Source organism: Protopterus annectens, chromosome 10.part0 (assembly GCF_019279795.1).
Source record: "Protopterus annectens isolate FY-2018-M chromosome 10.part0, PAN1.0, whole genome shotgun sequence".
NCBI lineage: Eukaryota > Metazoa > Chordata > Ceratodontiformes > Protopteridae > Protopterus > Protopterus annectens.
Window position 1 is genome coordinate 1707496267 of NC_056744.1, and position 273714 is coordinate 1707769980.

At 40.5% G+C, this 273714-nt stretch overlaps 1 protein-coding gene across 3 annotated transcripts; it reads left to right on the forward strand.

Moving 5' to 3' along the window:
* The first annotated feature begins 88539 nt into the window (after positions 1 to 88539).
* Positions 88540 to 233960, forward strand: LOC122813941 (zinc finger protein 883-like). 3 transcript variants are annotated; one of them, XM_044086485.1, is made up of 6 exons: positions 88540 to 88729; positions 113112 to 113237; positions 153174 to 153299; positions 172521 to 172646; positions 232320 to 232811; positions 232896 to 233960. In XM_044086485.1, exons 1-6 carry the CDS (start codon positions 88573 to 88575, stop codon positions 233846 to 233848), a joined length of 1980 nt encoding a protein of 659 aa, XP_043942420.1. In that variant the 5' UTR covers positions 88540 to 88572; the 3' UTR covers positions 233849 to 233960. The 3 variants fall into 3 exon arrangements, with proteins under 3 accessions (XP_043942420.1, XP_043942419.1, XP_043942421.1); XM_044086484.1 differs by having other exon boundaries at positions 232320 to 233960; XM_044086486.1 differs by lacking the exon at positions 113112 to 113237 and having other exon boundaries at positions 232320 to 233960.
* The last annotated feature ends 39754 nt before the right edge of the window (positions 233961 to 273714 follow it).

The window sequence follows — 273714 nt, forward strand, 5'->3', positions numbered from 1 at the left end:
TTTAAATCAATTTAAATACTGTATTTTTAAAAGAAAAGTGAAAAAAAGGTACTTAAATTCTCTTATCGTCCAGTTGAATATAACCAAGTTCTTAGCTTGCCAAGCTGAAGTTTTAAAGCAGGAATTATTTCACATGCACCAGTTTAAATATGCAAGGACAGGAAATCACTAGATGTGGCTCCCCCCACACCTGTAATTACTAGCAAATAACAAAATTCAGCCAACACTAGCTTTTAGTTCAAGTTACTGAAGAGCAGAATAACCAGTTAAAAATTCCTTCAACACTCCTTCATACACAGTTTAAATCAATTTAAATACTGTATTTTTAAAAGAAAAGTGCATAAAAGGTACTTAAATTCTCTTATACGTCCAGTTGAATATAACCAAGTTCTTAGCTTGCCAAGCTGAAGTTTTAAAGCAGGAATTATTTCACATGCACCAGTTTAAATATGCAAGGACAGGAAATCACTAAATGTGGCTCCCCCCACACCTGTAATTACTAGCAAATAACAAAATTCAGCCAACACTAGCTTTTAGTTCAAGTTACTGAAGAGCAGAATAACCAGTTAAAAATTCCTTCAACACTCCTTCATACACAGTTTAAATCAATTTAAATACTGTATTTTTAAAAGTAAAAGTGCATAGAAAGGTACTTAAATTCTCTTATACGTCCAGTTGAATATAACCAAGTTCTTAGCTTGCCAAGCTGAAGTTTTAAAGCAGGAATTATTTCACATGCACCAGTTTAAATATGCAAGGACAGGAAATCACTGAATGTGGCTCCCCCCACACCTGTAATTACTAGCAAATAACAAAATTCAGCCAACACTAGCTTTTAGTTCAAGTTACTGAAGAGCAGAATAACCAGTTAAAAATTCCTTCAACACTCCTTCATACACAGTTTAAATCAATTTAAATACTGTATTTTTAAAAGAAAAGTGCATAAAAGGACTTAAATTCTCTTAGTCGTCCAGTTGAATATAACCAAGTTCTTAGCTTGCCAAGCTGAAGTTTTAAAGCAGGAATTATTTCACATGCACCAGTTTAAATATGCAAGGACAGGAAATCACTATATGTGGCTACCCACACACCTGTAATTACTATCAAATAACAAAATTCAGCCAACACTAGCTTTTAGTTCAAGTTACTGAAGAGCAGAATAACCATTTAAAAAATTCCTTCAACACTACTTCATACACAGTTTAAATCAATTTAAATACTGTATTTTTAAAAAAAAGTGCATAAAAGGTACTTAAATTCTCTTATCGTCCAGTTGAATATAACCAAGTTCTTAGCTTGCCAAGCTGAAGTTTTAAAGCAGGAATTATTTCACATGCACCAGTTTAAATATGCAAGGACAGGAAATCACTGAATGTGGCTACCTCCAACCCTGTAATTACTAGCAAATAACAAAATTCAGCCAACACTAGCTTTTAGTTCAAGTTACTGAAGAGCAGAATAACCAGTTAAAAATTCCTTCAACACTCTTCATACACAGTTTAAATCAATCTAAATACTGTATTTTTAAAAAAAAAGTATAAAAAAGGTACTTTAAATTCTCTTATAATGTCCAGTTGAATATAACTGCTCTAGCCAAGCTGAAGTTTTAAAGCAGGAATTATTTCACATGCACCAGTTTAAATATGCAAGGACAGGAAATCAACAATGAATGGCTACCCCCACACCTGTAATTACTTTGAAGTAAATAACAAAAATCGTTTCTAACACTAGCTTTTAGTTCAAGTTACTGAAGAGCAGAACAACCAGTTAAAAAATTCCTTCAACACCCCTCCTTACACAGTTTTAAATTCAATTTAAATATCAGGGCTTAAGTTTAAAAAAAAGTGCATAAAAAGGTAATTTTAAATTCTTTATATCACGCCCAGTTGAATATAACCAGTTCTTATAAATGCTTGCCAAGCTGAAGTTTCAAAGCAGGAATTATTTCACATGCACCAGTTTAAATATGCAAGGACAGGAAAATCACCATGTGGCTACCCCCACACCTGTAATTACTTCAGCAAATAACAAAATTCAGCCAACACTCAGCTTTTAGTCTGCTACTGAAGAGCAGAATAACCAGTTAAAAATTCCTTCAAATTCCTTCAACACTCCTTCATACACAGTTTAAATCAATTTAAATACTGTATTTTTTAAAAGAAAAAGTGCATAAAAGGTACTTTAATTCTCTTATACCGCCCAGTTGAATATAACCAAGTTCTTAGCTCTGCCAAGCTGAAGTTTTGAAGCAGGAATTATTCTCACATGCACCAGTTTTAAATATGCATAGGACAGGAATTACTTCGAATGTATACCCTCCACACCTCCGTAATTACTAGCAAAATAACAAAATTCAGCCAACACTAGCTTCTTTAGTTCAGCAGTAACTTAAGAGCAGAATAACCAGTTAAAAATTCCTTCAACACTCCTTCATACACAGTTTAAATCAATTTAAATACTGTATTTTTTAAAAGAAAAGTGCAGAAAAGGTACTTAAATTCTCTTATACGTCCAGTTGAATATAACCAAGTTCTTAGCTTGCCAAGCTGAAGTTTTAAAGCAGGAATTATTTCACATGCACCAGTTTAAATATGCAAGGACAGGAAATCACTAAATGTGGCTCCCCCACCCTGTAATTACTAGCAAATAACAAAATTCAGCCAACACTAGCTTTTAGTTCAAGTTACTGAAGAGCAGAATAACCATTTAAAAAATTCCTTCAACACTCCTTCATACACAGTTTAAATCAATTTAAATACTGTATTTTTAAAAGAAAAGTGCATAAAAGGTACTTAAATTCTCCTATACGTCCAGTTGAATATAACCAAGTTCTTAGCTTGCCAAGCTGAAGTTTTAAAGCAGGAATTATTTCACATGCACCAGTTTAAATATGCAAGGACAGGAAATCACTAAATGTGGCTACCCCACACCTGTAATTACTAGCAAATAACAAAATTCAGCCAACACTAGCTTTTAGTTCAAGTTACTGAAGAGCAGAATAACCAGTTAAAAATTCCTTCAACACTCCTTCATACACAGTTTAAATCAATTTAAATACTGTATTTTTAAAAGAAAAGTGCATAAAAGGTACTTAAATTCTCTTATCGTCCAGTTGAATATAACCAAGTTCTTAGCTTGCCAAGCTGAAGTTTTAAAGCAGGAATTATTTCACATGCACCAGTTTAAATATGCAAGGACAGGAAATCACTATATGTGGCTACCGCACCCTGTAATTACTAGCAAATAACAAAATTCAGCCAACACTAGCTTTTAGTTCAAGTTACTGAAGAGCAGAATAACCAGTTAAAAATTCCTTCAACACTCCTTCATACACAGTTTAAATCAATTTAAATACTGTATTTTTTAAAAGAAAAGTGCATAAAAGGTACTTAAATTCTCTTATCGTCCAGTTGAATATAACCAAGTTCTTAGCTTGCCAAGCTGAAGAAAGTATTTCAGAAGCAAGTTTAAAAAAAAGGGGAAAGGAAAAAAAAAAAGTTTTAATGATATAAACCATTACAAACATTTTTTTTAATATTTTGGTTCTTCAATTTCATTTGAAAATCCCCCACCCCAAGGTTTTTAAAAAATATGTATTTTTAAATCATTGACAGATTTGTTAGTTTACCCACATTATATTTTCTTTGTCCAGTTATTGAGTTTCCAGTTTGAAGGGATGACTTTAATGTATTAGATTAATTTTTCACTTTTTACCCCCAGAACAGGGAACTGTACTATGGTCACAGCAAATATTTACCCAAAAAGCTACACCCAAATATCTATTCATACAAAGCAGATAATAACAATCTGCTTGCCAAACAATTACCACAAACATCCCCAAAGAGTTTTTTGTTGAAAGCTGGCTAATAACACCTTTATCAGATTAATAAAAAAAGTGCCTTTAAAATTTTGGTTTTACCCTAAAATTTTAAATTTAGAGCTATTGACTGTTGTATCCGGGTCAACCCCTCACTTTTCTGGGAGACTTGAATTTGGCAACTATACACTAGTGCCTGCCATTTTCCTTAACAAAATGTATTCCATTTTTTTATTTTTAAAAATTTAAAAACCTAATGGGTACTTTCAAAAGTTGTGATTTTTTTTACTGAAGGGTCCCGTTTTAAAAAGTAGGGGAAAAATGATAATTTTGCCCCCTTGTGCTTATTTTTGCAGTTTTTTTTATTTTTTTTTTCATTACACTTAAGGTTATATTAATGAATCATTTATTTTTATGAGGCTGAAAGTATGATGTATCTATTTTAGAGTTTATTTGTGTACAATTACACTGTATTATATACAACTTTAAAATTTTTTTTAGAATAAAAGGGAAAAAGTTTTGGGATATTTGAATGTGAGTAAATGCCAGTCATGAATTTTTAATTTATCAGTTTTTGTTAATAACATTTTATTTGGTTTTTCATAGATTTTTTCCGATGATTTAAAGACATTGTTTAGAGCTGGTTTTTTCTGAATAAAATTATGACAAAAATGAATAAAACAGTTGAACCCCTTGCACCTTGTTGTACAGTTCCCTTTTTGAGTTTTTGTGCAGTCATTATTTCACCACTAGTTATAAAAATATAGTCAAATTTTAAAACTGTATATTTCTTTACTTGATATAATATTCTTCACAAGGTGCCCGCTTTATCGTTTTATTTTGATCACTGTTTTTCTAGAATATTCTGTAAATGCATTTCAATCTGTTGTCAGTCTTTAAAAATTTTTTTTTACCCCATTGTATAAAAACTTTTGTATTGCAAAATGTTTTTTTTGTGCTTAGTTTCCCCGTTACCAAAGGACAAAAAAAATAAAAAAAAATTCCATTCACTAGAAGATTTTGATTTTAAGAACCAGACATTAGAAGAAACCTAATTTGATAGTAACAACAGGATAGTCTTAAGTTTCAACAAAAAATTTCCCCGTAAAATATCAAATAAGAAGATCCACACTGACTGTCATACCACTGTAGGTTGTTACAGGGATTATTATAGAAAAGGAGTCCTGATTTGTACTGAAATACTAAGAATTTCATTTAAGACATATGATTAGATGGGTAGAAATATTTTAAACCAAATTGGCATTTTAAAAGATAATTCATTTAGACTGAAAAGAAAGACCAAAGATAAAAATTCTGACTTATTTTTTAATAACACATCAGTTTTTTTAAAAGAATTTAATTTAAGAAATTGGGGGTCATTTAGCAAAGACTAAAAAAAAAAACCCTTTTTGTCTTTCTCTGAAATAAGATGTTCCAGTGCCTATTTTTCCCTTTTTTCATTATTTAATCTAATGGACATTGTTTCCAACAAAGTTCTAATTAAAAAGTTATATTTAATCTAAAATTTAACAGTTAAACTCTTTTTCTTTATGCCAGAATCTAAAACTGAAAACAAACCTGGAAATTTTTTATACAGTTTTGATGGATTACATTTTAAAAAAATTTTAATTTTCCAGAATGCTTATTCAAGCATCCTACATAAGACCCCCAATTACTTCATGTGACATTTCACAAAATATTTCAAGAGGGTTTAAAAAGATTTATGTCTCAACTAGTAAAGGTAGAAAGGAATAGTTTAAAAAACCAAATATAACAAAAAACCCCAGCTAGTAACAAACTGCTGAATTTTTTCTGCCTCTTTAGCTTTTTTTTAAAATTTTCTGCAATAATACACTCACTGCTTTTTTTCTTATTTGAATATGTGTATAAATAATAGTAATTATTTTTTTCTCAAGAAACAGTATCAAAGACTGTGGGTCAAATAATTTTAAGGACAAATTTTAAAAGTTACCCAATTCAGTTAAAAAGTTAATAGAACAACATGCATTTTAAACAAAAATCTGAAAATTTTAAGCAGCTTCTAAATGTAATTGAGTAATTTAATAGAAATCAAACATTTTCAAGAGACAAGGCAAAATACAATGAAAAAAATGGGAAAGTCCTGAAAATCAATATAGAGCTATGGGAATAACTTTTAAATGTTTTTTAAAAGTATCTTTTAATATACTTTTTTAAGCTTCACTGTAATCAAAAGTGCTAAGACATAAATGGTGGGGATTAATTTCCAAATTATAAAATGCTAATATCATCTTCAGAATCAGAAATACATTTATTATGACTGATAACCAAAGGGGAAAAAGCAAGTACAAACTATTTTAACTTTTTTACAGTCCTTATTTGAAAAAATAGCCAAAAAAAAAATCTGTCAATTTTTTTTTAAGTTTTATCCATGGGCTTTTCTAAGCTTCCACCAATTAGACAGCATACCCCTTAACTGTTCCTGATTTTACTCAAATTTTCCTTTTCCCCATAATCCCCAAAAAGTACTTTTAAAAAATTAATTACATTTAATGAATAATGCAAAGATTATAGACCTTTTTTTCCCGAAAAAAGTATACTTTTATTTTCAATGTTCCAGTTAAGCACTAATATTTTAAAAGTGTCCCACTGCCCCCATTTCTTCATTTGTCCAGTTCAAATGTTCCCCACTTTAAGCATGTCAGACAGTAATACTTTCCTAGAAATAAATGCAAAAAATAATCAAAAGCCCCAAAACACAAATTTTAGGTTAAAAAAACAACATTCAGTACTAATTCAGCTTTGATTTAGAGTTAATTTGACTGTAGTTACAATTCTTTCAATATAATGTTTATTGCATTTTTCTCTTTAAGGTCTAGTAGTTAATTCCTTTTTTAATGGAGGAATTATGGGGTTATTTGCATCCATAAGATGACATTGGGGGTTTACATGAACCCAAAAAGAACTGGCCCCCCTAAGTGTTTTTTAACTCCCCCCCCCCAGATTCAGCCCACTAGTAGCAACTACAGTTACCCCTTCAAATCCATTATCCCCAAAATATCCCCCCAGTCTGACAAAATCTGCAACCCTGGGGGTACAAATTTTTAAACAAAAATTAAAAACCCCCCAAATTTTTAAATTTGTCTCCTGAATTTTTGACTTTTTAATCAGTCTAGTGGACAATAACCAACAGATCTGACCTCAAAGGCCTTTCACCATAGGAATCATAAAAAACTTCAAGCTGGGGATTAATCTCAATATGGGGTTAACCCTTTTTGACAGAACCCCACTGTAAAAATGCTGATAAATCCAGCTCCAGACAAGTGAAAGTGGATACCCACAGTCCTACCCCCTTGTTTTGCATCTACTTTCTGAAGTAAAACCAACACTAAGGGTTTAACAAAGTTTGGGTGACTGCAAACTGGGGGCCATTATTTATCCCCAAAAGATTGGATACTCTACAAAGGTTTACAGAAACAGATGTTTAGAGCCCTCAAATCAATGCCAAGAAATGTATAGTTACCCCTTTTGGGGGAAAAAAATGTACCCCTGAATTATTATGGTATAAAAAAAGTGTGATAAGAGACAGGGACACAGGTGGGCAGTGGTCTCACCCTTTAAAAACCCCATTGCCACAACAGTCAGGGAAATTCAGTCACCCATCATTGCTTTTCTTCCCAAAAAGGGGGTCATTGTCCCACTGTACTCATTAATTAGACCCATTAAAAACCCCAAAATTTTAAAAGTACCTCTCAAGACATCTAAAACTAAAGGGAAATACCACTAAAAAAATCACAGGCCAAAGCAGACCCCATGCTGACCCCTTTAAAAATCCCGCTATACTTGTTTATTTGCAAGGCTTTCTGAACTACAATGCCATTCCCCGAGCTGTTGGACACTACAAAAAAACCCCAATTAACCCCATGAGAGATCTAAATTTTTTCAAAAAAAAAAATGCTAGGGGTGGGTTCCCGACCCAGGCTCCCAGCTTGGGAAAGCTGCCCATACTTCAAGCAACTTTGGCTCTTTTTAAAAACCTATGATTGGTAAAAAATTCATTATCACCCACCCCGAAATCCAGGGGGAAAAGGGAAGAAATGAAATTTTTATTACTTTGTACCCCCCAAAAGGCCCAGTACCAATTTAAAAGACCATTTGTTCTGAAAAATGGGAAATCATTTTATTAAAACTCACCGTCAAACTTAAATAAAAAAAAAAATGGAATTCCCAAAAATCTGTCTTAAGGGAAAAAAAATAAATAAAAAAAAATTTTTCAAAAAAGTTGTTTCAGGCCAAAAAAATAAATAAAAAAGGGCTTTTTGACAAAAACTTCTTAATTAAAAAAAAAGGAAATTCTGCTAATGAGTTACAGGCAAAATTTATGCAAAAACAAAAAAGGAACAATCTCTTCAAAGCAAAGATTTATTCTATCCCCAGAAATGCCCCTCTTTTGCTCAAAAGAAATATTTTTTGTTACAAGAAAATTAAAAAGGTTTTTTCCTCATTTGTTAAAAATTAAAAAACAAAATCCCAAACAAAGATGCCTGAATTCTTTGCAGTGTGATTTTAAAATTTTGGGTTTAAAAAAAAGAAACAAGTTTTCCCCATTTCAAAATGAAACAATAACAGAAAAGAAATCGGTTTACAATAAATACTTACAGAGCAAGCCACCCCTTAGGGAAAAAGTTAACATTCGGAAATAAATGCTTTGGAAAAAACTTTTTTGCCTGATTTTGTCTAACATTTTCCCCAAGTAAATTTTTTTAAAACAAAAGGGTTTGGTCTTTTCCCAGGGGCACCAAGAATCCTCCGCTAAAGAGGCATAAATTTTTCTGCGAGTTGCCAGTCTATCCAAACAAAAACCCCATTTCCTGTCTCCCAAAAACCCTGTGAAATAAAGGCACCTTACTTAGGCCCCAAAGGCACCACCATAAACTACCTTTTCAAAGGGACTAAAATAACTTGTTTTGCCTCATTTTAATTCTGGTTTTTCTTATTACGCCCCAAAATTTTACATTTGGTTTCTTCTTTTCAGAAAAGAATATCAAATTACTTTGATCTTTTCAAGAAAATTAGAAAATTCAAAAACTGTTTTAGGTCTATTTAGGTCTTTACCATCACCCGCCACAAAAATTTGAAAGTTTGAAAAGCTTGGTGGACCTTACAAACCAGAAAGGCAATTACCTGGTTCTTTAAAAATGGGTTTTCTGAAAATTAAGGAGTCATCAACATGGCAGATGATTTTTAGGAAATCATGTAATTTAAAACCGGTTTCAAACTGTTAGAGATTTTAAAATGTCCCGATTTCGTGCACGTTTCACACACAGGGTTTTCCCTCCAACCCTCACGGGCCCTACCAGAGGGTTAGTATTTCTGTTTTTTCGGGCTGAGTCATCATCATAGTAAAAAAGGAGCTGCGCCCTTACATCAGTCTTTCCCAAAGGGGCCCCCAACAGAAGAGTTCACGAGGGGTCCCTACCTGAGTTTTTATTTTTAATTGGGAAGCTTTTAAAGCAATACCCTGTTGGGGATCCTTTTTTTTTCTCTAACCTGCAGAAAAATTAACAATTTCTCACCTGTGGAAAACAAAAACCCCAAAAACTTTTACTTACTTTAGAGGGACCCCCCCCCAGGTTGCTTTTGTGCTTTGTTTCACCAGAACATACTGGGCCCCAGTGTGATATTTTCCTTCACCTCTTTTTATGGGTTCTAACCATCCAAGGGGCTTCCAAAAATTTAAGGGAAAAACAGGACAGAGCCAGGCCAAACCTACCCCGGGTTCCGTTAAGCTTCTCAGTTTTCCCTCCTCAGGAGGGTTTCACCCCTGAGCCCTTTTTTGGGCCCGGCCCTCCGACCCTTTTCAAGCTTGCAAAAACCTTTTACTGGTTTGGTTTTTTACCCTTGGGGGGCCGACCTAGCACAAAGGCTTCTGAGGAAGTCTTTCACTACCACTGACACAAACCCCACTTTTTTGTCTACTTTCTTTAAAATACAGGTTTCTCCCTATTAAAATTCAGGGCCCTGCTTCCTTTCCCCATTCAAAACAAAAAAGGGGAAAACCTTTAATCTATCAAAAGCCAAGCTACCCCTTGAAAAAAGGGGGGGGGGGGGGGGGGGGGGGGGGGGGGGGGGGGGGGGGGGGGGGGGGGGGGCGGGGGGGGGGGGGGGGGGGGGGGGGGGGGGGGGGGGGGGGGGGGGGGGGGGGGGGGGGGGGGGGGGGGGGGGGGGGGGGGGGGGGGGGGGGGGGGGGGGGGGGGGGGGGGGGGGGGGGGGGGGGGGGGGGGGGGGGGGGGGGGGGGGGGGGGGGGGGGGGGGGGGGGGGGGGGGGGGGGGGGGGGGGGGGGGGGGGGGGGGGGGGGGGGGGGGGGGGGGGGGGGGGGGGGGGGGGGGGGGGGGGGGGGGGGGGGGGGGGGGGGGGGGGGGGGGGGGGGGGGGGGGGGGGGGGGGGGGGGGGGGGGGGGCTGGGGGGGGGGGGGGCGGGCCCCCCCCCCCCCCCCCCCCCCCCCCCCCCCCCCGCCCCCCGCCCCCCCCCCCCCCCCCCCCCCCCCCCCCCCCCCCCCCCCCCCCCCCCCCCCCCCCCCCCCCCCCCCCCCCCCCCCCCCCCCCCCCCCCCCCCCCCCCCCCCCCCCCCCCCCCCCCCCCCCCCCCCCCCCCCCCCCCCCCCCCCCCCCCCCCCCCCCCCCCCCCCCCCCCCCCCCCCCCCCCCCCCCCCCCCCCCCCCCCCCCCCCCCCCCCCCCCCCCCCCCCCCCCCCCCCCCCCCCCCCCCCCCCCCCCCCCCCCCCCCCCCCCCCCCCCCCCCCCCCCCCCCCCCCCCCCCCCCCCCCCCCCCCCCCCCCCCCCCCCCCCCCCCCCCCCCCCCCCCCCCCCCCCCCCCCCCCCCCCCCCCCCCCCCCCCCCCCCCCCCCCCCCCCCCCCCCCCCCCCCCCCCCCCCCCCCCCCCCCCCCCCCCCCCCCCCCCCCCCCCCCCCCCCCCCCCCCCCCCCCCCCCCCCCCCCCCCCCCCCCCCCCCCCCCCCCCCCCCCCCCCCCCCCCCCCCCCCCCCCCCCCCCAGAAAGGAAACCCCCAAAAAACCCCAAAAAAGGGCCCTTTGGGGGGAACCCCCCCTTTTTAACCTTTTGTGTTTTGGAAAAAAAGCTCACCCTGGGCCCCCCCCTTTAAAAACCAAAGGGGAGCCCTTCCCCAAAAAAACCCCCCCCGGGGAAAGGGTTAAAAATGTTAAAAAGGGACCCCCCCCAAACCCCACCCCCAAACCCCCTCCCCACAACAAGATACCCTGGGGCACGCATTGACAGCTTTCAGAACCCTTCTCTCCCCAGGGGCTGTACTGGTCAAAACAGACAACACCACTGTGATGTGGTATATGAACTAGCAGGGAGGGAGGGACTCTCTCCTACCCTCTATGCAGGCTCGCCATGACCCTTTGGCACACAGCCTCAACCATGCAACTACACCTGTTAGCACAATTCCTGCCAGACTCTCTAAACTCTCTGGCAGACAACTTAAGCAGAAATCTTCTGGACTCACATGAGTGGCAGCTAGACCAAAGAACCTTCACCCTTATAACTCCGAAATGGGACACCCCGAAGGTTGACCTCTTTGCTTCCCAGTGCAACCATCAGCTCAGCTAGTTCTGCACCAGGGAGCCCCACTGCAGGGGCTGGAAAGTGGATGCTGTATATTTCCAGTGGGTCACCCTCTCGGTGTATGCATTTTCCCTACTACCTCTCATTACCAGGGTACTGCTCAAAATACGAGAGGAAAAACCGAGGACAATCCTGATTGCCCCACATAGGCCACATCAGCACTGGTACCCACTGCTGTGCAGCCTGTCACCTCTGCCACCATGGCATCTCCCTCAGATCCCAACACTCGTGACCCAGAGGGAAGGAGAATTCATGCATCCCCAATTGCAGACCCTCAGTCTGGCAGCATGGCTTATTCCCTGACCACTGTACAAGCTGCCAGTCTCAGTAATCTGGTTCTGGATGTTATACTTGAGGCCAGACACCCTAGCACTAGAAAGTCTTATGCTGACAATTGGAAAAGGTTCTGCACCTGGATCCAGGCTAAGGGAGCAGATACGGCACAGCCCTCCCTACCTCTTATCCTGGATTACCTAGCTGACCTACTATACAGTGGTCTCTCCTTTTCCTCTATTAAAATTCATGCCTCTGCTATCTCTGCTCATTTCAGCACTGAGCAACCTCTTTTCTCACATCCTCTCATCAAACAGCTCCTAAGAGGGCTAGCAACTTGAGGCCACCCAGAAGAGCACCTACCCCAGTTTGAGACCTAAGTTTTGTGTTGGAAAAGCTCACCCTGCCCCCCCCCCCCTTGAACCAGCAGCTTCAGCAGAGTTAAAATGTATCTCATGGAAGACAGCCTTGCTTCTGCCCATCACTTCAGCAAGAAGAGTATCCAAGCTACAAGCACTAATGGCTGTAGAGCCCTTCATCATTTTCCATGTTGACAGGGTCTCCCTCAGGGCTAACCCATCCTTCATGCCAAAAGTGGTGTCCAGTGTGGCTCTGAACCAATCCATTCATTTGCCGACCTTTTTCCCTAACCCACAAAAGAAGAGGGAAAGGATACTGCACTCTCTAGATGTGCACAGACAGATCATATTCTATCTAGACAGGACTAAATCATTTAGAAAGACCGATCAATTGTTAGTCAGCTTTGCTGCAGGAGCAGAGGGCAAAGCCATATCCAAACAAACCATTTCCAAATGGATAGCACACTGCATCCATTTCTGCTACAAGCAAAATGGGAAACCTCCCCTAAGGGGTTCAGGACACACTCTACCAGAGCAACCTCCACCTCTGCAGCTTTCCTCAGAGGGGTCCCCACCAGGAACATCCTGGAGGCTGCAACTTGGACATCTGTTCATACCTTCAAGCATTTCCACCTGCCTATCTTCTCCAAATCCAGGGCAGGCTTTGCCACTGCAGTCTTGCAGGGCATGCTAGACAGCCCCTAACTTCCTTGACTGCCTCCACCCTTTAACTTAGCTTTAGGAATCAACCCAAATGTGATGACTGCAACAGTGAAATACGAAGAAGGTAGTACAATTGTGTACACTTACCATAAATGTAGATGTTCAAGTGTATTCACTGTCGCAGGCCTGGTTTCCCTCTCTTCATACTCCTTTTCTCTCTCTCTCCTTACAAGGAACTTTTTGGTATTTACTTTCTACTGGTGGGGTTCTTCCACCATATCCTAGCTCTCACTTGGGGACTCCTGACAGTTAGGGCAAGAAAAACTGATGTAATGGTGTCAGCTGCCTTATTTTATACTACTGACGACCTGACGTCAATCCTGAAGTGACAGTAACTGACACAGAAATACTAAGCCTCTGGCATTCGAGATGACTGAGGGCTACCCTGGCAGGGATAACCCAAATGTGATGACTGCAACAGTGAATACACTCGAACATCTACATTTATGTTAAGTGTACACAACTGTACTATTTTAGGTCTGTCCAGAATTTCCCCAAGGTGATTAAAAGGATAACATTCTACTCCAACTAGATAAAGACAATAAAAGGCGTCATCTAAACCAGTAGCAATCTGTTTACTACTAATGAGAAAAGTACAAATCACCAGGAGCATTGTCGCTTCTGCCATGACTGCAAATTGCGGTACTGGCATTCATTTCTGAAGCCAGTATTATTATACTGCCACACTATCACACAGAAACACCTTCTATGGCAGTAGGTCATCTAGTTAAAAAAGACACAAATGTGGTAACTTACACTTGGAAAAAAATGATAAATGGAGTTATTTCTTTACAAAATGCATGTTTCTCTGTTTTTTCTTATTCTGACATCTTATGTAAATCATTCTAACTATCCCTGAGTTTGCAAAATATCACTGACTTTGCCTGCTGTTATTTGTGTTTCACTGTTGCAGTCATCACATTTGGGTTATCCCTGCCTGGGTAGCCCTCAGTTGGCCCGAATACCAGAGGCTTAGTATTTCTGCATCGGTTGCCATTGCTCCAGGACTGATGTCAGGTCATCAGTAGTATAAAATAAGGCAGCCGATGCCATTACATCAGTCTTTCTTGCCAAGGAGCCTGAAGCAGAAGCAGTTCGCACGAGTGCCGGTCGGCATTTACCGAATTGAAGTTGGTCTTCAGAAGCTAAATACCCCATTGGGGATCCTTTTTTCTTGCTCTAACCGATGTCAGAAAAAGTTAACAACTGTCTCGCCTGCGGAAAGCAAGTACCACACCGAGACTTTCATTCTTACTGCGTCACTTGCTTAGGCCCAGACCACGACGTCCCCCACTGTCGCTTTTGTGCTTTGTTCAATGCCAGAACTATACATTGTCGGGCCCTTATTGTAGCTAGATATTTTTGCTCTCAGTCCTAAAATTCTGATATGGCTTTGTTAAGCCAATGGACAGTAGATCTTCCAAAAAAACATAAGGCTAAAGACAGAGACAGACCGCACAGGTCCAAACCTACCGACGACACTTCCATTAAGCTAATTGTCAGTTCTCCAGTCCAAAGTGAGATACTTTCGCAGCCCCTGTTGCCCACTTCTGTGGATTCGCAGGCTGCTACCAAGACCCTTTTGGAGTCTGGTATGCCACGAGAATCTTCATCGACTAAGGATCCTGTGGATGTCTCTACCTTGGATGGGTCCAGAGCTGCTGAGCTGGCACTGGCTTCCGTGGAAATACTTCACACTATAGATTCTCGACACAGAACAATGACTTCTTTCGGGTCTACCGTTCTTTCAAAAACTATCGAGTTTCTAAGGCCCAGGGTATAAACCACACCCAAGAAACTGACAACCAAATCTCATGCACCTGCTTCCTTGCCTCAGTCTCAAATGCTTAAAATGGCAGAAGACCTTATAATGCTGATCAGGAGTGGCCAAGCTACCCCTTCCAAAAGAAAAAGAGATTTGTCCCCAGTAGTTTTATCTGAACAGGAGTTCAATGACTCTGAGTCATCTAAATATGAAGACATGCAACCCCTATCTGCTTATGAGGATTCTGATGCAGAGGAATCCAGTCCTTTAGCCTCTCCACCAGAGGACTTTTCTTTTGGGGAAACCCTTCATACTTTAAGGGAGCATTTCCAATGGGAATTTCAGGACTACCCTCAGTCTAAAGAGACTCAGATTTTAGATCTTCCACAGTGCAGACCCCTGGCCATTCCTCCTGTCCTGCATGTTGTGGATGTTTTCATGGAATCTGGTTTAACTCCTGACACCCTCCCTCCTGCTCCCAGAAAACCTGACTGGTACTATAGAGAGATGCACTTACATAGCCACTCAAGATTGTGCTAGACAGTCAAGAGGAGAAGGTTAACACCAGCACTACACCTCAAGCAACACATAGCCCTTCTTAACCCACACCACCAACACTCATACATAGCAACACTAAACCCACATATGTGGAGGCCCTTAACAGTAACCTGCCCAAGCAAAAAGGACCTCCGAAGCTGAAATGCAAACAAACACCAATCACGACCAAAGTGTCACATAGCTCACCACACCAGCGTGCCACACAACTACAGCCCTTAAGGCAAGACAAAATACCCAACACTTTAGTCATAGGTGACTCTATAGTTAGGCACACTGATGTCCCACTCACCAGGCTGAACAATGAGAAAATTACAGTCAGCTGCCTGCCGGGTGCCAGGATCCACCACATAATGCATGCACTCGAGTCACTCCACAGCAAGTACAAATATGACTCTGTAATTGTCCATGTTGGAGTGAATGACTTGAGATGTACCTCTCTGGACTACATGAAAAGAGATATGGAAGAGCACTCGGATCATGTGGCCCAGGAAGGTATGACCCTAGCTCTGAGTAGCATCCTGCTGGTCCAGAATGATACCACAGTATAAGGACAAAATATTTGACTTCAACAATTCTAAGCTTCTGGTGTCATTCAAAGGGGATCCAGTATCTGTCTGCCTCGGATGACATGATCGACAGACCACAATGCTTTGCTAGAGATGATCTGCACCTGTCGTCCATGAGATTCAGGTTACTGGCTAAGGCTCTTGCCACCCCTATAGTACCTTTTTAGGCAAAGTTCAAAGGACAAAACCACCAGTAACAGGTACACATGTAAAATCTGAAGGTAATGCTACTCCGTGCTAGAAGTCTAAACCTCAAAATCCACTCTCTCAGGTACTCCTAAAATGGAGAACATCAATATCTGTGCAGTAACTGAGACTTGGTTCAAGGCTCCAGAGAGCACCCCTGCAATACCAGGCTACAACTTACCACACTTTTCAGCCACCAAACCAGGACCAAACACTAAAGGTGGAGGTGTCCATATTCACCATAGATATTCACAACACCAGGCTAGTTGCCCAACACAATGCGTCTGAAATTCTCCAGGTACAACTAACACTAGGTAAAACTGGACTCCAAACTGTAGCTTGTTACAGATCCCCACCATGCCCCAAGATTTTCACTACACCTTTCTAAACATACTGGAAAATATTAAGATACAACCAAACACCCTAATACTGGGTTATTTCAACTACCCTGCCATTAACTGGGAAAACTACTGTGTACGACACCTTTGCTTGGCTCTTGGTTATAAATTCCAATGCCCTGGATCAACTAATCCTTAGTCCCACCAGGAGCTGCAATATCCTAGACCTGGTCATTACCAACATGGGAAATCGATGCTCCACACCTATGGTCACCCCCTCGTTGGTCAGGTCTGACCATAAGCTAATCACCCTTGACATCCACATCCCACCCCCACCCCCCAGTAAGGAAACCTCAGTAAAAAACTTCTCCAAAGCCAATTTCATGCTACTCAAGTCAGAAATGACAAACTTCATGACACCCATGCAGACAGGAACTGAAAGTTTGACTGCTGAATCCTACAGTAAGGCACTGTACGAGCACATCCACTCGTGCATGAGTCATGCCACCCCCAATAGAACCAAGGCGCTCTCCTCCTAAAGAAAGGAAGCCAATCTGGTGGTCCCTTGCCATAAACAAACTTTACAACAAAAGAAAGAAATTGTTGCAGAAAAGAGGAACATCCCAGGATGCAAAAACTCCCTTACCAGCCTCAAGTAAGAAACTGATATCCTTCATAAAATCCTCCAAAGCTAGTTACAAAAATAAAATTGCCAAAGATTCCAAGACAACCACAAGGCATTTTATAGCTATGTCAAGAATCTAAATGACAATGTTCAGATCTGCTCTGAGCTACAACAGAATGGCATTAAATATACTGATCCCAAGCCTATTGCCAATATCCTGGCAGATCAATTCAGTGCAAACTTCACCCTTCTCTCACCCCCAAAGGGCCCATCTCAATACCAAAGATTGCCAAATTCCACAGGTTAAAAATGCACTCTCCAAAGCTAAGAATACAGCATCCATGGGACCAGACGACATCCCAGGCTGTGCACTACATGAACTACAAAATGAACTGGCATCTCACCTAAGTGTCATGTTTAATCATAGCCTCAACTCAGGCTTCTTCCCCACTGATTGGCACACAGCTACAGTTATCCAACTCCACAAGGGGGGATCCACCTTGGAACCCGAGTACTACTGCCCCATCAGTCTGACGAGCCTGATCTGCAAGGCCATGGAACAACATATTGTCATGGAACTTATAAACAAAGATATTGGCAACCTTCAAACACTGGACCCCAGGCAGTTTGGGTTGGTGAAGGGCCAATCTTGTCTCCTGAACCTGATTGACTTCTTTGAATCAGTCTCCAGAGCCATGGACAAGGGTAAGGTGGTCCATACAGCCTATCTGGACCTTGTCAAGGCCTTCAACACCATCCCCCACTCTGGAATTTGTCCTTTGATAGTCACATCACCACAGTAGTCAGGAAGTCCTTCTACATGGCACACCTTATCACAAAAGGATTCTCATCCAGGAAAAAAAGAGGTCATTGTTCCCCTCTACTCGACACTCATTAGACCTATTATAGAGTACAACGCCCCTTTTGGAATGTACCTCACAAGACATCTGCAGCAGCTGAAAAGGCCACAGAAGTACCTCACAAAGAGGATTACTGGCCTCAAACAAATGCCCTACACTGACTGCCTCAAAAAACTCCAGCTTTACTCCGTAGCATATCGCCTACTCCGAGGTGATCTCTGCCTAACATATAAAGCTATTTCAAACAGGAAATCCCAATCCCTCTGAGCTAAACGCTCTAGGGACCTAAACCTTGTCACCACAATAAACAGGACATGCTGGAGGGATAGATTCCTGTCCCAGAGACTTCCCATACTCTGGAACAGGCTACCCATCTATGTCAAGCAAAGTTCTTCATTAGCACTCTTCAAGAAAAATCTTGATGAGTGGATGGGAAATAGGAAGTACACCCCAGGATCACTTCTGTGTCTCTGCTCGACAGTGGCACAGGAAAATAACTTTCTTGGGTGGCGTAAGCCAGGGAACCTTGTTGGTTAGGCTTACGTAGGCCCTTGGGCCGATAGCCTAGTACCTACCTGTGAACCTATTAAAACAAGAGTTAGAAGGTCACACTAAAAAAAAATCAGAAAAAAACTAAATGAAAGCTCCATCTAAGCTAAAACTTTCAATGAGCAAGCTCCCAAACCTTCTGTAACAGAGGCACATGAGATATATGCAAATGACCCCTGTGAATAGGTAATTTTCAAATGTAAAAGTCATGGGCAATCAGAATTGCCATATAGTTGAAACACCTGATGTTTACAGGGATCATTTGCATATATCCCATGTGTCTCTGTTACAGGAGGTTTGGGAGGTCACTCATTGGAAGTTCTAGCTTGGCTGGAGTTTTCATTTAGTTTTCTGATTATTTTCAGTGTGGCCTTCTAACTTTGTTTTAATTTGTTATTTGGGATATTGTGCAGTCACCCTATTGATAATGGACATCTGCTGGGTATAACAAGCCTGTGTTTCTTATGCTTAGTCAAACACTCTGCTTATGCTATGCTGAAGAGGTCATAACATGCCTGCAGTATGTATATCCATAGCTAGTGGGGTTTGCCTTTATTGGGCTGAAATTGTCCATTAAAACGACTTCAAATGTAAATGTTATGTGCAATCAGAATCACCTCTGTTATCTATGAATCTTAGATAAAGTTACTAAGCTGGGCATTAATCCCTAGGTCACTCGATGGGTTGCCAACTGGCTTACTGACAGAACCCACACTGTAAAAGTAGCTGTCTCCAAATCCAGCTCCAAACAAGTGGAGTACCTCAGGGTTCAGTCCTGGGACTGCTCTTGTTTGGCGTCTACAGGCCAACACTAAGGGACTCTGGCTAAGAAAGTTTGCAGATGACTGCAAACTGGGAGCCATTATTGAATCCCCAAATGATGTGGATATTCTACAAAAGGGCCTTACAGAAACTGATGCTTGCTACCAGAGCCATGGGCTCAAGCTCAATGCCAAGAAATGTGTAGTTATCCCCTTTGGGGAAAAAAACATGTACCCATGAATTACCACATAGGTGGCAGTACACTAAACACTGAAAGTGTGATAAGAGACTTAGGGACACAGGTGGACAGTGGTCTCTCCTTCAATAACCACATCACCACAACAGTCAGGAAATCCTTCCATGTGGCACACCTCATCACTAAGGGCTTTTCATCCAGAAAAAAAAGGTCATTGTCCCACTGTACTTATCCCTGATTAGACCCATTATAGAATACAATGCCCCATTTGATATGTACCTCTCAAGACATCTGCAACAACTGGAAAGGCCACAGAAATACTTCATTAAAGGATCACAGGCCTAAAGCAGATGTCCTATGCTAACCATCTGAAAAACCTCCACCTATACTCTGTCTCATATGCTCTACTCAGAGGTGATCTCTGCTTAACGTACAAGGCCATGTCAAACCCAGAGCTGTTGGACATGCTACACTTAAAGAAATTCCAATCCCTCAGAGACATATGCTCCAGGGATCTAAACATTGTCATCACATTGAACAGAACATGCTGGAGGGATAGTTTCCTGACCCAGAGACTCCCAGACTCTGGAATAGACTGCCATACATGTCAAGCAGAGCACCTCTTTGGCCCTCTTCAAAAGTAACCTTGATGATTGGATAGGAGATAGGAAATTCACCCCAGGGATCACGTCAGTCGCCCTGCTAGACAGGGTCCAGGGAACTTAATACTGTGGGAAGAAATAGCTAGGTAATTGTTATGGCTAGGCTTGTATAGGCCCTAGGGCCAATAGCCTAGTACCAACCTATGAACCTGTTAGTCCCTGACTCTCACAAATTTCTTTTCAAAACTCCTACTGCTGACTCTGCAGTTATTTCTCAAGGGCCTAAAGGAATTAAAGCAACTTCTGCTAAGAATCCCACCCCCTCAGATAGGGATTCCCAAGCATTAGACAGATGGGGTAAAAAAGTATACACCTCTGCTACTCTTGCTATTAGAGCACTAAATTGTCAGTTCCATATGCTAAAATTTCAGCAACATGCCATGGAACTCCTCAAACAAAAAATGTCATCTTTTCCTGTTTGTGCAGAAAATAGAGTTACAAGAGTTAATGCATTCTGCAAGTCAAGTAACTAAGCACGCCTTACAATGTGGTTTTGACGCCCTAGAAGCATCTTGCAGGGCAGCAGTCACTGGTTCTGTCCTTAGAAGGCATGCTTGGCGTAAAGAACAGCCCTTGCCAGACCATGTCAAATCCAAATTATCGGATGCACCCTTGCACAAAGACAACTTATTTGGCACCAAGGCAGAGGAGGTCTTAAAAAAGATGGACGAAAAAGTTAAATCTATGCAGGCAGTTAAGGACTTCCTGCAGGTCCAGCCAGTTCAGTAGGCATTGCCACTTCAAGCACTGGTCCTTTCCTGCCCGCTCCAGGTCACTTCAACTCCGCCCCCAGGGAAGCAGGCCCAGGGAATCCAGAGATCTAAGCAATGGAGTTCCTCCTCTTCAAAACCAGGGAGTGCTAAGCCACCCCTTCATGGTAAGAACTCACAATGACTCTCCACTTCCACCCCCTCCCTCTGCCCACCTGCACTTGCCCCTAGGAGGAAAACTCTCCTTCCACGCAAGCACCTGGACCACCATTACCAATGACTGTTGGTTCCTCAACATAGTGTCCCAGGGATACATATTTTATTTCCACATTCTACCAACCCTAAAATGGTTCCCAGATCTTCCCCAAACCAGTGGGTGGAGGCCAAACCAAAAGTCCTTTCCCTGCTCTCTATGAGGGCAATAGAGCACGTTCCTGCAGAACAGGTAGGCCAAGGTTTCTATACCAGACTCTTCCTGGTACCCAGAAAAGAGGGCACCTGGCACTCCATCCTCGATCTATCCATTCTAAACACCTTCCAGGGGATACCAAAATTCAAAATGCTCACCCTCCAACAACTACTACCTATGCTCTTCAAGGATGCTTGGTTAGCCACCTTAGACCTGAAAGAGGCCTACCTGCACATCCCAATCAGGGAATCATACAGGAAATATCTATGTTTCAGGGCAGGATCACTGCACTTTCAGTTATCTGCACTTCCCTTTGGCTTATCCACTGCTTGCAGAGTTTTCACAAATTGTCTGGCTCCCGCCATTGATTTTTGCAGGCAAAGAAATATTCAAATTTACCCATAGCTAGATGATTGCCTAATTCAGGCAGACAGTCAGGAAAAGCTGTTCAAGCACCTAGCCTTTGTAAAGGACCTACTGACCTCCCTAGTGTGTACTATCAAGGAAAATAAATCCAAACTAGTACCCACCCAAAAAATTATATTCCTGGGAGCAAGCCTGGACACAGCATCCCAGATGGCATTCCTTACACTGGAAAAGCAAACTTACCTGCCAGCCTATTTCTCTCAACTAGCCACCAGACCACAGTTATCCACAAGGAAAATCCTGCAAGCTCTGGGGTTCATAGCTTCTTGCATTCTACTCATTCCATATGCCAGACTGCATATGAGGAAACTACAGTGGTACCTAAAAAGCCTTTGGTGTCAACACTCTCAAGACATGGAAACTGTTATACCAATGATACCTTGTTTAAGGAAAGATTTTTTTTTTGGTGGGCAGCAGCATGCTAATACAACAAGGGACTACCCTTCTCACAACCCCATGCTGACCAGACCCTCACCACAGATGCATCAGACTGTGCCTGGGGTGCACACCTGGACAGCAGGTGGATATAGGGCCAATGGATCCCACATCAAATACATCTGCACATCACCAAAAGAGGTGTTAGCTGTCCAGCATGCACTGACAGCTTTCCCCAGGGGCTCTACTGATCAAACCAGACAACACCACTGTGATGTGTTATATCAGCAAGCAGGGAGGGACTCACTTGTACCCTCTGTGCAGGCTCGCCATGACCCTTTGGCACAAGGCCTCAGCCATGCAACTACACCTGTTAGCACAATTCCTGCCAGTTTCCCTAAACTCTCTGGTAGACAACTTAAGCAGAAATCTTCTGGACCCACACAAGTGGCAGCTAGACCACAGAACCTTCACCCTTGTAACTCAGAAATGGGGCACTCCGAAGGTCGACCTCTTTGCTTCCCACTCCAACCATCAGCTCAGCAAGTTCTGCACCAGGTAGCCTCACTGCAAGGCCTGGAAAGTGGATGCTCTATCCATCCAGTGGGTTAACCTCTCGGTCTGTGCATTTAAACCACTACAGCTCATTACAAAGGTACTGCTCAAAATAAGGGAGGAAAAATCAAGGACAATCCTGATTGCCCCAGACTGGCCACACCAGCACTGGTACCCACTGCTGCACAGCCTGTCACTGCCACCATGGCACCTCCCTCAAATCTGAACACAGCTGATGCAGAGGGAAGGAGAATCCATGCATTACCAATTGCAGACCCGCAATCTGGCAGCCTGGCTTATTCCTGACCACTGCACAAGCTTCCAATCTCAGTAAACTGGTTCTAGATGTTATAAGTGCAGCCAGAGGCCCTAACACTAGAACGTCTTATGCTGACAAATGGAAAAGGTTTTGCACCTGGATACCGGCTAAGGGAGCCGGGATGGCACAGCCCTCACTACCTTTCATCGTGGATTACCTAGCTGACCTAATTACACAAAGGTCTATCCTTTTCTTCTATTAAAATTCATGTCTCAGCTATCTCTGCTCATTTCAGCACAGAGCCACCACTTTTCTCACACCCTCTCATCAAACAGTTTCTAAGAGGGGCTAACAAATTGAGGCCACCCAGAAGAGCACGTACCCCAGCTTGAGACCTAAACTTTGGGTTGGAAAAGCTCACCCTGTCCCCCTTTGAACCAGCAGCTTCAGCAGAGTTAAAGTTTCTCTCATGGAAGACAGCCTTGCTTCTGGCCATCTCTTCAGCAAGAAGAGTATCCACGCTACAAGCACTAATGGCTGTAGAGCCCTTCATCATTTTCCATGCTGACAGGGTCTCCCTCAAGACTAACCCAGCCTTCATGCCAAAAGTGGTGTCCAGTGTGACTCTCAACCAATCCATTCATTTGCCCACCTTTTTCTGTAACCCACAAAACAAGGGGGGGGATACTGCACTCTCTAGATGTGCACAGACACCTCAGATTCTGTCTAGATAGGACTAAATTATTTAGAAAGACTCTTCAATTGTTAGTCAGCTTTGCTGCAGGAGCAGAGGCAAAGCCATATCCAAACAAACCATTTCCAAATGGATATCACACTGCATTCATTTCTGCTACAAGCAACATGGGAAACCTCCCCTAAGGGGTCAGGACACATTCTACCAGAGTAACCTCCACCTCTGCAGCTTTCCTCAGAGGGGCCCCCACCAGGGACATCCTGGAGGCTGCAACATGGACATCAGTTCATACCTTCACCAAGCATTACCACCTACCTATCTTCTCCAAATCCAGGGCAGGCTTTGTCACCGCAGTCTTGCAGGGCATCCTAGCCAGCCCCAGTCTTTTTGACTGCCTCCACCCTTTTCTTCAGCTTTTGAATCAACCCAAATGTGATGACTGCAACAGTGAAACATGAAGAACATAGTACAGTTGTGTACACTTACCATAAATGTAGATGTTTGAGTGTATTCACTGTGCAGTCCTGGTTTCCCTCCCTCCACCTTCTCTCTCTCTTTCCTTACAAGGAATTTTTGGTATTTCCTTTCTACTGGTGGTGTTCTTCCACCATAACCTAGCTCCCTCTTAGGGGCTCCTGACAGGGCAAGAAAAACTGATGTAATGCCAGCTGCCTTATTTTTATACTACTGTTGACCTGACATCAGTCCTGGAGCAACGGCAACCAACGCACAAATACTAAGCCTGCAGTTTTAATTAGGAAGTTTTATAAAACGGGTGTAAAGAAAATAGGGTTGCCACCTTTCCTTGTGGCTAAAACTGGAGTAAAGCCACACCCGTCGCATCACCAGTAACCCACTCTCCCACCAACCCATGTACTCTCGCCCACATTCTGCCCATTTTGTGACATCACGATGATATCACCCAGCAGGGAACGCCCTGTTTTTCTGTTCCTGCTTTCAGCTGATTTACTATGCTTTTCTGCAAAAAAAGCATAGTAAATCAGCCGATTTACAAACTCTGATAGTCTGTTTCCTTTTTGAAACAGAATACCGGAGTTTGTACAGTGTTTTCTGGACTAGCGGAAAATCAGTTTGATTTCCGGGTAGTCCAGAAAAAAATGGAGAGATGGCAACCCTAAAAAAAAATATATATACATATATATATATATATATATATATATATATATATATATATATATACACACACACACTCACAGATATATATACATATGCATACATATACATACATATATATATATATATCTTTCACTACACAGGTGTGTGTCTGTGTATGTATGTATATCTTTCACTACACAGATGTGTGTGTGTGTGTGTGTGTGTGTGTGTGTGTGTGTGTGTGTGTGTGTGTGTGTGTATCTTTCACTACACAGGTGTGTGTGTCTGTCTGTGTATGTATATCTTTCACTACACAGGTGTGTGTCTGTGTATGTATATACATGTAATGTAAAATACAGAGTGGGAGAAATAACAACTTTAGCTGAACTCTTGTCTGACCTAGCTTGCCTAGTGGCCTTCAATTATTTATTTATTTAGTTTTTTGAGATAATCATTTCCTCTTAAGTACAGGGTTTTGACCTTACTGGTGGAGGACACATTGCTTACCAAAGTTTTCAACAAATTTACCCTGGAACTTAAGGATTTTGATATTTAGAACCCTTTCAGAAACCATCTGTTTCATAGTGAGGTTTTGAAAGTGTAAAAAGTGCTGTCCTTCATTCTTATCTGCAGGAACATGATCTGTTATCCATTTCAGTCAGGGTTTTTAATGCAGCATAGCAATGAACCTCCAAACACAAGTGCTGCGAGTGCTCATTTATTGGTGAGAAATCACTGGAATTAATTTGTGTTGTACATGTTCATTTAGTGATGACAAATCACTGGAATTTGTGTTGTGAATGTTGATTTAATGGTGAGAAATCACTGGAATTTGTGTTGTGAATGTTGATTTAATGGTGAGAAATCACTGGAATTTGTGTTGTGAATGTTGATATAATGGTGCAAAATTACTGAAATTTGTGTTGTGAATGTTTATTTAATGGTGAAGAATAACTGGAATTAATTTGATGTTCTTCATATTTCACTGTTGCAGTCATCACATTTGGGTTATCCCTGCCAAAGTAGACCTTGGCCAGCCTGAATACTAGAGACTTAGCATTTCTTCGGTTGCTGTCACTTGAGGACTGATGCCAGGTCATCAGTGGTGTAAAGTAAGGCAGCCAATGCTGTTACATCAGTCTTTCTTGCCAAGGAGCCCGAAGCAGAAGCAATTTGCATGAGTGCCAGTTGGCCGCTACCTGAGTTTTCATTTCTGAATTAAAGTTGAAGTCTTCTGAAGCTACATACCCCATTGGGGATCCTTTTTTCTTGCTCTAACCGATGTCAGAAAAAGTTAATAATTGTCTCGTCTGTGGAAAGCAAATACCACACTGAGACTTCCATTCTTACTGCGTCACTTGCCTAGGCCTAGACCACAACGTTCCCCATTTCTGTGATTTGTTTAATGCCAGAATTATCCATCGTCAGGCCCTTATTCTAGCCAGATATTTTCGTTTATAATCCTCAAATTCCGATATGGCTTCGGTAAGCCATCCGATACAGATCTTCTGAAAAAACATAAAGATAAAGACAGAGACAAACTGCACAGATACAAACCTTCTGACGACACTTCTGTTAAGCTAGTGGTCAGTCCTCCAGTACTCAGTGAGGCTCTTTCACAGCTCCTGATGCCCGTTTCAGTTGATTCACAGGCGCTACCAAGACCCTTTGGAGTTTGGTATGCTGCAAAACTCTTCTTCATCTAAGGGTCCTGCAGTCGTCTCTGCCTTGGATGGGTCCGGAGCAGCTGAGCAAGCACCGGCTTCTGAGGAAGTCCTTCGCACCTCCGAATCTCGACACAAACCAAAGTCTTCTTTTGCAACTCCTGTTCTTTCAAAAACTACAGAGTTCCTTAGGCCCAGGGTTCGAACACCTCCTAAGAAGCTGACTACACACACTCGGGTGCCTGCTACCTTGCCTCCCTCTCAAATGCTTAAAATGGCAGAAGACCCCTGTCCCCAGTAGTTTTGTCTGAACAAGAGTCAGATGAATCTGATGCATCTGACTTTGAAGACATGCAGCCCATCTCCACTTATGAGGATTCTGATCCAGAGGAATCCATTCCTTCAGCCTCTCCCCCAGAGGATTTTTCCTTAATGCATTCTGCAATTCAATCTTGCACTGTGGTTTTGATGTCCTAGAAGCTTCTTTCAGGTCAGCAGTCACTGGATCTGTCATTAGAAGACATGCATGACTTAAGGAATAACCCCTGCCAGACCATGTCAAATCTAAATTGTTGGATGCACCCTTGCACAAAGATAACTTATTTGGCATTAAGACAGAAGAGTCTTAAAAAAGATGGAAGAAAAAGCAAAATCTATGCAAACAGTTAAAGATTTCTTCCAGGTCTAGCCCCCTAGGTTCAGCAGGCATTTTCCCTCCAAGCACTGGTCTTTTCCTGCTCCGAGTAAACAGGCCCAGCCTAGGACCTATGAAAACAGACCCCCCCAGAAGGCAGCCCCAGGGAATGCAGAGATCTAAGCAGTGGACTACCTCCACTTCAAAACCAAGGAGTTCTAAGTCACACCTTATGGTAAGAACTCACAATGACTCACCTCCTCCTGTCCAAGCCTCTTCTCAACTTCACTTATCTCTAGGAGGAAAACTCTCCTTTCAGTCAAGCACCTGGGCCACCATTACCAAGGCTCAATAGGTTCTGAACATTGTGTCTCAGGGATACAAATTCTCCTAACACACCCTTCCAACCCCATAAAGGTTCCCAGATTTACCGAGAAATCAGTGGGCAGAGGTCAAAAGCAAATCCATTCCCTGTACTCTTTGAGGACACTAGATCACATTCCTGCAGAACAGACAGGCCAATGTTTCTACTCCAGACTTTTTTTGGTGCCCAGAAAAGATGGCACCTGGTGCCCCATCCTCGATCTATCCATTCTAAACACCTTCCTAGTGATCCCAAAATTCAAAATGCTCACCCTTCAGCAGTTGCTACCCATGCTCTCCAAGGATGCTTGGCTAGCCACCCTGGATCTAAAAGAGGCCTACCTCCACTTTCCTATCAGGGAATCATGCAGAAAATATCTCTGCTTCAGGGCAGGATCTCAACACTTTCAGTTATCTGTGCTTCCCTTTGGCTTATCTACTGCTCCCAGAGGTTTCACAAAATGCCTGGCTCTGGCCATTGCCTTTTGGAGCCAAAGAAATATTTAAATTTACCCATACTTAGATGACTGCCTTATTCAGGCAGACAGCCAGGAAAAGCTGCTCAAACACCTGGCCTTTTTAAAGAGTCTACTAACCTCCCTAGGGTACACAATCAATGAAAAGAAATCAAAACAGGTGCCCACCCAAAGGATAATCTTCCTGGGAGCAAGTATGGACACAAATTTTCCTGTCAGCCTACTTCTCTCAACTGGCCACCAGGCCCCAGCTCTGCAAGGAAAATCCTGCAGTCTGGGGTTCATGGCATCTTGCATACTCCTCATTCCATATGCCAGACTGCATATGAGGAAACGTCAGTGGTACCTAAAGAGGCTTTGGTGTCAACACTCTCAAGACCTAAAAACTCTTCTACCTGTAATTCCTTGCCTCAGAAAGGAATTTCTTTGGTGGGCAACAGCATGCTGCCACAACAAGGGACTGCCACCCAGACCCCCACTACAGATGCATCAGACTATGCTTGGGGTGCACACCTGGATGGCAGGTGCATACAGGGCCAATAGAGCCCACAGCAAATCCCCCTGCACATTAATCAAAAAGAGATGATGGCTGTGCAGCATGCCTTGATAGCTTTCAAACCTCTTCTCTCTCCAGAGGTTCTCCTGATCAAAACAGACAACACCACTGTGATGTGGTATATCAACAAGCAGGGAGGGACTCACTACTACCCTCTATGCAGGCTGGCCATGACCCTTTGACTCACAGCCTGTTCCATGCAAATACACCTATTAGCACAATACCTACCAGGGTCTCTCACCTCCTTGGCAGACCAATTAAGCAGAAACCTTTTGGACCCACACTAGTGGCAGCTCAACATAAGTACCTTCTTCCTAATAATGCAGAAATTGGGAACCCTGAACGTCAACCTCTTTGCCTCCCACACCAGCCATCAGCTCAGCAAATTCTGCACCAGGGAGTATCACTGCATGGCTTGGAAAGTGGATGCCCTGTCCTTCCCCAAGTCAAGCTCTCGTTCTATGCCTTTCCTCCCCTACCTCTCATCCTCAGGGTACTGCTTAAAATAAGGGAGGAAAAACCAAGTACCATTCTTATAGCTCTAGACTGGCCCCGACATCACTGGTACTTCTTGCTGCGCAGCCTGTCCCTACTGTCTCTATGACATCTTCCTCAGATTCCAAATGTCCTAACCCAGAGGGAAGGGGAATTCATGCATCCCCAATTGCAGACAGTCAGCTTGGCTTATTCCCTAACCCCGAACCAATCTGCCATCCTCAGTGAATAGGTTCTGGATGTTATCCATGAGGTCAGATGCCCTAGCACCAGAAGGTCTTATGCAGATAAATGGAAAAGGTTCTGCACCTGGATCCAGGCTAAGGGGGCCAGTATGGCACACCCCTCCATCCCTCTCATCCTGGATTACTTAGCTGACCTACTACACAGTAGTCTTTTTTTCTCTCTGTAAAAATTCACATCTCTGCTATTTCTGCTCATTTTCCCACTGAGCAACCCCTTTTCTTACACCCTTTGATCCAACAGATGTTCTTCGTGTTTCACTGTTGCAGTCATTACATTTGGGAAATCTGCTGGCAGGTTGCCCTCAGTTGGCCTGAATAACAAAGTCTTGGGTCCTACATCGGTTGCTATCTCCTCTTCCGTGATGTCAGGTCATCAGGGGTATAAAACATGCAGCTGACACCATTTTAATCAGTCTTTCTTGCCGCGCGGTGCCCAAAGCAGAAGCAGTTCGCAAGTGCCGGTCGGCCGACTCCTGAAATTTTTGTTTTCGAGTTTCAGAACCAAAGTCTTCAAACTAAAGCTAAGTACCCCATTGGGGAAACTTTTTCTTGCTCCTTACCGATGTCAGTAAAAGTTAATAATTGCATTACTTATGGGAAGCAAATACCTCATAAGGATTTTCATTTGTACTATATTCTTTACCTAGGCCCTGATCACAACATGCCTTGCTGTCGGTTTTGTGCTAAATTTAACCAACGCACTGTTAAGTGTCGGTATATTTTTACTTCTAAATACTTTGGTTCAATATTTAACTATCCTGAAATGTCGTCTGTTAGCAATCCAACTACCGAATTCACAAAAACTCAAGGAAAAAGACAGACCCGGGATTCATGAAGAAGGCGGTGTAAAGGCTAAGCTGGCAGTGCAGTGTATAATCGGTAGCAATGCCACATGCATAGTAATGAGTGCGCGCGCAACCACAGACCGTGCAGAGGCACGCGTCGCGAGCCAAGTAGGATGCGCCCGTGGTGGCCAAGCCGGCAGGCGATGAGCAACCTAAAGTGCTGACTGTCACAGACCGCCTGCAATTGTTACCGCACCAGCCAGGGTCCGTGGATAATGAAACGTATGCAGAGTATGCAACATAGTACCCGTTCACACAAAACGGAGAACCAAACATTAACCCACAAAGTCCAAATTGTACCCGTGCAAGGAACAAAGGATACGCGTAATACCGTGTCCGTCACGCAATGCACTGTCAGTGGGCATACCCAGTGAAGGTGTACCGCAGCATGTCAGCGCGCCGCACCTACACACAAGTAGCCCCATGGGCATGGTCACCAGCAGTAGTGAGAGTACACAGCCGGGCAGCCGTGTCGATATAACAACCAGAAGGAAACCAGATACCCTAAACACAGACAAACATGTGCATAGCAACATGTACTACACCCAGCAATGTGCCCGTCGCATACATAGGACGGCGTATGCGGCGTAATATCCAGAAGCAGAACCCATGCATGCAAATGTAATACACAACAGCCCCGTCATAGCACGTAACCCGCACCCATGTACGACCGTGCACCCAACCCAGCTAGCAGCCTTGCACAGCTGCACACCTACACACAATGGGTATACCTCAAATGTAGTATGAAGTATTGTCCTAGGCAGTGTCATGCAGGCAAATATGTACCCCACATGTCAACATCCCACCTCAGGTACTGATATCCAAATGGCTGCATGTGAATGTGTCGGCAGAATGTGTACATCCCGCATGTGGTATGGACCTGTCGAAACCCATAGGCGTTCACGCCACGGTGTCCATAACTGTACACATCTGGACAAGGCAGTATGTTCAGCCACCGTACTGATGATTAGCTATGCAGACATGTCAAACACATGGCGGAACATCTGCCCACCAAGCAGGACGCCCAACAGGGTGCCACATGCACAGAAGGTGAAGGTGGGACATCACACGTTGAGAATAGCGTTGCCGGATGGCCAAACACCTACAGCCAACGCAAAGGATGGAATAACATGTATATGCCTGGATGAATGGGTATGTCATAGCATGGGAATAGGCTAAGCTATCCAACATAATAGCCATGCGTACCAGATACAAACTGCCAGTAACACAGTAGTAATGCAGGAAGGCATACACGACTGTGGGAATATCACAGGACATATGGCACGTGCCAAGTGTTGACACATGACACAAATGTCCAGGATGGGGCTCCCTGCAAAGAGGAACATGTGCCAACCCCCCCCCACAGATGTACCGGCAGTGGAAACACAACCCAAACACACACCAACACCACCGTCCATCCCATGATAGCAACGGAGGCTGGTCAAAGACCACCATGATGCATGCACAAACAGGGACACGTGTAACCGTTGCCCTGACAACCCCCCACAGGCCAACGGATAATAGTATGGACATATGCATGTAATGCTGTGAAGGATGTGTGGTAGTCCTCAGTATCACAGAGGTAAGTACACAGATACAATGTAATCAACCGTGACGTATGTGCACTGTACACAGCATACCTGCAGGTAATACATAGTTCAATCATGTGCCACAGAAATATACACATACGAATGAGGACAGGGGATAGACAAGTGTGAATGGGACAAACTATGAACATAGGTTCATAGGTCCATAGGTACATAGTAGGCTATCCGCCCAAGGGCAGCCACAACCCTAGCCCATAGTTATGTTGCCTTTGCCACCCCTCCAGTTCAAAGAAAACAATGCCTATTATATTGCTGTACCTCTGTCAAGCAGTGACATTGAAGTAATCCCTGGGGTATATCTGCAATCTCCCATCCATTGGTCAAGATCCTCGAACAAGGCCAGCGAGGTGCTCTGCCTCACATGTACTGGGATGTTGTTCCACAGCATAGTGAGTGTCTGGGTGATGAATCTGTCCCTCCAGCACAGTCTATTAATGACCGTGTCAAGGTTCACGTCACCTGCTCCTGTGGTTCTGAGGGATGTAGATTCATTAGGTGAAGCATAGTCATCAAATATGGGTCGACATGGCCTTGTATGTCAGGCACAGGTCACCACTGAGCAAGTGGTATGTGACTGAATGGAGCAGGAGTCCTTTCAGTTGGGCAGCATAACACATATTCCTGAGACCCTGCATCCGTTTGACGATGAACTTATGGGGCCTTCCCAGCTGCTGCCAGGTGTCGGGTCAGATACCATCCGAACGGGGCATTGTACTCAATCATAGGTCTAATGAGTGATGAGTACAAGGAGACGATGACCTCCCCAGATCTAGATGTGAATCCCTGCATGATCAGGTGGGCAATGTAGAAGGTCTACCTCACTACGTTAGCAACGTGTGTGTCGAACGAATGGTTACTGACAACCTGGGTCCCCAGATCCCTGGTAACTCCCTCTGTGCTCAGTGGATTGCCACCTATATGGCAGCTAGGGGTAACCTTGTTCTTCCCGAAGGGTATGACTATGCATTTCCCGGCATTTAGCTGTAGGCCATGTCCCTGGCACCAGATATCCATATCTGTGAGGCCCTTCTGAAGGATATCTGTGTCAGATGTGCGTCCCACTATGGCACCCAGTTCACAGTCATCTGCAAACATTGACAGCCATAACCCCCCTGTGTTTGCTTGTACTTTGGAAATGTAGATGCCGAACAAGAGTGGACCCAGGACTGAGCCCCGTGGGACACCGCCTGTGACCGGCTGTGAGTCTGACATGGTGCCAGCAACTATGACCGTGTGGGTTCTGTCACCTAGCCAGTTTGCAACCCATCCAGCGATGTATGGGTTCACATCCAAGCCGATGGGTTTATCAATGATACCTAAGGGGGGTATTGTGTTGAAGGCCTTTGCCAGGTCGAGGTAGGCTGTATGGACTGCCTGACCCTCATCAATGGCCTCGGTGACTGTCCCTAAAAAGTCAACCAAGTTTAAAACGCATGATCTGCCTTTGACCAAGCCAAACTGGGTTTGATGCAAAGTATGCAAGTCCCCTATGTCTTCATCTATGAGTTCCATTATGATCCTTCTCCATGGCTTTGCAGATAAGGCTTGTCAAGCTAATGGGACGGTAATTACCAGGGTCAGTGTAGGCACTGCCCCTGTGAAGTGGGACTACAGTCGCCTTGCGCCACAACTTGGGTACGTTACCTGAGGTGAGGCTAAGATTAAACAGCTGTCCTAACTGTGGGTCTAATTCCTCATTGAGGTCATGGAGTACACAGCCGGGACACCATCTGGTCCCATGGATGCTGTGTTTACTGCCTTGGAGAGAGCATTTCCCACCTGTGCGTTACAGATGTTTCGGGGGCCACAATCCTCTGGTACAGATATCTCTCCATGTGGGGGGGGGAGATGTTTGCACCGAACCTGTCAGCCAGTATGTTGGCAATGTGTGTAGGTTCAGTAAACTTCACATCATTCTGAACCCAGTCCGAGCATATCTGGGAGTGTCCTCCCAGGTGTCCAACATAGCTAAAGAAGGCCGTATGATTGTCTGTCGAGTCCTTGGTGATATATCTGTCGGATTTGCCCTGGATGATGTCATGAGAGCTTGTAGTTCTTCACATATAATGAGCAAGGGTGTCATACCTTACAAGGAGTCTGCTCTGTCTTGTAGTAGCTACCTCCTTTCATTGTAGAGCTTGTGTATGGCTGGGGTACACCAGACTGGATGCTTGGCTTTGGTACAAAGAGTCACAGTTGTGTAAGGGATTGCCTGATCCATGCAGTCCTGTAGGTGCTGGTAGAAGGCATATGTAAGTGATTCAGTGGCTTGAGTAATGTTTACCACTGGCTCAGGGGCCTTAGAGGAGACCACACTAGTGTTTAGAAGTGTGAAGTCGGCTTCTGAGAAAGCCATATGTATGGTAACCGGCACCACCCACAGCATTGTATGCCAATAGCAGAAGCTAATGTATGTTGTCCAAACACACGTGTCCGTACACATGGAACATCATAGCAATAAACCATGCCTGGATGTGGGTGATGCTAGACATACCCACGGCAGATGTGGTGCATTCCCGAGGCCGACGCCTGAGAGACCACACACATAGCCGGCCTTAGGCATAGTCCAAGTAGGCAGCTGCCTAGGGCGACGCTCTGCTAGGGGCACCTTTCCAGCCTTTATTTGGTGTAGGTAGACCAGGATGGGGGTAGCGGGTGATGTGGTGGGGGCACCATGGAGTCCTTTTGCCTAGGGCACCACCTGACCTAAGGCCACACCTACAGTACCCACACCCAGACGCGGGTCATTGCTAGTATGCTATATCATCTATGGAAAGAAACCATATATTCCCAGACATAATGGCACAGCATAATGCCTGTCCGCCAAAGCAGACATATGGCACCAGTGCAGCGGACGCACTCGCCGAGATGTCCGTAACCAATGACAACACTGACACACTATGTGAAATAATGTTAACATAGCAACCCAATACTAAACAGCGACGGTGAGCCCGATGTCCCCATTGCTGAGCTGTACAACCTGTTCCGCCAATGTTAAATGTGTGTAGCAGAGCGGGACTGCCACAAACTAAGCAATGGACATGTCCGTGGCTCGGTGGAAGCCGTCGCTAATGTTAAACCCATGTAATATAGCGATACAGGTTATAAATACGGAGGTTTAGTAATGGAAATAGGTCCGTTGACCAGACTGTGTGCAATTACTATAACAAGATCTACAACGGGCACGCCGGCCAATCAGCGCTACGGTTAGGAATAATGGGGGAGATGGTATCATAGACACGGACAAACCGTGCCCATGTGACTCGCCTGACATTCGTGACACGGTCAGGGCAGTTCCATTACACTAGGTGGACAAGACCAAACCCAAAGCACCACAGGAACACCCTGACAATCAAAGGCCTGTATGCGTAGGGGATATAAGCCCCTGTGATCTGAATATCCCTGCGGTCACGACATATGCATCCTGGGCCATGAGCGGGAGGGAATGAGGAATGTTTAACATGTAGTACCGTAACTTTCCCAGCAGGAGAATGGATGCCTGTGACGTACGTGAGTCGGGGGATATGTAAATTTAGCTAAGTACCATGGGTATGCATGTAAATGAGACCGAACAGCTAACGTGTAGTAGTCACAGTAACCGGCAAACGTGAATGCAGTCCTGTTTGAATTACGACTATAGAACATATAAATGTGCACGTGTACGTAATGCGTCCATGCCGCAAAGACCGTTACATGTGTAAAGGTGAAAGTGCGTTCCGCACACGTCCATCAACCGGATCAGAGATATGTTACCAGAACAGTCACAACTAACACAGGCCACATAACCACACAGACCCAGTGAGCATATGTAACCAGAATACGGATATGCATGTGTGCCTGCGCGTAACCCACAATTAGGAAATGCAAGTGCGCGTGTGCGTGTGTGATCCGCTCACAGCAGGGAATGTTAAGGCCATGTCCTCCACGTCAATCATACATGTCTCAAAACTGTCAGCCCCTGAAAGTGTGGAATCGGGCAATGCCATGTAAAGTACCGTTAGAAATAGTGAGAAACACACGCTATGTGATAAGACAAACATAGAATGTGGATAGAATAACGTGTGTTAGTAGTATGGATAGACGATGGTTATGCATCAGTAACGACCCACTTGTCAGAAGGTGCCCCGTGAAAAGTGTTCAGTGGGCTCACACTTGTTGACCGGGCTAGGCTAGCTGGATATATGTCCAGTGTCAGCAGAGGCCCGTGGAGAAATGTTCCACGCACAATAATAGCACAACATACCAAAGTACTCATATATGTAACCAAAGAAGAACAACAATAGAAAGTGTCCTGAAAGGACAGGTTACACACAGATCACAGACGACAGAGAAATATATGGCCAGTGGAAGCATCGTCACAATTACGGGATCATGTCCCATAGAAGCAAGACAGTCTCACATGACACTCCAGCGAATTGCCAGATAGACACAGGTCAATGTAACACACAGCAACATTAAGGGCCAACCAGCCGTACACCATGCCCGAACCTGTACAGTGGAAAGTACGGCATGGTAATTGATGTGTGTACACATGTAATCCACAGACAGTAACAAAGCAAGGTATGAAACGAGGGGTTCACATGTATATATCTACACACAGCAGTCCGACGTCCGTATATATGACGATGGGCATAGATTTGTCACCTGAAAACAAGATGTAAACAACTACAGTTTAGTCCATATCATATTGATATAGTAATAATACAGTCATATTCATATTTAACATTGTGACCCTTATTTACATTCATATTTATACAATATATGCATGTAATTGTACTTATTTATTCCATGATTTGGAATCTTAATGCAACAATTATACACATTGATATACAAAAGCATTACCAACACACTACATTCTAAGGTTTACTCACAACAATTATCAACTGTGTTTCAATATACTGATGGTATTGACCAATATTGTATTTATATTAACACATCGTTGTTGTATCATTGTTTCCATTCAGTAATGTATGCAACACTGAGTTCTACATGTCACTTTATCATCAAGACTTGGAGCACGGTCCACTGAACTATGAGCAAGTCTATTAATTAGTTGACTTTAAACTGACTCTGAAGGAAATATATAAGGGACGACTATCTAATGTATCTCGTACTCTGATGTTGCCCCATGTTAGTGGGTGAAAGAGCTCAGTATCCTTTGACTGTGGAGTGTATCGTTTTTGTCATCGCCTGTCTTGGCATGGTTTATGTTCAAGAATGTCTTTTATGAAGATGACCAGGACTCAGGGTTTGCTGTATTTCCGCTTACTGGAACTTGGATATAGATAGGCCAAGTAATACATAATATGGGTAAGAAGAAAGAAACAGTTTACCAAGAATAAACTAGGAAAAGGACCCACCAGGTCCTAAACCGAAACACCAAGCAAACACAATGTAGTGCTACGAAAACCAAGTGTTTCATAAATTAACCCAAATGGTGTAAATCCAAAGATGCTAGTTAACTGCTTTAAATAATCCTCAGAAGTCCCTATAGGAAAGATTCGCCACTTTATTGTCAAAATAACACCACCAAAACAAGTAGATCATGAGCTTTGCCCGGTCTTACCGGCTTTTCAAGTGTAATTAGCTAAACCAATAACTCTAGCTTTTATAGAACTAATTGATTATAATATCACCATGGTACTGATGTTTTATTTGGTTCAAAGGGTTCACAAACAACTTTTAACATAAAGAATGAATTTTGTTTGAATTCATATAAGTTTTATACATACATTTAACAATGCATTAATTGTGTCGAGCATTTTTAAGTATGTATTTGTCTCTTTAATGCTTGTAGAAGTGGATTTAATTTATTTATAATATGGTGATATTTTACTCAATTAGTCAATTAACAGAACGCACTTGCTATAAAAGCTAGAGTTATTGGTTTAGATAATTACATTTTGAAAAGCCCGGTAAGACCGGGCGCCGCTTCGTGATCTACATGTTTTGGTGGTGTTATTTTGACAATACAGTGGCGAATATTTCCTATTGGGACTTCTGAGGATTATTTAAACCAGTTGCTAACTTGCATCATTGGATTTACACCATTTGGGTTCATTTTAGAAATACCTGGTTTTAAGTAGCACTACATAATATGGGTAGTCAAACAGACATCCGCGATTGGGGAACATACAGTAGCAGTCAAAACCACTGGCCAGATGGACACAGTCCAACAAGTTCTACACTTTACATATGCATATTGGTGTCCATTGTAGGACCCCAAAAATTGATCCGTACGCAATATCAACCAGCTGCGATCGATCGACCCAGAAGAAGTGACAGCCATGACTATGGCACAGCTAGACATATGCACCACCAACGTGTTTAAGGTTGATGACAAGTGTCCATGAAATGCAGGACATATGAACAGAAATCCCCAGATTGTCGAGTCCATAGAAGTGCGTCCCCATCCCAGTCCCGCACACATGAAGGATGTGTAATGGGTACCGTCGAGGGTTGCAGCCATGGGATCCTGGGTATGCAGAAATGGGGCTCGGTGTTGTTTGGCAGATAATCCGTTGTCCCGCCCCGTGGGAGGGATGTGGGTATAGCACACGCCTTACTCCCCACTAATAATGCAAAGCATCCACCGGAAAATGCTAAATGCAGATGTGAAATGTGTACAGCCCTATACCAGTGTCCAGTAGGCAATTCCCATGGATGGACAAGCGTACGACCAAGATGGCACCCATAACTGGAAACCTGGTGGAATTACACAGCTGCAGTAAGGCATAACACAGGAAATACAGATAGGGACTACAGTAGACACTCCCCATACAACGTCAGACCGCGCATACCGCGACACAGCACTCAATCTGCCAGCAACAAAATGGGGATCACTCGCTTCCATACTGCGGAACAACTGGGCGACCTGTGGAACACATACTAATGGCACACCAACAACGTCAACTAGGAAGGTCATAGGATGGTTAAACTATGGCGTTCCCACTTATAAAGAATATCCTTCAATGAATTAATAGGATCTACATGTTTTGTTGGTGTTATTTTGACAATACAGTGGCGAATATTTCCTATTGGGACTTCTGAGGATTATTTAAACCAGTTGCTAACTTGCATCATTGGATTTACACCATTTGGGTTCATTTTAGAAAAACCTGGTTTTCGTAGCACTACATAATATGGGTAGTCAAACAGACATCCGGGATTGGGGAACATACAGCAGCAGTCAAAACCACTGGCCAGATGGACACAGTCCAACAAGTTCTACAATTTACATATGCACATTGGTGTCCATTGTAGGACCCCAAAAATTGATCCGTACGCAATATCAACCTGCTGCGATCGATCGACCCAGAAGAAGTGACAGCCATGACTATGGCACAGCTAGACATATGCACCACCAGCGTGTTTAAGGTTGATGACAAGTGTCCATGAAATGCAGGACATATGAACAGAAATCCCCAGATTGTCGAGTCCATAGAAGTGCGTCCACATCCCAGTCCCGCACACATGAAGGATGTGTAATGGGTACCGTCGAGGTTGCAGCCATGGGATCCTGGGTATGCAGAAATGGGGCTCGGTGTTGTTTGGCAGATAATCCGTTGTCCCGCCCGTGGGAGGATGTGGGTATAGCACACGCCTTACTCCCCACTAATAATGCAAAGCATCCACCGGATAATGCTAAATGCAGATGTGAAATGTGTACAGCCCTATACCAGTGTCCAGTAGGCAATTCCCATGGATGGACAAGCGCATTTACCAAGATGGCACCCATAACTGGAAACCTGGTGGAATTACACAGCTGCAGTAAGGCATAACACAGGAAATACAGATAGGGTCTACAGTAAACACCCCCCATACAACGCCCGACCGCCGTATGAATACCGCGCATACAGCACTCAATCTGCCAGCAACAAAATGGGGATCACTCGCCCATACTGCGGAACAACTGGGCTTACCTGTGGAACACATACTAATGGCACACCAACAACGTCAACTAGGAAGGTCATAGGATGGTTAAACTATGGCGTTCCCACTTATAAAGAATATCCTTCAATGAATTAATAGGATCTACATGTTTTGTTGGTGTTATTTTGACAATACAGTGGCGAATATTTCCTATTGGGACTTCTGAGGATTATGTAAACCAGTTGCTAACTTGCATCATTGGATTTACACCATTTGGGTTCATTTTAGAAAAACCTGGTTTTAGCACTACATAATATGGGTAGTCAAACAGACATCCGGGATTGGGGAACATACAGCAGCAGTCAAAACCACTGGCCAGATGGACACAGTCCAACAAGTTCTACAATTTACATATGCACATTGGTGTCCATTGTAGGACCCAAAAATTGATCCGTACGCAATATCAACCTGCTGCGATCGATCGACCCAGAAGAAGTGACAGCCATGACTATGGCACAGCTAGACATATGCACCACCAGCGTGTTTAAGGTTGATGACAAGTGTCCATGAAATGCAGGACATATGAACAGAAATCCCCAGATTGTCGAGTCCATAGAAGTGCGTCCACATCCCAGTCCCGCACACATGAAGGATGTGTAATGGGTACCGTCGAGGGTTGCAGCCATGGGATCCTGGGTATGCAGAAATGGGGCTCGGTGTTGTTTGGCAGATAATCCGTTGTCCCGCCCCGTGGGAGGGATGTGGGTATAGCACATGCCTTACTCCCCACTAATAATGCAAAGCATCCACCGGATAATGCTAAATGCAGGTGTGAAATGTGTACAGCCCTATACCAGAGTCCAGTAGGCAATTCCCATGGATGGACAAGCGTCGACCAAGATGGCACCCATAACAGGATACCTGGTGGAACTACACAGCTGCAGTAAGGCATAACACAGGAAATACAGATAGGGACTACAGTAGACTCCCCATACAAAGTCAGACCGCCGAATACCGCGCACACAGCACTCAATCTGCCAGCAACAAAATGGGATCACTCGCCCATACTGCGGAACAAATGGGCGACCTGTGGAACACATACTAATGGCACACCAACAACGTCAACTAGGAAGGTCATAGGATGGTTAAACTATGGCGTTCCCACTTATAAAGAACATCCTTTAATGAATTAATAGGATTAATGTCAATTGACCATGGAATACACCTAATCAACATAAAATCTGTAAAGCCTAGCACTTACTCCTACAGTACTTGCACCTTGATAAAGCACTCTTATTATAGATAGTACCCCACCAGCCTAAAACCCACTTCCCCCGGAGTCCTTTGAAAGTCTCTTTATCTACTACTTCTAGTATGTCGAGGGATCAGTTGCTAGTGTCCTCTCCAGCTCAACTGGTGAACCTGGGAATATTGAGGCAATGTTACAACTGCCTCATGTACACAGACAATCCTCTCCTTCTCCCAAAACACAAATACATGCGAGAGATGCAACTATATGGCCAAACTGGAGGCTGAGCTCTCTCAACATAGGACTGGCAAGACCAGACAGGAGGAGAAGGTAACCACACACACAATACATACCCAGTCACACATGGTACCATCACAACTTCAAATCATACACATACTCACAAAGACATACTGAGGCTCTGATCAAAAATTTACCAAAACAGCAGAGGCCACCAAAGCAGACACCCAAACAACTACCACCTCACGACCCAACACATGCAACACATAGACCACACAGTCAGAGTGTCAAACAGTCACAGCCCTTAAGGCCAAACAAAATGCCAGACACACTTGTCATTGGTGATTCCATAGTCAGACACACTGACGTCCCGCTCACCAGACTGAGTAAAGAGAAGGTCACAGTAATCTGCCTGTCGGGCGCTAGAATCCGCCACATAACGCAAGCATTCAGGTCTCTCAACAGCAGGTACAAGTACGACTCAGTCATTGTCCACGCTGGTGTCAACGACCTGAGACGTACCTCCTTGGACTACATGAAAGGGACATCGAGGAGCTCTCTGATTATGTAGCCCAGGCAGGTATGACCCTGACCTTGAGCAGTATCCTACCTTCACCTAGAATGATGCCACAATACAGTGATAAGATGATCAGCTTTAATAATTGGCTTAAATTCTGGTGTCATTCAAAGGATCCAATGTCTGTCTGCCTGGGATGACATGCTGGACAAGCCACGCTGCTTCAAGGGACGGCTTGCACCTGTCACCCCTGGGCTTCGGATATTGGCAAAGGCTCTTGCCACCCCATAGTGCCTTTTTAGGCAAGGCTCAAATTCTAAACCTACCACCCTAGAACACCAAAAAGGAAAAAACTAAGGGTAATGCTGCTCAATGCCAGAAGTCTCAATCTCAAGATGCACTCGAGGCCCTTCTCAATATGGAGAACATCGATGTCTGTGCTGTGACAGAAACCTGGTTCAAGGCTCCTGAGAGCACCCCAGCACTAACAGGTTTCACCTCATATCATGCCCGCCCCAAAATCCGGACAACACCAAGAAAGGAGGGTGTCCATATTCATAAAGGACACCCACACCTCAAGGTTGGTGGCAACGCATGATGCATCGGAGACCATCCAGGTGCAATTAACCATAGGCAAGACTGCTCTGCAATTTGTAGCATGTTACAGGCCACCCTCTCAAACTCCGAACCTCACATGGCCTTCCTGAAAACATTGGAGGGATAAATGTATCTCCAAACACCATCATACTAGGTGACTTCAACTACCATAATATAGACTGGGAACACTACTCAAGCCGGACACTCTAACCCAAAGATTCCTGGAGTTCATAAACTCAAATGCCATGGAACAACTAGTCACCATCCCCACAAGAGGAGAAAACATACTTGATCTCATCATCACGAACATGGGATCAAAATGTTCAACACCGAAGTATACCCTCACTGGTGAGATCAGATCATAAACTAATCTCGCTGGAGGTCCTCATCCCCCACCTGAAACAAAAAGACCACAGTGAAAACTTCTCAAAAGCCGATTTCACACTTCTAAAACTAGTGTGGTCTCCTTTAAGGCCCCTGAGCCAGTGGTAAACATTACTCAAACCGCTGAATCACTTACAAATGCCTTCTACCAGCACCTACAGGACTGCATGGATCAGGCAATCCCAAACAAAACTAAGACTCTCTGTACCAAAGGCAAGCGCCCAGTCTGGTGGACCCCAGCCATAAACAAGCTCTACAACAAAAGGAGGAAGCTACTACAAGATAGAGCAAAATCCTTGAAAGGTAAGACACCTTTGATCATTATAAGTAAAAAACTAAGAGCTCTCATAAAATCATCCAAGGCAAATTTTGAGAGAAAAATCGCCAAGGACTCTAAAGAGAATCATAAGGCCTTCTTTAGCTATGTTAGAAACCTAGGAGGAAACTCCCAGATGTGCTCAGAATTAGTTCAAAATGATGTGAAAATTACTGAACCTACACACATTGCCAACATACTGGCTGACAGGTTCAGTGCAAACTTCTCCCTTCCCCCAAAAGGAGAGATATCTATTCCAGAGGATTGTAGCCCCCAAACATCTCCAACGCCCAGGTGAGAACTGCCCTCACTAGGCAAAACACAGCATCCATGGGACGGATGGTGTCCCCGGCTGTGTGCTTCATGAACTCAACGAGGAATTAAACCCACAGCTAGGACAGCTGATTAATCATAGCCTCATCTCAGGATACATCCAAGGAGTGGCGCACGCGACTGTGGTCCCACTTCATAAGGGCGTGCCTCCACAGACCCTGGAAATTACCGCCCATTAGCTTGACAAGCCTTATCTGCAAAGCCATGGAGAGGATCATAATGGAACTCATAAATAAAGACATAGGGAACTTGCAGACTTTGGATCCAACCCAGTTTGGCTTTGTCAAAGGCAGATCCTGCCTCTTAAACTTGGTTGACTTTTCAAGACAGTCACCAAGGCCATTGATGAGGAAAGGCAGTCCATACAGCCTACCTTGACCTGGCAAAGGCCTTCACACAATACCCCACTCAGGTATCATCGAAAAACTCATCAGCTTGAATGTAAACCCATACATCACAAGATGGGTTGCAAACTGGCTAAGTGACAGAACCCACAGGGTCAGAGTTGCTGGAGCCATGTCAGACTCAAAGCCTGTCACAAGTGGTGTCCCACAGGGCTCAGTCCTGGGTCCACTCTTGTTCGGCATCTACTTTTCTGAAGTACAAGCAAACACAGGAGGGTTATGGCTGACAAAGTTTGCAGATGACTGCAAACTGCGCCATAGTCGAAAACACATCTGACACAGATATCCTCCAGAAGGGCCTCACAGAAACGGATAACTGGTGCCAGAGCCATGGCCTGAAGTTAAACGCCAAAAAATGCATAGTCATACCCTTCGAAAAACAAGGTTACCCTAGCTACCATATAGGTGGCAATCCACTGAGCACAGAAAAAGTCATCAGAGATCTGGGGACCCAGGTTGACAGTAGCCTTTCGTTTGACACTCATGTTGCTAAAGTAGTTAGGAAAACCTTCTATATCACCCACCTGATCATGAAGGATTCACATCTAGATCAAGGGAGGTCATCGCCCCCTGTACTCATCACTCATTAGACCTATGATTGAGTACAATGCCCGCTCGAATGTATCTGACCAGACACCTGCTGCAGCTTGAAAGGACCCAAAGTTCCTCCACAAAAGGATGAAGGGGCCCCAAAATATGTCTTTTGCTGCCCGACTGAAAGAACTCCAGCTCTATTCAGTCTCATACCGCTTGCTCAGAGGTGACCTGTGCCTGACATATAAGACCATGTCAAACCCAGATTTGATGAATATGCTTCATCTCAAAAAATCTAGATCCCTCAGAATCACAAGGGCGGAGACTTAAACCTTGACACGGTTATAAATAGAACGTGCTGGAGGGACAGATTCATCACCCAGAGACTCCTATGCTGTGGAACAAAATCCCGGTACATGTGAGGCAGAGCACCTCTCTGGCCTTGTTCAAGAGGAATCTTGACCAATGGATGGGAGATTGCAGATATACCCCAGGGATTACTTCAGTGTCACTGCTTGACAGAGGCACAGCAAAATGATAGGCATAGTTTTTATTCAAACTAAAGGGGTGGCGAAAGCCACATAACTATGGGCTAGGCTTATAAATGCCCTTGGGCAGATAGCCTAGTATGAACCTATGAACCTATAAAATAACCGCTGGCACCTTATGGCACACAATCCAAAAAACACATAGGTAGATGAAACAGTCAATGTAGAAATTGTCCAGGACAGTGCCCAAATGGTATACAAAGGTTCCTTCATAGACAAGTAAGCGCTTTCACCCGTAGGTCTGGCCAGACTTACACATAACATAAAAGCATCCAGGCTTTGAATATCCCCCCTTACACTTTCATTGGTCAATTTCCCAGCAAACAATGAACAATTAACCACAGCATATAAAGCGCAGACGCAATGTTAACTACGCACACATATATTAACATCTCCAAAACATTCTATTAAAACATGTATTATATGATATTGTACTATGCCTAATACTCATCAATCAAAGATCTAACAATATATATAGAATATATGTATATCATATCAATGTAATACAGTGGTAAACAACTGAAAGAGTGGACTAATGTGTGTTAACTGTATATCTGTACCTAAACTACATTCCTGTTACTTGGGTTTAAGCCACCTGCTTCTCAAATGAGGCTTAATCAGTGTTTCATCATTCAGCCCTGGTGTGTGGTCAACTCTCCACCTAATAATCCATCTCAATCCGCATTCTAAAGCATAGTTGATGAGGTCCCCCCCTCTGGTATTATAACCTAGCCTTTGTAAAACACTGAATGTAAACGTATGCCTTGTGATGTGCTCATAGCCGGCCGTAGGCATACGCCAATCCTGTGGCTGCCTAGGGCGCCGCACTAGTAGGGCCACCTTTCTAGTAGCTATGTCATGTAGGTACACCAGGCTGGGGGCACCATGTGTTGTGGTGGTGGGCGCCATGGAGCCCTATAGCCTAGGGCAGCGGTCGATCTAAGGCCGCTGCTGTAGGAGGGGTAGTACGGTCTGCAGGTATGTGCTGAAGTGCACATGAAACAGCGGTCTACAAGGATTACCCATAGTGGCGACACCTGCACAGACGGCTATAGTGGGACACACACACGACCATGCATACAGCTCAGATAGACATACACACACCATAAACAGGCAATTATACACAAGGTTTATGGCGTGTACGGGTACAGTGTCAGTACAGCAAGGATAGCTGTCTGCCACGATATCCAGCAGATGACTCTAGGGCGTTCTGGAATACGGACGTTGCATGGACAATGAGTGGATATGCATCGTACCACAGTTCTATGTGTCAGCCGTGCAAATATGCGATACATGGCACAGACAGCTGTCCATGAAACAGCAGCGCTATGGGCACAACATAGGTATGTATATATACAATGAGAGAGATACAGACAGACACATGTGGCAAGGCCGTGAGTGTAACGTACACAGCACCACCCCACCACACCACAGCAGGGCGCACGTGGAGAACTCACTATGGAGGTCGCCAACCACAGCAGGCACACAGGCAGTCCACGAGCTGCGTCTCACCATCCACAAACACAGAGATGGCGGCAGGATATAAGTGTTCTGCGGAAACTCTAAAGCCATACCCTATGAACCCATGTGACTGGGAACATAGACACACAGACACAGCTGGCCGGCATGGGGATTGACCACACCCCCACATACCAAACCGCACAACAGTATGACACAGGTATGGAACGCGCTACGTGGACCACTGAACACAGCACCGTCAGAGGCACACGTCCAGGTGGGTGACAACATCCGTAAAGGAATAGCCGCCGATAGCCAAGGTATGTGTTGCTGCGCCTAAAATAACTACACTCTACTGGGGCAGCTGTGAACACACACACCCCACACACACACACGGGGAAGGGCCGGGAGTCGAACCTACGCCTACCTACATGAACACACTACAGCATGATGAACTTACAGAACACACTACCGAGATTACTGAGCACAGCGCTGTCAGAGGCATACTTCTAGGCGGGTGACATCATCCGTAAGGGAATAGCTGACAATAGCCAAGGTATGTGTTGCGAAGCATCTAAAAGCATGTCCATCTGCAGAGTCAGCTGGAAACACACACACACCTCACACACACACACGGGGAAGGGCCAGGAGTCGAACCTACGCCTACCTACATGAACACACTACAGCATGATGAACTTACAGAACGCTACCGAGATTACTGAGCACAGCGCTGTCAGAGGCATACTTCTAGGCGGGTGACATCATCCGTGGGGGAATAGCTGACAATAGCCAAGGTATGTGTTGCGAAGCGTCTAAAAGCATGTCCATCTGCAGAGGCAGCAGGAAACACACACACACACCTCACACACACACGGGGAAGGGCCGGGAGTTGAACCTACGCCTACCTACATGAACACACTACAGCATGATGAACTTACAGAATGCGCTACCGAGATTACTGAGCACAGCGCTGTCAGAGGCATACTTCTAGGCAGGTGACATCATCCGTAAGGGAATAGCTGACAATAGCCAAGGTATGTGTTGCGAAGCGTCTAAAAGCATGTCCATCTGCAGAGGCAGCTGGAAACACACACACACACCTCACACACACACACGGGAAGGGCCGGGAGTCGAACCTACGCCTACCTACATGAACACATTACAGCATGATGAACTTACAGAACGCGCTACCGAGATTACTGAGCACAGCGCTGTCAGAGGCATACTTCTAGGCGGGTGACATCAGCCATAAGGGAATAGCTGACAATAGCCAAGGTATGTGTTGCGAAGCATCTAAAAGCATGTCCATCTGCAGAGGCAGCTGGAAACACACACACACGGGGAAGGGCCGGGAGTCGAACCTACGCCTACCTACATGAACACACTACAGCATGATGAACTTACAGAATGCGCTACCGAGATTACTGAGCACAGCGCTGTCAGAGGCATACTTCTAGGCGGGTGACATCATCCGTAAGGGAATAGCTGACAATAGCCAAGGTATGTGTTGCGAAGCGTCTAAAAGCATGTCCATCTGCAGAGGCAGCTGGAAACACACACACACACACACACACACACACACACACACACACACACACACACACACACACACACAGGAAAGGGCCGGGAGTCGAACCTACGCCTACCTACATGAACACACTACAGCATGATGCATTTAAAGAACGCGCTACCAAGATTACTGAGCACAGCACCTTCAGGAGGCATACCCCTAGGTGGGTGATATCATCTGCAGAGGCAAGGCAGCCGATAGGGAATGAAGACAGAGTGCGCAGTCACACAGCATGTTACCATCCCAAGGTGTGCGTACAGTAACATGGTAGTGCTGCAGTCGGGAATACCAACTAACTATGGAGCAGTACATCACGACATGGATACGGGATGCACCACATACAGTATACCCTATGAGAGGGCATCTGGCGTGCATGATGTAGGCAGCCATTGTGGCATAACAACCACATATGACTCACCTGGATGGTCACCATGGCTATGCAGGATGTCATTGGCCATGGCTACACGCCTAGTAGCAGACATCGGTGCCGACTGTAGTGTGTACCCCCGAATGGTGTACTGGCCATGCCCTCACACCTAGCGGTTGTGAAGGGGAGACAGACATGCTCACGGGGTATCAACGCAGACGGGTGCGGTGTGCACTGTACTGTGTGTCCATCTACACAGCTGCTCACTGGGCATGCTCAGACACTTAGAATCTGCACAGTGCAGACATGCATACACATGGGGTGAGATCATGGAAGGCAGATGTGAACCGTCGGTGTGTCCACCACACAACAGCAACCCGCCATGCCACAGACGTGGCGGTTGCGGCGGGGAAACAGGCATGCACACGGGTATCAACGCAGACGGGCGGTGTGCACTGTACTGTGTGTCCATCTACACAGCTGCTCACTGGGCATGCTCAGACACTTAGAATCTGCACAGTGCAGACATGCATACACATGGGGTGAGATCATGGAAGGCAGAATGTGGACCGTGTGTGTCCACCCACACAACAGCAACCCGGCCATGCCACAGGCGTGGCGGTTGCGAAGGAAACAGGCATGCACACGGGTATCAATGCAGACGGGTGCGGTGTGCACTGTACTGTGTGTCCATCTACACAGCTGCTCACTGGGCATGCTCAGACACTTAGAATCTGCACAGTGCAGACATGCATACACATGGGGTGAGATCATGGAAGGCAGAATGTGGACCGTCGTGTGTCCACCCACACAACAGCAACCCGCCATGCTCACACGTAGTATGTGCTACGCGCCCCGCATGCAGACGGAGTGCACACAGCGCAAGTCATGGCCAGGTAAACCCATACACACGCACAGGGTGGACACACATGCAGTAACACGTACACACACAGATGACAGCACAGGCTGAACATGTACACACTGCAGTGAACTCTGTAGCTGCCATACCAGCAGCATGTCATCGGTGCAGCAGTATGCCTCACGGTCCAGCAACAGCATGTGACATATGTCCACAAGTCTATGTTGCGGTGTACGTCCGTCGTGCAGAGTACACATGTACTATCAATGATCCCACAGGTGTGATGTAGTCCACCCATACCGGCATACATGGACAGGCGTGCTCCACACATACCACGGGCCTGACACAGATATGACTCATGACTGCAGCTGTACCACAGTGAAACAATGTCCGGATATGTCATATATGTGATTTCCTGGCTGTGTGCATGGACTGCACACAGGACACATACGAAGCCTGTGATGTACCACATGCATAACACAGGCGTACGCGGTAGTACACACACGAAGGGAAGGTGGACACATGTCTGTGGTATGCACCCCCTACAGGGCGTAGCGGTGTTCACTGGGACACATACCCTTGTACAGTTTGCCTGTGACAGTTGTGATACCATACCACAGTCCATGTTCCATGTATGTCGACACACATGTCACAACGTAGCAATGCATACACACATGGCAACAGGGGATACATGTGACACGTGTACTGTGCACAGTGCAGCCATGCATGAGCGATGTCCGGTGTCCATAACACAGTTGCAACCCCCTACCACATGCATACCCATCATGTGGGCCGTCATATGGTGGCATAGTAACAGCACGCATGGCAGTATCTGTGTACACCATGTGTTTAAACACCTGTCCACATGCATGTGTGCAGGTGCTGGTCACAGGTGTGTCACACACCATCCTACCCTGCCATGTGCATACAGTCAGCTATGTCGCCTTTACATGACAGCGCTGCCATAATGCATACCCATCGGCCATGCATCATCGACCATATGTCACATGGCCACTCTAACCCCTACCACCTCCCAAGTGCAAATATTGGCACAGCTGCCAGATACAGTGGTGGTACGCAGGATGCACTACATACCGCTGCACGCCTGCACATATCCCATATAGCGGGTGTGGCATTCCTAGCACCAACATGTGTGCAGGAATGTGTGCCCATGTATGCCACAGATCGAGGGGACTATGTGCCACGTGCCACACATCACTGTACACCATGGTACAGATCTGTACATACCTCAGTGTGGGGTGCATGGATGTGGATGGTGCAGTACACGCAACACGCCATCCCTCCGTGTAGACATGTGTGGTCACCACCATGTCAGTGTGTCAACATGTGTGTATGTCTGCTGCCTGTTGTGAGGGTGTATGCAGATATAGTGTTGTGACTGGACACTGACCACACAGGGTGACCATCCCGCACTGGTGCTGCATTGTACAGCCCTGTCAATGCCATACCTGTGAGCCTTACTGGCCACCTGTGCAAGACCACCCCCTGTGACATGGCGCGTGGGTGCATTGTCTTGTGAGGGTGCTGACCACACAGACAGGTGTCCCCATCTGCACACAATGGGGTGTGTGCCATTGAGGTGTACGCACACGCGTGCGGACATATTCCTGTACCGGTACAGCATCCAACTGCTGCACATTGTGCACCACAGCTGACAGGTGACACCTGCGGTCAGTTGCCAGCACACTGTGTACAACACCTGCAGAATGTCACCATACCTGTACTGTGTCATGCCATGTATGTGATGTCTCTGTCCACCGTAGCCTGTGTCAGGTGCAGTATATGTGGACATAAAGCGTCATGTACCCGTGTAAGCAACGCCACACTATATCTGGCTCCGTGCTCTACAGGTTTACGTATAATCTCTCTTCTTGCAATCTCGACTGTCTGTTCTCTATATCACAAAAGCTCTGCACCTGCTCCCATAGTATTCCTACATAGGTAAAGTACATGTATACTAAATGGAGTACTACACTGGCCTAGAATCCCCTTGTGTACCCACTTCGCTATAGGTGCCTTCTGACCCATTTACACAGCAAATGCATTCACGTTCTCTGGCATGTCGAAGGGTCAATTGCTAGCGACCTCTCCTGTTCAGATGGTGAATCTGGGCATTTTGGGCACTGTTACAGGTGCCTCATGGACACGGACAAGCCGCACCTCCCCCACTAAACATAATACATGTGAGAGATGCAACTATATGGCCAGACAGGGGGCTGTGCTCTCTCAAACCATGACCGGCAAGACCAAACGGGAGGGGAAGGACACCATGCACACCACAAACCCAGTGTCACATGTAACTATCGCAAATGCTAATCAAACACATGAACACACTAAGACATACCTGGAGGCACTGTTAAAACATGTCATGAACCTAACGAGCCCTCTGAAGCAGACACCCAAGCAACTGCCTCCACAAGACATAGGACATGCTACACATAGTTATCAACGTCAGTGTGCTAAACAGTCAGAGCCCCAAAGGCAACACACACAATGCCAGACACATTTGTCATGGGTGACGCCACTGTCAGACACACCGACGTCCCACCCACCAGACTGAACAAGGGAATGATCACAGTAGGCTGCCTGTCGGGCGCTGGAATCCGCCACACAACACACGCACTCAGGTCACTCCGCAGCATGTACAAGTATGACGCAGTCATTGCCCATGCCGGTGTCAACGACCAGAGACATACCACCCTGGGATACATGAAAGGAGACATAGAGGGCCTCTCAGATTGTGTAGCCCAGGCCAGCATGTCCCTGACCATGGGCAGTATCCCACCCTCATCAAGTATGATGCCACTATACTGGCTCCAAGTGGTCACCCTTGATAATGTGCCTGGTTACTGGTGTCAGTCTGAGGGGATCCAAATTCCTCATACCTGGGATGACATGCTTGGCACGCCCTTCGCAAGGGATGGCTCGCACCTGTCGCCCCTGGTCTTCAAGGGTTTGGCTAAGGCACCTGCCACCCCCACAGTGCCCACTGCAGGCAAGGCTGGAATGATAAACCTACCACCCTACACTACAAACCTGGAGAACAGACAGGGTAATACTGCTCAGTGCCAGTGGTCTACGCCCAAGCTGCACGCCCTCAAATGCCCTCCTCAGTATGGAGGATATCGATGTCAGTGCTGTGACTGAAACATTGTTCAGGGCTGCTGAGAGCACCCCGGCACTATCGGGTCATACCCCATATCAGGCATTCAGGACCATAACCCGGACCTAACACAGAAGGAGGGGGAGTCTCCATTTCCATGAAGGATACACACACCTCCTGGTTGGCAGACATGCACGTAACAGCGGGGAATATCCAGATGCAATTAACCATGGGTAGGACTGCCCTACAGTTTGTTGCATGCTACACACCACCCTCCCAAACCCAGGATACCTGCACAGCCTTCCTGAAGACACTGGTGAGTGTGAATGCTCTCACAACACCGTCATATTGGGTGACATCAACCACCCATACATAGACCGGGAACATTACCCAGGACACAACACCCTACACCAAAGGTTCCAGGTGTTCATACACCTGAATGCTGTGGAACAACCATGCACCATACCCTCAAGGGGGGGAACTATACTAGTTCTGATCATCACACATGGGGACGACATGCTCCACACAGGATGTACATCCCTCAACGGTGAGGTCAGACCATATAGTGAACTCACTGGAGATCCACATCCTGCACCCAACACCGGCATGGGAGACCACAGTGAAGACCTCTCCACAGTGAACCACACACGTCATATGACTGGTGTGGTACCCTACAAGACCTCCATGCCAGTGGTAAACACAGGCCACACTGCTGAAACCCTTACAAATGCCTTCTATGAGCACCCCCAGGTATGTCTGCACCAAGCGATCCCTGATAACATCAGGACCTTGTCCACCAAAGGCAGGCACATGGTCTGGTGGACCCCAGCCATTGACAAACCGTACAACAAGAGTTGAAAGCTACTACATGACAGAGCAATATCAGTACCAGGGAAGGCATCACTGATGAATACCGGCATTAACATACGATCACTCATACAATCATCCAAGGCCGCCTGTGGGACTGGACTTGCAAAGGACACATAAGACAACCATAAGGCCTTCCTTAGCTATGGTAGGAACATGGGTGGAAGCACACAGTTATGTTCGGAATTACTCCAGAATGGTACAATGATCACTGAACCCACAGACATTGCCAACAAACCAGCAGACAGGTTCCTTGCATACATCTACCCCCCCCCCCAAGAGGGGACATATCCATCCCACCAGAGTCTAGCCTCCCAAACATCACGTATGCCCAGGGGAGAGCCGATATCTGTTAAGCAGTGAACACAGCATCAATGGGACCAGATGGTGTCCCCGGCTGTGTGCTACACAACCTCAATGAGGCCCTCACCCCGCACATAAGGCTGCTGTTTCATCTTAGCCTTACTACAGGCTACGTACCCGATGGATGGCATACGGCAACTGTGGTCCCACTACACCAGGGTAGTGCTCCTATGGACTCTGTACATCCCTGCCCTATAAGCTTGACAAGCCTTGTCTGCAAAGCTATGGAGAGGTCCATACTGGAGCCCATAAATAAAGACATTGGTGTACAGCAAATACCGGAACATACCCACATCGGCTTAGTCAAGGGCAGATCCTGCCTCCCGAACCTGGTCGACCTGTTTGGAGGAGTCACTAAGGCCATTGATGGGGGTACGTCGGTTTGCACAGACTACCATTACCTGGCGGGAGCGTTCAAACCACACTCCACGTGGGCATCGTAGAAAGGCTCACCAGCGTAAAGTGTAGAGACATATGTCACACAATGGTTTGCCAACTGGATGGAGGTCAAACCCCACAGGGTTGGTGGTCCTGGTGCCATGTCAGAATCCAAGCTGGTCCCGAGTGGTGGCCCACAGGGCTCAGTCCTGGGCCCCCTCCTGTTCGGCATTCAACTTTCCGATGTGCATGCAAACATAGGGGGATTGTGGCAGACAAGGTATGCAGATGACTGCACACCGGCCACCATACACAACACCCCATCAGACACGGACATCCACCTGGGGTCTCATAGATATGGATAACTGGTGCCAGAGCCATGGCCTGAAGCTACATGCCAGGGAAGGTATAGACCTACCCCTTGGGAAAGACATGTTCACCCCGAATTACCACATAGGTGGTAATCCATTAAACGTGGTGGACGGATCAGGACATGGGTACCAAACCTGTCGGTAACCTCTCGACACTTACATTGCCAATGTGGTTGGGGAGACATTCCACTGTGCCCACCTGGTCATGAAGGGATTCACATCCACATCAGGGGAGGTCATTGTACCCCTGTACTCTTCACACATCGGACCAATGATTGGGTACAACGCCACATTTGGAATGTACCTAACCTGACACCTGCAGCACTCGGAAGGACCTCAAACATTCCACAACACAGGGATAAAGGTGCTGAAACATATGTCACACGCTGCCCGACTGAGGGGACTCCGGCTGTATACCTTCTCATACCGTCTGCTCTGAGGTAATCTGTGCCTGACATACACGGCCATGTCCGACCTGGGTGACATGGACATGTTCCACCTCCTAGGCTCCAAACAACCACGGGCACGGAAGCAACTGACAGACACCTCAACACGGACATAAATAGGACGTGCTGGAGGGACAGGTTCATCGCCCAGAGACCCCCTACAACATGGAAAGGATTCCCAGCCCCTGTGAAGCAGAGCCCCTCACTGACTCTGTCCAAGAGTAATCCTGATGTGTGGATGGGAGATCGTAGGTATGTGCCAGGCATCATCTCTGTGTCACTGCTGGACAGAGGGACAGCGGACCAATGGATATAGTATCCTCATCCTAAGGGGAGGTGAAAGCCACACACACTCTGGCTAGGCTTACACATGCCGTAGGGCACATAGCCTGGTATGTACCTATGCACCTATGTACCTATGTAGGAGTCCATGCAGGTTGCGGGTACCTGTGGTATGCTGATATTGCCAGATGTGCCTGTGGGTAACCCACAGCTACACATGGGGGACTGATAACAGTGCTCCCAGTAGGCACATGCAAGTACACCATATGAGGCATACAGGTTAACAGAACCAACATGGTGCTACACATGTAACCGCCACATACCGTGTACACAGCTCAATGTATGCTGCACCTGCACTACATGGTATGTCTGCTGCATGATGTCAGTACACAACCCACGTCACATACGCACCTGTCACCTGTCATACACAACCACTGCAACATACACATCACGCACTATGCGGACACAGGTATCACATACACCTCTCACTAACTTGTCCACCCTGTGCATCAGAATATATTTGCATAACCGTGCACCGATGGTGTGGATGACAGTGCTGCGGCAGAGGCTTCATCATATGCACAGGGTGATATGTGTGCCAGGAGCATAGGCTGTACCGATGGATGACATCATGTGTGTGTGTAAGGGCCGGTGCATTTACTGGGCATGACTGTGCAGAATGCATGTGGATGTGGTGGACCCCTACAGTTGTGTTAGCTGTGTGTGGGGAGTACAGGCACTGTGCCACTGCATGGCAGCAAGACACAGGTATGTTTCTGTGCAATGCGTAACATGGACGCATTGCATTGCCATGTCTGCAACACAGTCATGCTGTTCCACAGCACGTATATGGTAGACATGGGTGGCACCTCCAGTGGCTGCAGACAGGCATTGTGGTTGTCTGGTGTACCACATCAGATGTACAGGTGGTCCACTACAGCTATGATCGCACTATGTGTGGACAAAGTGCAGCGGTGTCTACCCACTCCAGATGTACTGTGTGGCAGCATGCCTGTGGGTATCACCCATGGCCATGTTTGACTGGGTCATGGACAATTGTGTGTGATGGGCATCGTGTACACATCCCTGTGGTGGCCCATGTGACATACACCCATACTAGTCTGAGGTGTCACAATCGCGAGGGCTATGCAGTCAGTGTGGATGTCTGCTATGTCGGGCGCAGGTCATGTCATGGTGTCACAATGTTGCAGACAGAACACCACGTGCATGGGACATGTCATGTGCCATGTCACAACATGTGCACACAATGCAGGGGCATAGGTCACATTGGTAACACCTGTGTGCTGGCCAGATCACAGCTCACTATGTGGTACTGTGTGCATACCACAAATGGCATTCCGATGCATACTACATATGCAGCCATTGTAGAACACCTCCACCATTGTATGCATAGCTGACTGCACATATCACACTGATGGGTTATGTGGTGTCATGCTGGTGTATACTAACAGTTGTATTTACTGTACATGGGTGACATGTGTGTCAGGTGGTGCAACCTGTATACCGTGACTGGAGCAGACCCAGGTGTGCATGTCATACCTGGCCACATGGCGAATATCTATACACTGTAACATGCCTGTTACTAGCAACAGTCTCACCTGCGACGGACCCATGGCTGTGCGACACGCTAGAGGTACCTGTATAGGGGCGACACAACAGTATACACATTATCCATTACTGTAGCCACAGTAAGCACTGTGCATGTCCCATCATGTACCTGTGTGGTAGCATGTGTTATGCACATGTCTGCAAACACAACGTAGCATACTGTAGTATGCAGCTTGTGTGGCCATATACCTGGCGTGTGTTGGTACATTATGTGGTGTACTGTGACACCCACACCTACATCAGTTATCATACACACATGCAAGACTGACTTACCAGGCAGCTCCAGGCTCGTTGGTTGGGAGACACCCACCTCCACGATGGCAGCGAGTGTTTCTGCATGATGTTCCCTGGGTGTCCCCAGACTGGCCAGGAGCTCCTCCGTGTGTGTGAGTGGGTGCTGGGTTGGTGGCCCACCACCTGTTCCACCTTGTTCTCTGACAATTGCGGCAGCACGCTGTTTCGCGTGCTGTATTAGGTCTGTGCAGTGTCGGCGTATCTGCTGGTAGGTGCGGTTGTTTCCACCAACGTTGTTCACCCTCCTGTGCATATCCTGCCACAGGTCATCCCGCTGCTGTGCTTGCTGTGGAACATGGCTGAATAGCAGGTCATAGTTGTTATGGAGCAACGGTATGATTGTGTCATCCTCCTGGCAGCTGAAGGCTGGCAGCCGGGAACGTGGCATTATCTGTAAGACATAATGATGGTGACAGGTCACATTTACACTGATGTACTGGCATACCGCTGGACATACATTGCTATGACATGTACGACATCTGCACAGTAATCTCTGTGATGCATCATGGCACTGACACAGCTGACGTGTTGCCGTCACACCATTAAGCAGTGGGTATCATATCATATCTGTGTGTCAACTCATCACACTGTACACACACCATGTTGATGGTAACCTGCTGTGGACATGTGTACCTGCCTGCACCTGTGTTCATACCAGTTGGCACGTGTCCCACTGTGCACACAGTTCTACTGTTCACCTGGATGCTGTGTATATGTCACTAGGCATCGCGTACGCAGCCATTATGAATGTCAGCAGTGGCATACACATGGACACCTGTACATGCATGTGTTGTGCCATGTACATCTACACAGCACTGTACGTGTGTTGGACGACCTGCCACGGCTCACCTGTATTGCACATGTGATACACATGAGACATTGTGTAACCATATGACATTAGCAGGGAAGGTCATACATAGCATGTGCGCGTGCACATTGTACACACCAACACACAGCACCTGTGACACCACAGGGTGCATCAGTGCCACATTACTGCTCTGGACGGTTGATAGTGCAAGTGCCATTTGTCCATCGCACCATGTATGACTGTGATAGCACGTGCAGCCTGGCTGGGCAGGGCTGCATGGTATGACAGGGTATGTCACATACATGGCACAGGGATGTGTCCCACCTGGGGGGTACTGATATTGGCAGGGTGGCTGTCCATTCCATATGTCATTGCTATGTGTATATGGACATTACACATGTCTATCATCATGGTGTGGACAATGGCCTTCTGCAAGGTAGGCAGCATGCTGCTTGGTGGGGGTGTGCATGGTGCATGCTGGTATCGCACATACATGCATACACATTACCCCTGACAGGTGCTATGTGCTGCGATATTGTTCAACACAGTGCTGTATGTGCCCACACACTGCTATCCCGTGCACATGGATGGCAGCCTGGCCTGACATGGGTACCACATATGTCTACATCCAGTGCCTGCTGCCACCCCCATGTCAGCTGGTGCACCACACAGCACCATCCCTCCCACAGGGACCGTGGTGTTGGGCACAGCATAGGTATCCATGTATGGGGACAGGGATGTTCACATAGCAGGGGCACTGATGGTATCATCCATCGGACCATACACGTATGACGACACCTCACACACAGCCCATGCAGTATGTTGTTCGCAACACTGACACAGCTATACTGCTAGGCCAGGGACATTCCCAGACGTACATACACAGATGCGTGAACATCTGTCTGTGGCATGGGCTACAATGATGGTGGGGTTCAACACATAATGTGTTCGAGTGTGGCTGGCGCAGACGTTCTGTGCACATGTCTCCACAGTAAGCCTGTTCTACAGTAGCCAGCGGTGATGTGCTGTGCACATGTCAATGCTGCACATTGTGTTGGTGTCTGTCTGTCCACAGGCCAGTGGTGGAACTCACAGGGGTATTAGTGATCATATATGCATGCCACCCTGTACTGCTGTACTGCTAGCTTCTCGGGTGCTAATGTGTCATGGACATGCACACCTTACCCGGACAGGTGGTAGTGGGTTGCCACCCATACCCATCTCCTCATGTGGGTTGCTATGATCCAACACCCTCTTTGTATTGTATGTTCAGGCTATGCACCTGTGTGGGGCATGTGGGCATGCAATGCACTACTGCGTACCTTTGCACCCATTGCAGAACATGTCACACAGGTACACTGGCAGCCATACACTTCACAGCTTGATGATGGTACAACACGTGTTGTACACATGTAACACATACCCTGTGGGACATGGTCATATGTACAGGCATGTCCAACAGTCACGTACCACTGCTACCCCTACATGACGGATATGCAGTACATGTGGCGGTACAGCAACTGTCACATGTAGTCGTGCAATGCCCCCCTACCTACATGGCGTGGTACTGCCTGTGGGGGATATGCATCTGCATCCATGCTGTGCCCATAGCTGACAGTTGTACATCGATATGTGCAACATACCTCATTTGGTGTTCTCATGGGTGCATGTTCGACATGGCTCCGCATTGTTTGTGTCTGTCACACAGTCATTGTTGTACATGGTTTACATGCCAGCCATGGCTTACTGTGTGTGATTCCATGTACTTAATTGGGATACCATCATTATACATTATAACAGCGTATTACAGCCATCACATAGCCTTCCTAGATGACACTGTTTGCCAGCCAGTAGTAGGTGTTCCGCCATCTGCACATAGGTCACACAGTACGAGGGTGGCTGACACCCATTCTGGGGACAGGGTTCTGACAGCTGTGGATGGGTGTGATGCTGTCGACAACCATGACTGCACCTGATGGTCACATCTGGATGGGTAACATTCACAACACACACCTACCTTCACATAGTAACACATCATCTACAACAATGGACATTCCTGCCAGAACAATGTGTGCAGTATGTCTGTATGACCACTGCAGGCACCACTGGTGGCCCCCAGCATGGCAGCCAACAGCACCAGTGTATATCCCGTGGAACCATGGGTTACACCATTCACAACACACCTGTCTCAGATGACCCTGTTGTGGATCACAGTGCAGTTCCACACATCATGTTACACTAGGCATCATGCACTGATATGTTGCGGACGTGTGAACAGCTGTGCAACTCAACATATGCACACATGACACATCACCTGGTACAACATATCTGTCATACAACGTGTTATTGTGACCGCCCTGTGATGGCATTACACAGGCTACGTATACTGGGACATGTGATGGCTCACTGGTATATTCACCCTCTGGGTGTGTGTCTCGCCAAGTGTACAGTAGGCAGTGGTCTGAACACAGGGACACTGTACATTGACCTACTCTGTCACTGCAACTGTTGCCTATGCTCATACTGTACTTATACAGGCATGTGGTATCTGACCACTATGACAGTCCTGGTCGACCACACTGCTGTGGCACACATGACCTGCGGACATCTGCCTGGGGTGTGGAGCACACATGTACATCTTCACATGCTATATTGCCTCTGTGGCGGTGTCACATGACTGTCTCCAGCAGGGCTGTAACAGGCAGGCACGGCATGGGGTCATGTGGGACAATGCTTGCACCTTCCACTGTGCTGCACACAAGCAAGGCACACACACTAGTGCACCACTCACATTTATCTGCGGTGCCTGGGACCTGCCTCCCTGCTCTGCACAGCACACCTGCAAGTACAGATTGTACATGGATCATACCTCCCAGGCACATACCTGGACTGCAACACACACAGGTGAGGGGATCCCACATCACACAGTGTTTGCACACATACTGGATATTTGCCAAACACAATGCATCATAGGTGCTCCATGTGCAGATACCCATGTTTGTGACTGCTAGACACATTGTGACACGCAACAGAGCTTACATTGTACACCACAGGTTACATGCTGTCTGTGTTGTCATACTGTACATTGGGCCTCAGACAGCTGATACTGCCATGTGCTGACAGCAACCCACACTTCCCTAGAATGGACACCCATGTACCCACACATGCTTGAGGCATGCACTCCACCCAGATGGGTGACACATTACACAACACATACCATACCTACACTACCCTCAGCATGCACAATACATCCATGTGTCTGGTGTGTTAAACCTGGGGTTATCCACCCTTTGGTAGGTGAACACATATGCTTCACGGCCCTGCTAGCCACACCCTGGACACACACCCATCGCAGCATACATGGAACATCTGTTCTACAGCCATTACTACTGACGTCTGCTGACAGGAGTTGTTAATGGCATGACACCCTGGCAGATGGACAGTGTACATAACTATGCTGACACATACCACAGTGCACTTCCATAGCATGTACACAATGGTAGGGACCATGCTATTCCACACAGAGACATGGCGGTACTGACCTTTTCACAGACTCCACGGTGGTGGTCATGTTCCATGCACATCTGCTGTATGGGCACATGTGCAGGCTGTTGCACGGTGGTGTATATTCACATGTGTGGGGTGCATCACTTGTCAACCATGGTGGGTCCTCGTGGTCCATCACATGCTCCAAGGCTAGCTACCTACACATGACTGCCGCACATTGCAGTGTGGGTCCTCAGGCAGTGTGGTGGTATGTCTGTGTTGTTTGACTACATCCACATTCAATGTCGCGTACAACAGTCACCCAGGCATTGCAGACTGAGATAATGTTGGCAACATGCCAGGCAATGGTGTACTTACCAACAATACACACTCTCACTCACTACAGGGTTACAATCCATACATGGACATCGTAGTGTCCCTGTGGACACATACATGGTACTGCCATGCACACGTTAGGTCCTAGGACACTGGCCCAATGTCACCTTCCGATCTTCCTTGCTGTTATGTCCCGCCAACCTGTTTGGTATGTGTCTCCACACCAGCCCACTGAATTCACTGCTAGCCTGTTGTCGGACATTGTGTACCTTGACCGTCACACTGCCGCATCTATCGCACTACACATGGGTGGCACTGCATTGCACGTGTGGGACTGCATTCGTACACCCATGACTGGACCATTCTGTATGGCACTGGGGCACATCCTCACGAACGTGCTTCATGCACACATTGATGACCTCCATGCCTTTACTGGCACCCTTGTTGGGCTTCTGTGTGCCACAGCACGCCACATACACATGCTGGCCACCTGTCATACCATTGCATGGGTGGTTGGTATGGTACAGAGGGCAACAAATCAGACATTGTCCTCACATTACCCTTCAGCACCATTCCACGTTCTGGTATTGGCAATGTACACATCCACCTGCACATCATACCCTGTGTCTCAGGATGTTAGGCTATATGACTCCTGGACAGGACACACAGTGGTGCAAGCAGATCATGCTACCTACTACATGTCAGGTACATATGGCATTACACAGTCCTCAGTCATGGGGCCCCTCATGTTCACTATTTGCTTACATACACAACATGCTATCACAGAGTACTGTCCATGCCTAGATATCCCACATCTACATACCTGGCACCATTATAGCTCCACCAGCTCGTACTGATAACAACCATACGAGTGTCGGTGTGGCAGATACATCTTGTGGGTGTCATGGCATCAGGATGCATGACACATGGTGCATGCACATCACCTTTGCATAGCAACATTCATCCACTGACTATCACATGGATACTGGCCCCGTACATGCATATCAAATTGTACATGGTTGCTGTACACACAAATGCCCCACATGGTCCTGTGGTTACCGTATTCCACTGTGGCATGGATACACTTCTGCAGGGCCACACCTATCTGTACTGTGTGTGATGCTGGTACATAGGTAGCCATTGTACCTGTGGCATACACACATCTACACATGGTCAAGGTTACAATACCACATTCGTGGTGTACCTTCCCCAACGGCTACGACCCTACATGGCACAGCATTGTCATGCCATGATGTGTACCAGGCTCAGACAGTTTACATATGCGGCTGACAGACGGAAAACACATCTGTACACATCTGCATACCACATACACAGGGGTGTCTTCTGCTCTGACACGGACCATGTCCTCCGCATTACTGATGCATGTACTACTCATACATGACAATTGCAGTGGGCAGTGTGAATGGACCACTCATGGATATGTGCACACATGCCACATTGCATGGGCTGGGCTTCTGTGTTACTTCCGTAGACAAAACACACACCATGCTGTGGAACATAGGTCCTGTGCACATCCCACAGAGACACACAGTGGCACTGTTCATGTGATGGCTCCCTTGCTGTTTGAGTGACACATAGTCATGGTACCACCACAGCAGCAGTACTGTGTAAACATGCAGTTGACACCTGCCTCTGCTGTTCACTGGACACTACTATGGGGAGGTGACACTACTGTGTACACTGCACATGTGTTTACACATGGACCTGCCAGACTTCATTGTTGCCCACATTGCACCTGCTACAGATCGTTTGGGCATGGTTACTTGGTGTTCCTTCCATTTCGGATGGCTATTATGCTACTACTCTGTCCCATATCTACAGGCCATATGTATCCTGTTATTGTACATACCAATAGGCAATTACTCCATTATGCATGATATGCCTGTGATACTGTGTATGATGTCTGTCATATCCACCATGATAGCTTTACATTACACATAGTTGACATAGTATCCCCTACTGCAAGGCATGCGTGAACATCGGGCGCACATTACGTATGACATCGGCGGTATATGCCCATACACATGTGTGCTGTGACAGTATACATACATGTCCTGTCCCTTGCTATGGCACTTCCTTGTTGGACATCCACTGCCAGCATCGGCGTGTGGTGTGGCATTGTTCTCTGTTATGCCCCCCTGAGGCAGCCCTTGTGTTATCCCGGCTGTGTACATGATGTCCCACTGCTGTGCACATGGTGTCCACAGTCGTTGGTATGCTCAGCTGGATAGCACTACATAACCACCTTTCACCACTCTCTGCATTTTGGACAAGTATCATTACTTACAAACACCATTCACATACAGTACAGCTTCGTCATACACATCATGCGTTACACACCCGTACATATCGTGGGTTCTACATACCTTGTCGGTGTTTCGTTCCGTTTTTCCTTCCGAGTATCGGTATTCCTGTTTCTCACTCTTTCCGTTGTACACTGCTGGTTTGGTATGAGCATACGGTTTGAATATCCTGGGAGTCATCCTTATATCCGTCGATACCTGCAACATGTGGGTTCATCACACCAATTGCTGTTCCTCAGTGTGTACTTGTGCGCATATCACCTGTGCATCTACTCCATTCGTACATTACGTGTCATAACTAGGGTATGGTTGCATTCCTCACCTGGGCATTGGCTATTTGCCCTACCTTCGTGGAGATGGTCTGTATTGTGTTATGTTATGTGTAACTGCAGCCGCTATGTGTGGCGACAGGTACATTTCGCAGTGGTGTTAGCCGTGGTTTTTGTGTGTTGGGTATGGTATTATGTTCGACATGTGGGTGTCCCTGTCCTGACGGCGTCTGTTGATGGCGTTTTGCATTCGGATGTGTAACATAGCTGTTGTATTCCTTTAAACAACAGATGCAAGTATGGATCCGCTGTTGATAGTGTTTCCCACGCGAGATGTTGCAGTTATGCAGCTGTCATTGACTGCCTGTATGTTTGTGCTGCTATTACGGCTTGTATCACTTTAATATGTACGATGGGGAATATCGGAGGTTGTAGGTGACGGATACGGGTTGTGGGCCTTGCATCTCTACATACACGGTATGCTTGCCTGTGTGCTCCATCCCTGCCTGGGGAGTTGACAGTTAATTGTCTGTTGGTCTGGGAGTGTAGGTTGTGTTGTTGTCATGTGGTGTTGGTATCGCCTGCGTGTGTGCTTCCTGCATGTATTCCTCTGTCACATCGGTGGTATATCTGTGGTTGTTTGTACGTGACGACTATCCCTTGTCATTCGGTCCCAGATATTTACAGTCATTGTGGTCCTGTACTTGGGATGGCCTGTTTGCCAGTGGTTGCCACCTATTCAGGTGGTGATTGCTTGTTTGACACTTGTAGAACACACAGCGGTGTTTACGGGCCGACACGTGGCCACGGTCAGTGCCGGGGTAGCACATGCGTATTTCTGCGGTACATACCTATTGCTGTGTGACTTTGCCGACGTATCGTTTTGCAATTAGCATATCGGTGTCATACATACAGTCATGATTAGTACATACGTCCTTTCCATTTCATGTTGGGTATATTCCTGTGCTACATTCTGGGACATTGTCACTTTGCATCGTTATACGTCGCCACACGCCTAGCCAGGGTGGGGCTCTCAGTACTACTTTGGGACTACTGGTGTACATATGCCTGTGGCTAGTGTACTGTATGCCTACACATGTTATTCCACTCTGCCTCTAACATGGCACCAACATACACATTTTACAGAGGCACACACATTACACTCGCACAGCAACACACACGGCACCCTCACCACACAAATACACATACTGCGGCAGTCACGGGGACGGTTGCATACAGTACCTGCGTGGGCCGCATCACCGGCGGCAGTGTCTACCTCCCCCCTCATATCATCATAGTATTACCCGCGCATGTACTGTTACTGTACTGTGGCCTGGCGATCATTCCGACTCGCGGTTATGCATTTCGGTATGTTGACCTTTCCATGGGTGACGGTTTCCTCTTCTGTTAAACCTCCCGGATGCTCAGGTTGTCTTTCACTATGTATACTATGTACAGATATCGCGTGTTACATCTCTGTCACCTTACATCCCTCTGATTCCCTGTCTTACCTGTGGTACTTATATGTATATGTGTACATATATTTCTATATATGTAATTATATCTATCTACATATCTGTATATGCACATATCTACATGTCTATATGTATACACCTTGCGGCGAACGTGGCAGCATACAGCAACGCCGTCTGCTGTAGGACCAGCGTACGATTCAGGTGTTGGCGTTCCATGCTCTGCTGGCTGTTGGGTGTACAGTGTTTGGGTGCTGCCTATGTTGGAGTCACACATGGGGCCACCCATACGGTACACTTTACGGGTGGTCATGTTTGTGTGCCGTCCATTTCACTGTGTGTGCAGGTAGGGAGGTGTCAGTCCATGGGGCCTACGCTGTCAGAGTATGTGCTATACGTTCCCTCTTTGCCAGGGCATAGGCATATTGGGTACGCCTCCGTCTGCCTACTGGGGCTGGCACAGTGTGTTCATGGTCCTGAACCCTCTGTGCCTGGACTGGCCTTGGCAGTTGTGGTGAGCTTTGTGGCCCTTCACCATTATGTCCCTGCAGCAGCTGCTTCCGCTGGATCATATTATGTAGCATGGCACATACTATGAATATGTGGGCACATGTGCCTGGAGAGTACTGCAGGGCTCCACCGGATGTATCCAAGCACTGGAACCATGATTTCAGCATCCCAAACACATGCTCTATGATTATTCTGGTTTGTGCGTGTGCCTCATTATGGCGTTCTTGCATGTGTGTGTGTGCATTTCTGATGGGAGTCATCATCCATGGCTCCAGTGCATAGCCAGCATCCCCCACAAGGTGGCCTTGTGGGATGTCCCCCCTGGCGAATACCTGGTACAGCTGTGAGGCATGCCAGATATGGGAGTCGTGGTACCTTCCAGGGCTGCCAGCACACACATCCATGATAATGCCCTGCGCATTGCACGACCTGGCAATTGATGGAGGGGAATCCCTTGCGGTTTATGTAGCATCTACCCTGCTCCCCAGGTGGTGACTTGATTTGTATGTGCGTACAGTCTATCGCACCCAGTACCTCCGGTATTGTGCCACACGGTGGAAGTGGCACATATTGCTAGCCAACTCCTCCTGAGATCTGGGGAAGTATATATGCTCATTGGCATGTGGTAACATGGCATCCAGAAACTGGTGTAGTACCCTGGATGCTGATGCCTGTGAGATGCCCATTATATCCCCAGTTGGCCTTTGAAAGGTACCTGTGGCCAGTATTCGCAAGCTTACACATACCTTTGTGTCCACTGGGATGGGCTCCCTTCTGTTGTTTCTTGTTCTCAGGCGTGGCCAGCACAGCTCCACTATTTGCTGTAACGTGTCTCTATCCACCCTGTAACGCTCTACTGTCTCCAGGTCTTGTAGCCCCTGGTGTTACCCTTGGTCTGAACACTCTCCTTCTCCTCTGAGGCCTACGGTAGTTGTCGGCACCCTCCTCCACAACTCCATCTGTCTCTAACACATGCTGATGGATCACGGCCACGGCGGCACCCAACATGTGCATTTTAAAAGTTCCCCGTGTGTTTACACCTATGGTGCGGCGTTTGGGAATACACGGCTGTGTGTTGTGTGCATTCACACTTTATACTGTTGTGCTGTACGCCCGGTGATGTCATAGGGTGTGTCTGTGCGGCCGTATCTGGGGATTATCTTCCGTGTTTTACCGTTGGCACTGCAACGCTGTTGCCTTTGGTGTTGCATTACTCTTGCCTGCAATGGAGTACCTTTCAACCTTCCATTACTGTTTCTGCACGTTGCACCTACTATTTCCTGGCATGCATCCTGCAGAGCCCTGTCATGTGTAGTTTCTGGGACATGGCATATCGTGCGTTTTGTGTGCCGCCGCCGTTATGCTGCCTGTCTACTTGGCTCTGCTGTGTCAGGTCTTCACTCTTTGCAATCTGCTACCTCCGCTACTTTCTTTGCATTCATATGCCTCCCCTATCCCGTTTTGCAGGTTTCTGCATGCAGAGTTGTCAGCTGCCGCCGATTGGCCTTCGTGGGTTGATTAGTGTCGATTGCTCATTACTACTCCAATTACACTGCTTCCGCATTTACTCATATTCTCAACATCACCTTCCTGTTTCTAATGTTATTTGCGGGGCGAGCGTCACATGACTGGGTTAAGGGAATGTAGTCATCCTCGTGCACATGCACCTCTGCGCGCATTGTGTGCTCTCAGCTCAACTATTTCCCCACACGCCGGTCCTGCAGCTGTGATGTGCAATGTACAGCTCAGGTTTGCTGAGCTCCAATGTGCTTCCTCCTACAGTGGCACACCCCTGTGCAGGTGACATGTATTCCCTCTGAGCCACTCCTCGGTGTATTACAGCTGCGCCGTTTGGTACAGCCTTACGCCGGCGGGGGTTTTGCGATTCAGTATTATCTATCTCATTTGCATGGCATTGACTACTAATTCATAGTTACCACGCCGAACACTGCCGCAAGTCCTTGGCAACCCTTGCACCGTGGATGTGGCTTTCCATGCATACCATGGAGTATTGTGGCTGTGAAGCCAATGTGTATTACACTGCTGTTTTATGACATTGTCATATTATTTCATTGTTTAGCACCTTCCGCAGACATGTCCTGGGGTTCTGCTGTGAGTTTCTGTGGACATACCATTTATGTTATTATTTACATGTTGTGCATGTTTTCTTTTGACATTCTCTGTGTCTTTCGGCATTGGCATATGGCAACAGTGTGATACCTGACGTTGACAGACTTCCGTTACTCCTATGTTATGTTTGGGTAAATGTAAACCGTTTTTTTTTGGTTTACATTGCCGTGCCCTTATGCTACGCCTGCGCCACTTCATGGATCGCTATATGCCTTCATTTGCATGGTGCAACACCGCACATGGGGTGTTTAGCATACCTACGCCGGAGGCGGCGCAGATCCGGCGCACGCCGGTAGTGCACGTGGGATTGGATCGTACCTGAATCGCTCGGCGGCCATATTTGGCATTGTAACGCCTACGCTATGCGTCCGCCTGGCGCAACGTTCATGAATCCCGGGGAGAGACAGACCGTCGAGGTCCAATCCCGACGACAAAGTTTCTCCTAAGCCAGTCGCCAGTTCGCTGGTACTCAGTGAGGTGCTTTTGCAGCCCCTGATGCCTGCTACTTTTGAGTGACAGGCCTCTACCGAGACCCATTCAGAGTCCGGTATGCCGCGAGATCCTGCAAGTATTGAACCCGCGGATGTCTCTCCCTTGGATGGGTCTGGAGTCACTGAGCAGGCACCGGCTTCTGAGGGTGTTTTCAGGCCTCAACATTTCTATATTAAACTGATGCCGTCATCAAAAACAAGGCCAAAACCTACTTCTATGTCTAAAAAAATGATGCATGAGCCACGTGCTCAGGCCCCTATGCCTAAAGAACAAATTATCAAAATGGCTGAGGATTTAATTACCTTGATCAGGGGCTCCCCCCCCCCCCCTGCTAAGAGGCCTAGGCAAGGCACTGATTATGAATCTTCAGATCAGGTTTCCATTTCTTCTGATTCCTCTTCTAATCAGGAATTTTCTATCCCATCTTATGAGAACTCTGATGCAGAGGAATCCATCCCTTCTGCTTCTCCTTCTGAGGATTACTCTTTTGGAGAGACGTTGCATACCTTAAGGAAACACTTTCACTGGGAGAGTCAGGACTTCTCTGAATCCAAAAAGAGGATTTGGGATTTTCTTCTTCTTCCTCAGCATAGGCCTTTGGCTATACCTCCTGTATTAGACATTGTTGATGATGTTTTCTCGGAATCAAGCATGGCTCCTGATTCCCTGCCTCCAGCTCCTAGTAAGCCAGACAGATATTACAGGGTTCCTGTCTCCCACAAATTTATTTTAAAATATCCTGCTGCTGACCCTGAAACTATTTTTCAGGGTCCCAAGGGTGTTATGGCTTCTACAGCCAAAAATACTACCCCTTCAGAAAGAGACTCCAGGGCGCTGGATAGATGGGGTAAGAAGGTTTATACGTCTGCAACCTTGGCAGTCAGGGCTTTAAACTGCCAGTTTCATATGCTTAAATATCAACAGCATGTTATGGGCTTACTGAAACAGAAAATGATGTTGATTTCTGATTGTGTGGAAAATAGAGTTACAGGATTTACTGCATTCAGCAGAACAGGTTGGAAAGCATACTTTGCAATGTGGTTTTGATTCCTTGGAGGCCTCTTGCAGGGCCGCTGTAACTGGATCTGTGATAAGAAGGCATGCTTGGCTCAAGGAGCAAACTCTGCCTGATCATGTTAAAGCTAAATTGTGGGATGCTCCTTTACAGCAGGACAGTCTGTTTGGTAATAAGGCAGAAGAGGTTTTAAAAAAGATGGAAGACAAAGCTAAATCAATGCAAACTGTAAAAGATTTCTTGCAAGTGCAGTCACCCAGGTACAGTAGATACTGGCTTACTAAGAATTGGTCCTTTCCTGTGTCCAACAGAGCCACTCAGGCCAAACCCAGATGCTCCAAAGGCTCCAGGTTTCAGTCACAAGGATCTTACAGGTCAAAACAATGGGGTGCCTCCACCTCCAAATCAGGAGGTAACAAAGCACAACCCTACAGTAAACAGTCTCAATGACCTTCCTCTGCCATCTCCAAGCACTTATCTTTTGGCAGCCCCTTTGGGGGGAAAACTAGCACTTTGTGCTCAAAGTTGGCATTTAATTACCCAGGACAAGTGGGTCTTAAATATAGTATCCCAGGGATACAGATTTAATTTCCACACATTGCCAATTCCAAATGGATGGCCAGATCTGCCACCAAATCAGTGGGCAGAGGCCCAGAAACAAGTCATGTCCCTTATGGATATCGGGGCTATTCAACCAGTACTGGAAAAGGAAAAAGGACAAGGATTTTATTCAAGACTTTTCCTGGTACCCAGAAAAGACAAATCATGGCGTTCAATTCTGGACCTAACCATTCTAAATACGTTCCTGGACATTCCAAAATTCAAAATGCTGACTTTAGAACAGCTACTGCCAATGCTAGGCAAGAATGTCTGGTTGGTAACTCTAGACTTAAAAGAGGCATACCTGCATATCCCAGTCAGGGAATCTTGCAGAAGATACCTCCACTTCAAAGCAGGCTATTTGCATTACCAGTTCTCTGCATTGCCCTTTGGCTTATCTGCTGCGCTCAGGGTCTTTACAAAGTGCCTGGCACTAGTAATTGCATTTTGCAGACAAAGGAACATTCAAATGTATCCATATCTGGATGATTGTCTTATTCAGGCAGAGGACAAGGACACTCTTCTTCAGCATCTGGCGTTTGTAAAAAGGCTTCTAGCATGCCTAGGGTACACCATAAACAAAAAGAAATCACAACTGGTACCCTCTCAAATAATTACATTCCTGGGTGCAAGCTTGAATACAACTGCCCAGGTGGCTTACCTCATGCCAGACAAACAAATTCAATTGACAACATACTTCAAACAAGTGGCAACAAAAACCCAGCTATCTGCAAGACAAATTCTGCAGGCTTTGGGGTTCATGGCATCCTGCACTCTACTAATTCCATATGCAAGACTGCCTATGAGGAAACTTCAATGGTACCTAAAAAGCTTATGTAGTCAACATTATCACAACCTGGAAACAATGATTCCTCTAATTCCCTGCCTGCAACAGGAGATGTTCATCGTGTTTCCCTGTTGCAGTCATTACAATTGGGTTATCCTGCTGGCAGGCTACCCGCAGTCAGCCTGAATTCCAAAGTCCTGGTCCGGTGTCGGTTGCTGTTGCCTCCTCCCTGACGTCAGTGTGCCAGGGGTATAAAAGATGCAGCTGATGCCATTTTCTTTTTCTTGCTGTGCAGTGCCTGAAGCAAAAGCAGTTCGCAAGTGCCGGTCGGCCGACTCCTGAGATTTTCAAGTTCGAATTTCAGATCCAAAGTCTTCATTAAAGCTAAGTACCCCATTGGGGAAACTTTTTTCTTGGTCCAGACCGATGTCAGAAAAAGGTAATAATTGTATTTCTTGTGGGAAGCAAATACCTCATAAGGATTTTCATTCTTACTGTATTCCTTACCTAGGCCCTGACCACGACGTTGCTAGTTGTCAGTTTTGTGCTAGATTTAACAAACGCACTACTAAGCGTCTGTACGATTTTGTATTTCATTATTTTGGCAGAAGATTTAATTATATAATGCCATTGGAAAGCACAAAGACAAAGAAAAGGACAGGCATCCGAGGTCCAAAACCGACGACGAGTCTTTGGCTAGACCAGTCGCCAGTTCACCGGTTCTCAGTGAGGCTCTTTCGCAGCCCCTGATGCCCGCTACCTCAGAGCCACAGGCCGCTTCCGACTCCCATGTGGAGCCGACTAGGCCACTGTAAACTCAAGGTATTGGACCCTTGGAAACTATTCCCTCAGATGGGTCCGGAGCTGCTGAGCAGGCATCGGCTTCTGAGGGGGTTTTCAGGCCTACACAGTTATATGTAAAAATGACTTCAGCTTCAAAGGCAAAGACTAAAGCACCTCTAAAGACAAAGAAACAAGTACAACATTCCCCTGGACAGGCCTCCATGCCTAAAAAACAGATGCTTAAAATGGCCGAAGATCTAATTATTTTGATCAGTGGTTCCCATCCCCCTCCAGATAAGAGACCTAGGCAAGAGACAGAATATGAATCTTCAGATCAGGTTTCCATTTCCTCTGATTCCTCTTCTGAACAGGGATACTCTCATCCTCCTTATGAGGATTTGGATGCTGAAGAATCTATCCCTTCAGCCTCTCCTCCTGAAGATTATTCTTTTGGGGAGACCCTGCATACTATGAGGGAGCATATTCATTGGGAGAGCCAAGATTACTCAGAATCTAAGAAAAGGCTCAAAGATTTTCTTTTACTACCTCAGCACAGGCCCCTTGCTATTCCACCTGTTTTAGACATTGTAGATGATGTATTTATAGAGTCCAGTCTCACTCCTGACTCTTTACCTCCAGCTCCTGTTAAGCCAGACAGATACTACAGGGTTCCTGATTTACATACATTTCTTTATAAAAACCCTGCTGCTGACCCAGAAACTATATCTCAGGGTCCCAAAGGGGTCAAGGCATCCACTGCAAAAAACCCTATCCCCTCTGATAGGGATTCTAGGGCCCTGGACAGATGGGGGGAAAAGATTTACACTTCTGCTACCTTGGCTGTAAGGGCCTTAAATTGTCAGTTTCATATGCTTAAATATCAACAATATCTTATGTCACTACTAAAACAGAAAATGTTGACAAATTCTAAATGTGCAGAAAACAAAGAAATGCAGGATTTATTGCATGCAGCTTAACAAGTGAGAAAGCATACTTTGCAATGTGGATTTGATTCTCTGGAGGCCTCCTGCAGGGCCGCTGTTACGGGTTCTGTCATTAGGAGGCATGCTTGGTTAAAGGAACAGATTCTGCCTGATCATGTTAAAGCAAAATTATTAGATGCTCCATTACAGCATGATACCTTGTTTGGTGTTAAAGCAGAAGAGGTGTTGAAGAAAATGGAGGACAAAGGTAAATCTATGCAAACAGTCAAGTATTTCTTACAGGTGCAACCTCCCAGATTTAGCAGGAACTGGCCTGCAAAAATTGGTCCTTTCCAGTGTCAGACAGGCCACAAAGAGGCAGATACAGATGCCCCAGAGGCAGATCCCAGCCCCAAGGCTCATACAGACCTAAACAATGGGGTGCTTCTACCTCCAAAAGCAGAGAAGATAAATCACAGCCATAAAGGAAACAGTCTCAATGACTTTCCCCTGCCAACACCAAGCACTTATCTTCTAGCAGCCCCTTTAGGGGGAAAACTAGCACTTTTTCCACAAAATTGGCACATGATCACCTAGGACAAATGGGTCCTGAATATAGTTTCTCAAGGCTACAGGTTCCATTTTCACACCCTGCCAAGGGCAAAAGAAATGCCTGACCTGCCACACAATCAATGGGCAGAGGCTCAAAAACAAGTTTCAGCCCTCATGGATATGAGGGCCATACAGTGAGTGCCACCGCAAGAGCAGGGACTAGGATTTTACTCAAGACTCTTCTTGGTGCCTAGAAAGGGCAATGCATGGAGACCAATACTGAACCTGTCTATTCTAAACACATTTCTAGATATTCCGAAATTCAAAATGTTGGCTCTGCAGCAGCTTCTGCCCATGCTGGACAAGAAGGCATGGCTTGTGAAAAGAGGCATACCTGCATGTCCCAATCCGACATCCATGCAGAAGATACCTCAGATTTATAGCTGGCTCAATGCACTACCAATTCTCTGCACTGCCCTTTGGCTTATCTACTGCACCCAGGGTCTTCACAAAATGCCTGGCACCAGTAATTGCATTTTTCAGACAAAGAGGAATACAAATTTATCCTTACTTGGACGATTGCCTTATTCAAGCAGAGAACAAGGACATTTTACTACAGCATCTGGCATTTGTAAAAAGATTACTAACATGCCTAGGGTACACAGTAAATGAAAAGAAATCAAAACTAGTACCCTCACAAGAGATAATATTCCTGGGTGCAAGCTTAAATACAACTGCCCAGATGGCTTATATCATGCCAGACAAACAAAGACAACTGACTACTTATTTCAAAATTTTGGCAACAAAGACCCAGTTATCTGCAAGAAAAATTCTGCAGGCTTTGGGTTTCATGGCATCCTGCATTCTGCTAATTCCATATGCAAGACTGCATATGAGGAAACTACAATGGTATCTAAAAAGTGTTTGGGCTCAACATTGCCACAGCCTGGAAACAGTAATTACCCTCATTCCCTACCTGTAACAGGAGTTTTGATGGTGGGCAGAGGTGTGTCACCACAACAAGGGACAGCCTTTCATTTTACCCTCAGCCAGGCAGACATTAACAACAGATGCATCAGATTATGCCTGGGGGCCCATATGGCAGGAAGATGTATTCAGGGCACATGGTCCGCAAGCCAAATGCATCTACATATCAATCACAAAGAGATGCTAGCTGCTCAAAATGCCCTGACAGCCTTCAAGGATCTACTTCATCCAGGACAACTATTGATAAGGACAGATAATACTACAGTCATGTGGTACATAAACAAGCAGGGAGGCACACATTCCTAATCCCTCTGCCGACTAGCCATGACTTTGTGGGACACAGCATTGACTTACCAAGTACATCTGCAAGCACAATACCTGCCAGGAAGGATAAATTCTCTGGCAGACAAACTAAGCAGAAACCTAACGGATTCCCACGAGTGAAAATTGGATCCACAAGTCTTCAGCATGATAACAAGGAACTGGGGATGCCTGGACATAGACCTATTTGCCTCGCCTCACAATTGCCAACTACAGAAATTCTGCTCAAGGACTTATCACAAGCTAGCATGGAAAATGGATGCTCTATCTTTCAGCGGGAAAAACTTAACAGTATATGCCTTTCCCCCACTGCCTATCCTCTCCAGGGTACTCTTAAAGGTCAGACAAGAGAGGCCAAAAATGATACTGATTGCCCCAGACTGGCCCCGCCAGCACTGGTACCCAATCATAAAGAGCTTGCCTCAATGCCCAGCCTGGACATTGCCTCAAATTCCTCACTTATTGACCCAACAAAACAGTCAGATCCTGCACAGCCATCTCAGGACCTTAAACCTGACAGTATGACGGATAATGTAACCATTCAAAACACGCCTCTGTCTAAAGCAGTGATGGATGTTATTTCGGAGGCCAGGAGGCCTAGCACCAGAAAATCTTATGCAGAAAAATGGAAGAGATTCTGTGCTTGGAACCAGGCGCAAGGAATTGACGCAATTGTACTAAATATTCCTCAGATTTTGCAATACTTAACTGAGATGCTGGACAAAGGCCTATCCTTTTCCTCAATTAAGATTCATGCCTCTGCCGTTTCAGCTCACTACAATACAGAACCCCCTCTATTTTCTCATCCATTACTAAGGCAATACCTCAGAGGGGCCTAAAACATAAGACCTCCAAGGAGAGCACCAATACCTGCATGGGACCTAAATTATGTCTTGGAAAAACTCACACTGCCTCCTTCTGAGCCATCCTCTACAGTTGATATAAAATTCTTATCTTAGAAAACAGCTCTGATCCTAGCAATAACCTCTGCAAGACGAGTCTCAGAGTTACAGGCACTCATGGCTGTGGAACCCTTTATCATTTTCCATCAGGACAGGGTGTCTCTGAGGACAAACCCGACATTTAGGCCTAAGGTAGTGTCCAGTGTGGCCCTGAATCAAACAATTCATTTGCCTACCTTTTATCCAAACCCACAGAATAAGGGTGAGAGACTTCTGCATTCTTTGGACATTCACAGGCAGCTACGCATCGACTTGGACAGAACCAAAGCTTTCAGAAAGACTGAGCAACTTCTAGTGGCATATGCTACAGGATCACAAGGAAAGGCTATCTCAAAGCAGACTATTTTAAAATGGATAGGACACCATTCATTTCTGCTATTCACAGCATGGCAAATCAGTGCCTAAGGCCATATTCAACCAGAGCAGCAGCCACTTCAGCAGCCTTCCTCAGAGGAGTACCAACCAAAGACATCTTAGAGGCTGCAACTTGGAGTTCAGTGCATACTTTTACAAAGCACTATCACTTACCTCTCTACTCTAAATCTAGAGCAGGCTTTGCCACTGCAGGTCTGCAGGGCCTCATAGCCTCTCCTAATCCTATTTAGCCCCAGCCGCCCAACCTTAGCTTTGGGATTCAACCCAATTGTAATGACTGCAACAGTGAAACATGATGAACATAGTACAGTTGTGTACCTACCATAAATGTAGATGTTCGAGTGTATTCACTGTTGCAGTCCAGGTTACCCACCCACCATTCCCCTTTCCTTTGCTGGGCCTTATCTGTACTTCTCTATTCTACACAACCTATGCGGTGTATTTGCTTATAGATGAAGGTAGAATTTTACTTTACTGCATGCATGTTTATTGGCATAAATTAGCCTACCCTTTTGGGGGCATCTGACATCTGGGGCAAAAAAAACTGAAGAAAATGGCATCAGCATCATCTTTTATACCCCTGGTAGCACTGACGTCAGGGAGGAGGCGACAGCAACCGACGCTGGAGCAGGACTTTTGAATTCAGGCCGATTGCGGGTAGCCTGCCAGCAGGATAACCCAATTGTAATGACTGCAACAGTGAATACACTCGAACATCTACATTTATGGTAGGTACACAACTGTACTTTCCTTTGGTTGGCAGAGGCATGTCACCAAAACAAGGGACTGTCATTCATTCTACCCCCTGCCACCCAAACTCTAACTACAGATGCATCAGACTATGCTTGGGGGGCCCATCTGGCAGGGAGTTGCATTCAGAGCAAATGGAGCCCAAACCAAATGCATCTACATATCAACCAGAAAGAAATGCTAGCTGTACAAAATGCTCTGACAGCCTTCAAGGGCTTCCTTCATCCAGGACAACTATTGTTAAAGACGGACAACACCAAAGTTATGTGGTACATAAACAAGCAGGGGGGGTACCCACTCCTACCCCTTTTGCAGACTAGCCATGGCCTTGTGGAACACAAACATGACTTACCAAATACATCTTCAAGCTCAATTCCTGCCAGGAAAGCAAAATACTCTGGCAGACGACCTAAGCAGAAATCTTATGGACCCACATGAATGGAAACTGGATCCACAAATCTTCAGCATGCTGACATGAAAATGGGGGAGCCCAGACATAGATCTATTTGCCTCTCCCCAAAACTATCAGTTGGACAAATTCTGCACAAGAACTCACCACAAAAAATCATGGAAAGTAAATGCTCTATCCTTCAGCTGGAAAAACCTACCAGTCTATGCCTTTCCCCCTCTGCCTCTACTCTCCAAGGTCTTACTAAAAGTCAGACAGGAAAAAACAAAAATGATTGTGATTGCTCCGGACTGGCCTCACCAACACTGGTACCTGCTTCTAAGGAATATGTCATACCTTCCTCTGTGGTACTTGCCTCAAACACCTCATCTATTTTCTCAGCAGAACTATCAAATTCTGCACACTCAGCTCCAAACTCTGAATCTTGCAGCATGGCTAATCAACTAATTTCACCAATCACATCTCTCAGCAAACCTGTGATGGATGTAATTTTGGAGGCTAGAAGGCTTAGTACTAGAAAATCTTATGATGATAAATGGAAGACATTCTGTGCTTGGAATCAAGCACAAGGAATAGGCACAGCTAAGTCAGATATTCCTCAGATTTTGCAATACTTAACTGAGATGCTTCACAAGAACCTATCTTTTTCTTCAATAAAAATCCATGCCTCTGCCATCTCAGCTCATTACAACACATAGCCTCCTCTCTTTTCTCATCCTCTGCTAAAACAGTACCTCAGAGGGACCAAAAATTTAAGGCCTCCCAGGAGAGCACCAACTCTGGCATGGGACCTCAGTTTTGTGCTGGAAAAACTCACCCTGCCTCCTTTTGAACCAGCTGCTACTGCAGACATAACATTTTTCTCTTGGAAGACAGCTTTCCTTTTAGCTGTCACTTCAGCTATAAGGGTTTCAGAGCTACAAGCTCTCATGGCAGTGGAGCCTTTCATTATCTTTTATCCGGGCAGGGTGGCCCTCAGGACCAATCCATCCTTTATGCCTAAAGTGGTATCTAGTGTGGCTCTTAATCAGACCATTCATCTGCCAACTTTTTTCCCAAATCCACAGAAGATGGGGGAGCGGATTCTGCATTCATTGGATGTACACAGACAACTAAGATTCTACTTAAACAGGACAAAATCTCTAAGAAAGTCTGAGCAACTACTGGTGGCATTTGCTGCAGGAACAGAGTGGAAGGCTATATCAAAGCAGACTATTTCAAAATGGATAAGCCATTGTGTTACTTTCTGCTACTTGTACCATGGTAAACCTGTGCCCAAGGGGATCAGATCTCATTCCACCAGGGCTGTTTCTACTTCTGCAGCCTTTCTCAGAGGAGTTCCTACCAGAGATATTGTAGAAGTTGCTACTTGGAGCTCAGTTCATACGCTCACAAAGCATTACCATTTACCTCTCTTTTCTAAATCCAGGGCAGGCTTTGCCACTGCAGTCCTGCAGGGCCTTATATCTGCTCCTACTGCTGTTTAATACCATCCTCCCATCCATAGCTTTGGGATTATACCCAAATGTAATAACTGCAACAGTGAAACACGAAGAACATAGTACAGTTGTGTACACCTACCATAAATGTAGATGTTCGAGTGTATTCATTGTTGCAGTCTGGGTTACCCACCCGCCAGCCCCCTTTCTTCTCTATTATTATACCTCTTCTTTCCTTCACTATGCTCAAAAGGCTTTGTGGTGTATTTGCTTTTAGTTGAAGGTAAATTTTTTTGTGTTCTAAAGTACTTGTGTGTATATATATATATATATATATATATATATATATATATATATATATATATATATATATATATATATATATATAGATATATGTATATATATTTTTGCTCCCCATTTGGGGGGCACCTGACATCTGGGGCAAGAAAAACTGATTAAAATGGTGTCGGCTGCAGGTTTTTTACCCCTGATGATCTGACGTCATGGAAGAGCAGAAAACAACTGGCGCAGGACCCAAGACTTTGTTATTCAGGCTGACTGAGGGCAACCTGCCAGCAGATTACCCAAATGTAATGATTGCAACAGTGCATACACTCGAACATCTACATTTATGGTAAGTGTACACAACTGTACTTTCCTCAGAGGGGTTAGCAACTTGAGGACCCCCAGAAGGGCACCAACACCAGCTTGGGACCTTAACTTTGTCTTGGAAAAGCTCACCCTGCCTTCTTTCAAACCAGCTTCTTCTGCAGAGTGAAAATTTCTCTCCTGGAAGACAGCCTTCCTTCTGGCCATAACTTCAGCCAGAAGAGTCTCTGAGCTGCAAGCTCTCATGGCTGTGGAACCCTTCATCATTTTCCATGCAGACTGGGTATCCCTCAGAACTAACCCATCCTTCATGCCCCCGGTGGTGTCCAGTGTGACTCTCAACCAATCCATTCATTTGCCCACTTTCTTTCCTAATCCCCAGAACAAAGGGCAAAGGATTCTTCCCTCTCTAGATGTGCACAGACAGTTCAGATCTTATCTGGACAGGACTAAACCCTTCAGAAAATCTGATCAATTGCTGGTTAGCTTTGCTACAGGGGCAGAAGGCAAAGCCATCTCCAAGCAAACCATTTCCAAATGAATAGCACACCGATCCATTTCTGCTACAAACAGCATGGTAAGCCTCCCCCCAAGGGGGAAAGGAGACACACTCCACCAGAGCAGCCTTCACCTCTGCAGCTTTCCTCAGAGGAGCCACCACCATGGACATCCCGGAGGCTGCCATCTGGACATCTGTTCACACTTTTACCAAGGATTACCACCTGCCTCTCTTCTCCAAATCCAGGGCAGGGTTTGCCTCTGCAGTCTTCCAGGGCATCCTAGCCAGCTCCTAGCTTCCTTGACTGCTTCCACTCATTTCCTCAGCTTTGGGAATCTACCCAAATGTGATGACTGCAACATTGAAACACAAACATAGTACAGTTCTGTACACTTACCATAAATGTAGATGTTCGAGTGTATTCACTGTTGCATTCCTGGTTTCCCTCCCTCCATCCCCCTTTTTTCTCCTTTTGTTACCATTCTTCCTTGTTGTTCTCCTTTCCTTACAAGAGACATATTGGTATTTATTTTCCACTGGTGGGGTTCTTCCACCAGAACCTGGCCTCCTACTTTGTAGGCTCCTGACAGGTTAGGGCAAGAAAAACTGACGTAATGACGTCGGCTGCCTTACTTTATAACACTGATGACCTGACGTTAGTCCTCAAGCGACAACAACCGACGTAGAAATACTAAGTTTATGGTGTTCGGGCCGGCCAAGGGTCACCCTGGCAGGGATAACCCAAATGTGATGACTGCAACAGTGAATACATTCGAACATCTACGATGTTTATCATGTTTCACTGTTGCAGTCATTACACTTGGGGTTATCCTGCTGGCAGATGACCCGCAGTCGGCCCAAGTTCCAAAGTCTTGGTCCGGCGTCGGTTGCTGTCACCTCTTCCCTGACATCAGTGTGCCAGGGGTATAAAAGTTGCAACTGATGCCATTTTCTTCAGTCTTTCGTGCCACGCGGTGCCCGAAGCAAAAGCAGTTCGCAAGTGCCGGTCGGCCGACTCCTGAGATTTTCAAAATTGAATTTCAGAACCAAAGTCTTCAATAAAGCTAAGTACCCCGTTGGGGAAACTTTTTCTTGCTCCAGACCGATGTCAGTAAAAGTTAATAATTGTATTTCATGTGGGAAGCAAATACCTCATAAGGACTTTCACTCTTACTGTATTCCTTGCCTAGGCCCTGACCACGATGTTACTAGTTGTCGGTTTTGTGCTAGATTCAATAAACAAACTATTAAATGTCGGTTTGATTTTCCTATACATTATTTTGGCCGAAGGTTTAATTACATAATGCCATCGGAACATCCGACGACCGCAATTTATAAAAAACGCAAAGACAAAGAAAAGGACAGGCATCTGAGGTCCAAAACTAGCGACAAAGCCTCTTCTAGGCCAGTCGCTGGTTCGCCGGTTCTCAGTGAGGTGCTTTCGCAGCCCCTGACACCCGCTACCTCAGAGCCACAGGCTGTAACAGACAGCCATGTGGAGTCACCGAGGCCTGTAGAAAATCAAAGTATTGGGCCTACGGAAACTATACCCTCAGATGGGTCCAGAGCCACTGAGCAGGCATTGGCTTCTGAGGGTGTTTTCAGACCTTCACAGCCTACAATTAAGTCCACTACAGCAACAAAGGCAAAGTCAAAAACACCTTTAAAGACAAGGAACAAGTACAGCATTCTCCAGAACAGTCATCCATGCCAAAGAAACAGATGCTTAAAATGTCCAAAGACCTGATTACTTTAATCAGGGGTTCCCCCCCCCCCCCGACAAAAGGCCTAGGCAGGATACTGATTATGACTCCTCTGACCAGGTTTCCATTTCCTCTGATTCCTCTTCTGATCAGGGATATTCTCTCCCTCCCTATGAGGACTCTGATGCAGAAGAGTCCATACCTTCAGCCTCTCCGCCTGAGGATTATTCTTTTGGGGAAACCCTGCACACCATGAGGGAGCATTTCCATTGGGAGAGCCAGGATTATTCTGAATCCAAGAAAAGGCTCAGAGACTTCCTTTTATTACCTCAGCACAGGCCCCTGGCTATCCCCCCTGTGCTTGATATTGTTGATGATATTTTTTCTGAATCCAGTCTGTCTCCTGATTCTTTCCCCCCTGCACCAGTCAAGCCAGATAGGTACTACAGAGTCCCTGACGCTCATAAATTTCTTTACAAAATCCCCGCTGCAGACCCAGAAACAATTTCCCAGGGTCCTAAAGGGAATAAGGCTTCTACTGCTAAAAATCCTGTCCCCTCGGATAGGGATTCCAGAGCTCTGGACAGATGGGGGGAAAAAGTTTACACTTCTGCTACTTTAGCAGTAAGAGCTTTAAACTGTCAATTTCACATGCTTAAATACCAACAGTACCTCATGTCTTTGTTAAAGCAGAAAATGGTTTCAAATACAGAAGGTTCTGACAGTAAAGAAATGTAGGATTTATTGCATGCAATTGAACAAGTGGGAAAGGATACTCTGCAATGTGGTTTTGATTCATTAGAGGCTTCTTGTAGAGCCGCAGTTACAGGCTCTGTTATTCAAAGGCATGCTTGGTTGAAAGAACAAAATTTACCTGAACATGTTAAAGTAAAATTATTGGATGCTCCACTAGAGCATGATACTTTGTTTGGTGTAAAGGCAGAAGAGGTGTTAAAGAAAATGGAGGATAAAGCAAAGTCAATGCAGAGAGTGAAAGGTTTCTTACAGGTTCAACCACCTAGATTTAGCAGAAACTGGCCTTCAAAAAATTGGTCCTTTCCAGTGTCAGACAGGCCACAAAGAGGCAGATACAGATGCCCAAGGGGAAGATCACAGCCCCAAGGCTCCTACAGACCTAAGCAATGGGGTGCTTCCACCCCCAAAGGAGGGGAAGACAAATCACAACCTTATAGGAAACAGTCCCAATGACTTCCTTCTGCAAATGCCAAGCACTTACCTCTTGACAGCACCCCTAGGGGGGAAGCTAGCACTTTTCTCAAAAAATTGGCACATGATCACCCAGGACCAGTGGGTGCTGAATATTGTTTCTCAGGGTTACAGGTTCCACTTCCACACGCTTCCAAAACCAAAAGGTATGCCAGACCTGCCACAAAACCAATGGGCAGAGGCACAAAAACAGATTGCTGCTCTTATGGACATGAGAGCTATTCAGAAAGTTCCACAGCAAGAACAGGGGCAAGGATTTTACTCAAGACTTTTCTTAGTACCCAGAAAGGACAAAGCCTGGAGACCAATACTGGACCTGTCAATCCTAAATACTTTCCTGGATGTTCCAAAATTCAAAATGTTAACACTACAGCAACTTCTGCCCATGCTGGGCAAAAAGGCTTGGCTCGTTACTTTGGACCTCAAGGAGGCATACCTGCATGTCCCAATCAGACAATCTTGCAGAAGATACCTCAGATTCATAGCAGGCTCAATGCATTACCAATTCTCTGCACTGCCCTTTGGCTTATCTACTGTGCCCAGGGTCTTCAGAAAATGCCTGGCACCAGTAATTGTATTTTGCAGACAAAAGGGAATTCAAATATATCCCTACTTGGACGACTGCCTTATTCAAGCAGAGAGCAAGGGCATTCTTCTAAAGCATCTGGCGTTTGTAAAAAGACTGCTAATTTGCCTAGGGTACACAGTAAACGAAAATAAATCAAAAGTAGTGCCCTCTCGAGATAATATTCCTGGGTGCAAGCTTAAATACAACTGCCCAGGTGGCTTATCTCATGCCAGACAAACAAAGGCAACTGACTGATTACTTTCAAATGATGGCAACAAAGACCCAGCTCCCTGCAAGAAAAATTCTGCAGGCCCTGGGCTTCATGGCATCCTGCATTCTACTAATTCCATATGCAAAACTGCATATGAGGAAACTACAATGGTACCTAAAAAGTGTTTGGACTTAGCATTGTCACAGCCTGGAGACAATCATAACCTTAATCCCCTGCCTACAACAGGAGATTCGATGGTGGGCCCAGGCCTGTCACCATAACAAGGGACAGCCTTTCACTTTACCCACAGCCAGGCAGACAATAACAACAGATGCATCAGATTATGCCTGGGGTCACATATGGCAGGAAAATGTATTCAGGGCACGTGGACCAAGGAACAAATGCATCTTCACATCAATCAAAAAGAGATGCTAGCTGTACAGAAGGCCCTGACAGTTTTCAAGGACCTAATACATCCAGGACAACTATTAATAAAGATGGACAATACCACAGTTATGTGGTACATAAACAAGCAAGGGGGCACACATTCTTACCCCCTATGCAGACAAGCCATGACTTTGTGGAACACAGCATTGACCTATCAAGTACATCTGCAGGCACAATTCCTGCCAGGAACAAAAAACACACTGGCAGACGAACTAAGCAGAAATCTCATGGATCCTCACAAATGGAAGCTCAATCCACAAGTAATCAGCATGATAACAAGGAAATGGGGACGCCCAGACATAGATCTCTTTGCCTCCTCTCACAATTACCAAATACAGAAATTTTGCACAAGAACTTATCACTCTCAAGCATGGAAAGTGGATGCTCTATCATTCAACTGGAAAGGCCTGACAGTCTATGCCTTCCCTCCGATGCCTCTTCTCACCAAGGTGTTACTAAAAGTCAGACAAGAAAGGCCAAGAATGATCCTGATTGCACCAGACTGGCCACGCCAGCACTGGTACCCAATCCTAAAGAATTTGTCTCAAGGCCCAGCATGGCTTCTACCTCCAATGCCTCATCTTCTGACACAACAAGACAATCGGATTCTGCATAGTCAACTCAGAACCTTAAACCTAGTAGCATGGCAGATAATGTAGCCACTCAGACTGCACCTCTCTCTAAAGCTGTTATGGATGTCATTTTAGAAGCCAGGATGCCCAGCACTAGGAAATCTTATGCAGAAAAATGGAAGAGATTCTGTGCTTGGAACTAGGCACAAGGGCTCGAACCACTTGTCCCTAATATACCTCAGATTTTACAATACCTAACTGAGATGTTAGACAAAGGCTTATCTTTCTCATCTATTAAAATCCATGCCTCTGCCATTTCAGCTCATTACAATATGGAACCTCCTATTTTTTCACATCCTCTACTATGACAGTACCTCAGAGGGGCAAAAAATATAAGACCCCCAAGAAGAGCACCAGTCCCTACTTGGGGCCTCAATTTTGTTTTAGAAAAACTCACACTGCCTCCTTTTGAACCAGCCAGCACAGCTGATCTAAAATTCTTGTCATGGAAAACTGCTCTGCTCCTAGCAATAACTTCTGCAAGAAGAGCCTCAGAGTTACAGGCATTAATGGCTGTGGAACTTTTCCTCATTTTTCATCAGGACAGGGTGTCTATTAGGACAAACCCAACATTCATGCCGAAGGTGGTCTCCAATGTGGCCTTAAACCAAACCATTCATTTACCTACCTTTTACCCAAATCCCCAGAATAAAGGGGAGAGACTTCTGCACGTTTTGGATATACACAGACAGCTATGATTCTATTTGGATAAAACAAAAGCTTTCAGAAAAACTGAGCAACTGTTTGTAGCATATGCTGCAGGATCACAAGGAAAGCCTATTACAAAGCAGACAGTCTCGAAATGGATAGGACACTGCATCCGCTTCTGTTATGCACAACATGGCAAATCAGTGCCTAAGGGCATTAGGCCTCATTCTACCAGAGCAGCAGACACTTCAGCAGCTTTCCTCAGAGGGGTACCAACCAAAGACATATTAGAAGCTGCAACCTGGAGCTCAGTGCACACTTTCACCAAGCACTACCACTTACCCCTCTACTCTAAATCCAGAGCAGGCTTTGCCACTGCAGTTCTGCAGGGCTTGTTAGCCTCTCCAAATCCAATTTAGACCCAGCCACCCAACCTCAGCTTTGGGATTCTACCCAAGTGTAATGAATGCAACAGTGAAACACGATGAACATAGTACATTTGTGTACCTACCATAAATGTAGGTGTTCGAGTGTATTCGCTGTTGCAGTCCAGGTTACCCACCATCCCCCTTTTTTCATTGCTGGAACTTTTCTGTGCTTCTCATCTCTATACTACCTATGTGGTGTATTTGCTTGGAGATGAAGGAAATGTTTATAGTAATATATGCATGTTTTTGGCATAATTTTATCTTTCCAGCCTTCCTATCTGGGGGCACCTCACATCTGGGGCAAGAAAAACTGAAGAAAATGGCATCAGTTGCAACTTTTATACCCCTGGCACACTGACGTCAGGGAAGAGATGACAGCAACTGACGCTGGACCAAGACTTTGGAACTCGGGCCGACTGCGGGTTGCCTGCCAGCAGGATAACCCCAAGTGTAATGACTGCAACTGTGACTACACTCGAACATCTACATTTATGGTAGGTACACAACTGTACTTTTATGGTAAGTGTAGACAACTGTACTTTCTGGCCCATCTTGATGTCTAAGTGATTTATAACACTGTTGACCTTGGGATAATTTTACAGTGCACACATACTATGGACTAGGATGTATTTTTTTGCCTACAATAAAATGTAAAATAAAAAAAAACTGGAGTGCTGAACACCACAGCTTAAAACTTTAATAAATTTCAGTAATAAAAAAGGTAAGCACTTTTGCGGAAAACAAACTGGCTTCTTCAGACCATATAAAAAAGTTACACAAACCACTCAGACATGTATATAAACATTTAAAAAAATCATTCTCCAAAGAAAAAAATGCTCCACTCCAAAAATACAGCCCACTGGAGCAAGGAACTGGCCAGTAGAGATGTGCTGCATGAACACACCCCTTTTGAAACATGAATATTAAAATAATCACATGGAAAACTTATCAGAACCAATAATATCATGAAAAAGGTACACACCTCTTTGACATTTAAATATTAATATTTAATGGGCCAAGGCTAAGAATTGGCTTTAATGATACATGTTCATTTATCCCTGGAAATACATTTCCTTTTAAAAGAAGTATCCATTTCATTTCCTTCTTTTCAGTGATATTCTTAAAGTCCCCACCCCTCAAATTTCAGACACTAATTATAATGCAAGAAACTTAAAACTGTGTCTGCTGCCATTCTCCATAACATGTTGAGCTAATGCACTCATGCTCTTCTGATTATGTATGTCCAGATGTGTACCAGAGTCCTTTTTTTAAACATTCTATTGTTCTTCCCGATGCAGAATGCTTCACACATTGTGCATTTAGCATACCATATTAAATTCTTGGTCTTACAATCTGAATAAAAATCTAAAGTAATTTCTTGCTTAGTTTGTGAGTGCACCAGAGAGGTACAACTCCAAATATATTGACGACCCTTACACAGTCTACACTGAAATGCCCCGCATCTGTCTGACGCATCAAAATGAATCTGTTAAAAATTCTTATAGCACACCTGTGACTTCAGTGACAAATTATTTCTAAATAAAAATGGGGGTTTATCATCTAAAACTCTGCTAAGATTCGAGTTAATTAATAAAAGTGGCCAATATTTCTTAATAGCCTCACAAGTAATGTTAGTATTGATTGAATAAGTAAGGAGAAACCTATTCTTATTAGAATGTTTACTAGTCTGTTCAGGTACCACAGCTGCTACTTCAGCTGAATCTGAGAAATATAGTCTCCCCACCGTATCTCAAACAGACCAAGCCTCTGCTAGGCTTTTGTCTACATCACTTACACTGTACCCCCATTCTAAGAATTCCTTCTTTCATTTTACTTAAAGTAACTTGCAACTCCATATTATCATTGTGGATTTGCATGTCTCTTAAAACTGTCTGTTAAGGACATTCCTAGTCGTGTGACCATGGTGCATGCTGGCTTTATGTAATAAAGCATTCTTTCTACATGGTTTTCTATAAATCCCTGTGTTAAATCTTTTACCTTCATCAATTTTAATACACACATCTAAAAATTCTATAAATTTATCAGAAACATGATGACTAAAATCTGTTCATCAGTCAGTTCAAAAGAAAAAATATTAAAAACTAACCCACTTGATTTTATAGCACGTTGCAAGTTACCATCCCCATTGATGTCTGTGGTTGGTTGAGCTACGGCACATGCCCATTCCTCACTCGACTCTTTGAATGTCCTCTCTTGTAATCCCTGTCTATGAGTAAAGGGGCTGGAATTTAAAAAGAAGCAGTGACTATATTACTTGATGAAGCAGAAGTAGACGGAGTCATAAAAGCAGACTCTCTAATGGCATTACCATTGCCCAAATTCATAGATGCTCAAGTGGAAGCTTTCTCTGTGTATACAATAGCAATGTTGGTGTTGCTTACATTGCCATGACCCAAACTATCCTGGGCCAAGAGAAAACATATCCACTCTTAAAATCTTGTAAATCCCGTTGAAGTTTCTTAATCTTAGTGGCTTGCAGCCATTTCTCATACATAACCACATATTCATATAAATCATCCAAACTGGTTCTATAAATATTCAGTGCAAATGTATTCACAATCTCAAACTGTGAAGTCCGCATCTCCTTTATTATCAATGTTTCAATCGATAAAAATGGCCAATGAGTAACCGCATTTAATCAGTGCTAACCTGAAGGTTTAATGACTGCCAATGTTTGAGTAAATTGGGATACTGAGTGCCATAAGTATGCATTTTAAGACAAATAGGCCTCGTGGAATCACCTTATGGTGAATAGCTGCTTCCAAATGAAGCCTCTGCCACTGCAAACATTTGGATTTAAAAAGCTTACCTTCCAACTCTTTACACTGTGTGCTGAAAGTGGCCTAAAATGTTTTTATATTTCGTGTTGAGTTTTTTCTCCAAAGAGTTGGAGTAGCTATGGGCATGGCTTGTGCAACAGCTACGCTAACCTTATCTTAGCCCAATTGCAGCAAGTTCATGTTTTCAACAATAACCTTTGTACACAGTATTTCATTTTTACAGGAGATTTCTGGATGATGTGTTTTTTGTATGGACTGGCAGTTTAGATGAGTTGACTGGTTTTCTAAATTACCTTCATGGTAACATGATGTTTCTGAAGTTCAGTCATCAGGTTTCTGATAAATCTGTAGAAATTTTAGATATGTGTATTAAAGTTGATGATGGTAAAAGATTTAACAAATGCAGAAGGAATGCTTTATTACATAAAGCCAGCATGAACCCTGGTCATGTGACTAGGAATGTCCTTAAGGGACAGTTTTTAAGAACCATGTGAATCCACAATGATACATTTAGTACCAGGAAAGGAATTAGATTTGTTGGTTTGCCAGGAGAATTCTATAATACTGTGTTGAAGTCTATGCAACAAGATGGCCTGTAAGGCCTTAACATGGTAATACCTAAATTATCAATGGGGGTTGGGGGGTGGGTGAGCATTCACTCTTGGATAATCCATGACCAATGTTACATATTTTGCACAGTAGCTAGACTTTTTAATAACGACTACTTGTGTTTCCTAGTGAAGATGCTGCAGATTTTCGGTTGTACTATTCTAAAAAAAATGTTGAAACACACCTTTTATCTATATCAGGTACCAGTATTGTTTGAGGATGTTGCTATTTCTTTCTCAGAAGAGGAGTGGAAGATGTTAAGAAAACAAGACAAGGAGCTTCACAGGGAAGTGATGGCACAGAACTATGAAACCTTAATTTCTATCGGTAAGTGTAGACCCCTTCTTAGGAAGGGATATCTTTTTCAGAGAGTTATGAGTGCAAAATTAAAATGCTATGTCATAATGTCTGATATAGTTAGCATGGTTCATGAACCAGTCCCTTGTAAACAATTTGCAGCCATTAAGACAAATGTATGTGAATATAAATCAGCAGTTTGTAGAAGCAGTTGAATCACCATATTTTAAGTGGTTGGAGGAAACTGGAGTAACTGGAAAGAGCTCGCAGGAATACTGAAGAAATATGCAGACTTCAAAGAGACCATAACCAGAGGCTGGGACGGAACACTGGACTGGGAACTATAAAGCAGAAATCATATGCACATTCTGAAATATGTACATTGTACTGGGGGTGATCTCAGCCCCCTTTTTTATTTACAGATGGTTCCGACAGGTAGTATTTCTCTTTACTGAACCTATATAGTCACAGATGATCATTCTTCATAATTAATGGCATTTCTAATATAGCTAAAACCTTTTTATGTGTACTGTATAAGTTCCTTTCATTAGGTTATTATGGTTACTGGCCATACCTCTCAACTGTACAGATTTTCGCAGAATATCCAGATTTCTGCCTCATATTTATGGTCCATTTTGCATACAATTGTGGCTTTCTGGTAAATTAATGGTAAATCATTAAAGACTAAAGTTAGAAAATAATGACAGACATTTGAGTTTCAGACTTTATACCCTTCAGAAAAATCATGCTAATGCAAAACCTGTTTCTAAGTTTGTAAGAGCAGTATTTAAAAATGGTCCCTATTTTTTGGGCATTTGTTCCACTTTTATTCATGACATTGTCTAGATTTCTTGCGCTAAGATTTTGAGAGGTATGGTACTGTCACCTTCTTAAACTAAATCTGTGATTTTTATCCTTTGTATCACACCAGTTTAATCATTTGTTCTTTTTATGTGAAATAACCCTTTATGTAATTTATACTTCTCCCTTAAATATCATATATTTGGTATTTTTTCTTAAGTCTCCTTAGGTGTTAATATTCTAATTCAATTTGTCTTCATTCAATGTTAATTGTTTGTTTGTTTTTATACTGTACTACCTATTTTTGTCTCATTTCTCAGCTTCTTTGGATTTCTTCAGTTGCTGCCATTACAACTGTCTTATTTTTATTCAGTTCTGTCTTGTGTGTCTTCAGTTTTATACTCCATTCCCCTATCATTTGCTGAAGTTCTTGCCCAGTCTGCCTGGAATGCCACATCATCTGCATACAGCTGCTTTTTTGATCTGTCCCATCACATGTGTTTACTAATGTAGTCCATCACAAGTATGAACAACAGTGGGCTAGGAGATGAACCCTTATGCACACCCACTCCCTCTGAAAACCCCTGTCTGACTCCGAACACTGTCCATACTTGTCTCACTGGGACATTGTACATAGCCTGCACTAATTCCACTGATGTTTCTGGGACTTTGAACCATCATAGGACTTCCCAAATCAGTTTACTGAAACCTTGTCATACACTTTCTTGAAGTCTAGATGGAATCTTTTCCTCATCTCTAGTTTCTTCTCAACTATATGTTTCACTATAAAAGTTTGAGTCAGTTGTGCTGCATCTGATCTGAATCCAAACTGCTCATTTCCCATCTTATTTTCTACTGCTCTGCATATTAGTTTATCAAACACGCCATCTAGAACTTTCCTGTAGAGTATCAGAAGCTTGATACCTCTGTACTGTTCACAGTTGTAAAGATCTCCTTTGTATTCCTACACTGACACTAGAATACTTGTTCTCCTGTCAACTGGAATATACTTTTCTCTCTGTACTGCTACAAGTACTCTCAGAAACCATTTTTCCTCTAACTCCCTCAACATTGTTATCATATATACTGTGAAGATTGGGAAAAGATGGGTGAAGGCTGCCAGCCTAGTCAAATAGAATTTGATACATAATTCTAGCATTTGTATATATAAATGTAAAATACAGGCTTGTGTTCGTAAATGAAAGAAAATACTGCAAAATGTAAACTTCAAGATTGTTGCAATATTGCCATCTGCTGTAAGGAAAACTAAGCCAAGCATTTCACATCTGTTCTTTTGAAGTAAAATTATGTCTTGTATACTCATGTGATCTAAATAGTGGTGCCGAAGCAGCTGGCTGAACACATTCTTTCTATTGTCTTAACTTAAGGAATAATTGCTAGAGTGTACATATGAAATGTCTTTTATTGTTGCAGCTTCCTGAGAAGGTGTTAGATTGCTAAATAATGTAGCCTTTTTGCCTGGAAACTGTAGACTAAGTGTCAAAATGATGTAATGTGTATACTGGGAAAACCTAAGTGTCAAAATGATGTCATTTGGGAGGGCCTAGCAGAGCTGTTTGTTAGTGAGTTTAAAAACTATTGTAGAGTGAGAGACTGTGAGTATTTTGATCTTGATATCCCACTTATCAGCACTCTGCCTGTTGTCTTATGTAAGTAGTGTCTTCGAAGTATGTTTTCTTGTAGTAATAGCTAGAAACTTAGAAGAAAGTTAGACAAATGTTTTTTCTGTTATATCATAACTTTCCTACTGTATTGTTTTAAGTTTCTGTGTGATCTCTGAGCTCTAAGATATCACTGTGGTATAGTAATATTGTCTTGTGTTTTAATTATTTATTATTAGATATTTTTAAAAACCTTTACCTGTGACTGGTTTGTGTAGAGATAAGTAAGCTCTAGAGTGCATTGCATATTTCTAGAGTTTATTGTAATAAGCCACTCTAATAAGCCTTAGACTGAATAGTCATATTACCAATTGGATAATAATATTGCACAGTAATAATTGGACACCTTTTTAAGGGCCTTTGAGTAGCTGATAAGTATTAGCTGGTGGTGGCAGAAATTACCACTGTATATTCTGGGTAAAGGGGCAGAGCTGGAGAATCTGTGTCTCCCTTTCCCAGGAGTGTCTGTGAAGTTGTATAAATACTTATCTCAAAGTGTGTGTGGTGTGTCAGCTACCTGGGCAGGGACATGAAGCACTGGTGGGACAGAGAGGGTACTGGAGGTTGGCTTGCCAACTAGGCTGAGATCTGGATCCTATAGCTGTGCCAGTGGGGAGTCTTATTGGGGACCTGGAGAGCAAGGGAGCAATCAGCCCCAGACTGACTGTGATCTCTGTGTGCACTTAAGGGAAAATGTACTTTACTGTGTGTATTTGTTATCCTTTCATCTTACATGAGACGCCCTCCCTGGTGTTAATGGTGAGGATTGAGGCTTCTTGATTGCAGGGCCAGGGCACGGTCATCACATATAACATGACTTCACCTGAGCCTGCTGCTTTTCCTAACATCAATTTTCTTAGTGATGTTCTTACTAATTCTAGGGCAGGCTTCTCCTCTGCTTTCATCTTATTCAGTATCTAGCCCAGTACAGATTTATTTATTTTGTTCCATTTAGGAGGAGCTGGAAGTACTCCTCCCATCTGCCTTTGATGTCCTGTGGACTGGTGAGCAGTTAGTTGCTGGCACCCTTTATGAAGGGTGTATGATGGTTATCTTTATTTTTCTGTCTTTGCCTTGCAGCCTGATAGGGTGTCATTCTCTGAGTCACTTTCCCGAAGCTGGCAGAAAGCCACTGATGTTGTGGCCTTTACTATTACAACTCCTCTCTCAGCCTTTTTTTAGCCAGTCAATATTCCTCCTTACTCTGGTCCATCTTTCCCATCTCTCACTTTTCCTGCACTCCTTTTTCCTTTGATCACCATTTCAACTTCTGTGTTCCACCGCCAGCTTTCCTTATGTATATTATTTCCATAACTGGCTTGGCTGTACATCTGTTCTGTAGTCCTTGCACTTGGTATTGAGGTGCTGCCATTCTTCTCAACTCCCACCTACTTTCTCCTCTTTCTGAAGTACTAGAGTGCTAAGTATTTCCTTCACCTCTTGTGCTTCCTCTCCAGCCAACTTCAAGGTCTTCAGCCTAGTCCCTGTTGACCTTTGAGCCTTTACAGACCACTGCTTATTGGTGATTGCGGCAACCAATGGTTTATTTGGGTCTACTGTTTCACTGGAGATGACATTGCAATCACTGATTCTACCCCTTACCAGGAGGAAGTCTACCTCAGATGCACGTTGGTCACTCTTGTATGTGATCCCATTAACACCAACTCATGTTGTCCTGCTTTATCTTGTTTGTCATGTAACTGCTGACTAAGAACACTCTTTCTTTGCTATCAGAACCCTGCTATGGGCCATAGGCTGAGACCAGATTGCATGGCCCATTTTACCAGCTTTACTGAGCATGCCAGAGTTAACCTAATGAGTCCGTGTTCCAAGGACCAGTTCTGTTTGGGGTGGAAGTAAAGTCTTTAACGGAGACTGTGAAAAAGGAGTAGAAGTCTGTCACTTCTATTGAAGCTAAATTTCAGTTTCTTGAGAGGAAAATTTTAAAATGCAGAGAGGCCTCATCACATGTGGTTTAGGAACTGACAGTAAACATTCTGGGAAAAACATGAAGAGCCAAAGTCATTTCCTGAGGGGTTGTGTGCCCCAATGTAAGGTAATCCTCAGTAACCATCAGGCAGCCTTTGTCTACCTGTATATTACCAACCTTAACCCAGAGGACATGCTGGGCTGCTCCCTTTTGGTAATAATCAGTGGTCCTTTGTTCCTCCACCTGTCATTACTGAAAGAGACAACTGTAGACAGGTACATGAAAACAGCTATATCCATGAGTTACAAAGTGCTCTTCCTTTTTACCCCAGTTCCCTCATTTTCTGTCCTGACAGACATCACACTCCATCAAAAAAAATAAATAAAAATAAATAATAACGGCAGAATGGAGTTCCTGAGCCTCTTAAACCAGAGATTCATCCAGAAGGTCCAACCAGACCAGGTAAGTCTAGTAATTGGTTCTGGTTCTTTTTAGTGTTATAAAATAGATAATGTTGTGTTTAAGTGACATAAATACATTGTCTGTGAAACATTTTTGAATAGTCTGTACATTTATTCTTTTCCTGTCTGGCAGAAGAAGATGGATGTACTTAGTAGGCCTCCAGGATACATGTCTTAACATATGCATCGCAAAAAAATCCAGAAGATATCTGAATTTTGGGTCTGTATTAGAAAAACAAAAATCCAAAAACACAAACGACCTAAAGCTTGCAAATGCAACACCTCAAACACACTATTGTGTGGGGCTGTGCCCCCACACCCCCTGCTAAATCTATAGACCAACTCTGAGATTGTACTACAGGGAGAAAAGGGCAAATATTCCAATCCTCACTGTACCGCAATTTCACAAGAAGCAGATTGAGATACGGCGTTTCCAACCTTTAGGTCATTTGCTATTTTCGGCTTTCAGTGTTCTAATAGGAACCCTGTGTTTTTTGGAGACAGAGACTGTCCTTACCAGTTCTGGACACTACAATTTGGTGTCATCTCATTTTCCCCAGAATGTTCAACATATATGTGTCTCATCTTATACATATGAATAAGAGGAAGAGGCTTGGGTGTTCATTTAAGTAGTTTATTATATACAAACACATCAGGATGGATAGCAGGAACATTAGACTTAAAATAACTAACTGACTGACTACTACACACATGCATGCTTTCACCCTGGCTGCACACTCAAAATGGCACTCTTGCTTGCATGCGCTCAGTACTTATATGCACATGCCCACTGACTGGAATACTTCTTAAAGGTACATCACAGACTGTGAATTACATCCTCCTTCTTTACTAAGCTGTCTCATATTGACAATGACATTTGCATAGGCATACCATTTTTACAGACAATAATAAACAAAACAGTTATGTCCACGATGTCCTTCATGGATGCATCTGCAGTCATAACAACTGGGTTGTCCTGTCGTCAGGCAGCCCTTCAGTCGGCCGGATTCCAAAGTCCGGGTCCGGCTTCGGCTGATGTCGCACTTCACCCGACGTCATCTCTGTTGGTCTTCGGGTATAAAGGCATCAGCCGACGCCATTTTCCTCAGTCTTTCTTGCCGCGTGGCGCCCGAAGCAGAAGCTGTTCGCAAGTGCCGGTCGGTCGGATCCAGAGATTACTTCTACCGAATACTACTTCGAAGACTTCTAAAGCTAAGTACCCCGTTGGGGACTCTTTCTTGCCTCAGCCGATGTCAGAAAAAGTTAATAATTGTTTAACCTGTGGGAAACAAATACCTCATAAAGATTTCCACTCTTATTGTCTGCCTTGTTTAGGCCCAGCCCACGACGTAGCAGCCTGTTCGCCTGTGCCGTTCAACCGACGAACGCTTAGGCGTCGGTCGGAGTTTGCTGAACAGTTTTTCGGTTCTGATTTTGCGTACATTATGCCGTCGGATCCTCCGACTACCCAATCTGCCAAAAAACGCAAAGATAAAGACCGACACTCGCGGTCCGTGGTTTCAGCCGAAACCATGGTTAAGCAAACCGCGAGTGTCTCGGTTTCGGCCGAAACCGAAAAAACTGATCAAAGTACAGCTGAATCTATCTCTACAACTGAGGCCCCTGCTACCACTCTTGAAACGGCCTCAGAAATTTTATCCACTACGGTGGTTGCCACTGACTTATCAGACACCATTCCCTTGGATGTCTCTACCCCAGCACGTGGTGCTGCTAGGCCTCCAGCAGCCATGTCCATTAAGGCCTTCGCCAGGGCTAAAGCAGCAAAGACTACTAAAACAGTGCCTGTTAAACCCCCTACAACCAGGCCCTCCTCTAGTTCTCAAATGCTTACTCTGGCAGAAGATTTAATTTCATTAATTAGAGGATCTCAATCTCACCCAGACAGGGCCTCTCAGCCCCAGAGAAGAGACCTAGGGCAGAGCCCCCTGAGCCAGTGTCCTCTGATGAGTCTGCCGATGAATCAGACATAACTGATCAGCCAGAGGCTCCTTTCTCCAATTTTGAAGACTCTGATGCTGAAGAATCCATTCCAACTGCTTCCCCACCAGAAGAATTCTCCTTTGGAGAAAGCTAACATGCCATGCGAGAGCAGTTCCAATGGCAGCAACAGGATTTTTCAGACTCCAGAAAAGACTTAGGACCTTTCTGCACCTTCCACAGCACAGGCCCTTAGCTATACCTCCTGTTCTCTCTGTGGTGGATGATGCTTTCAATGATGTCTGCTCCGCACCAGATTCTTTACCTCCAGCCCCTGCCAAACCAGACAGATTTTACAGGGTGCCAGACACTCATCACCACCTTTACAAGGCCCCACTTGCAGACCCGTAAACTATATCCCAGGGTCCCAAGGCAGTAGCGACCATAGCAAAAACCCTATTCCTTCAGAAAGGGAAGCAAGGTCATTAGACAGATGGGGCAAAAGGTCTACACTTCAGCTACTCTCTCAGCTAGAGCTTTAAATTGTCAGTTTCACATGATACAATACCAAGAGTTTATGCTTGATCAGTTAACTAAAAAGCTAACCACTGATGAATCTCTTGATAAGAAATATGTATTAGAAATGGTAAATAACATACAACAGGTTAGTAACCATTCCTTAAAATGTGGCTATGATGCACTGGAGGCTTCATTTAGATCAGCCATGACTGGCACAGTGATAAGAAGGCATGCATGGCTAAAGGAGCAAGCTCTACCGGATCATGTTAAAGCTAAGTTGCTAGATGCTCCTATGGATAAGACAAGTTTGTTTGGTACACCTGCCCAGCAGGTTATGAAGAAAATGGAAGAAAAGGCAAAATCTGTTCAAACGGTTAAAGATTTCTTGCAGGTTCAACCCCAAGGTTTAGCAGGAACTGGCCTGCCAAAAATTGGTCCTTTCCTGACTCCACAAGACCTCAAAGGGGCAGGAATAGACGTTCCAGAGGCAGAAACCAATCCAGGGAGGTGCCTACAGAGGACGACAGTGGCAAGGTAACAACAGAGGCACAGACACAACCTCTGCCACTACATCAACTCAACCACAGTGACTTAACCTAAATCCGCCTACCAGGGAACAAATAGCAGCTCCTCTAGGCGGAAAATTAACCTTATTTTCAAAGAACTGGCACTATATAACAAAAGACAAGTGGATTTTACAAACCATAGATCAAGGTTACCGGTTCCACTTCCACACTTTACCAGTCAAAAGAGGAATGCCAAATCTACCGCCAAATCAAAAAACAGAGGCTCTACAACAGATAATGCAGTTAGCAAACATGAGAGCTGTGGAAAGAGTGCCAACAGCAGAGCAAGGAAAGGGATTCTACTCCAGACTATTCCTAGTTCCAAGAAAGGAAAAAAGTTGGAGACCAATTCTTGACCTGTCCGCCTTAAATACATACATCATTGTCCCAAAATTCAAAATGCTGACCCTACAGCAACTTCTTCCCATGCTGGGCAAGGAGTGTTGGCTGGTAACTCTAGATCTCAAGGAGGCATACCTGCACGTCCCCATTCGACCAATCTGCAGAAGATACCTCAGATTTCTTGCAGGATCAGAGCACTATCAATTCTCAGCATTGCCCTTTGGCTTATCTACTGCGCCCAGAATATTCACAAAATGCCTGGCATCAGTAATCGCCCATTGCAGACTACAGGGAATTCAAATTTACCCATACCTAGACGACTGCCTGCTACAAGGGGACAACAAAAGCAAGCTGACAACAGATTTACAAAGGGTCATTTACTTGCTGCAAGCACTGGGATACACAGTCAATCTACAAAAGTCAAGGCTGATACCATCCCAAACAAGGACATTCTTGGGCACGGAATTGGACACAGTAAAACAGATGGCATTCCTAACAAAGGAAAAACAAAAAGAACTCCCTCTTTACTTCTTGGCACTAACAAAACTGAACAAGTTAACAGCAAGAAAAGTACTGCAGGCCTTGGGCTTCATGGCATCATGCATAATCTTGGTTCCACTTGCCAGACTACATATGAGAAAACTACAGTGGTACCTAAAGAATTTATGGTCTCAACACAGACACAGCCTAGAAACAGAAACCCCACTAATTCCATGCTTAAAACAGGAGTTCCTATGGTGGGCTCAGGCATGCCAGTCAAACCCAGGGCTACCCTTTCGCAGATGTCAAGCAAGCCAGACCATCACAACAGACGCTTCAGACCTAGGATGGGGGGCCCACATGCTGGACAAATGCGTGCAAGGATTGTGGACACAGGATCAACTTCACCTGCACATCAACCTAAAAGAAATGCTGGCAGTAAAACTGGCAATCCAAAAGTTCAGACCATTTCTCAAAGAGGGCCAGTTGATGATAAGGACAGACAACACCACAGTCATGTGGTACATCAACAAACAGGGAGGCACTCATTCATACCCCTATGCAGAATGACTTTGGAGCTGTGGACCCTGGCACTCAGCTACAACATCCAGTTACAGGCAATATTTGTACCGGGAAAAGAGAATACTCTAGCAGACATATTAAGCAGAACCACATCGGATGCCCACGAATGGAAGCTGCACCCGGACATCTTCAAGACCATCTCAAAGAAATGGGGAATGCCTCAGATAGATCTATTTGCATCACCTACCAATCACCAGCTCAAAAAGTTCTGCACAAGGACATTCCACCCACTAGCATGGAAAGTGGATTCGCTCTCCTTCAGCTGGAAAGGCCTAACAGCATATGCATTCCCACCTCTTCCCTTGATACACAAGGTATTACTAAAAATCAAGGAAGAACGTCCAAGGATAATCCTGATAGCTCCAAACTGGCCAAGACAACACTGGTACCCACTGCTGAGGAGCATGTCTCGAACAATATGTGGCCAATACCCCTGATGCCTTTGATGTTAACTCAGAACAACTACAGCATCATACATCCAAACCTAAAAACGTTGCAACTGACTGCATGGAACATCACATAGCAGCAGCTAATCCAGAACTTTCCCAAAGAGTTAGAGACATTATTCTTGAAGCATGCAGACCTTCAACAAGAAGAAACTATGCTGGAAAATGGAAAAGGTTTGTCATTTGGAGTACTGAAAGAGGAAAAGATGTGTCAAACATAGATATGCCTAACATTCTGGAGTACCTAGCCGAACTTCTTCATTCAGGCCTGTCCTACTCCTCCATCAAGATACATGCATCAGCTATTTCAGCAGAATACAGCTTTGATCCACCTGTTTTTCTCACCCTTTGCTCAGGCAGTTCCTCAGAGGAATCAAGAATGTAAAACCTCCAAGGAAACCACCATTACCAGCTTGGGACTTAAACTTTGTGCTAGAAAAATTGACACTATCACCCTTTGAACCAGCAGCAACAGCAGACCTACAACACCTGTCATGGAAAACTGCTTTCCTACTGGCAATTACTTCAGCAAGGAGGGTTTCAGAACTACAGGCCTTAATGGCAGTGCAACCCTTCCTAATCTTCCACCAAGATAGAGTGTCCATGAGGACTAATCCTACATTTATGCCTAAGGTGGTATCCAGAGTGTCTTTAAACCAGGCAATCCACCTTCCTACCTTCTTTCCCAACCCACAAAACAGAGGGAAAGAATATTGCATACCTTGGATGTACATAGACAGCTACGCTACTACTTGGACAGAACAAAAGTAGCAGAAAGACTGACCAACTTTTTGTAGCCTATGCAACAGGAAGGGAAGGAAAAGCTATTTCCAAACAGACAATCTCCAAATGGATAGGAAATTGCATACGATTCTGTTACTCCTTCCATGGAAAACCAATTCCACAGAACATAAGACCTCATTCTACAAGGGCAACAGCCACTACCACAGCCTTCTTACGAGGAGTGGCAACCAAAGACATTATTGAGGCGGCTACTTGGACCTCCGTGCATACATTTGCCAAGCATTACAATTTGCCTCTATATTCCAGATCCCGAGCAGGGTTTGCCACTGCTGTACTGCAAGGGATCCTAAACACACCATAATCTAGTTTTATCCTCCTTCCTTGTTGGCTATGGTATTCTACCCAGTTGTTATGACTGCAGATGCATCCATGAAGGACATAGTACAGTTTTGTACCTACCATAAATGTAGATGTCCGAACTGGATAGCATCTGCAGTCAGGATTACCCTCCCTCCTTCCCTTTGTGGTACTCCAAGGGTGTATACCCTCCTAATAGCTAGCTGGTGGGGGGGAGTCTTTTATGGTGTATTTGTTTGTATATATGTGCATACATGCTTATTTTTGTGTTTACCTCTATCTTTTTGGAAACATTGGCATCTATCTAAATTTTAGCCTTCAAGAGGGCTACTGGCATCTGGGGCAAGAAACACTGAGGAAAATGGCGTCGGCTGATGCCTTTATACCCGAAGACCAACAGAGATGACGTCGGGTGAAGTGCGACATCAGCCGAAGCCGGACCCGGACTTTGGAATCCGGCCGACTGAAGGGCTGCCTGACGACAGGACAACCCAGTTGTTATGACTGCAGATGCTATCCAGTTCGGACATCTACATTTATGGTAGGTACAAAACTGTACTTTTTCATTTATCTGAAACTAAGTATGGAAATGTGACCTGGTCTCTTAATAGTTAGGAGTGAGATTAGCAACAGGGAAAGTCACTGTGTTCTTCTTGAGGACTCTCGGGATACTTCTCAGGAACAGAGATTGCTAATGGAATGTGTTCTGGAACAGGAACATTGGACAACTCACTCTGAGAATTAGTCTTTGTTACAGGCAAGATGCTGTAATGCTGGCTCGCACACTGGTAATAAAAGTTTCCAGTTCTGCTTATATTCTATTGCTTGTGATTCCATGATGTATGATGTCAGCTCTTGATGAAAACCTTTCACAAATCCGATAAGATCAAAACCTTTTGTTGTCTGCATCCTCACTATCTCTCCTTCTTTTAATGAAGTGAGTGGTTTGCTGGTGTTATCATAGGAGGACTTCTGGGATAAACACTTTCTCAACATTTGGGCTTTCACTGCTTTGTTGTTTTTCGCACATGGAACCAGTAAATTGCTACTGATTGGTAATGTGGTTCTGGTTTGTCTTGACATAAGTCTTTGGGCTGGTGAACCAAGATGATTATTCTGAAGAATGTTTATCAGATTAAGGAAGTTTAGAAAAACTTCAGTAATGTCATGTTTGGATCTCTTTAACACCTGTTTTGCACTTTTAACTGCATGTTCCGTCAAACTTTTTGACTGTGGGTACTCAGGACTATTCACAATATGAACAAAGTTTCATGTGTCAGCAAATCTTTTGAACTGCTGACCATTGTCAAAAATGACTCTGTGTGGACTACCATAGACAGAAAATGTCTCCAACTTAGTAATGACAGTATTGGACATTAGGTTAGGAAGTATCTCAATCTTGAACCAGTTTGAATAAGAGTCTACTAATACCACATAATGTTGACCATTCCACTAGAATATATCTGTGGCTACTTTTGACCAAGGTAATTCAGGAATGTGGTTTAACTGAAGTGGTTCTTTTTGTTGATTCAGTTTAGTACTATTACAAACAGAACAAGAAGAAATTTCCTTCTCAATATCTTTTGACATAGAAGGCCAAAATACTAGACCTCTCACCCTTCTTTTAGTAGAATCAGTTCCTGGGTGGCCATGATGCAAGATCTTAATATACTGTTGTTGCAAAGGTTTTGGAACAATCACTTTAGAACCTTTCATGATGGTACCGTTGTCTGACAAAATGTCATCTCTGTAAGGAAAGTACTGCCACACTTCTACTGGTTATCAAGATTGCTTTGAAGGCCACCCTTGACTGATATAGTGGCTAAGCTTCTGAAGAATTGGATCTGAAGCTGTGTTTGTTCAAAGCTCATCAAGACATGTGGAAGAAATTCTTTTTACTTCCGTGACTTCAAAATCAGGTTTGTTATTCTCATGCCGGTCCGTGTTTTTTCTGGGTGTTTGGGATAAAGTATCAGCAAGATAAAGAAGTTTGCATTTTGTGTAAACAAAATTGAAATTGTACTTTGCAATTTGAGCATCACACGTTGCAATTGCGCAGGACCTGTATGAAAATAGTAACTAGAGACTGGTGGTCAGTTTCTATCTCAATAGGTCAGACGTAAATATAATTATGGAACTTTGAACATACAAACACATTTGCCAAAAGCTCTTTCTCAAGCTATGTGTACTGCATCTCTGTATGGGTTAGAATTCTTGATGCATAGGCTACTAGTCTACTCTCTTGAAGAATGACTGCACCAAGACCAAACTTAGAAGCATCATAGGAAAGAGTAACTGGTTTGTGAATATCATAGTATCTTAAAATGGGTGGCAATTGTCTGTTTCAGGACATCAAATGCACTTTGGTGTTGTTCTGACCAGGATCAGGTTACATCTCTGCTTGTCAGTTCTCTTAGCAGTGCTGAAAGTTGACTTAAATCTGGAATGAACTTGACTAAATAGTTGACCTTGCCAAGAAAACATAGTAAGGCTTGGGCATTGTCTGGAGCTGGCATTTCAAGAATTGCTATTTGCTTGGAAGGATCTGGTTATAAGCCTGAACTGGTAAACAAATGACCCATATAGGTAACTTCTCATAGCCTGAATTTACACTTTTGAGTACTCATCTTAAGATTCACTTCATGTGCTCTTTCCAGAACATTCTTGAGGTTTCTGTCATGTTTGACTTCACCATTTCCTCCTACTAGAATATCATTTACTGTAATAGCACATGGATAGCCAGAAAAAATTGTTCCATCACACGTTGAAGGACTTCACTGGCGGAATTTATTGCAAATGACATTTTCAGAAATCTGTACCTCCCAAATGGTGTACCAAATGTGGTTAGCAATGAAGATTTTTGATCAAGCAAAATTTGCCAAAATTAACGTTTCGCATCTAAGACAGGAAAACAGTAGCATTTGGCATGGGGATAGCACCCTCCTCGACTGTGTGCATAGGATGATGAGGACTTTTCAATGCTTTGTTCAAGTTTCTTGAGTCTATACATATTCTGATGTCATCTGAGCTTTTCTTGTGAGCTACTACCATGGAAGATACCCATTCAGTTGGTTGTTGAACTGGACAAATTACTCCTAGTTCCACCATTTTGTCTAGCTCAGCTTTCACTCTGTTCTGATGGCTACTGGAACTTTCTATGTTGGTCTGAAAACTAGGCTGACCTCTGGGTCCAACTTCATGGAGTGCAAAACTGGGAGTTTGCCTAGTTTGTGTGCAAAATATCAGCATGCTCAGAAAAAATAGTTTTTGCGAAATTTGAGCTGTTGTCATTCAAGCTTACATGATGGACTTCATTGTTAAACTAATGCAGTCCCATTTTAAACTGTCTCTGAGGTCTAATAATGACTGCCTGTGTCTTTTGACTACAAGTCATAGCTGTTCCAAGCAGAGTAACATGAAGCCACTACTGAGCCTACAGTTTAAATTTCTTCAGCACCATAAGCAAAAAGCTTTGCACACTTTGCTTAATCAAGTTATTCTGCAGCTTTTACTCTAGCAAACATTTCTGTTGACATAACATTGCACTTTGTGCCAGTATCTACTTAGAGCTCTACGGGTCTTCCATTAATCTGAACAGTACAAAAGATTTTATTCTTTGCCCACAAATCTACTGCATTGACTTTCACCAAGCACAGCCATGCTATCAACATAAAAAGTAGGGTTGCAGCTTTCTAGTTGATCGTGCCTCTTGTGTGCTCTGTTTTAATGAAAGAATGTGCCTTAATTGATTTACAAAACCTTTTGAAATGATTCCACTAATTGCAAGAATGGCATTGCTGACCAAAAGCACTTTTCTCATTTGGATTCATGATTTCCACCACAAGTATGACATTTAGCAATAAAATTTGATACTGCAGCTATCTTCATTGGTTTATAGTTGGTATTAGAAGTGGAGGTAGCCATGAACCCTTTTGATTTTACTGAGTGTGCCCTGTGCTTTACTGGAGCTTGGGCTCTGGCTGCCACACCCTTAGGGTTATGTCTTTTAACCCCATGCTGCATGCTATAAACTTTAGCTGCAGAAGGTCATTTCTAAGCATACGTGTGTGCCTTTCAGTAAGCTTGCATATCTTACAAATTTCTATGGCCTTGTTCAACATTAAATCACTGTCTCAAGGCAAAATCTTTCTCACTGTGTCATTATTAATACCACACACAAGCCTGTCTTTTATCAACTCATCCCTCAAGTCTCGTATCTGTGATGCAAATGAGTCACCAGGCTTTTGATCTCTTGTGTAAAATAAGTGTCTTTTTATTATAATACTCATTTGGGGGGGGTTACACATTTCTCTAAATGTATGTTTTAAGCATTCAGGGTCTCCCTGTGTTTCGACCAGTACCACAACATGGTGGCCTTTCCCCACCCCTGCAAACACAGCAGGTGCATACACAAATGAACGATCTCTTTCAATGGCTTCTGACCCAGCTAAATTAAGCAGAATAAATGCCTTTATACATGCTTCTTTGTCAGAAAAAAGCAGCCAGTATGAAAATATCATATTCCTGATCAAACACTCTCCATTTTTCTGCAGTATTATCAAAGACAAGTGGCGTGTGTCTGTGAAATCCTTCTGCCATGCCCACAAATTATAGTAAAATACAATACAAACTTGGCCCTTGTAATTATGTAGGAACATGCACACACATCAGGTACTTGTAGTAATATTCAAATGGACAATAAACTCTTTGAAAGACCCGACTCTACAAAATATTTTTTTAAATGACTGTACTCTAATACTGCGCATACCTGCCACCATTTTGCACACTTCAGATGTTTTGAATAGCTTTTGTTAATGTGAAAAAGTACTATATTAGAAAAGGGAAAACCATATTTTTTGCATACATTTTTTGTGATTCGGGTAATGTTTCAAACATTTTTGTAATTGCTTCAAATAGTTTTATCAATATGTTGCAGTTTTAACATTTTGTTCAATTAGAAATTTGTTTTGAGAATTCTGAGTGCTTTGTTTTATATTTGTGGTGAGAAAAATAATTTGTGGGAGTTTTAGTACCTGGAATTTGTTTCTGATGTGTTTTCAAGTCATTTGAGCAGTAGGGATGATCCACTTCTTTATATCCCTCCATTTCTAACCAGTTGCCTCATGGTTTTAACTCTGCATCCCATTCTGACACCATGTTGCTCCTCTTGTACATATGAATAAGACAAAGAGGCCTGGGTGTTCGTTTAATTAGTTTATTGCATAGACACATCAGGATGGATAGCAGGAACATTAAACTTAGGAACTAACTGACTACCTACTACACACATGCATGCTTTCATTCTGACCGCTCACTCAAAATGACATTCTTTCTTGCACATGCTCAGTATTTATATGCACATGCCCACTGACTGGAATGCTTCTTAAAGGTACATCAGTCACTTTGCTCTATAATGTACACATTTGTGTTTGCACTGCACTTGACTCTGCAAGTCAGCAAGGTATTTCCATAGCTGGACAATTAGCTCATAACAATATCCACTGTTAGTAATATCCATCATTTAGGGAATCTGTGATTGGCCTGTTCAATTTCTGGGAATAATATTGAATATGGCCGAGTCCCACCTACAACCTTCATTCTGTTCATTCTTAGGCTGCAGTGTGGACACAGTCTTTTGCATTGTAATACTCCACAAAGACAGAATTCAGGCTTTTCAAACAACAGATGTTCTTTGTGTTTCACTGTTTCAGTCATCACACTTGGGTTATCTGTCTGCAGGTAGCCCTAAGCTGGCCCAAATACCAGAGACTTAGTATTTCTGCATTGGTTGCTGTCGCTGCAGGTCTGACGTCAGGTTGTCAGGGGTATAAAAACAGGCAGCCGACACCATTACATCAGTCTTTCTTGCTGAGGAACCCGAAGCAGAAGCAGTTCTCACGAGTGCCAGTTGGCCGCTACCTGAGTTTTTGTTATCAAATTGAATTATCCTGAAGTCTTCTAAAGTTAAGTACCCCATTGGGGATCCTTTTTTCTTGCTCTAACCAATGTCAGAAAAAGTTAACAAGTGTCTTGCCTGTGGAAAGCAAATACCACTCCGAGATTTTCATTCTTACTGCGTCACCTGTTTACGCCCAGACCACAACGCCCCCCATTGTCGGTTTTGTTCCTTGTTGAATGCCCAAACTATTCATTGTTGGGCACTTATTGTTGCTAAATACTTCTGTTCTTCATCTCCATATTCCAAAATGGGTTCAGTAAGCCATCTGACTACCGATCTACTGAAAAAACGTAAGGATAAAGTCAGAGACAGACCGCACTGGTCCAAAACTGCCAATGATGCTTCCGTTAAGCTAGTCATCAGTTTGCCGGTACTCAGTGAGGTACTTTCACAGCTCCTGATGCCCACTTCAGTGGATTCGCAGGCCTCTACTGAGACCCATTCAGAGACCAGTATGCCACAAGACTCTTCTTTGATGGAACCTGCGGATGTCTCTACCTTGGATGGGTCCGGAGCCACTGAGCAGGCACCGGCTTCTGAGGAAGTTCTTCACACTACCAATATTGACAGAAACCGACTACTTTTTTCGTGTCTTCAATTCTGTCTAAAACTACCGAGTTTCTAAGGCCAAGAGTATGTGCTACACCTAAAAAACGACGACCGAAAAGCATGCACCTCCTTCCTTTCCACAACATCAAATGCTTAAAATGGCAGAAGACCTTATTATGTTGATTAGGGAAAGTCAGCCTTCCCCTGCTAAGAAAAAAAGAGACCTGTCCCCAGCAGCTTTAACAGACCAATAGTCCGACGACTCTGAGGTATCTGATTATGAAGGCATGCCTTTATCTGCTTATGAGGATTCAGATGCAGAGGAATTTATTCCCTCTGCATCTCCTCCAGAGGATTTTTCTTTCGGTGAAACCTTACATACTTTAAGAGAGCATTTCCAGTGGGAATGCCAAGACTATCCTCATTCCAAAAATAGACTCAGAGAATTTCTATAATTGACACAACATAGGCCTTTAGCAATACCCCCAGTCCTAGATGTTGTGGATGACGTCTTTAGGGAATCCAGTTTAACTCCTGCTACCTTACCCCCTGCTCCTAGGAAACCAGACAGGTAGTACAGGGATCCTGACTCTCACAAATTCCTTTTTCAAAAATCCTACTGCTGACCCAAAGGTCATCTCCCAGGGGCTCAAAGGTATCAAAGCAACTACAGCTAAGAATCCCACTTCTTTGGACAGGGATTCCAGAGCTTTAGACAGATGGGCTAAGAAAGTATACACCTCTGCAACTCTCACCATTAGGGCTTTGAACTGCCAGTTTCACATGCTGAAGTACCAACAACATATTATGGAACTTATTAAGCAGAAATAGCTACCTTTGCAGACTGTGCAGAAAATAAAGATTTACAAGAGCTTATGCATTCTGCAAGCCAAGTCAGCAAGCATACATTGCAGTGTGGCTTTGATGCCCTAGAAACATCTTGCAGGGCAGCAATCACTGGTTTCTGTACTGAGAAGGCATGCTTGGCTTAAGGAGTACGCCTTGCTAGACCATGTCAAATCAAAATTACTAGACGCTCCTTTGAATAAAGACAATCTGTTTGGCACCAAAGCAGAAGAGGTTCTTAAAAAGATGGAAGAAAAAGCTAAATCTATGCAGACAGTCAAAGATTTCTTGTAAGTTTACGGCCTCCTAGATTCAGTAGGGGTTGCCCCTCAAAACACTGGTCCTTTCCAGCCCCCTCTAGACCATCTCAAACTAGACCCAAGGGAAACAGACCCCCCAGACTACAGTCTCAGGGTATGCAGAGATCTAAGCAATGGCATACCTCCACTTCAAAAACAGGGAGTGCTAAGCTACTCCCTTACGGGAAGAATTCCCAATGACTTCTCAACTACACTCCCCACCTCCTCCCAGCTCCTTGTGCCCCTAGGAGGAAACTTGCCCACCATGCAAAAAAAATGTACTTCCATTGCCAAAGACCGATGGGTCCTCAACCTTGTATCCCAGGGGTGCAAATTTTACTTCTGCTCACTGCCAACCTCAATAGGTTTCCCAGACCTTCCTCCAAACCAGTGGGCAGATCACAAAAACAAGTTCAATCCCTGCTCTCTATAAAGGCAATTCAACCTTTTCCTGCAGAATGGATGGGTCAAGGGTTCTATTCCACAATTTTCCTGTTACCCAGAAAAGAGGGCACTTGGCGACCAATCCTAGATCTTTCCATTCCAAACACCTTCCTGGTGCTACCTAAATTCAAAATGCTCACCCTGCAGCAGCTTCTTCCTATGCTGGCCAAAGATGCCTGGCTAGCTACCCTGGATTTAAAAGAAGCCTATCTGCACACCCCTATAATGAACTCATGCAGGAAATATCTTAGCTTCGGGACAGGATCTATGCATTATCAGTTTTCTGCACTTCCCTTTGGCTTATCCACTGCTCCCAGAGTATTCACATAATGCCTGGCTCCAACAATTGTTCACTGCAGACAGAGGAAAATTCAAATTTACCCGTACTTGGACGACTGCCTGATTCAGTCAGACAGTCTGGAATTGCTGTTGCAGCACCTAACATTTGAAAAAAAAAACCTTCTAACCTCCCTGGGGTATACCATCAATGGAAAGAAATCAAAACTAGTCCCCAGTCAAAATATTATATTCCTGGGAACAAGCTTGGACACAGCATCCCAGATGGCATTCCTTATACCAGAAAAACAAGCCTATATGACAGACTACTTCAGTCAAATGGCCACCAGAACCCAGTTATCCACAGGAAAAATCATTCAGGCCCTAGGGTTCATGGCCTCATGCATCCTACTAATTCCATATGCCATACTGCATATGAGGAACCCTCAATGGTACTTAAAAAGTCTTTGGTGCCAACATTCTCAGGACCTGGAAACCGTCATTCCTGTCATACCTTTTCTAAGGACAGTGTTTCTTTGGTGGGGAGCAGTATGCAAAAACAACAAGGGACTACCCTTTACTCAACCCCATGCCGCCCACACCCTAACCCCAGATGCATCAGATTATGCCTGGACAACAAGTGCATTCAGGGCCACTGGAGCCACAATCAAATTCATCTGCACATAAACCAAAAAGAGATGCTAGCTGTGCAGCACGCTCTAACACCTTTCAGATCCCTACTCTCACCGGGACCCCTGCTAATAAAAACAGACAACACCACAGTTCTGTGGTACATCAACAAGCAGGGAGGAACCCACTCTTACCCACTGTGCAGGTTAGCCATGTCCATGTGGAACATGGTCTTAGACATGCAGGTCCATCTCCAAGCTCAATTCCTGCCAGGCAAACAAAACTCCCTGGCAGACGACTTAAGCAGAAATCTCTTAGACCCACATGAGTGGCAATAAGAGCCCAGCACCTTCAGCCTTCTGATTCAGAAATGGGGGACCCCAGAGGTGGATCTCTTTGCCTCCTCTTGCAATCACCAGCTCAGCAAATTCTGCACCAGGACACCTCACAGCAGGGCCTGAAAAGTGGATGACCTATCCTTCCAGTGGTTAAACCTCTCAATCTATGCATTTCCCCCTCTTTCCATTCTCTCAAGAATATTGCTCAAAATAAGACAGGACAGACCAAGGACAGTTCTGATTCCCCCAGACTGGCCATGCCAGCACTGGTACCCAGCTCCTGCGCAGCCTGTCACCGGTGCCAATCTGGCACCTACCCCAAAGCTGCACCCTGCTCACTCAGCAAGGGGGACAGTTTTGCATCCGCAACTGCAAACCTTAAATCTTGCAGCCTGGCTTATTCCTTGAATTCTCCTCCAGTGTCCAGCCTAAGCAAGCAGGTACTGGATGTCATTCTTGAAGCTAGAAGACCCAGTACAAGGAAATCCTATGCTGATAAGTGGAAAAGGTATTAATCCTGGATTCAGTTTAAAGGAGAGGACACAACTCTGCCCTCCCTACCTGTAATCCTGGATTACTTAGCAGATCTACTCCACAAAGGCCTATCCTTTTCCTCCATTAAGACCCATGCCTCTGCCATCTCAGCTTATTACAACTCTGAGCTGCTCCTGTTCTCTCCCCCTTTCATCAAACAGTTCCTGAGAGGGACTAACAACTTAAGGCCACCAAGGAGAGTACCCACCCCTGCTTGGGACCTTAACTTTGTACTGGAAAAGCTCACACTGCCCCCCCCCCCCCCGAGCCTGCAGCATCAGCAGACTTAAAATTCCTCTCCTGAAAACAGCATTGCTCCTGGCCATCACTTCAGCGAGAAGAGTGTCTGAGCTACAAGCACTTACAGCTGTGGAACCCTTCATTATTTTTCATGCTGACAGGGTTTCCCTCAGGACTAACCCTTCTTTTATGCCCAAAATGGTGTCCAGTGTGGCTCTCAACCAATCTATCCATTTGCCAACATTCTTCCCTAATCTTCAAAATAAAGGGGAAAGGATCCTGCACTCTTTGGATGTGCACAGACTGCTCAGATTCTACCTGGATAGGACTAAGCCCTTCAGTATATCTGACCAGTTATTACTCAGTTTTGCCTCAGGGGCAGAGGGCAAGGCCATTTCAAAACAGACATTTTCCAAATGGATAGCACACTGTATCCATTTCTGCTACAAACACCATGGGAAACCAACCCCTCAGGGGGTCAGAACACATCCCACTAGGGCAACTTCTACCTCTACAGCATTCCTCAGGGGAGTCCCTACCAGGTACATTCTGGAGGCTGCTATCTGGAGCTCTATACACACATTGACGAAACATTACCACCTGCCTATATTTTCCAAATCCAAGGTGGGTTTTGCACCTACAGTCCTGCAGGGCATTCTAGCCAGCCCAAACACTTCTTGACTGCCTCCACCCTTTCTTCAGCTTTGGGAATCAACCCAAGTGTGATGAGTGCAACAGTGAAACACGAAGAACATAGTACAGTTGTGTACACTTACCATAAATGTAGATGTTTGAATGTATTCACTGTTGCAGTCCTGTTTTCTCTCCCTCCAGCCCCCTTCTCACTCTTTCTGTCTCTCTCCTCTCTATGTATACTACCCATCCCTTGCAGGGGTATTGGTATTTACTTTTTACTGATGGAGATTTTTCCACCATAGCTTAGCTCCCTACTGGGTGGCTCCTGACATTTGGGGCAAGAAAATCTGATGTAATGGCGTCGGCTGCCTGTTTTTATTCCCCTGACATCCTGACATCAGACCTGGAGCAACAGCAACCAGTGCAGAAATACTAAGTCTCTGGTATTTGGGTGGAATGAGGGCTACCTGCAGGCAGATAACCCAAGTATGATGACTGCAATAGTGAATACACTCGAACATCTACATTTATCTTAAGTGTACACAACTGGACTTTTCCACTTTTCACATATCTTCCTCAACCACAGCTTACTTCTTTCTCAAGGTGTTAAGTTTCTCCTATGATTTCTCATGATAAATTCCATGTGAGACTGATTTAGTTGACCCTTTGGATCCAGTGGCCTCAAATGCAGATCTTTTAGGACAATGAATGTGCATCTGTCAGGCCTCAAGGTAAATATCTTTTAACATGGTGAATGGATACCAGCAACAGCTGCCTTTTCAGCCCCCCCCCCATCGTCTTATCCATGGAAGCAGTCGCCATGGATGAGGAAGACCATGGGTGGTAGGCATTTCAACAGGTGAAGATTTCTTGTTCTCTGGCATTCATAATAATCTTTCCTTTTTATCAACATTCTAGAGAACAGTCCTGTTGACCCCCTAAACATTTATAGGACTTCCTTCCAGTAGGGGCTCTAACAATATAGACAGTCCAGCAAAGCATGATCCTTCCTCAGTGCTGGGAAGCCATGATACTAAAGGAACAGATGATGTCCAGCAACTGTTTTCTTATTGCCATCCGTAACTCTGAGAAGCCCACTTCCTTGGTTGACGGGCTTAACAGTTACCTACTGCTACACCATGAGTGGTCTCTCAGCACCTCTGTGACATGGAAGGTTTCCAAAAATTGTCAAAACCTTGTTAAGACTTTTCTGCCTTCCTGACAAACATGAACTGCAGTGAAATCTCCTCCCTTATTCCATCTCCAGTTAACCCCCAGGGGATGTTTTAACTTATATAAGACCTCTTGGGCTCCCATACACTTTTTTCCCCACTTTTTCGTATAAGACTTGTCCAACAAGAGTCCACAAGGCCGAAGGCATCCTGTTTGATCCCTATTGGCCTCAGCAGATATGGCTTCCTCTGCTTCTGCCTCAGTGCTTGGAGAACACATTTGTTGAAATTTTGCAAAGATTTTGGTAAGGGTACTTTCTTATAAAGGCCTGTGCTATGAGATCTAGTACACCCTTGAGACTTGTACTTCATTGTGGAAAAAATACGCCCCAGTTCCCTTTGAGCCAGATGATACATAGTACACATAAAATACCTTACCTGAAGTATGCTTTTTTGTAGCCATTACATCAGCCAGAAGAATTACTGAAGTTTATGTATTTTCGTGTTATCCTCTTCTATATGTTTTTTCACAGTGCATGAATTTATCTTGAAACAAACACTATCTTCCTGCCTAAAGTAGTGACTAAGTTGAAGTTGAACTATTACATCAGCTGTATACATTCCTTCCAGTCTCCTCCAGCCATGAGGATTACTTGCTACATTGCATGAATGTTTAACACCAGTTAAGATGTTCTGAGGATAGAGCCAAGCCCTTGTGTAAAGATGTTTATCATTTCCTCCAAGTTTCTAGGCCTTAAAGTTTCTGAACTTACTCTTGCAGGTTGGATTTATAAATTGTATAAATTCTGTTAAGTATAAGAAGCCATTGTTACAAGTGAAATAAGCCACATTTCTTTAGAGCCTTAGCTAGCCTGGGTGTCCCCTTCAGAAATGCAGCCCTTGAGGATATTTGTGTTTTTTGCAATGGCTGTGTGATCTTCCTTAAATTATTGGTTCGTAGGTAGTTACTAGGCTGTTGGTCAGTGAGGATTTTAAGAAGCCCAGAGGTACATTCCTGCGGTAGTTTTTTTACTCTTATTTTTGAATTATGAATAACCCAGAGACAGGTGGAACAAGGATATGTTGGGACATTTACTTGTTACCCCTTTCCATAAGGGATGTTGGTACTAAGTTTGGTGTGAATTTACAGTGTCACACCCATTCATCCAGATTTCATTAGAGTACAGTAAGAAAAGTACATTTATGCTTAGTTGAAGACTGTTCCATAGAAGCATTATTATCTTTGATACATATCTATCCCTCCAACATGTCCTGTTTATGTTCTGAAAGAGACTGAGATTCCTTGATCAGGTGTTTACACCAGTGTGTTATATGTCTGACAGGATAGGGTCTGTTGAGGGCCTGTTCAAAACCTGTAGATGAAATTATAATCCTCTTTTAAAGATCCTGCATAGATCTTCAAACACTGCACCTGTTAGATCACATTTATCAGATTTACTATAGATAAATGTAAAGCTAAGCAGAGTGCTGTTAACTTATTAAATGCGGGATGCAAACCACGAAAGGGCATGTTTGGGATTCTCTTAAGTAAGGTATATATAGGAATTTTGTTGCAGAATATTTTTATAGGATTTTGATGAGTAGCATTTAATGTTATGGTCTTGCTTGTTTCCTATGAAGGATCTGAAGTCCCATCAGAGAAATTATTATTGCTTTTTAAAGAAGGTTATGGTGACCTGCCACAGGACAATGATGTGAGAAAAAATGCCAAAGAAAAGAAAGATAACCCTGAGCACAAGCTGAAGAGTAAGTGAATGACTCATTAATGATGAATTTTGTAAATTAGTTTTCTACTGATATTGATACATTTGGTGAGAATAGACAATGTACAGCCTAGAAGACTGTTTAACCGCATAATTTTATTTGTTGTTTTTAATAAAAAACAAGTCTGTCTCAGCGGGTTGATGTGGGAGTCAGTCGAAAGGGATGAAGGCGTTAAGGCCAGGATTACTGCTTGTTTATTTACTTACTTCTTTTTTTTATTTTTTTTTTTCTGAGCAGAACCTCCTAAACATTCAGATTTTAAACTGTACAGTCAGGTGTGAGGCAATGACTCAAGTCGATTTTTGTCCAGTAGGTCAGTTAATTACTCATCAGAATGTGAAGGTTTTGAACATCCCAGTTCTGGCTGTTTTAGTTTACTAGTGTTGAAATGTAATTTTATTCTTGCAGTAGATAGTGATATGGATATGGGAGGGGGATCAGAGGTTGGGTGTGTGTATCGGCTAACCGCAGGATACAGTTATTGATTTAAGAAAATATGTAAGTCCATGAAAACAATTTAATTAGTCCCCATATGGAGAATTGAAAAAGAATGATCATAGAATGGGAGAAGAGGTGAAAATAACACATCTCTGCACTCTTGTGTAGGAAGGCTGAATTAAATGCACACACATTCACCAAACTGTTAGCTGTAGGATACTAATGTAGATGCTGGATGAAGCTTGCAGACAGCATCTCTACGATGTGTGTCATTTATGTGATTTTTGTAGTCCTGATACCTCAGGTATGGGGCAATTTTCATCTGGCATTTATCAAACAAGATGCAACAGTTGTGAGAAGACTGCTGGTTAAAGTCTGTAGGCCAAAACTCTCCATGTCAGTTGTGGGTTTATAAAGTTTCCCATTCATTGTAATATTGTCAATTTTAATTAACTATCCTACTAGTCTCTGTATTGTAACCCACTGCACTCTGTTATGTTACACTGCATCATTTTTTTGCAGATGTGAAATTTAAAGACAAGGATGGCACTCCCTTCCTTGCTACATTAAACAACTACTTTGCACAGCTAAAACCTTATCCCACTACTCTGGTATACTGAATTATACACATGTGAAAGCTAGACTTTATTCTACTTTGTCACACTCAGTCACTTGTTTATTTAACTAACAACTTAGTATGCCATGTTATGATTGCTGTACTGAATTCCTTGTATTTTTCTTTTATTTTTTAATGATTTGTTTGTGTGACCTTCTTAGTCATTGTTTTAGTTTGTTAGTTGGGATATTTTGCAGACACCCTAATGGTTATGCACATCATCTGGCTACAACACCCTTGTGTTTCTAAAGGTTAGGCAAACAGTCCAGTTATTATGTTCTGATTAAGCCATAAGAAGGCTGAAACACGCATGCCAACAGCTAATGTGGTTTGGCTTTATTGGCCTGAAGTGAAAAAGAAAAAAGTCATTGGCATTAAGAACTGCCATATAGCTGAAACACCTGATGTCCTTAAAGGGCCATTTGCATATATCCCATGTGCCTCTAATACAAGAGGATTAAGGACTCACACAGTGGAAACTCTAGTGTGGTTAGATTTTTCTTTTATTTTTTACTGTTTACAGAGAGGAAAATGTGACCATCCATCTGCACTTGGAATCATTGACTTTCACAAATGAAGCAACCAGTGTTCCAGAATTCCCTAAACTTACTGACAAAAAAAAATGTTTCAAAGTTACAAGAATACAAGCTTTGATAATCTGTAAATTGCTTCAGGTATTTACTGACTGTGCTTTAACACTATGCGACATAACTTACTTTAACTTCATGGTGACCCTTTTGTTTATACAAGTACTAGCATAGCCCACCTTATCATACCATGCTGTACTGAATTGCTTCTCTTTACAGAGGTAAACATCCCACCAGCTATTTCTGCTTTGCTATACTAACTGCTTGCCTGTACAAGTGAAACTATAACCCATTGCAGTGAACTGCATGTTTACACAAGTTGAAACCCTGCAAAAGTTAGCAATTTGAAGAAAAAATGTTTATGATTCTTATTAGCAAAGACAGTAACATAACAGTGTTACATGATGAAAAAACCATGTACACATACAAACCTCTGACAGTAACGTTTGCAGAGAGTAAAAGAGAAATCAAGGGTGATATTTTGTATCCTTATGTCTCAAAGTCCTGCCCTCCCCCCCAAAGGTAATGCATACTTACCAGTGTGGGAGCTAATTTTTAGAATGGCTTGTATTGTTTGTATTTTTCCATTGCATATAGCTTCTCTTATGCTACACCTACTGATCATTTTGTAAATAATGAACTGCCTTGTGATACATTGAGGCTACTCCTACTGAATACTTTGTAACTAATGCAGTGCCTTGTTATACACTGAGCACATGCATGCTACACCTACTGAATACTTTGTAACTAATGCAGTGCCTTGTGATACACTGAGCACATGCATGCTACACCTACTGAATACGTTGTAACTAATGCATTTCCTTGTGATACATTGAGGCTACTCCTACTGAATACTTTGTAACTAATGCAGTGCCTTGTGATACATTGAGACTATACCTACTGAATATGTTGTAACTAATGCAGTGCCTTCTAATACATGGAGCACCCTTATTCTGCTCTAAAAATGAGACAGTAATGCCCTGCTAATAACAAGACTCTTAAATAAGAGCCTCCGTATATCAAGGTCATAAAACTGAAGTAATTAAGAATCTCACAATTAACAACTTTGCTAATCCTTTCTCATTCTGAGGTGAACAAAACACTTCATAGGTGATCATGAACCCAAAGAAATGTCAACAACTGAAATATAGGTAATTTAATAGTATGCAGGTGGGAAAAATCAACCCAGGAATTTAATAGTAGGAATATGGGAAAATCACCTCTAATTAAATAACTTCATTATACTGTTTGCTTTGTTTTTCAATTTTGGATCTTCCAGGATTTCTTTTAATAGTAAGTCATTTTAGGCAAAGCAGGACAAGTTCCAGTTCAGATTTTGTCCTTGACCATCTCTTAGTTACTTAGTGACCTACATGAAAACACTTTTTACTAACTCCATACCTGTACTTTAGAAAGGAAGCTCAGGGTGAGCTCCATTGAACAAGGGACAAACACTCTCTGGAGGCTTCATATACTAGAAAAATTAATAATTGGATCATTGAGCATAACTTCAGTATGTTATCTGTTGTTGAAATTAATTTCAAAAATGATTTTTTTTCTCAAGTGACCCAGTCATAATTTTCTGTCTTATACATCAGTAGTGGGTTATTTGCTTTCATACTTGTAGCCTTGTTACACTTTAATAGAATGGTGTTTATGTACTCCATTTCAGGACATTATGATTCACATACACTTTATGTAGAGCCTTGTTCTACATCTGTAAGGGATTATTTGCTTACCAAGTGCAGAACCTCCTCAGACATCCTTGGCAGGGGTATTTATATGCAAATTACAGAGCATCCTTATACATCAGTGGAAGGAGTATTTATGTACATATTACTGTGGAAGGGGTCTTTATATGCAAATTACAGAATCTCCTTATACATTGGTGGAAAGGGTATTTATATACAAGTTACAGAGCCTCCTTGTACTTTAGTGGAAGAGGTATTTATAAACAAATTACACAGCCTTCTTATACATCGGTGTAAGGGGTATTTTACAAATTACAGAGCCTCCTTATACATCGGTGGAAGGGGTATTTATATACATATTACAGAAACTGCATATATATTGGTGGAAGCAGTATTTATAGGGAAATTACAGAACCTCCCTATACATTGGTGGGAAAGGTATTTATATACAAGTTACAGAGCATCCTTGTACCTCAGTGGAAGGGGTATTTATAAACAAATTACACAACCTTCTTATACATCTATGGAAGAGATATTTATATACAAATTATACAGCCTTCTTATACATCTGTGGAAGGGGTATTTACATACAAATGACAGAACCTCCTTATATATCTGTGGAAGGGGTATTTATATACAAGTTATAGAGCCTTCTTATACATCTGTGGAAGGGGTATTTACATACAAATTACAGAGCTTTCTTGTACCTCAGTGGAATGGGTATTGATATACAAATTACACAGCCTCCTTGTACATCTGTGAAAGGGATATTTATATGCAAGTTACAGAGCCTCCTTCTACATCTGTGGAATTGGTATTTATATACAAATTACAGATCCTTGTTATACATCTGTGGAAGGGGTATTTATATACAAATTACACAGCTTTCTTATACATCTGTGGAAGGGGTATTTGTATACAAATTACAGACCTTCTTTATACATAAGTGGAAGGCTACTTATACACAAATTACAGAGCTTCGTTGTACAATGGTAAAATGGGTACTTGTATACAAATTACATAGCTTCTTTATACATAGGTGGAAGGGCAACTTATACACAAATGACAGAGCCTTGTTATACATCTGTGAAAGCGGTATTTACATACCCCAAGTAAAGCTATGTTTTATACCATTGGAGGTATATTTTCTTACCAAAGTGTGAGCCTTTGGGAAAGACATTTGCATACCTCCTGCAAAGTAGTGTTATACATCAGAGAGAGGGGTATTTACATGCTTTAAATGTTCTGCTGGCAGGATGCAAACCTCCTGCAAAGTAGTTTTATACATCAGTGAGAGGTGTATTTACATGCTTTAAATGTTGAGATGGCAGGATGCATACCTCCTGCAAAGTAGTGCTATACATCAGTGAGAGGGGTATTTACATGCTTTAAATGTTGAGATGGCAGGATGCATACCACCTGCAGAGCAGTGTTATACATCAGTGAGAGGGGTATTTACATGCTTTAAATGTTGAGCTGGCAGGATGCATACCTCCTGCAGTGTAGTGTTATACATCAGTGAGAGGGGTATTTACATGTTTTAAATGTTGAGCTGGCAGGATGCATACCTCCTGCAAAGTAGTGTTATACATCAGTGAGAGGGGTATTTACATGCTTTAAATGTTGAGCTGGCAGGATGCATATCTCCTGCAAAGTAGTGTTATACATCAGTGAGAGGGGTATTTACATGCTTTAAATGTTCAGCTGGCAGGATGCATTTCTCCTGCAAAGTAGTGTTGTACATCAGTGAGAGGGGTATTTACATGCTTTAAATGTTGAGCTGGCAGGATGCATACCTCCTGCAGAGTAGTGTTATACATCAGTGAGAGGGGTATTTACATGCTTTAAATGTTGAGCTGGCAGGATGCATACCTCCTGCAGTGTAGTGTTATACATCAGTGAGAGGGATATTTGCATGCTTTAAGTGTTGAACTGGCAGGATGCATACCTCCTGCAGAGTAGTGTTATACATCAGTGAGAGGGGTATTTACATGTTTTAAATGTTGAGCTGTCAGGATGCATACCTCCTGCAGAGTAGTGTTATACATCAGTGAGAGGGGTATTTACATGCTTTAAATTTTGAGCTGGCAGGATGCATACCTCCTGCAAAGTAGTGTTATACATCAGTGAGAGGGGTATTTACATGCTTTAAATGTTGAGCTGGCAGGATGCATACCTCCTGCAAAGTAGTGCTCTACATCAGTGAGAGGGGTATTTACATGCTTTAAATGTTGAGCTGGCAGGATGCATACCTCCTGCAGAGTAGTGTTATACATCAGTGAGAGGGGTATTTACATGCTTTAAATGTTGAGCTGGCAGGATGCATACCTCCTGCAAAGTAGTGTTATACATCAGTGAGTGGGGTATTTACATGCTTTAAATGTTGAGCTGGCAGGATGCATACCTCCTGCAAAGTAGTGCTATACATCAGTGAGAGGGGTATTTACATGCTTTAAATGTTGAGCTGGCAGGATGCATACCTCCTGCAAAGTAGTGCTATACATCAGTGAGAGGGGTATTGACATGCTTTAAATGTTGAGCTGCCAGGATGCATACCTCCTGCAAAGTAGTGCTATACATCAGTGAGAGGGGTATTGACATGCTTTAAATGTTGAGCTGGAAGGATGCATACCTCCTGCAGAGTAGTGTTATACACCAGTGAGAGGGGTATTTACATGCTTTAAATGTTGAGCTGGCAGGATGCATACCTCCTGCAAAGTAGTGTTGTACATCAGTAAGAGGGGTATTTACATGCTTTAAATGTTGAGCTGGCAGGATGCAGACCTCCTGCAGAGTAGTGCTATACATCAGTGCGAGGGGTATTTACATGCTTTAAATGTTGAGCTGGCAGGATACATACCTCCTGCAGAGTAGTGTTATACATCAGTAAGAGGGGTATTTACATGCTTTAAATGTTGAGCTGGCAGGATGCATACCACCTGCAAAATAGTGTTGTACATAAGTGAGAGGGATATTTACATGCTTTACATGTTGACCTGGCAAGATAACTAAGTCACCCTGAATTTTGCTTGGGGAGAACCTAAATATTCACATAACCTCTGCAAGTTGTATGCAAATACCTCTCCACTTTTGCATAGCATGTGTCAAAAGTGGCATGAGAACAGCTCTCCCAATTAAATATAAGAAGGCTGTACAGGGGGTATGTAAATGTCCTGCCTGATGGAGGGAAAGGTCAAGAAAGAAGCAGAAAAAGAGAGTAACCTCACAGAATATAATATATTCATAAAGTAACAGAATGTATACTGAGAACTAAGCCAACATGGGACTGGAGAAAGGAGATTCTACTGATAAGGATGACTGCAGTTAGGATATAGGCAATAGGCTAGAGGGAGCTGGAATTTACTGGGGAAAACTGACAAGAACCAAGGTATTGGAAGCACATAATTATGGTGGGAAAAGTAATAGAATGGGAAAAGGACAAGAATTTATTTGGACTGCAGGCTAGAGATTGGCTTCCTTATTAAAGAATGATATCAAAGTATAGGCAAAGAGAAAGGGACACTGGGATCCTAAGTGAAAGACCAACACTAGTAGAGTTCTTAGTAGACTCTAGAACAGAATCTGCTGTTAAGAAATTAATAATTAATGGGGCATATAAAATATTGCCTGATAATCATAGGAATAAATCAGAGAAGTTTAAAAAGGATTAGGAAGAGATGTTGGACAGGTTATGCACAAAGATACAATGGGTTGGTATGTGCATGGTTCCCAAATATGCAGCAAAGTATAGAAGATTTAGGATCTTTGCTTGGAAGTGTTTGCATAGGTATTTTATACCTGAAGTAGATTCCAAATAATTTTTACTCAGGTAGATTGCAAATGTTGGAGGTGTGAAGGAGAAGAAAGAGGCAATTGGAAATATATTTTTAGGAGTGCAATGAGTTGGCAAATTATAAAAATAACCCTGCAGACCACTCTGTCAGAAATACTGGATGAGGAAATTGTCTAGACTTAGTAAGGCCTTGCTGAGTTTAATTCATGTTTGTTCAAAGAAATGTTATTCCTCATTTTCAAGTAATAAATTTTCGATTAATATAATAAGCAACAATAATAATAAAAATGATACAGTTACAAAGAATAAACAAAACAAACTATGTACAATGTATAGAAAGGCCTGAATTCCAAAAATGAAATTACTAATGCTTTGCGAAGACATTCTTCTACTATCGCATCATTTTTTAGTTTAATTCTTTAGACATCTGAGACAAGATTCTGTAAATAAAAATTAATGAGAGTTATCACTTTCGACCAAGAATTATTGGTAAATGGCTAGGGATGAATTCTTTGTTTTACTCTCTGAAGGCTACTTCTTTTAAGAAGGATAAAAAGACTAAAAAATGGTGTTTTGGTGTTTTTTTCATTTTCTTTAGTAATATTTTTCCTTGCAACAGCAAGGATAATCCATAAAAGAAAAAGATTATTACATTTAAAATTAAAAATATCATTTATATCAAATAAAATTAAAAATGTGGATAAAGAGAAAGTACCTGAAAATAAAGCTTTCAAGAAATTATGTATATTATATCAATATGAATTTAGAGAAAGACAGTCATAAAAGACATGCTAACAGTCAGTATTACATGCTTGCAAACATCACCAACAGAGTATATTGTTATTACCGTTAAATTTAGCTATTTTATTTGTAGTTATAAAGGAGTTAAAAGGCTCTATGTAAAAATTCCCTGTGCCAATATTGAGACCAAGGGGTCTGTCTAATAGATGACATTTGAGATTTGTGTTCAGAGGTGAAATAAGAAGAATGACTTATTGTAATATGATTCCAGAATTTAGCACTTAAATTTATTTTAGATTTTATTAACATTTTGTAAAGTTTTGAAATTAATGACACCAAAGAAAAAGCCAAAAGGAGAAAAAGATGTCAATAATCCAATTTTAAGTCCAGTTGCCATGCAGTCACAAAGTTTTGAAATTAAATTGTCAGTTTTTGATTTTTTTGTATATAGCTTATTGAAAAAGCTGTATTATTTTATGATGTTATTTAAACTGTGAGTAAAAAGAAATACAATTCTTGAGTCTGTGTTCTCACATTTTGTATAAGCAGGTCCTGGGGATCCAAATTAAATTCTATAATAAATTGTTGAGAAACTTTAACTTGGAGATCTTTAAAACAGTGATGCCAACAAACAAAATTCTTGTACTCCCAATTAATAAAAATATGATTGTGTAATGTTTCTGCTGGTACTAAAAGGAACTATAGTTTCAAACCAGATCTTGATGCCTGTATAGAAAGGATTATATTTTTAAAGTCTTAAAATAATACTTAAATAGCTAAAATTTGCTGAAGGGGGGATGTTATATTGTATGTAATTATAAAGGTAATGCCAGAAAGAATTATCTTTATTAATTTATTTATTATTACTTAATATGTCTTCTTCATTTCTAAGAAGAGTTAGATGTAAAGTTTTCCAGTTAGAGTCATAATTAGGATCAACTCACTGTAATATAATTTCAAAGATTGATGCTTTGATATAATTATCAGTGTCTGGAAAATTAAATCCTCCAAGATCCCATGCTCTGATGAGATGAAGAAAGGTTATTCTATGTTTATTAGTAGTTTATTTCACTAATGTGATGATTACTGGGAGGAAGAGACAGGACTTCTATTATATGTAACATTTTAGGTAAAATAATCATGTTTATCAATTGAAGTCTATCTTCAAACGAAATAATGTCTATCTTCTAAATAATAGTCTATTTTCAAACTAAAACTTCTTTTGGCCTGCTTTTGGTGAGTAAGCTTACCCAGACCCTTTTCAGTGTTCACACCTGCAACACCCTTGGTCTACCTGCATCATCGCAGCTCGGGACCTCCCCCCCAGCAACTGCAACATTGCCAGATAAAACCACTGCTATGGTCTGGTTTCTCCCTACTGTTTTTGCAAGCCAAGAATAACACTTTTTAATAAGGATACCTACCAGACAAGTCTGCATAGCACACTTGGTCTACCTGCATCATCGCAGCTCACCCCCCCCCCCAGCAACTGCAACATTGCCAGATAAAACCACTGCTACATTCCGGTTTCTCCCTACAGTTATTGCAAGCCAAAAATAACACTTTTTAATAAGGATACCTACCAGACAAGTCTGCATAGGTGATTGGATATTTACAGTTCTTGTTATTAGCAGATGTGGTCCTTAACAGTTATGTTTTAAACATCGTGACTGGTTATTTACATTTCCTTTTACAGCACATTTGTTAATTTTACTAGTTATTTCTTAAACATTGTTTTGACTGGCGTGCACACCTGCAAGGGCCCACCCAGGCTATTTTAGCTTTGTCTTTTGCTACTGGGTGGCATAACTTAACAATATATTTGCTGTTTCTTATCCCAAATAGATCTGCCTCCACACTGAATACTTGTAAGGTAAGGCAAGTACCACTTACTTGGTGTATTTTGTCCCCAGATAGATTTACCTTATTTAGTATTAGTTGCACACTAAGGCCATAAAATAGTGTTTCTGCAACGAACTGCTTACACTCCTAATTTCCTGCTTCTACCTCTTCCTTGCTTACACTTACATTACAGCTGCAAGCCTTCCACTTCTTATGCTGATTGCTTTTCTTTGCACTCTTCTGTGAGGGGGCAGGCCAGATCTCTACCTGCTTTTTCTGGTTATACCATCCCCATTTTGTATCTCCCTTCTCCCCCGTGCACATTAACTAGTCTATGTTAGTGGGTCTCCTTGAGTGGCACCATTTTGAAAGTTATCTTTTGGTCTACTTGTGGTGAGGAAGCTTCCCCAAACCCTTTTCAGTGTGCACACCTGCAAGTGCGTGCCTGCAAGTGTTTAAGCTCTTTTCAAATGTTTGTGGTGCACCTGGTTTAACAAGCTTGTTTGTTTTCCAACTGAAGTACTTAGCTAACTTTATGTATTCTAGAGATCTAACTGACTTAGTGATTGCTTTTACTGCAGAAACTGTTTACTGTTACATATGCTGTTATGCTTACAAAGAATTTGTCTGGAGACTTGTGTTATGTGATGCATACAACAACTACAGTAAACAAGTGCTACATTCTCCATACTTTCCTTACCTCTGAGCTTACCTACCTAACCACTGATTGTTCTTCACAGTCTTGCCTTCTTCCTTCTCTTTGGCTCTACCCACTCCGTTCGCCCTGCAACCTCACTCTGCTCCCCTACCCTACTCCCAATTCCCACCCACCCCCGTGCTCCTACACTTATTCTAGCCATAAGTCCCCCCCTGTCTTACCCAATCCACTCTCATCTCCTCACTATCCCCTCCCATCCTCCAATAATCTCTCACCCCTCCCCATCCCTAATCCTTAAAGCTCTAGATACACTTCCATACTCCTCCCTCCTACACTGTCACCAATAATCCTTTTACATCCTCAACACCTAACCCCCAACTATTCCATTATACTCAAACCACACCATGTCTCTTCAAACCATTCTCATCCTTTCCCTTAGCCTACTACTCCTAATACCTCTATACTATGCTACCTCCTATTCCTCTTACAAACTACCCCCTTCTTTCCTATCCCTTCTTCACCCCACCAGCACCCCTAACACACATCATAACTCTGCACACATCTCATTTCCACACTATATACTCCTCCCTAGTGCTTCCAAACCCACTTCTCTGCTTTAAACTAAAACTCCTATCCTCCTCAATGAAACATCATATTCCCAAAGCACTATTGTACCTCCCACCAAACTCTAGGAGCAAATCCAAACCCCTTCTCTCATTCCCATTTAACTGCCTGTGCCTAGCAGGATATATACACCCCAACCCAGGACCTAGTACCAGCAGCAATCCATCTCCCTCCATTACCACCCATACTACCAACTCTAAATATCTCAAGATCTTGACCATCAATACACAGAGTCTAAGAAACAAATTAGCCCACTTCCATGCTTGGCTATCCCATACAGAATCTGACATAGCAGCTGTCTCTGAGACATGGCTAAAACCCAACATTTCAGACTTTGAAATACTACCCCCTGGGTTTCAAGTACTTAGACAAGACCGCCTAAAAAAGAAGGGTGGAGGAGTAGCCTTAATCTACTCTAGCCTACTCTGCATCACTACCTACCAAAATCCTTTTGCACAGTTCAGCAACTCTGAACTAGTCATAGGAAATCTCAAACTAAATAACCAGAAAAGCATTTGTGTTATAGCCTTCTAAATCCCCCCTGGAAACAACGTTAACACGCTTGAGGAAATTCTTCTATGGGCCTCATATAATATCAAGTTTGAGACATACATCCAAGGAGATGTGAACATTGACTGGAGCAAAATTACTGCCAATAACTATTATCATTTCAATCAATCTATGTAGTTTCACTCAACTCACAAATGCTATAGCCAGAACTAATAAAAATAACCCCCCAGGCTCCATACTGGACTGGATCCTTGTCTCCCACCCAAACAAAATCTCCCACACTGGCATCTTACTAGACTCTATCAGTGATCACTTACCAGCCTTCATCCATATGCCCCCTCCTCTCCTCATCTACACCAATATATCCATACTTAATCTCAACAACTTTAACCCTACAACTTTTTCCAATTCTCTCAAACATTTTACAGTGAGCTGATCGAAGGAAGGACACTCAGCAAACTCGGAGCTACAATATATAACATTAAGTATCCTGTTTTTTGTTTATTTTGTTCTTTATTTCTTTGTTGTTTATAGCACTTTGTGTACTGTGTATTTTTTCTAGCTAGTTTCACTGTGTGTGAGGTATAAAATGAATGAACGCTATTATAAAATCATGCGTTTTCGTCCTCCATGGACTTCATCAGATGCACTCATTAAAAACAAATGTCAATTTAAATACATTCACGTCAGTACCCCAACCAATCAAAAAATCCGTTCAATTAAATCTTTAACTATTAAATCTCCATTGTTCATATATTAATTTTGTTTAAAATACAATTCATAAAACTTATTTACAACATTACTATGACATCTTAAAATATTTTGTATTTAGTTTATATCAAGATGTTTAATACATTGAAGGTGTCCTTTGTAAATGTATGTTATTTTATACCTATATATTGCCATCTAATGGTTTGTTTAGGTATATTTTATTCCTTACTTGCTTTTAGTTTTAATAGTGGCTGGATCGAAATATATTCGTTCAATCCTGGGACTTTATTTGCCTCAAGCACTAATTACCACCATAACTCCCTATAACCTATACATTCCTCCCATGGGCCACCCCTCAATTCCTTTTTGATTTGTTCCAAAACAAAGAATCTGTACTTGTATTCATCACATACCGTGGTGTGCCTATATAATGCATTTGTTCCCTTGCATTTTTTTATGTCGTACATGTGTTCATATAGGATGGATAGGTAGGATAGGTAGGATGAATGACATACTAAGGAATGAATGCAAATATAAAGTGGTTTCAAGAAATGAAATTAATCTGGCTTACAGGAACATAGATATCAAGTTGGATAGTATGACCATAGAAAATGTTATAGACCTCAAAACACTGTCATTCTTGAAAAAAGAGAAACCTAGGATCCCCATTATTTTCGGTATACCGAAAATACATAAGGACGAGGAAAACCCACCCCTTAGACCCATTGTATCAGCAAGTGGCTCAAAAACAACACCACTGGCCAGGTTTGTTGATGTGAAGGCCAAACATATATGGACAAATAAAGAAAATATACTTAAGGATTCATGGGATCTCTTAAGAAGCTTAGTTTCGGATGTTTTTGATAGGGAGACCATCTTTGTAATGATAGATGTAGTGGACCTTTTTGGTTCAATTCCCTACAATGAAGGAATTATGATGTTTGAGGAGGAAGTGTTCGGGGATGGAAAGCTTTCGCAGGTGGATAAAATAGCATGCACAAGCTTAATGGATATAATTTTAAGGAATAATTTCTTGATACACAATGGTGAATACTTTCAACAGATTCAAGGGGTTGCGATGGGTGCTGTTTGCGCCCCCACATTTGCTAACCTAGTCCTTGCAAACTGGGAGGAAAGATATATTTTTAAATCTGAATATATTAATTATTGCATGTTGTATAAGAGGTTTTTAGATGACATTATAATATTTTGGAAGGGAAGCAATGATAAGCTTGAGGAATTCATCAAATACATAGGGCAAACCACCGACTTTCTTAAATTTACCCACACCTCATCTTATGAGAAAATTACATACTTGGATGTGGAGATAATGAAAAAAGAAAATTCTTTTGAAACTAGAGTACATAGGAAGAAGTCCTATGTTAATTCGTTCCTGCATTATGACAGTGGGCACTCTATTTATTGTAAGAAGAATTTGGTGAAGGGGCAATTGGTTAGGGGTTCAAGGATGTCAAGCCTGGATGCAGACTTCCTAACCGAATGTGATATGTTAGTGAACATGTTCTTGGAAAGGGGTTACCCCTATGACTTTATTAATAAAATAAAAGATGAAGTCTTGGTAGGAAGGGAAGGAAGATTTAGACCGATAAAAGGGTAAAAAGAAATAGTACAAAATAACACAAAACATGACACACCCAAATACCAACAAGCCCTAGTTCTGGAATATAATGCTTTAAATATAAAAGTGAAGGAAGCATTTCAAAAGGAATGGGAGAAGTTTAACAAATTGACAGATTTAAAAGGACTTTCTGATATATCTCCCAGAGTGGTATTCAGGAATTCAGAATGCATTAAACATATTTTGGAGAATGGGAAGGATAGAAAAGGCAGGACAGGTGACAGAGCAAACACAAGTAGGACAGGTACATACAAATGCGGCTCCTGCAAGCAATGTGAATATGTTATAAACAAAGAAAGAATATTCATAACAAGCAGACAACTCTGGTTAAATAGTAGGGGGTACTTCAATTGTGAGTCAAGGGGATTGGTGTACCTGGCTATGTGCACTACGTGCACATCATTTTATGTCGGAAAAACAGAAAGAACCATGAGAAGACGTATATATGAACACATGTACGACATAAAAAAATGCAAGGGAACAAATGCATTATATAGGCACACCACGGTATGTGATGAATACAAGTACAGATTCTTTGTTTTGGAACAAATCAAAAAGGAATTGAGGGTGGCCCATGGGAGGAATGTATAGGTTATAGGGAGTTATGGTGGCAATTAGTGCTTGAGGCAAATAAAGTCCCAGGATTGAACGAATATATTTCGATCCAGCCACTATTAAAACTAAAAGCAAGTAAGGAATAAAATATACCTAAACAAACCATTAGATGGCAATATATAGGTATAAAATAACATACATTTACAAAGGACACCTTCAATGTATTAAACATCTTGATATAAACTTGTGACAATACAAAATATTTTAAGATGTCATAGTAATGTTGTAAATAAGTTTTATGAATTGTATTTTAAACAAAATTAATATAAGAACAATGGAGATTTAATAGTTAAAGATTTAATTGAACGGATTTTTTGATTGGTTGGGGTACTGACGTGAATGTATTTAAATTGACATTTGTTTTTAATGAGTGCATCTGATGAAGTCCATGGAGGACGAAAACGCGTGATTTTATAATAGCGTTCATTCATTTTATACTTTTGTGAATAAAAGCTTTAGACTTTTGGACCGCTTCTCCTTTGGGGTTCCTCTCTTTGTATGGTGTTGGTTTTCGGAAGTCCGTGGAGGACGAAAACGCGTGATTTTATAATAGCGTTCATTCATTTTATACTTTTGTGAATAAAAGCTTTAGACTTTTGGACCGCTTCTCCTTTGGGGTTCCTCTCTTTGTATGGTGTTGGTTTTCGGAAGAGGTTGCCGGTTTTTTGCATTGTTTGGTTCATCAGCGGTATGGATAAGGAGAAGGAGGGTCCAACCTTTAATGAAGAATCTAGTCAATCTAGAAAATTGGTAGGGCAGCTCACAGCCCTAGTGGACTTGTTGACGCCATTATGTCACACTTTGGTACAGCGATCCGCCCCACAGGAAGTGACGAGTGTGAATGAAGGTCTGGGTCAAAGGCAGCAGAAACCGAAATGAAAAAGGTTATGCTATGGCGCTGAAGGAGCGGATTCACAGGACATGGGACCGAATGGTCAAACTTTTGACCCAGCGAACACACCGGAATTGCTCTTGGAGGGTGATAATGTTATCGACGACAACTGGGGAGCTGTACGTGATGTGCACGTTGTTAATAAAGGTACTGTAAACATCTCCGGTTTTCAGGAGATGAATGTTTGGCTTAAAAAGTTACAGACTATTGACTTTGACTCTTGTGGTGGTAACACACGTTACGCCACTAATACTGATTCTTTTAAAAAGGAAATAGAAGACGCTTCAAAGCTTATGTATAAATACAAGGCAATTGCTATTGAAAATAGATATTTGAATGAGTGCTTGCAGCGTAAAATTGTGCCGAAAGGGTTACGGACATGGAAGTACCCTAATAATGTGCAAATAGGGTCACTTTTCCATAAAAAGTTATTGGAAGTGTTCAACAATTGTGGTCTTGAAATTATTAAATGTATTATTGAAGAGAATGTTAGGAATTTGGACATTTTATTTGAACAAATCAATGTAATTGATGCACACATTAAGGAAGACTTAATGTTTGAAGTTCATGGAGAGAAACAGAAGTATGACAAATTGCAGGATGATATAGATGGTAGATGTAAGGATTTGGTTGAGAGAAAGATGGACAAATTAAGAAGAGACATCAAAGAATATGAATGTGAGGTCAGTTACCCTAAACCTAACAACAACAATTTTATCAATAAGAAACAGAATTTTAATAACAATTTTAACAACAATTTTAAGGGTCATAACAAAGATAGAAAATTCACACATAGAAACGACGACAGGAACACATTTAGTTATGACTATGATATAGATTTTCCCCCCTTAGAAAGATATGAAAGGGAACTAGGACCAGTTGATAGAGAAAATGGAAATTTTCAGAGGAGGGGGGGGGGTTAAGAGGAATGGGGAAACAATATTAAGGGATGTTAATGAAGCACCCCCACCCACAACAACCCAGACTATTAATCAGATAGGTAACAAATGCATCTTAAATGGGTTTACTATTTATAATTTTAGCAGTTTGGTACTTTGTAAGGAGCATTTCACCCTACTAGAAAAAGGTTTTAAGTTCATACCCAAGGTAAAAGGTAACAGAACACAAACCCTATTGGATTTAAAAATCTTTTTAAGGAAAATGAACCTCGAGATTTTATTTTCTAATGAGGATATAGCCGCAAATGTGGATAGAAATCAAATTACTCATGAACAGAGATTGTTAAGAAATAGATCCACGTACAACCCACCCATCCATGCACAGCTAAAAAACTTTGAAAAAGTGATGGAGGTAGCTATTAAGAAAGCTGAACACAGAACAGGTTATAGAAACAACATAGAAACTAGTGAAAAGAACAAATTGGAAGAATTAAGGCATGATGAAGCTGTTAGGGTAATGAAACCCGATAAGGGAGGGGGGATTGTAATTATGGATGTCATGGATTATGAAGGTAGGATGAATGACATACTAAGGAATGAATGCAAATATAAAGTGGTTTCAAGAAATGAAATTAATCTGGCTTACAGGAACATAGATATCAAGTTGGATAGTATGACCATAGAAAATGTTATAGACCTCAAAACACTGTCATTCTTGAAAAAAGAGAAACCTAGGATCCCCATTATTTTCGGTATACTGAAAATACATAAGGACGAGGAAAACCCACCCCTTAGACCCATTGTATCAGCAAGTGGCTCAAAAACAACACCACTGGCCAGGTTTGTTGATGTGAAGGCCAAACATATATGGACAAATAAAGAAAATATACTTAAGGATTCATGGGATCTCTTAAGAAGCTTAGTTCCAGATGTTTTTGATAGGGAGACCATCTTTGTAACGATAGATGTAGTGGACCTTTTTGGTTCAATTCCCTACAATGAAGGAATTATGATGTTTGAGGAGGAAGTGTTCGGGGATGGAAAGCTTTCGCAGGTGGATAAAATAGCATGCACAAGCTTAATGGATATAATTTTAAGGAATAATTTCTTGATACACAATGGTGAATACTTTCAACAGATTCAAGGGGTTGCGATGGGTGCTGTTTGCGCCCCCACATTTGCTAACCTAGTCCTTGCAAACTGGGAGGAAAGATATATTTTTAAATCTGAATATATTAATTATTGCATGTTGTATAAGAGGTTTTTAGACGACATTATAATATTTTGGAAGGGAAGCAATGATAAGCTTGAGGAATTCATCAAATACATAGGGCAAACCACCGACTTTCTTAAATTTACCCACACCTCATCTTATGAGAAAATTACATACTTGGATGTGGAGATAATGAAAAAAGAAAATTATTTTGAAACTAGAGTACATAGGAAGAAGTCCTATGTTAATTCGTTCCTGCATTATGACAGTGGGCACCCTATTTATTGTAAGAAGAATTTGGTGAAGGGGCAATTGGTTAGGGGTTCAAGGATGTCAAGCCTGGATGCAGACTTCCTAACCGAATGTGATATGTTAGTGAACATGTTCTTGGAAAGGGGTTACCCCTATGACTTTATTAATAAAATAAAAGATGAAGTCTTGGTAGGAAGGGAAGGAAGATTTAGACCGATAAAAGGGGAAAAAGAAATAGTACAAAATAACACAAAACATGACACACCCAAATACCAACAAGCCCTAGTTCTGGAATATAATGCTTTAAATATAAAAGTGAAGGAAGCATTTCAAAAGGAATGGGAGATGTTTAACAAACTGACAGATTTAAAAGGACTTTCTGATATATCTCCCAGAGTGGTATTCAGGAATTCAGAATGCATTAAACATATTTTGGAGAATGGGAAGGATAGAAAAGGCAGGACAGGTGACAGAGCAAACACAAGTAGGACAGGTACATACAAATGCGGCTCCTGCAAGCAATGTGAATATGTTATAAACAAAGAAAGAATATTCATAACAAGCAGACAACTCTGGTTAAATAGTAGGGGGTACTTCAATTGTGAGTCAAGGGGATTGGTGTACCTGGCTATGTGCACTACGTGCACATCATTTTATGTCGGAAAAACAGAAAGAACCATGAGAAGACGTATATATGAACACATGTACGACATAAAAAAATGCAAGGGAACAAATGCATTATATAGGCACACCACGGTATGTGATGAATACAAGTACAGATTCTTTGTTTTGGAACAAATCAAAAAGGAATTGAGGGGTGGCCCATGGGAGGAATGTATAGGTTATAGGGAGTTATGGTGGCAATTAGTGCTTGAGGCAAATAAAGTCCCAGGATTGAATGAATATATTTCGATCCAGCCACTATTAAAACTAAAAGCAAGTAAGGAATAAAATATACCTAAACAAACCATTAGATGGCAATATATAGGTATAAAATAACATACATTTACAAAGGACACCTTCAATGTATTAAACATCTTGATATAAACTTGTGACAATACAAAATATTTTAAGATGTCATAGTAATGTTGTAAATAAGTTTTATGAATTGTATTTTAAACAAAATTAATATATGAACAATGGAGATTTAATAGTTAAAGATTTAATTGAACGGATTTTTTGATTGGTTGGGGTACTGACGTGAATGTATTTAAATTGACATTTGTTTTTAATGAGTGCATCTGATGAAGTCCATGGAGGACGAAAACGCATGATTTTATAATAGCGTTCATTCATTTTATTCTTTTGTGAATAAAAGCTTTAGACTTTTGGACCGCTTCTCCTTTGGGGTTCCTCTCTTTGTATGGTGTTGGTTTTCGGAAGAGGTTGCCGTTTTTTTGCACTGTGTGTGAGGTATTAACTGGAAATTGTCCACTCTTATTAAGCATCTGTTGGGTTGTTTGTTTATGATAACTTGTTGCAGTTAAACTCTTTTTTTCTAGTGGCTCCTTTAGCTGTTTAAAACTTTCATTTAAAGGCTCACTGCTGCTTTTCAGCTGTGAGTAACATTTCTGCTGTTTGTTTCCGACCCTCCCTCCCTGTTGGTATAGTGTTTTTATAGTTGGTGGCTTTGCAGTTGCCCGCCCCTAGTGTAAATTTGATCTGGGACCCTCCTCCCAGTCTAGTGTCATTACCTCATTCTACCCAGTACAGGGAGAGCATTTGAGAAGGCCAATCAGCTTAGTTTCTGCTACTCCTTTCTCTCTTTCCAAAAAAAAAAAAAATTATCTGCTTTTACTGTATTTGTGTTTTTTCCTACTTTATTTTGCTTTTGCGTCATCTTAAAAGTACTCAATTGTATTTATTACTGCTTGGTGTAACTCATTGTAAGCCTTTTAGTTTAAGCTCCTGGGCTTCAGACCAGTTTTACATTAGGAAGGTTTGTGGTCTGCACTGTAGTGGCAGAACAGGTAGCTTACATCCTTCTAAGTTGGGAACTGCTGATTGAGGGCTCAGTGTCTGTTATTCTAAAAGTGTATTAATTCTCGTTTAAGCACTTGGGCTTGAGGCCAGTTATTTTACATTAAGAGGGTTCGTGTTCTGCACTCTTGTGGGAGGAGAGACTGGACTCTGTCCTTCTGAGCTGGGAATTTTTGGTTAAAGCTTACAGTGCCTGCATATTTGAACTGCTTCTTACTGAAATTGGTACACCTCGTTTGCTGTAGCATAGACTAGATCCAGGCCTGCTGAATCTAGCTTTGTTTGTATAACTTGAGCACTAATCCAGGCATTCTTTAAAGTATTCAGTTGTATTTATTACTGCTGGTAGTAACTTGATTAAAGTGTAGCTATCATTTCTAAGTCCTTTGGATTAAACACTTGGGCTTCAGACCAGTTGTTTTACATTAGGAAGGTTTGTGGCCTGCACTGTGGTGGCAGGACAGGTAGCTTGCATCCTTCTAAGTTGGGAACTGCTGATTGAGAGCTCAGTGTCTGTTATTCTAAAAGTGTATTAGTTCTGGTTTAAGCACTTGGGCTTCAGGCCAGTTATTTTACATTAAGAAGGATTGCGGTCTGCATTCTTGTGGGAGGAGAGGCTGGACTCTGCCCTTCTGAGCAGGGAATTTCTGGTTAGAGGCTTATAGTGCCTGCATATTCTAACTGTTTCTTACTGAAATTGGTACACCTTGTTTGTGTAGCATAGACTAGATCCAGGCCTGCTGAATCTAGCTTTATTTGTATGCTTGTTGTTTGTTTATTTCCCTGAAATGCTAATTCCACCTAAAACGCGGCCTTTTAGCACTTCTGTGGATCCCTAGTGATATCTGCATTGCTTACTGTACTTAGTTCCTTGTTTCACTTGAAAGAAAGTTACTGTTTGTCGTTTTTGCATTTAAGTTACCTGTAACACATTGCATTTAAGTTACCTGGCACTTGCTTACTAAAGCAATTATATAAGTCAGCTCTAAAAAATTAAAAGCACTACACCCTCACAAACTCCCCTTGAGTACCTTGTTCCCCATTGGCCCTTTTTTCAATTATAAAGGAATTCCCAATACTATTCTAGCATGTCCAAAGGTCAGTTGTCAATCTCCTCTCCGGTCCAGCTGGTCAATCTGGGAATCTTGAGGCAATGTTACAACTGCCTCATGTACACAGACAACCCTCTCCTCCTCCCAACAAATTCCAACACATGTGAGAGATGCAACCATATAGCCAAACTGGAGGCTAAGCTCTCTCAACTCAGTACTGGCATAACCAGTCAGGAGGAGAAGGAAACCACACTCACTACAATTCCAGTCTCACATAGACCTACCACGACAACAAACCAAACACATAAACACACAAAAACATACTGAGGCTCTAAATAAAAATCTGCCTAAGCAGCAGAGACCTCCAAAGCAGACACCCAAGCAACCGCTACCCCAAAACAAAACACGTGCAACACATAGCTCACAAAGCCAGTGTGCCGAACAGTCACAGCCCCTAAGGCTAAACAACACACCTGATACACTTGTAATAGGTGACTCTATCGTCAGGCACACTGACATCCCGCTCACCAGGCTGAACAAGGAGAAGGTCACAGTGAGCTGCCTGTCGGGCGCTAGGATCCGCCACATAACACAAGCACTCAGGTCACTCCAAGGCAAGTACAAATATGACTCAGTCATTGTCCATGCTGGTGTGAATGACCTGAGACATACCTCCCTGGACTACATGAAAAGAGACGTAGAGGAGCTCTCTGAGCATGTAGCCCAGGCCGGTATGACCCTAACCTTGAGTAGCATCTTACCCTCACCAAGAATGATGCCACAATATGAAGACAAGATGATCAATTTCAACAATTGGCTTAAGTGTTGGTGTCATTCCAAGGGGATCCAATGCCTGTCAGCCTGGGATGACATGCTCGACAAGCCACGATGCTTCGCTAGGGACGGCTTGCACCTGTCACCCCTGGGCGTTCGGATATTGGCAAAGGCTCTTGCTACCCCCATAGTGCCTTTTTTAGGCAAGGCTCAAAAGACAAACCCACCTCCATAGGTATCACAAGGGATAAGAAACTAAGAGTAATGCTACTCAATGCCAGAAGTCTAAACCTCAAGATGCATGCACTGGAAACTCTCCTTAGCATGGAGAACATCGATATCTGTGCAGTAACAGAAACCTGTTTCAAGGCTCCCGAGAGCACCCCAGCACTACCAGGTTATACCTCATACCATGCTTTTCTGCCCCAAAACTTGGACCGAACCACAAAAGGAGGGGGAGTATCAATATTCGTCAAAGATACCCACACCTCCAGGTTGGTGGCACAGCACGAAGCATCAGAGACTATCCATGTGCAACTAACTGTGGGTAAAACTGCCTTCCAGTTTATAGCCTGCTACAGACCACCCTCCCAAACACAGGAACCCCACTTGGCCTTCCTGAGAATACTGGAAAATCTGAAGGTCTCTCCAAACACTGTTATATTGGGCGACTTCAACTACCCAAACATAGACTGTGAGCATTACTCTAGCTCCAACACCCTAGCCCAAAGGTTCCTAGAATTTATAAACTCAAATGCTATGGAACAACTTGTTACCACTCCCACAAGAGGGGAAAACATACTGGACCTGATCATCACCAACATGGGGACACTATGCTCCAGACCAGAAGTGTATCCCTCACTGGTAAGATCAGACCATAAACTAATCTCACTGGATATTCACATCCCGACCCCACCCCCTGCCCAGAAAACCACAGTGAAAAACTTCTCTAAAGCAAATTTCACACGCCTCAAAACCGAGGCGAAATCCTTCAAAGCCCCCGGGCCTGTGGAAAATACAGCCCAGACCGCAGAATCCTTTATAAACACATTCTATGAACACCTTCAGGAATGCATGGATCATGCAATCCCAAATAAAACCAACACCCAATCCTCCAAAGGCAGACGTCCTGTCTGGTGGACCCCAGCCATAAACAAACTATACAATAGAAGGAGGAAGCTACTACATGATAGAGCAAAATCCCAAAAAGGGAAGGCATCTCTGATCAGTATTAGCAAAAAACTACGGGCACTCATAAAATCGTCTAAGGCCAGCTTCGAGAGAAAAATTGCACAGGACACTAAGGATAATCACAAGGCTTTCTTAGTTATGTTAGAAACCTGGGTGGGAATTCCCAGATATGCTCAGAATTAGTCCAAAATGACAAAAAATACACCGAGCCCACAGACATTGCCAACATCCTAGCTGACAGGTTCAGTGCAAACTTCTCCCCCCTCTCCCCACCAAAAGGGCAAATATCTATCCCAACAGAGTGCTGCCCCCCTGACATCTCAGATGCTCAGGTAAGAGCCGCCCTCTCCAAAGCAAAAAACACAGCATCAATGGGACCAGATGGTGTCCCGGGCTGCGTCCTACATGAACTTCAAGAAGAGCTAAACCCAAACATAAAACTACTGTTCAATCTTAGCCTTACTACAGGATATGTACCCAAAGAGTGGTGTACAGCAACAGTGGTCCCTCTCCACAAAGGTAGTGCCTCAACGGATCCTGGAAACTATCGCCCCATAAGCCTGACTAGCTTGGTCTGCAAAGCTATGGAAAGGATCATCATGGACCTCATAAATAAAGATATTGGGGACCTACAGACACTGGATCCTACCCAGTTTGGCTTTGTTAAGGGCAGATCCTGCCTCTTAAAAATGGTTGATTTCTTTGAAACAGTCACTAAGGCCATTGACGAGGGGAAGGTGGTCCACACAGCCTACCTGGACCTCGCAAAAGCCTTCGATACAATACCCCACTCGGGCATTATAGATAAGCTCACCAGCTTAAATATAAACCCCTATGTCACTAGATGGGTTGCAAACTGGCTCAAGGACAGAACCCACATGGTTAGAATTGCTGGAGCCATGTCAGACTCCAAACCAGTTACAAGTGGTGTCCCACAAGGCTCAGTCCTGGGACCTCTCTTGTTCGGTATATATTTCTCGGCGGTACAGGCCAACACGGAAGGACTGTGGCTGACCAAGTTCGCAGATGACTGCAAACTGGGCACCATAATCAACTCTCCAGCCGACACAAGCATCCTCCAAAAGGGCCTCATAGAAACAGACAACTGGTGCCATAGCCATGGCCTCAAGCTAAACGCCAAAAAGTGTATAGTCATCCCAACAAAGTGCCCACAAATTACCACATAGGTGGTAATCCATTAAGTACAGAAGAAGTCATTAGGGACCTGGGGACCCAAGTTGATAGCAATCTCTCATTTGACAACCACGTGGCCAAAGTGGTTAGAAAAACATTTTATATAGCCCACCTAATCATGAAGGGATTCACATCTAGATCAGGGGAGGTCATCGTACTTCTTTACTCATCCCTCATCAGGCCCATAATTGAGTACAATGCCCCTTTTGGGATGTACCTTACCAGACACTTGTAGCAACTGGAAAGACCCCAAAAGTACCTCACCAAGAGGATCAAAGGGCTCAAACAGATGCCATATGCTGCCCGGTTAAAGAAACTCCAGCTCTACTCAGTGGCATACCGCCTGCTCAGAGGCGATCTGTGCCTGACGTATAAAGCCATGTCCAACCCAGAATTAATGGACATGCTGCACCTCAGAAAATCCAAATCCCATCGAGCTACGTGCTCGAGAGACTTGAACCTCAGCACTGAAATAAATAGGACATGCTGGAGGGACAGATTCATAACCCAGAGGCTCCCTTCACTCTGGAATAAAATCCCAGTCCAGGTTAGGCAGAGTCCCACATTGACTCTCTTCAAGAGGAATCTTGATGAGTGGATGGGAGATCGTAGGTTTACCCCGGCTATCACTTCTGTGTCACTGTTAGACAGAGACACAGTATACTAACCTCAAAAAAAGGCATAGCAAAATTAATTTAAAATGGGTGGCGAAAGCCAAACACACTCTGGCTAGGCTTATAAATGCCCTAGGGCAGATAGCCTAGTATGAACCTATGAACCTATAAATTGGGGCACTCTAAAAACTCTACCTCTGGACAGTGTTGTCGAATTCTTCAACTCAACCTTCTTAGATACTCTTAACTCCCAAGCCCCTCCAAGAATAAAATGTATAAAAACCAATTCCACCCCTTAGCTTAGTAAAGATACCAAAACACTCATGCAACAAAGGGACAAGATCTGGAAACTCTACCATCATAATAGGCACCCTGACACCCTTCTTAAATATAAACAACTCTGCAACTTAGCCAAAAAATGTATCATACAAGCAAAAAGCATACTATATCAAACTCCAGTCTAACCACTCCTCTAACCCCAAACAATTCTGTTAATCCATCAACTCACTTCTCAATCCAGGCACCAAAACCAACCCTTGCCCTGACACTAGTAAATCTGACCCAGAAATAGGTACTCTGTTCAACTCCTTTTTTACTAACTCTATAGAAGAACTTACTAAAACATTCCCAAACAACAACACCTCCCCCCAAATCAAACCCTCTGCCCAACCTTCCACCCCAAACTCACCTCCCATATTCCACCTCAAACCCATCTCCACCTCAAATATAAAAAAATGTCTCTAAGCGTATTTCTTGCTCCAATGCCTCTGACAATATCCCCTCACTCTTTTTAAGAATTGCAGCAGACAGCATCACCATCCCCATTAGCATGCTCATCAATGGATCCATACAAGAATCATATGTCCCCAGACTGTGGCGTGCAGCCTTTATCCTATCCCTCCATAAAGGAGGCAAAAATAATAACATCTCCAACTTCCGACCAATAGCGATTCTCTCCCCTATTTCAAAAATTCTTGAGAAATGCATCCACCTCCAGCTCATACCATTCATTACACATAACCAACTCCTCACCCCAACACAACATGGGTTCCGTCCTGGCCATAGCACAATGACAGCTCTTCTCTCATTTCTAGACATTGTAAACCATGCCTGTGACTCCAGAGAACTTGTATCCACAGTCCTCCTTGACCTCTCCAAGGCTTTCAACACAGTCTCCCATACCCACCTTCTTCACCACCTTTCCAATCTTAACCTCTCACAAAACAACATTACCTGGTTCAGCAGCCACCTTTCTGACAGATCCCAGGCAGTAAAATGAAAACTGCCACCTCAGCCTTCCTTCCCACCCCAACTGGGGTACCCCAGGGATCCATTCTTGGCCCTATGCTCTTCAATATCTTCATTAATGATTTCCATGCAGCCATTCCTAACACTAAGATAGTACAATATGCAGATGACTCAACTTTAATTTGCTCTGCATCATACCTCCCTGAGCTCCAAACAAAAACTCAAACTGCCTTCTCAACTACTGAGAACTGGTTGCTCCAAAGTCACCTCTCTTTGAATGCCAACAAATCAAAGATCCTTCTGTTCTCTCTCTCAAAATCTATCCACCTAGACAAAACCTCTTTCAAGATTACAAGCCTTGCCAACTCCACTATAGAAGTTGTTCCTTTTGCTAAACTTATTGGAGTTACTATTGACGAGCACCTAAAATTCGATACCCATATTCAGCTAAATATAAAGAAAACCCATCAGAAACTAGGCAAGCTGTACAAAAACTCTCGCTTCCTCTCCCCTCAACAAGACAGACCCTTGCCACTACCTTCTCACTACCTTCACTAATGTATGATTCTCCTGTACTAACCAACCTATCTTCCTCCATATCTTCTAAACTAGACTCCAGTTACAATAAAATCTCAATGTTTGCTACCACTTCCAAATACTCCACTCACCACTGTAAACCTCTCCACCAGCTGAAATGGCTATAACTCCCAAACTACCTTGGCTACCTCCAACTCATCACCACTCACAAGCTTATTTTCAAACCAACTATATGCCCAGCACTAACAAGCATCTTAACATTGTACACCCCAAACAGAACTCTAAGATCTACCCACCAACATCTAATCTCAGTTTATAAACCAAACCATCCTGCTGGTCAGCTTCTCCTATCCTTTTCAATCGCCAATAAAAGGAATTCTCTCCCTCCATCTCTAAGAATTTCTGAGAACTCTGAACACTTCAAAACCCAGCTGCATTCTTACCTCTCCCAAAAATGGAAATGCAATTGAACTCCACCTACCTAACCTGCTTAATACATAAATACTTTATAACACACAAAGTTTATCCTTTCTTACACACTATTGATTAACCCTATGTACTGCCCTCATGCTAATGCTACCTTTACACGACTCTCAGAGGATTTAAACCTCTGTATTAATTTAACTCATGCTAATATTCATGCATAAAGAGCTCATCCATGCTAATGTTACTTCTATTATTCTCAGATGATTTAAACCTCTGTATTAATTTAACCTTGTACTACTGTTCTCAACCACCAAACATGTAAATATGCTTTACATCCTTCTCCAAGCTGCTGTTTAACTTTTGTTTAGTTTTTGCTATTTTGTATGTAAAATTTGGTTAGTTTGTTTCTGTTTCCACTATATATTGTACTTCATATTATGGAACTTGTACTATGTATTATTGGAGCTTGTCTCCCCGGGCCTCCACTGAAAATGGGCTTTTTGAGCCCAGTGGACCTCCACAGTCATCAAACTGGAAATAAATAAAATAAATAAATAAAAATAAATAAATATTGTTACTGAATTTAGAAATGATTCTTTGTTGTATTTATAATTTTATCATAATTAACACTTATCTCATCTATATATATCAGAAGTGTAATACCCAAGTCTTCTAAAAAACAGACGTGACTACCAATAATATGCTTTTTATGTGTTTGGATTTTTTTTATTTAATATTAAAAAATTAGATTTGGATTAATTAAAATGAAGACCAGAAATAGATTGAACTATAATCTACAATCACATTATTTCAAAAAGTGTTGATTTTGAATTTGGAAGCGGTAATAAAACATCTGCAAATTAAATAACATTTGTGGGAAATTTGTTTAAAAATATCTATGCCAATAATATTTGAATTTGTTTAAATTAAAATAGTAAATACTTCAATAGCTAAAGCAAATAGAATTGGGGAAACTGGACAACCTTTTTAGTCCCTCTAATTAGAGGAGTATGTTATTAGAAATATGTTGAAAACGTGAAATTAAAGCTTCAGGAAAACCAAGTAGTTCTAAATTTTCAAATAGGTTATTCCAATTCAAAGAATCAAAAACATGCTTAGTGTCTAAACTAATTAGTAAAGCTTCTTCATTTCTTCCACTTAAATAATCTATAAGCGTTATTATACATTTGATGTTATCACGGCTTTGTCTTTGATTTGTAAAACCAGTTTGATAAGAATTTATTACTTGGGCTATAGTTTTTTTTTTATTCTGTCTGTAATAATAGACATGAAAATGTTATCATTATTTAAAAGTGAGATAGGCCTATAAGAAAAACATACTTGTTGGTTTTTATTTTCTTTCAATATAGGAGAAGTTAATGAACATTTCCAGAAAGGTGGAATTTTTTTTCCTGAGATTGGATCAGTTAAAGTTTTATGAAAAGAGTATTAAAATAGAGGGAGGAACTCTTTATAATTTTCTGTTATTATTCCATCCATGCCTAAGGCTTTGTTAGATTTTGAATTGTTGATTTTATCTACAATTTCTTTATAAAAATGCTTATGTAAATCAACTTTTAATTTTGACAGGATGCTCTTAATATTAAGAGAATTAAGATTTAATATTCAGGTGTTAATATCAGAACTAGAGTTTTGATTTTGAGATGTGAAATTAAATCTGAAAGCATCAATAATGTCTCCAATATCTGTGGCATTTTTCTTATTTCTTTTATGTCTAACTTCTAATATAGTAGTAACATTTGATTGCAATTTAGTAAGAGGTTATTTTTAATCTTTCCAGAGCAAGACTTGTTTTATGAGATAATATGTCAAAGTGCTGTTTGTTTAATTTTTATATTTATTTTGTATTGGACATATTATCTTTAGAAATCTAGTCTTGACTACTAGGAGTTATGATTCGATGCTTTGCCATTCTGAATCCCATACCTTTAAGGAATACCAGATCATGACTATTGATATCAGGGGTTTTGTTGGAGTCTAAAAAAAAATATTCAGAGATTAACCAAGGTTTGGATTCTCTCAGTTTACTTATAAAATCAGGAATCCTAGTTAAAACGTTAGTTTAAAGTTTTAAAATAAGGGTGTCATGATCAGAAATAGGACAAGGAATGATGTTAAAACTAGATATCCTAGAAATTAAGTCTGGAGAGACTAGTATTTTATCAATCCTTGTCTGTGTACCATACTTACAATTCTGATGAGAAACAAGAATGAACTAGGGTCTTTCATATTAAGCATATCTTTTAAATTAAGAAATTATTTCCATGTTATGAGAAATTTTGCGGTGGATGTCAATCTTAGTTTCCTCGTATTGCTTGTAAATATGTCCTCTAATATACAGTTGTAATCCCTATCTATAATTAAAGTGCCTTTATATTTATTGAGAATAAAATCTAGATATTTTTAGCAATACTTTGTCCCATACATGGAAACCAATAGTTGTCTGTAAAAATATCAGCATACTCAGAAAAAAATAGTTTGGGTGAAATTTAAGCTGCTGTCATTCAAGCATACATGGTGGACTTCTTTGTTAAATGAAAGCAGTCCCGTTTTAAACTGTCTCTGAGGCCTAATAATGACTGCACGTGTCTATGGACTGCATAAAACTACAAGTCATAGCTGTTTCCAGCATAGTAACATGAAAGCACTACTGAGCCTACAGTTTGAATTTCTTCAGCATCATAAGTAAAAAGCTTTGCACACTTTGCCAAATCAAGTTGTTCTGCAGCTTTTACTCTAGAAGTGTTTCTGCTGACATAACATTGCACTTTGAGCCAGTATCTATTTTGAGCTCTACGGGTCTCCCATTAATCTGAACAGTACAAAAGATTTCATTCTTTGCCCACAAATCTACTGCATTGACTGTTTCACCAAGCACATACACACTGTCAATATAAAAAGTAGGATTGCCGCTTTCTAATTGATCAACTTGCCTCTTTATGTGCTCTCTTTTAATAAAATAATGTGCCTTAATTGATTTACAAAATCTTTTGAAATGATTCTACTTATTGAAAGAATGGCATTGCTGACTAAAAGCTAAACACTTTTCTCTTTTGTGTTCATGATTTCCACCACAAATATGATAGTTGGCAATATAATTTGGTACTGCAGCTACCTTCATTGGTTTATAGTTGGTATTAGAAGTGGAGGTAACCATGAACCCTTTTGATTTTACTGAGTGTGCCTTGGGTTTGACTGGAGCTCAGGCTGTGGCTGCCACACCCTTAGGCTTGTGTCTTTTAACCTCTTGCTGCATACTATCAACAGTAGCTGTAGAAGGTAGTAGAAAGCTTGCTTTCTCATTTCTAAGCATACTGGGTGCCTTTTCTGTAAGCTCGTACATCTGCCAAATTTCTGTGGCCTTATTCAATATTAAGTTACTGTCTCAAAGCAAAATCTTTCTCACTGTGTCATTATTAATACCACACATAAGCCTGTCTTTATCAACTTATCCCTCAAAAAAGCAAATTTGCACGTTTTAGCCTTATTTCTCAAGTCGGTTATATATGCTGAAATGTTTCACCAGGTTTTTGATCTCTTGTGTAAAATAAGTGTCTTTCCATTGTAATATTAATTTGGGGATTACACATTTCTCTAAATTTATGTTTTAAGCATTAAGGTCTTCCTGTGTTTCAGCAGGTACCACAATATGGTGGTCTTCCCCCTCCCCTGCAAACACAGCATGTGCATACACAAATGAATGCTCTTTCAATGGCTTCTGACCCAGCTAAATTAAGCAGAATAAATGCATCTTTGTCAGAAAAAGCATATTGTCTGAAAATATCATATTTCTGCTCAAACACACTCCATTTTTGTAATATTATTATCAAACACAAGTGGCGCATGTTTGTGAAATCCTTCTACTATGCCCACAAATTATGTAGCTCTTACATCAGCCAAAAGAATGACTTAATTTTTATGTATTTTCTTATTATCCTCCTCTATATGTTCTTTTTTCACAGTGCATGAATTTATCTTGAAACAAATGCTATCTTCCTGCCTAAAGTAGTGACTGAGTTGAAGCTGAACTATTAGGGTCTATATTATATTGTCGAAGTATTAAAAGTCCGATAAACTAAAGTTTGAACTTTAATGATCGAACCTTTAATACTTCAAATGTAAAAAAAAACAACACTTTAAGCCCAAAACAAAGAAACAAAAAGACGCTCTATGCAGGGGGGCAAGCCCCCCTGCACCCCCACACCCCCTGCTACTTAAATATACCAACTCCGAGATCGCACTACAGTGTAGTAAAGGAAAATTTTCCCTTCCTGCACTCTATGGGGATCTCTGTTATATGATCTGAGGTTTTAAAATTTTGGCCATTAAAGTTCGACCTTTAGTGATTCGAAGTTTTAAACCTTCGAACATATAATATAGACCCGAACTATTACATCAGCTGTATGCAATCCTTCCAGTCTCCTCCAGCCATGAGAATTATTTGCTACATTCATTGCATGAATGTTTAACACCAGTTGACATGTTATGCAGATAGAGCCAAGCCTTTATGAAAAGATGTTTATTATTTCCTCCAAGTCTCTAGGCCTTTACTCTGAGACAGGTGGAACAAGGATATGTTGGGGGGTTTACTTGTTACCCTTTTCCATAAGGGATGTTGGTGGTAAGTCAGGTGTGAATTTACAATTTCACATCCATTCATCCAAATTTCATTAGAATACAGTCAGAAAAGTACTTTTATGCTTATTTAAAGACTGTTCTATAGAATCATTATTTTCTCTGATGCATATTTGTCCCTCCAACATGTCCTGCTTATGTTGAGAAAGAGATTGAGAATCCATGATCAGATGTTTACACCAGTGTGTTATATATCTGACAGGATAGGGTTGAGGGTCTTTGTTCAAAACAGAATTTGCTTTTTAGTGGCTTGCATGGTAACAAGAAGAGAGACAAAGCTTAAGGACAGTTTTCATAGTTTTTTTATGATTTAGGCTCTTTATCTATGTGAAAAAGCATTGTGGTCATTCTAGGTGTGCCACGTGAAAGGGGCATTATATTCACTGATCAGCCTAATTAGAGCTGAGTACAGTGGAATGATTACATCCCTTGACCTGGATGCCATATCCTTAGATAAAAAAATTGTGCAATGAAAAAGGACTTCCTTTCAGTAGTGGATATGTGGTGATCAATGGACAGTTCATTGTCAGCATAGGTTTCCAGATCCTTGACTATGGGATCAATTTTCAGGGTGTGTTTACTTTGCAAAACATTACCTGGATCTTGTTTTCAGATCTAAGTCTGCCAATACTGCTAAGGATACTTTCTCCAGATGGTCCTGTCAGTAAGAAGAGCTTGGGGACTCACTCTTGTCCGGAATTAAAGTTGCATACCTGTTATAATACTAAATCTTTAAGAATGGGGTCCATCCATCCATCCACAACTCCCTTTCCCCTTTTTGCATGTGGGATCAGGGTGTCACTTCAACAGTGACAATCATCTAGAACCAAGGTTCACACCAGCAGGTGGCTAGCCCTGCTGAGGTAGTTCTTCCACACCACACACTTCCATGCACACTCACTACTATGACCAATTTAGAGTTTCTCCATATTTGCGTCTAATGTATAGAGCATTTGACCTTTTAAACAAATAAGAAGTTCTGATATTTTCCTGAGATGTTAAATAGTCTGCTGAATTATGCATAATTACAGATACTTATTCATTTTGTAAATTATAATGAAAAAGGTGCACTACCAAGAACACACATCTGTTAATCCTGTTAAAACAAAAATATTTGTGACCTAATTTTGAATGCATTCTTCAAAAACTGAGGAGTAACACTTGTAGTTTAATAGAACACTTGTTAAATCCACTCAGGGGATGTTCTGTTGACTAGAAAAAAATAGTGTGTTAACTGGTTGAAGGTAATGTAACATCCTAGAAAGTACAAATGTTTAATGTTATGCTACATGTAAATAGTAAAAATATAGAAAATTTAGATCTTACATGTACTCAATGTTAATCTAGATGAAAATAGTAAAAAAACATAAATTTCCAGTTCTTTTAACTATTTCATTGATTAAAACTGCCTGTACTGTAATGATTCCTTAAAAGAGCCAGAACATGACATGAGCCAGAATGACTGTGCACAGTCCTAGTTAAATACTTGGACAATATGTTCTCCCTTGAAAAATTAATTATGAAGGTGCTGGTGGAGCCACTGAAAAATTAATTACGTAAGTGCTGCTGGTGTCACTGAAAAATTAATTATGAAGGTGGTGTTGGTGCCACTGAAAAATTAATTATGAAGGTACTGGTGGCGCCACTGAAAAATTAATTATGAAGGTGCTGCTGTGCTGGATTCAAAGTCTTTTTAAGACATTAAGTCTCGTTGGCTGTTTACTGCTGAAATTACAGTCTTGTTTATAACATAGAATTTTGCATAACTGCACTTGCACTCTGCTTAAGACACACTGATGAGAAAATGTACTTTGCAGCATGTAGCGCAGTTACTAAAAATAACTTATTTCTTATTTCTCTAACAGATGACACATACTATACTGTTATAAATTTTAGCTTTATGGCACAAGGTTTACTTTACGATCACCATGGATTATAATTTTCCTACAAGATGCCTTGGAATAAGTGTGTTCATAGCAATACCTCTAACACATCTTAATTTTATAGTCTTTATATACTGTTGTTCTCATGCAGTTTATATTCTGTTTTTCCTCTTGGTATCTTTTTTTAGAATTTGCAAGGATCTGTTAGGAAACACCTTTGCTGATGCTTGTGAGAAAACTTACTTTTTTAGAGTTGTTTTTCTGCTAAGGTTTTCTGTTCATATTATAAAAAGCATGTCCATTCATCTGTCAGAATTCACGTCAAACTTTCTTGCTGATATTGTGCTTTCAGAGTTGTTTTTAAGGTAAGATCTTGTAAGAAAGCATACATAATTGTTTTCTGCTGATTCTTTAAGGAATATGTCCATTAACAAAAATCTGTAATGAAGCATCTGTCAAACTGTTCTGCTTATGTGAGAAAAGCATGTAATACTTGCTTTGTAGAAATATTTTTTTAGGATTTTTTGCTGACACTGTAAGGAAGCACATCTATTAATAGATGTTCTTCCTTCACAAACACGCACATAATATGGATGCCCATTTTACATTGCTAAGCTCTATACGTACATTCAAGTAAACTTTTTATGTAATCTTTTATTTTTCAGCGCATTTACAGCAGATTTGATCTTAATCTTTCATTCATTCTTCAGCGCACACTAACATCCCTCATCAAAGAAGGCTGTAGTGTGTGCATAATAATTATTCATGTCCCATAAGCTCTGTGTTTTATTTTTAACCATGTTATGCAAATTGGTCAAGCTGATGTTTTTAGCTATATTTCAGTATGGCCTTTTATAATCATGACAAAAAGCATGCAAATATGCTTACAAAGTGGATAATGTACACAAGACAATATATATAAACTTTATTTTATATTGATTAGTGTTTCACAAGTTGGCTGAAGGCTGCCTAGCTCTGTTTACAGATGTATAGTAGTTAATAATGTAGTGAAGTTTTGAGGTGATGAGAGTTAGACGAATTAGAGGAAAGGAGCTGAGAGGGACTATAAAATACTAGGGTCTATATCAGTTCTGCGAAAATCCATTTCAGTGAATACCAAAAGAGCGACACGTTAATCAAACCACAAATAGACAGAACGCACTAAACCGTGAAATTTAAAACATCGAACGATCATAGTCGGCCAACCCAACCACCCGCTACATACTACCTACCCAAACAAAATAAATAAAGCACATACATACACTAATCAAACCCTACTCCTAACCCTAAAATAAAGCACCAAAACCCAACTTCTAACCCTACACTAAACCCCACATACACAACTATCTATGCACTATCCTTAACCCCTCCCTAACCCTAAGGTCCGTAACTACCGCACTCTTCCCCTACGGAGATATACCCTAACAAAATAAATAATACACATAAATACATTTAACAAAACCCTACTTCTAACACTACACTAAACCCCACATACACAACTATCTATGCACTATCCTTAACCCCTCCTTAACCCTAAGGTCCGTAACTACTGCACACTTCACCTACGGAGATATACCCTAACAAAATAAATAATACACATAAATACATTTAACAAAACCCTACTTCTAACACTACACTAAATTTTACATACATTACCTATCTATACACTTACCTTTACCCACTCCCTACCCTAAGGTCCATACCTTCGCACACTCACCTTACGGAGCTATACTGCATACGGGCCAACCAAAACACTTAGACATTTCAGATTTCACTGTATTGGATATTCGGCATTTACGTAGTTTGCGCAATATGTGTCAATTATTTCGTACTCGTGGAAATGGTGTTTCGATCGTCTGATAGGGAGCCAAATACTAGGTGTGGGGAGGGTGGAAGAGGTGCTTAGATCTGTGGAAATAATTTTATAATGGAAGTACAAGGATGTTCACTGCATGAGTAATGAGGTAAAGAAAACTGAACAGTCATTTGGAGGAAACCATTCTATTCACTGAAGGACTCATTGTGCTCCAGTGCTGATATTTTGAATGTTGCTAGAGTTGGGAGCATACCTCCCAACCGTACCGAATTACTCAGTTTGTACCAAGTTTTGGGGTCTAAATAATGGGGTGCCACGATTCCCGAGTGGCACCCCTCCATTTCTGACTTTTCCATTCTTTTTATTTATTTTTATTTATTTTTCCCAGTTTTTAGCTGACGTTATCCGTGCACGATGATGTCAGCTCCGTCAGGGCTACCAGCCTGTCGGAATTGAGCTCAAGGGTTCCAGTGCACACATTTCTGGCTGGCTCATTTTGACTACATTTCCGGGATTTGACAGTGCGAGGGGTTATTTAAATGAGCACTTACATTTCTATCATCTGCAAGTGCAAGCAGTTATTCAAACAAGCACTTATTTGGCTCTTTCACTTTATTTCAAATGTGAGCAGTTATTCAAGGGAACAAGCACTTATTTGGCTCTTTAGGAATTAGGCTGCACATTATTTCAGAGGCGTTCGGGAACCTTGGAATTAGGCTGCACTTTATTTCAAATAGATCTTTTGACTCAGCAAGCAGGAATTAAGCAGCAAAGCGATTCTGTGAAGATCTGGCTGAACGTTCGGGAACCAGGTGAACGAGATTCTGGTAGGAAATATGTTGTTCTGTATATATGTGTGTGTGTGTGTGTGTGTGTGTGTGTGTGTGTGTGTGTGTGTGTGCACGCGCTCACTTGTGAGTGTAATCATTTGGCATCCTGTGATTATTAATTTGTACAGCTGAACAAAAATGTTTACTAGATTGCTTCTCATAAATTCATAGAGGAGGTTTAAATATGTTCAAACTTTTCAGGCAGGGGGAAACACAGATACCAAGATGTTCATTTCAAAGCATTTTTTACCAAACAGTTTATCCAATGCCATTTTGAATGAACCTAATGAACTAGCTCCTAAATGTGAACAGGAAGCTTATTCCAAAGTGTCAGTATAATAGTCAATAAAACTTTGCTCTTCCAACACTCTGACATGATGGAATTGTGAAACAGAGAGTCCTGAGATTATGTATTGTACTGTCTGAATCAGCGTTCATCCCCAAGAGTGATCGTAGACCATTATCATAAAAACTTTATAAGCTAGACAGCTTTGCGTGAATGTCTGAAACTAACTGCAAAAAGATGAAGGCATTTTAACTGCAATCAATAGTCCAAATTGCTGTACATACATTTTGCAAGCATCTAGAATAAGCACAAAACCTGAAGTTATATTGAAAAATTAGTTGAGTTATTGGCACAAAGAGACTGGTAAAATCATGGGTCTCTAGTTGAAAATGTTTAATAGACCTGGTTGGGATTGGCCTTTACTTTGATCATTACAGAATTCTTGTTAAGTTGAACTTGATGATTTATACATGTACCTAAAACTTCAAATATCTGAGTTTCACCAGGGGGAATATTATTCAGATGTAATGCTACCTCTTCCCTTACTATCCCTGTTTTCATTACTGTACATTTGGTGATACCATGATTAAGCTCATGGACTTAACCCAGCTATGTGGCATTTAAAGATATTATGATGATGACATATGAAGATCTAGTAACAACAACCCCTATCTATATAACATATATTTGTTCATACAGTACTTAGCTACTGTGGGTGTGATAGCAAAATAAAAACTAAATAAAATAGACCAAATACAGATATCTGGGATACTTCAGAGAGTAGTTGAAACCAATCAGATTTACACTTATAAACTATAACTATTTGTTGTGTGTAAACCATTTCCTTAATACACCTGGTGGCTAGAGGTACTCAGGCTCAAACCCTGTCCCTTGGGTACAGGGTAAAAAGAGCCTAAATTCGCTAGCCACCACCACTTGTAAATTAAAGCCTCATAGTTTTGATCTGTTCCTCATAAAATCTGTGGTTTTCAGGATTGTGGCAAATCACTGAAGGATTGAATTCACTAAATATTGACAGGCATTTGAATTTCAGACTTCATATTCTTCAGAAAACTAAATGGTAACACAAAACCTTTTATTCTAGCAATTTTCTAAGTTTATAAGATCAGTATTTGAAATTTGTCCCTATTTGGGAGCTATATTCCCCCATTATTGGCTTTGTCCAGGTTTTTTTGTGCTAAGAGGTTAAGAATAGAGCTACGGTGAGAAGTGAGAACTGAAGTCACTGAATGATAGCCATTTACATTTCAGTCTTCCTATCTTCCAGAAACTGCTGATTTGGCATAGTGGTATGTTGCTCTGACTGTAACGCATAGGGTCCTGGGTTCACGACCCGGCAATGAAATGCATTGTGGTAACACAACAATTTATTCTAACAACTTTCCAAAATGTTTGCCCCCCCCCAAAAAAAAAATGAAATTGAATATAAGTGCGAGAAGCTGTGCAAGATGCATATGGCTTAAACTACTGTCATTCTATATATATATATATATATATATATATATATATGGATCTACTATTTTTGATCGACAGCACATTTGATCTAAACTCATTTGATCGACAGCATATTTGATCAAAAAACAGTATTCATGGCAATTAACAGGGATTTGTTCCCCCTCCCCAAAGTTGTGAGACCCTGGCATTGATATATAAAGGTAGAGAGGGTATGGGGGGGTGTAGCCCCCACCTATTTTCATTTAAAATATATACATTTTCTTTTATTTTGCCCCCCACACCCCCTACTTTATATATCAACTCCAGGGTCGCATGACTTTCGGGAAGGGGACAAATCCCTGTTAATTGCCATGAATACTGGTTTTTGATCAAATGTGCTGTTGATCAAATGAGTTTCGTTCAAAAGTGCTGTCGATCAAAAGTAGTAGATCCATATAGATATATATTTGTGGGTGTGGAAGTAGACTTTTATGATGGATTTTATGAATTGGGCAGTTTTGTCATTATTGGTTAATGCATTTTGTTTCATTGCCTACTGAAAAATGTTCAAACAATAAGTTTAAAATGTGCTCTGTCTAACAAGTGTGCTGTATTATACAAGGAATATAATTTAATAAAGTCAGGAAGGTATATCAAAGCACACATGTATGTTTCTTGTTTTGTGTGCAAGGGGCCAATGATTTGAAAACAGCCCAAAGGTAATCTTTATCCACCACTGGTCAGATGCATTTTCTTTGGATGTGATGTGTGAGTTTCAATGCTGTTTCAATGAATGTGAGTTTCAGTGGCAGAGAAGTTTTTATGCCAAGTCTATTTCTATTGTTAGGCAGTATTGCTTTGTTTAGCAGCTTTGTTTAGCAGATGTCTTAGTGTTTGTGCATTGTGCTATAAAATGTAAAAATAAAATCCAAGTCATTGTAGAAGTAAAGCAGTATGCACACATTAGTGTTTATGGTAAATGGGGCAAAATAGACAGGTAATGGGGCATTGGAATGGCTACAGGGTGACTCTGGTGCCATATTTTGGTTGTCTGTTCTTAAGTTTGTGTTTGAAAGTTGGTATCCCACAATTCCATTGGGGTGGGTGGGGTTACATAATTATGTATGCAAATGTGATGTTAATCAGATTTGTACCTATTTTTCATGGGCCTTGTCCAGATTTTTGATGTTTCCAGGTTGAGAGTTATGGTTGGGAGGTCTGAAGTGTGCATGGAATTTCAGCTGTCCTGGCTTAACTTGGTAATGACAGATTGAAAGCTGTTGTTAATGATGATATAAAACTTGTTAACAACAATGACCCTTTCTGTAATGTGGATATTGCACTGGTCAGTAGCATAGTCTTTATTGGGCTTTCTGGAGTAGTATGTTAGTGGGACTATTTTCAAGTGTGATAACTAGCAAAACACATTCAAGTTTTAGTGCAAGCATACATTTTATTATGGCTTTTTGTGCTTTGTGGGAAAGCTGGCTATCAAGTTACTAGGCAAATGTTAAGTTGTTAAGGACTTGTGTGGTAGTTGTTTCTATATGATAGGAGATGTTTTGGCTAGGGCGTACATCTTGGTATTTGTAACATTGTGCAGCGGAGACATTGTTCCATCGACCTATAAGATGTGATGGTCTTCTGTTTGAAAGGCAACATAGTATCCCAAATATTATAGTATTGTGTTTTTATTGTTATCCATACATAGATATATGGGCTAGAAACAAGCAGCAGAGCTGAATGAATGGCATATTTAGAAACTTTTTGGAAATAATTGCTATTTCTCCTGTGCTGGGTAAAATAATCTGCATGGAAGTTCATGTTATAATCTTGGAGATCAGCAAAAGGTCAGTTTATGAACATAGACTTCAGAATGTAGCTTGAGCATGGAGATGTCTGGGTCTCCTGTAGAAAAACTGTTTTGCTGGAGTTTGCATTGTTAGCGTATTTTTCATTAGTCATTTGATCGAGAGCTTCTGCACCATGTGTAGATGAAATTATAGTCCTCTGTCAAAGATTCTGCATAGATCTTCAAACACTGCAACTGTTAGATCACATAGATCAGATTTACTGTAGATAAACGTAAAGCTAAGCAGAGTGCTGTTAACTTATTAAATGCTGGCTGGAAACCACAAAAGGGCATGTGTGGATTCTCTTAAGAAAGATGTATATAGGAATTTTGTTGTAGATTATTTTTATAGGATTTTGATGAGTAGCATTTAATGGTATGGTCTTGTTTGTTTCCTTTGTAGGATCTGAAGTCCCATCAGAGAAATTATTATTGCTTCTTAAAGAAGGTTATGGTGACCTGCCACAGGACAATGATGTGAGAAAAAATGCCAAAGAAAAGAATGATAAACTTGAGCACAAGCTAAAGAGTAAGTGAATGACTCATTAATGATGAATATTGTAAATTAGTTTTCTACTGATATTGATACATTTGGTAAGAATAGAAAATGTAGAGCCTGGAAGCCTGTTCAAGCTAAATGTTTATATGTAAAGTATTGTTTTGTTTGTTGTCTTCAATAAAAAACAAGTCTATCTCAGTGGACTGATGTTGGAGTCAGTCGAAAGGGATGAAGGCATTAAGGCCAGGATTACTGCCCGTTTACTTACTTACTTATTCTTTATTGTTTTTTCTGAGCAGAAACTCTTAAACATTCAGATTTTTGACTGTACAGGCAGGTGTGAGGTAATGACTTAAGTCGATATTTGTCCAGTAGGTCAGTTAATTACTCATCAGAATGTGAAGGTTTTGAACATCCGAGTACTGGCTGTTTTAGTTTACTAGAATTGAAATGTAATTTTATTCTTGCAATAGATAGTGACATGGATATGGGAGGAGGATCAGAGGTAGGGCATGTGTATCAACTTCCCAAAGGATACAATCATTGATTCAAGAAAATACGTAAATCCATGAAAACTATTTCTTTAGTCCCCATAATGAGAGTTGTAAAGGAATATTAACTTCATAAATGCATCTTTTAATTGTAGGGTCACTATCTCACCTTTGTATCTGAAATATCTGAAGCATTTTAGATTGATCTGAATAATAATTGATTGATCGTAGAATGGGAGAAGTAGTGTAAGGTGCACATCTCTGCACTGCTGTGTAGGAAGGCTGAATTAAATGCACACGCATTCACCAAACTGTTAGTTGTAGGATACTGATATGGATACTGGATGAAGCTTCCAGACAGCATCTCTATGATGTGTATCGTGTATGTGATGTTTGTAGTCCTGATATATCCAGACAGCATCTCTATGATGTGTATCGTGTATGTGATGTTTGTAGTCCTGATATATCCAGACAGCATCTCTATGATGTGTATCGTGTGTGTGATGTTTGTAGTCCTGATATATCCAGGCAGCATCTCTATGATGTGTATCGTGTATGTGAAGTTTGTAGTCCTGATATATCCAGGCAGCATCTCTATGATGTGTATCGTGCATGTGATGTTTGTAGTCCTGATATATCCAGGCAGCATCTCTATGATGTGTATCGTGTATGTGATGTTTGTAGTCCTGATATATCCAGGCAGCATCTCTATGATGTGTATCGTGTATGTGATATTTGTAGTCCTGATATATCCAGGCAGCATCTCTATGATGTGTATCGTGTATGTGATGTTTGTAGTCCTGATATATCCAGGCAGCATCTCTACGATGTGTATCGTGTATGTGATGTTTGTAGTCCTGATATATCCAGGTAGCATCTCTATGATGTGTATCGTGTATGTGATGTTTGTAGTCCTGATATATCCAGGCAGCATCTCTATGATGTGTATCGTGTATGTGATGTTTGTAGTCCTGATATATCCAGGCAGCATCTCTATGATGTGTATCGTGTATGTGATGTTTGTAGTCCTGATATATCCAGGCAGCATCTCTATGATGTGTATCGTGTATGTGATGTTTGTAGTCCTGATATATCCAGGCAGCATCTCTATGATGTGTATCGTGTATGTGATGTTTGTAGTCCTGATATCTCAGGTGTGGAGCAGTTTTCATCTGGCAATTACCAAACAAGATGTAGCAGTTGTGAGAAGACTGCTGGTTAAAGTCTGTAGGCCAAAACTCTCCATGTTAGCTGTGGGTGTATGAATTTTTGCTTTCTTTGCAATATTGTCAGTTTTAATTAACTATCCTACTAGTCTCTGTATTGTAACCTACTATACTCTGTTATGTTGCACTGCATCATTTTTTTGCACGTGAGAAATTCAATGCAAAGCACAGTACTCCCTTCCTTGCCACTTCTTTGCACAACTAAAACCTTATCCCACTACTCTGATATACTGAATTATACACATGTGAAAGCCAGACAATATTCTACTTTGCCACACTGAATGACTTGTTTATTCAAATAACAACTTAGTCTGCCATGTCATGATTGTTGTATTGAATTCCCTGTATTTGTCTTTTATTGTGTGAACCTTCTTGCTCATTGTTTTAGTTTGTTAGGTGGGATATTTTGCAGACACCGTAATGGTTATGTACATCAGCAGGGTACAGCAACCCTGTCTTTTTAAAGGTTAGCCAAACAGTCCACTTCTGCTGTGCTGATGAAGCCATAAGAAGGCATGCATACATGCTCACTGCTAGTGGAGTTTGACTTTAATGGCCTGAAGTTGTCCATAACAGACTTAAAAAGAAAAAAGTCATTGGCATTCAGAACTGCCATATAGCTGAAACACCTGATGTCCTTAAAGGGACATTTGCATATATCTTATGTGCCTCTAATACAAGAGGTTTAAGGAATCACACAGTGGAAACTTTAGCTTGGCTATATATTTTTTAAGTTTTTACTGTTTACAGAGTGGAAAACTTAACCATCCATCTGCACTTGGAATCGGTGACTTTCACAAATGAAGCAGCTTATTGGCAAAAAAAATGTCAAAGTTACAAGAATACAGGCTTTGATAATCTGTAAATTGCTTCAGGTATTTACTGTCTGTGCTTTAACACTATGCGACATAACTTACTTTAACTTCATGCTGACCCTTTTGTTTATACAAGTACTGGCATAGCCCACCTTATCCTACCATGCTGTACTGAATTGCTTCTTTTTACAGAAGTAAACATCTCCTCAGCTATGTCTTCTTTACTATACTAATTTCTTGCCTGTACAAGTGAAATTATAAGCCATTGCACTGAACTGCATGTTTACACAAGTTGAAAGCCTGCAAAAGTTAGCACTGTGAAGAAAAAATGCTTATGGTTCTTATTAGCAAAGACAGTAACTTAGCGGTGTTACATGATGAAACAACCATATACACATACAAACCTCTGACAGTAACGCTTGCAGACAGTAACAGAAATCAAGGGTGATATTTTGTATCTTTATGTCTTAAAGTCCTGCCCCCCCCAAAGCTCATGGGATGTTTACCAGTGTGAGGGCTACCTTTTAGAATGGCATGCATTGTTTCCATTGCATATAGCTTCCCTTATAATACATATTCTGAATGTCTCGTAAATAATGCAATGCCTTCTGATGTACTGAGGCTACGCCTACTGAATACTTTGTAAGTAATGCAGTGCCTTGTGATACATTGAAGCTATGCCTACTGAATACTTTGTAACTAATGCAGTGCCTTGTGATACACTGAGCACATGCATGCTACACCTACTGAATACTTTGTAACTAATGCATTACCTTGTGATACATTGAGGCTATGCCTACTGAATACTTGGTAACTAATGTAATGCCTTCTAATACATTGAGCACCCTTATTCTGCTCTAAAAATGAGACAATAATACCCTGCTAATAACAAAACTTTTAAATAACAATCTCCATGTATCAAGGTCATGAAACTGAAGTAATTAAAACTCTCACATATAACAACTTTGCCAGTTCTTTCCCATTCTGAGGTGAACAAAGCACTTCATAAGGGATTGTGAACCCAAAGAAATGTCAGCAACTGAAATACAGATAATTTAATAGTATGCAGATGGGAAAAATCAACCCAGGAATTCTAGAGTAGGAATATGGGAAAATTAGCTCTAATTAAATAACTTTGTTATACTAATTTGTTTTTTACTTTTGGAACTTCTGGGATTTCTTTTAATTCCAAGTCATTTTAGGCAAAACAAGACAAGTTCCATTTCAAATTTTGTCCTTGACCATCTCGTAGTTACCTAGTGACCTAAGTGAAAACACTTTTTACTAACTCTATACCTGTACTTTAGAAAGGAAGCTCAGGGTGGGCTCATTGAACAAGGGAGAAACACTCTCTGGAGGTTACGTGTACTAGAAAACTTTATAATTGGATTGCAGAGAATAACTTCAGTATGTTATCTGTTGTTGAAATTAATTTCAAAAATGATTCTTTCCTAAGTGACCCAGTTATAATTTCCTGTGTTATACATCAATAGTGGGTTAACGTATTTCCTATCATACGTGGAGCCTTGTTACACATTAATAGAATGGTATTTAAGTACTGCATTGCAGCAAATTATGATTCACATACACTTTATGTAGAGCCTTGTTGTACACCTGTAGGGGATTATTTGGTTACTGTGTGTAGAACCTCCTCATACATCATTGGAAGGGGTATTTATATGCAAATTATACAGCCTTGTTATACATAAGTGGAAGAGTTATTTATATGCAAATTTCAGAGCCTCTTCATACATTGGTAGAAGGGGTATTTATGTAAAATTACAGAGCGTCCTTGTACATCGGTGGAATGGGTATTTATATACAAATTACAGAGCTTCCTTGTACCTCGGTGGAAGGGGTATTTATATAACAATTGCAGAGCTTCGTTACGCATCAGTGGAAGGTGTATTTATGTACCAATTACATAGCCTCCTTATACATTGGTGCAAGGGGTATTTTTGTACATATTATAGAACCTGCTTGTACATCGGTGGAAGGGGTATTTATATGCAAATTACAGAACCTCCTTATACATTGGTGGAAGGGGTATTTGTATACAAGTTACAAAGCCTCCTTGTACATCTGTGGAAGGGATATTCATATACAAATTACACAGCCTTCGTATACATCTGTGGAAGGGGTATTTATATACAAATTACAGAGCTTTTTATACATAGGTGGAAGGGCTACTTATAGACAAATTACAGAGCCTCGTTATACATCTGTGGAAGGGGTGTTTGCATACTCCACTTAAGGCTATGTTTTATACCATTGGGGTGTATTTTCTTACCAAAGACTGAGCCTTTCTGTACATCATTGGGAAAGGCATTTGCATACCTCCTGCAAAGTAGTGTTATACATCAGCGAGAGGGGTATTTACATGCTTTAAATGTTGAGCAGGCAGGATGCATACCTCCTGCAGAGTAGTGTTATACATCAGTGAGAGGGGTATTTACATGCTTTAAATGTTGAGCTGGCAGGATGCATCCCTCCTGCAAAGTAGTGTTATACATCAGTGAGAGGGGTATTTACATGCTAAAAATGTTGAGCTGGCATGATGACTGAGTTAACCTGAATTTTAGTTGTGGAGAACATAAATACTCACATAACCTCTGCAAGTTGTATGCAAATACCCCTCCACTTTTGCATAACATGGGTCGAAAGTGACATGAGAATAGCTCTCCCAGTTAAATACAAGAAGGCTGTATAGGGCGTGTGTAAATGCTCTGCCTGACAGTGGAAAGGTCAAAAAATAAGCAGATAAAGGGATGCAGATCCTTAAGGAGAATAGCAATAACCATACAGAATATTATATTTATAAAGTAGCAGAAACTATACAGAGAACTAAGCCATGGGCCTGGAGAAAGGAGATTCTACTGATAGGGATGACTGCAATTATGGTACAGACACTAGGCAAGAGAGAGCTGGGATTTACTCTGGAAAACTTACAAAAGAACCATGGTATTAGAAGCAAATAATTATGGTGGGAAAGGTAATAGAATGGGAAGAGGACAAGAATGCATTTGGACTTCAGGCTAGAGATTGGATTCCTTATTAGAGAATGATATCAAAGTATAGGCAAAGAGAAAGGGATATTGGGATCCTAAGTGAAAGACCAGCATTGGTGGAGTTTTTATTATATTCTAGAACAGAATCTGCTATTAAGATAGGAATAATTAATAGGGCATATAAAATATTGCCTGATAATAATAGGAATATTTCAGAGAAGGTTAAAAAGGATTAGGAAGAGAGTTTGGATAAGTAATTCACAAGGAAACAATGGGTTGGTATATGTATGGCTCCCAAGTATGCAACAAAGTCTAGAAGATTTAGGTTCTTTGCATGGAAGTGTTTACATAAGTAGTTTTATATGCCAAGTAGATTTCAAAGCATTTTTCGTCAGATAGATTGCTAATGTTGGAGGTGCGATGGAGAAGAAACAGCCAATTCAAAACATATCTTTAGGAGAGTAATGAGTTAGCAAACTATAAGAAAAAGCCCTGCAGACTACTCTGTCAGAAATACTGGATGAACAAATTGGTATAACTAAGGAAGTTGCCTAGACTTGCTGAGTTTAATTCTTTTTTGATCAAATACTTTTTATTCCTCATTTTCAAGTAATACATGTTCAATTAATGTAAAAAAAAACAATAATGATATTAAGCATGATACCTTTACAAAGAATAAACAAAAACAACCTATGTACAATGTATACAAAGGCTGAATTCAAAAAATGAAATTACTAATGCTTTGCCAAGACATTTTTCCTTCTATCACTTATCATTTTTTACTTTAATTCTTTAGACATCTGGGATGCGATTCTGTTGATAAAAGTTAGTAAGAGTTATCACTTTTGACCAAGAATTCTTGGTAAATGGCTTGTGATTAATTATTTGTTTTACTCTCTGAAGGCTACTTCTTTTAAGAAGGATAAAAAGACTAAAACTATGGTGATCTGGTGTTTATTTCCATTCTTTAGTAACATTTTTCTTTGCAATTTCAAAGATAGTCCATAGATGAAAAAGATTATTGTAGTTTATATCAAAAATATAATTTATATTAAATAAAATTAAAAACTTGGATAAAGAGAAAGTATCTGAAAGTAAAGCTTTCAAGAAATCATATATATTACATCAAAATGAATTTAGAGAAGGACAATCATAAAAGACATGCAACCAGTCAACATTACATACTTTCAAACATCTCCGACAGAGTATATTGTTATTACCAATAAATTTAACCATTTTGTCATTATAAAGGTGTTAAAAGGCTCTATATAAAATTTTCCATGTGCCAATATTGAGACCAAGGGGTGTGTTTAATAGATGATAATTGAGATTTGTCTTCAGAGGTGAAATAAGAAGAATGACCTAATGTAATATGATTCCAGAATTTAGCATTTATTTTATATTTTATTCAAATTTTGTAAAGTTTTTAAATTAAATTGTCAGTTTTATATTTTTGTATACAACTTCTTGAAAAAGCTGTATTAATTTATGATGTTCTTTAAATTTTGAGTGAGAAAAAATACAATTCTTGAGTCTGTGTTCTCACATTTTGTATTAATAGCAGATCCTGGGGATCCAAATTAAACTCTATAATAAGTTGTTGAGAATCCTTTACTTGGAGATCTTTAAAACAATGTTGCCAACAAACAAAATTCTTAGACTCCCAATTAATAAAAATATGACTGTGTGATGTTTCTGGGGATGCTAAAATGAACTACAGTTTCAAACCAGATTTTGATGTCTAATTTAGAAAAGTTTATATTTTCAAAGTCTTAAAATAATACTTAAATAGTTAGAATTTGTAGGAGGGGAAATGTTATATTGTATGTAATTACAAAGTTAATGCCAGAAGAAATTGACTTGATTAATTGATTTATTATTACCTAATATGTCTTTGTCATTTCTCAGAAGAGTTAAATGAAAAGTTTTCCAGTTAAAGTCATAATTAGGATCAATCCATTGTAATATCATTTTAAAGATTAATCAGTGTCTGGAAATTTAAATCCTCCAAGATCCCATGCTCTGATAAGATGATAAAAGGCTATTCTACATTTATTAGTCAACCAAAGAAATTTTAGTAGTTTATTTCACTAATCTGATGATTACTGGGTGCCAGAGATAGGGCTTGTATTATGTATAACATTTTAGTTAAAATAATCTTGTTTATCAATTCAAGTCTGTCTTCAAAGGAAATAATGTTATTCCATTTAGAAATAAGATTCTTTATTGTATTTATGATTGTATCATAATTAACGCTTATTTCATCTAAACATATCAGAAGTGTAATACCCACGTTTTCTAGAGAACAGACTTAATTTCCAATAATATGCTTTTTATGTATTTGAATTTTTTTTTTCTATTCAATATTAAAAATTTAGATTTGGATTGATTAAAATGAAGACCAGAAATAGATTGAACTAATATCTACAATTACATTCTTTCAGCAAGTGTTGATCTTGAATTTAGAAGAGGTAATAAAACATCTACAAATAAAATAATTTTGGGGGAAATTTATTTAAAAATATCTATGCCAATAATATTTGAATATGTTCAAATTAAAATAGCAAATACTTAAATAGCAAAAACAAACAGAATTAGGGCAAGTGGTCAACCTTTTTAGTCCCTTTAATTAAAGAAGTATGTTATTAGAAATATTTTGTAAAAGTTAAATGAAAGCTTCAGAAAAATCGAGTAGTTCTAAAATTTCAAATAGGTAATTCCAATTCAAGGAATCAAAAAGCTTTTTCAATGTCTAAACTAATTAGTAAAGCTTCTTCATTTCTTCTGCTCAAAAATCTCTAAGAGTTGATATACATTTGATGTTATCATGGGTTTGTCTTTGATATACAAAACCTGTTTGATAAGAATTAATTATTTGGGCTATAGATTTTTTATTCTGTCTGTAATAATAGACATATAAATGTTATCATTATTTAAAAGTGAGATAGGTCTATAAGAAGAACACATTTGTGGCATTTTCTTTTCTTTCAATATACGAGCAATTAGTGAACATTTCCAGAAAGGTTGAATTTTTTTTCCTGAGATTGGATCACAGTTAAAATTTTAGGAAAAGAATGATAAAATAGAGGGAGGAACACTTTATAAATTTCTGTTATTATTCCATCCAGACCTGAGGTTTTGTTAGATGTTGAATTGTTGATTTTATCTGTAATTCCTTTATAAAAAAATGTTTATATAAATCAACTTTTAATTTTGACAGGATGTTCTTAATATTAACAGAATTAAGATTTAATATTGAGGTTTTAATATAAGAAACAGAGTTTTGATTTTGAGATGTGTAATGAAATCTGAAGGCATCAGATATATCTCCAACATCTGTGGCATTTTTCTTATTTCTTTCTTGTCAAACTTCTAATATAGTAGTAATATTTGATTGCAATTTAGTAAAAGATTATTTTTAATCTTACCAGAGCAAGACTTGTTTTATGAGATAATACTTCAAAATACTGTTTGATGTTTCTATTTCTTTTGTGTCGGACCTATTATGTTTAGAAAATCTAGTTTTGACTACTAGGAGTTATGATTGGACGCTTTGCCATCCTGAATTATATTCCTTTAATGAATCCAAGATCATGACTATTAATATCAGGGGTGTTGTTGGATTCCAAAAAAAAAAAAATATTCAGAGATTAATCAAAATTTAAATTCCTTGGGTTTACGTACATAAGCTGGAATTCTAGTTAAAAAATAGTTTAAAGTTAGTTTGAAGTTTTAAAATAAGGGCGTTATGATCAGAAATAGGACAAGGAATGATTTTAAAATTAGAAATTAATTCTGAAAAAACTAGTATTTTATCAATCCTTGTCTGTGTACCATACTTACAATTATGATGAGAAACAAGAATGAACTAGGGTCTTTCATATTAAGCATATCTTTTACATTAAGAAATTATTTCCATTTTATAAGAGCTTTTGCAGTGGATGTTAATCTTAGTTTCCTCGCATTGCTGGTAAAAGTATCTTCCAGTATACAATTAAAATCACTGTCTATACTTAAAGTGCCTTTATAATTACTGAGAATAAAATTGAGAATAAAATCTCATTTTTTTTTAGCAATACTTTGTCCCACACCTGGAAACCAGTAGTTGTCTATAAAAATAGCATACTCAGAAAAAATAGTTTGGGTGAAATTTGTGCTGTTGTCATTCAAGCTTGCATGGTAGACTTCTTTGTTAAATGAAAGCAGTCCCATTTTAAACTGTCTCTGAGGCCTAATAATGACTGCACTTGTCTCTTGATTATGTAAAACTGCAAGTCATAGCTGTTCCCAGCAGAGTAACATGAAAGCACTACTGAGCCTACAGTTTGAATTTCTTCAGCATCATAAGCAAAAAGCTTCACACACTTTGCCAAATCAAGTTGTTCTGCAGCTTTTACTCTAGCAAGTGTTTCTACTGACATAACTTTGCACTTTGAGTCAGTATCTACTCTGAGCTCTGCGGGTCTCCCATTTATCTGAATAGTACAACAGATGTCATTCTTTGCCCACAGATCTACTGCATTGACTGTTTCACAAGCACAGACAAACTGTCATCATAAAAAGTAGGGTTGCATGTTTCTAATTGATCAACTTGCCTCTTTGTGTGCTCTCTTTTAATAAAAGAATGTGCCTTAATTGATTTACAAACCCTTTTGAAATGGTTCTTATTGCAAGAATGAACTTTCTAACTAAAAGCTAAACATTTTTCTTATTTGGGTTCATGATTTCCACCACAGTTATGGTAGTTGGCAATAAAATTTGGTACTGCAGCTACCTTCATTGGTTTATAGTTGGTATTAGAATTGGAGGTAACCATGAACCTTTTTGATTTTACTGAGTGTGCGCTGGGTTTTACTGGAGCTAAGGCTGTGGCTGCCACATGCTTAGGCATGTGTCTTTTAACCTCATGCTGCATGCTATCAACATTAGCTGCAGCAGGTAGTGGAAAGCTTGCTTTCTCATTTCTAAGCATACTTGTGTGCCTTTCTGTAAGCTTGTATATCTGACAAATGTCTATGGCCTTATTCAATGTTAAATCACTGTCTCAAAACAAAATCTTTCTCACTGTGTCATTATTAATACCACACACAAGCCTATCTTTTATCAACTCATCCCTCAAAAAACAAATCTGCACATTTTAGCTTTATTTCTCAAGTCGGTTTTATATGCTGAAGTGTTTCACCAGGCTTTTGAGCTCTTCTGTAAAATTAATGTCCTTCCATTGTAATATTCATTTGGGGGTTGCACATTTCTCTAAATTTACGTTATAGACATTCAGTGTCTTCCTACGTTTCAGCCGGTACCACAATATGGTGGTCTTCCCCCTCCCTTGCAAACACAGCAAGTGCATACACAAATGACTCAGCGGCTTCTGGCCCAGTTAAATTAAGCAGAATAAATGCCTTTGTACATGTGTGTTTCTCAGAAAAAGCAGCCTGTATGAATATATCATATTCCTGCTCAAACACTCTCCATTTTTACAGTATTGTTATCAAGCACAAGTGGTGCATGTCTGTGAAATCCTTCTGCCATGCCCACAAGTTATAGTAAAACACAATATAATCTTGGCCCTTGTAATTATGTAAGAACATGTACACACACTAGGTACTTGTAATAATATTCAAATGCACAGTAAACTCTTTGAAAGACAGTACTCTACAAAATATTTTTTGAAATTACTGTACTTTGTAAAATGACTGTACTATAATACTGCACACACTGCCAACACTCTGCACACTTCAGATATTTTGAACAGCTTTAGTTAATGTGAAAATGTAGTACATTAAAAAAGGGAAAACAACCATATTTTTGGCATACATTTTAGGAGATTCAGATATTGTTTCAAACATTTTCATAATTATGTTGAATATTTTTACCAATATTATGAAGTTTTGGGCATTTTGTTCAATTAGAAATTCGTTTTGAGCATTCTGAGTGCTTCATTTTATATTCATGGTGAGAAAAATCATTTAAGCAAGTTTTAGTACCTGGAATTTCTTTCTGACATGTTTGCGCGTTGCATGAGCTGTAGGGATGATCCACTTTTGTATATTCCTCCATTTCTAACCAGTTGCCTCATTGTTTTACCTCCAGATCCTATTCTGACACCATGTCAGTCTTCCTGTATATACGAATATGATGAAGAGGCTCGGGTTTTCATTTAACTCATTCCTTCCAGTACAGCTCTTTTCAGTGCATACCTTTAACTCCCAGTGGGTGTGGCTTGAGCCTTTAAAAATGAAGTTATCACCTTATACTTCTAACAAATACTCATGTACCTAGGTCAAATATGGATACAGTTGTGTTTGTCATCATGTATGCTTCTAGATAAAATATTCTGATACATTGTATGTAGTATGGTTTTGGAATTATTAATTCAAATGTGAACAAGCAGTGTTTGATGGCTAGAGGCACAGTAGGAGGTAACTGCAGAAATGCCTGGAGGCGCACTTGGCTGTAATGAGTTTTAAGTAGTTTATTGCATACAGACACATCCGGATGGATAGCAGGAACATTAAACTTAAACAAACTAGCTAACTGACTGACAACTACACACATGCATGCTTTCATTCTGGCTTCTCCCTCAAAATGGCACTCTTGTTTGCACATGCTCAGTACTTATATGCACATGCCCACTGACTTAAATGCTTCTTAAAGGTACATCACACACACTGTTCTACAATGTACACATCTGTGGTTGTACTGCACTTGACTCTACCAATCAACAAAGTGTTTCCATAGCTGTACAACTGGCTGCTAGCAATCTCCTCTGTAAATAATGTCTGTCAGTTAGGGAGTCTGTGATTGGCCTGTTCAGTTTCTGGGAATACTATTGAATCTGTCTCAGTCCTAGCTACAACCTTCATGCTGTTCATTTTTAGGCTGCAGTGTGGGCACAGACTTTTGCATTGTAAGTCTCCACAAAGACAGAATTCAGGCTTTTTAAACAACAGTTTCCGCTTTTCACATATCTTCCACAACCACAGCTTGCTTCTTTCTCAAAGTGCTAAGTTTCTCCCATGATTCCTCATGATAAATTCCATGTGAAAGTGCTCTAGATGACCCTTTGGATCCAGTGGCTACAAAATGCAGATCTTTTAGGGCAACGGATGTGCATCTGTCAGGCCTCAGGGTAAATATCTTTTAATGTGGTGAATGGACCCCAGCAATAACTGCCTATTCAGTCCCCTCCCACTTCTTCTTTTGCATGAACGCAGTCACCACAGACGAGGAATTCTAGAGGTGGTAGACATTTCAACAGGAGAAGAGTTCATGTTGTCTGACATTCATAATAATCTTTCCTTTTTATCAACATACTAGAAAACAGTCATGTCGACCCCTTAAACATTTAGAGGAGTTCCTTCCAGTAGGGGTTCTAACCATATAGACAATCCAGCAAAGTCTGATCCTACTGCAGTGATGGAAAACCATGACACTGATGGAACAGATGATGTTCAGCAACTGTTTTCTTGCTGCCATCTATATCCCTGAGAAAACCAGTTCCTTGGTTGTCAAGCTGAACAATTACATACTGCTACCCGATGAGTGGTCCCTCAGCACCTCTGTGACATGGAAGGTTTTCCAAAAATTGTCAAAACCTTGTTAAGACTTTTCTGCCTTCCTGACAAACATGAACTGCAGTGACATCTCCTCCCTTATTCCATCTCCAATTAACCCTCAGAGGATGTTTTAACTTATAAGTGACCTCTTGGGCTCCCATACACTTTTTCTCCCACTTTCTCTGAGAAGACTTGTCCAACAGGCAGCATACCACAAGGCCAAAGTCACCCTGTTTGATCTCTGTTGGCCGCAGCAGGTATGGCTTCCTCTGCTTTTGCCTCAGTGTTTGGAGAAGCCTTTGTTTTGTTTAAATTTTGCAAAGATTTTCGTAAGGGTACTTTCTTCTAAAGGTCTCTGCTATGAGATCCAGTACATGCTTGGGACTTGTACTTTATTCTAGAAAGAATAGGTCCCAGTTCCCTTTGAGCCAGCTGATTCATAGTACACATAAAATACCTTACTTAAAATGTGCTTTTCTTGTAACCATTACATCAGCCAGAAGAATTACTGAATTTTATGCATTTCTTATTATCCTCCTCTGTATGTTTTTTCACAGAGCATGAATTTATCTTGAAACAAATGCTGTCTTCCTGCCTAAAGTAGTGACTGAGTTGAACTATTACATCAGCTGTATGCATTCCTTCCAGTCTCCTCCAGGCATGAGGATTACTTGCTACATTGCATGAATGTTTAACACCAGTTGAGATGTTATGAGGATAGAGCCAAGCCCTTGTGTAAACATGTTTATCATTTCCTCCAAGTTTCTAGGCCTTAAATTTTCTGAACTTACTCTTGCTGGTTAGATTTTTATAAATTGTATAAATTCCATTAAGTATAAAAAGTCATTTTTAGAAGTGAAATAAGCCACATTTCTTTAGAAACCTTAGCTAACTTAGAAGACCTCTTCAGAAACGCAGCCCTTGAGGATATTTGTGTTTTTCACAATGGCTGTGTGATCTAGGCTGTTGGTCAGTGAGGATCTTACGAAGCCCAGAGCTACATTCTTGTGGTAGCTTTTTACTCTTATTTTTGAATTATGAATAACCCAGAGACAGATGGGACAAGGATATTTTGCCCCTTTCCATAAGGGACGTTGGTACTAAGTCAGGCTAGAGTTACCACCTGTCCCACTTTGCGACGGACAGCCCCTCTTTGGGTAGTTGTGTCCTGCAAAAATATTGTAAGAATGGCAACTGTCCTGAAATATTAGGGCAAAATGATTTCCTATATTTTATGTAATAGTTGCATAAAACAGTTATTCTGTATCTGAAACACCTAAATGTTATAAGAAACAGAATAAGCAACTAAAATGCTACAAGAATAAGCTTTTATTTAGGCAAAAAAGTGAAGTTCTGTCCCTTGTACTGGCTGTGGGTATGTTTTGGCCTGCAAAATCTGATGTTTGTTCCACAATTGTCCCACTTTGGCCATCTGAAAAGGTGGCAACCCTAAGTCAGGCATGAATTTAGAGTTTCACATCTATTCATCCAGATTCCATTAGAATACAGTAAGAAAAGGACTTTTATGCTTAGTTGAAGACTGTTCCATAGAAGTATTATTGTCTCTGATAGGGTCTACGTTAAATCAGCGAATGCTTAAAAATGCGAATGCTGATTTGTCGACCCTCTTTAAGCGAAAGCTTAAAATCCTGAACACTCAAAACAGTAAATAAAGTGGAGGGCTTCGCACCCCACAACCCTTGATTTGGCAGGCCCCCCACACCCCCCCCCCACTTAAATATACCAACTCCGAGATCACACCACAATGGAGGAAATGGCGAAGTCCTGAAAGCAGCCCAGCAATTTTTTTTTCCTGGAAAGAAAATCGCTGTTCTGAGTGTTTGGGATTTTCAGCTGTTGCTTAAAGAGGGTCAATAAATCAGTGTCCACTTTTTTAAGCATTTGCTGATTTAAAATAGACCCCTCTGATACATATCTATCCCTCCAACATGTCCTGTTTATGTTCTGAAAAAGTCTTGGATTCCTTGATCAGGTGTTTACACCAGTGTGTTGTATGTCTGATGGGATAAGGTCTGTTGAAAGTCTTTATTTGAAACAGAGTTCATTTTTTTGTAGACTGTATGTTACTGAGAAGAGAGACAAAGCTTAAAGACAGTTTTCATAGTTTTTATGATTTAGGCTCTTTTTCTATGTGAGATGGCATTGTGGTCATCCTGGGTGTGCCAAGTGTTTGGACAGGTCCATACTGAAAGTGGAATTACATTCACTGATCAGCCTAATTAGAGCTGAGTACAGTGGAATGATTACATCACTTTACATGGATGCCATATCCTTAGATATAAACTGTGCAATGAAAAAGGACTTCCTTACAGTAGTGGATATGTGATGATCAATGGACAGTTCACTGTCAGCATATATTTTCAAATCCTTGACTGTAGGATCAACATTCAGGGTGTGTTTTCTTTGCAAAACATTACCTGGATCTTGTTTTCAGATGTAAGTCTACCAATGCTGTTAAGAAGGATACTTTCTCCGGATGGTGCTGTCAGTAAGAAGAACGCGTGGACCCACTCTTGTCAGAAATTATAGTTGCATACTTACCATAATACTAAATCTCTAAGAATGGGGTTCATCCATCCATTCACAACCTCCTTTCCCCGTTTTTGCATATGGGATCAGGGTGTCACTTCAGCAGTGACAGTCATCTAGAGCCAAGGTTCACAACAGCAGGTGGCTAGCCCTGCTGTGGTAGTTCTTTCACACCACACACTTGCATGCACACTCACTCCTGTGACCAATTCTGAGTTTCTCCACATCTGCATCTGATATATAGAGCATATGACCTTCCAAACAAATAAGAAGTTCTGATATATTCCTGAGATGTTAAATAGTCTGCTGATTTATGCATATTTACAGCTACTTATTCAGTTTGTAAATTATAATGAAAAAGGTACACTACCAAGAATACGTCGATTAATCCTGTTAAAACAAAAATATTTGCATCTTCTCTCAGTTTACAAACCCAAAAGGAATATTGGAAAACTTTACAAGCACACTTTATCACTAAATTAGAACAAACTGCCTCTCCATATTAGATCCATTTCCTTTCCTTTTTTTAAAAAGGAGCTTAAATCCCATCTACTAAACTTGAAATTGTGTCGTTGGCTTGACCACACGTAGTCTTAGTCTGTCCTACTGTATACCCTCTTGCATCTCCTAACTTTCTTTCTCTGTTAGTATTCAGCTTAAACTAACCTCCTAAACCCTCTGCTCTACTACTGTAGCCCCCTCCTTTTCTCTCCCCCCTCCCATTCTCCACACTATTTACCCCCCCCCCACTTCCTATCAATGTCTGCACATCTTCCTTCTTTTGAACAACGATAATCTTTTTGCTTTTACTCTTATATGTAGTAAATTTAGGCCACTGTTATCAGTGCAACCCTTAATGTTCATAATTTTGTCTTTTGTTTTTTTTCTCTTTATAATTTCGTATTTGCACTGTTACTTTTAATAGTTTTTGTCCTGTATTTTTTCTTTGCTTTTGTTTGCTGAAACTCTTTTCTACTCGGGTCTCCACTGAAAATGGGTTTGTTTGCAAACTCATTTGGACTAGTCTGGTTAACAAATGTGAAATAAATAAATAAACTGTGACCTAGTTTTGAATGCATTCTTCAAAAATTGAGGAGTAACACTTGTGGTTTAATGGAAAACTTGTTAAATCCACTCGGGGATTACTCAGTTGACTAGAAATAAGTAGTTTGTGAACAAATGTGTAATGTCATGTTAAAAAAAAAAATAGAAAATTTAGATGTTACATATACTTAATTTAGATGAAAACAGTAAAAAACATAAAATTCCACTTCTTTTAATTAACTATTTCATTGATTAAAACAGACATTGTAATAATTCCTTAAGAACCAGAACATGAGATGAGTCTGAATGACAGTACATAGTCCTAGTTACAGACTTGGACAATATGTTCTCCTTCATCAAAGAAGGCTGTAGTGTGTGCATAATAATTATTCATGTCCCAAGAGCTCTGTGTTTTATTTTTAACCATGTTATACGAATTGGTCAACCTGGTGTTTTTAGCTGTATTTCAGTATGGCCTTTTATAATCATGACAAAAAGCATGCAAATATACTTACAAAGTGGATAATGTACAGAAGACAGTATATACAAACTTTATTTTACATTGATTAGCAGTTGGCTGAAGGCTGCCTATATCTGTTTGCAAATGTATACTAGTTAATAATATAGTGAAGTTTTGAGGTGATGGGAGTTGGGTGAATTGGAGGAAAGGAGCTGAGAGGGACTATAAAATACTAGGTGTGGGGAGGGTGGAAGAGGTCCTTAAATCTGTGGAAATAATTTTAGAACGGAAGTACAAGGATGTTCACTGAGTGAATAATAAGGTAAAGAAAACTGTGAACAGTCATTTGGAGGAAACCATGCTATTCACTGGAGGATTGATTGTGCTCCGGTAGTATGGTACTGATATTTTGAATGTGGCCAGAGTTGGGGGGGTCTGAAGTGTGCATGGAATTTCAGCTGTTCTGGCTTAACTTGGTAATGACAGATTGAAAGCTATTGTTAATGATGATATAAAACGTGTTAACAACAATGGCCTTTTCTGTAAGTGGTAGGATATTGCACTGGTCAGTAGCGCAGTCTTTATTGGGCTTTCTGGAGTAGTGTGTTAGTGGGGCTATTTCCAAGTGTGATAACTAGCAAAGCACATTCAAGTTTTAGTACAAGCATACATTTTATTATGGCTTTTTGTGCTTTGTGGGAAAGGTGGCTATCAAGTTACTATGCAAATGTTAGGCTGTTAAGGACTTTTGTGATAGTTGTTTCTATAGGATGGGTGAAGAGATATTTTGGCCATGGCGTACATGTTGGTATTTATAACTTTGTGCAGAGGAGATTTTCTTCCCTAGACCTATAAGATGTGATGGTTTTCTGTTTGAAAGGCAACATAGTATCCCAAATATTATAGTAGTTGTGTTTTTAGTGTTATCCAGAGTTATATGGGCTAGAAACCGCCAGCAGAGCCCAATGAATGGCATATTTAGAAACGTTTTGGAAGTAATTGCTGTTTTTCCTATGCTAGATAAAATAATCTGCATGGAGGGTTATGTTATATTCTTGGAGATCAGCAAAATTTCATTTTATGAACATATACAACAGAATGGAGCCCAACCATGAAGACCTATGGGACTCCTCTAGAAAAACTGTGACTTTGGAGTTTGCATTGTTAGCGTATTTTTCATCAGTCATTTGATAGAGAGATTCTGCAACATGTTACAGATGTGTTTTCAAAACCTGTAGATGAAATTATAATCCTCTGTCAAGGATCTTGCATAGATCTTCAAACACTGCACCTGTTCAATCACATTGATCAGATTTACTTTAGTAAAATGTAAAGCTAAGCAGAGTACTGTTAACGTATTAAATGCTGGATGGAAACCACAAAAGGGCATGTTTTGGATTCTCTAAAGTAAAAAAAAAAAAAAATACACACACACATATATATATATATATATATATATATATATATATAGGTTCATAGGTTCATAGGTTGGTACTAGGCTATCAGCCCTAGGGCCTATACAAGCCTAGCCATAACAATTCCCTGGCTATTTCTTCCCACATTATTTACTTTCCTGGACCCCTGTCTAGCAGGGCGACTGACGTGATCCCTGGGGTGAATTTCCTTTCTCCCATCCAATCGTCAAGGTTCCTGTTGAAGAGGTCCAAAGAGGCACTCTGCTTGACATGTATGGGCAATCTATTCCAGAGTCTGGGGAGTCTCTGGGTCAGGAACCTATCCCTCCAACATGTTTTGTTTATTGTGATGACAAGGTTTAGATCCCTGGAGCGTGTAGCTCTGAGGGATTGGGATTTCTTTAAGTGTAGCATGTCCAACAGCTCTGGGTTTGACATGGCCTTGTATGTTAAGCAGAGATCGCCTCTGAGTAGACGATATGCGACAGAGTATAGCTGGAGTTTTTTAAGGCGGTCAGCGTAGGGCATCTGCTTTAGGCCTGTATATATATATATATATATATATATATATATATATATATATATGTGTGTGTGTGTGTGTGTGTGAATTTTGTTGTAGATTATCTTTGTAGGATTTTGATGTGTAGCATTTAATGGTATGGTCTTGTTTGTGTCCTATGAAGGATCTGAAGTCCCATCAGAGAAATTATTATTGCTTCCTAAAGAAGGTTATGGTGAACTGCCACAGGATGATGATGTCAGAAAAAATACTACAGAAAAGAATGATAACCCTGAGCACAAGCTAAAGAGTAAGTGAGCGACTCGTTAATGATGAATTTTATAAATTTGTTTTCTACTGATAGTGATGCATTTGATGAGAATAGAAAATGTAGAGCCTGGAAACCTGTTGAAGCTAAAAGTTTATATGTAAAGCATCATTTTGTTTGTTGTTTTTAATAAAAAACAAGTCTATCTCAGCGGGTTGATGTGGGAGTCAGTCGAAAGGGATGAAGGCGTTAAGGCTAATATTACTGCTTGTTTACTTACTTATTTTTTTGTTTTATTTTCTTCTGAGCACAACCTCCTAACCATCCAGATTTTTAAACTGTACAGGCAGGTGTGAGGCAATGACTCAAGTCAATTTTTGTCCAGTAGGTCAGTTAATTACTCATCAGAATGTAAAGTTTTGAATATCCCAGATTTAGCTGTTTTTGTTTACTAGTATTGAAATATAGTTTTATTCTTGCAGTAGATAGTGATATGGATATGGGAGGAAGATCAGAGATAGGATGTGTGTATTGACTAACCAAATGATACAGTTATTGATTCATGAAAATATGTAAATCCATGAAAACGATCTCTTTAGTCCCCACATGGAGAGTTGTAAAGGAATATTAACTGCATAAATGCATCTTTTAATTGCGGGGTCACTAACTCGCCTTTGTCTCTGAAATATTTGAAGCATTTTAGATTGATCTAAATAATAATTGATTGATCGTAGAATGGGAGAAGTAGTGGAAAGCACACATCTCTGCACAGTTGTGTAGGAAGCCTGAATTAAATGCACACGCATTCACCAAACTGTTAGTTGTAGGATACTGATATGGATACTGGATGAAGCTTCCAGGCAGCATCTCTATGATGTCTAAAATGTATGTGATTTTTGTAGTCCTGATATGTCAAGTATGAATCAGTTTTCATCTGGCAATTACCAAACAAGATGTAAAAGTTGTGAGAAGACTCCTGGTTATAAAGTCTGTAGGTCAAAACTCTCCATGTCAGCTGTGGGTTTATGAAGTTCCCCATTCTTTGTAATATTGTCAGTTTTAATTAACTATCCTACTAGTCTCCTGTATTGCAGCCCACCACACTCTGTTATGTTGCACTGCATCATTTTTTTGCACTTGAGAAATTCAAAGCCAAACACAGTGCTCCCTTCCTTGTTACATTTAACTACTTCTTTGTACAGCTAAAACCTTATCACACTACTCTGGTGTCCTGAATTATACACATGTGAAAGGCAGACTATATTCTACTTTGCTACACTGAATCACTTGTTTATTCAAATAGCAACTTAGTCGGCCATGTTATGATTTCTGTACTAAATTCCCTGTATTTTTCTTTTAACTTTTACTGATTTGTTTCCTCTCTGATATTCTTACTCATTCTTTTAGTTTGTTAATTGGAATATTTTGCAGACACCCTTATGGTTATGTACATCAGCTGGGTACAACAACCCTGTGTTTCTAAAGGTTAGCTAAACAGTCCACTTACGCTGTGCTGATGAAGCCATAAGAACGTTGAAACATGCATGCCCACAGCTAGTGGGGTTTGACTTTATTGGCCTGAATTTGCCCATAACAGACTTAAAAAGACAAAAGTCATTTGGATTCAGAACTGCAATATAGCTGACACATTTTTTGTCCTTAAAGGGTTATTTGCATATAATCCATGTGCCTCTAATACAAGAGGTTTAAGGACTCACACAGTGGAAACTCTAGCATATCTAGATTTTTAAGTTTTTACTGTTTACAGACAGGAAAACTTAACCATCCATCTACACTTGGAATTATTGCCTTTCACAAATGAAGCAACCGGTGTTCCAGAATTCCTTAAACCTATTGGCAAAAAGAATTTCAAAGTTATAAGGATACAAGCTTTGATAATCGGTAAATTGCTTCAGGTATATACTGATTGTGCATTAACACTATGCGACATAACTTACTTTAACTTCATGCTGACCCTTTTGTTTATACAAGTACTAGCATAGCCCACCTTATCCTATGACGCTGTACTGAATTGCTTCTTTTTACAGAAGTAAACATCTCCTCAGCTATTTATTCTTTACTATACTAAGTGCTTGTCTGTACAAGTGAAATTATAAGCCATTGCACTGAACTTCATGTTTACACAAGTTGAAAGCCTGCAAAAGTTAGCAGTGTGAAGAAAAAATGCTTATGGTTATTATTAGCAAAGACAGTAACATAGTGGTGTTACATGGTGAAACAACCATGGACACATACAAATCTTTGGCAGTAACGCTTACAGAGAGTAAAAGAGGAATCAAGGATGATATATGATGTTCATCGTGTTTCACTGTTGCAGTCATGACTGTAGGGTTATCCCCTGCCAGCAGGCAGACCTCGGTCGGACAGAATCCCAAAGTCTGGGTCCGGCGTCGGCTGTTCAAACATGCTCCCTGACGTCAGAGCGCCAGGAGTACAAACCTGACAGCCGACGCCATCTTCTCCAGTCTTTCTTGCCGTGCGGTGATAGCAGTTCGCAAGTGCTGGTCGGCTAACTCCTGACAATTTTTTCTGATTTACTTCAGTCCGAAGATTTTCTTCTCCACTCAAAGCTAAGTACCCCGTTGGGGAAACTTTTTTCTTGCTCCACTCCGATGTCAGAAAAAGTTAATAATTGTATTTCATGTGGGAAGCAAGTACCTCATAAGGATTTTCATTCTTACTGTATTTCTTGCTTAGGCCCTGACCACGACGTAGCTAGTTGTCGGTTTTGTGCTAGATTCAATCAACGTACAATTAAGCGAAGGTACGATTTTGCTTTTCATTACTTCAGGTAGACGCTTTAACTACAAAATGTCATCAGATACGGTTCTGGCTACCGGAGTTCACAAACGTCGCAAGGATAAAGACAGGCCTCCGAGGTCCAAATCTGATGATAGCATACAAGCGGAGCCAGCTTCAAGTTCGGCCATCGTCAGTGAGGCGCTTTTGCAGCCCCTGTCGTCGGCCATTTCTGAACCGACAGCTGAAATGGACTCTCATGAGGAGCCAACCAGGCCTTTAAATATTTCTGTTGCAGGACCTTCGGACAATGCTTCTTCGGATGGGTCCGGAGCCGCTGTGCAGGTACCGGCTTCCGAAGGGGTTTTCAGGCTTACTCAGCTTCTAATAAAGGCAAAGCCAAAGACAAAGGCAAAGACTCCTTTTAAATCAAAGACTACAACACAGTCCTCTTCTGAACCGGCTCCCAAGTCATAGAAACAGTTACTCAAGATGGCAGAGGATTTACTTACTATGATTAGGGGTTCACATCCCCCTCCAGATAAAAGGCCAAGGCAGGATGTTTATTATGATTCCTCTGATCAGGCTTCTGTTTCCTCAGTTTCTTCTTCTGATCAGGAATATTCTTTCCCTCCTTATGAGGATTCTGATGCTGAGGAATCCATTCCTTCAGCTTCTCCCCCTGAGGATTTCTCTTTTGGGGAAACGTTGCATGAAATGAGGGAACATTTCCACTGGGAAGGACAGGAGTATCCAGAATCTAAGAAAAGACTGAGGGATTTTCTTCTTCTTCCCCAACATAGACCCCTGGCTATTCCTCCTGTTTTGGATATTGTGGATGATGCCTTTTCGGAGGCTAACTTAACCCCTGACTCTTTTCCTCCTGCTCCTGTTAAGCCTGATAGATATTACAGGGTTCCTGATTCCTATCAGTTTTTATACAAGAACCCTTCTGCTGACCCTGAAACCATTTCTCAGGGTCCTAAGGGAGTTAAGGCCACTTCTGCCAAAAATCCCATTCCTACTGAAAAGGATTCTCAATCCTTAGAAAGATGGGGCAAAAAGGTGTACACTTCTACTACTTTGTCCATTAGGGCTTTAAACTGTCAGTTTCATATGCTAAAATACCAGCAATTTCTCTTGTCTGTTTTAAAACAAAAGCTTACTTCCATTTCTGCCTGTGCAGATGATAAGGAATTACATGACTTATTGCATGCCACTGAACAAGTTGGGAAGCATGGTTTACACTGTGGATTTGATGCCTTGGAGGCTTCTTGTAGGGCTGCGGCCTCTGGCATGCATGGCTAAAGGAACAAAATTTGCCTGAACAAGTAAAGGCTAAATTAGTGGATGCTCCTGTTCAGCATAATGTTTTGTTTGGATCAAAAGCTGAAGAGGTGATTAAAAAGATGGAGGATAAGGCGAAATCCATGTAAACAGTTAAAGATTTCTTACAAGTGCAGCCACCTAGATTTAGCAGGAATTGGCCTTCAAAAAATTGGTCCTTTCCCACTTCAGACAGGCCTCAGAGGGGTAGATATAGATGCTCCAGAGGAAGGCCTCAAACACAAGCTTCTTATAGACCAAGACAGTGGACTGCTTCCACCCCTAGGGTAGGAGAGGACAGGTCACAAACTCAAAGGAAACAAACTCAATGACTCCCTCTGTTGGGCTACAGGAACTTCTTGCCTGGAAGCCCCTCTCGGAGGAAAACTCTCTCTTTTTATCAAAATTGGACTCAAATAACCCAAGACAAGTGGGTTTTGGATGTGGTTTTAAGAGGTTACAAATTCCATTTTCATACCTTGCCAAGGCCAAGCGGATGGCCAGACCTTCCAAAACATCAATGGATGGAGGCCTTAAACCAGGTGGAAGCTCTTTTGGCTATGAATGCCATAGAACTGGTTCCACTTTCAGAGATGGGAAAAGGTTTTTACTCAAGGCTCTTTCTAGTCCCAAGGAAGCAAAACTCATGGAGACCCATTCTGGATCTGTCGGTCTTGAACACCTTTCTAGAGATTCCAAAATTCAAGATGCTTACTCTACAGCAGCTACTTCCAATGCTGTCCAAAGATGCATGGATGGTAACTTTGGATTTAAAGGAGGCATATTTACACATTCCCATCAGGCAGGATCGCAGAAAATACCTCAGGTTCAAGGCCGGATCGAGGCACTTTCAATTCTCTGCGCTGCCCTTTGGATTGTCTACTGCGCCCAGGGTCTTCACCAAATGCCTGGCTCCAGGAGTAGCTTACTGCAGACTCAAGGGAATTCAAATTTACCCTTATCTGGATGATTGTCTAATTCAGGCAGACAGCAAGGATGTCTTACTCCAGCATCTAGAATTTGTACAGAACCTCCTCAAGTTCCTGGGATTCTCTGTAAACATAAAAAAGTCAAATTTGACACCATCACAACAGATAACTTTTCTGGGTGCACTTCTAAACACGACAACCCAGATGGCATTTCTGACATCCGAAAAGCAATTACAGCTGGCTTCAACTTTCAGAACCTTGGCAACTTTAATTCAACTATCTGCAAGGAAATTCCTGCAGGCTTTGGGTTACATGGCCTCCTGCATCCTTCTCGTACCATATGCAAGACTACACATGAGGAAAATACAGTGGTACCTAAAAAGTGTATGGTCTCAGCATTGCCACAATTTAGACATACTGATCTCTGTCCTTCCTTGCCTTCAAAAGGAATTTCTTTGGTGGTCCAGGGCATGTGCTCTAAACAAAGGGAAACCCTTCCGTCTGCCTCCTGCCACTCAGATTCTAACTGCGGATGCCTCGGATTATGCTTGGGGAGCCCATTTTCAGGGCAATTGTCTGCAAGGCCTTTGGACAAAGGATCACAAGCACTTGCATATCAACTTAAAGGAAATGTTAGCCATTCAGAAAGCTCTTTTGGCCTTCAGGAATCTTTTACAACCAGGACAACTACTAATACGGACAGACAACACCACAGTTATGTGGTACATAAACAAGCAAGGGGGATCTCATTCCTACCCCCTTTGCAGACTAGCCATGGATCTATGGAACACAGCTCTAGCTTGCAATCTGGATCTTCAAACTCAGTTTCTACCAGGGAAACAAAACTTCCTGGCAGACAGTCTGAGCAGAAACCTTTCGGATCCACATGAGTGGATGCTGGACACCAAAATATTCAGGATTATAACAGCAGTCTGGGGACGTCCTCACATAGACCTCTTTGCATCCCATCTCAATCATCAACTACAGAATTTTTGCACCAGGACTTTCCACAGAGAATCTTGGAAAGTGGATGATGCCCTGTCATTCAGTTGGAGGAACCTCTCGGGATATGCCTTTCCGCCTCTTCCTCTTCTTCCACAGGTTTTATTGAAGATAAAACAGGACAAGCCCAAGATGATAATCTTGCTGGCTCCAAATCGGCCTTGGCAGTTTTGGTATCCAACTCTAAAAAACCTATGCCTGGAGCCCCCTTGGGTTTTACCTCAGTCTCCGAACCTTCTGTCCCAACATCAGGGTCAGGTTCTACACTCTCATGTCAGAACTCTCAACCTGGCGGCCTGGTTAATCCAGGACCTTTGATTTCTCCTTTCCTACCCAAGCAGGTTATGGATGTCATTTTAGAAGCCAGACGTCCTAGCACTAGAAAATCTTATGCAGGAAAATGGAAAAGATTTTGTTCCTGGATGCAGGCTCAGGATTCTGATCCTCTTCTTCCTAACATTACTTTAATTTTACTTTACTTGACAGATCTCTTACATAAGGGTCTCTCTTTCTCTTCCATTAAGATACATGCCTCTGCTATTTCTGCTCATTATAATACAGACCCTCCCATCTTTTCCCACCAGCTCATGAGACAGTTTCTCAGAGGAGCTAAGAACTTAAGACCTCCTAGATCTCCTCCTTTTCCTGCTTGGGATCTCAACTATGTTTTGGAAAAACTAAGCTTGCCTCCTTTTGAGCCTGCTGCCTCTTCTGACATCAAGTTCTTATCTTGGAAGACAGCTATCCTGTTAGCCCTAACCTCTGCCAGGAGAGTTTCAGAGTTACAAGCTCTTATGGCTGTGGAACCTTATATTATTTTTCATCAAGACAGGGTATCTTTGAGGACTAATCCTACCTTCATGCCTAAGGTGGTTTCCAAAGTGGCTTTAAATCAAATGATCCGCTTGCCAACTTTTTTCCCCACTCCTCAAAATAAAGGGGAAAGGATGTTACATTCCTTGGATGTACACAGACAACCAAGTTTTTACCTGAACAGAACCAAGGGCATCAGAAAATCAGAACAATTGTTTGTTTCTTATGCTTCAAGTTCCCAAGGTAAAGCCATTTCAAAACAGACCATTTCTAAATGGATTGCTCATGGAATCAGATTTTGTTATTCACACCATGGAAAGCAAATTCCAGGGAGTATACGGACTCATTCCACCAGAGCTGCTGCCACTTCTGCGGCCTTCCTCAGGGGAGTTCCTACCAAAGACATTTTGGAAGTTGCAACTTGGAGTTCTGTGCATACTTTTTCTAAGCACTACAATCTACCTCTCTACTCTAAGTCTAAAGCAAGCTTTGCCTCTGCAGTCTTGCAGGGCCTTTTAGCCGCCTCTTCTTCTTTATGACCACCTCCCTTTCTTTCAGCTTTAGGATTCTACCCTACAGTCATGATTGCAACAGTGAAACACGATGAACATAGTACAGTTGTGTACACCTACCATAAATGTAGATGTTCGAGTGTCTTCACTGTAGCAGTCTGGGTTTCCCACCCTCCTGTCCCCTCTTATTTTTACTTTTGTGTATTTCCTTTTTTTCACCATTCTTCTGAGGTGTATTTGCAAAGGTTATGGGACATTTTTCATTTTGGGACTCCTGACATCTGGGGCAAGAAAAACTGGAGAAGATGGCGTCAGCTGTCAGCTTTGTACTCCTGGCGCTCTGACGTCAGGGAGCATGGTTGAACAGCCGACGCCGGACCCAGACTTTGGGATTCTGGCCGACCGAGGGCTGCCTGCCGGCAGGGGAGAACCCTACAGTCACGACTGCAACAGTGAAGACACTCGAACATCTACATTTATGGTAGGTGTACACAACTGTACTTTTTAAAGTCCCCCCCCCCAAAGCTCATGGCATACTTATCAGTGTGGGGGCTAGATTTTTGAAAGGCATGTATTATTTCCATTGCATATAGCTTCCCTTATGCTACACCTACTGAATACTTTGTAACTAATGCAGTGCCTTCTAATACATGGAACACCCTTATTCTGCTCTAAAAATGAGACAATAATACCCTGCTAATAACAAAACTCTTAAATAAGACCCTCTATATATCAAGGTCATGAAAGTGAAGGTCTTAAGAAACTCACATTTAACAACTTTGCCAGTCTGTTCCTGTTCTGATGTGAACAAAGTACTTAAGAAGTGATAATGAAACCAAATAAATGTCAACAACTGAAATATAGATAATTTAATAGTATGCAGATGGGAAAAATCAATCCAGGAATTTAATAACATGAATATGGGAATATTAGCTCTAATTAAATAACTTCTTTATAGTAATTGCTTTGTTTTTCACTTTTGGATCTTCCAAGATTTCTTTTAATAGTAAGTAATTTTAGGCAAAACAGGACAAGTTCCAGTTCAGAATTTATCCTTGACCATCTCATAGTTACCAAGTGTCCAAATGAAAACACTTTTTACTAACTCCATACCTGTACTTTAGAAAGGAAGCTCAGGGTAAGCTCCATTGAACAAGGGACAAGCACTTTCTGGAGGCTAGATTTACTAGAAAAATTAATAATTAGATCGCTGAGCATAACTTCAGTATATTATCTGTTGTTGAAATGACTTTCAAAAATGATTTTTTTTCCAAGTGAGCCAGTCATAATTTTCTTTGTTATACATCAATAGTGAGTTGTTTGCTATCATACTTGGAGCCTTGTTACACATTAATAGAATGGTGTCTATGTACTCCTTGCAGGACATTATGATTCACATACACTTTATATAGATCCTTGTTCTACATCTTTAGAGGATTATTTGCTTACCAAGTGCAGAACCTCCAAATACATCAAGTGGTATTTATATGCAAATTACAGAGCCTCCTCATACATCAGTGGAAGGAGTATTTATATGCAAATTACAGAGGCTCTTCATGCATTGATGGAAGGGGTATTTATGTACAAATTACAGAGCTTCCTTGTACATCGGAGGAACAGGTATTTATATGCAAATTACAGAGCTTCCTTATACCTTGGTGGAAGGGGTATTTATATAATCATTGCAGACCTTTCTTACACATCTGTGGAAGGGGTTTTTATATACAAATTACAGAGCCTCCTCATGCATCAGTGGAAGGGGTATTTACATGCAAATTGCAGAGCCTCCTTATACATCAGTGGAGCAGGTATTTGTATACATATTACAGAACCTGCTTATACATCGATGGAAGGGGTATTTACATACATATTACAGAACCTGCCTGTATATCAGGGAAAGGGTATTTATATGCAAATTACAGAACCTCCTTATACATTGGTGGAAGGAATATTTATAGACAAGTCACAGAGCCTCCTTGTACATCTGTGGAAGGGGTATTTATATACAAATTACAGAGCCTTGTTTTACACCTGTGAAAGGGGTTTTTATGTACAAATTACAGTGCTTCTTTATACATAGGTAGAAGGGCTACTTATACACAAATTACAGAGCCTCATTATACATCTGTGGAAGGGGTATTTACATACCCCACGTAAAGCTGTGATCTGAAGTAGTTTACTTCAAATGGTCTTCAACCTCTGGGTTTCAGATCCACATCGGATCTGACATGGCCGCATTTTCAGCTATGGATCCAAGCTCCAAGCTTCCCCCCTTACCCATAATGCCCCCTGTCTCCCTTCTCATTTGCCACCAGCATTTGTTGTAGTGTGGTCCGAGCTCTAGCTGTAGGTATAGTAAGTTGGTTTAAATTTTTTGCCTTAATCTTCCTATTTTCCATCCTTTCTATCCTCCCCTCATCAGTGTCAGACTTAGAAAAAAAAAATCCCTTCCTTAGACTTTTCTGTCTAGCTTGTTAATGTAGTGTATGTGTTGTTGGGCCTGTAGGGTATGTCTGAAGCCCCTAAGGCAGGTTTCCGTAAGTGCACAAAGTGTGGCCATAAGTTATCCCCAGTGGATGGCCATTCTCTGTGTGTAGTTTGTTCAGGTGCAGATCACCTCAAGTCCCCCTGTCCTATTTGCGCTGGATTCATTCCCAGAGCACTTAAGGACAGGTGGGGCAAACTTATCTTAAAGGGCCTCCTTCCTGCTTCAGGGTTGTCTCTCTTTTCTTCCCCTGTGGGGGGTAGCAGCATCTGCTTTATCTGCTGAAAAGACCTCTTCCCCAGCCTCTGGGACTCAAACCCCTGCCAAGATGTCTGGGGAAGGGGACAAGCCTAAAAAACACCAGCCACACAAGCGGTCCCCAGACAGCTCAGCACAAGTAGGTCTGCCACCTAAGGTGAGGCCTGCAACTAGGCCTGAGTCTCCTCGGCTGCACTCTCCTCACTTCTCCCCTGAGCCCAAGGAGGTGGTTCACCGGTCTCCAGTTAGGTCTTCCCCCCACCAGCAATCACGACCAGTTTCGGTGGCATCCTTCCACTCCACCCGGAGCCTTAGTGAACCAGAGATGGACAAGATGATGCGGAGGTTTATCCGCACTCAAATTCAGATGGGGGTCTTTTTGGCACTCTCTCCCTCTGGAGGGGGCTCCTTGCAACCTTTTTTCAGACCAATATCTCCTTCTTCGATCTGACCAGCAGTTTTGGAGTTTTTGGATCTGAGAACCCTCAGTGTGGAGGGGTCAGCACCGATTGTACCATGTACTTCGACACCAGCAGTTGCCTTGAGCTTGTCTGATCCAATGGGTTTGGATCTGAGCTCTCAGAGCCATAGCCTCAGAGATGGTTCTGAGGGGGTGCTCTCTGCTCTGAGTGTCTTGGAGTAGAGCATTGCTTTTGGTGTCTTGGCTTTTGGAGGTGAGACTCTAACTTCCCTGTCAGGTCAGGGGGGAATGGCCCCCGCTAGTTCTTCCCAGGAGGTTCATTCCCCTTCTGCATTTGACATGGTGGAGAGGGTTCTCTCTGTGTTGAGGCCTCTGACCATCTCAGCCTCTAACTCCGTTTTGACCCCCCTGGCTCAGAGTGTGGTTCCAACCATTTTGCTATCTCAGGGACAGCCCGTGCATACATTGCCCCAGGAAGTAACGGCGGCAGAGCAACCAGAGGTTTGTGAGTCATACCCAGAGAGTCTCCCTGAAAAAGTGCCTTGCAAGTGTATGTGCAAGAGGAGGGACTTGGACTCTCCACCAGAGTCTCTCACTGAAGACACAGACTTGGAAGAAGGGGAAGGAGCCATTAGGGCGGCTGGGACAGGTGCTGTCATTAGGCATCATGCCTGGCTTTGGTTGTGTCAGTTTCTCAGAGCCCTTCAAGGTGTCTTTTATGAATGCCCCATATGATAGTTCTTCCCTTTTTGGGAAGTCTGTCAAAGAGACACTGGTTCAGATAGAGAAGGATGGGAAAACTCTGTCTGTCATATGAATCCGCTTATTGTCTCCTCAATGGTCCTTCTCCAGGAATCAGCAAGGGATGAAGAAGATGTGGTTCCAGAAATCTCAGCAGTTTTCCCAGGATGCTCAGGCTCTCCATCCCCCAGAGGCAGAGGGGGGTTACGACAGACACCGCCCTAGAGGCAGAGGGGGTCCTAGGAATTTTGGGTCCCAAGAACCTTTCTCGGAGAAAACCAGACAGCAGCCCTGAAGGGTTGTCTGACTGCTCATCTCTGGAGGCAGTCGGGCGTCATCTTTCACTACATCCAAAAACCTGGGAGTCCATTACAACCAATCATTGGGTGTTGCGAATCATATCCAGAGGATATTCCATTCCATTCAAGGAACCTCCCCGCCTGAACCAGAGCCTCCCAGATGTCCCACCCATGCATAGGGAGGCAGCAGCAATAGAAATACAAAAGCTTGAACCACACCAAATTAAGCAGCAGAGGCAACCATGCACAAACATATACCCCAGTACTCACTCTAAATAAATGAAAAGTCTTATTTATTGTGTACACTCGGTAAGCGCTTTCACTGTTCACTTCATCAGACCATTAAAGACACGAAAACTGAAATGCTCATATTTATAAAACCCATTAGCTTATATAATTAGTTTGTCAATCAATTCAAGCCTTAAAGTTATACTGTTCATGTATATATGACAAAGTCAATGAACAATGCAATATAAGCATCAAAAAACATAAAAGAAGCATCTATCTATAATTAGAACAAAACTAGTTTCTAAATATGAATCATAAAACATACATCTAAAAGATCTAATGAATCTCAGCAGTCCAGTAGTACATGATAAAATGATACAATTCCTAACACATATTAAAAGACAATGTAAAAACTATTTGACACTGTTCTATCTAGGACACAGTCACCTGACAAACATAATCGCACATGGGTCATGTCAGTCTAACGAAGGATATTTATATAATGACTAACATACACGAGGAAGCGAAGCAACACTAATCTGACTATAAGAACTGAAAGATGTAGAATATATATAAATACAAAGATGCTTAACAAGCTAATCTAACTGACAACTAGCCTCCTAGATTTCAAAATGGGTCTCAGTGAGGCTCTTTCATTGAGGCCACTATCCCAATCGGCTCTCATCCTCAAGATCCAATTCATTTCACAATGAGACGTTATGGAGTAGTGAGGCATTTATCCTGTGGACTGCTGCTCAACTTGTTGTGTCAGAAATACAAAAGCTGCTGAAGAAATAAGTCATTCAATCTGTCACCCCAGACCAGTCTGGATCCGGCGTTTATTCCAGGTTCTTTTTCATCCCAAAGAAAATGGGGGATCTCAGACAAATTTTGGATCTGTCCACACTGAATTTGTCTGTAGCCAAGGTGAAGTTCCCAATGGTCACCCTTCAATCTATCCTGCCCTTTCTGCAGGCCAGAAACTGGATGTGCTCGATCGATCTCCAGGATGCGTATTATCACATCAAGATGAACAGCTGCTCCTGGAAGTTTCTTCACTTCCACCTAGGAGCCTATCATTATCAGTTTAGAGCCCTACCCTTTGGTCTCACCGCAGCCCCCAGGGTGTTCAGCAGTGTGATGGCAGTCGTAGAGGCTCACCTAAGGCTTCAGGGTATCCAGGTCTACCCTTACCTAAATGATTGGCTCTTTACTGCCCCTTTGGAGCATCTACTATGCCAGGCCAGAGATTATTTCATTCAGCTTGCGAGCAAATTAGGCATCACCATCAACCTGAACAAATGCTCCATGGCTCCGGTCCAGATACTAGAATATATCGGAGCTTGACTGGACATGATTCAAGTGAAGGTATTCCTCACGACAGACAGGATATGCAATCTAAGAGTACATGTGATGCACATTCTCAATACCCATCATCTGACAGCTGAGTCAGTCCTAAGGGGATTGGGTTCCATGGCAGCCACAATCAATCTACTCTCTATGGCTCACCTCCATATGAGGGTTCTTTCATGGACACTTGTGGTTCAGTGGTCCCGTCTAGATTTTCTTCTATCCTTTCCTGTGCGGATTCCCAGAGTATGCAAGGACTCCTTTTGGTGGAGGATCCAATCCCCAGATCTCCTCAAGGGACGACCTTTTCATCCTGCTTTTTCCATATCAATGGGGAGCAGTGTGATCCTTAAAGCCCCATTCTGGCCTCATCAGGTTTGGTTCCCCTTACTATGGTCTCATCTGGTAGTTCCTCCATGGACGTTGGATCCAATCCCGGATCTTCTCTCTCATCCTTTGGGGATCCAGCATCCAGACCTGAGCAGTTTGAAGCTCACGGCTTGGCTGCTCCAATTATCATGATTGTTAGTACTCCTGGATTATCTTCTGTTAAGTCCATCCTGGTAGTGTCTCACAAATCCTCTACCAGAAAGCTGCATTGTAAATGGAAACAGTTATCCATATGGGCCAATCAGTGGGCCTTGGATCCCTTCACTGCACCTATTTCAGCAGTGTTAGACTTCCTAGCAAGTATTTTTCAGCAAGATGCTAGTTCCTCTACAGTCAAAGTCCAACTGGCTGCAATTTCCAATGTCCATGTCGGAGTGGACATGTTTTCCTTGGCATCTTCTAAACTGTGCAAGATCTTTATAAAAGGTGCTTTTCTCCTTAGACCTTCAGTGAAGGACCCTATGCCCCCATGGGATCTGACTTTAGTATTACAGACTCTGACTACTGCTCCTTTTGATCCCGTGGCCTCTATTGATTTACAGTTCTTGACCTGGAAAACAGCCTTCTTGGTCACTATTACATCGGCCAGAAGAGTGTCAGAGCTTCAGACTCTTTCCATCAAAATGCCTTACATGATTTTTGATAAAGATAGAGTCTTATTGCATACCAATCCATTCTTCCTTCCTAAGGGAGCTTCTGAAGCCAATATTAATCACACTATAAATGTACCTGTTTTCTTCCCTAATTTCCAGAACAAAGGAGAATACAAACTGCATTTTTTGGATATTCATAGACAATTGAGATTTTATTTGTATAGGATGAAATCTTTCCGGAAATCTGATTAGCTGTTCATATCTTATGCTAAGCCTTTCTTAGGGAAACTGGTCTCCAAGGTTACAATCGCTCGCTGAATATCCCAATGCATTGCTCAGGTCTATGCGGTCAAAGGCATTCCTCTTCCGGGAAAAGTGAAGGCACATTCTACTCGATCGATGGCTACTTCTGCAGCCTTCTGGTCGAGGGTATCTTTGGACGATATCTGTTCGGCTGCCACTTGGTCCTCATCTGATACCTTTATAACACATTATAAACTAGACATTGCATCAAGGAATAGAGCATCCTTTGACTCTGTGGTGCTCCAGAACATCCTTCCATGACGACAAGCCAAGAATTTTGGTAGCTGGAGACTCTGTCCTACAGGTTGAAGACCAAATGAAGTAAACTACTTCAGATAAAGAAGTTATGTATTCACCATAACTTTCCATCTAAATAGTTGTACTTCATTTGTCTTCAACCTTTCCCCTCTTCCTTCCCCCTGACCGTATCATTTAGTGCAGTCTATGAGTATCTTTCTATACACTATGAGGTCATTGGCCTTGCCTAGGCCTTGTACTTATAATGACTTATGTTTATGATAAGGTAATGTTGGGTCAGGTGTCTGTTACTATTTAGGTAGCAAACTCGATCTGTAGGGAGAAGGGAGACAGGGGGACATTATGGATAAGGGAGGAGCTTGAGCTCAAATCCATATCTGGAAAATGCAGCCGTGTCGAATCCGATGTAGATCCAAAACTCACAGGTTGAAAACAAATGAAGTACAACTACTCAGATGGAACATTATGGTGAGTACATAACTTCTTTTTCTATACCATTGTTGGTTTATTTCCTTAAAGTCTGAGTCTTTCTGTACATCATTGGAAAGGCATTTGTATACCACTTGCAAATTACTGTTATACATCAGTGAGATGAGATGCTTTAAATGTTGAGCTGGTTGGATGACCAAGTTAACCTGAATTTTGCGTGGGGAGAACCTAAATACTCACATAACATCTGCAAGTTGTATGCAAATAACCCTCCACTTTTGCATAGCATGGGTCAAAAGTGGCATGAGAACAGATCTCCCAATTAAATACAAGAAGGCTGTACAGAGGGTGTGTAAATGCTATGCCTGACAGGGGGAAAGGTCAAGAAATAAGCAGAGAAAGGAATGCAGATCCTTAAGGAGAATAACAATTACCATACAGAATATTATATTCATAAAGTAGCAGAAACTATACTGAGATCTCAGCCAACATGGGACTGGAGAAAAGAGATTCTACTGATAGGGATGACTGCAATTAGGGTACAGACAATAGGCAAGAGAGAGCTGGAATTTACTGGAGAAAACTGACAAAAGAACTAAGGTATTGGAAACAAATAATTATGGTAGGAAAGGTAATAGAATAGGAAGAAGACGAGAACTATTTTAGACTGCAGGCTAGAGATTGCCTTCCTTATTGGAGAATATCAGAGTATAGGCAAAGAGGAAGGGATAGTGGGATCCTAAGTGAAAGACCAACACTGCTAGCATTTTTGTAGAATCTAGATTAGAAGCTGCTGTTAAGAAAGGAATAATTAATAGGGCATATAAAATATTGCCTAACTACTGGAATCAATCAGAGAAGGTTAAAAAGGATTAGGAAGAGAGACTGGATAAGCAATTTACAAAGAAACAATGAGTTGGTATATGTATGCCACCCAGATATGCAACAAAGTCTAGATAATGTTGGTCTTTGCTTGAAAGTGTTTCCTTAGGTATTTTATATCCAAGTAGATTCCAAAAAAAAATTTCCTCTGGTAGATTGCAAATATTGTAGGTGTCATGGAGATGAAAGAGGCAGTTGGAAACAGATTTTTTGGGGTATAATGAGTTGGCAAACTATAAAAAAGTCTTGCAGACTACTCTGTCAGAAATACTGGGTGAGCAAATTGGTACAAATAAGAAAACCACCTAGACCTAGTAAGCCTTGCTGAGTTTGATTCTTTTTTGTTCCAAGAAATTTTATTCCTCATTTTCAAGTAATACACATTCAATTAATATAATAAACAACAGTAGTAATAAAATTGATACAATTACAAAGAATAAATAAAACAATGTATACAAGGGTCTGAATTACAATAATGAATTTGCTAATGCTTTGTCAAGAGATTCTTCTTTTTATCACTTATTTTTTTACTTTAATTCTTTAGACATTTGAGACAAGATTCTGTTGATAAAAGTTGATAAGAGTTATCGCTTTTGACCAATAATTGTTGGTAATTGGCTTGGGATGAATTCTTTGTTTTACTGTCTGAAGGCTACTTCTTTTAAGAAGGACAAAAAGACTAAAAAGATGGTGATTTTGTGTTTTTCCATTCTTTAGTAATATATTTCCTTGCAACTGCAATGATAGTCCATAAAATAATCAGATTATTACATTTTAAATCAAAAATATAATTTATGTCAAATAAAATCATATATATTACATCAAAATGTCTGTATTAGAAATTATTATATTTTAACGTCTTAAAATAATACTTAAATAGTTAGAATTTGTGGGAGAGGAAATGTTATATTGTATATAATTACAAAGGTAATTCCAGATGGAATTATCTTGATTAATTGATTTAGTATTACTGAGTATGTCTTTGTAATTTCTAAGAAGAGTTAGAGTCATAATTAGAATCAACCCAATTTAATATAACTTTAAAGATTGATGGTTTGATATAATTATAAATATCTGGAAATTTAAATCCTCCAAGATCCCATGCTCTGATATGATTAAAAAAGGCTAGTTTACATTTGTTAGGGAACCAAAGAAATGTTAGTAGTTTATTTCACTAATGTGATGATTAGTGGGTGGAAGAGACAGGGTTTGTATTATATATAATATTTTAGGTAAAATAATCATGTTTATCAATTGAAGTCTATCTTCAAAGGAAATAATTTGTGATTCCATTACAAATAAGATTTTTTATTGCATTTATGATTTTATCATAATTAAAACTTACTTCATCTATTGATATCAGAAGTGTAATACCCAAGTCTTCTAGAGAGGAGAATAGATTACCAACAGTATGCTTTTTATGTACTTGGATTTTTTTCTATTTAATATAAAAAATATAGATTTAGGTTGAGTAAAATGAAGACCAGAAATTGATTGAACTAGAATCTACAATTATATTATTCCAACAAGTGTTGATCTTGAATTTGGAAGAGGTAATAAAACATCTGCAAATAAAATAATTTTGGAGGAAATTTGTTTAAAAATATCTATGCCAATAATATTGTTCAAATTAAAATAGCTAATATTTCAATGGCTAAAGCAAGTAGAATTGTGGAAAGTGTACAGTCTTTTTTAGTCCCTTTAATTAGAGGAGTATGCTATTAGAAATATGTTGTAAAGGTGAAATTGAAGCTTCAGGAAAATCAAATAGTTCTAAAATTTCAAATGGGTAATTCCATTTCAAGGAATCACAAAGCATTTTCAGTGTCTAAACTAATTAGTAAAGCTTCATTCATTCTGCTTAAACCATCTGTAAGGGTTAATATACATTTGATGTTATCATGGGTTTGTCTTTGATGTATAAAACCTGTTTGATAATTATTTGGGTTATAGGTATTTTATTCTGTGTAATATCAGGGAGGCCGTGGTGGTGCAGTGGTTAGCATTGCTCCTCACAGCAAGAGGTTCTCTGGTTCAATCCTCGGCTGGGGTGCCTTCTGTGCGGAGTCTGCATGTCCTCCTTGTGGTCGCGTGAGTTTCCTCCGGGTGCTCTGGTTTCTTCCCACATCCCAAAGACATGTTGTAGGTGGATTGAACACTCTAAATTGACCCTAGGTGTGAGTGTGTGCATGTGTGTGCCTTCTGTGGAAGGTTGGGCGCCGGGCTGGCAACTTGACACTGTAAAAACTCCACTGCCAATCATGAGCAGACAGATGATTCGCTGTGGCGACCCCTAACCAGGAAAAGCCGAAAGAAGAAGAAGAAGATTCTGTCTGTAATAACAGACATAAAATGTATTCATTATTTAAAAGTGAGATAGGTCTATAAGATGAACATAATTGTGGGGTTTATTTTCTTTCAATATATGAGCAATTAATGAACAATTCCAGAAAGGTGGAATTTTTTCCTGAGATTGGATCACAGTTAAAGTTTTATGAAAAAAATAAAATAGAGGGAGGAACAGTTTATAAATTTTATTTATTATTCCATCCATACCTGAGGCTTTGTTAGATTTTGAATTATCAATATTATCTACAATTTCTTTATAAAAATGTTTATGTAAATCAACTTTTAATTTTGACAGGATGTTCTTAATATTAAGAGAATTAAGATTTAATATTGAGGTTTTAATTTCAGAACTAGAGTTTTGATTTTGAGATGTGTAATGAAATCTGAATGCATCAATAATGTCTCCAATATCTGTAACATTTTTATTTCTTTCATGTCTAACTTCCTATATATTAGTAATATTTGATTGCAATTTAGCTCATTTTGATAAATTAAACATATGCTTAGTTGATGATGAGTTAGAGGTTATTTTTAATCTTTCCAGAGCAAGACTTGCTTTATGAGATAATATGTCAAAATACTGTTTTTTTTTTCATGTTTTTGTTTATTTTGTGTTGGACCTACTATCTTTAGAAAATCAAGTCTTGACTACTAGGAGTTACGATTGGATGCTTGCCATTCTGGATCCCATTCCTTTAATGAATCCTAGATCACTGCTATTAATATCAGGGGTGCTGTTGGATTCTAAAAAAAAAATTATTCAGAGATTAACCAAGGTTTGAATTCTTTGAGTTTACTTAAATAAGCTGGAGTACTAGTTATAAAGATAGTTTAAAGTTAGTTTAAAGTTTTAAAATAAGGGTGTCATGATCAGAAATAGGACAAGGAATGATGTTAAAACTAGGTATCCTAGAAAGTAAGTCTGAAGAGATTAGTATTTTATCAATCCTTGTCTGTGTACCATGCTTACAGTCCTGATGATAAAAGAGAGTAAACTAGGGTATTTCATATTAAACATATCTTTTAAATGAGATTATTTCCATTTCATAATAGCTTTTGCAGTGGAAGTAAGTCTTAGTTTCCTCCTATTGCTAGTAAAAGTATACAGTTAAAATCACTACCTATAATTAAAGTGCCTTTATAGTTATTGAGAATAAAATTGAAAATAAAATCTATATTTATTTTAGCAATACTTTGTCCCATACCTGGAAACCAGTAGAGATTAACTAGAGACCTTAACCTATTATTACATTTTAAGACTATAAGGGTGAAAAGACCATATTGATCTTTGTATTTCTGAATAATTAATGGGAAATCTATATGTGTCCTTCTATTCATATGCTGCTGTATCCATAACATGAGGGAGTCTGCCTCTGGTCGACTCATCCGTTCAGCCATTTTACAAAAGATAGTTGCTGCTGTGAAGGTACTTGTGACATCCCGTGTCTCTCAGTGAACATCGGCCATAAACAGCTGTCAGATATAAAACAGATGTCAGCACGCATCTATCTGAGAACTTTTCTGCCACCTGTGTGACTGCCATCTCACTTGCTGAAGTGACTTTGTGCTGTCTGAATTCAGATAAGTACCTCAAAGGGGTTTCTGATTATTTTTTGCTACTGTGTTTTGGGTTCATGTCAAGTAGAAAGGTCAAGTGTCGGTGTAGAAGGCAGATTCCACATAAAGACTCGCATGAGCTCTGCCTTTTCTGTCAAGGCCAAGACCACAACCACACCACTTGTGAAATCTGTCGGGTCTTTGTCCCCAAAACACACAGGAGTCATCTTGCCATGTTAAAGTTGTATCTTGAGAACCAGCGGGAACCTCAAAAGAGCCACCCACAAAAAAGGCCAAATAATCATGGCCTAATCCAAACACTGTACCCTCTATTCCATCCACACCTCACAAGGGTGATGAAGGCGCAGAGTCAGAGTCAGAATTTGTGGATCTTCCACTGATGGATACCCAGGTGGAAGCCATCAGTGAAGCCACAAGCATGTCCCAGAGGGAGTTGCAGGCATCTGAATTGGGTGTCGGGAGGGAAGCTAAGCTTATTATTTCCAAGGGCCTGTGTGGGGTTTCCCAAATTATTCCCCGCAAAGATGTTATCTTGGATGTTGTAGAGTGCCATCCAGTGTTTGTCCATCCCTGCATCGTATCAAAGACACATCTCTGAGGCGCACAAAAAGAAGAAGCAAAAGACAAAGCATATTGCTCCTTCTCTGAAGTCCTTTCCTTCTGACCAGCTGCCTGACTGGCAGGCCTTCACTCAATGTCTACTTAATGCCTGCCTTACATTACACCAGGCCTCTGCTTCTGCCTCGACCCCCTCAGCTTCTACCCCTAGGGGTAAATTAGTTACCACATTATCTTCTGAAGAAGAGGATTCTTCAGGGAATGAATGCCTTACTTACACTTCCCAGATTGCTTCCCCTCTGGGTTAAGCTTTGCTAGAGGAGGAGTTAAATGATACAGACTTCCTAGGAAAAGACTTTACCTTTGGGGAAACTATTGTGCGGATGAAAGACTTTTTTAAGTGGGACTGCAGCCAGGAAACTGAGACTCAAAAGATATATTTTGCCCTTTTACAAATGGAGTCTCCTAACCTGTCTGCAGTCCCTTAAGTGCATCTTGCCTTCTGGGATGCCTTTCTGGCTGCCTCCAAAAATCCAAATTCACCCCCCCCCCCGCACCTAAGTGCCCAGACCAGTTTTACAAAGTCCTTGAAGATGAGAAATGTCTCTTCAAGGCCACTTCTGCAGACCCTGCCACCATTTCTGTGTCTGCAGATAAAACCTCCAAACTTCTGTCATCCACTTCCTTCCTTCCTTCTGATAAGGAGAACAGGGTAATGGAACACCTAGGCAAAAGGTTTACATGTCTGCCACCTTAGCAGTGAGAGCTATTAACTATCAGATGCACATGGCCAAATTCTCTTTGGCCCTTCTTTCTGATGGTGTCAAGCAATTGGTTGGCCTCCCTGATTCCCCTGTCAAGGCCAAAATATCCAGTCTCTTAAATTCCTGCAGTCAAGTAATTAGAAACTCCATTAAGTGTAGTTATGATGCAGTAGAAGCCTTATCTTGAGCTTCTGCCTCAGGTTTTGTCATCAGGAGATATTCCTGGCTTAGGCTGCAACCTCTCCCTGAGGACATTAAGTCAAAATTAATGGATGCTGCCTTGGGCAACAAAGCCTTGTTTGGTTCAGCAGCTGAATCCTTTAAGGCCCTTCAGGATAAGGGTAAGGAGCTCCAGGAGCTCAGACACATTTTTGTCTCCCCGTTTCCATGCTTTCAGAGGAAATATCCAGCTAAAACTACATTTGTAAGAAAGCCTTCCAGACATATGCCACCCAAGGGGGGAAAGGATACCAGGAAACAGACCTCCTCTAAGTCTGGATCATCTACCCCTGTTTCAAAACAGCCTTTTCAGGCCAAGCCTGGTAGTCTGTGACACCAGTCCTTACATCCAGACTCCCCTCTCTCCATGCATCTCTCTCTGTCTTTTCCAGCTTGGAAACAGGTTACCCAGGACTCTTGGGTCCTTTCTGTTATAAAAATGGGATATTTCATGGTGTGGAAGTCCACACCCACTTTCAAAGGCATTCCTCCACACCCTCGAGACCAAATGGCATTCTTCCCCACTTCTGCAGGACCTTCTCTCTGAAGGCACAATTCAAGAGGTTCCTCCTCAATTAAGAGGAAAAGTTTTCTACTTCAGGATGTACCTGCTCCCTGGAGACTGATCTTGAATTTGTCCCACCTCAACACCTTTCTCCAGGTACCCTCCTTTCAGATGCTCACACTTCCAACTCTCCTTCCCCTAATCCTCACTCAGACCTTTTTGGTGTCCTTAGATATAAAAGATGCCTACTTGCACATCCAAATCCATCCCCTTTTCAGGAAATTCCTCTGCTTTTCGATGGGTTCTGCACACTTTCAGTTCTGTGCTTTGTCATTTGGTCTCTCTATGGCCCCAAGAGTGTCACAGTCATTGCTTTTGCCGGAACCTGGTGGATCCAACTCTTCCCCTGTTTGGACGATATCATGATCCAATCCCCATCCATTTAATTGGCCTTACATTACCTAGATTTCACCATCTCCGCCTTGAGAGATCTAGGGTTCACCATAAACCTTCAAAAATCATCCCTGGCTCCCTCACAGGATCATGTGTTCTTAGGATAATGGTCTATAAGAGGACAAATGATGGCCTGTCTTCCTCTGGACGAGATTATGTCCCTTGCTTCTTATTTCAAGGGGATACTTCTTTTCCAAGTCCTGTTGGACAGGGAGTTTCTCAGGCTCCTGAGATTCATGGCCTCCAGCATTCCCATGGTAGCCCTAGCAAGGCTACACATGAGGAAATTCCAGTGGTACTTAAAGGCAGTCTGAAAGCAACACCTGCACCCTCTGGAGTTCATGGTTCCCCTGTTACCATGCCTTTCCAGGGAACTGAAATGGTGGATAGCCTGGATACTGGCCAACCTCTACAACCCCTACCCCCCAATGAGGACCTGTGCACAGATGCTTTAGACACAGGTTGGGGAGAAACCTTAGGAGAATGGAGAGTGAGAAACTCTTGGGCCCTGAACCAGCAGAAGGAGCACATCAATATCAAGGAAATGAGAGTGTTGATATTGGCCCTCCAGATCTTCAAGGATCGAATCCTGCCAGGAGTGCTGAGGTGGTACACAGACAATACCACTGCGCAATGGTACATCAACAAACAGGGGAGACAAGGTCCTATCTCCTGTGCAGATTGGCTCTGCAGCCATGGGTAATCACCCTAGAGAGACAAGTAAACCTTCTAGCCCTCTACATACCTTCTTCAGAAAATGTAATGAAAGGGGTCTACTTCATTTGCCCTAACTTCCAATTGACCGACATCCATTTGCCCGACACCAAATGACCGAAATTTCATTTGACTGACACTTCATTTGACCGACAAGTATTATTGGCAAGTAAATGGGATATTGCCTCCTTCCCCACTGTAGTGCAACCCTGGAGTTAGAATATATAGTTAGGGGGTGTGGGGGGAGAAGCCCCCCACTTAATTGCATATTATATTGTTTAGTTTTGCTGTAATATTGCTTAGTAAAACAAATGTAAGTGGGGGGCTTCGATCCCCACACCCCCCCTAACTATATATTCTAACTCCAGGGTCACACTACAGTGGGGAAGGGGGCATATCCCATTTTCTTGCCAATAATACTTGTCGGTCAAATGAAGTGTCAGTTAACTGGTCTCGGGCAAATGGGTGTCGGTCAATCGGAAGTTAGGGCAAATGAAGTAGACCCGATGAAAGACACTCTAAACAGGACCATGACTCAATCCCACAAATGGATGCTAAACAGGGATGTGTTCTTGGAACTGGTCCACCGATGGGGTATATCACAAGTGGATCTTTTTGCCTCCCCCATGAACAGACAACTCTCAACCTTCTGCTCCAGGATACCTTCTCCTGAAGCATGCAGGGTGGATGCTCTTTCGTTTCCTTGAAAGGGGATGTTCACCTATGCATTCCCCCCTTCCCTCTCATATAAAAAGTTCTGATTAAGATTCAGAGAGAACAACCGCATATCTTGTTGGTGACCCCCTATTTGTCAAGGCAACATTGGTTCATTCAAGCACATCATCTAGCATGCGCAATCACCACAAGTTACCCCACTGAATGGACCTATTCACACAGGAGAAGGGAACTCTCATATACCACAAACTATCTATCCTGAACCTTACATTGTGGGTGATAGGGCATTAATTCCCTTCAGACATTGTTACACAGAGGACGTGCTTCAGGTTCTGCAGGAGGCCAGAAAACCAACTACCAGAAAATCCTATCTATCCAAGTGGAAGAGGATTTCTGTTTGGTGTCTAAAATAAAATATCCAACCAATGACAGCAGAACTCCCAGTGGTTTTGTCATACCTGTGTGATCTGATGAACTCCAGATTGTATTATTCTTTTATTAAGACACACTTGTTTGGCATCTCAGCATGCCTTCTTCTTAACCCCCTCTAGCTTCTAGACTGGACATTAAGCTATTTCTTAATGGGTACTACATCTTAGACCTCCAAGGAAGACCATTCCATCCCCTTGGGATCTAAAGTGTGTTCTGTAAAAGTTAACCCTGTCACCTTTTGAGCCAGCCAAGGATTGTTCTCTCCAACACTGCACATGGAAAACTATTCTCTCGGTGGGCATTACTTGAACCAGAAGGGTTTCCAACCTACAAGCCCTCATGGCCTCTTGCCCTTTTACAGTTTTCCACAAGGACAGGGTCTGTTTATGTTCATGCTCAAAGTGGTCAGTGAACTTTCCCTGAATCAGGCCATCAACCTTCTGACCTTCTTCCCTTCACCTCAAACCTCTGCTGAAAGGATCCTTCACTCCTTGGATGTACATAGACAAATCAGATACTATTTGGGCAAGACCAAATCCATCTGTAAATCAGACAGGGTCTTTGTCTCCTACCACCCAAGAGTCTTGAGTCTTCCTTTTTCCAAGTAAACCTTCTCCTCGTGGATCTCTAAGACTATTTCATTTTGCTACACAGCCCATGGCAAAAGGTTTCCCCTTCCCAGTTAAGGCACATTCCACTAGGGCAGTGTCCTCTTCTTGTGCCTTCTTTAAAGGCTTGGATACAGCTGCCATTTTAAAAACAGACACATGGTCATCTGTAAATACCTTCACAAAAACACTATAAGTTGAACATCATTTCTAGGTCTAGGATGGGATTTGCCAGAGCCATCTTTCATGGCTTTGTGGAAAATACCTCTGTTCCTCCATCTAATTCTTAAAAGCATGAGATTTTGCACTCTCCCTCATGTTATGGACACAGCAGCATATGAATAGAAGGACATAGTATAGTTGTGTAAAATCTTACCATAACTGTAGATGTCCTTCTCTTCTATATGCTGCTGTATAGTTTCCCACCCTGCTCTTCCCCCTGACACTTACCTGACTATGCACTCCATAGTCATTGGTTTCGACAGCATTCAGTTCTGAGGAAGGTACGTGCTGACATCCATTTTACACCCGACATTTGTTTATGGCAGACACTCACTGAGAGACATGGGACATCATACGTGCCTTCACATCAGCAAATATATTTTGTAATTGTAAAATGGCCGAACATACAAGCCGACCAGAGTCAGACTCCCTCATGTTATCAGTACAACAGCATATAAAAGAGAAGGACATATACAGTTATGGTAAGAGTTTTCACAAATATACTTTTTTCCCCAAGAATCATGGCACCCCCTTCTCTTAGTTGTGAAAGAGGAATGAGTTAAAATGATGTAATTACTTGGGTTCCAGATTTTTTTTTTGCATGTTTTATATGAGATTGTTGGAGAAAAAGCACTTGACCCTAATTTGCATTTAAATAATGTATTACATTTGATCTTTTCCCTGTCTTATTTAAACCAGTGACGTTTAAAGATAACATTAAATCCATTTATAAGCTACACAAAATTTTTTTGTTGTTCTACAACTCTTAGATGATAATCAATATAACATAGTATGTAAAAAGAAGTCCTTTATATTGATAGAGCAAAAAGATTAATAGCTCAGGCCAAATAAAAGAAACGGTGAAGAAAAAATAATAATTTTGTTGTAAATAGTGAATGTTAATTACAAACATGGAGTTATCTAAATTCCTAACCCAGTAGACAAGTAAAAACCTATCAGGCTATCCATCACTACCTACCAATTCTATGCCCTTTAAGAAAAGAGGAAAAACTGTCTGAGCTCTGCAGTAAGTAGCTTTGTCTAAACTTCATATACAATATGAAAATGAAGTAAAACATAGCAAAATGGATAAATAAATAAAATCTAAAAAGACCTATTACATAGTAATGAAATAAAAAAAACAATTTTTCCCTTCTTTACTTCTCCCATCATCCCTCTCTTTATTACTCATACTCTAGCATAATACTCTCCCTCTTAACTTTTATTCAACCCATTTGTTTTAGATGAAAAAGTAAGACAACTTGGTTCCAAATGAACATTAAACTGTATACTCCTTTTACTGACAATTTATAATGTTCCTTGTTATTTTCAGCTCATCTGCAATAATGTTTGAGTTTATAATTTAACTGCTTACCAAGTGTTCATTTTTATGGTAATACTATCTCAGTACTGCTAAATCAATTCATAGTTTATCAACAAATAATAAAATACAATTAAGTATCAACTAGTCATGCAGTAATAAGTCAGTGTTCAAATAGATTATTGAGTCTGTAAGATGTAAGAATTTAAGATAATACAGGTAATTAATCTATGGCTCCCATGACTGTCAATATTTAGCAGTGTATGTTTAAAGACATTAAGAATAATCACATTTCTTTCTTTGTGTCAAACACTTAAAATAGCTTGTAATGATTCAAACAAATTCCATAGCAATTAAAAGAGAACATCTAATTTTGGCAATAAAATGTGTATAGCTTCAGAACACTGTCTAATGGTAGCAACATCTAAGTAAAATAACTTTTATCAATTAAATTACTAAAAAAGATATAGCATAACCCATTTAACAAAATAAGACACAATCTGTCATTCCCAAGTAAAACATGTTAGAGAAGCATTCATTTGGAATAGTATACATACACCAGCTGATAGGTAACCAGTAAATGTTCCAGCGAATTTAGAATAAATACAGATGGTAAAATGTGATTCAGTTATTGCAGATGAAATTGCAGCCTTTTGCCTTTCTCCACTGGTACTGTTAGTTTCTGTGTCAGTTTAATCATTTTTCCTAAAGAAAAATATTACGGTAAGTAAAAGATATGTGCACCCAGGGATCTTACAGCTTTCAGTAATAAGTCCATATCATGATATCGAGTATTCGTTAGTTATTATCAGCACATTTTCCAGTGCCAACATTTTTAAACAAAATAAAAATAGAAAGTTACATGATGTGTTGTGTGTAAAAAGAAGCAAGTGTTTTGTTATGTCTTGGTTAATCAGATTCTCTTCTGTTTACACTACACAGGATAGTGCATTGCATTTGTTATAAGCAAAATGAAAATAATTACGTATTTAATATTTATAATGCAGTGGTGGACAATTATACAAGTAAAAATATCTCAAAAATGCAAGAAGACAAAGAATGCAAAATATTTCCTGCCTGAAAAATCTGTTTATCATTCTGCCCAAATCATTTTCTGTTGTACTTTATTTTCCTTTTTTTTTTTTCAAAATAATTTTTTATTTTTAAAAAAAAAAAAAAAGGTGAGTAAACAAAACCATGCATATACATAAAAGTACAAGCAATGAATACGCACAAAAAATTACATACATGGATGCTTGTGACCTTGATATAAAGAGAAATGAACATAAGAACATATTTAACATGAACAAGGAAGAAGACTACAACATCTTGAATTATGCATAGTATACAAATTAACAACAATAACCCAAAAGGAACAATATATACAGTGCTACCAGTACTAAAAAAAAACAAACAGTGTCAGTACGTTAAGACTACCTATTAACAGCCCTACTTGTAATTTGCAGTGGAAGAGAGTGGCCCCATAGATAAAGAAAGAGAGTATAGGGGAAGGTTTGTAGGAAAGCCAGAGTTTAGTCGCACATGATTATTTCAAATAGGCTTTTCCAAAGTTTACTGTAATAGGCTCTCTTCTTAGGTCCATTTATGATGAATTTCTGAGCCGAGATATATTTGGTGGCCATGTCTTTGAATCCCCGCCAGCACAATTTGGTCCGATCTAACCAGTTATATGTGATGTAAAGTTTTATGAGGGAACACATCGTAATTAAGATGTGGAGATGAAATTTAGGCAGGCCCGGGGGGGGGTATATTTAGTATAACCGTATCCCATGAGAGAGTGGAGCTATAGTAACCCATTTTTTTGAGACGCACTTTGAGAGAACACCATAATTTATGGGAATTCTTGCAGTGCCACATAATATGTAGTAAGTCAGCTCTCACACCAGGACAGCACGAACAGAAAGGCGAGCTATTGGAATTAAATTTATTAATTCTTACGGGGGTATAGTAGGAGTTGTTATTCAACATCAGTTGCGTATATAAGAGTTTTTTAAAGGGGGAGAGTTCTATAGTGGTTTTTATAGCTAGTAATTTTTGGTCTTCTGTAATAGGAGAGTTTTGCTTATCCCAGTATTTGGAGAATAGGCAGTTACCTTTGTAAAGTAGAGGGTGTAATAACTTGTATGACGAGGATATTGTTTTGTTGTCATTAGTAACTGTATTAATGATTAGTTTTAATTTATCAATTAGTAGTGTATCAGGGAATATATTATTGGTTTGTGAAGAGATAAGTTCCCTAAGTTGACGGAGCATAACCGTGTATTTGTTGTTAACTTTCAGAGATAGACGTAGCTCAGCAAGAGACAAGTTTTTATGTTTAAGAATATCCCACACTGTAAGGCCTTTAATGAGAGGGAATTCCTCAAGATCTATCATCTTGTTGTTGATCCTTAGATTGGGATTAAGATGCATTGGTTGAAGAAAAGGAAGAATAGGATGAAGATTAATGTCCTTAATCAATTTCTGAAAAGATTTTATTTGAAATTTCAATAGGGGTGATATTCTTGAACTTTTCAAAGAGGCGGGAGATAGAAAGGGAATAGACTTAGGATTGATTTTATTAGAGAGAATATGACCGTGCCATATCTTTAACCAAGCTGGATAGTGAATTTGAGCTTTTCTATTCATGTTTGCGACGGACCATAGTTTATTGGAACAAATAATTATGTAATAAAGATGAAAATTTGGAAGGCCCACCCCACCTTTCTCTTTAGGAAGGCATAATTTGGAAAAGGAGATCCTAACGTTTTTTGGAAACCAAAGAAATTTGACCAAGGTTTTTTCAAACTGTGAGAAAAGATTGTTTGATATAATAACATTGATTGAGCTAAATTGATACAGGAGTCTAGGCAAGATATTCATTTTCACAATAGCTACTTTAGAAAGAAATGATAGCTTTAGTAACTTCCATCTTTGAAGGTCCTGACAAATGATGGACCATGATTTAAGCAGATTATTTTGAAGCGAGGAAGCTTGGTTGTGTTCAAAGTTAATGCCTAAGTATTTAAGATTGTATGAGATATTAAAGGGAGATTCGGGGAAAAAAAAAGGTTTATGAGCCTCAGGATTTATTGGGAAAATGTGTGACTTTTTGTTGTTGACTTGGTAACATGAGGCCTCAGAAAAAATAGTGATTGCATTTAAAATTTTTGGCAGGTCTGTGTTAGGGAATTTGAAGTAAAGGTTTAAGTCATCAGCGAAGGCCGATAAAGCTACTTGTGTGTTGAGAATTTTAGGTATGGTGTGATATGTATTTTGAGTAATATATAAGAAAAATGGTTCGATAAAAAGATTGAAGAGAAAGGGAGAAAGTGGACAGCCTTGTCTTGTACCATTGGTAATCTTAATTGAATTAGATCTTTTTTTGTTTATGTATAAATAGGTGGATGAGTTTGAATAGAGAATTCTGATCATATCTGAAAGATTTTTGGTATAGTAAAATGCGATAACGTGGAGAACAGAAAGTCCCAGTCTACCCTGTCGAATGCTTTCGACGCGTCCAGAGTCAAGGCATACAGCGGGTTTTTCTCCTTTTTAGTAAACTGAATAAGAGAGTCCAAAGTTAGTGTATTGTCCCATGTATGTCTACTGGACATAAACCCAGCTTGATCAGATGATATTATATGTGGCATTATCTGTTTGAGTCTGTTGGCTAAGATAGTAGAAAAAATTTTAATATCAACATTTATAAGCGAAATAGGTCTGTAGTTATGCGGATCAGTTTTTTCTTTGTTGTTTTTAAGTAAAAGAATTGTTTTAGAGTTGTTCCAGTGTATGTCAGAGATTCCATTTTTTATAATGTAGTTAAAGACTTCAAGAAGAATAGGGGCGATTTTTGGACTAAAAGTTTTGAAAAAATTAGTAGTGAAGCCATCTGGACCAGGAGATTTCCCTATTTTAAGTTTATTGATGGCACTTTGAATCTCTTGAATATTAAGTGGAGCTGATAAGAGGGTTGTTTGATCCTGATTAAGAGATGGGAAGGAGATGGAATTGAGAAATGTTTCCCTCTGCGCATTAGAGGAAGTGTATACTTTATTTTCCTATGTTTTCCCATCACTTAGACTTTTCTGTAATAAGTGAAAGTGTTTGAGCTGTGCTGTTATTGCACTGAACAGGAAAATGTAATCATTTTTAATTTTTTTTTTGGTTTAGCATTCAGCTTTGGGTATTTTGTATAGTTCTGTGTGTGTGTGTGTGTGTGTGTGTGTGTGTGTGTGTGTGTGTATGCATGCGTATGTGCAACCAGTTACACATCTAATAAGTTATTGTAACTTGAATATATCGAGTAATAACAACAATCCAATGATGTATAATTGGCAATGTTTAACTGACCAAACACCACAATATCCCCTATTTCTTTCCAATGTATTATTGCAATCACATAATAACTTTGCAAGATTATGACTTCAGGAAGACCAAAAGCACAGAAGCGAACCCGTAAGGAAAACATCCAGTGACAAACCTTTCTCCAAGATTATAAGCAACTCAGAAACCATGTAAAAAAATATTTTGGATAAACACCAGTATTTCACTAAATTTAAAAGCTCTCAGCCAAATGACTTCCAAAAATTCTGGAGTTTTATCAACTCCCTGCTTCACACTGATTCTCCTACCATCCCTAACCCTTTCCCCTATCACACTCTCTCTAAAACTGCAGAGTTACTCAACAAACACTTCATAGGCAGCATCTCTAAACTCCTACTCTCTGGTAACTCCGATCCCAACTTTTCTGTGTCATACTCACCTCCCCCTAAACCTCTGTGCTCCTCTGTCTCTCAGCCTTTTACCTTGCAACCTGTTTCTACTAAATATATCAACTCCCTGCTTCTTAAACTAAAACCATGCTCTCCATCCACTGATAAACTCCCCCCTCAATTTCCGAAAATTGCTGCTGACTCTATTGCATATCCTGTATCTATCTTAATCAACCACTCCATTTAGGAATCTACCATACAATAAATATGGAAATCCCTCTATACCACTCCTCTGCACAAAGGTGGCAACTCAATTGAACCCTCTAACTATAGACCAATTGCTATTTTCTCACCGCTCCCTTGCATACATAGTCAACTACTATCCTATCTCATTCGCAAAAATCTCCTCACCCCCTCACAACATGGTTACCGTCCTAAACATAGTACCTCGACTACCTTACTATCCTTTACTCAAACGGTTGCAGAAGCTAGGGACAACAACCTCCTTGTCTCCTGTCTATTCTTTGATCTCTCTAAAGCCTTCAACACTCTGTCTCATCCAATCCTTCTTAACAAACTCTCAGACCTAAACCTCTCTCCTTCTACACTTGGCTGGTTCCAATCCTACCTTACTGCCAGAAAATAAACTGTTAGATGGCAGCAGGTTTTCTCACCCTTCCTTGCTATTCAAACAGGAGTACTCCAAGGCTCCATACTTGGACCGCTCCTTTTCAACATTTTTAACAACAACCCACATTCTTCCTGCAGTCTCTCATCTGTAATACAGCATGCAGATGACTCTACTCTCTTATCTATCTCCAATACTATCTCCAAAGTACACACACTAACACAGAATTCCTTTATCTCTGTTGGAAAATGGCTCAGAAATAATCAACTAATCCTTAACCCAAAGAAAACTCAACTCTTCTCTTCCTACCTCAGACACTCTCTCACCTTAAATCCAACTTTTCTCTTTCCTCCCTAGATGGCACCACTATCTCCCCTGCCTCACACACCAAACTCCTTGGGGTAATAATTGATGACTGACTAAAATTTGACTTGCACATACAACAGGCCAACAAAAACAAAAACACCAAAAACTTGGTCTACTTTATAGGAACAAAAAATTTCTCACTGCTGCCACCAAACGCACACTTACACAGGCATTTCTCTTACCCTAGTCTTCTATACACTTCCCCTAGCCTTACCAATATTCAAACTACCTCAATGCAGAAATTGGAACAAACATACAACAAAATTGCCAGATTTATTCTAAACCAACCACTCTCGTCGCATCACTGCCTGTCACTAAACAAACTTCAGTGGCTGGAATTTCCGCACCTTCTCCTACAATCCCAACTCCACACTACCTTTTCCATACTCAACATCCCCTCTGCCTGCCCTGCTCTTGCCTTCCATGCTACTCTCTACTCTCCCCACCAGCATCTCCGGAGTGCTGATCAGCATCTTCTCTCAGTTTATAAACCCAAAAGTAATATTGGAAGAATTCCTTACAAATACTCTGTCTCACTAAATTGGAACAAACTCCCTCTCCATATTAGATCCAAACTTTCCTTTCTCTGTTTTAAAAAGGAGCTTAAATCCCACCTACTAAACTTGAAATTGTGTTGTTGCCTTGACCACACATAGTCTGTCTGTCCTACTGTATACCCTCTTGCATCTCCTAACTTTCTTTCTCTGTTGGTAACTTCTGCTTAACTAACCTCCTAAACCCTCAGCTCAACTACTATAGCCCCCTCCTTTTCTCTCCCCCCTCCCATTCTCCACACTCTTTATCCCACTGCCTATCAATGCCTGCACATCTTCCTTCTTTTGAACAGCGATCATCTTTTTGCTTTTACTCTTTTATGTAGTAAATTTAGGCCACTGTTGTCAGCACAACAAATAATGTTAATAATTGTTTTCTTTTGTTTTTTTCTCCTCTTTATAATTTCATATTTGCTTTGTTATTTTTAATAGTTTTTCTCATGTATGTTTATCTTTGCTTATGTTTGCTGGGGCTCTTTCCTTTGGGGCTCCACTGAAAATGGGCTGCTTACTATCAATGCAATGCAAATAGTTAATAACCTTTTCTTTGTTACTATTATGTTGTATTGTGATTATTGTTTTATATTTGTATATCATCACTTTATCTTTACTTATGTTTGCTGGGGCTTTTTCCCTCGGGTCTGCACTGAAAATGGGTTTGTTTGCAAACTCAAGTTGGACTAACCCGGTTATCAAATGTGAAATAAATATATAAATAAATAAGAACTTCTCCTATAATACATCCGACCCCAAACTGCTAGAATTGTCCTCTGAAGTGACCCACTTTCCTTGCTACCATACAAAGTCCAGAACAGTATATAATCAAAAACTGACAGATACCACAAACACTGGCTGCTCCAGGATGCATTAAACAATACATGTGTGGTGAATACCTGCCACAAGCATCAGGAATCACTCAATAGTAAGCAAGCACACCAGGAAGCCACTGTGCTCTGCAAAGGGGAAACAGCATAATGAAAGGACGAATGAGTCCTTGTGCAGTGTGAAAATTCAGAAACAACTGTCATGATAAACCACAATGGAACAAAGGAAGCTCGTGAAATCCATCATGAGATAAGTGTATAAGTAAAAAGGCAAAGTCAGAGAAAACAAACATACATCCAACCCAAATGGCACTAAAATGAGTCATGAAAGAAACAAACTCCTGTAGAAAGCACCCAAGCAGGTCCATCACAAGAAATGCTTCTCCACATATAACCTCCGCTATACAAAGAACAACCCGGCAACAACATCAGACCACTTCAAAACCCTATTGAAACTAAAAATAAGATGCACAAAACTCCACACAAGAGCATACAGTAGCCAAAACACATATAGGAAATCGAAAAGCTCACTAGACATACTCTCACCATGAGAGACAGACCAAGAAGAATAAGGTTAAACTACAGTACTGCCAGTTGTATACACAATGAGAAGGGCAAAATAAATTAGAGGTGAACTTATTGATCTAAATAAAAAGACTTATGAAGGGAAGTTACCTGAAAGAGAGAAAAAAATTTGATTGACATAATGAGACTGAGACATCTACTTTTTGTTCAGAGCGATTAGTGGAAAAACCTATTCTCAACAATGAATATTTGAACATAAAATATTCTGAATAACTTATTTGATTAAAACTGTTTTCAATATTAGAAATTGAAGGCTTCATAGTTATATAGGGTAAATTCAAAGTAACAGTTATTACTTCTGTTGGAACTGGAAGATATGGAATCTTTTTTTTTTTTTTGTCCCTTCATGTCAGTCCATGATCTTTTGTCCGAGGTTCTTTTCAGAGAAGGAGATGACCAGTCCATATCTTTAGATGTTGGTATGAGGTTGTTCAAATTTAGAACCTTCCTCCAGGTTATTAAATATTCTTATTCCATGAAACAGATCTGAGATTTAAAGCCATTCTCTCTAAGAGATTTCACCAGATGCCAGCAAGTTTTTTTAAGATCTATTTTAGAAGAATAGTCATTATCAAATCTTATTGACTATTGTTTGTATTTCAAAGGGGCCTTTCACCATGCAGTTTTTAGTATTAACTCTTTATCAATATATGACCAAAACCTAATGTATCGAAACAAAAGAGGTTACCATTCAACACAGGTGTTAAAATGGGTTCCTATTATTTTAGAGAATGCATTAAATTGTGAACGCTGTTTCGTCGAACGTCATTATGCGAAATGGCAAAATTCTGAAAGCACAGAACAGCAAATTTTTTTCCTAGGAAAAAAATCACTGGGCCATTTTTGGGACTTTGCCATTTCCTCCACTGTGGTGTGATCTCGGCATTGGTATATTTAAGTAGGGGGGGTGTGGGGGGGTGAAGCTCCCATTTTATTTTGTGTTTGGATTTTTTTTTTTTTTTATGGATCAACAATATTTTCCCTGGGAAAAAAAATTGCTGATCTGTGTGTTCGACATTTTTGGTTTTCGGGGATTGTGGGTCGATTATATAGTGTTCACTAATATAATATAGACCTGTAAAAACACATAAAATACTTTTCAAAAATTAGCTAAGTACACTATAGGATTAGCACTTTCATGACCTATCTCGTCGCTTCTTCAGATCACATACACTAAGTGTAAACAACTATTAAGTAGCCCAATTCAAATTTATGGCTTTACACCCCATGATCTTAATAGTGGTTTTAAAGGGACATGCTCATTAAGTCCTTTTCCCGTATCACTTTCTAACTCTAAAATCCACTTTAGTTTGGTACATTCAAAGTTCTAACATTCCCACCTCTAATAAACATCATAAAAGGTTCTAAAACACAAAATTTAAAAACATGATTATTATCTGCAACAGAAATATGCTTAAACAGAGCATTTTTGGTAACATGCTTGTTTACATTTATACTTGCTCACATATATGATCCCTCAATGTTCTATTAATTTTTCCAACATAAAAACTCTGACATACAGTATAGATTGATAAATATAACAGATCTCAACTTTTGCAAGTAGCGTATTACTTCAGATTGGAAACCTTTTTAGTGTCTGGGTGTATAAACGTATCACTGGTATTTATGTACTTACACATACTACAAGCCCCACATGGATACATAGCCAACTTATCAGACCTTTTTTCAACCATATTTAATGGTTTGTAGTGAAAAGTAGGAGTATCACCTAAAATATCCTTATACCTCTCATCACACATTAACACATGTCAGTGTTTACCTATAATATCACATACTGGGCAATTATCATTCAAATAGGTAATGTTCAGTCTAAAGGTATTTACATTTACACATTTCTCCAGTTCAGAAGCATTGAGAAATATGATCTTGCTTATATCGTGTTGAGGATACATCATCACAAACTGCTTTTCTCTCATTCATACTATACCCCCTAGTAGTAAACTCATTCATAAGGTCACTTTTTTCATTGGCATTAAGTCTAGCATGCCTAACAAATTGCCCCTTAACAACATTCTTAGAAATATGACGGGGATGCATGCTCTGCTTATGAAGTGTGCTAGGTTTCTTAATGGTTTTCTGTACATCTGTGTGTCTAAGTCTGAGTTCTTATCACAAGCACATCTTGGAACGCTATACTGTCTGCTTAAAAGTTCATAGTAAAGTGGAAAAAAAAAGAACCTATCCAAATAAGAAAAACATCATCAACAAAGTGAGCATAGTAGGAAACATATTGCTTCTCTCAAATACATCCAGATGCTCCCAGCAGGCAAGCACATTTGCATGGCTATTGGTGTATATAGCGCCAATAGCCACGCCCACCTTTTGGCAATACAAATTGTCATTAGAAACAAATGCATTGTTGCTTAAAGTAATATCAAGCAGAGTACAAATGAAATAAATATGGGTAGCAGTGGGATCAGAGTTCTTTGACAAAAAAAGTCTGATAAATTCAGTCCTGGTGTCATTGGGTATAACAGTAAATAAGGACAATACTTCTAACTTAACAAACAGAAAACCATCAGCTGTGCTGTTAACTGTCATTCATACAAAGAAGATAGAAGATGTTTTTTGTCTGTTAGGACTGTATCAACCTTATTCAGAACAGGATGTTGCTGCTTCTGTACATAAATAGGCAGGGGCTCAGTGGCCCAACCACTTCCAGAGGTGATCGGTCCCATTGGAGGGTTTACCAGCCACTTATGAATTTTTGTAAGCCCATATAGCACGGGAACCGCAGGGAAGTCAACCATAAAATAATCAAACAAATCCTTAGTTATCGCTCCTTCCATCAATAGATCATGCAGACCATTATGTATACCTTCAATTTATCAGTAGCTGTCTTTGAACAAGTGTAATATGTTAATTCAGTAGGCATATCATACATACTCACACAGTACACCATGGTATCCATAACAACAATGGTGCACCCTTTATCAAAGGGTCTGATGTAGACATTTTCCATTAAAACTAAGTCAAAAACAGCTCTGTATTGAGAATCAGTTAAGCTGCAAAACTCCTTTCAGTGTTTTCTAGTTAAAAATGACGTATATGCTGTTCACACACCTTTAAAAAGTTTCAACTAGTGGAGCATTTATAGGAACAAACTGACTGGGATTTCTAAAAAAAGCACTTTGAGAATCAAAAGTATTACCACAGAACAGCCGCAGAGAAATATTTTGAGCAAATTGTCTAAGATCAGCCAATACAACACATAAATTAGAAACTTTTGAAGGAACAAATAAGAGACCTCTATTTAATACCTGGTTTTCTCTTTGGTCAAAGCAAAGGACAAGATGTTCACACCTAGGTCCATGGAATTTTGCTTTATACAGTGTTTTTCCTGTAGTCCAAAAATCCTTAGATTATACCTCCTTTCTCTGTTTTCTAAATCATCTGTTTTGTTTAGAAGCCAAGTGTTTTGTTTCAGTAAAAAGTCAGTTTGAGATTCTTTTTTTAGTCTACCATCTGTATCCTTTAAGGCATTTTCCATGTCAAGGATTTTGATTTGTTGTGGCATTTCTTTTAAAATTGCAGTTTGCTTAAAACAGTTTTCTCTAGACTGTATAAATTCTCCTGAAAACCATCCATTTTCAAGGAAAGTTCTTGAAAGGTAGATGTCACTAATTGTATATTTTTCTTCAATGAAGTGTCAGCATGAGAATGTTTGGAGATGTTCTTCATGTTTCACTGTTGCAGTCATTACATTTGGGTAATCTGCTAGCAGGTTACCCTCAGTCGGCCTGATTAACAAAGTCTTGGGTCCTGCGTTGGTTGCTGTCCCTTCTTCCATGACGTCAGGTCGTCAGGGGTATAAAACATGCAGCCGACGCCATTACATCAGTCTTTTTTGCCATGCGGTGCCAGAAGCAGAAGCAGTTCTCAAGTGCCATTCGGCTGACTCCTGAAATTTTTGTTTTCGAGTTTCAGCTCTGAAGTCTTCAACTTAAAGCTAAGTGCCCCATTGGGGAAACTTTTCGTGCTCCTTACCGATGTCAGTAAAAGTTAATAATTGCATTACTTGTGGAAAGCAAATACCTCATAAAGATTTTCATTCGTACTGTATTCATTGCCTAGGCCCTGACCACGATGTACTTTACTGTCAGTTTTGTGCTTTATTTAATCACCGTAGTATCCATCATCGTTATATTTTTGCCTTTCATTATTTCGGTTCTCGGTTTAATTATCCAGAAATGTCATCGATTAGCCATCCGACTACTGGGATTCTGAAAAAACACAGAGATAAAGACAGAGACAGGCTGTCGAGGTCCAAAACTGCTGACGACGCTTCTCCTAAGCCAGTCGCCAGTTCGCCAGTACTCAGTGAGGTGCTTTTGCAGCCCCTGATACCTCCTACATATGATTCATAGGCCTCTACTGAGACCCATTCAGCTTCAAGTATACCGCGAGATACTTCAACTGTGTAACCCGTGGATGTCTCTACCTTGGATGGGTCCAGAGCCACTGTGCAGGCACTGGCTTCTGAGGGTGTATTCAAGCCTACAGACTTGCGCATTAAAATGACACCTCCTTCATTACTAAGGCCTAAATCTCAATCCATGTCTAAAAAATCGACGCTCAGGCTACATGCTCAGGTGCCTATGCCTAAAAAACAAATGATAAAAATGGCTGAAGATCTAATAACTCTAATCAGGGGTAGTCAACCCCCCCCCCCCAAGAGGCCTAGGGCTGAGCTTTCTTATGAATCTTCTGATCAGGATTCTGTTTCTTCTGACTCTTCTAATGACCTGGATTTGTCCATACCTACTTATGAGGATTCTGATGCAGAGGATTCCATTCCCTCTGCTTCCCCTCCTGAGGATTTTTCTTTTGGGGAAACTTTACATACTTTAAGGGAGCATTTCCACTGGGAAAGCCAGGAATTTTCTGATTCAAAAAAGAGGCTTAGGGATTTCCTTCCTCTACCTCAGCATAGGCCCTTGGCTATACCTCCTGTACTAGACATTGTTGATGATGTGTTCTCGGAATCCACTTAGGCCCCTGATTCCCTGCCTCCAGCTCCTAGTAAACCTGACAGGTACTACAGGGTTCCTGAGTCCCACAAGTTCCTTTTCAAAAATCCTGTGCAGATCCAGAAACCATTTCTCAGGGACCCAAGGGCATTAAGGCTTCTACTGCTAAAAATCATACCCCTTCTGATAGAGACTCCAGGGTGCTGGATAGATGGGGTAAAAGGGTTTATACTTCTGCAACCTTGGCAATCAGAGCTTTAAACTGCCAATTTCTTATGTGAAAATATCAACAGCATATTATTGGACTGCTTAAACAGAAAATGTTGATTCCTGACTGTGTGGAAAATAAAGATTTACAGGATTTAATGCATTCTGCTGAACAAGTTGGAAAACATACTTTGCAATGTGGTTTTGATTCTTTAGAGGCCTCCTGCAGGGCTGCTGTTACTGGGTCTGTGCTTAGAAGGCATGCTTGGCTTAAGGAGCAATCTTTGCCTGATCATGTTAAAGCTAAATTGTTGGATGGTCCTTTAAATCAGGACCGCCTGTTTGGCAATAAGGCTGAAGAAGTTCTAAAAAAGATGGAAGATAAAGCTAAATCTATGCAAACTGTTAAAGATTTCTTACAAGTGCAACCTCCAAAATTTAGTAGGCACTGGTCTACTAAGAATTGGTCCTTTCCAGCCCCTTCCAGATCCTTTCAAGCCAAACCCAGATACAGCAAAAACCCCAGGTTTCAGTCCCAGGGGACTCTCAGAACTGAACAGTGGGGGGCCTCCACTTCCAAATCTGGAAATAACAACACACACCCCTATAGTAAGCAGTCTCAATGACTCCCTTTTAAAATTACCAAGCACTTATCTTTTAACTTCCCCTTTGGGGGGGGGGATTGCTCTTCATGCAAAGAACTGGGAACTCATAACCCAGGGCAAATGGGTTTTAAAAACAGTATCCCAGGGATACAGATTTCATTTCCACATGTTGCCAACACCAAATGGGTGGCCAGACCTGCCCCCAAATCAGTGGGCAGAGGCTCAAAAACAAGTACTTCCCCCTCTTAAGCATGGGGGCTATTCCACTGGTACCAGAAGAGGAAAAGGAACAAGGTTTCTATTCCAGGCTTTTTCTGGTACCCAGAAAAGACAAATCATGATGTCCAGTCCTGGACCTGTCTACTCTAAACACCTTTCTGGAGATTCCAAAATTCAAGATGCTGACTCTTCACCAGTTACTTCCTATGCTAGGCAAAGATGTCTGGTTGGCAACTCTAGATTTAAATGAAGCATACCTGCACATCCCAATCAGGGAATCTTGCAGAAGATACCTATGCTTCAAAGCAGGCTACTTGCATTATCAGTTCTCTGCACTGCCCTTTGGCTTGTCTACTGCACCCAGGGTCTTTACAAAATGCCTGGCTCCAGTAATTGCATTTTTTAGGCAAAGAAATATTCAAATATATCCATACCTGGACGATTGTCTAATTCAGGCAGAAAACCAGGGCATACTTCTAAATCATCTGGCATTTGTAAGAAGGGTTCTAACTTGTCTGGGGTACACTATAAACAAAAAGAAATCACAACTGGTACCCTGTCAACAGATTACATTCCTGGGTGCAAGCTTGAATACAATGCCCAGATGGCTTTCCTCATGCCAGAGAAGCAAATTCATTTGGTAACTTACTTCAAACAAGTGGCCACAAAAACCCTGCTATCTGCAAGACAAATACTGCAAGCCTTGGGGTTCATGGCTTCCTGCATTCTTTCAATTTCATATGCAAGACTGCATATGAGGAAACTACAGTGGTATCTAAAAAGTCTATGGAGTCAACATTGTCCCAGCCTGGAAACAATGATTCCTATCATACCATGCCTACGCCTAGAGTCCCTATGGTGGGCAGAAGCCTGCCACCAAAACAAGAGACTACAATTCACACTACCCCCTGCCACCCAAACCCTAACTACAGATGCATCAGACTATGCATGGGGGGGGGGGGCTCACCTGGCAGGGAAGTGCATTCAGGGCAAATGGAACCCAAATCAAATGCACCTACATATCAATCAAAAAGAAATGTTAGCTGTACAGAATGCTCTGACAGCCTACAAGGATCACATTCTTCCAGGACAACTAATGGTAAAGATGGACAACACCACGGTTATGTGGTATATAAACAAGCAGGGGGGTACACATTCCTACCCCCTCTGCAGACTAGCCATGGCATTGTGGAACACAGCCTTGAGCTACCAAGTGCATCTACAAGCTCAATTCCTGCCAGGAAAATTGAATACACTGGTAGACGAACTAAGCAGAAACCTCATGGACCCACATGAGTAGAAACTGGAACCACGGATTTTCAACATGTTGACAAGCGAATGGGGGAGCCCAGACATAGATCTATTTGCCTCCCCCAGAACTACCAGTTGGACAAGTTTTGCACAAGGACTTCCCACAAACAAGCCTGGAAAGTGGATGCTCTGTCCTTTAGCTGGAAAAACCTATCAGTCTGCACCTTTCCCCCTCTGCCTCTGCTCTCCAAATTTCTACTAAAAGTCAAACAGGACAAACCAAGGATGATTTGATTGCTCCAGACAGGCAGCGCCAACACTGGTACCCCTTCCTGAGCAATGTGTCACAAATATCTCCATGGCACCTGCCTCAGATCCCTTCCCTGCTGTCTCAGCAGGAGAACCAAATTCTGCACCCTCAGCTTCCAACATTAAAACTTGCAGCATGGCTAATCACTTAAATTCACCCTTATCATCCCTCATCAAACCTGTGATGGATATCATCTTGGAGGTGAGAAGACCTAGTACTAGAAAAGCTTATGCTGACAAATGGAAAAGATTCTGTGCCTGGAACCAGTCTTTAGGAATGAGCACAGCAGCACCCAATATACCTCAGATTTTGCAATACTTAACTGAGATGCTTCACAAGGGCCTATCATTTTCCTCCATTAAAATCCATGCCTCAGCTATTTCAGCTCACTATAACACATAACCACCCCTCTTCTCTCATCCTCTGCTCAAGCAGTATCTCAGAGGGGCAGAAAACTTGAGACCACCCAGGAGAGCTCCTACTCCTGCCTGGGACCTTAACTTTGTTTTGGAGAAACTCACTCTACCTCCTTTCGAGCCAGCTGCTACTGCAGACTTAAAATTTCTTTCTTGGAAAACAACCTTCCTTTTAGCAATCACTTCAGCTAGAAGGATCTCTGAATTACAGGCCCTTATGGCAGTTGAGCCTTTCATCATCTTTCATGTAGACAGGGTATCTCTCAGGACCAATCCATCCTTCATGCCCAAGGTGGTTTCCAGTGTGGCTCTTAATCAGTCCATTCATTTTCCAACCTTCTTTCCCAATCCACAGAACCAAGGGGAATGGATTCTGCATTCCTTGGATGTGCACAGACAACTAAGATTCTACTTGGACAGGACTAAATCTGGAAGAAAATCTGAACAATTGCTGGTAGCATTTGCTGCAGGGGCAGAGGGGAAGGCTATTTCAAAACAAGCAATTTCTAAATGGATAAGCCATTGCATTCATTTCTGCTATAAGCACCATGGAAAACCTATCCCCCAGGGGATCAGATCTCACTCCACCAGGGCTGCATCTACTTCTGCAGCCTTTCTCAGAGGTGTTCCTACCAGGGATATCCTAGAAGCTGCTACCTGGAGTTCTGTACATACTTTCACCAAGCATTATCATTTACCAATTTTCTCTAAATCCAGAGCTGGCTTTGCCACTGCTGTCTTGCAGGGCCTTATAACTGGCCCTAATGCTGTATAAACTCCTCCTCCCAACTATAGCTTTGGGAATCTACCCAAATGTAATGACTGCAACAGTGAAACATGAAGAACATAGTACAGTTGTGTACACTTACCATAAATGTAGATGTTCGAGTGTATTCACTGTTGCAGTCCTGGTTACCCTCCCTCCAGCCCCCTAGTTTTTTCTGACTATACCTCTCCTTTCCTTTACTATGCTTAAAAGCCTTTTTGGTGTATTTGCTTTTGGTTGGAGGTATACCTTTGCGTTTTGGTGTTTATTTGCTTCCCATTAGGGGGGCACCTGACATCTAGGGCAAGAAAAACTGATGTAATGACGTTGGCTGCATGTTTTATACCCCTGACGACCTGACGTCATGGAAGAAGGGACAGTAACCGACACAGGACCCAAGACTTTGTTAATCAGCCCGACTGAGGGCAACCTGCCAGCAGATTACCCAAATGTAATGACTGCAACAGTGAATACACTCGAACATCTACATTTATGGTAAGTGTACACAACTGTACTTTACTTGTCTTCATTCAGAAAAAACATTTTTCAAGTAAAAGTGACAGAAAATTTTTTATAAAATTTCATAAAAATTGAGTATTGAGAAGACTGAACTATTATCACTTAAAGTGTAGCAAAATTAAAAAAAAATAGTTGTTTTCCTGTATTTAAAACTAATATTGCAGAGATCAACAAAATTGCTGCCATCACTCAGCCAGCTTGGGCTCTGCCCCTGACTGAGTCTAATTATGATGGCTGCCAAAAAGGAATTACTAGAAAATGGAAATCAGAGTCTAAACCAGACATACTAGAAGTAGTGAATATAGTAACAGAGGTAAAAGAACTGGAAGTGGGATCTTTAGAAAAGGGTAGGAGTAAATTACATTGATAAAATGGGAATTGTGGAAACAGTTAATGGTTTGGAGGAGGAGTGAGGTTTAAGGGAAGGCAGTAATTAAAGGAGGTATGTAATGTGTGACTGACAATGACTGTGTAGAAGATTATAGGTGATTTGTAATGTTTGCAACTGAAAATATGTTAATGTGGTTTGTTTTCATTTATATAAATGTATGTTTGCCTATGTCATAAGTGATAATTCAGTAAAGAAGCTTCTTGCTTAAAAAAAAAATGACCTGCAGTCAGTGCTATGGAGGCTGTTATAGTCAACCATTGTGTACAGTATTCGTTCCATTTTCCAGCAACATTTGTGTGAACCTGGGCATCCTCACACCTCAGCCTTTAAAGTTTTAATGTAACAATTGTTAAAAAAGAAGCTGCTACCATTAATCCTTCTGCAAGGAGTCCATCTACATAAAAATTCTTATGAACTAGGGCATTCTGTCTGCAGTGCATTCACTGCCAAGAAGCCTGCTGTTGTCAACCATAAGGGCGGTGCTCTACCTTCACTGAAAAATCTACATGATCTTTCTGCTTTCCAAGTTTCTCTGGTGTTGCTGAGCATGCATCTGCATTTATTTATTTTTACTTATTTATTTGACATTTGTTACCCGGGTTGGTCCAACTGAACCAAAATAGCCCATTTTCAGTGGACACTCAAGGAGAAAAGTTCCAGAACATAGACAGAATTATAACAACACAAAATAATACACAGAAATATTTATGAATACAGTAGGTAACTTAAAAAAATAATATAATACTGACATACCCTGATAAAAATACATAGAAAATTATAAACTTGCTATGAATGTTTTTCTTTGTCCTCTTCGTACAAGAGATGTAGGAAAGCTGAATGTAGTAGTAGTAAATACTAAATTCTTGTCTTCATACATCAAGTGAGGTTTCAGTTAGTAAAGAGAAGATAGTAAAGTGGGTAATAGTATATACATATTTACATGGGTTACAGTAGCCTGGTTCATGGAGTAGAGAAAATAGTAAATGAAGTACGGGAGTCGGAGAGTCCTGTGCAGGGTACTGTTAACAGAGTGGGTGTGGAAGAATTAGGGTTGTGACAGTGGCAGGACCTTGTGTCAAGTGGAACTTGTTTTAGCTCATTTTTGAAGTGTAAGGTGTGGGATATGGATCTTATTTATGAGGGGAGTTTATTCCAGGCTTGGGCTACAGTGTGTTTGTAAAGTAGTTTTACGATGTTTTTGTTAGGTTTATGGATAACAAGGAGTTGTTTGGATGTACGGAGAGAACGATTGGGAGTGTAGTAGGAGATGATGGAGGAGAGGGAGGGCAGGATGTAGGTTTGTATAGGATGGAGAGTAGGATTCGTAGTTGAGTAAAATGGAGTTATTTCGGAAATTCTAGCCATTGGAGTGTGTTGAGAGCAAGGCAGCGATATGAGTTATGTGGTAAGTTAGTGGCAAATTGAGCTGTTTTGTGGTATGTTTGTTCTAACTTGGATAAAAGTGTAGATTGAATGGTAGTAAAAACTGGAGCTGCATAGAGAAGGGAGGGGAGGAGGAGTGCTTGAGCCAGGGAGAGTTTAATGTCAGAGGTAAGGAATTTCTTATTTCTATATAATAGACTGAGTTTTTGTTGGTTTTTTTAAATTCTTTGTTGGAAGTGCAGGTTAAATTTTAGCTCTTTGTCAATAATGGTACCTAAACGTTTAGTGTGGGGCTCTGCTTTAATGGTACCTAAACGTTTAGTGTGGGGCTCTGCTTTAATGGTACCTAAATGTTTAGTGTGGGGCTCTGCTTTAATGGTACCTAAACGTTTAGTGTGGGGCTCTGCTTTAATGGTACCTAAACGTTTAGTGTGGGGCTCTGCTTTAATGGTACCTAAACGTTTAGTGTGGGGCTCTGCTTTAATTGTACCTAAACGTTTAGTGTGGGGCTCTGCTTTAATGGTACCTAAACGTTTAGTGTGGGGCTCTGCTTTAATGGTACCTAAACGTTTAGTGTGGGGCTCTGCTTTAATGGTACCTAAACGTTTAGTGTGGGGCTCTGCTTTAATGGTGGTCATGTCAAGGGATGTAATAACAAAGGTAGATTTATGGTGAGATAGAGGTCGACGTAGGAATAGCAAAAGTTTAGTTTTTTGTTTAAAAATAAGCTGGTTGTCAGAGAGACATTTTTTCAATGGACAGGAAAGAATCTTGGGTATGTGTGTGTAGATGAGAGATTGTGTTTGAAAAGATAACAAGTGTTGAATCATCTGCATATTGAATAAGGGAGGACTGTTTGCAGTATGGAGGTCATTGGTGAAGATATTGAAAAGTAGAGGTCCAAGGATGGAGCCCTGGGGGACACTAGATTTGACGGGTAGGAAGGAGGAACAGGAAGTGAGCCATCTGACTGATTGTTGCCTATTAGAGAGGCAATGTGTGAACCAGCCAAGAGAGGTTCCATAGATGTTGAGATTGGATAGCTTAGAAAGAAGTAAAGGGTGTGAAACAGTATCATAGGCCTTGGAGAGGTCAAGGAAAAGGCAGGATACCAGTCGGTTGTTGTCTCTGGCCTCGACTACAGTGTGGGTAAAAGATAAGAGTGCAGAGGCAGTACTGTTTAGAAGATACAGGTATATTGCCAAGCTTGGTTGTTGTAGCAATAGGAATAGTCAGTTTCAGTTGGTCTTATTTATATTGCACTAATATTGTGCTGTGGGGTGTTTATATTAACTTTCAGACATGGTTTTTAATCAGTTTTGTATAAATTGTAGTTTATTTTGTTGCAGGGGTATGTTCCACACTGGTAAGGGCCACCTTCATTGCTGTCAGTTTGGATTTAAGATTTCTGTCTGTGAAAACTCTCTTTGTAGAGCTGAGTGAACATGGAGTTGTAATGCTTCTTCTTAGATGTTTGATGCAGACGTGTATGTCCACTTGTTGTTCCTACTCAAGCACAGTGATGTGGCCCCACTTCATTTTTTGTCATAGGTTCATAGCTATATACTAGGCTAAGGACCACTGGGGCTTTTGTAAAGCGTAGCAGTGCAACCCAAATGTGACCCACAAATTTGTTTTATATAGGTGGTGATTTACTGCCTGCCTGTGCCCATCAGAGACATAGAAGCCAGTCCAAATAAATACACCCTGGGGAATAGAACCCATACTTATGGGGAGAACAGTCACTATGTTGTCTTAGTTATCCTGATGAGCTAATTGTTCTCCACCCATGCTCACCCACACCTGATGTTATTGGCTTTATATTCTTTGCTATAACAGATGATTGATATGTTAAAGTTCTAAATTTCAGCATATTACATTTTCCCAATAACTTTCCCAAAACCTTAATTTAGATTTGAATGCCAGCATTGCTTGAGCTCTTGGGTGCTTGTAATGTCCTTCAAATCAAACTTTTCCCATTTCATCTCCTTACATTTAACCAGTATACTGTTTCCTTTATGCTAATAGGCATGTCTGCCATTTCAGTTAAGATTGTTAAACTTACATTTAATAAAAATGTAAAGCTTCATATCAGAAGTAGTATGTGGGAAAACCTGTTTACATAATTTGACCAGATTTTGTACCAGACACTAAACAAAACTGTTACTAATGTCCACATTCTTCCCACCTCAAAATCACTGCATATGATAGCTTTTTATATAATTTTACCCCATACCTCTTCACCATCAGGCTTCCCTTTTGATCAGGAGAAGTTATCATCCAGACAGCCATGATGGTGCTTTGAGTTCTCATTGGCATCCTCACAAAGAAAGACAAAAGGAGTCATTACTGGGCACATTGCGGGTGCTGGGAAGAGCACTTTTGTCTAACATCGAAGAGTGAAACAATACTAATTTCATGAACTTTAATCGTACTTTGACTTAGGAATGGGGTCCATTCCCGTCAGGGTATTAGAAGCCTAAAAGACCTGGAGAAATTAAAAAAAAAAGACAGACCCTGGTGTTTACATGAGGATCTAGCTATGAGTAAGAACTATATATATGCACACCCCGAACAGACACTGCACTGGTTAACAACAGGAAAAACAATGCTCTTCCTTAAGAGTGAACCTGCAAGCTACCCTAAAAATTATAGACCAATAACTTGTCTTGCAACTACGTATAAACTATAGACGAGGATTGACGCTGACAGAGTTTATAGTCATTTAGAAGAAAACTCAATTATGGCAGTAGAACAAAGGGGCAATAAAAGAAAGTCATATGGAACAAAGGATCATTTGTTGTTAAATAAAGTTATAGTGGAGAACTGTAAGAAAGGGAAGAATCTAAGTATGGCATGGAATGACTATAAAAAAGCATTTGATAGTATCTCACATTCATGGATAAAAGAGTGCTTAAAAATGTATAAGGTACATCCTTCACTGATTGATTACATTACAGTAACCATGAAACAGTGGCAGACCACTTTGCAATTAAGCCACGATAAAGGACAGATTATTATCCCAGGGATAAAAATCCAAAGGGGGATAATCCAGGGTGACTTCCTGTCACCGTTGCTATCTTGCCCTGCCATTAATCCATTAAGTTGTTCACTTAACAGCCTAGGCCATGGCTACAATGTGGCTTCTAGAAAACAACAAAGTCTAGTGACTTCTCATCTTCTCTCATCAGATGAGGAACTGAAAGCACAGTTGCAGGTTATCAAACCTTTTTCAGATGATATTGGAATGTCATTCAGTCTTGATAAATGTGGAAAAGCAACCTTTAAGAAAGGAAAACTGCAGCACCAGGAAAATATCAGTTTGGGACAAGAATGTGATATAAAAGAGCTTTAGCAAGAGGGGGTGTATAAATACTTGGGAACTGATGAAGGATCAGTGGTAAAACATGAAAAAATGTGAATAAAGCTTAGTAAGGAATACTTTAGAAGACTTAAATTAATCCTGAAAATAGCATTGACACCTAGGAACAAGATCCAAGCCATAAATCAATTTGCTCTTCCTGTCTTAACTTATAATTTTGGAGTGATTGATTGGCCCCAAAAAGTGTTGGCTAGATTGGATATTAAAACAAGAAGGATGCTTCATGCTCACCAAATGATTTAAAAAATCAGTGTATACCTAGATTATATATTCCCCGTTCTGAAGGAGGTATGGGCCTCCTTGAAATTGATTACATGTATAGATCTGCAGTCATGGAACTTCACACATATTTAATGACCTCACAAGATCCAAATGTAGTGAAAGTTTTGAAACATGAGGAGAATAACTCTAAGATGACTTCTCTGCTTAATTTAGCAGAAGCATATCAACATCAAGCAGAAATGGAAATCAAACCAGAAGTAGATAAAAAACAGGCAGCAAGTGAATACGCCAAAAAACAAAAGAAAGAATATAAGGTGAAGGACCAGATGAGAAGGCAAGAAATGTGGAAAAAACATAAATATAGTTGCAAGTATAGAAAACTTCTGGAAGAGTCTCATGTTGATCAAGAATGAACGCAGGAATTGTTAAGGAGAGGTGAATTCATATCAAGAAATGAAAGGTTAATAATGGCAGCCCAAGACAGTGGGTTATGTACACGCTGGTTTAAAAAGTCCATTGAACATGTGGGAGAAACAGATATATGTAGGTTTTGCAAAACCAAATTGCAAACCGTCACAGTTGCTGGTTGCGACGCACTAATGGCAGAGGGACTGTATACTGAAAGGCATAATAATGTGGCGAGACTGTTACACTGGAGATTGTGTAAACATTATGGTATCGAAGTGGCTGAAAAACACTGGAAACATGAGCCACAAAGAATCATAGAAAATGATGAAGTTTATATCACATGCAATCACCCAATACCAACAGTTCAAAAGATAGATGCTAGAAAACCGGATATAGTGGTCCAAGAAAAGAAGACAAAAGTAGCATTGATCATTGAAATCACCACACGCAGTGACTACAGTGTCTTGCATACAGAGAGACACAAAGTCATAAAATACATTGATCTGCAGGCAGAAATGAGAGCCATGTGGAAGAAAGATATCCAGATAGTTCCAATAGTAGTAGGAGCAATCATATTTAGATATGTTACCAATTCGTGTAACACCGTACGAATTGCAGAAGTAGTCATTGCTGGGCACATTGTGGGTGCTGCAAAGAGCACATTTGTCTAACATCAAAGAGTGAAACAATACTAATTTCATGAACTTTAATCATACTTTGACTTAGGAATGGGGTCCATTCCCGTCATGGTATTAAAAACCCAAAAGACTTGGAGAAATTAAAAAATACAGACTGTCACGTTGTATAGCATAATCCCATCCAAACTGGTGATGCCAGTACTTGCATCACTGCAAGAGCTGCCTGTGCCCCCTCTGTCCATGCATGCATGCATGTTACCCCATAGGATCATAGGAAGTTACTAGGCTATGGGCCCTGAGGCCCTTAAAAGCCTAGCCAATGAATGAATTTAGCTCATGATCCGACAAGTCAGCACCCAATGCCAATGTCCGGCAGGGACACAGGTGGAATCCCATGGGGGTGATTTTCTGTTCCCCATCCAGTTGTCCAGGTTGTACTTAAAAAGGGATAATGAGGTACTCTGCTTAATGTGGAGAGGGAGTTTATTCCACAGAAAGGGTAGTATCTGGGACACAGAGCTGTCCCTCAGAAAAGTCCTGTTGATGTCACAGACCAGGTTGTGGTCACCCATGCAGGTTACTCAAGTGGAGCCTAACTTGCAGATATGCAGCAGTCCCAATCAAGGCTGGATCTGAGATTGCTTTGTATGCCAGACAGAGGTCACCTTTAAGGAGTCTGTATGAGACTGAGTAGAGGGACAGAGCTTTTAGCCTATCTGTGTAGGGTAGGTGTCTGAGGCACTGGATTCTCCTGGTGAGGTACCTTTGTGGTCTCTCCAGCTGCTGCATGTGCTTTATTAGGTACATGCTGAAAGTAGCATTGTGCTCAATAATGTGTCTTGTAAGGGAAGAATCCAGGGATGTTATGACCTCCTTGTCACTAGGTGAGATACCCTTCCTACTGAGGTGGGCCATGTAGAAAGCCTTCTGTACAATGAAGGCAATATGGTGGTGGTCAAAAGTAAGGTTGTTATCATCCTGGGTGCCCAAGTCTCTCATGACTGATTGCATGCTTAGGACCTTGTTATCAATGTGATAATTTGTGGGGACGTCACTCTCCCCAAAGGAGATGATGATACATGTTTTGGCAATAAGTTTGAGGTTATGTTTCTGTCACCAGTCATTTGTTTGGGTGAGACCCTCTTGGATGATGTCCACATCAATAGAGTAAATGATGACAGCACCAAGCTTGCAGTCATCTGCAAACTTGGTCAGCCATAGCCCACTAGTTTTGGTCTGCACCTCAAAAAAGTATATCCCAAACAACAGAGGCCCCAAGACCGATCTCTGGGGTAGGCCACTTGTTACAGATCTCCTGCTTGAGGTAACTTCCCCTATATCACTTGTCCTTCTCTAACATAGATGACAAGCAGGCAGGATATTTTGTTTAGATGCATTAATGTATAGAAAAACATCAGGATGGATGGCAGCATCATAAATATAAACGGACAGACCTTACATACATACATGCTTACATCTCAACAACTTACTACAAAATGGCAGTCAGGCTCGCATGTGCTCAGTATTTATACACGTGCAAGCCCTCAGATAACTTCTTAAATGTGCATATACACATTGATCTACATCCTCCCTCTTAAAAGATTGCCCTTTGAAAAAAAACAGTATTAGAGTTAGACATGCAGTATTCTAGACATTAGAAACAAAGCACAGTGTTAATTTCCAAGTTGCCTTGTATGTGTTGCAGGGTTTAGAATGTGACCGGATCTCATAACATAATAGTCTGGACTAGGTCTAGCAAAAGGGACAATCTTCAGTGAATATCTCATATCTGGAACTTCTGTTTTCATCACAGGAATAGGAGTATTCTCTGGAACATCCTCTGGATATGGAACACCGGACAACTCACTCTGAGATAAACAGTCTTTCTCACAGGCTACGACCTGTTGTACAGGGTCAGACACCAGCATCAAATGTTTCTGATTCCGCCTAAACTCTGGTCCTTGTGATTCCACAATGTATGATCTCAGCTCTGGACAAATATTCTTCATGACTCCAATCTGATCATAACCTCTGGATATTTGCATCCTTACCACCTCACCTTCTTGTAATGGACTGCTCAGTTTGCTTGTCTTATCATATTAGGACTTCTGGGTTAGGCGCTTCTTCAACAGATTGGCTTTCATGGACCTGTGGTTCTTGATACATCAAATCAACAATTGATTACTGATTGGTAATGTCGTTCTAGTTTGTCTCAACAGAAGTCTCTGGGGAGGTCAACCAAGATGTTAATCACGAGGAACATTTCTGAGATTCAGGAGATTCAGGAAAACATCAGTATTATCTCATTTTGACTTCTCTAGTAGCTGCTTTGCACTTTGAATTGTACTTTCTGCCAAACCATTTGACTACAGATACTCTGGGCTACTCGTGACATGGGTAAAGTTCCATTCTTTAGCAAATCTTTTGAACTGCTGACTTGTAAACTGTGTGCCATTATCAGAAATTTGTGTGGACTACCATGTACCGCAAAATGATGCTTCATCTTTGAAATCACAGTACTGGATGCTAGGTTAAGAAGTAGGTCAGTCTTGGACCAATTGAGTAAGAGTCTACTAACACCAAATAATGTTGACCATTCCATTCGAAAATGTCGGTGGCTACTTTCGACCAGGTAGTTCAGGAATCTGGTTTAGTTGAAGTGTTTCCTTCTGTTAATGTGGCTTTGTACTATTACACATAGAACAAGACAAAAGTGCTCTCTTAATGTCTTGTGACATAGAAGGCCAAAATACTAGTCTTCTCACCCTTCTGTTGGTAAATTTGGTTCCTGGGTGATGACATGCAAGATAGTAATGTCCTCTTGATGCAAGGACTTTGTAACAATTACTTTTGGACCATTCATAATGATACCGTTGTCAGACAAAATCTCATCTCTGTATGGAAAATAAGGTTGCACTTCTTGAGGTAAACTAGATTGTTTAGACAGCCATCCTTGATTGAAAAAGTGGCTAAGCCTCTGTAAAACTGGATATGTGGCTGTATGATATCTCAGCTCATCCAGATGTGTGGAAGAAAGAATTTCTCACTTCCATGACTTCAAAATCAAGGTTCTCATTCTCATGCTGTTCTGTGGTGTTTTGGGGCAATCTAGACATTGTGTCAGCAAGGTAGAGAAGTTTGCCTTTCTTGCAGACAGGATTGAAATTATACTTTTGCAATCTCAGCATCATACATTGCATTCTGGCTTGAGCTGAATGCTTAGGCTTTCTCAACATAGTGATTAGGGGTTGGTGGTCTGTTTCAATCTGGATAGGTCTACCATAAACATAATCCTCTTTCTCGATCTGGGCATACTGCATTTCAGTTTGGGTAAGAGTTCTCGATGCATAGGCAACAGGTTTCTCCTCTTGCAGAATGACTGCTCCAAGACCAAATTTTGAAACATCACAGGGTATTAAGAGACATCCTACGATATTATCAGGGTCTATTAATAAAGTATTTTTGGCCTTAGAAAGTACAGCTAGGACCTGCACCCTAGTGAAAGTTGTGGGGTTTGAAGGTACCTTCTGTGGGGAAACCAGGGGAAAGAAAGAGAGAGAGAGACAGTAAAACTAGAACAGAATTTGTCTGCCAACAGATTTGCTAGATATTCCAGACCCATGGAGATACATCCATTTACAGTCAGTTCTGCACACTGCTGTTGCCAATTTTGAGAGGTGGTGTGAAGGGCTTGCCTTCCTCATGGGGCTGCAGTTCAGGGCTTATACCCTATAAAAAACTTTTTGCTCTTATTTTTAATTTTTTTTAGTTATGCTGGGTTAAATGAAGTGTGTTTAGATAAGCCATGTTAGATCAATTGATTGTGCGAGTGTATCTCTCTCTCTCTCTCTCTCTCTATATATATATATATATATATATATATATATAGATAGATAGACAGATAAGATATACGCATAGTTTTTCACAAGTGTAAGCTTCATAGGGGCACCATTTATCATAAACACTGCCCATATTTAGGTGCATTTAACAGCATGTCTACTTGGAGGCCGGATACATATGGCATTGTTATAATGTGTAAAAAATAATGACATACAGCATTTTGTGTTGAAGGAGTCACACTAGTTTAAGCAGGAGTTATGTCAGCAAGGCCGAGGTCTGTTTGAATGACACCTGTTCTTGACAACAGCAAAACTAATCACATGCAGGCCTGCATTGGGGGCATAGAGGGATAAAGCTCTGACTAGAGCCCAACCATCCTGAGTCTGACTAGCACCTAGTCAGGGAAGATGGGTGTGTCCATCTGGTGGGGGAGGTGGTTCCTGGTTGACTCATTGCACTGCCCTAATGACAGGGCCTCCACTGGAGTGTTGAGATCGATCATCATGCAGGGAGCTGCTTACAGGAAGATGAAGGGATGGCTACCCTCACTGGTGACACTAGCCCCTCTCGAAACAGCACTCATTGCAAGCATTCTTAAATCTGGAAGATGTTGACATTTGTGCCATCACAGAAACCTGGTTCAAAGCTGTAGACAGCATCCCAGCCATATAAAGTTATTCATCCTTTCATACATTCAGACCCCAAACTGTGAGAAGCAAAGCCAAAGGAGGTGGAGTTTCAGTATATATTAAAGACATATACACCTCCAGGCTGGTCAAACAGTATGGCACACGGGACACTTCAGGTGCAGTTAAACATTGACAAGGCCCCTATTCAAATCATAGTTAGCAACAGGCCCCCAACTTTGACTCAAGATGCCCACTCCACCTATCTGGACCTCTTTGAATCTATCAAGAATAAAACATTTACCCTGATCCTGTGTGACTTTTACTATCGAACCATAGAATGGAAGAACTACTCATGTCAAAACACAAATGCCCAAAGATTCCTTGATTTCATCAATTCAAATGCCTTGGACAAGCTGGTCGACATCGGTGGCATATGTCCCAGCATAAACCCCTATGTTGCAGGCTAGGACCCAGAAGGTTAAGAAAGGGGAAGTCAACTCCACAAGGAGACTGGTCATTACCAGAGTCCCTCCTGACTCTGTACTGGATTCAGTCTTTTTTGTCATCTATTTCTTGAAAGTCAAGGCCAGTAGCAAGGGAGCCTGGTTGACCAGATTTGCAGATGATTGCAAACTAGGCGCATTCACAGAATCTTCCCAAGACACTAAAATCCAACAGGAAGGACTAACACACACACACACACACACACACACACACACACACATACACACACACACACACACACACACACACACACACACACACACACACACACACACACACACACAAACACACACAAATACACACACACACACACGACTAATGACGAAGCCACGGTTGAAAACTCTATGCCAAGAAATGCATAATGGTACCCTTTGGGAAGTCAGGCACCTTAGAAAATTACCTCCATTAATAACATACTCCTGATAGTAGAACCAGTACTCTAGGATTTGGGTACATACCTGACCTTCAACCACCATGTGTCTAAGGTAGTAATGAAGTCATTCTATGTTGTGCACCTTGTAAGCAAGGGCATAGCATCTTCATACAAGTATGTCCTATTTCTACTGTTTTCAGCCCTCCTTAGACCCATCATTGAGGACACCGCCCCCTTCAGTATGTATCTGATCAGGCACATGCATCAACTTGAATGTCCATAGAGGTTCCTCACAAAAAGAATACAAGACGTAAACAACATGTCCTATGCAGATCACCTCAAAGTCCTATCTGTATACTCTGTTTACTGTAGACCATTGAGAGGCAATCTATGCTTGGCATATGAGGCATTCTTGGCACCCATTTATCGACAATAAAATAAATAAATAAATAATACAATAAATGCGTTCCTTACATGAGAATACGGAATGTGGTACACATCTAGTATGGCCGTCCCTACTAGAATACGACCGGGCAGCTGTCTGTAAGGATCGCCACCAGCTGTAGAATTACTGTGCATAGTGTACAGCTGCAGCGGCTATGCTATTCAGCCATATTGCTCTACGGCAAATTGCTGCTGCAGCCAAATGGTTTTGGCGATGTAGCTTGCAGGGAAATGTCTTGCGAGCTACACGCCAGAACCCGTACCTTCTGTTGCATTACTGTTTTACCTGCTGCACGCCTTCTATTCTGTCTGTATATAGTTTTGTTTTGTAGTTTACATTTTTTCTTTTGACTGTCTATACTTCCTCTTTGAGCTTGGGTTGTAGCTGGAAAGTTGTCAAAGACTGGCCCACCTACTTGGTAATAGCAAATAAATACATTAATAATTGTTACACTGAAATCAAGATCAATAATGTATTTTGGACTTCCATTCTCCTTCATCAGATATTGCACATTTTCCTAACTTGTTTATTACTTATTGAAGTTTTGATAAAAAGCATAGCGAACTAATCCAAAAGTATCCATTTCAGTCACAGCTCAGGAAGTATAAAATGGTACATACAGGTATGGGTCAGGACAGGTGTTATCACATAGAACAGTAAGCAGTGCAGACGTTAAACGAACACCTTTATACTTTGTATTGTGCTTTACTTCATGTCCGTCTGCATACCTTCTGATCGCATTTACATCCGCTTAATACAGTATGGTTATAAATGTGGCTGGACATTGTGCAGAAGGATGTTATGTGGTGTTCACCTGTATTGGTGATTTATATAAGTAAATAATCATGGATGCATCTAACAAGTAAGAAGTGTTAGACGAAGACATTTTGGCTACGTGAACAATACTACTTGTGAAACCTCTTACCATAGAAAGGTTGACAGAGTAAGTTTCTGGATATGTTCTTTTTTAAGTTGAAGATTAATTATTGCATTTATTTCCATTTGATAACTGTGTTAGTGGGGATGGTCACCAAATCCTTTCCAGCAATGACTAAACCCCACAAGGTCAGCAGTTTAGTACATCAAACATTCAGAGATATCACACTACTTAGAAAAACTGAACTATTTACAGTGCAGATGGAAAAAGACAATAAAAAGCAGGTTTGCACTAAATACAATGCAGTTAGAAAATGAAAAATCTTTTCAATGCAGATAAAGATAACTGTAGATTTATATTTTGAACCATTAATGGAGAAAATGTGGCATTAACATCTTCATTCAGAAGTATGTTTACTGTGTGCACTGGTAAATGCTTTGACCTTTACAGTTCCCAGTACATTTTTCAGGAATATCACGCTTGTTAAAAATAGCAAACTATTTACAGTACAACTTTTGATGTCAAAATAGTAACTACAGTAAAATGCATATGTGGGAAGGTAAAAGTGACTGTAGCATGGGTTTTGTACACAGCATCAGCATTGTTGAAATGCACTTTTGCCCCCTTTGTTTACAGCAGGCACAGCTGCGTTCCTTAAAGAAAGACTTTCTACTTGGTTTTGCACATGCCATTTCCATTGGAAGTTAATTCCAGATGCCTGATAACATTTGTCCTTTGCATGTTTAACTCTTTTTCTTTTATCGGTGGTACAAACATACTCCATAAGAAGGGTCTCTCTCACCCTGGTTTTGAAGATGTGCAGTGTATCTTCTTACCTAAGACTGTTCCAGATAACAGTACAAACATACTCCATAAGAAGGGTCTCTCTCACCCTGGTTTTGAAGCTGTGCAGTGTATCTTCTTACCTAAGACTGTTCCAGGTAACAGTACAAACATACTCCATAAGAAGGGTCTCTCTCACCCTGTTTTTGAAGATGTGCAGTGTATCTTCTTACCTAAGACTGTTCCAGGTAACAGTACAAACATACTCCATAAGAAGGGTCTCTCTCACCCTGTTTTTGAAGATGTGCAGTGTATCTTCTTACCTAAGACTGTTCCAGGTAACAGTACAAACATACTCCATAAGAAGGGTCTCTCTCACCCTGTTTTTGAAGATGTGCAGTGTATCTTCTTAACTAAGACTGTTCCAGGTAACAGTACAAACATACTCCATAAGAAGGGTCTCTCTCACCCTGTTTTTGAAGATGTGCAGTGTATCTTCTTACCTAAGACTGTTCCAGGTAACAGTACAAACATACCCCATAAGGAGGGTCTCTCTCACACTGTTTTTGAAGATGTGCAGTGTATCTTCTTACTTAAGACTGTTCCAGGTAACAGTACAAACATACTCCATAAGAAGGATCTCTCTCACCCTGTTTTTGAAGATGTGCAGTGTATCTTCTTACCTAAGACTGTTCCAGGTAACAGTACAAACATACTCCATAAGAAGGGTCTCTCTCACCCTGTTTTTGAAGATGTGCAGTGTATCTTCTTAACTAAGACTGTTCCAGGTAACAGTACAAACAGACTCCATAAGAAGGGTCTCTCTCACCCTGTTTTTGAAGATGTGCAGTGTATCTTCTTAACTAAGACTGTTCCAGGTAACAGTACAAACATACTCCATAAGAAGGGTCTCTCTCACCCTGTTTTTGAAGATGTGCAGTGTATCTTCTTAACTAAGACTGTTCCAGGTAACAGTACAAATATACTCCATAGGAAGGGTCTCTCTCACCCTGTTTTTGAAGATGTGCAGTGTATCTTCTTAGCTAAGACTGTTCCAGGTAACAGTACAAACATACTCCATAAGAAGGGTCTCTCTCACCCTGTTTTTGAAGATGTGCAGTGTATCTTCTTACCTAAGACTGTTCCAGGTAACAGTACAAACATACTCCATAAGAAGGGTCTCTCTCACCCTGTTTTTGAAGATGTGCAGTGCATCTTCTTACCTAAGACTGTTCCAGGTAACAGTACAAACATACTCCATAAGAAGGGTCTCTCTCACCCTGTTTTTGAAGATGTGCAGTGTATCTTCTTAACTAAGACTGTTCCAGGTAACAGTACAAACATACCCCATAAGAAGGGTCTCTCTCACCCTGTTTTTGAAGATGTGCAGTGTATCTTCTTAACTAAGACTGTTCCAGGTAACAGTACAAACATACTCCATAAGAAGGGTCTCTCTCACCCTGTTTTTGAAGATGTGCAGTGTATCTTCTTACCTAAGACTGTTCCAGGTAACAGTACAAACATACTCCATAAGAAGGGTCTCTCTCACCCTGTTTTTGAAGATGTGCAGTGTATCTTCTTACCTAAGACTGTTCCAGGTAACAGTACAAACATACTCCATAAGAAGGGTCTCTCTCACCCTGTTTTTGAAGATGTGCAGTGTATCTTCTTACCTAAGACTGTTCCAGGTAACAGTACAAACATACTCCATAAGAAAGGTCTCTCTCACCCTGTTTTTGAAGATGTGCAGTGTATCTTCTTAACTAAGACTGTTCCAGGTAACAGTACAAACATACTCCATAAGAAGGGTCTCTCTCACCCTGTTTTTGAAGATGTGCAGTGTATCTTCTTACCTAAGACTGTTCCAGGTAACAGTACAAACAGACTCCATAAGAAGGGTCTCTCTCACCCTGTTTTTGAAGATGTGCAGTGTATCTTCTTAGCTAAGACTGTTCCAGGTAACAGTACAAACATACTCCATAAGAAGGGTCTCTCTCACCCTGTTTTTGAAGATGTGCAGTGTATCTTCTTACCTAAGACTGTTCCAGGTAACAGTACAAACATACTCCATAAGAAGGGTCTCTCTCACCCTGTTTTTGAAGATGTGCAGTGTATCTTCTTAACTAAGACTGTCCCAGGTAACAGTACAAACATACTCCATAAGAAGGGTCTCTCTCACCCTGTTTTTGAAGATGTGCAGTGTATCTTCTTACCTAAGACTGTTCCAGGTAACAGGTGCACGAGATTATTGTGATAACTCTGTACTGTTCTTACATCTCTTGTAACTGTTCACTGAAGACCAAGTTTTGATCAATGATAATCAGAATTGTCTTTACTTAGTTTGGTACCTACATTAGTAACAGCAGAACAAAATAATTTTGCAAACAGAAAAAATCTGTTATGTTTAAAATGTCTCTAACAATGTCCATGTACTATTGTGAGTGAAATAGCTGATAGACCTTTTCATCAATGTGATAAAGTACTGATATGTAATGTGTTTTTAGATGACAGAAGCACAGATAGCAGCATGATTTGTCATCAGCAGCAACCAGTTGCGACACCCCTGCTACATCATCCTATGGACAACTTGCAGCACTGTGCTCAACCTGTGAAGGCTACCGACAGGCTTCATTGCACACCTGCAACACCATTTCACTCTGAGCTTAACTGTAGAAAGAGCTGTGAATTTAATGCAAGTCTTGCTTTGCAACAAGGTCCAGTAGTACACCAGCCATCTTGTACAAAGGACAAACCATATAAATGTCCTAAATGCAATCAGTATTTTTCAACCAGAAGTTCTCTAACGCGTCATCAGACTATTCATGTGAGGAGCAAACCATATCAGTGTACTGAGTGCAGTAAGTGTTTTACACAGAGTTCTAGTATGATACATCATATGGCTATTCACACAGGAGTAAAACCATACAAGTGTACTGAATGCAGTAAGTGTTTTTCATATAGATGTCTCCTGATACAACACCAGCTTATTCATACAGGTGCAAAGCCATATAAATGCACTGAATGTAGTAAGTGTTTCACACATAAACAAAGTTTAGTATATCACCAAGTGACTCATACAGGTGCAAAGCCATATAAATGCACTGAATGTAGTAAGTGTTTTACACTGAGGTGTAATATGATACGCCATATGGCTATTCACACAGGAGCAAAACCATACAAGTGTACTGAATGTAGTAAGTGTTTTAGACATAATTCTACTATGAAGCGACATATGGCTATTCACACAGGAGCAAAACCATACAAGTGTACTGAATTCAGTAAATGTTTTACACAGAGTTTTCATATGAGAAGTCATATGACTATTCACAGAGGAGCAAAACCATACAAGTGTACTGAATGTAGTAAGTGTTTTTCATGTAGAAGTGAACTGATAAAACACCAGGTCATTCATACAGGCGCAAAGCCATATAAATGCACTGAGTGTAGTAAGTGTTTTACACAGAGTTCTAGTATGATGCGCCATGTGGCTATTCACACAGGAGCAAAACCATACAAGTGTACTGAATGCAATAAGTGTTTTACACAGAAAGGTAATATGATGCGCCATATGGCTATTCACACAGGAGCAAAACCATATAAGTGTACTGAATGTAGTAAGTGTTTCACACGGAGTGATGATATGACACTCCATATGGCTGTTCACACAGGAACAAAACCATACAAGTGTACTGAATGCAGTAAGCATTTTTCATATAGATGTCTCCTGATACAACACCAGCTTATTCATACAGATGCAAAGCCTTATAAATGCACTGAATGTAGTAAGTGTTTCATACATAAACAAAGTTTAGTATATCACCAAGTGACTCATACAGGTGCAAAGCCATATAAATGCACCGAATGTAGTAAGAGTTTTATACTGCACTCTACGATGATGCGCCATATGGCTATTCACACAAGAGCAAAACCATACAAGTGTACTGAATGCAGTGAGTGTTTTTTACGTAGATGTCACCTGAAACAACACCAGGTCATTCATACAGTTGCAAAGCCATATAAATGCACTGAATGAAATAAGTGTTTCATGCACCAAAAAGCCTAATATCTCATCAGACTATTCACATGGAGAGTAAATTATTATCCCAAGGATAAAAATCCAAAGGGGAATATTCCAGGGTGACTCCCTGTCACTGTTACTATTTTGCCTTGCTATTAATCCATTAAGCTGTTTACTTAACAGGTTAGGTCATGGCTATAATTTGGCTTCTAGAAAACAACAAAGTCTAATGACTTCTCATCTTCTCTTTGTTGATGATTTAAAATTGTATAGCTCATCAGATGAGGAACTGAAAGCACAGCTGCAGGTTGTCAAAACTTTTTCAGATGATATTGGAATGTTATTTGGTCTTGATAAATATGCAAAAGCAACCTTTAAAAAAGGAAAATTGCAGCACCAGGTAAACATCAGTTTGTGACAAGAATGTGTTATAAAAGAACTTGAGCAAGAGGGTGTGTATAAAAATTTGGGAATTGAGGAAGGATCAGCAATAAAACATGAACAAATACGAATAAAGCTTAGCAAGGAGTACTTTAGTTTAGAAGACTTAAATTAATCCTGAAAACAGCATTGACACCTAGGAACAAGATCCAAGCTATAAATCAGTTTACTCTTCCTGTCCTAACTTATAGTTTTGGAGTGATTGACTGGCCTCAAAAAGTGTTGGATAGATTGGATATTAAAACAAGAAGAATGCTTCATGCTCACCAAATGATTTATAAAAATCAGTGTATACCAAGATTATATATTCCCCATTCTGGAGGAGGGATGGACCTCCTTGAAACTGATTACATGTATAGATCTGCAGTCGTGGGAATCCACACATATCTACTGACCTCACAAGATCCAAATGTGTTGAAAGTTTTGAAACATGAGGAGAATAAATCTAAGATGACTTCTCTGCTTAATTTAGCAGAAGCATATCGACATCAAGCAGGAATGGAAATCAAACCAGAATTAGATATAAACCAAGCAGCAAGTGAATATGCTAAAAAACAAAAGAAAGAATATAAGGTAAAAGACCAGAAGAGAAGGCAAGAAATGTGAAAAAAACATAAATATAGTTGCAAGTATAGAAAATGTCTGGAAGACCCTCATGTTGATCAAGAATGAACACAGGAATGGTTAGGGAGTGTTGAATTTACATCAAGAAATGAAAGGTTAATATTGGCAACCCAAGATAGTGGGCTACATACACGCTGGTTTACTAAGTCCATTGAACATGTGGAGAAACTGACATACGTAGGTTTTGTGGGACCGAATTAGAAACAGTCACACACCTTATTGCTGGTTGTGACGCTCTAATGGCAGAGGGACTGTATACTGAAAGGCATAATAATGTGGCAAGATTGTTGCACTGGAGACTGTGCAAACATTATGGTATCAAAGTGGCTGAAAAACACTGGAAACATGAGCCACAGAGAATCATAGAAAATGATGAAGTTTACATCACATGGGATCACCCAATACCAGCAGTCCAAAAGATAGATGCTAGAAAACCAGATATAGTGATCCAGGAAAAGAAGACAAAAGTAGCATTGATCATTGAAATCACCACACCCAGTGACTACAGTGTCTTGCATACAGACAGTGAGAGACAAAAAGTCATAAAATACCAGGATCTGCAGGCAGAAACAAGAGCCATGTGGAAGAAAGATAACCAGACAGTTCCAATAGTAGTAGGAGCAACTGGCCTTATAAAAAAGAATTTACAGTCATATTTAGATATGTTACAATTTCATGTAAGACCATACAAGTTGCAGAAGGAGCCATTGCTGGGCACATTTCGGGTGCTGCATAGAGTACTTTTGGCTAACATCAAAGAGTAAAATAATGCTAATTTCATGAACTTTAATTGTACTTGACTTAGGAATGGGGTCCATTCCCATCATGCTATTAGAAACCCAAAAGACTTGGAGAAATTAAAAATGACTGGAACAAGTCCTAATGGAGATAAGGAACCTCCAAGATCTGAATTAATCTTCAGTCCTAAGCTAGTACCTTCATGTGATTGAACTTGATTCTACAAAATCTTACCACCAAGATGATACTGATGTATACTATGTTTTATATATCATGGAGAAAAAATGAGTAAAAAAAAGAACAGTAGGACCACATGTTTTAGTATAACAATTATATCCAAAATAACAATAGCCAGCACAATAGAACACACTTTAATTATTTTTTTAACAGCGAAAAGTGTGAATACAAAATCATACCAGTTTCGGCATATAGCCTTCTTCAGTGATACCAAAACATTCAATTAACTGACTATATATAGCCAGAAAGCTAACTAGCTATACAAATTGATGAGAGTCCATTTAAAGTTGTATGCTACATTTTAAGTTGGGCTAATAGATACACCCCGTTTTTACATATATAAAGATTTCCCAAGGAAACACAATTATCCAATGTATAGGATTACATGCTTATAATGAAAGGTTTACAAAGTTTATACAAAAAACTTATAAATGTTCATTTAAGCCTGGATAAAACAATCCACCAAGTCTAATAATCCATGCTTTTTCTTTGTGATTCAACAAATCATGACAACCAGATTTATCATTATAATCCCCCCTGATAACATCAATAATCTGAAAATAAAATTTGGCCTTAGTGTAAATCAAGGTATGTTTATATAAAGCACTAGTGCAGTGTTTGTTTCTAACATTACTCAAATGTTCAGATATCCTAATTCTGAACGGTCTAGATGTTTGGCCTATGTAAAAAGCTAGACAAGAACAAGTCACCAAATAGATAACCCAACTGGTTCCACAGGTACCAAAACATCTAATTTCAAAAATTTTTGTAACATTTTTACTAGAAAATTCCTTCAACTTCTTGATATGAACACAAAAAGAACAGTGATGTTAATGACAATGTTTGGGGGATTGAATTTACTCTTAATGTACAATACCATCAAATTCAATACTTGGATGTCTGTGGGATGTCTGTGTGAACAGAAACAGTGACCACACTTTAGACTCAAAAATTTTTAGAAAATATCCACAATATAATATGCTATTGGATGCCAGTAGTTTGCATCCTAAACATATTTTTAAAAACATCCCCAAGTCCCAATTTTTAAGAATTAAAAGAATATGCTCCAATAGGGACAATTATGATTTTTTTCAGCAGGATCTTAGGAAGAGATTTCTTGCCAGGGGATATAAATATGGTGACGTAGTTTCAGCCTCCAAGTGGGTTCAACAGTTCAGTCGTGAGGACTTATTGCAATATAGGGAGAAAAATATTTCTGTGGTTACACCAATTAGATTTATTACAACCTTTGGAAGAAATATTAATGTTATCAAAAGAGTGACCAATACTAATTGGAACATTTTGATGACTAACCCAAAGCTTGTTGATATTCTGCCACAGAAATGTTTGTTTTCTTATAGGAGAGGTCGTACATTGGGCTCCTGTATGAATTGGTATAAGAAAGGCAGAAATCTAAATGTTGGAGGGATACAACGTACATTGTCAGGAGTCGAACTAAGGGGTTGTTTCCCTTGTGGTCACTGTTCTTTTTGTGTTCATATCAAGAAGTTGAAGGAATTTTCTAGTAAAAATGTTACAAAAATTTTTGATATTAGATGTTTTGGTACCTGTGGAACCAGTTGGGTTATCTATTTGGTGACTTGTTCTTGTCTAGCTTTTTACATAGGCCAAACATCTAGACCATTCAGAATTAGGATATCTGAACATTTGAGTAATGTTAGAAACATACACTGCACTAATGCTTTATATAAACATACCTTGATTCACACTAAGGCCAAATTTTATTTTCAGATTATTGATGTTATCAGGGGGGATTATAATGATAAATCTGGTTGTCATGATTTGTTGAATCATAAAGAAAAAGCATGGATTATTAGACTTGGTGGATTGTTTTATCCAGGCTTAAATGAACATTTATAATTTTTTTGTATAAACTTTGTAAACCTTTCATTATAAGCATGTAATCCTATACATTGGATGATTGTGTTTCCTTGGGAAATCTTTATATATGTAAAAACGGGCTGTATCTATTAGCCCAACTTAAATTGTAACATACAACTTTAAATGGACTCTCATCAATTTGTATAGCTAGTTAGCTTTCTGGCTATATATATAGTCAGTTAATTGAATGTTTTCGTATCACTGAAGAAGGCTATATGCCGAAACCGGTATGATTTTGTATTCACACTTTTCGCTGTTAAAAAATAATTAAAGTGTGTTCTATGGTGCTCGCTATTGTTTTTTGGATACTATTGAAGTTTCTTTTGGCCGTTGCACCAGCCTTGCATGCGAATTTTTGTTGTGGTGTTTTAGTATAACAATTAACCATACCTGGCAATAGACAGTGGTGCCAGGACTGAAAAACTACTGCAGAATCCTCAGAACACAGAAACATTCCCATGTTGCGAGTATTCTCTCTGTTTAGAAGGAAGCAGCAGTCCAAAAAAAAAAAAATTGATAGGCCAAGCAAAAGAGCTATGAACAACAAAGTGGAGTGTTTTGGATAAAAAAAAGAGAGAGATTATATATTATTTCTGCTGTGTAACAAAGCCATAATTTTCACGGAGTGGATATACACACACACATATATATATATATATATATATATATATATATATATATATATATATATATCAAGAGTAAGAAAGATGATAGAGGAGAGAAAACTCTTGCATCAGGAAAAAAACAGTTAAAAGCAAGAGATAACATCTAAATGCTTAAAAAAAAGAACAGGGCATCACAATACCTAGACAAAGGAGCACTAGGCTGTCAAGAAAATATGTGATTGTGGTAGTGCTAAAAAAAAAACCTTTTTAAAAGCCATAAAATGTAGTCTTAGGGGGATGATATTTTGTAATATATAAAAGAAGGCTGTGCTAATGAATGTCGCTACTACATCTCCCAATATATTTTAAGATAAGTACAGGCAAAGAAATTGGGACATAGTGAATTTTACAAAGGAAGGAATGTAAACACAAAAGTGAAATGTAACAAGAAGCACAATTTCTAGTGATGTGAAAAAGCAGCAAACAAGCTTGACTGAGAAGGAAAGGGTTTAATGTTGTTAATGAAATACAGGCAATATCACAACGTGGTGAATCAATAAATCCCCAGACACAGCAGAACACTTTTAGAAAAGATATAATGGAAAGTAAAATTTTAGACTGTTCTGTAGGAAATTTGATAGAAATTCCAGTTAGAATTTTACAGCAAGATAAAATGCAAGAAACAAAAAGCAAAGAAAGAGGACAGACACAGCCAAAAAGCAAATGGTCTTAGTGAGGACCCACTTAATTTAAGAGAAGACAGCATACATATTAAGATGTATGATAGAATGAGGCTACAGAAGTTGACTAAAGACTTCCAACTGTAAGAAGTGTTAAAACAAATGAACACAGTAACTGGGACTATCAAAAGTGATTCCTCTGATGAAGCACAAAACAAAAAACAGTAAACTACTGTACATCTAAAGTAATAGATAAGCGGTCCCACAAAATGTAGATTAACTAAAGGAAGAAAGAAAGGGAACAAATAGAAATGCCACCACGGACAGAGGAAATACTAAGCAACTAAAGTAAGAAGTATCACTAATTGAAGAATATCAAAAAGGGAATACTCTTAGAAAGGTAGATGTGATAAAAGCAAAACACAATGTAAAACAGCTTAAGATTTACCTTAAACCATTTCCAAAAGTAAACCAAAAATAGCACAAGTAGAAAATGTTAGAAGTCATAAAGATATAGGAAGGGGTCAAAAGCAGTTCATGGGAGATCCCAAAAAGCTTTAATATAGATTGGTGTGACTATTGCTGTTTTATTTCCCATTTAAGAAAGTAGAAATCCTTACATTTAGGAGGTCTGTATGAAGTTCCTGTTGAACATAAGAAAGAAGCCAAATGGAGATGAGTTAAAAGTAATAGTAAGAAGACGATATGAAATGGAATGAAGGAAAGTCAGAGAAACTGAAACAAAATTTAAGTCTCCTAACCGTAAAACTCCAGGTCCAGATCCATTAACCAACTTCTGGCTGAAGGTTTTAACATCTTTGCACAATAATGTACGCCCGAGAAAAAAATTGTATGTGCATCCTAAATAGACACCATCTTGGTTAGTAACAGGAAAAATCACAAGCATCCATAAGAGTGAACCTGCAAGCCATGTTGAGAACTTGGATTGGCAACTTGCCTTTTGACAACATATAAATTATACACTGGAATTGATGCAGATTTTATAGTAATTTAGAAAAAAATCAATTGTGGCAGAACACAAAGGTAATAAAATATATAGAACAAAAGGAGAATCTGTTATTAAACAAAGCTATAACAGAGTGCTGTAAAAAGAAGTGGAACCTAAGTATGGAATGGATAGATTAAAAATGACACCATTCCTGATTCATAGATTGTAGAATGCTTATAGATGTAAAAAAAATATCCAGCATTGGTAAATTACTTAGCAGTCTCTTTAACACAGTGGGAACCAGTTACAAGTGAGTCATCATAAACAGTAAATTACTATCCCAGACATGCAAAATTCCAAAGAGGATTATTCTAGGGCAATTCTTTACCACTGCTGTTTTGCATTGCAAGTCACTAAGCTACTTACTTAACAGACTAGGCAATTGCTACAGGTTGACTTCCAGAAACCAACACTGCCCAGTGGCATCTACTTTTTGTGGATCATCTAAAACTGTATAGCTCATTTGACAAACTGTTGAAACCACAATTACAAATAGTTAAAACGTTTGCATACAACATGAGGAGAATGTTTGGTCTTGATAAATAAGCATATGCAATATTTTAGCTGGAAAAATAAATCATCAAGAAAATATAAAACTGCGAGAGAGATAAAAGAGATTGAACAAGATGGAATGTATTAATATCTGAGAATACATGAATGGTGAACAATAAATCATGAATGGGTGTTAGTAAGAAATGTTTTATAAGAATAAAGCTATTATTGAAAACTGCCTTGACATCTAAGAAAAAAAAAAGTCAAGCTATAAGTCGGCATGTTCTTCCTACTCTAAGTTGTAGGTTTGGTGTGATTGACTGATCCCAGAAAGAACTGGCTTGTACAAGAAAACTGCTTCGTCCTTATCAAATACTACTTAAAAATCAGTGCATGAGACAATTATATATCCTTCGTACTGAAGGAGGCATGGACTTCCTTTGATTTGACTATATGTATAGATCTGCAAATTAGGGGCTGCAGACATATTTGCTAACATCATCAAACCAAAGTGAATGTTGTAAACCAAAAGCAAAACAAGTCTGCAATAATAGCTTTGCTCAGAGCAGTAGAAATATTTCAGAGAAAAATAAAAATGGAAATCAAACCAGAAGAAGACAAAAAAGGGAACTGATGACAACTGAAATGCCAAAAAAAGAAGATAAAAAACATGTCAATGCACAAAGGAAGGAAACGGGGAAGTCCATATTGAATAGTGGCAAGTGTGGAGAATTACAGGAAGGCCCAATGTTAATTAAGATTTGATGAATAAATGGATAAGGGGAGGCAAATTTAAATAAAAAGCTGAACCTGAATATGGACCACTTAAGATAATGAAGTACATAAATGATGGTTTACAAACTCCATAGAAAAAGTGGAAGATTCAGACAAGTGTAGGCTTTGTAGTACAGAACTAAAACACTTGTACATCTTGTTCCTTTTTGTGATGTACTCATGGCTGAGGGGTCTGTACACTGAAAGGTATGGTAATGTGCAAGACCATTACACTGGGCATTCTGCAAAAACTGCTGCATACAGGTAGCTGAGAAGCACTGCACACCAAAAAGAACTGAAAGAAGAGACATGTAAAGATATCGGGGAATAAATGATCAGCAGGTCAACATTAGTAAATGACAACAGAGCTTAGTAAGGTACATTTTACAAGACTAGAACTAATAACTAAAGACTTTCTTGACATTTAGGAATAAAGCTATACATCAGCTTGCTGTCACTGTTGTAATTGGCAGCTTTGCTGTGATTGTCATGCCATAATAAGGGTTAGAACCTTTTTAAGGCATGAATAAATTGCAAAAGAGCATTGAATAGCAGTAGAAATCTTATCAGATAATATAAGAATGATATTTGCCTTCCACATAATGTGCAAAAGCAACATTTATAGCTGGTAGACCAAAGTATCAAGAAAGTATCAACCTGAGAGAAATCTAATAAAAACTATTTGGGAATACATTAAAGGGCATTGATACAGCATGACCAAATCCTAGTAAGGAATATTTTAAATTACTACATTTAATACTGGAGACTGCTTTGATATGTGGGAGTAAAGCTCAAACTTTAAGTCATTAATAACCTATGTGATGGGGAATGTCACACCTGTAGCAGCAAGCACACATCTGTATTCCAGAGCATTTCTGAAAAATAAACTTAAAAAGCATAAGATAAACAAATGCATCTATTCTGTGAAAAATAAAAATATTAAAACTATACAAATAGCAATGTTATCAGTAAGAAGTATTCTTTACAGTGATTTTGTGCTGTTATAGTCTTTTCCATCAATACTGTAATATAATGCTCACAGACTCAAAATTATATATTTTTTGTAAACTTTCACACATTTTCATAGTTCGAAAACTGTATCAGCTCGACATATTCAAAACCAAGAACCAAACTCCACTTTCCCTCCTTAAACACAAATAAAATAAATCTGCAGCCCAAAGCTCAAAATGAAAGGATGGTCTTTTATTCCACTGAATTCACACTTTTAGTTTAAACAAACAGACACACAGCTGGCTAAGAGCTTTTGGCTAGCATTACAGCCAAAAAGGCATCTTCAGACTCAAATGTAGTCATGCAAAGCACCGTGTTTAAAAATGTAAGTGGTAACATAATTATGACCTAACTTCCTTAATTGCCAGGCTTAACCTTCTGTTTTCCACTTAAAATTAGTTAAAAAAATTCACATAACATCATATTTAAAATATAAAACAGAAAACAGACACTACAAATAAACTATATAGAATCAGCACCTCCACAATTATTCCCTAAAATATTCTTCTGTTGTTTATACACAATTCAGTTTAGCTAATATAACAGTATGATAAATAGCGCAAGTTGTTTGTCATGGTAAAACTGTTTGTGTAAAATCTATCTCCGGTTAGCTCTTCTTTTTAAAATGCTAATAATGGACAGGCTATCATGCATACCTGCTTTTTCTATAGCATTTAATCTCATATGCCATTCTGTTTCTTTTATCAGAAGCTGTAAGTCACTATCACCCCTCTATGGTTTTTCACCACTATCAATTATAAAAAAATATAAAATTCTCTACTGTGCTTATAAAGGGCACTATTTTACATTTTCTAATGTCCCTAGTATGCTCTAAAATTCTTTCATGTAGGGTTCTCACGGTTTTCCCTACGTAGAATGCTGGACATGAAATACACATTGCAATGTATACCACATTTCTAGTTTTGCAGTTACATCATCCTGGACATTGCAAACTTCTGCTGTATGTCACTATTTCTACGTAGGGTCCTTCATTAATATATCTACATGTACTACAAAAGCCACATTTACTCATTTTTGACACACAGCTCTCAATGTGTGGTTCTTTTGCCCTTTCTAATATTTCCTTATATTTCTTCCCCTACTAAATACGACCCAGGGGGATGATCCCAACTTTTCTTTTAATGCTCGATCAAAGACAGTATTCCACACATTATTTACTGTCTTTGCTAACTTGTAGGCATCTAGATGGTAAGAAATAACCATGACATCATTTTAGTTACCTTACAATCTTTAGCTGTTCCACTGTTTATTTCTCCCTTCAAAATAGGGAGAAGCCTGGAATTTCTGTTTCTCATAACTTCTCTTTTAACTGATAATAGTAACCGCACTGGATGACCTCTTTCCTTGGACATTCCTACAAGTATATGCATTTCTTCTTTAAAATTGTCTTCATTGCTTACTAATCTGGACAGTCTGACCATTTGGCCTTTAACTACACTTCTTTTTTGATAGAAAGGGTGGCAGCTGTTGTAATTCAGAAGCATGTTGGCATATGTCTCCTTTCTATAAATAGTGGAGGACAGTGCCCCAGTGTTTGGATCTTTAGTTAACTTTATATCCAAATAATGAATTTCTTTGTTATGTACCTTGTATGTAAACTTTAAAATGTCTGTTGACCCATTGAGAAAATCCATAAATACCTTCACATCTTCTTGCCTACCTTTCCAATTAGGATGTCATCCAAAAATCTATAGTAAGCTGCAATGTTATTCATGAAAGGTGAGGGGAAGACTTGTTTTTCTTCCCAGTCTGCCAATACTAAGTTGGCAAGTACTGGGGCATATTTTGCTCCCATTGCTACCCCCAATTTTTGTCTTAAGTATTCTCTATAAAAGTGTAGCCATTGTTGGCCAACACTGTTTCTAACATGTCTACTAACAAATTCACTTTGGTTTGCTCCAGTTTCCAACGTTGCACTAAGCTATGCTCATAGAATTCTAAACCTACATCATGTGGTATCACTGAGAAGAGGTTTATAACATCTAACATTACAAAAATGTATTCTTGATGCATTTCAAGAGTTCTCAATTGTTCTAGACAGTGCCTAGAATCTCTAAGAATGTGTGTGGAAGTCTGCAATACAGGTTTGGAATGGTGGTCAATAAATGCTGCCAGTGGCTCTGTCTTTGATCCGTGGGCTGCAACTGTTGGCCTAAATGGGAGGATCAGTATTTTTTTTTTGTATCTTGGGTATTCCAAAAATTCCAGTAATAATAGGAAATTCTACCTTAAGATACCATATTCACCTGAATTCAAAGAGCTGTGATTCAAAGCATCCAGCAGCATTATATCAGTCTTGAGGTAAGCTCTATTTACCTCATTGTTAGAAGCTCTCTCATAAGATGTCTCATCAGTTAACATTTCAAAAACTTGCATGCATAATCAAATTGTTTCATAATGACCACCTCACTGCCTTTATCAGGCTTCATAACCCTGTATTCTCTATTGTTGGAAAGTTCTGACAAACATATTCTTTCTTGTCTAGTTAAATTGTCTGTTGCTCTTTTGCTATTTCTTATCATTCATCTGAATCCATTTTCAACTAGGTGTTCATATGTGGCAACTAGTGGGGTACTTGGGAGTATAAAAATGCTCCTACGTCTTAAAAAGGCAACAGTATTAATTAGATTATCAGTTCTAGCATAATAGAAAAGTTTCACATTTAGTTGCCTTGTGAACAGTTTTAAATCAATGAGCAGCTTTGCTATATCAATTTTAAACTCAGATACAAAAGTAAAACCTTTGTTAAGTACAGCCACATGTGCTTGATTTAAACAAAAATCACACAGATTATTACTGTGACTTAAATGTGTCCCTGCATTTGTTATCGTGCCATTTGTTTGATTAACAGCGACTGCATTCTCTTTACTCAGCAACTCATCACAATTCAAACCAACATACATGTTAATATCCAAATCACAACTTGTGTCAAAAATTCATTGTTTGTATCTGAATAGTCATTAATAAAATCACAGTTCACATTTATGTTTATCTCCCTTCCCGTCCAATACTTCCCTGTGTTCACTTGTCCCTGTATTGTCCTTGATGGGGATGCCCACGTAGTCCCTGCTGTTGCCTTCAATTCATAAGGCACTCTGACCTCCTTGGTGGGGGGTCCTGCTGGTCTAAAAAATATTCCCCATCTTCATTAACAACACCTTCATCTCTGTCAGCAGTATTTTCATGAGTATACATAATTCCCCCTTCATTATTGTATTGAAAGTCATTCCTGTTGATGGGGGTGGGGTCAGGGTAAACATTTTTGTCTGCATAGTCCTTAGTGTCTCTGCTTCATTTCTTCTGTTTTAATGTTATCAAGTGTAGATTTCTCTATATCCACAAACATTGTATTGTACTGTGCAGTCATTTCTTGAAATAGCAAGTCACTAGTGATGGTATCACTAAGTCTTGTAATGTCTTTTTTAAGGTTCTGCAACTTTCTGTTTTCTCGCTTAATTATATGCATAATCTCCAACCCTGTTTTATCAAATAGTTCAATAAGGTCTGAATGCAGTATAGAATCTTTCTCTGTACCTACCGGGAATCTCCACAAGTGAAGTCCCTTCGGTACCTGCTTTAATGAAATTAATTGCATTAAAAATTTGTTGTCCAACTGCAGGGATTTGTATCTCCTGCTTAAATGTTCAAGAGACAACATCTGCATCTTGAGAGACCCCACTTCCACTCATTGGTTCAGTTATTGCTCCTTCGCACATAAATGGTGCCTGGGATAATCCATATAGTGCATTCACTGGTAGGTAAGCTGCATTAACATCCATTGCTCCTGAATTGAAAAATATAAATGGGTATTGGAGTGTGCAATGTCAAAGAAATTTCTTGTGTACTTGCTGTTGGTGTGCTTTCATTACAACAGCGATTAGTACCTCTTAAATTTGCTGATAACTCTCTGACAACCACAGTTAATTTGTCGATTAACAACTCAAGTGGTTTAGACCACTCCATATCACAGGAACCAGGGCTTTTCAAAACCAAGAACCAAATTCCACTCTCCCTCCTTAAACACAAATAAAATAAAGCTGCAGCTCAAAAGGAAAGAATGGTCCTTTATTCCACTGAATTCACACTTTTAGTTGAAACAAACAGACACACAGTTGACAAAGAGCTTTTGGCTAGCATTACAGCCAAAAAGGCATCTTCTTTCAGACTCAAATGTAGTTGTGCAAAGCACCGTGTTTAAAAATGTAAGTGGTAACATAATTATGACCTAACTTCCTTGATTGCCAGTGTTAACCTTCTGTTTTCCACTTAAGATTAGTCAGAAAGTTTTCACATAACATCATATTTAAAATACAAAATATAAAACAGACACTATAAAGAAACTATATAGAATCAGCACCTCTACAATTATTCCCTAAAATATTGTTCTGTTGTTTATACACAATTCAATTTAGCTAATATAACAGTATGATAAATAGCACAAGTTGTTTGTCATGGTAAAACTGTTTGTGTAAAATCTATCTCCGGTTAGCTCTTCTTTTAAAATGCTAATAAAGGACAGGGTATCATTTATACCTGCTTTTTCTATAGCATTTAATCTCAGATGCCATTCTGTTTCTTTTATCAGAAGCTGTCACTATCACCCCCTCTATGGTTTTTCACCACTATCAATTATAAAAAAATATAAAATTCTCTACTGTGCTTATAAAGGGCACTACTTATTTTACATTTTCTAATGTCCCTAGTATGCTCTAAAATTCTTTCATGTAGGGTTCTCACGGTTTTCCCTATGTAGAATGCTGGACATGAAATACACATTGCAATGTGTACCACATTTCTAGTTTTGCAGTTACATCATCCTGGACATAGCAAACTTCTGCTGTATGTCACTATTTCTACATAGGGTCCTTCATTAATATATCTACATGTACTACAAAATCCACATTTACTCATTTTTGACACACAGCTCTCAATGTGTGGTTCTTTCGCCCTTTCTAATATTTCCTTATATTTCTTCCCCTACTAAATACCACCCAGGGGGATGATCCCAACTTTTCTTTTAATGCTTGATCAAAGACAGTATTCCATGCATTATTTACTGTCTTTGCTAACTTATAGGCATCTTGATGGTAAGGAATAACCATGACGTCATTTTAGGTACTCCACAATCTTTAGCTGCTCCACTGTTTATTTCTCCCTTCAAAATAGGGAGAAGCCTGGAATTTCTGTTTCTCATAATGTCTCTCTTAACCAATAATAGTAACTGCAGTGGATAATCTTTTTCCTTGAACATGCCTACAAGTATATGCATTTCTTTTTTTAAACTTGTCTTCATTGCTTACTAATCTGGACAGTATGACCATTTGCATTACATTACAAGCATTACAACAGCTGCCACCCTTTTCATCAAAAAAGAAGTGTAGTTAAAGGCCAAATGCTCAGTGTCCATATTAGATGCACATATATATTTATCATGCTAGACTATACATATTTTATAGATCTAACAAAAGCTCTCAATTAATTTTAAAGTACAAATGCCTATATCTCAAAATTGTGTAACACTCTTAACATGACAAATATCAAAATATTTAAAAATCCTTAACTTTATTAAAGTACTTCATAAAAGATGTACATTACTGAGGTCAAAGGGAATATCTAGCTTTTTCAGTGGAGTAAAAAAAATATTTGCAGTCTATATTGTATGGTTACAGTGTGATTCATTCAAATCTAATTCCCCCTTCCCAGGTTCAAACATACTGAAAAATCTACTTTACTTTCTATCAAAATGGATGTACTGATTCAGCAGTATAACACTAAAATTTCAGCTTTGACTTAGGAGTTATTTCAGGTAGATTTAGTGAATCTAATAACATACATGTAAAAACTTCAAAGTTCAGAAAACCAAGCTTTAAATTTCAGCTTTCAGATTATTTTCAAATATTTTTATACGATTTTCTATGTAAATAACATGAGATCTTGTACGTTTGCATTTCTGCCACACACAGGTATATGTAATAGATATCTTTCTTATAAGCAGTTTATTTTATATATATCTACACACACACACACACACACACACACACACACACACATATGTTGTCTTATTTTTCCCACTAATATTCTACCTCATTCTGTATATCTTATATTTCTAAAATCTCCCATCAGAGAGCTAATCATCCACTCACTACTAAAGATTATAGTATAATTATATATATTTGTTAGCTTACTGATACTACTCTTTTATTAATCTTACATATTAAATGTTTCATTTCTTGTACATGTGTGTATTATTCATAAGATGTTTACTCTTATTAATTTTAGCAGTACATGCAATCTTGACTATATATAAACTAATTCCTGCTTGTTTAACTGTAGTGTGTGCTTTCAGCCATTGTGAACTGCTGTTCTGATCCAAGCATTACATTAAGACATCGAAAAGCATATGAAAATGACAACAAACAACATGCAGCAGCGGCTAACTTCTGCTGTAAGTTTCTCGTTCTTAGTTCTTTTAGGCTGTTCTAATTGGTAACAAACATTTGACTTTACTTCTTTCCATTAATATGTAGAGTGAGAGTTAATGATACTACAACATAAGCTATTAACATTCAGCGAAATGTGCAAGACCTCAGTATATAACATTACTACATACCAAGCAATGTTAAAGAAAATAAAATTCTTAATGTCTATAGTCTTAAATTTACCAATTCTATTGCTTATATTGTTATTGCTTATAATTTAATGACATTCTTTTACAGGAAGTGTCTAACATTTAGAAATAAACTTATAAGTTTAGTTAAATGAAATATATTATAGGAAAACACTTTAGAACTAAAAAATATTTTTTCATTCTTTCTGTTTTCTGAGTTATTTTAACACCTCAAAATTTTCAATGTATCTTGGAAAAATAACAGCCATTAGTCAGATCCTTTTCATGAAGGACATTCAAATATGAAATCTGAAATCTTGGTATTGTGCATTAGGAAAGTGAATTTCAGGAAATCTGTAATAAAATAAATTATCAAGGTACCTCTTGTAATAGTGAATAAACTGTGCAAAGGGACCCTCCAAAACAAAAGATTTTTCTCATCTTGCCATACCAATATTTGCATAAATGGATCCACAATTCACCCCCACAGACACACCTTTTGTCTGATGATAATTGAATACAATGAAATTTTTGAAGAGAAATATCTCAAGTAACTCTTCCAGAATGTTAACAAGACCTGTGTTCACCTTTTTTGTTTCTAAAAATTCTCCAAGCCAAATCAACCCAATATCATGGAGAATTATGGTGTACAGGTCTCTGACATCAATAGTGACTAAGATGTCATTGTTGTGAAATTCAATTTCATTGATCTTTAATAAGTCCCATGAATCTTTGCAAACTTTTGTTTCATGTTTTAAAATATCTTTCAGTTTGTAATCAACAATCTTTGCACATGCTTCTGTGATAGATCCCCTACTAGTCACTATTGGTCGCAACAGTGTATTTGCAATGTCCTTGTGTATTTTCAGAATTCCAAACAAGGTGGGTATGAGGTGATGTCACATTCAGATAGTACGTTCCTCAATTGAGATACTCCCCTCTATAAACAACCAATTAATATGATTCTTAATTCTTCTGTGTACTTAATTCACTTCATTTAAAGATACACAATCATATACACTGTCTGCCAACATAAGGTTCATTCATTGGTTATAATCATCCTGAGTCATCACAACCAGACCTCCACCTTTGTTTGGTTTCATTAACCTCAATCCAGAATTTTTAATTTCTTGTAGTTTATTGAATTCAGCCATGATGAGGCTACCATTATAAGGAATCTGCTTTTTATCCACCATTTTCCTAATGTCCAATCCACACACACCTTATAAAACAACTATAGTGTGGAATTTAAGGGAGGGTTAAATGTACTGGAGATCTACAGTCCATCAGAGACTAGTGTTGATTCATTAAATAAAAATCTAAAGTTTAATTTCCTCCCAAAACATTTTAAATTCATAAGTAAATAAGCGACATTAGCATGTTGTGAGGGAATAAAAGTAATTCCCTTTGCTAGTAGTTGGACTAGATTTGGTCAAAGTCATTTTCACTAAAACTGTAGATTTTAAAGTCTCTATCTATGTTAGTGATCACTTTACAACAAAATGGTATCCCTGTGATCACCTTGATTTATTTTTGGTTTGGACAGGTTTGTGTGATGAACTTCAAGACATTTTTGATTTTATTAACAGCAGTACAGATTTCCCGAAAATCACTTTCCAAATGCAGAATACCAAGATTTCAGATTTGGATGTCTTTCTTGAAAAGGATATGACTAATGGCTGCTATTTTTCCAAAATACATAGAAGATTCACCTACTCCAATTCTTTTTTAGATTTCTCCAGTGCCCACCCCTTGACATAAAAAAGGTCTGCTGTCAAAAGGCAGTTTGTCAGGGCTGCGAGGATAGCCTCTTATGATCAAGACTTCTTGGAAAAACATACCTTGCTGGAATCAATGTCTACAATAAGTGGGTATCCAAGCACCTTGGTTAGTGAGTTAAAAGATGAGGTCATTATGAAAAGAAATAGGAAGATTTATGTTCCTTTGTTGACCAAGAGTACTATTGAGAATTGTAGTATGTCTGACCATTAGAGTACTGAGGATTCTTGTGGTTCCTCATTTTCTTTTATTACCAACTCCAACCTGGACAGTAAGGTTGTAAATTGGGTACTAAATAAAAACTGGTTATTAAAGGAGGGTCTAGACTTCCATAATTTGTTTCCAGAGAAATAAAAAATCATGCATCGGAAGGAAAGGAATCTGAAGAACATTTTAGAATCTGTAATTCTTATGTAAAGAAAAGTTTTGCAAATGGATTCAAACAAGATGCTTATTTACTATAAAAGGAAAAAGTCTATCCAGTTAAAGTTAAATTTGATTGGTGCAGCAAGGGCATTATATACATTGCTTCGTGTCAGCACTGCTACTGCTTTTATATTGGAAAGATGGAACAGATGTTAAAAGACAGGATATATGAATATTTGTATGACATTCATACAAAAAACCTACTAATGCTTTGGTGAAACATTTAGCAGAATTTAATGACCACTCTTTTAGGTTTGTAGTGGTGGAAGAGGTTTTCAAGAATGCTAGGGGTGGTCCTTGGCATCTCTACCTCAAGAAAAGAGCATTATACTGGCAATTGGCCCTAAATGCTGATTATTGGTCAGGTTTAAATGAGAGCACTTCCATTTCAAGTATTTTAAAATTAAAATCTCTACAGAGGTAGATAACAGAGCCTTATTTTTTAAAGTTTTGGATATTTCTCAGGGGCATCCTGTTACTTTAAAGTTTTGGAGGTTTAATTGGATCATGTGACCATTAGAGCACGGTCTTTAAACATTACAAATAAAGGTCTATGTCATCTCAAAAAGTTTTGGAAAATTATCAGAATGAAAGCACTTATCTATCCTCTGTGTACATTTTGACTACCGTTTTTAATTGTGTTTTATTAAAAGCTTATTTTAATCATGGGACTGTTTTGCTGACAAAGCTATTCCCTGCAAACATGCCTTGTGTTCTTTGCATTTGTTCGCTGATTTGATTTTACTTAGTATGTAACAAATTTGTCTGTGTCTGTGGTACGTCATACAAGTGTAGACAAATTCCTCTGCAACTTATGTGAGAAGTTAAGCTTAAGAAAAACTGGGTGGTCATTTCTTCCTTTAATAGCAAAGTGAGGAAATGAAACTTTTATAAACTACAAGCAGGTTTCAGGCACCTGCACAATACTGGAATCATATTATAGGGAGAAAATCAACCCAAGAGGTGATTTTAACTGTAGGTGAAGGTGGAGTTTTCCTTCAAGTCTTTCACAGTATAGTAAAACAGTAAAACTAACTATTTATAGTTGTCATTATGAAAAATGTTTTAGCTTAAAATGTAAATATGTACTTATATATGTTTTGAAGCTTAAAGTCTAGCACAACCCTTTTACTTAAAGGGCAAATCTATTGTTTCAGAAAATGAAAGTCCTGCAGTCAAACAATAAAAGTCACATATTTTTAAACTTTTTAACTTTACAAACAGTTTTCCAGATATTCAGATCACTCTGTCTCTTGAGGGTTATACTGTTCCACTGCATTTCTTCAGTATTAAGTATTTTATGGTTGTTAACAAAAGTGAGTGCCTCCTTCTGCATGTTAAAAATTTTGGTTTCTTCTGAAAGAAATAATTTGATTGTTGCAGGAAAGTGGCTTTAATATTGATCTTTTAAAGTTCCTTGATCAGTGGTAAATGTCTTTTCTTTTACTGTTTACTGGAATAATCATTTTCTTATCTTGACTACATATTCACCTATTTTAATAGGTGGGTTGGACCATGATATTTTTAATATTTTATATTTTTCTAAAGTAGATATAAACTTTATAATGAATGTGGTGGTGAATGTTTCCTAATTAAAGGTGGTCTCAGGAATCTATGTGTCCTTTCAATTCCAAAAGATAAAGTTTCTGGTAGATTTTAATGTTTTATGTAGCTAGGTTGTTAAGAAACAACAATGTGTACAAATAATTTCTTTTAAAACAAAATAACTGGCTCATAGCAAACGATTTAGAAATTAGACAAAATAACATTAGATTTTTTTGGTATACCTGAAAGATATAAGGGAGACAACATAATAATATATAGTAAAGACTGAAATAAAACAGTTTTCATGTTTTTAAACCACATTCCAACACAGGAACGTGGTCTTTTCCTGTTAGCATATTAAAAATCCTAAACATGCCTGTACCTGTGGCATAGAAAAAACAAACCTCTGAGTAAGGATTGGGTTAGTTGTGTCATGTTTGCAGTAAGTTAGAAATTGGGGTGCTTTAATCCCGGTAGTGAGGTAGATGGTAGGTGTCTATGTTTCAAAGAGACACCCACTTGCCAAAGGATTCCTAATGACCTAGACTTATTTACTGACAGTATTATATGATGCTAATTATATATCTTATAAAAGCAAAGCAAATCAAAATAAAACAAAGTTACAAGCCTGTGTGTATGCTTAACAGTTTGAGTCACATTTATCCCCAAAATTATCTAACTTGTTTATAAGGCCTTCCACGTTATTACACCTTTACATCTGATAGTACTTTCAGTTATTATTATTTAGCACTCATTTATACTCAGTATTCTTATTAGTTTTAAGTACATTGTCTTCATTTTTCTACTTGATTCTCAGCAGTCAAATAGGAATCCACATTAACATTTAAAGTATTGATCAGATCTCTTCTAGGTCTTCTGAAACACAGTTAGAAGCTATCCAGCTTCTGAAGGCTTTGATGATATCTAATCATAGCCAATATCCAATTTTCCAGTGTCAACACTTTGTATGCATTCAATTTTATTTTATATAACTTAGATACAAGAGATCAAAAAGAACATACAAACTCCAGTTTATATCTTATTAGGGCATAATACAGGTAAAGTATAACTTTGGTGTTTTGGATTTTTGGGGTCCAGAAGATAAAGAAACCAGTTGATGCTATGACATTCTATACAAAGGTAATTAAGGGCCAAAAAAATCCACAGTGATGATGTGGTTGTCTATACCAAAATTGAGAGCTATAATTAGGGTTAATGGTCTGATCTTGTGGACTACTACATAATAGCCAAGATACATTGCAAATAAAAGGCTTCCTCTAAGGAATTTCTTCAAAGAGAAGACAGGACTCATGTTGCAAGTGGTATCCTTATATATGTTCTCTGATAAAATGGATGACTTTGGCAACCATGCAGGTTTAGTGAAAAACAAAAACAGCTCTTTCACATAAAGTGATCTTTGGATAACTGCAACAGGGCTGTGTCAGAGACTTGCACAGATAAAACATTTGTCAGATCTGGACCAGACAGTAGAAAAATTATTATCTTTTGTTTTGCGAAGAATGGTACCTGTAATTTTTAACATGATCATATAAGTTTCCACTTGCAGATGCTGTCAACAACATTAGCTGTCTTCACATTCATGAGGAGATAATCATTTGTTAACAGAGTTATTAAATGCTGCTTCAAATCTAAAATGGACATCTTGGAGAAATGTCAAGGTTAGATAACTATGGATTAACAAGACAAGTTGAAAGGAATGGACCAAGATGGTGTGTTTTGGTAACTAAACATCCTGAGCTTGTGACAGGCTCATCAGGAAACATAGTAACAATGACAAAAAATTGTAGAGTTGCATTCCCTAAGGAGCCATGGTCCCTCACATGAGTTCTGCATCCCAGAGGAGGATATTTCATTCAAGCTAGTAAACAGATATTGGAAAACAAGTCAGTTTAAAAAGAAGATAGTGAAACGCAATCCATAAGCTTCTTCACATATTTTCTGTACTTTGAAGACAAGCTCAAAGTGAAGGTAATTAACTGCACTTTCCTTTTGGTTGAGCAAGACATGAACTGTTAGGAAACTGTTCCTTAGTCACAGCTCATTGAGAGCAAAGCCTTTTTAAACTCCTGCTGCAAGCAATTTCCCTGCACTCCAAATAAAGGACTTGGTCCCCCAACCTCTTGTGTATACACTAACTCCATGGTTGCACATTAGTCAGGACATGTGAAAATCCCTACAACCATGTACCAGTGCCTTGCACAAGCAGTTATGCTATACTGCATAGTTTACACTGGGGCAAACATTGAAGAGTGGCATCATTCAGGAAGTGTGATTGGAAACTTAGCATCTCTTCATATTACCCTTGATCCCATGAGGCCTATGATTATTATGGAATGTTTACTTTTTATGGCTCTAGAATGTTCTAGTTAAGAAAACCTATAGCTGAATTAATGACCTTCCAAATTATATGGATTTTATGTTTTGTGACCACTGTGGGGAGTAAGAAGCATCAGTGTATGGATTTTCAGTGACCTGCTGAATGCACTGCTACATCATTCAAACTGGGCACATGGAAGATGTGAAGTACACTGGAAAGGATTAGTGCAGAGGTCCTTTCCTGATCCCTCCTAGGAGAATGATTTATATGACAGTGGTGAAGTAGAGAACTGTGTAAGACATCCTCTTTTATAGTGCTTAAATGCATGTGTCTTGGTGTCAGTAGGCATCCTTCCACCATTATCTAGATCAACAATTGTATTTAAGTGCAAATTATACTCTATTGTACATAGTTCCTATATTTCTTAACTTCTACAAGGCTGTACATTATGTAAGATATTATTATATTGAATCCCACTTTAGTATCCTGCATTTTAAACTGTGTTACTTATTTTGTCCTTCAAAGATCTCTGTACAACAAAGATGGCATTTGTGAGTATAACTGTCAAGTCACGCATGTTAGTGAAGCATGGAACTAAATTTAGGCCTAAACAAGCCTCTGTACAAAAGGATAATGACATTTTTCACACCCCTCATTAACATTTAGAAGTTTAAATGCTCATGTTGCTCTGTAATTTTCATACATTGTTGTTCTTTATTGTAATTGCTACACTTGATTGCTGTTCTTTATTGTAATTGCTATACTTGATTGTTGTTCTTTATTGTAATTGCTACACTTGAGTGTTCTTTATTGTAATTGTTCTTTATTGTAATTGCTACACTTGATTGTTCTTTATTGTAATTGCTACACTTGATTGTTGTTCTTTATTTTAATTGCTACACTTGATTGTTGTTCTTTATTGTAATTGCTATACTTGAGTTCAGTGTGTTCTGCACTTTCATTCCAATCTGATCATTCATCACATATTTTGATGATTTGTTTATTATTTAGTTATTGAAGTCTGATAAACTGCATAGTGAGCTGATGCAAAAGGACCCATTTCAGCCACCGTCCAAGAAGTACAGAGTCATGCAGTCAAATGCTGAATGAAAAAATAATCAGAGTTACATAAAACATGCTAGAGTAAGACAAAGTTATGGTTACATGTACAGTAAGACTTGTAGACATCTTAATATAGAAAGGGTGAGACCATATATCTGGATGTCTGTATATACTCTAAGTTGATCATGTCCAAACTGCAGGGAAATCACAAGTTTTTACTGTGTGATACCTTAAACCTTCAGTAATAGAGTCCCCAGGGATATATGCAGATGACCTATTTAAGACATCAAGTTTTGGCCTTTTTATTGACCTCATCGACACAACAAAAGGATTGTTTCGCTATACTTTAGAAACAGAGGGGCTTTAAACCCAGCTGATGCCCATAAACATTAAGGTGCCTGCAAAATATACCAGATAACATTTAAATCAAAGGTTAAAAAGGCTGGGTTTTTCTTGCAGGTTGTACTGAAAGGTTTGTCTGTTTGACTTCTTACCCTTTAGTTTAAATGTTACTGATTATGAGGTCAACAAAAAGGATGAAACGTGCATGTGCACAACTAGTGGGGTTTGGCTTTATTGGCCTGAATGTATCTTTTAAGATTTAAAAAGTTAAAAGTCACAGGCACTCAGACATTGTATAGCTGAAACACTTTATGTCCTTAAGGGGTCATTTGCATATATTTCATGGGTCTCTGTTGCAGGAGGCTTAAGGATTCACACAGTGGAAAGTCTACCTTGCCTTGTTTTTTCTTGCAGTTTGTATTGAATGGTTTGTCTATGTCACCTTTTTACCCTATGGTTCTAAATTTATCATGTTTGATTAGTATGATAGCTATGCATGATTTGTATACCCCTTATAGCTGTTCACTGAGGCCAACTGTTTGATAAATGAAGAATCAGATTTCCCTTTGCTTTACTGTTTTGCTTACTAAAAGGAAAACAAAATAATCTTAACAGAAAATAAATTGATAATATTTAAAATGGTTAAGAAGTGTACATGTGATGTTGTGGGTGAAATATATGACAACTTGTTTCATCATTGTGATAAAATACTAAAAATCTGTTTTTACATATCAGAAGCACAGAGTGTGGTGTGGGTTGCAGTCAGCAACTGTCAGTTGGAACACCATTGTTACATTACCTTACAGGCAACTTGTGTCACGGTGCACAGTCTGTGAAGATCACTGACAGGGATCATCTTATACATGTACAATAACTTTACTCAGAACATAAGTGCAGCAAGAGCTTTGAATTTCACATAGGTTTTACAGTACAGCAAAGTCCAGTCATAAGCCAGACATTTCACAGAGTGGATGAGCCATATACATACTGAATGCAATAAGTGTTTCTTAAAACCACAATACCTCAGAAATCATCAAAGCACCCACAAAGATGGAATGTGGAAAAAAAGATTAGTAAAGCAGAAGTTAAAGAAATAGAAGTTTAAGTTATTCAGTGTCTGTAAAGTGAAGGATTTAATGAAAAAAGTCTAACACAGACTGTATCACAGCATGATGGAGTCAGTCCCCAAAGTAAGGAGAAGCAGGAAGATCAGGAGACATCTGAAGGGGAAATATGGACATGGGAAAGAAAAATATTTAATATGGTGTAATATTTATGCAAAGGAGAAAGCAAAACTAACCAATACAAAAAGAGCAGCACCAAAGTTATTTGAAGAGAAATACAGGAAAACAAATCTAGATATGGAAAACTTTATAATACAAAAAAATAAGAAGACAAAGAGGAAAAGTAGAAAAGGAGATCAGTAATGGAGAAGTTAAAGAAATAGAAATTGAGGTTATGGGATGCCTTCAAAGTGAAGGATTCAGTGTAAAAAATCTAATGCCGAAAACACAACAACAGGATAGAGCAATGGATATCCAAATAAGGGGAATCCAGTGGAACAGGAAGCAATTGGTCAGGTGCCATATCAAGATATTTTGGAGCCTTCCACAGGAAACCAGTATAAACATTCACTTAAAGCTAGACAGCAAGGGAAGGAACAGGAGACTGCAGAAACTCTGATGCAGTCAATGTTGAGGAGTGATAGGCCAGTGAGTTCCCATATGACAGAGCAACAGGCACAGGATGAAATTGAAGAGAAGGTGCCACAGGGAGATGCTATAGAACTTTCTGTAGAATGTCAGCAGGAAGTGCAAAACAAAAGGTGTACCCTCAGTCTGGAAGAAAATGAACTAAGGGAAGTGTTGTTTGATTTAATGGACATAGATAGATGTATTAAAATCAGTGAAAGAAATAGACTGCAGAAGGTTAATAAAACCCCAAGTCAGAAGTCTGATAAAACAAGTGAACACAGTAATTAGGACTGTCCATAGAGATACATGTGATATAACACAAGTAAATAGGATATGTTACTGTGCAGCTAAATTAATAACCTATAAAGTTCTACCACAAGAGTGCAGGGTAGTAAGGCAAAGGAAGGGGAGAACTTGAATACCATCATGGAAGTATTGAATAGAGAAAACTATAAAACAACTAAGACAATAAGTGTCACTATTAGAAGATTATAGAAGAGGGAATAGATCAACAAAAATACTAAGAAAGATAGATATGATAAAAGCAGTGTGCACTATTAGAACAGCCCAGGATCTATCATGCACTATCCCAAATAAATTAAAAATTTCAGCACAGGTGGAAAAACTTAGAAAATACACAATAATATAAAGGAAAAGTACAAAATATGCAATTTAGTGATGACCCATTTTATAGAGAATTGGGAAACAAGGTAAAAGGAATTGAAAGACTACCAAAAAAGAAGAAAGAGATGTATTTTGGAGAAGTATCTATGAAGATCCTGTGGGACACAACAAAGATGCTAAATGGATAAAAGAAGTAAAAGAAAGAATAAGAAGTTTAACGGTACAAGATATGAAGTGGGATGAAGTAACAGCCAGAGAGATTGAAACAAAGTTAAGAAAAGCCTATAACTGGAAAAACCCTGGCCCAGATGCAGTACCTAACTTTTGGTTAAAAGTATTAACATCTTTTCATGAAGACCTAGCCATGACTAAGAACTATTTATATGTGCACCCCGAACAGACACCAACCTGGCTAACAACAGGTAAAGTAATGCTTCTACTTGAGTGAACCTGCAAGATATCCCCAAAATTATACATCAATAACTTGGCTTTCAATGACGTATAAATTATTCACTGGAGTTGATATTGACAGAGTTTATAGTCATTTAGAAGAAAACTCCATTGTGGAAGTAGAACAAAAGGACAATAAAAGAAAGTCATATGGAACAAAGGATAATTTTTTGTTAAATAAAGTCATAGTAGAGAACTGAAAAAATTGGAAGAATCTAAGTATGGCATGGATTGACTACAAAAAAGCATTTGATAGTATCCCATATTCATGGATAAAAGAGTTCTTAAAAATGTATAAGATACACCCTACACTGATTGACTACGTTACAGTGACCATGAAATAATAGAAGACCACTTTGCAATTAAACAGTGATAAAGGACAAATTACTATCCCAGGGATAAAAATTCAAAGGCGAATATTCTAGGATGATTCTCTGTCACCATTGCTATTCTGTCTTGCTCTTAACCCATTAAGCTGTCTACTTAACAGCTTAGGTCATGGTTACAATTTGGGTCCTAGAAAGCAACAAAGTCTAAAGATGTCTCATCTTCTATTTGTCGATGATTTAAAACTGTATAGCTCATCAGATGAGGAAATGAAAGCATAAGTACAAGTTGTCAAAACTTTTTCAGATGATATAAGAATGTCACTTGGTCTTGATAAATGTTCAAAAGCAACGTTTAAAGCAGAAAAACTGCAGCATTAAGGAAAGAACAGTTTGGGACAAGAATGTGACATAAAAGAACTTGAATAAGAGGGAGTGTATATTTGGGAATTGTGAAGGATCAATTATAAAACGTGAACAAATGTGAATAAAACTTAGTAAGGAGTACTGTAGAAGACTTAAATTAATCCTGAAAACAGCATTGACATCTAGGAACAAAATCCAAGCTATAAACCAATTTGCTCATGTCGTAACTTACAGTTTTGGAGTGACTGGCTCCAAAATGTGCTGGATAGATTGTATAGGAAATCAAGAAGGATGCTCCATGCTCACCAAATGGTTTATAATACTCAGTGCATACCAAGATTATATATTCCCCATTCTGAAGGTGGGATGGGCCTCTTTGAAATTGATTACATGTGTAGATCTGCAATCATGGGACTCCACAATCTGTTGACCTCACAAAACCCAAATGTAGTGAAAGTTTTGAAAATGAGGAGAATAAATCTAAGATGACTTCCCTGCTTAGGCTAGCAGAAGCACATCAGCATCAAGCAGGAATGGAAATCAAACCACAAGTAGATAAAAATCAGGCAGCAACTGAATGTGCCAAAAAGCAAAAGAAAGAATATAAGGTGAAGTATCAAATGAGAAGTTAAGAAATGTGGAAAAAGCCTAAATATAGTTGTAAGTATAGAAAACTTAAGGAAGAAATAGAATGATTAAGGAGAGGTGAATTTAAATCAAAAGATGAAAGTTTAATATTGTCAGCCCAAGATAGTGGGTTGCATACACGTTGGTTTACAAAGTCCATTGAACATGTGGGATAAACAGATAAATGTAGGTTTTGCAAAACAATTGGAAACAGTTGCACACCTCTTTGCTGGTTGCAACATACTAATGGTGGGAGGACTGTATACTGAAAGGCATAATAATGTGGTGAGACTGTTGCACTGGGGATTGTGCAAACATTATGGTATTGAAGTGGCTAACAAACACTGGAAAAATGAGCCACAAAGCATCATAGAAAATGAAGTCTACATCACATGGGATCATCCAGTGCCAACAGTTCAAAAGATACTAGAGAACCAGATATAGTAGTCCAGAAAAGAAGATAAAAATAGCATTGATCACTGAAATTATCACACCCAGGGACTACAGTATACTTTATACAGAGAAACACAAAGTCATAAAATATCAGAATTTGCAGACAGAAACAAGAGCAATGTTGAAGAAAGATACCCAGATAATTCCAATCATAGTAGGAGCAATGGGTCTTATAAAACAGAGTCTACAATTGCATTTAGATATGTTACCAATACATGTAACTGTACAAATTGCTGGAGGAGTCATTACTGGGCATATTGCAGGTGCTGTGAAGAGCCCTACTGGCTGATATCAAAGAGTGAAACAATACTAATTTCATGAACTTTAATCATACTTTGACTTAGGAGTGGGGTCCATTCCCGTCACAGTATAAGAAACCCAAAAGATTTGGAGAAATTAAAAAAAAGGGTCCATTCCCATCCTGGTATTAGAAACCTCATAAAACTTCCAGAAATTAAACCAGGAGAAACCATATAAGTGTGCGGAATGTGATCTGGGTTGCAAACACAAGATTTCTCTCCACTCTCACCAAATAACTCATAATGGGGTCCAAGTGGAGAAGTGATAAAGCAGCAAACAAACAAGAGCAGTACTGCTGGAATTGAATTTATCCTCAAGTCTTGGTGAGTACCTTTATGTGGTGGACCCTGTTTTTCACAAAATCTCACCAAGACAACACTGGTAAAAGATAGATGGATGCACAACACTGAGGATAAAAATGTGGCCCAGGATAAAAAAGTGCCCAATCCCAATAGACACACTAGTCCCAAGACTGGACAAAAAATGAGAGTGTAGAATCTTCAAGACACAGAAACATTCCTACAATGGGTCTATGTCAGGCTCAGGAGGATGGCCCCTCTGTTACAGAAGGAAGTAATAGTCCCCAAAAATTGCAAAAAACTGATAGGCCAAAAAAGAGCCATGAAGATGACAGAGTGGACTATTGTGAATAAGAAAGAAATTATGTATTGTTACTATTATGCAAGAAATCCAGAATTTCCAAACAGAAGATATGCAAAAAGATTGAGAGAAATTAGAGGAAAGAAAAATACTTGCACAAAAAATCTGTCAGAACCTTCAAATAACATGTTGTGTTCATTAATACAACAGATTTGTGAAAAACATTGTATAGACTAAGAAATTTTGGGCCGTTTGGCTGGAAAGTGACTGTGGAAGTGTGAGAATATAAAGAACAAAATCTAGAGATTTTTGAAAAATTTAAAAAAGATATATGGACGTAGGAAAGACAGAGAACTTTGATATGGAGTGATATTTATGCAGAAGAGAAAACCAAATGAATTAATACAAATAAAGCAGCCATAAGGATATTCAAAGACAAATACAGGCAAAGTAATCTAGATATGAAAAATTTCACAGTACAAAAATATGATCAGAAAGAGGGAATGTAAAACAGAAAATGAGTAAAGTAGGAGTTACAAAATAGAAGGTGAAGTTATGAAATACCTGTGAAGTGAAGGGTTTAGTGTAGAAAGCCTAACACAGGTTGTATCACAGTATGATGGAACAACAATTCTCCCAAGTAAGGAGAAGCAGGAGACATTTGAAGAAGAAATATGGACATGTGAAAGACAAGTAGATTTAATACAGTGCAATATTTATACAGAAGAGAAAGCAAAACTAATAAATACAAAAAGAGCAGCACCAAAGATATTTGAAGAGAAATGTAGGCAAAGGCCTCTGGATATGGAAAATTTTACAGTACAAAAAATAAGAAAACCAAGGAAACGTAGAAAAGATCAGCAATGAAGAAGTTAAAGAAATAGAAACTGAGGTTTTGGATAACCTGCAAACTGAAGGACTTAGAAAATCTAACTCTGATAACATGACAGGTGGAGAGAGCACTGGATCCCCAAATTAAGGAGAAACTAGTGGAGTGGGAAGCATCTGATCAGTTGCCATATGAAGATACTTTGGAGTCTTTCACAGGAAACCAACACAAATATTTGGTTTGAGTTGCACAGCAAGGGAAGGAACAGGAAACTTTGGCAATTCTGACACTGTCTATATGGAGTGATAGGGCAATGAGTTCCCATATGAAAGAGCAATGGATGACACAGCATGAAACTGTAGAGAATGTGGCACAGGAAGATGTTGTGGAGCTAGAATGTCTGCAGGAAATGGAGAACAAAGAATGTGCCCTCAGTTTAGAAGAAAATGATCTAAGAGAAGAGTTGCTTGATTTAATAGAGATGGACTGGCATATTAAGATCAATGAAAGAAATAGACTACAGAAAGACAATAGGTTCATAGGTTCATAGGTTGATACCAGGCTATATGCCTTAGGGCATTTATCAGCCTAGCCAGAGTGTATTTGGCTTATGCCACCCCTTAAAAAGTGGGTTTTACTGTGCCCTTTTTTGGTTACTTTATTGAGCCTCTGTCTAGTAGTGGCACAGAAGTGATCCCCAGAGTGAACTTACGATCTCCCATCCACGCGCCAAGATTTCGCTTGAAGAGAGTCAGCGAGGTGCTCTGCCTGATATGGACTGGGATTCTATTCCAGAGTACTGGGAGCCTCTGGGTCAAGAATCTGTCTCTCCAGCATGTCCTATTAATTTCTGTGTTGAGATTCAAATCCCTTGAGTGCGTAGCTCTAGTGGATTTGGATTTTTTGAGGTGGAGCATGTCCATTAATTCTGGGTTGGATATGGCTTTATATGTCAGGCACAGATTGCCTCTAAGTAGGTGGTATGCAACTGAGTAGAGCTGGAGTTTCTTTAACCTGGCAGCATAGGTCATCTGTTTGAGAACCTTGATCCTCTTGATGAGGTACTTTTGTGGTCTCTCCAGTTGCTGCAGGTGACGGGTAAGGTACATCCCAAACTGGGCATTGTATTCAATTATGGGCCTGATGAGGGATGAGTAAAGGGGCACAATGACCTCCTTGGATCTAGATGTGAACCCTTTCATGATGAGGTGGGCTATATAGAAGGTCTTTCTAACCACTTTGGCAACATGGTTGCCAAAGGAGAGACTACTATCAACTTGGGTTCCCAGGTCCCTAATTACTTCCTCCGTACTTAATGGATTACCGCCTATATGGTAGTTTGTGGGCACTTTGTTTTTTCCAAAGGGTATGACTATACACTTCTTGGCATTTAGTTTCAGGCCATAGCTTTGGCACCAGTTGTCCGTCTCTGTGACACCCTTTTGGAGGATGCCTGTGTCAGCTGGAGAGTCAATTATGGCACCCAGTTTGCAGTCATCTGCAAACTTGGTCAGCCATAGTCCTCCCATGTTGGCCTATACCTCTGAAAAATATATACCGAACAGGAGCAGTCCCAGGACTGAGCCTTGTGGGACACCACTTGTAACAGGTTTAGAGTCTGACATAGCTCCCCCAATTCTGACCATGTGGGTTCTGTCCTTGAGCCAGTTTACAACCCATCTTATGACATAGGGGTTGATATTTAGGCTGGAGAGCTTATCTATGATGCCAGAGTGGGGTATGGTGTCAAAGGCTTTTGTGAGGTCCAGGTAGGCAGTGTGGACTACTTTCCCTTCATCTATGGCCTTGGTGGCTGTTTCAAAGAAGTCTACCAGATTCAAGAGGCAGGATCTGCCTTTAACAAAGCCAAATTGTGTAGGATCTAGCGTCTGTAGTTCCCCAATGTCTTTGTTTATGAGCCCCATGATGATCCGCTTCATGGTCTTGCAGACTAGGCTAGTCAGGCTTATGGGACGATAGTTCCCAGGGTCCATTGAGGCTCCACCTTTGTGGAGTGGGACCACTGTTGCTGCACGCCATTCCTTGGGTACATAACCTGTAGAAAGGCTGAGATTGAACAGTAGCCTAATATGAGGTTTTAGTGCCTCTTGGAGCTCCTGTAGGACGCAGCCTGGGACACCGTCCGGTTCCATTGATGCTGTGTTTTTTGCTTTGGAGAGGGCAGCTCCTACCTGAACATCTGTGATGACAGGGAGACGACTCTCTGCTGGGATAGATAATTGCTCCTTGGGGGGGGAGTTTGCACTGAACCTCTCCACCAGGATGTTGGCAATGTCTGTGGGTTGAGTGTATTTTTTGTCATTTTGGACTAACTCCGAGCATATCTGGGAGTTGCCACCCAGGTTTCTAACATAACTAAAGAAAGCCTTGTGGTTATCTTTAGTGTCTTGTGCAATTTTTCTCTCGAAGCTGGCCTTGGAAGATTTTATGAGGAACCGTAGTTTTTTGCCAGTACTGATCAGTGATGCCTTCTTATTGAGGGATTTTGCTCTATCCTGCACTAGCTTTCTCCTTTTGTTGTATAGTTTGTTAATGGCCATGGTCCACCAGACAGGATGTCTGCCTTTGGAGGATTGGGTCTTGGTTTTATTTGGGATTGCATAATCCATACATTCCTGAAGATGTCCATAGAATGCATTTATATAGGACTCTGCTGTTTGGGCCGTGGTTTCCACTGGCCCGGGGGATTTGAGTGATTTCACCTCGGTTTTGAGGAGTGTGAAATTAGCCTTGGAGAAGTTTTTTTACTGTGGTTTTTTGGGGTGGTGGTGGGGTTGGGATGTGGATGTCCAGCGAGATTAATTTGTGGTCTCATCTTACCAATGAGGGGTGTACCTCTGGTGTAGAGCATAGAGTCCCCATGTTTGTGATGACCAGGTCAAGTATGTTTAGCCCTCTTGTAGGCTTGGTGACCAGTTGTTCCATAGCATTTGAGTTTATAAATTCCAGGAACCTCCGGGCTAGGCTGTTAGGGCTTGAGTAGTGTTCCCAGTCTATGCTTGGGTAGTTGAAGTCACCCAATATAAAGGTATTTGGAGAGATATTCATATTCTCCAATAGAACTCAAAAAGTTAGAAGTTTGATAAAACACATGAACACAGTAATTAGGACTGTACATAGAGATTTGTGCAATATAAAAGACGTAAATAGGATATATTACTGTGTGGCTAAATTAATAACAGCTAAAGTATTACCACAAAAACTTAGGGCAGTAAGAGAAAGGAAGGAGAGAAATCAAATGCCATCATAGAAAATTCTAGTAGAGAAAACTGTAAAGCAACTAAGATGAAGTGTCACTGTTGGAAGATCATTGAAGATGAAACAGGTCAACAAAAATACTTAGAAAGACATGATAAAAGCAATGAGCAGTATCAGAACAGATGAGGATCTATTGTGCACTATTGCAAATAATAAAGTAAAAATATCAGCACAGGTAGAAAAACTTAGAAGACAGACAGATAAATATAAAGGAAAAGTACAAGTAAGCAATTTATCGATGACCCAAAAATTTTCTTACGAATTGTGAAACAAGACAAAAGGAATTGAAACATCACCAAAAAGAAGAATTAGATACATTTGGAGAAATATCTATGAAGATCCTGTGGAACATAACAAAGATGCTGAATTGATAGAAGAAGTAAAAGAAAGAATAAGAAGTTCAAAAGTACAGGGTAAGAAATAGGATGAAGTAATGGCCAGAGATAGATACAAAGTAAAGAAAAGCTCCTAATTGGAAAACCCCATTCTTGGATGCAGTACCTAACTTTTGGCTAACAGTATTAACATATTTACATGAAGATTTAGCCATGAGTAAGAACTGTTTATATGCACATGCCCAAGTAGACACCAACCTGATAACAAAAGGAAAAACAATATTGCTGCTTAAGAGCAAACCTGCAAGCTATCCTAAAAACTATAGACCAAAAACTTGCCTTCCAACAACATATAAACTATACACTTGAATAGATGCTGACAGAGTTTATAGTCAGTTTAGATGAAAACTCAGTCATGGCAATATAACAAAAGAAAGTCATGTGGAACAAAGGATCATTTGTTGTTAAATTAAGTCATAATGGAGAACTGTAAAAAGGGGAAGAATCTAAGTATGGCATGGATAGACTACAAAAACTCATTTGACATTCATGGATAAAAGAGCATTTACAAATGTATAGTAACAAGAACAAACCACCAGTACAAATGTTAATCCAGTAGAAATCCAGACAGCAAATAGAGTGAAGAACCACTGGAGCACTCTACAAGTAAAAGCACTTTCGCCTTCAGGCTGTTCTAAGTGTTTTTACTTGTATTTCATTAAAGTGTTCTTGGTATAGACTAGCAGTTTGTGTGTTCCAGTGGTTCTTTGTTCTACTGTTTACAAATGTATAAGATACACAGTACACAGATCAACTACATTTCAGTGACCATGAAACAGTGGCAAACCACTTTGCATTTAAGATAAAAGACAAATTCCAGTGTTAATATTCAAAGGGGGGTATTTCAGGGAGACTCTTTGTCACCACTACTCTTTTGTCTTACCCTTAAGCTGCCTGCTTATCTGATCAGGTCATGGCTACAATCTGGCTCCCAGAAAACAGAGTGTAAAGACTTCTCATCTTCTTTTTGTGGATGATTTAAAACAATGTAGTTTGTCAGATGAGGAGCTGATAGCACAACTACAAGTAGTCAACACTTTTTAGATGATATAAGAATGTCATTTGGTCTTGATAAATGTGCAAAAGCAACCTTTAAAGTAGGAAAACTGCAACACCATGAAAACATCAATCTGGGACAGGAATGTGATATCAAAGCACTTGAGCAAGAGGAAGTGTATAAATATTTGTGAACTGATGATGGATCAACAACGAAAGATGAACAAACACAGATAAAACTTGGGAATATTTCAGAAGAGTCCAGGGTATAAATGAATTTGCCCCTCCTGTCCTAACGTACAGTTTTGGAGTGATTGACTGGCCCCAAAAGGTGTTGGATCAGTTGGATAGGAAAACAAGAAGGATACATCATGTTTATCAAATGATTTATAAAAATCAGTGTATACCAAGGCTATATATTCCCTATTCTGAATTCAAAATTGATTACAAGTATAGAATATTCCAAAAAAAAAACGAAAGAAAGAATATATGGTGAAGGATCAGTTGAGAAGGCAAGAAATGTGGAAAATGTAGCTGCAAATATAGAAAACTCTTGGAGCAATCTCTTTTAGTTCAGAATCAAATGCAGGAATGGTTAAGGAGAGGTGAATTTAAACCAAAAGATGAAAGGTTAATATTGGCACCCCAAGGTAGTGGACTGAATGCATAGTTTACAAAGTCCATTGAACATGTGAGAGAAACCAAAAAATATGTGTTTTGTAAAACAGAATTACAAATAGTCGCACATCTTGTTGCTGGCTGTGATATACTAATGGCAGAAGGAATGTATTCTGAAAGGCATAGTAATGTGTCAAGGGTATTGCATTGGTGATTGTGCAAACATTATAATACTGAAGTAGCTGAAAAACAGTGGAAACATCAGCCACAAAGCATCATATTAAATGATGAAGTTTATATCAGGTGGGATCGCTCAGTACCAACAGTTCAAAAAAAATAGATGCGTGAAAAGCAGATGTAGTAGTCCATGAAAAGAAGGCAAAAGTAGTATTGATCATTGAAATTGCTACACCCACTGACTATACTTACATACAGAGAGACACAAAGTCAAAAAATACCAGGATTTGCAATCAGAAATGAGGGCAATGTGGAAGAAGGATACCCAGACAGTTCCAATAATACTAGGAGCAATGAGTCTTATGAAACATAATTTACAATCGTAGTTAGATATAGTATTGATACATGTAACTCCATATGAATTTCAGAAGGAGTCAATGCTATGCACATTGTGGGTGCTTTGAAGAGCACTTCTGGCTAACATCAAAGATTGAAACAATACTAATTTCATTAACTTTAATCATACTTTGACTTAGGAAGGGGTTCATTCTCATCACGGTATTAGAAACCCAAAAGACAAGGAGAAATTAAAAAAAGAAAAATGGTGGCTGCTAAGAACAGCGCTCTTGCTATCATCAAAGACAGAGACTGTGCTGATTTCAAGAACTCTAATTATACTATAACTTAGGAGTGGGTTCCATTCCTTCCCATCATAGTGTTAGAAACCCCAAATACTTGGGTAAATTAAACTGATTGAAAACATATAAATGTGCTGAATGTGTTAAAAGTTTACTATATCTTAAAACTGTTTGGTACCATTTTCCTACTTATACATAGGTCTGAATCGAGAGTTGATGATATGAGCAAGAACAAGTGAGCAGTATTGCTGCAACTGAAGTGATCCTTGCATCTTGGTGAGTATTTTCACATGGTGGTCCCTGTTTTCACAAAATCTAACCACGACAAAGCTGATACAGACTATTTTATATAGCATATATCATGAAGGGAGGTAGGTTAAAAAATAAAAAAGACAGCTGGGAGCACCAACCATAGGAGAAAAAGTGCCCAATCCTGGTGTGTGCACTGGTGCCAGGACTGGAAAAAATGTCAGTGTAGAATGTCAGTGCAGAATCCTTATGACACAGAAACATTCTTACAATGGGGCTAGATGACTTAGAGGGAGGATGAGCCCTCTGTTGTAGAAGAGGTAGTAGTCCACCAAAACACAAAAACTGACAGGCAAAAAAGCACCATAAAGATGATAGACAGGACTATAGAGAGTATGGAAGACATTATGTATTGTTAGTAGTTTGCAAGAATCCCAGAAATTCCAAATAGAAAATATTTAAAAAGAATGACAGAAATTAGAGGAAAGAAAAATACTTGCACAAAAAAAGTCAAAAGCTTCAAATAAAAAATTATGTTAGTAGAACAGGTCCATGAAAAGCATTTCATGGACAAAGACGCTTTGGGCCACCTGAAAAAAGAAGGAACAGAGGGAAGTGTGAAAATATTAAGAACAAAATCCAGACATTTTTGAAAGGTATAAGAAGAAATATGGGCATGGGACAGAAAAAGAGATCTGAAATTCAGCAATATTTATGCAAAGGAGAAAAAACAAAATGATCAATACAAAAAAACAGTTACTTCAAGCATATTTGAATATAAATAAAGGCAGAGGCACCCACATTTGGAAAATTTCATAATACAAAAATACGAACACAAAGGGGGAATGTAGAACACAAGATTAGTAAGGCAGAAGTTAAACAAATAGAAACTGAAGTTATGGGATACCTGCAAAGAGAAGGACTTAATATAGAAAGTCCAACACAGACTATGTCACAGCATGGTGGAATAATCAGTTCCCAAATTAAGGAGAAACAGGTAGAACAGGAAGTAACTGATCTCTTGTCACATGATGATGTTGTGGAGCCTTCAGTACGAAATGAGTACAAAAGTTAGTTGGAGTTGCACAGCAAAGGAAGGAGCAAGAAACAGTGGTAACTCTGACACAGGCAGTAATTGTGGAGTGATGGACAAATGAGTTATGAGGAGCAACAGATGACACAGGATGCAGCTGAAGAGGGTATGCCACAGGAAGACATTCTGGAACTTTCTGTAAAATGCCTGCAGGAAACAGAAAAGAATGTACTCTCAGAAGAGAAGAAAATGATCTAAGGGAAGATTTGCTTGATTTAATAGAGATGGATAGACATATTAAGATCAATGAAATAAATGGATTAAAGAAAATAAATAAGACCCAAAATGTTAGAAGTCTGATGAAACAGGTGAACACAGCAATAACAGAAATTCTTGTGATATAACAGAAGTAAATAGTATATATTACTGGGCAGCTAAACTAATAACATATAAAGTCTTACCACGATACAAAGTAATAAGGGCAGAAATTAAATGCCGTCATGGAGGCATCAAAATAGGGAAAAGCATAAAGCAATTAAGGTAAGAATTGTCACTTTTAAAATAATATAGAATATGGAAAAGATCAACAAAAATACTTAGAAAGATGTATGTAATAAAAGTAACACAGTATAAGGACAGACCAGGATATATCGTACAGTATAGCAAATAATAAATTAAAGATATCAGCACAGGCAGAAAAACTTAGAAGATATGCAGGTAAATATAAAGGAAAAATACAAAATAAGCAATTCATTGATGACCCAGAAGGTTTTATAGAGAACTGGGAAACAAAGCAAAAGTAATAGAAACATCACCAAAATAGAAGAAAATAGAAACATTTGGAGAAATATTTTATGATGATCCTGGAGAATAAACAAATATGCTGAATGGACTGAAAAATTAAAAAAAAAAACAGTAAGGAGTTAAAATGTACAAGATATGAAATGGGATGGTGTAATGGCCAAAGAAATTGAACCAAAATTAAGAAAAGCTCCTAAATAGAAAACCTCAGGCCCAAACTGGTTAACAGGAAAAATGGTAACCCTCCTTAAGAGTGATGAAACTTAAGTCATCCTAAAAACTATAGACCAATAACTTGCCTTCTGACAAACTATATACTGGAATTGTTGCAGACAGTTTATAGTCATTTAGAAGAAAACTCAATGATGGTAGTAGAACAAAAAGGATAACTAAAGAAATTAATAAGGAACAAAGAATCATGTGCTGCTAAATAAAGTCATAATGGAGAATTGCAAAAATGGGGAGAATTTAAGTATGGCATAGATAGAGTACAAAAAATATATATATTTTATAGCATCCTATATTCATGGGTAAAGGAGTGCTTATAGATGTATAAGATATACCCCACACTGAACAATTGCATTAAAGGTGTCAATGAAATAGTGGCAAACCACTTTGCAATTAAGCCATGACAAAGGGCAAATTATTACCCCATGAATAAATATTCATAGGGGATATTTCAGGATGATTCTTTGTCACTGTTGCTGTTTTGTCTTGCCCACTATGCTATTTCCTTAACAGATTTAGTTTTGGCTACAATTTGGATCCCAGGAAACAAACTTGCATAAAGATTTCTCATCCACTTTTTGTGGATGACTTAAAACTGTATAGTTTATCAGATGAACAGAAATCACAAATGCAAGTGGTTAAAACTTTCTCAGATGTTAGAAGAATGTGTCATGGTCTTGATAAATGTGAAAAACAATGTTTAAAGCAGGAAAGTTGCAGTACAGAGAAAATATCAATCTAGGACAGGAATGGGATATAAAGGAACTTGAGCGGAAAGAGGTGTATGACTATTTGGGAATTGATAAAGGATTGGCAATAAAATATGAGCAAATATGAATAAAACTCAATAAGGAATACTCTGAAGACTAAAACTAATATCGAAAACAGTCTTGACATCAAGGAATAAAGTCCAGGCTGAAAACCAATTTGCTCCTCCAGTTTTACCTTACAGTTTTCTTCTGTTTGACTTGCCCCAAAAAAGTATTGGATTAGTTGGACAGAAAAACAAGAAAAATGTATTTATTCCATGCTTTGAATGAGGTATGTGCCTCCTCGAAATTGATTACATGCATACATATTTGCTGACCTCATCATATCCAAGCATCGTGAAAGTTTTACAACATAAAGAAAGGAAGTCTCTGCTTAGTATTGCAGAAGCATATCAGTCTGTAGCAGGAATGGGATGGGAAATAGGGAATTCACCCCGGGGATCACCTCTGTGGCTCTTATCAACAGTGGCACAGGAAAATAATTTTCTTGGGTGGCAAAATCCAGGGTACCTTTTTGGCTGGGCTTGTATAGGCCCCAGGGCCGATAGCCTAGTACCTACCTATGAACCTAAACCAGAAGTCGACAAAAATCAGATTACCAAAAAACAAAATAAAGAATATAAGGAGAAGGATGAGATGGAATGAAAATAAATGTGGAAAAGCAATAAATATAGTGGCATTTATAGAGATCTCCTGGAAAAATCTTATGTGATACTTTTTTTTGAGTCTTTGTCCCTGAATCTTGAGTTAAGAAATTGAGGTGGTGGGCACAGGGAGTTTTGTGTGTGTGTGTGTGTGTGTGTGTGTGTGTGTGTGTGTGTGTGTGTGTGTGTGTGTGTGTGTGTGTGTGTGCGTCTGTGCGTGTGTGTGCGTGTGTGTTTATACACAGCATAGCTTATATAATGTTATGAGAAACAGGAAGAACATAGGGCTGGGTACAATGCAATGTGGTTTGCTTAAATAATGGAAGGGTTTCTAGCAAAGTTTAGGTCAGGTATCAGCAGAGTTTTGGAATGTTGCTATAGCTAGATCAATTATATGAAACTGAAATGAGCAAAATATTTTTTTCTTTTCTGGGGAAGGATGGTATCACATTAAAAATGGCCCAGATGGACAAGAAAAATTTAGGTTGCATGTGTAGCTTAGTCAATGGTAGTCAAAGATCTGGTTCATTTCTAGGCTGTGGTGTCTTCTGTATTTTATTTATTTAAGTGCAGCTTGAATGTGTGTTTAGTGGAAGGACGAAGACAATTTTAATAAAAATATATAAACATTTTACTAATTCAGTTAAGTAAACTATAGTTGTAACTGGAAAGTTTTAAACAACTAGGAAAACAATAAGTGAATCCAACAGAACGCAGCCACACGATGAATCCAAAAAACCTTTACTTGCTAACGTTTTCGTGTACAAACATACATACACTTCTTCAGACAAGTAATTACTGAAACCTCTTGTGAGTTTAAATATACTCACATACCAACAATTATATCCAATTCACTAAACAATTTCTCAATTAAATAATTTATCAATTAAATAATTCATTTTGATTTTGACCTCCCTAAAAACTGCAACTTAATATAGTATATTCCCTAAAAGACATACATTTCCAGTTAAAAACTAAAATTCAAAATACCATATCTTAAACTGTATTACAAACTATCCAGCAATATATATTTGATTAATAAAAACATAATTATTATATAATATAAATGCATACCAAATTCATATTATACAAATAAAATAATCTATAATGCATTCACCCATTAAAACAAGAATACCAAAAATTTTATCAAT

What these genes read in the sequence shown, in the direction of transcription:
- LOC122813941 (XM_044086484.1), top strand. Translation starts at nt 88,573, where the DNA reads ATGTTGAAACACACCTTTTATCTATATCAGGTACCAGTATTGTTTGAG. An exon ending in TGAAACCTTAATTTCTATCG is followed by an intron (nt 88,730 to 113,111) that starts GTAAGTGTAGAC and finishes TTTCCTATGAAG; the next exon opens with GATCTGAAGTCCCATCAGAG. An exon ending in ACTTGAGCACAAGCTAAAGA is followed by an intron (nt 153,300 to 172,520) that starts GTAAGTGAATGA and finishes TGTCCTATGAAG; the next exon opens with GATCTGAAGTCCCATCAGAG.